Below are 205,210 nucleotides of genomic sequence, written 5' to 3'. Positions count from 1 at the left end.
AGGGTGAATGTTTCGGCGTCTTTATGGCCGGACCATTGATTGAGAAAAATACAGGCGTTATTTGATACATTATTTTCTACAATTTCGCGGACCAAAGTTCTCATTTTCGACTTGTCTAATTTTCCGGACTTGGATGCAACCGAATAAATATTTCTTGGTTTAACCATCTTTGGCCATACTTGCGGACCAAAGCTTCCCCTCGGTTCTTTTAAGCATAAAAATAAAGGAGAAGCCAATTTTCCAGTCATGGAAAGCATGGGCGCTATTGTATAACTATGCGTTGTAGCATTTTTGCTCTCGGTTATAACTTCGGTGGTTTTTTCTCCTGTATGCGAAAGGGTTCGAGCTGTGTGGATTTCATAGGTAATACCACCTTCATCGATGTTATGTATGTTCTCCGGCAAATAATGAGGTAGCACTTCGTCAGCAACTGTGTCAAATAGCTTGTTAACTTCTTCTTCTAGGCTAGCCGAATTGGTAAACACTTTTTTTGTTATGTAACGAGTTATTCTTCTTGATGAAATTCTATTCGATTTTTTTAATCTCGTCACCCATGATTGGGAGGCTCTAAATGTGTTCAATCCGACCTCTTTGGCCTTCTGTATTCCCCACATACGAAAGTGACGGTCGTGGACAGCAATGCCTCTGTGTCTGGCATCATGGAATTGTTCGACAACGTAGTTCTCAATCGTCTCAAATTTTTCTCGGGCAGTGCCAATCTTTTTATAGTAATCTTCAAATCTTTTTATATAATTGTCGTATTTAATTCCGTACCGAGTTTGCAGAGTTTTGAACTTGGGGTAGTTTCCGTGTTTTGCTTTGTAGTCCTCTCGATAATCAAGCACTCTTTTTATAAATTGATAGGTGTATTTTGTTCGGGTTCCTTTTGGTGACTTTGGAGATTTTCTTTGATTTTTACTAGTACCACTATCCGTCGCTTCGTCACTGACCCAAAGAGGATCTGGCTCATAAGTAGTCGATAGGTTATGTTCGTCGCTGTCATCATAATCCAAAGTAAATAGCTCATCGATGTCGACATTTTCATCCTCAGCATTTATAATTATGCTGTGTAATCGTCTGGCCAGCCGAGTTTCTTGTAATGACAAAGGCGATGACGCACCTTCTTCTGGATCATGTGTATACAGTTTTTTCACGTGTGCGAGGACCTTTAATATGTCCATTTTCTATCGATTTTCAAGTTGGTGGCGGATAATCAAATGAGGATTTTCAAACATATATTTTTTCTAAAATCAGGTACCTAATGAGAAATTGCATAGTAATCTTCAAAATATTATTAGGCCTATGCTATGCATCCGCCACTATTTCAATGTAAGTATGTACCTAGTGGGAGAAGATGAGAGGGGAGGGGTGAAGCTAGTACCTACCGCAACCAATTTTTAAAATTATTGAGCTTTACGAGCTCAACAATAAATTTAAAAACTAATATATATTTTAGCTGGGTATTTCGAAATATTTTCAACTGTAGCCCCTTCAGTTTTAGAGTTAGGCAAAACGTGTACATGATATTTTTTGATCGTCTTGGTGTCCTCTATCCAAGTCACTAATCAGTTTTTAAAAAATTTGAAATTTAAAAAATTGAGAAATTTCAAATTTCCAACTTTGGCAACCCTGTATTTCCGAAACAGGGCCCGTTTCAGAAAAAGTGAATATACCGTGTAGGTAGTCCCTTCATATGCTATACGTAGGCAACCGCTCGATCATATCGGCAACCAACAGTTCTGACCATTCCCTAGTTAGTTCCGAAATAATGCGTCCCCAAGAACACCTCTAAAAATATTTCACAAAGTAAAAAACATATTATCGGCAATGTAATGAAAAAATTTCACAGAAACTTGCCAGTTGAAAGGTGCAGCCTAATTATTGACAAATACCTACTAGTACATGCAATCAGCGCTGGAGTGGGCTAATAAACAGCTGAGAAATCGAAGGGTCTCATATTAGGCAGGGTCTCATAATAGGGCAGGTTACCTTAGTAGGAAAATTTGTGTCGTGTGTAGGTGCGTAGGTACATAGGTTAATTAGTCGCGAAATAATAAAAGAAGAAGTAACAACTGTCCTCCTCAAGAGTATTATTAGAATCGAACATACTGTCATAATATTTTCAGATGCATCGTTGTAATCTTTGTCGAATTAATTAATTATTCAAGCGATCCTTATTAAATGGAATAGTCACAATTAGCTGCAAGTTATGCCACATGAATCTTGAATATGAATACCGGATTCAGCATTTTAAAGAGTTCCGTGGATTAAGTGGTCTCTCCATATATGATAAGTACACCCTCTATTCTTGAATTCGATTAGTTGACTTTCATGGCTAAATTTCACATTGAAATTAACTTTTTATATTTAGAAGTCTCCTACAATAAATTACTTTACAAATCTCATTATTGATTTCTAATTATAATTTAAGATTTCTTATGTTAAGTTGCCTTTATGCATTTTTTTTTATTTTAAAATAAATCTAAGTTTTTATTGTCTGGAGCTCATGCTCTCATTATTTCATTCTAAAATCTCTTCTCTCATCTACCCTTCCCTTTGTACAGTCTGATCTTTCTTGAGCACTTGCCTTCCAGAATTTAGCCTAAATAGAAAGAATTTATCCAGTCTTTGCTCTTTGAATATTTTTCTACTAGAATCATAGAATCGAATTGAAGAAAAATAATTAAATGTTATACGTCTTGCTGGCATGTGGCTGTTAAAAAGACTGTGAGGGAGTAAGTAATGTTTTTTTTTGGGTATTTTTTGGATTTATACAGGGGTCGGCATAAGTTAGTATTCCAATTTGCACAAACGAAAATTTTTTTCAAATAAAAATGAATTTTTTTTCTGTAGTGACATAGCAGGGAATGAAACTATTATTAGCAAAATGTTGGTGGGACTTCCACGAACACAATGCACTACATACAAGACCTTCCATCTACTCATTACACACAACAGGGTGTTGAAAAGAACGCATCAGTTTTTGAATATGAATACTAACTTATGCCGACCACTGTATAAGGGTGTGATATTATTAAAATTCTTGATAATATTACATCATTATTCATTATATATGTATTATCATGGTTTGCAGTCCAGATTATACAAGCTTGTAATTGTGTTACATAAAAATCCTATCAACTGGCAATTGCATTAAAAAATTTCTGTTTGATTTTTCAATAACTGATACAAGAATTTAGTACTTCCTTGGAAATAACCACTGGCCACAAGAAGCTTTGAATCTTCTTTCCAGGAAACGTGAGAGTTCAATTACAGGAATTTAGTACTTCCTTGGAAATAACCACTGGCTACAAGAAGCTTTGGATCTTCTTTCCAAGAAACGTGAGAGTTTAATTAAATTCTGGTTTTTTGTGATTCTTCTTTTTTAACAAATTTTTGTTGACAATTCTGGCTTTTTGTAATTTTTTTCTATTTTTTTCATTTTTGATGAATAAGTATATGTTTTTTAAAATAAGTATTTATGTAGATATAAAAAATTGTTTCAGAAAAGACACTGAGAATTGATGTTAAGAAGGATACTGGAACAATTCAAATTACAAGTGCTAAAGCCATACATGGGAAGAAAACTTTTTACTAGCCGAAGTATAAGGCATGAGTACTGCACTCAAGTATTTCACAGACAAACCTATAAAAAATGCAGCAAAACAACAGGTCTTAGATCTACCCAACATAAAAGGAGATGGAAAAATATGAGTATGTTGTATATGTGAGGATGCAAGCCAACATTGGGAACCTTAAGACTTTTGAAATACCAAAGTTACCCATGCAATGTTAGTTTGCTTCCACAGCATTGATATAGTAGCCATCTAACCAATGACACACTTACTTTTCTACCTTTCGTTGATTCAATTGACATACCTAGACCTACAGTCTTTACTCTTTAGTCTACATTCATTTTGTACATATCTTACACATATTGTCTGTCTTGCACATTTTTCATTGTTTTATTCTGAAAATTTTAATTATCCAAGCCATTTTTTTATCATGTTGACATTTTTGTCTCACTAACCAACAACATGAATTAACACCCACAATAATCAATATATTATTTTTTTTAGAAAACGTTACATACAGAAGACAGAGGGTAATACCACTCATTATGTGAAGAATCACAGAGATTTTCCCAGAGTCCAGCTAAAAGTTGTTGGATTCTTTGACTCTTGAGTCACCATTTTTTCAAAAAATACTTTTAAAATAATGAAAATTGGGCGATTTATTTTGCAAGACTTCACCTCAAATGAAATATGTTAAGGATTTTTCAATATCAATGGCAGAAATTAGTAGATATTTCGTTTCTACAAAAAGTTTTTATAAGAACCAGCAAGTAAATGCATTCATAAGTACTTAAGAAGTCTTACATTTTGGTAACATCCTCTTTTTACTTTTTATTCATATTTATGTTGTTACTAAACAAACTTTGTTTTAATTTGTAATTTTTGTTTACAAAAATATCTCTTCATTTTAATTCAACTTATATTTGTTACAACTTACAAGACTTCAGTTATGGTAGAACTTTCTTACTTAAAACACATCCAAGTGCCAAAAAAACCCAACTTGGATGGGTTACTAGGAGAAAATTAATGCTCCTCTTTGTAAATTGTTTTTTATTTGTTTGCATTAAAGTTCACCAGAAAGACACTTTGAAATAGCAGAATTTAAAACATCAATGTGGTATTTTGGAAGATATCAGGTGATGTTCATCAACAGTAAATGTGGTGTAATTGAAACAAAGTTGGCATAATTCTTCAAGTAATAGTAACACACTCAGTGAGGATTTATTTAAAAGGTAAGGAATTATAACGTTATTATTCATCAAATTATCAGGAAAAGATCTCTATGTCTTATACACCAGCGATATATGTGACCGTTCGCGATAAAACCGACCATCCGTCGCAAAAAATCAAAAATGTTTTTTCGCCTATTTTGGGCCTTAAATGGTTTAGGGAACGAAAATTCGCATTTTGCGACAGATGATCGGTTTTAACTGCGGACGGTCACATATGTAGCAGTTCAAGGCTTTACATCTTCTTTCAAGCAAATGTGAGAGTTTAATTTCTATTTTCATGATTATTTTTCATTCTTTGTTAGCCCATTTTTCATTCTCTGATGATTCGTCTGTCATTTCATTATCAACTCATCATGTAACCTAATTCCTAACTGATTTTTCATTCTTTCATACCCTCTCAATACACAACAATATTTACCCATGAATTCAAAACTTCAAATCTCTTAGAAAAGGAACAGAACAAAACAATACTATCAAATTTCATTTCATTTTATTTGTTGCACTTACAACATTTTGTCACTTTGTGTTACTTTATTTGATTTTTTAGATGTAAAGTCAATTGCTCCTGCTCATGCATTCTTAGCAGATCATCTTGGGATTGATGTAGTTGCCCTAGAAAGAGAATTTTGCCATATTCAGGTTTTCATGAAAGATTGTCATACATCTCTGTAGTATCCAACAAGATTTGAAAAAAATAGCTAGCATCTAAGATGGCAATGGAGATTTGAAATAAATTTCCAAAAGTCTTGAAAATAGGTCCAGCTTAGACACTGTACCTGGGGGAAGACAACGAACTAGCAGCCATATTGGCTAAATTATGTGTGTCATGCCAATTTATCCCGCTGGGTGCTTTTGGCTGCGCTGGTGTCGAATTCTTGAATGAAGTACCATGCGAAATACAGCGCGCGCAGCGCAGCCAAGAGCATCCAAGAAATAAAATTATCACTACCATCCCTCTTCCCCGTTGCTTGCAAACTGACGTATAGCGCAGCCAAAAGCACCCAGCGGGAGAAATTGGCATGACACAAGATTTTACTACCGTCCCTTTTCCCTGTTGCCTGCAGTTTGGTGTCTTACCCGGAGGGCACAGGTACAGTGTCTATAGTCCAGCTGGTGCTTATTTATCCTCACTCTTCAGCAGGGTGTGAAAGAATGTTTAGCTTTCAGATTCATACTAAAACTCTGGGGTGTATTCAGCAACTTTTTTTGTTTCTTTTTTAAGATCATTCAGCAAAACTGAGCGACTTCAAAAAAAAAAAAACAGTCGTGGAGAAATCATTTGTAAATTATTCATTTTCAGGCTACTTTCAATATGTTCAATTTTTTTTTGTGTCATGTGTGTAGGTATAATAATATACAACCCCCTCATCATTTTCATCAGATTTTGAATTTGATCAATTTTTTCAATGTTTCCTATCTTGAGAATTTTTCTTCAAAACAGATAAAACAAAGCTGAAATAAACATCTCCTTAAGAATATAAGATTTTGCAACACCAAAAATTAATGAGTGCTACCACTACACTTTGTGCACTCATCACTTCACGAAAAATGAAATTGAAGATATTTCAAAAACATACTTAATCGAATATAATGGTAGGTAGTGTGAACAATTGAGAACAAGATTGAAAGTTTTAGTGAAACCATATCGTCGTCTTAATACGCAAAGTGGCCAACTCCATTTTTGTAAATTGTTCAGGAAATGTGAAAAACAGCGTTATCAACTATTGATGGGTGTTACATAGCTAAGGTTATTTATTAAAGTAAAAAAAAAATTGTGCAGAAAAAATTTTACACTTGACATATTTTAAGCCACTTTGAGTGGAGTTAGATATTTTTCCCAACTTCAAACGCGGATACTATACCAATGAATTCACCTGATATAATTTTCAATGTTGGAAGTTATTTACGAAGTGTTCACCTTTCAGATGGTGTTTATAAATCATTTTCATGTAACGTAAAAATGAAAAGAGTTTCGCATAGCTAAATACATAGTGCGTTATCCTTTGGCAGAGTTAGATAATTTTCCTGGCTTCAACCACAAATAATAGACGAATGGACCTGCACAAGTGTGTTTTTAAGATTTCAAGTTATGAATTAAGTGAAGAAAAATCAGATGATGCTCTGAACTCATTTTGGTCAAAACTTGGAATTAGCCACTTTGCGTATTAAGACGACAATATCCAGATTATTTTTTGAAAAAAATTACAAGGAAAACTTGAAAATCAGAAAGCATTAAGGTTGGATTGACAGGCTATGACAGAAATAGAGAAAATATTGAGTATATACCTACCATGGGAGAAAGTCATTCTGCAAAACCCAACCCAGCAGGGAAAATTTAATTGTAAGTACTTAGGACCATTCAAAAGTGGTTAAAAAATCAGTGATTTGAATTATTTGGTGGAATTCTCAATGAGAGGAATTTTGAAAGAAGAAACCAATTGTATTGTGATTTAAATTAATTGCAATGTCTTATGAGTATCACCAATATCCCTATAGACCATAAGTACACATATCATTATAAATGCACAGCATTAGTCAAAATGAAAGTATAGTTGTACTATTTACTTGACAGTACAATATTGTAAAAAAAAATTGTAAGAAAATATTTTGAGTTTTCATGTTGTTCATTTTACTCGCAGCCTTTTCTTTGGCATAGTACATGTATAATGCATATTAAATATCAGATTTATTTGAGTGAAAACAATTTCTAACATGTAGTTATTGTTTACAGGCCTACCTGACTGACAGAAGAAAGTCTAGGACCCCAACAAATAGTAAGATTCACAAACATTAAAAATGTTATAATTAAACTTTAATATTTAATTAATGCCTATTTTGCATGTAGGTAAGTATTAAAAATTTCAATAATTCTACTTCTGTTTGATTTGAAAAATAAAAAATCAGATTATGGACCATCATCATTTTATTCATATTAAGTAAGTAATATTTTTTTTTCTTTCAATTTTAGATTATTTTAAAGGTTGGTGAATAGGAACCACCAAAGCCAATGGTGAGATTGGAAAATGACATATGTATTATAAAATTCATGATAAAATTTTATATTGAAAATTATTTTATGCTCTTAATTTTATGAACATTAAATTTTTTCCAATTTTAGATAGTGACATACCCTGACAGTAAATCAATAGAATCAAAAGCTTGTCAACAATATGAATCTCTTTTCACTAGTGGATTTTAAATCTGCCAAAATCCACATACTCGAAAATCTTGAAAATCTGACAAAATCCTGGTAAAAAAAAACAAATCTAATAAGGTATGTAAAGTACTTTATTGTGGACATTTTAAAGGCCAAACAATTTCTTTTCTTTTTGTTTATCATATGTTTTGGTGCCATAAGTAAGTATAAGTGTTGAAGAAGGCTGTTTTTTTTTCATTAGCAATTTTTTTTAATGTTCCTTTCACGTCATTAAATTTGAAAATAAATCAGAATTTGATGTTGTTGTTTTATTTGCAGGTACCTATTGATCGTGATAATTGAAAAAAAAAGAATTGGAATGGTTTTATTTTTATTTGCAGAATTGATCAACGAATCAAAAAAAAAAAAATGAAAAATTAAAGTTTTATACTTTTTTACATAACTTTGAACATTTTTTTCGCCATTAAAATTGAAAATAATTATAAATCAGAATTTCATGTTGCTGTTTTGATTTGCAATTGCAGGTATTGATCGTGAAAATTGAAAAAAAAAACTAAATAAATTTGGAATGGTTTTCTCTTTATTTGTAGAATTGATTGATCATCAAAATGAAAAAAATCCAAGTTTTGTTTCTTAAAAAATTTTAATGTTTATTTCGTCAGCATTAAATTTGAAAAACATTGGACTTCACCTCATTTGCCAGTATTATCAAGTGTACTTATGTAATGTTTTGCGTGTTTATTAGTAGAATAGAAACGAATACAATTAGTCAATTATACTAATGTAAAAACTTGAAAAACCAAATACAAGTATGGAAAAACTGAAAACCAAAAACCAAAAACCAAAAAACCAATTATCAAAAGGTAAAAACTGAACTGAAACCAAAAACCAAAAATCAATTTTCAATCAGTTTCAACCCCTGAAAAAACGTAGAACAGTTGTACACAAAATTTCAAAGTGCTTTTTTTACAGCAAAGTAAAATCAATTTTACTTTGCCATAGCTTCTTACGATTCCGTAAAAAAAAGCACTTTGAAAAACTAACTACAAAATTATTTCCAACGTTATGAAGAGGCAAAAACTAAATTACAGAATATGTTGGAAAGTGCGACATATGTGAGTGCACTGCTACATAAACGGCAACTGGCAACCAGCAACTAGAAACTTCGCGACACTGGAATGAAAATGATAAGAAGTTGCTGGGTTATTGGCTGGAATTGGCAACCAAATCAAAATTTTTTGATCGCCGAAACCTTGTTCAAGTTATTAAAAGTGTGCTTCTTAGAATGGGACATTTTTGAGAAAGTAAAAGCTGTAGTAAAGTAACCGATAGCGCTCCGAACACGAAGACCGCAATTGCTTTATTGCCTGACTGAATCAAACACAAGGCTAACAAACTCTCATTAGCTAAGCGATTGGCTAGCTAAAAAATAGTGGAAAAAGCGTTGGCTATCGGCAGAAAGCTAACGGCTAACGGCTAGCTAACCATCCCTGCTCGCAACCGACAGGGAATTAAACACCTGAGAAAGTAAAAACAGTGAGACACCGCAGACCGATGTTCCACTTTGAAGTTCGAAGGTTCCACTTTGTCTAACATACATCTCAAGAGAACGACACATAAAGATGGTTAAAATAATGGTAAGTCATAACATTTGTCTAATTTTTTGCATTGTACCTGCCCTGTAGGCCGTAAGTGTACCATAACTGACGTGATTTTAGCTGATGGAATCTGAAATAGTATATTTATGTAGAAATCTGGTATACTTGATTTCATTAGGTATAAACAAACTTTACGATACACAAATCATTCTTTTGTTTCAAGAAATTGGAAAATTAATTGGCTAATAATAGGCTTTCTCTGAATAAAATGATCATGTTTGGTATTTAATTTGTCAACTGGAAACAACCAACAATATTTTTGTTTCCTGAGGCAAAAATCAACTTTTTGTTTATGGATCCAAATCTGTCAAAGAACGAAAAATTTGATTGGCTAATGCTTTGTTTGTACCTAATGAAATTGAGTATACTCGATTTCTGCATGCAAAATGAACGCACCCCTGGAATTCTTTACCTATAGTCTTGTGCGAAATGAATCTCTAAAAGAAATACATGGTTACTAATTTGTTGTTACACAAAATTTCATGGTGGTATCTTCTGTTTCTTATCTATCGTGTCATAACTGCGGGATAAATCACTTTCCGACGTTTCTTATACTTAATTTGTTTCTTTCTAACGTTTCTTATAATTTGTTTCATTTCATAATTGTTTCTAAAATATCAAGTAGCAAAAGCGAAGAAGCGGTGCAATGTAAAATTCATAACTACTGAACATAATTTGTAGAGAGAGGTAGGTGGATTACAACTTTTTTCTTGAAGGGGGAGTCCTAATATAAGGAACATTTCTAGCCCTTGTACTAGTTGTACTCAAAAAAATAGTGGCCCTACTAACAAAATAGTGGCCCTACTTACAAAATGGCGGCCATTTTGGTTGCCCACTTGTCCGCACCTCTCTAACTCGAAACCTGAATTACGTCCATGAAAACCGAACTCGCGATTTAAACGAATTGAAAACGAAACTTACGATGAATGAAGATGTCTACAAGAATTTCCTGATTCTGTTGGACGAGCTCGACGAATTTACTGTAAGTGACCTCGAATCATATACTTATCGAAAAATTCGAAGAAGATTATATTTTAGTGAAATCTGCTCTTCAAAAACAAATTGATACTATTTAAAACTTAGAACGAATTTCTCGCCAAAACTCCGAATCTGCTTCCGGTTCTTCTTCTTCAAATAATAATAATAAAGCAACAATAAAAATTCCAAAGCTAGAATTAAAAAAAAGTACAACGGAAGTATCAAAGACTTCTCGAATTTTTGGTCAACTTTTAATCATGCTATCCATCAATCCGATCTCGAACCTGAACAAAAACTTACGTACCTGAAAAATCATCTAGTTGGTGATACAGAAAAATTACTTGATGGAATGCCAATCAAGGAGGAAAATTATGCAATTGTTTATAATCTTGTTGAGAAAAATTTCGGCGATAAAAATAAAAACATTCGATTACTTGATGATGAAATCAAAAAGGTTCAAAAATCTAATATGTGGACCCCAAATTTGCGAAAAACGTATGACGAAATCGAAGCAAAATTACGAGCTCTTGAAGGTTTCAATGAGCAAATAAACAACAATACCATTCTGTTCTCTGAAGTTTTTCAAAAATTTCCTTTCGATGCAATTACTCAACTTCATTTAGGCGAAGATTCATTATCCGAATTGAGAACTCAACTAGATAAATTCATTAAAAAGCGTGAAAAATTTAGTTACAATTATTCTAATCAATCTTTTCACGAAGTTAGAAAGAAAAATTTTTCGAAAAGTTCCGCCGAAGCTTTATTGTCGAATGAACAGTCGAAAAAATGCATATACTGCCAAGAAAATCGCTGGTCCGATCAATGCACAAATTATACCACGATTGCTGATAGAAAAGAAAAAATCAAAGGTAACTGTTTTATTTGTTTTAAATCCAATCATTCTGCTAAGCAGTGTGAAAGTTCGAAAATCTGCGTGTACCTACTGTAAAAAAAAGAGCAAACATCATCGTTCGTTGTGCCCTGAAAAGTTCAAACCTGGTTCCACAAAAAAAGAAACTAAAACTGACGAATCCGCTTCAACAACTACGAACGCCACTCTTCTATCCGAATGTGAAGATGGAGCTCTTTTAGTCACGTCGGTAAATTTTGGTCCAGTAATTAGTTACTACAATTATTTTAGATACTGGTAGTAAACGAACTTACATTACTAACAATTTAGCTTCGAAAATGCGATGTAAAATTTTGGGCCATGAAGTTTTACAGATATCCACATTCGGAAATGATTGTTCATCTGTTAGATCTAAAATGGTTGAATTGGATATTCCTGTGCAAAATGGATTGAAAATAAAAATCACAGCAAATACAGTACCGAAAATCGCAGGTCGGATCAGTTCTCCAAGAGCCAATCAAAACGAAATCGTGTCTCAGAAATATGAAAATTTGGAGCTTGAAATTTTGATCGGTAATGAATTTAGTTTTGATTTTCTTACAATGAAGCAAAAAGTAAGATGATTTTTCATTTTTAAAAATTTAAAAATATTAAAAATTAATATTTAATTTATTCCTATAGTTATAATTTTATAAATTGATTTTTTTTTCAATTTCAGATTATTTAAGGAACTACCAAAGCCAATGGTGAGATTGGAAAATGATATACTTATTACATATAAAATTTGCAAAGATGAAATTTTGTATTAAAAATTATTTTATGCTTTTAATTTTATGTTACATTGTATGTACATATATCAATTTTTTTTTCAATTTTAGATAGTGACATACCTACTTTGACAGTAAATCATTAGAATCAGAAGCTTGTCAACAATATGAATCTCTTTTCAATGCAACCTTGAAAGAAATCGCGGGACTTGACCAACTAAGTATACATACAAGAAAAAAATTAACAAGAGATGAAAACAAAAAAGTCTAAATTACATATTCAAGTATCGCTAAAGGAGTACGTAATGTTTTTTTTTGTTTTTTTTTTTCAATTTATATACAGGTGTGATAGGCCTATTATTAAAATTCTTGATAATATTACATTATATCATCATGGTTTGCAGTTCAGATCACAAGCTTGTAATTGTGCTGCATCAAAATACTAGATATCAACTGACAGTTCAAAAAATTGTGTTTAATCCTCCCAAAGGGCCTAGGGCGCGACTTAATCTCATCACAAGCATTGTCTGATTGGTGGATTTGAATTTTGCAGTTTTTCAATGGTTATCACTTATCACTGTAGTTGATTTTCATATTTGTGAATTTTGATCATAGATTTTTACAGATTTTCATTACTTTAGTTTCATAACTATAAATTATTGAGTAAAGTAGTAGGAGTATTTCAATTTAAAATGCAGCTTAAGCAATTGATTTACACTGGCTCCATGAATTTTTATATTTCATTCAGTTTATTGTGAATCAGTAGTCAGTACACCATAGCAATGTTTTTAACAGCAATGATCACCATTGGACATTTGTTGTTATTTTTTGGCATAAATGTCGCCGGAAAGCTTGTCACCAGCTTTAAATGTCACTGTACTTTAAATTAAAAACATCATAATTAGCAAAGGCACATTTGTCTGTGATACAAAAAATAACATGACGACCATGACACTGCAAAAATTAATCATGGAAATGTTGGTGAATATTTTTGTCAATATTTCAAGGACTGAAAAAAGGAAACATTTATTTTCCAACTATGGAGTTTTATTTGAAGGAAAATCCGAATCAAGTTTCCAATTAAGTAGCATATGCAACAAGAATCCAGTATTACCTGTTGGGTGGTGTTTGCAGAGTTCTTGTATTGCAAGTTGAGCTCAATTTGCAGAAGAGACAACAATGAAGAGGAGAACATTGACAGAGAAGGAGTACAAAATATTCATTCCTTGTACTAATTTGAGTATTTAAGTAAAATAATACCTCAAACTGGATGTTGAATCTTTAATTGAGGAGTAAATATTAAAAAGAGCCTGAGAATTTTTATATGTTTACTGACTTTGTTTTGATTATTGCTTGTTGAAAATCTTGAATTCCCAGTTTTAGCCCATTAGCTATGATTTGAAGTCCATGTATAATTGTACATTATACTATACATATATCAATGTCTGATGTTTTGAATTTCTGCTTCTGGTTAGGAAACCACAGACTAGCAAATGAACCTCTCCATTTCAGACTTTGCACTTGCAGTCATATCCCAACTCAACACATACATGGACAAATCATTGATAATAAAGACAATCCTTGAACGGAAGTCATTTCCAGTGATTTGGGAAGAGCTCGATTTTAAGCATGCGTAAGTATTTTTTAAGGTAAGGAATTATAATGTTATTATTCATCAAATTGCCACGAAAGATTTCTACATTTTACACACCAGCGATCCTTCACGAACCTACAGTAGTTCAAAGCTACAGATCTTCTTTCTCAAAAACTTGAGAGTTTAAATTATAATTTCTATTTTTTTTAAATTTTTTTTCATTTTTCATTCTTTGTTTACCTATTATTCATTCTCTGATGATTCGTTTATTATTTCATAATCAGCTTATAATGTAACCTAATTCCCAACTGATTTTTCATATCACTCAACAATGTTTAGTGTTTACCCATCAATTCAAAACTTCAAATCTCTTAAAAAAGGAAAAGAAGAAAACCATTTCATTTCATTTGTTAAACAGTTAATATTTTGTTACTTTGTGTTACTTTATTCAATTTTTTAGATGTAGAGTCAATTGCTATTGCTCATGCATTCTTAGCAGATCATATTGGAATTGATTGTAGTTTGACAGTGTTTGTGGTCCGCTGTGTAAGTAGATATGTTTCTGGTGTTCCTGTGTCGCCATGCTCTACTGGCTATATTCAGAAAGTGGGGTTCCTCCTCTATACACTATCACATAAATAGAGAAAATATTGAGTATACTGTGGAAAAAAGTCCATCTGCAAAAGCCAACCCAGCAGGGAAAATACAATAATAACTACTTAGGACCTTTTAGAATTGTTTCAAAAACGCATATTTTGTATGTATTCCGATCCTATAATTCTTTTTCAAAAATATGGATGACACAAGAAGTAAAAATATTGTTTTGAAGAATCAGAAGCTGGCGCCTCGAGTGATTTGTTTCATTTAAAAAATAATATTTCACCGCAACATTTTTTTTTCAATACTAAATTTTGATTTTTTTTTGTTGAAAATACCATGGTTCATTTTCTCATAGCATTCACTCTATCTCCTCTAGGTCTCCCAAAGATACCAGCTGATGTACGTTATGATCGCTTAAATCATTGGCCTCAATTTGGGTCAAATAAAAAAGACTGTAAACATGACGAGTGCCCATCGAAAAGTAGCCTACATCTAGAACGGAAGGTGTCGTTATTACCGATTTTTGTAAAAATATAATCTGAAAAATCCTATATATTCATTTCTGTACTGCATAACCGGTCCATTTGGGCCGCGCCCTTTCTGAGGCCCCAAAAGGCCTAGGTAGGAATTTTTCAATTATTTTCCCCGTCATTAGCACCTCAAAATCTATCAAATACATATATATATTTTTTTTTTCATCAAAAACAAAAAATCCCCGCGTCATAGGGTTAAAAGACTCGAGGTCTCCAAATAGGTCGAGAATAAGCTACAACTCTATTCTTAGCAGTCTAAATTAATTTCCAATGGTAATGTAGAAATTTTAAAAAGATAAAAAGAGACTCTGCAAAAACCCGATGCAGTTATCTCCAAAATTCTGCATACGACAAGATGTTCCCAATCTCTGAACGTGTCTCTCATACTCTACACTTTTTTCAATAAAACACTGCAAAAACTACATACTTACCTCCATCACATAGTGCGACTCTCTTTTTTTCCTTTACTTGCTAAAATTCTGCGATATGGCAGAAAAATTCACTCTACCACTCCTGTGCATAATTTATCTATCCAAACACATTCTTATAATATATCTATCCAATATCTTCGGTATCACAAATATTACGATAAAATGAACTAAAAATTATAATCAAATAACTGCTCATTAAACTACCTGCTTGAAAATCTGTTTAACTGCAAGTAAGGTATTATTCTTGATTTATTTTGATCGATTGAATTAGAGCTAAATTCACCCAGAATGAAACGCTGTAGTACCGTCGAAAATGCAACTGCTCAAAATCGTGTCAACATTCGTAGTTAAGTACTAGTAGTTCAAGTTATGGCGAAGTGAAACCGAATCTGTAATCAAAGAACATGAAAAAAAATTAACCAAGTTTTTCAACTCAATTTGATACTGAAAAAATTCAATTTTTTCATTTTTAATCAGTAACAGGGGTGCCCAAAAGTCAGTTTACGTCATCAACAGTCACATATGTATAATTCAAGAACTAGATCTGATAGGAAATTTCATCCTCTACAATCTTCTTCCTTGTCATTTTCCTCTAGGATGCACCGTTCGCCGGGAAAACTAACTTTTATGTCAAAAAACGTGAATTTAAAAAAAAAAAAATGAAAACAATTGGGAAAAAAATTTAAAATTATTTCAGCGGTTAATTTCAGCTATTTTTAACATGATTCCCATAATTTGATGAAATGAAGAGTGATATTCCAAAACTCGCTTTGTCCATTTTTATCAAAGTTGGGTTTCAAAAATTTGTTTTACAAAAACGCCAGACCCTGGGGGGGGAGGGGGGTGCTCTCAAAATCAAATTAGGTAAAAATGAAAAAAAAAATCGAGTGATATGTCAAAGTGTAGGATTTTTGGGCCGAGAAACACGAATCTGAGATCCTTTTTTCCCTCAGACCCCTCGGGGGCCATTGAGGAGGAGCTACCAAAATCAAATTTTATAAAAATTAAAAAAATTCGAGTGATATGTTAAAATATAGGTTTTTTGGGTTGAGGAGCACGAATCTGAGGTACTTTTTTTCCTCAGTACTCTTGAGGGCCCTTGGGGAGGTGCTACTGAAATCAAATTTTGTAAAAATGAAAAAAAAATCGAGTGATATGTCAAAATGTAGGTTTTTTGGGTCGAGAAACACGAATCTGAGGTCCTTTTTTCCCTCAGACCCCTCGGGGGCCATTGAGGAGGAGCTACCAAAATCAAATTTTATAAAAATTAAAAAAATTCGAGTGATATGTCGAAATATAGGTTTTTTGGGTTGAGGAGCACGAATCTGAGGTACTTTTTTTCAGGCTTGTTAACCGAAAAAAAAATTTCCGGTTAAGGTTACGGTTAAAAATTAAACAAGAAATTCAAAATTTCGGTTAAAGGTTACGGTTAAGGTTATTCATTTTTTAAAGTTACGGTTAAGGTTCAGGTTACGGTTATTGATGAACATTTTTTTCGGTTAATGGTTAAGGTTAAGGTTACAGTTCTTGGTGGTAATTTTTCCAGTTGAGCTTAAAATTTCGGTTAATGGTTAAAATTACAGTTGAAAATTTGAAAATTTCCAAAAATTCTTTCGGCGCGGAGATTGAAATTTTGAAGCTTAAAAAATTGGAAAACTGGAAATATTTTTAATCTTTTGATCATTTTTTTGATTAAAATTTCAAATCACATTGAAAAAAAACTCAGATAAAAAGAAATGAATTTTAAAATTTTGTAACCGGTTTTTTTCTAAACATTTTTTGGTTAAGGTTATGGTTACGGTTTATTTTGATCTCAGAAAACGGTTACGGTTACGGTTATGGTTAGTGATATTTCGAAAAAAAAAGGTTTTTTGGTTACGGTTAATTTTTTTTCGGTTAATTTACCGGTTAATTTGCGGTTACGGTTAATGGTTAGAAACCGGTTAACAAGCCTGCTTTTTTTCCTCAGTACTCTTGAGAGCCCTTGGGAAGGTGCTACTGAAATCAAATTTTGTAAAAATGAAAAAAAAATCGAGTGATACGTCAAAATGTAGGTTTTTTTGGTTCGAGAAACACGAATCTGAGGTCCTTTTTTCCCTCAGACCCCTCGGGGGCCATTGAAGAGGTGCTATCAAAATAAAATTTTGTAAAAATGGCAAAAAAATCGAGTGATATGTCAAAATGTAGGTTTTTTGGGTCGAGAAACACGAATCTGAGGTCCTTTTTCCCCTCAAACCCCTTGGGGAGGTGCTACCAAAATCAAATTTTGTGAAAATAAAAAAAAATCGAGTGATACGTCAAAATGTAGATTTTTTGGTTCGAGAAACACGAATATTAAGTCATTTTTTCACTCAGCCTCTATGGTGCTACAGAAATAAAATTTTGAAAAAAACACAAAAATTCGGGTATTGTATCAAAATCTAGGTTTTTTAGGTTGGGGGGTTTTATTTGTCAGTTTTTCAATCATTCGACCCGGTATCGTCGGTTATTTTACATCATATAACTAGAAAAATCGCGCCTATAGTCCCAAAGTAACTAACCACACTCAAATTCTACACAATTAAACACACATTTTCACGCAATCGTGGTTTTGTAGCGAGCTGAATAAAAGAATTTATGCCTTATTCACTTACAATTACTTCGCGTTAATTTACTTAAAATGTAGTCTCGTTTGAGACGAGATATCTCAAGAATGGTAGCACCTCCTTGATGGCCCCCGAGGGGTATGAGAGAAAAAAGGACCTCAGATTCGTGTTTCTCGACCCAAAAAACCTACATTTTGACATATCACTCGATTTTTTTTTTCATTTTTACAAAATTTGATTTTGGCAGCACCTCCTTCTCCCCTCTAGGGTCTGGCGTTTTTGTAAAAAAAAATGTTGACGTGTTTTTTTTTGAAAAGATTATTTAGATTTCATCAAATTATGCGAATCATGTTGAAAATAGCTAAAATTAACTGCTAAAATAATTTTTCATTTTTTTCATTTTTTTTTTTTTTTTTTTGTTTTTAAATTCACGTTTTTTGATATAAAAGTTGATTTTTCCCGGCGAACGGTGCATCCTAGAGAAAAATGACCGGGAAGAAAATTGTACAAGATAAAATTTCCTATCAGATTAATGCCATTGGTTTTTCTTTAGGAGGCTTAGTTCTTGAATTATATGTGATTTTTGATGGTGTAAACTGACTTTTGGGCACCCCTGGATATCAACCAAACGTTGATGTAATTTCGTAGAAGTTTGACAACAAGTTTAGAATTGAAAGCATCACGTTAAAAAATACGTACTTTTTACAATAGAATTGAAAAATATCGATCGAGATTTTCTTCCTGTCATTTCGACGGTATGAAGATATTTTTCTCTTCTAGAGAGTCGCGACTCCACAACGTGAGATAAACAATTCCATTCCGTCAACTTTAGTACATTACTTCCACCAAAAGCTTACTGAGAAGCTCGCACTCAACGAACGTACATGGTGCCACCATTTTGGAGGTATGTAAAGCATATCACCTACAGAAACATAAACACATTCGAAAATATTAAATTATAATTTTTTTTCTCAATTTACTCGAAGGAAAAACAAGTTACCTGGTTCTAAAACACATTGCATCAATTGAACATCTTTAAATTTGGGAAACTGATCGAAGTCCGGATGCTCAGGATCAACCTGAGACGTATTGAACAATAAAGCATCTTCGTAAGGATAAATATCATCGTTGTATTTCGGATCCGCCAGTAGAATAGCTTTAGATCCGACGATCTGCGTTAGTAGATTATGTTTGGGATCGTAATGCATCGGTGAAACCGTATGAGCGGGACCAAACCAAGCATTTACATCGACACCGTCGCTGCTTTTTTCGTAAGTGTCGGATAAACAGCAGTACTCCGGTTCGCGAATATCATCGAGTAATTCTACGATCTATTTCAAGAAGTTCGAAAACAATAACGAAATATAAATCAGACATGTTATACAGAGTGGCCCAAAAGTCAGTATCCCGATTTTCACGTTTTAGTTTTTCTTTAAAAAATCAAAAACTAAGCATCCTAGAAAAAAACTACCGACATCATGTCGATTCAAAATTTAATTCTCTACAACTTTGTTATCATGAAATTTTTTTTGGACGCTTCCTTTCGCCTCCAGATCGATTTTTGTGACGTGATGATTTTCATGAAAAAATTTTCAAAAGTTCATTTCTAAGAGTTTTAGTTTTTCTTCAAAAACTCAAAAACTAAGCATCCTAGAAAAAAACTAACGACATTACGTCGATTGGAAATTTTATTCTCTACAACTTTGCTTTCGTGAAATTTTTTTTGGACGCTTCCTTTCGCCTCCAGATCAACTTTTATGAAGCTCAGTTGGCAAATTTTTCGAAAATTTTAGTTTTTTGTAAAAAAATCAAAAACTAAGCATCCTAGAAAAAAACTAACGACATTATGTCGATTGGAAATTTTATTCTCTACAATTTTCCTCGACGTAATTTTTTCTAGGATGCTTAGTTTTTGATTTTTTTTACAAAAAACTAAAATTTTTGAAAAATTTGCAGGCTAAGTTTCATTAAAATTGATCTGGAGATGAAAAGAAGCATCCTACGAAAAAATTATGTCGAGGAAAATTGTAGAGAATAAAATTTCCAATCGACGTAATGTCGTTAGTTTTTTTCTAGGATGCTTAGTTTTTGATTTTTTTACAAAAAACTAAAATTTTCGAAAAATTTGCCAACTGAGCTTCATAAAAGTTGATCTGGAGGCGAAAGGAAGCGTCCAAAAAAAATTTCACGAAAGCAAAGTTGTAGAGAATAAAATTTCCAATCGACATAATGTCGTTAGTTTTTTTCTAGGATGCTTAGTTTTTGAGTTTTTGAAGAAAAACTAAAACTCTTAGAAATGAACTTTTGAAAATTTTTTCATGAAAATCATCACGTCACAAAAATCGATCTGGAGGCGAAAGGAAGCGTCCAAAAAAAATTTCATGATAACAAAGTTGTAGAGAATTAAATTTTGAATCGACATGATGTCGGTAGTTTTTTTCTAGGATGCTTAGTTTTTGATTTTTTAAAGAAAAACTAAAACGTGAAAACCGGGATACTGACTTTTGGGCCACTCTGTAGAGTAACGTTTCTTATACATTTAAAAAAAAAAAAAAAACAAATACTCAATAAAACGTACTTGATTGAAGAGCTGATGTTGAGCAATATATCCGACTGGGGTATTATTTTTGAGCATGTATGTTTCGATGAACGAACGTACGGTCATCAGCTTTTGAGACCATTCGGAAGAAGTGTAGCTGCTACCGATTTCAACTGGTACAGTTCTGGGTCCGATTTTTTCGAGAATATACTTCACATTAGACCATTTCTGTAACGCTGGCCAATGTTCTATACAACCTGAAATAATAAACATAAACTGATAAAAATAATCGGAATTCGGAACCGCCATGGTTTTTTCTTATCTTAACCACTTCTCCAATCCCTTTTTTATACGCCATCTTTACAAAATGAATTTGAAAAATTAGATTATATTGTTTGATGTTTACCTTTCAATTTAACTGGTTTACGAGGATTGAAATAGTTTTTAGAAAACGACTCTATCGAAGGACAAACAACGACCGGAATTGCTTCGCCTCTTAGTTCAACTTCGGTATTATCTGCTTTCGGAAACGAGTTCGTTTCCGGACAGTCTTGATAATCTGAAACTACACAAAACGTTAGTCGTTAGTTACCTCGAATTGATATTTCATCTTAAATAAACCCAATAGATGAACTTAAACTTAGTGTACCCGAATGAATCAATCGACATAATTCATTAGCCACGTGAGATAATTCTTTACGCATCGAACTACCCATCAATAGACCCATATCGGTGGCTTTGATAGCATCGGTCAGAATGCTCGAAATTTTCGAGGAATCGGATTGATCGTTAACTCTTCTTAGAATGATACCGGTCTGAAAATGAGAATTATATATATAAATCGTAGGTACATATATTGCGATCGTTTTCAGAGTATTTTCAATTACCTTTATGTAGGAGGCGAATGCATACAGGTGTCGGTGACTTTCGAAAACATCTTGCCATTTTCCGGTGTTCAGTTTCTCCCATAATCGATCAATTACACTATCGATTAACGTGAACCACTTGTCGTTGTATCTGTACACATAGATCAAAAATTTTCAAGTCAAGTGAAACTTACTCGATGTAATGCTCGACTTATGTCAGGCATTCTAAAATTATGACGCGAAATGTAATGTACTTTCATAATACTTAAAGCTAATATTACCTCGAATCTTCGGTAAGAGATTGAACACATAGCGAAATAACGCGGATTATGTCTTTTTCACTGTTACCGGTGCCTTCTGGGAGTTGTATCTGACTCGTTGAAGACTTTATTTCTTCTAGAAGACGATTCACGTTTGCTTCCATCTTGAAATGACATCACATCTTATTTCAATTTCACTAACAACACGTGTGTGCCCTTCCGGTGTCCTTCTTTAATTCTATTTCTAATTTCTATCTATGCGGTACGAGTCGACAGCGATAGCGGCGAATAATATGCAACAATCAACAATATGCAATATGAATATGCATCGACAAACAACATATGTTCATCATCTGTTTCGAATGCGCATGCGCACCGTCCATGAATTCTTCAAAATCAAAAACACATAAGTAGATGCAAAAACATGAAACAGTACAGGGGTGCCCAAAAGTCAGTTTACTTACCCCATCAAAAGTCACATGAATAATTCAAGAACTGAGCCTCCTAAAGAGAAACTAATGGCATTGATCTGATAGGAAATTTTATCCTCTACAATTTTCTTCATTGTCATTTTTCTCCATAGGATGCACCGTTCGCCGGGAAAATCAACTTTTATGTCAAAAAACGTGAATTAAAAAAAAAAATGAAAAAAATGTAAAATTAATTCAGCAGTTAATTTCAGCTATTTTTAACATGATTCCCATAATGTGATGAAATATAAATGATCTTTTCGAAAAAAAAACACGTCAAATTTTTTTTTTACAAAAACGCCAGATCCTTTTGGAGGAGGGTGCTACCAAAATCAAATTTTGTAAAATAAAAAAAAAATCGAGTGATATGTCAAAATGTAGGTTTTTTGGGTCGAGAAACACGAATCTGAGGTCCTTTTCCCCTCCGACCACTCAGGGGCCATTGAGGAGGTGCTACCAAAACCAAATTTTGTAAAAGTGAAAAAAAATCGAGTGTAAGTATGTTAAAATATAGGTTTTTCGGGTCGAGAAACACGAATTTGGCACCGTTGGCTGGAAAAATCAACTTTTGTGTCAAAAAACGTGAATTAAAAAAAAAATGAAAAAAATTAGAGAAAAGAAAAAAATTTAAAATTAATTCGGCAGTTAATTTCAGCTATTTTTAACATGATTTTCATAATGTAATGAAATATAAATGATCTTTTCAAAAAAAAACATGTCAAAAATTTTTTTTTACAAAAACGCCGTACCCTTGGAGGGAGGGAGGGAGGGAGGGAGGGTGCTACCAAAATCAAATTTTGTAAAAATCTAAAAAAAATCGAGTGATATGTCAAAATAGAGGTTTTTTTGGGTCGCAAAATAGAGGTTTTTTTGGGTCGAGAAACACGAATTTGAGGTACTTTTTTTCCTCAGTACTCTTGAGGGCCCTTGGGGAGGTGCTACCGAAATCAAATTCTGTGAAAATGAAACAAAATCGAGTGATATGTCAAAATGTATGATTTTTGGTTTGAGAAACACGAATTTGAAGTCCTTTTTTCACTCAGCCTCTATGGGGAGATGCTACTGAAAAAAATTTTGAAAAAATGACAAAAATTCGAGTAGTGTAGTTAAAATGTAGTCCCATTTGAGACGAGATATCTCAAGAATAGTAGCACCTCCCCTACGGCCCCACAGCAGAGCTCGGGCGACTCTTTGAAGAGTCCGCGACTCTAAAGTGCGACTCTTTAAATGAAGGAGTCTGAGAGGAGTCTGACTCTTTTAGCTGCGACTCTTTTCGCGACATCGCGACTCTTGCGACTCTTTTTGTGGTTCGATAAATCTGTTTAGTTTTAAATCTGTAACATTCCCATAGTGCTAGAGTGACTTTTTCGTTTTTTGGTGAATTTTCAAATATCAAATTTTGACCAAAGTGTGGGAAAAATCAAAATGTTGCCAAATTAACCTAGAAAGCTGAAATTTGGGATATACCTTATTTTTGAACTGCCAAATCGATTGAAAACTGTTTCAAACCGTTTTGAGCAGTTCTGAAGCCTCCAGCAGATTTTTAAAACTCGAAATTTCCACAAAATTTCATCAAATAGAGTTGGAAAACCGAAATTCACTCTTAATTCTCTACGAAGTCGACTGCAGGCGAATTTGAAGTCGATTTGGAGTCACCAGCCGTCCAGCAATTTTTTGAAAATTACTGGAGCCTTCAGTAGATTTTTGAAACTTGAAATTTCCTCAAAATTTTATCAAATTGCGAGATGGAAAGCTAAAATTAACTCTGTACTTCAATTTTAACACCCTCTGAAGACGATTTCCGCTGTGTTCAAGTCATTTTGGAGCCTGCAGCGACTTTTTGAAAATTACTGGAGCCTCCACTAGATTTTTGAAACTTGAAATTTTCATAACATTTTATCAAATGGGGTCAGCAAGCTGAAATTTACTCTGCAAACTAATTTCAATACAATATGAAGTCGACTACACTGTGATTTCTAGTGGTTTTGAAGCTTCCAGCTACTTCTTGGAAATTTCAATTTTCCTAAAAACGCCATGAAATCTTTCCAAAAGTCACTGGAGGCTCCAGAATGATTTGAACCCACCCAAAGTCGTCTTCAGAGGGTGTTAAAATTGGAGTGCGGAGTTAATTTTACCTTTCCATCTCCATTTGATGAAATTTTTCAAGTTTCAAAAATCTACTGGAGGCTCCAGTAGGTATTCTTCAAAAAATCGCTGGAGACTCCAAAACAAAACGACATTAAATTTACCTGCAGTCGACTTCTTGGAGACTTGAAATTAGTTTGCAGAATGAATTTCGGCTTTCCAGCTCCATTTCATGAAATTTTGTGGAAATTTCGACTTTTAAAAATCTGCTGGAGGCTCCAGAACTGCTCAAAACGGTTTGAAACAGTTTTCAATCGATTTGGCAGGTCGAAAATGGGGTATTTCTCAAATTTCAGCTTTTTAGGTTAATTTGATAAAATTTTGATTTTTTCCCCTCATTTTTGGCCTGAATGTGATTTTTAAAAATTCACCAAAAATCGAAAAACGCACTTTAGCACTTGAAATTTTGACAGGTGATGAATTTTTGCCTGATATTTCGATCTACCTCTGTACGGTTTGAAATTTTTTTACAAGTTCTATGTTGGAACGCAAAATCTGCGATTTCGGCTGACCTGTCAATCAAAATGGCCGCCATTTTGTTGGTAGGGCCACTTTATATTTTAGAGGAAAAGGGCTACAAATGATCCTTACCTTAGGACTCCCGCTCTAAGAAAAACGTTGTCCCGGACGATTGGCAGGGGGTGCAATTTTGATCCTTATGCGCCCCCCCCCCGACTAAAATCTCACACTGTTTTTACGCATAAGTACCACATTATATCGCAGTAATCATTTTTGTGATTATTTTGGGAGTCGCAAGAGTCGCAGGGCGCGACTCTTCAAAAAAAAGAGTCAAGACTCCTCGAAATTGCGACTGCTTATTATTAAAGAGTTTAAAAAAATGAGTCTGACTCCCCACGACTCTTCCACGCGACTCCAAGTCGCCCCAGCTCTGCCCCCGAGGGGTCTGAGGGAAAAGAGGACCTCAGATCACTCGGTTTTTTTTCCTTTTTTACAACATTTGATTTTGGTAGCCCCTCTCCAAGGGGTTTGAGGGAAAAAAGGACCTCACATTCGTGTTTCTCGACCAAAAAAACCTACATTTTGACGTATCACTCGATTTTTTTTCCATTTTTACAAAATTTGATTTTGGTAGCACCCCTCCCAAGGTATGGGGTTTTTGTAAAAAAAAATTTTGACTTTTTTTTTTGAAAAGATTAGTTATATTTCATCACATTATGGGAATCATGTTAAAAATAGCTGAAATTAACTGCTGAATTAATTTTAAATTTTTTCCCCGAATTTTTTTCATTTACGTTTTTTGACATAAAAGTTGATTTTCTCGGCGAACGGTGCATCCTAGAGAAAAATGACAGTGAAGAAAATTGTAGAGGATAAAATTTCCTATCAGATCAATGTCATTAGTTTTTCTTTAGGAGGCTTCGTTCTTGAATTATATGTGACTTTTGATGGCGTAAGTAAACTGACTTTTGGGCACACCAGTACAATCCAAAACGTAGAATCGAAACGAATGAATGCAAAACTATAAAAAAAGAACCGTTCCAAAAACACCCATTGACAACAACAAATTCAGAGTTCGTTCTTGACTTGTAATTAAAACAGATAAAAAATGTGCCTGCGTAATTTACTCATAATTCACATCTGCGGTCCGGTAATTTTTTAATCACCGAAAACGTTGGATATGTAAGCCACACTCAGTGAAACAGACTTCACTCAGGCAGTGTCCTCCATGCGTTTTTGTTCAAATTCTTCATTGAAGGAATTGAACTCGGAATTTCTCTTATCACACGAATAGGTACTTTCAACCTCATCTAGATAAATCTTCTTCCAACGCAATTTCACCCAATTATAATGGACAATCAGCAACTCTACTCAATTCACTTAAATCACATAATAGCCGATTCCTTTCAGAATGGTATCATCATTCATAGTGACCCAAAATAACACGATCTCCACACCAAAACAAAAAACATCACAAGATTACGTTGTGTTTGAAAATAATTATTATACGCAACATTTTTCAAAATTACATACGTAAAAAGATACAATACTCGCAAATACATTTTCTACGAAAACCATCATGATTGAGAAAGTAATATTATAATATAAATAAACAACATAACCAAAAATTCAAGTAACCAGACTTTGCTTACTAAATTAATCCGTGTGTATCGAAAATGCGTATCAAAACATCGACCGCGAAACGATCGCCACAACAACTGTTTCCATTCATTAAAAAAAAAAAACGATTGTTGTATAATATAGGTATTCAAACTAGTAAAAAAATAAAACAGGGAAAAAAACGGAAACAGCAGCTCTAGACACAATTAAAAAACAGATTTGTGACGTGGTTGACGAAATAAAACAAGACGAAAAAAAAACAGTTTAAGACAGTAAAAGGTATATAGCAGCGAATAATATACTACTAGTTTAAAAAAAAAGTAATGCCGATTGTTTAAAATGAGAATGTTCCAGAAGCACTGTCTGGGGCAGTGAACATGAATTTATCGTCGCTGGTGGATTCTGGAACGACGGTACCGTCTTCTTTGCCCTGTAACATGGTAGAATTTGATTAGATTATGGAACGATCGAGTTCGATAAGTACATAGAAATACAATAATTTAAACGTACATCCGAAAAATAGCTTTCTACGATGTGGTAAGCTTTGTTATAAATTTGATCTTTAGGATGATTTTGTAATTCTTCTATTTTATCAAGACCGCCGCAATCTTCGATGGCTAAAGCTACATTATGATGTTCGCCTACTTTCTCGCTCAACTGAAACAAAACCAACGACTCGCATGTAGATTTTTATCCGACGAAATACGTCTAATTTTCAAAAATAATTTCATCAACTCACTTGCAGCATATTAAAAATACCATCCAATACTACACAAATGGTTTTCCAATCTCTACTATTTAAAACAGCGCAGAAGGGTGTAATAAGGCCTAAATTCAAGAAATTAAACAATTGATAAGCGGTGCATCCGCTGGTGAAATTAGCGACAGCCCAAGCGGCTTCTCTTTGAGATTTGAAGTCACCCTGAAACACGTTAAAAATGAAATCAGTGCTTTTTCAACACACTCGAGGGGTACGAATGAATCTAATACTACCTTTTCTAAAACTTGAATGATATCGGGTAATAAATTAGCGTCGATTACTGTCTGGATTTGAGAGGAAGTACCAGCGGTTATATTGGAAATAGCCCAAGCGGCTTCTTTAACCAGAGCTGGTCGCGTACTATGCAAGAGAACTTTTAATTGGGGCAAAGCGCTGGCTTGGATTACAGCGTCGGTTTGTTCGTCGTTTCCAGTCACTATGTTGCCTATTACTCGTAATGCCGGTGTTACAATCGTCGACGCTTGATGACCCAATAGTTCGACTAATTTTGGTACTATGTTTTGGTCTACAACCGCTTGGATTTTTTCATTGGTACCGTCGGTGAGATAAGAAAATGCCCAACACGCGTCAGCTGTAGGTAAATGAACAAAATCAAATAGTAAAAATAATCGAAATTTTCGAGACGATCGAGATCATAACGTGAGACTAACCCAATACGTCGTTATCGTTATAGTACAATAATCGACTAAGATACGGAATGCAGGGTCTGACGGCGGTGAAATCCGGAGGTGGTTTCTTATTACGGCATAAATTCGAAATGGTCCATACGATATTACGTAGATAAGATATCTGCAATGCGAAAAATCACTTTAGATAAACGAAACGAAAACATAAACATATCAGCAGATAAAACGTGGAACACTTACGGCACATAAAGGTTCCGGTTCTATGAGCCTTAATAAATATTTCATGACGCCTTGAGCCAATACCAAATCTCTAGCTTCGGGACCGTCACCGGCAATGTTACCTAAAGCCCAGACAGCTTGTTCGACGATGTGAGAAAACGGCGAGCTTAACAGTGTAGCGAATTTCGGAATAGCGCCAGCTTCTATTACGGTTTTAGTCTGTTCCGAGTTACCGGATGCGATATTAGTCAAAGCCCAAGCAGCTTCGAATTGAATATCGCCACTAGAATGAGATTAAGAGTTAGAATGAGAGACGTTGTAAGAGAACGAAGACTGTGAGAATACACTTACTCATCTTCGGATTGTATTTCCAATAGTTGTACTAATACGGGAACTAATCCTGCGTTAATCATTTTATCAATAGGTGGATTCTTTTCGCGACTCAGGATTTTACGAGCTGATCGCACAGCGTGAAGTAGTTTCAAACGATCGCCACTTTGAATGGCTGAAACAACGAATAAAATTATACAACAAACTCTCAACAAATTATACGACTGGGGAAAGAGAAAAAGACTATGATGTAACGTACCTTCGATGATATCTTGAGGACTGACCATTGTCGATGGAGATGCCTGTTCGCACGGAGATACCTCATCGTCGGAGAATAACTCTTCGGCAAAAATGTTACGTTTTTTTGAAAGCTGATCGTCTTTACGAGCTTTACGTAGTTCGATGCTCACCTCGTTACGTCTTCGTCGCATTTCCTAATAATGAAACATATCCGAATTTAAGAGCTGTTCGTTCGTAACGAAGAAGAAGATTTACGAGTATAACGTGCAGTGCAACTCACCTCGGGGCATCGCCCTTTGTTCTTGAAATGCATTCTTCGGCTTTCATCTAGATTAGCCATCTTTCAACGGTCATGCAAACGAAATATCCTATAAAACAGAACAAAATCGCATTACATTCGGGTTTCAATGACGTACACGGACATGCTCAACGGATTATCGATTCGAACTACCCAGCACATTGCGCAAGCGACCAACAACGAGAACCTTTCGTTATAATCGTAAACAACAGGAATCGAATACAATGTACTATTGACTGAAAATTTTCAACGAGAATTTACCAATTTTTAAGAAGTTCTTGAAACGAACGAAACATCACGAGTGTATTGCATTAGATCATTGTAAACAAACACATGATCACATTCGAGAACCACTGAGATTTTTCAATTGTGACTGAGGTTGATGTGTAAATACTTGTATTCTCAACAAGTCGAATATAATAGATTGAGACTTTATTGTCTCCTCAGAGACACCGAAACCTATTGAGATCTTACGAATTTTTGTATTTATGTAATTGAATTAATCACTAGTCAAGGTTTTCAACTTACTCGAATGAAAATTGAAGGTTGAGATTCTTCAACGACGATTACGTTTCGAGTAAAAATTCACCGGATTAAATTAAATCTCAAATCGCATTTTCGAACCACGAGAAACATTCGCAATACATTTCAAAATTGAAACGGTTCTTGAGGGAAAATCGCATCAGATAACAACGAACGAAAGAGAAAAGAAAATGTCTGAAGATGACCGCGAGAGGGGAAATCGGGAAAGAGGGGTTGTTGGTGAGATGCTAATTTGATTTTTTGTAGAGGTGTGAGGCTGAGGTGGACCATTTTGCGATTTTAATCTATTTTCATTTTGAATGGAAATTATCGCAATGTTACAGGTTGTTAGTCCGTGTTAATGATCTCGTACAATTTACGAGATATTTTTACTCTGGATAAACTTTTGGAACGGAATTTATTTACCGATTTCAAAATAGTTTGATCCACTTCATGAAATCATGTCCACAAAAATGTGCAAAATAACAGAACGAGAAATTCCACAGCGCCACCTACAAACATTTTTGAAAAATAATTTAAATAGGTAAAGTTGATAGGATCATTTTTTTCATTTTATTAATTTATTACAAGTTACAACATGGGGTTTTCTTTTACACTTTTACCTTTCTTTTTCCAATGATAATGAATCGAAAAATGATCATAATTTTATATGACTTCTCATTCGTCATTTTCAATATTCTAACGTCAATAAAACGTAACCAACACAATGTTTCTTGTTCCCAATTCGAAGAAAATGATTATGGAAAAAAAAAAAAGAAAATCCTCAACATCAGAAAATATTTACGTAAACATAAAAACGCCACATTTTACGTCGAGACGTACTCACATAATAATAAGCTAAATAATTATAAAAATCATAATAAGTACCAAAAAAAACATTCACATAGAGCACATAAAAGGACCGACTTTTCGTCTAAAATTCGAGTATCGAATCCAATTTGGAGTTGAATTAATCTCAACTTGAATGAGGGAACCACACTAAAATTTCAATCCTTTGAGGCATGCTACTCGTAAATAGACTATAGGGGAGAAAAGTTGAATACAAATTCCTCTTTTTTCAGCCAAACCCACCAGGAGGAACAAAAAATCGGTGAAATGAGGGTAGGAAAAAATGAGAAAATAAAAATTCAAAATAACATATATAAAAAATAAAAATAATAAATTGACAATATAGAGAAGTAGGCAAACAATCATCAAACTGGGGTATTTACCGTTTAAAAATGAACAAAATAAGCCTATTAACAAATTAAATAAAAAATTATATACATGTTTAAACATATAAAAATTATAATATTACTATATAGAAACGTTTTAGAGGATAAATTCGCCACTGAGACGGTTGGATTCGGTTATTTACAAAATATGTATTACGAACATGATGCGAATGCAGTTACATTCGCAGCGTTATGCAAATATTATTTCATACGTACTATAAGCAAATAATAAATCGAGAAACGAATTATGATAATGATATCTATACATCGTGATGTTCCACGCTCAGCAAATGACTCATAGAAAATAACACACCGATGACATCACTGATATCTACAACATAATCCAGACCATATCAAAAACGTAATTAAAATGAGGTTCAAAGTCGAATGATAGTTGATAATTCGATAAATAGCCAAATACACTACCTACGTACTTTAAACGCAAGAAGTAACAGCTTTTTTGACAGCATCCCTCGCGAATGGAACGTAAGATAAAGAGTACCACGTCAATGCCAAAAATTGTAATACAATGAAAATTAACGATAACGCAGCTTTCTTCAGCTAAAGAAAAGTAAACAAAAAAAATGCATTAGGAGGAATGTACAATAGATACGATAAGATACAACACAAAAAATAATATTTTGAGAAACGTACATAAAAACTAGAAAATAATGTCAATCCGAGCATAACGAAAACGAGAATAGTAGCGATAATTCTAGTCGAGGCGAACATTTTCTTCAATTGATTGAACGGTCCCATCAGGAAGCACGTACTAAAACGTACAAGAAACGGTGATAATTTCGTATTTACTAACATCATAATACAATGAACTTTAGATCAATTTACCTAGCTAAAGAGATGATATTTCCAATAGTGTAGAAGACAGCAAATTTCGGTATGTTATTGATAAACAACGCAAATGTGCCACAAAACGTGAAAACCATACCGAGAACGAAACATGCCGCAAATGCCTTCAGTCTTGTAGACCAGCTGAGAGTGACAGATGAATCCAAGTTCTAAATAGCAACAGAAATGATCTCAAGATGTACCATAAGTGTCAAAATTGTAAATCAAAACGTACAGATTATAATTCGTAAATTGAAGATTGTAAAACTTACATTAAAAATACCAGTCGAGCTATCTTCGTCGTAATTTTCATCTCCGCTCAAAGCTCTTCTCAATTTATCCATAGTGAAAACGTATACTCGATTGGAGACCAAAATGGGCTTCTGTTGGCCAATCTGGAAAACAACCACGAAGATTGAAACGATCTAAACGTCTCGATAATGAATTTATGGGTGATGAGAATTTACCACTGAAACTGACTTACCAATTTTCGAGGGACTTCTCGATGAAATTATTAAAACACTTCCTGAATTCCTCAGCAACAAGTTTACCAGTTGCTCTTTTTTGCTTATCAATACCAAATCACGCAAGGCGTATTAACGTTATTTTCATCGAGCGTGGGCAATTTTATTGCGCTGTAAACGGATCGATAACAGGTCAAAATGATTCTTTTCGAAAAATTCCAGTTCATTCGGTCTTGTGTATCAATTTTCCTTTCCCCTCCTGTCTATTGAACTTTGCCCATTTTTGGCATAATGCCGAATTGCAAAAATTTATGATGTTTTAGCAAATTTTTACAGATTGAAAATTGAGGTCAGAAATATGACTCGATAGTTTCTTTACGATGACAATACAACATTCCCTTAGGCGAATTTCATCAAAAAATTGCTTCAAAAGTAATCAAATGAAATGCCTTTGAATTTTAATACGAGTTTCAGATCTGAAAACTGAAAAGAATTTAAACTTCGAAGTTGGATATTAAAATTCATCCATAAATAACCAGAATAAAACAACGTCATCTTCGACTTCGAAACTATCAACGCATCATAATCGTAAATAATGATGCAATAAAACACTACTTTTTTCACACACTTAATAACATTGTAATGAGATTACGAATCATGAGTCAATGTCACAATCACGGCCATATAACTCGCCTTCATTCAAGTATGTAAACACCAAACAGCAGAAAATACACCGAAAAAAGTATAAATATAATTCCCTTAAGACATTACGAAGTTAACAGAGAACTTAAAATGAGCAAAATTACAAAGTTAAATTATTACAGCTAACTATACACACGAAAAAAATGAAAAATGATACTCTATTCGCGTTTTTTATCACCAGACGCCGAAACACTCTCTTGTAATTTCCTATGTTCGTCCAATAACCTATCGTATTCCTTCGTAACAGATTCAGCTTGACTTTTCAAAGCATCTCGATCTTGTTTATTCTTGTTATATTTCTCTTCGGCAGATTTAAGCGATTCTTTGAGTTCTTTGATCTGTTTTTCATACGCTTCGCTCGACAATCCATCGGTTTTTTCTTTAGTCAACATCGATCTAGCTGCAGCCGAAGCACTTTGAGCTTGTTTCAACGCAGCTTCACTTTGAGCGATTAGATTAGCTTGAGTGGTTAGTAAATGAAGTATGCGTCTGATGACTACGCTCAAAAACAAAGCAAACCCAGAAATATAGAAGTTACGTTGAGCTCTGAATAATCTCATGCTGGTTTGCATTTCCGTTTCTAAATGCGCGTGTCCGTGGTGTTCGCTGGCTTCGAGATTGGAGTATTTACGCATTTCACGAATAGCATCCAGTAGGAATAATACCAATATGACTAATATAAGATAGAAATACCATTGTGCTTGACTTCGAAGTGTTTTGACGAAACTTGAATTCAGAAGTCGATTCCATCGTTGAGGTGAAGCTACCGGAAGGACTAGAAGCAACGTGATGAATACTTCCAAATATAAAAATCCGGCTACCAATGTCCACTGTAGACTCATTTTGAACCAAGTACGAGAAAAAAAAACACGAATCCGGTGGAAAAATTTAGATCGAAGGGTTACTCAGATATCACATAACACGATTTAAAACGAATGAGATCTACTCGAAGTACACGTCTAGTACGGAGTTATATTTAAATATGATGAAATTAACGCCGAGAAATGATAATTATTTATACCAAAAGTAGTTTTCGAACAGAAAAAGAAGGCGATCAACGATAATAAAACACGTAATAAAATGAAATCAGATGGTAACCAAAACAAAATTCCATAGAGTTTATTCGTGGGGAGGTGCATTCGAACGTCAATTTTCGACACTATATTGATCATTTGTAGCGCTCATGTTTATGGTGAGGTAATGATTTCAAATTTTTTTTTTTTTTTTAAGGGGATATTCTCAATACATGGTAGTATATCGGTTTGCCTGCCAAACGTAAATATAATTATTCAGAGCCGCGGATGCACGGAATGGGCTCAAATTTGAAATATATGCTTTTCAAGACATTTCGAACAATCCTATGCATGCATTTGTCGATACGTTGAATAGTTTTCGAAAAAATACGGTTTAATGAAATTTGGGACTTTTTGGTGAAAAATCCAACATTTTTAAAACTGTATTTTTTCGAAAACTATTTAACGTATCGACAAACGCATGCATAGGATTGTTCAAAATGTCTTGAAAAATATATATTTCAAATTTGAGCCCATTCCGTTCATCCGCGGCTCTGAATAATTATATCAAAGTTTGTTCCATAAGACTAATGTAAAATAAGGCATTTTGGTTATGCAATGAGAAAATTTGGTGTATTGAGAATATCCCCTTAAATTAAAAAATAAAAATACGTTAGAACTTTGGAAGTTTGAACTTTGAAGATGCTCAAAAGAATGCGAACCGTTCATTTTCGTCAAAATAATGATTTTTCATTTTTTGAACCCATGATACCATTTTCTTGAACCATGAAAATCTGTCTTTTACAATAAGGTTTAAGTTTTACATCGCCAAAATTATGAATTAATGAAATGAGAAACAATCTTCGTGCTCATTAAAAAGGGTGATCAAAATTCAAAAAGTTCAAACCCCTCGAATTCATTTTATTACTAAATAAAAAGGGGCTCATATTAATATCGAAGTATTTTTAAAAAACTCAAAACTTTCAACAAATAAAATACTGAAAACAAAGTTTTTCAATTTCATATAGGTAACCCAAACCCATAAGGCCATAACATAAATATGAAAAGGAAAAATTTAGGTTAATTTTCTTAATGCTAAAATATTTTTCAATCAAATTTCGAAAAAAACAAAACGATCACTCGTAGTCCGGCATATGACAATAGGAGTAATTGCACCCCCCCCCCCCGCCGATCCTCCGGGACAACATTTTTCTTAAAGGGGACATCCTAAGGAACATTTTAATGCAAAGTTGCCAAAAAAAAAGTTGGCCTTACTTACAAAATGGCGGCCGTTTTGATTGACAGGTCAGCCGAAATTGCAGATTTTGCGTTATAACCATAACATAGGACTTACACAAACTTTTTCAAACTTTACAAAGGTAGATCGAAAGATCATGCAAAAATTTATCACCTGTCCAAATTTCAAGTGCTAAAGTGCGTTTTTCGATTTTTGGTGAATTTTTGAAAATCGAATTTAGGCCAAAAATGAGGGAAAAAATCAAAATTTTACCAAATTGACCAAGAAAGCTGAAATTTGGGATATACCCTATTTTCGACATGCCAAATCGATTGGAAACGGTTTCAACCCGTTTTGAGCAGTTCTGGAGCCTCCAGCAGATTTTTGAAACTCGAAATTCCCACAAAATTCCATCAACTTGGAGTTGTAAAGCTAAAATTCATTCAAAAAACTAATTTCAATACGCTACGAAGTACTGCAGGTGAATTTCAAGTCGTTTTGGAGGCTCAAGCGACTTTTTGAAAATTCCTGAAACCTCCATCACATTTTTGAATCTTTTAAATTTTCACAAAATTTCATCAAAAGGAGATGGAAAGCTGAAATTTACTCTACACTCCAATTTTAACACCCTCAGAAGACGACTTTAGGTGGGTTCAAGTCATTTTAGAGCCTCCAGCGATTTTTTTTGAAAATTACTGGAGCCTCTAGCAGATTTTTGGAACTTCAAATTTTCACAAAATTTCATCAAAATGGAGATGGAAAGCTGAAATTTACTCCACACTCCAATTTTAACACCCTCTGAAGACGACTTCAGGTGGGTTCAAGTCATTTTAGGGCCTCCAGCGACTTTTTTGAAAATTACTGGAGCCTCCAGTACATTTTTGAAACTTGAAATTTCCCAAACATTAATTTATTAAATGGAGTTGGCAAGCTGAAATTTACTTCGCAGACTACATGGTGGTTTCAAATGGTTTTGAAGCTTCCAGAAACTTTTAGGAAATTTCAATTTTCCAAAAAAACGTCATACAACCTTTCAAAAAGTTGCTGGAGGCTCCAAAAAGACTTGAAATTCACCAGCAGTCAACTTCGTAGCGTATTGAAATTAGTGTGCAGAACGAATTTCGACTCTCCATCTTGGTTTGATAACATTTTGGGGAAATTTCAAGTTTCAAAAATCTACTGGAGGCTCAAGTAATTTTCAAAAAAGTCGTTGAAGGCTCTAAAATGACTTGAAATCCACCAGAAGTCGTTTTCAGAGGGTGTTAAAATTGGAGTGTAGAGTAAATGTCAGCTTTCCATCTCCTTTTGATGAAATTTTGTGAAAATTTAAAGTTTCAAAAATCTGCTGGAGGTTTCAGGAATTTTCAAAAAGTCGCTGGAGGCTCCAAAACAACTTGAAATTCACCTGCAGTACTTCGTAGCGTATTGAAACTAGTTTTTTGAATGAATTTTAGCTTTACAACTCCAATTTGATGGAATTTTGTGGGAATTTCGAGTTTCAAAAATCTGCTGGAGGCTCCAGAACTGCTCAAAACGTGTTGAAACCGTTTCCAATCGATTTGGCATGTCGAAAATAGGGTATATCCCAAATTTCAGCTTTCTTGGTCAATTTGGTAAAATTTTGATTTTTTCCCTCATTTTTGGCCTAAATTCGATTTTCAAAAATTCACCAAAAATCGAAAAACGCACTTTAGCACTTGAAATTTGGACAGGTGATAAAATTTTGCATGATCTTTCGATCTACCTTTGTAAAGTTTGAAAAAGTTTGTGCAAGTCCTATGTTAAAACGCAAAATCTGCGATTTCGGCTGACCTGTCAATCAAAATGGCCGCCATTTTGTAAGTAAGGCCAACTTTTTTTTTGGCAACTTTGCATTAAAATGTTCCTTAGGATGTCCCCTTTAAGAAAAATGTTGTCCCGGAGGATCGGCGGGGGGGGGGGGGGTGCAATTACTCCTATTGTCATAAATGCCGGACTATCGTATTTAAAGTAACTCACCTCAATATTCACGTACCTTTCGCCAATAACTATCAAAATCAATCACCAATTCACCATAAATCATAAGAATCTTCATAATTCTGCTGTTACAAAATATTAGTATAGGTACGTAAAATAAATAATGAATTGAATAAAACTGCTTATCATTATCAGTAAAAAAAGTTGCAGATTCCTTCGAATGAGCAATATATCATCGGATACTATTGTTCGTTTTTCAATTCATTTTAGTTATACTATGCGACTCAAATTGAGATTGAGATCAACAAATTATAAATAATTAATGAATGAATGAATGAATGAACGAATGAATGAATGAATGAACGAATAAATAAATGAATGAATCAATGAATGAATCAATGAATCAATGAATCAATCAATGAAACAATCAACGATCAACGTATAGATACATACAGTTACCTATCGCTACATTAAAATATCTAGTAAAAAGAATTGGAGATGATGTTTCGTCTTTACAATAGCTTAAGGATTCATAGTTGAACATTAAAATACAAATATGTACTACCCATGAAGTTTTAAATGAGTATTCACGATGAATTAAGTTAGGTACTAGTTTAGTTTGAATTAAAATCGTCAATACGTGAGTAGATCTTGTTGAAAGATCTTTCGGTTTTATACCTAAATCTAGTTTCAATTGAAAACATACTGAGAAGTACTTTCTCTCGATCTAATCTAACATATAGGTACCTAAGTATGTAGTATTGAAATAGAAAATAGAACCTGATTGTCATCGATGCATTCTAAATAGGTACCTACGTTGAAGAAACAGTCTTAATGAACAAACATTTAAAACATTAGAATTAGAAACTTTAGGTTAGGCAATAGACATTCATATTTCTTATTGTGCGTGGGTGTTTTTTTTTCTTTTTGCAAACAAAATATGAGTAAATATTAAGACTTACATGTTTAATACGTTGATATTAAAGTATTAAACATGTAAATTAGAATAAAATAACGTTAAAATGGAGGTATAAGATTTTCAAAAGTGAAATTGCTTCATACATGTCACAATTGCATAATTATTTTGATAATATCCAAGTTGATATGCCTATATAGCAAAATTTACGAACGAGAAACTCATTAAAAGGGTAAAATAACGAAATAAAATTAATTGTAAGTAATATCTATCACAACTCGTAGACAAATATAAATAAATATAAATAATAGATACTGAAACAGTAGAAGACACTCAGACAATCAGGTTAAAATTCGAATTTTGAATTTGTAACATCATTTATGGATAATTTTGTTTAATTAATTCGTGTTTTCAGTTTCAAAATAATGCTTAACTCAAAGTCAAGTGCGGTAATATTATAGCAAGTCAAATCAAAAGGTTCTTAGAATAAATAATGAATTATCTGCTTGTTGGAAAATTCTTCGAGAAATAAATACTTAAACGTTTGAAAATTCGAACCTAACAAAAATTTAGTTGTAGAAGGTGACATCAAGATAAGACGTTCTTTCGACAACGTTATTGTTTCCCGAACTACAGAAGAAACTTTTGAGACTTTTCCTTACCTTTTAGCTTACTAAAGTACAACTTAGTACTTACAAATAATAAACTGAGCAAAATCTTAGAGTTAAATGGAATGAAAAACAATATGCAATTAAATATTCTTAAAATACCGAATACATTTACGTTTACCATCGAGGTAGAAAATTTCAATTTTCAGTTTTCACGTCTGGCTGCCCAAAACGAACATAACCAACCGGTTACAGTTTGACAAAATCAGAAACCAAAATAAGAATAAAACCCGAAATCAATATTGCTTTCAACCCAAAACTGGAACCGAAACCAATTCAATTCATTTCGGTTTACGGTTTTTGGGAAAAGTGATGAAAATGTAAACGTGTTGAAACAATTCTAAGTCACTAAAAATCACAAAAAATTACGAAATTTCCAAGAAATAGTCCAAAATGAGTGTTAGAATCTTGTTAAAAAATATGTTCAGAAAAAGCATCAAAATCACTAAAAAATTTCATCTTACTTTTCATCGAATCCGAAACCGAAGAAAATAAACAAGGTTTCGACACGAACGTCTTCTCGAAATCAAACACCTAACGTACGTAATTACGAAACTCTACAGTCTAAAATGTATTTTCAAAATAAAAATACACGCTTACACGATATTACAAAATGAAAGGGGAAGGAAAAAATACAACCAACAAGAAAAATGATTAAAAATTAAACAATACGGCGATATAATTAGAAAAAAATTTAACAAAATATAAATGGGGATACGATACCTACACTACGAATGCGTAACACGACTGAAAGAAACCCTCTCAAAATAATGCGACCTGTATTTAGGCGTGAAACAATTACAAAAAAATTCTATTTTCAAAAAAAGGGATGAGCTAGCTATATAAGGTAGCTACGATGATCTAAAAATTCAATAAAAACTTGGCTATCACAAAAAAAAATCCCATCTAAAAAGCGTTTCCGACGGACGTTTCACTCAGACAACACTTTGTCCTTATCACAACACCAAAATCAGTCTGGATTTTGGACGAATTTATAACCGCAGCTTTATATCTTTTAAAAAACATGATTACGCAAATGAACACCTCCCTATACTTACGTAAAAGACTAGAACTAACGACGTATCAAGCTGAGTATTTTCGTGGGCTGTTTTTTTTTTAATTATCATAATTACGTATAAAATATTATAAGCTTTTGTCGAATTGTATCCGCAAGCTCTCGCAATTTACCGTCGAACGAAACATATTTTATCGTAACTCGTTCCATAATAAGCTCGGCTATAGGGCTAAAAAAATACTTGTAGTAAATTCCTCCGTCAGTGATTTAAAAAAAATAATAAACTTTCAACAGGTGAGATTCTACAGGCGCTTAAACTTAGGGGTAATTCTTATATAAAATACCATTCTATTCAAAAGACTTAGCTTATAAAAATCACTATTAATTAACCACGATTTGCGATCAGATCGCTCTGATCGTTGACTAGAAAATGATAAACGAAGTTCGCCTTCTTCCTGTCGATTTGCTGTTGATTGATTTTAGATTTAGCCATGTTCTGCGAACGATTCTTCGTTTGTGGCATGTCTCTGATGAATATGCTTCCGAAAAGCGTAGCTGTGGAGGAATAAAGAAGTTGTTTAATTGATTTGTCGAGTTTATACAGTCCAAATGGAGAAAAATACTGTAGAAATCAAATTTTGTTGACTTTCTTGCGGCTCAAATTTTTTTTGGAATTTTAGAAAAGGTGTCGTGTGATTTATTACAATTTGTTAAAATTTCGCGAGAAATTCAAAAATTTCAACGAAAATGTATATTGAGCGTTTTTGAAGAATTTTGAACCCCAAAATTGGATCACGATTTTTGATATTTTCGAAAAAAGAGTAATTCGACTTATCAAAATGAACTAAAATTTCAGAAGAAAATCAAAAACTTCTATCGACGTTTTTTTGAGCACTATTAAAGAATTTTGAGGTCAGAATGAGATCATAATTTTTGGAGTTTTCGAAAAAGTGTAATGTGTCGCGAGAGATCCAAAAATATCAACAAAATGTATATTGAGCGTTTATGAAGAATATTGAACCCCAAAATTGGATCATGATTTTGGATGTCTTCGGAAAAAGAGTAATTCGACTAATCAAAATGAACTAAAATTTCAGAAAAAAATCAAAAACTTCTATCAACGTTTTTTTGAGCAGTTTTGAAGAATTTGGAGTTACCGAAAAAATGTCATGTAACCTATCAAAATGTGTTAAAATTTCGCGAGAAATCCAAAAATATCAACTAAAATGTATTTTGAGCATTTTTGAGAAATTTTTAACGCTAAAATCGGGCAATGATTTTCTGGTTGTTAGAAAATGTGTCACATGACCTGTCAAAACGGATTAAAATTTTGCAAGGAATTTAAAATATTATTTCGACAAAAAAGTCAGTTTTTTCATTTTTAAAGTATTTTGAGCCGAAAATTTGGTCATGAAACTTCTGAAGAAAGTCTCATGATTCATCAAAATGGGCTACAATTTTGGCAAAAAATCAATTTTGAGGCCCAAAGTCTCAAATTCTATTTAACTGTTCAAAAATTATTGTCGTCGAATTATTTCAATCTTCACAACATTTTAACCCACTTCAATCGGTCACATGACTCGTTTTCAAAAATTAAGACCCGTTTTCGGGGGTTAAAATTATTTAAAAGTCCTCAAAAAATATTTTCGTGAAATTTTTTGAATCTCTCGCGAAATTTCAAAGCATATTGATAGGCTGCACGACAATTTTTCAAAAAATCCAGAAAGTCATGACCTCATGACTCGGTTTTGGGGTTCAAAATTCTTCAAAAACGATTGAAATACATTTTTGTCGAAATATTTGAATTTTTCACGAAATGTCATCACATTTTGATAGGTTACATGACATTTTTTCGAAAACCCTAAAAATCATGGTCTCTATTTTGACCTCAAAATTCTTTGAAACTACTCAAAAAAACATTGATAGAAGTTTTCGATTTTCTTCCGAAGTTTCAATTCATTTTGACAGGTCGAATCACTCATTAATTCAAAAATATCAAAAACCATGACCCAATTTTATTAGCGTTCAAAATTCTTCAAAAATGCTCAAAATACATTTTTGTCGAAATTTTTGGATTTCTCGCAAAATTTCAATACGTTTTGATAGGTTACATGCCACATTTTAAAAAATCCTGAAAATCAAGTTTCCGTGTTTGAGGCTCAAAATCTTCAAAAATGCTCAAAATGTTTTCGTCGAAATTTTTGGATTTCTTGCAAAATTTCAACACATTTTGATAGGTTACATGCCACATTTTCAAAAATTCAGAAAATCATGTATCGTTTCTGGGGCCCAAAATCTTCAAAAATGCTCAATATACGTTTTAGTCCCGTGTCTGGGGCTCAAAAATCTTCAAAAATACTCAAAATACGTTTTAGTGTGAATTTTTGAATTTCTCGCGAAATTTCAACACATTTTGACAGGTCACATGATACTTTTTCAAAAATCCTGAAAATCAAGTTTCCATGTTTGAGGCTCAAAATCTTCAAAAATGCTCAAAATGTTTTCGTCGAAATTTTTGGATTTCTTGCAAAATTTCAACACATTTTGATAGGTTACATGCCACATTTTCAAAAATTCAGAAAATCATGTACCGTTTCTGGGGCCCAAAATCTTCAAAAATGCTCAATATACGTTTTAGTCCCGTTTCTGGGGCTCAAAAATACTCAAAATACGTTTTAGTGTAAATTTTTGAATTTCTCGCGAAATTTCAACTCATTTTGACAGGTCACATGATACTCTTTCAAAAATCCTGAAAATCAAGTTCCCGTGTCTCGAGCTCAAAATCTTCAAAAATGCTCAAAATATGTTTCTGTTGAAATTTTTGAATTTCTCGCGAAATTTCAACACATTTTGATAGGTTACATGCCACATTTTCAAAAATCCTGAAAATCATGCCTCGTTTCTGGGGCTCACAAATCTTCAAAAATACTCAAAATACGTTTTAGTGTAAATTTTCGAATTTCTCGCGAAATTTTAACACATTTTGACAGGTCACATGATACTTTTTCAAAAATCCTAAAAATCATGCCCTGTTTTTGGGGATAAAAAATCTTCAAAAATACTCAAAATACGTTTCTGTTGAAATTTTTGTTTTGATAGGTTACATGCCACATTTTAAAAAATCCTGAAAATCGTGCCTTGTTTCTGGGGCCACAAATCTTCAAAAATACTCAAAATACGTTTTCTTCGACATTTTTCAATTTCTCGCGAAATTTTATTTTAATACAATTCGACAGGTCACAGGACACATTTTCAAAAATTCAGAAAATCATGTACCATTTCTGGGGCCCAAAATCTTTAAAAATGCTCAATATACGTTTTGGTCCAGTTTCTGGTGCTCAAAAATCTTCAAAAATACTCAAAATACGTTTTAGTGTGAATTTTTGAATTTCTCGCGAAATTTCAACACATTTTGACAGGTCACATGATACTTTTTCAAAAATCCTGAAAATCAAGTTCCCGTGTTTCGGGCTCAAAATACGTTTCTGTCGAAATTTTTGGATTTCTTGCGAAATTCCAACACATTTTGATAGGTTACATCATGCCACACTTTCAAAAATCCTGAAAATCATGCCCCGTTTCTGGGGCTCAAAAACCTTCAAAAATGCTCAAAATACGTTTTCGTCGACATTTTTCAATTTCTCGCGAAATTTTATTTTAATACAATTTGACAGGTCACAGGACACATTTTCAAAAATTCAGAAAATCATGTACCATTTCTGAGGCCCAAAATCTTCAAAAATGCTCAATATACGTTTTGGTCCCGTTTCTGGTGCTCAAAAATCTTCAAAAATACTCAAAATACGTTTTAGTGTACATTTTTGAATTTCTTGCGAAATTTCAACACATTTTGACAGGTCACATGATACTTTTTCAAAAATCCTGAAAATCAAGTTCCCGTGTTTCGGGCTCAAAATCTTCAAAAATGCTCAAAATACGTTTCTGTCGAAATTTTTGGATTTCTTGCGAAATTCCAACACATTTTGATAGGTTACATCATGCCACACTTTCAAAAATCCTGAAAATCATGCCCCGTTTCTGGGGCTCAAAAACCTTCCAAAATGCTCAAAATACGTTTTAGTCGAAATTTTTGAATTTCTTGCAAAATTTCAACATAATTTGATAGGTCGCATGAAACTTTTCCGAAAATCCAAAAGATCACAATTAGTTTTTGGGGCTCAAAAATCTTCAAAAATACTCAAAATACATTTTCTTTAAAATTTTTAAATTTCTCGCAAAATTTTAACACATTTTGATAGGTCACATGACATTTTTCCAAAAATACCAAAAATCACGGTTAGTTTTTGGGGCTCAAAATTCTTCAAAAATGCTCAAAATACATTTTCTTCTGGATTTTTAAATTTTTTGTAAAATTTCAATTTCATTTGATAGGTCACATGACACTTTTCCGAAAATACCAAAAATCACGGTCAGTTTTTGGCGCTCAAAATCCTTCAAAAATGTTCAAAATGCATTTTCTTTGGAAGTTTTGAATTTTTCGTAAAATTTTAGCTTCAATTCATAGGGTGTATGACACTTTTTCGAAAATCTCAAAAATCACAACCAGTTTTTGGGGCTCAAAAATCTTCAAAAATACTCAAAATACACTTCTTTCGAAATTTTTGAATTCATGGCAAAATTTTAACTCACTGTGATAGGTTGCATTAGTTTTTTCAAAAATCCGAAAAACCACTCCCCAATTTTTGGCTCAAAATTGCTCAAAATCGTTCAAAAAGCCAACTGAATGTTCCGGGCAGTAAAAAAATTCAGCCAACTTGACACTTTTTGCGCTTTAGACCGACCGAGGACTACAGTATTTAATTACCTATTGTTTTCGCGTCCAAATTATTATCAGCACAATGCGACAGTAATTCTTGCAGGAAGGCGCATAAGTACAGGAATACGGTTCGATTGAGTATCGGTAAACTCATGATTATCTACGTAACGTGAAAAATACAATCAATTTTTATCATACTCTACACATTTACACATTTTTACACAATTTAATCGATCTTCGTACCTGTTTACATTGAATATAACTCGTCGACGCGTTCAAAGCATCCACATGCATACTATACGGAACAATAGGCTCCGGTGTCGAATCCAATATCAATAATAAAGCTTCGGCTACCGAATGAACGCTGCCAGCTATTTAAAAGTCATGGAAATCTATAAAATTCGTCTCTATCTACTACTTAATTATTATATCCTACCAGGCAACCAGTCTATAATATGTAAAAATATCTCGCAATGGCCAAAGTACAAACAACCGAGCAAATCACTCGTCCGTACCGATACCGAAGACATCTAGATGACGAAAAACCTCCCGAACCCGAATACACCATACCCACCGATGATGCCCACACCCTACACCTTCAAGACACCACCTTCGTTCAACCAGCAGACCCTAAACTGCGTTTAGAAAACATTAAGCAATGGATCAATCAAACGAAACCGATCAAAGAACCATTCGAACACCGATCCAATCTTTCCACTTGGACAGATTCCGATCACGACGATGACCGTCTGAGTGATTTCACAGCATTCACCGTCAGCGACGACACCCAAGAGCAATGGGATAAACGCCAATTCGATCGTTTGTACGGTGCAATCGTTCGTAAATTCGAACTCGCCGACGATATCGATAAAGTCGAATGTCGTAAAATACACGAAAAAGTTAAACGTTACAAGAAAGCTTTTCTCAAAGGTTTCTTCGAAGCACGTATTCGACGAGTCGAGAGCAATAAATGGCTCTACGATAAATTACACGTTAACGCCGAATCGATCAAAGAGAAGTATCGTCGACTTATGTACACTTCGGATCCAATCTACACCGCAGCAGCTTCTGCCGATCATCCAGATCCCAACCAACATCAACTCGTCGAATCTCCTCTTCAAGATCCAGCTCAGCAAGAAAAACCCTGCCAAGATAAAGACTTAAACGACGCAGGTACCGAACGTGACGACGATTTAGACTCCGTTTACAGCTTTGTCCCGGAACGTGACAATGTTCTATTGCAAGATACCAACGCACCTCCTCATATACGAGGCTACGGTAAAGATAAACATAGAAAATACGACGATAAAATAAAAATGCTCAATCTAGACTCTTGGATGCCTCCCGATATTCAAGAATGGCTCAACGAAAAACAAGCCACTCAACAACAAGAAGACGAAGAAGCTGCTAAACCGGATGCGAACGAGAAATACAAGAATATATACGCCGAGAACATGCCAGGTGCGCCGAAACCCCAGAGGAAAATAATCGAAGACTGGAAATACGAACAGATAACCGGTGTCTCCGAACTGCCGGCTTGGCTCGGTCCAAAACACCTCGACTCGAAACCCGAACTCGATCTGGAGAATTTTCGTAAACCCGACGAACTAGAAGGAGACGATGAAGTTGACTCGATCGATGCGGTACGAAAAGTAGACCAACCTGATAAAAATAATCAAGAAGAAGAAGATGATAAAAAATCGCAAGTTTCCAAGGCAGAAAGCGAGCTAAATGCGCAGCAGAGGTTACTCCGTCAACTGATCCAGTCGCAGAGTAAAGATTATTACAAGTTGTGGTACAATACGCACGATACGTTCAATACGACTCCATTTTTGGAAGCGAGATTACAGAGGCTGGTACGAGAAGTGTTGAATAAAAGGGAATGGTCTTTGTACTGTTCCTATTTGAAGAAAAAACACGACGAAGAGGAGAGTAAGAAGAATACGGTCAAGTAGGGGCTTGATTTTTTGTTACGTTTTTGTTGTTAAATTGAGACATTTTTTACGTTAGAGTATTTTTAAAAATAATGAATCGTTGACTGTTTGTTTTTTATGCCATTACGAACGAAATTTTTACACTTGATTGAGAGATCCGAGTATTTGGCCACAATAAACATTATTCAAAGGATACGTAAATGTTCTGGAACTCCGGTATCGAGCCAATCTCTGATTAATAACAACTCGGAATGGAGTCCAGGCTGCTCAAACAAGTGCTGCTGCTTCATAGCGTTTCTGTACAAGTGATCGACCAGAAACCAGATCTCTTTAGGAACTTGATAGGGATCTTCCGGATCAGCGTCTAGTTTTTTCTCCTGAAAATGAGAAAAAATTGAAATATTAAGTCGAAATTGCCAAATCGTAATTTTTTAGGACTCAAAGTACTTCATAAAAAATTAAATCAAACATGAAGCTGTGTGCTCTGATTGGAGACCACTCAAAAAAATCCGTTTTGGGACTCCAAATAGTCCATTTCCTTCAATTTTTCGAATTTTTGATATTTATAAATTTTTTTGCAGAACTTTTTGGCATTGAATTGAAAGTGGTTTGTGTTGGAATGACCTTGAGCCGAAATTCGCAAATGTCAAACTTTTGGAAAGGGGATAAAAAGCAACGAAAAAAAAGCAAAAAATTCAAACCAAAAACTAATCGATAGGAAATCGAAAATTGTGCAAAATATCTAAAAATCAGCTTTCTAGAATAATTTCAAACGGGAAAAATGAGATTTTTACAATTTTTTGACCTTGAAAAATTTTTTGTCACGCCCCTCGACCCTACAAATTGACCTAGAAGGATCAGATGGAATGACCTAGAAGTACCTCCTCAACAGATTCAAAATCAAAGACTCAAACTCGACTTTTTTCCAAAAAAAATTGACACGAGTAGCTAAAAAAAAAAACTCGAAATTCAAAAAAGTAACAAAAAAATGACCAAACTTGAGCAATGAGCAAAACACGTTAATACAGAAAAAAACGATCAAAAAAACAAGTTTTAGAATTCGAAAATTTGGACTATTTTGCAACTTTTTGGCAAAAAAAAGTTCAACTCTGCCCATTTTAGGCATCAAAATGAAAATTTTTGCAATTCCTGATGAGGAAAAAAAACGAAACTTGGACGCAATTTTACAAAAAAGATGAGCTTTTTGAAAATTTTTGGCAAAAAGCAAAACTTTAGGACAATTTTTCAAAAAAGTGAAATTTTTGGTAATTTTTTGCAAAAAAAAAAACAATAATTTTTAGCCATTTTGCTGAAACGCAAAATTTTTTTGACAGTTTTTGAAAATTCGAGAATTTTTGCAAAAATAAGACTGACAAATTTTTAGCACAATTTTTGAAAATATGTGAGACTTTTTGGAATTTTTTGAAAAAAAAAACTATTTTTAGCCATTTTGCCAAAACGCTAACATTTTTTTGTCAGTTTTTGAAAATTTCAGAATTTTTGCAAAAATAAGACATTGACAAATTTTTAGCACAATTTTTGAAAAAATGTAAGACTTTTTGTATTTTTTTTTTTTGCAAAAAAAAACGACGATTTTCAACAATTTCCTTAAAAGCGAAAATTCTTGACACAGAAGCAAGATTTTGTCAATTTTGGGAAATCAGAGGACTTTTGTATTGACCAAAACAATTTCTGGCAAAAAAAAACGAGACTTATACAAATAATTTTTGAGAGAAAAAAATGAAAATTTCTAGGAATTTCGCTAAAAACCAGGAATTTACATATTTCAAAAAAAAAGAACACCAAATTTTTGGGAATTATTGACAAACAAATTACACTTCGTTATTTTTTTTTTCAAAATATAATTCTTTTTCAATTCTAATCGTCATGTAAAAAATTTTTTATAAATTTACAAAAACAAAAAAAGAAACTTAGACGTAATTTTACCAAAAGAAAGAGCCTTTTGAAAATTTCTGGCAAAGAGCAAAACTTTGGGACAATTTTTCTTATAAAAGTGAGAGTTTTTGACATTTTTTGCAAAAAAAACAATTTTTAGCCATTTTGCTAAAATGCAAACATTTTTTGTCAGTTTTCGAAAATTTGAAAATTTTTGCAAAAATAGGTCAGTTTTTGAAAATTTAAGAATTTTTGCAAAAATAAGACTTTGACAAATTTTTAGCACAATTTTTGGAAAAATGTGAGACTTTTTGTAATTTTTTGCAAAAAAAAACGACAATTTTTAGCAATTTTACTAACAAGCGAGAATTTTTGACAAAGAAGCAAAAATAAGACTGACAAATTTTTAGCACAATTTTTGGAAAAATGTGAGACTTTTTGTAATTTTTTGCAAAAAAAACGACAATTTTTAGCAATTTTGCTAACAAGCGAGAATTTTTGACAAAGAAGCAAGATTCTGTCAATTTCAGCAAAAAGGAGGATTTTTTTGGGAACAAAAATCTTTAGCAATTTTGTTAAAAACCACAAATTTATTTCAAAAAGCAAACATTTGACAATTTTTAAAAAAAACAGCAAATTTTTGAGAATTATTTTATTGGCAAGCAAATTATACTTCTTCGTTATTTTTCTTTTCGAAAAATAGTTATGATTTTTTAATCGTCAGGTAAAAAAATACTTTTCAAAATTTAAAAAAAAAACAAAAAACGAAACTTTTGACGCAGTTTTACCAAAAGAAAAGGATTTTTGAAAATTTTTGGCAAAAAGCAAAACTTTTGGACAATTTTTCATAAAAATGAGATTTTTTGAAATTTTTTGCAAATAAAAACAATTTTTAGCCATTTTGCTAAAATGCAAACATTTTTTGTCAGTTTTCGAAAATTTGAAAATTTTTGCAAAAATAGGACTTTTTACCAATGTTTAGCACAATTTTTGAAAAAAAGTGAGACTTGTAATTTTTTGCATCAAAAACAATTTCCAACTATTTTATTAAAAAGCGATAATTTTTGACAAAGAAGCAAGATTTTGTCAATTTTAGCCAAAAAGAGGACTTTTGGCCTTTGGGGAATTATTGGCCAAAAATCGATAGGTACTTTTTGACAATTTCTGGCAAAAAAACGAGACTATGGATAATTTTTGGGAAAAAATTAAAATCTTTAGCAATTTTCCTATAAACTAAGAATTTATTTCAAAAGTCAAAAATTTGACAATTTTTTAAAAAAACAGCAATTTTTGGGAATTATTGGTAAAAAAAATTATATTTCGTATCAAGTATTTTTTTTTTTTAATGTAATTTTTTGAAAATCTTAATCGTTATTTAGGTAAAAAAATACTATTAAAATTTGTTTTCGCAATTTCAGATAAAAAAGTGAGATTTTTTAATCGCAAAAAAACTAGAATTTTTGGTAATGTTTGACAAAATGAAGCAAAACCTTGAACAAAAATTTTTAACAATTTTGTCAAAAAGAAAAAATTTTTGTAGATTTTTGAAAAAAACGAGAATTTTTGACTATTTTTGGCAAACAGCAGGAGAGCAGGACTGACAATTTCAACAAAAAAACAGAACTTTTTTACCTATTGACAATTAGTGGCAAGAAAGTGACACTTTCTTGCAATATTTTTCGAAAAAGCGAAACTTTTTTTTACAATTATTCGACTTAAAAAAGAGGAAATTTCGGCATTTTAAAAAATGTTTTTAGACGATTTTTGACATTTTAAGAAAGAGGAGATCTTAATGTACATCGTAATCAAAACAAAAGACTTTTCTGGCAATGAACTCCTATAATTAAATTTCTCTTGACTTTTTTACGCCCATAAAAATTATTTCCTCTAGCGAAATCACTCATAAACATACCAAACGTATCAGTTCTTCCCTGGTTAAATCCCGAATGGGTACTCTGAGGCGAGAAAGTGTATCTAACGACATTCCAAAACAACTATATACGTAAGTACCTAAAACAGAAAATAATCAACGCTATTAAAATTTAAAACTACTCCGAATCTAAAAAAAAAAAAATATTAAAATCATCGTTCAACGAATCAACTTTACCAGTAACCGTGATGAAAATATCTTTGCCACCTTCCAAATGCAGAACCAATATATCGTATAATTTATCTTTACTGGAATTCAACTCGTAAGCCGAACGTTTATCGACGTAAACTTCCAATTTCACATCATTTTTTTCTCCTGTAAATACTTTTTATTTTAGTAACAATAGATTTGTAAACGACAAACGACGTAAATTAATGCCGAATGACGTCATACCAGGCATAATGAATCCTGTGTATGGTTCAATGTGTAACCAATCTTTACAATACGAAGAATCGTCTAGTTTTTTGATGAATTCGAATTGTACAGGGACCTTGAAAATTGTAGTTCATGGTTAGAATATTACCAAGTTTTAGGAAATGGTAACAACGTTGAAATAGATATTTTTCCTATACCTGTCCGGTATTGGCGATGATAAGATCTTTGCTTTGAGATTCCAGGAAATATATATTATCGAAAATAATTTCAGTCGTATCGACCATTACTTGAGGTAGAAATTCGTTCTCCAGTTTGTCTAATTTTTTCATCACCTCTTCGTGTATTTTTCTGTATTTAGTGACGTCGATGACCCGAATCTAGAACAAGTCGATGAAATATTACGTCGCTATATAATTCGGTGTGCAAATAAGGTAAACGTGATAACATATTTTAATAGTACGCACATCTGCGTCAAATAAGGCGCTGACAGGTTTATGATCACTGGTTTTCAACGACGGATGGCTGCGATACGCAGTTTGACGTATTTTGTCACCTTTCCATAAAATTCGATCGCACCAAGCAGGAGCTCTGTTTTTTTCGCTGTAACATTATCACGGTATTAAAAAAAAATTACGAATATTACGATACCGAAATGTATCGTAATTTACCTGGAATCCCAGTCGTCAGATCCGGTGTCGTATTTATACGTAGGTCGGAAGTTGATTTTACCCTCGAGGTATTTTTCAAATACACGACCTTTGCGGTGATTCTGCCTGAGTTGGTCGTAAACTAGTATCGAGTCGTAGTCGTTTTTTTCAATAAGATTTTTCACCGTGAGCACGTCCATTTCAGTGATTCGGTAATTCAGATCACCAAACCAGTAGATTTGACTGTGAAAAAAAATACTATACAATGAAGAGCAAATTTCAAACGTTGAGAGAAGTAAATTAGTAAAATGATGATGGCGTACTCGTGGTCTTTGATTGTCTTAGGTGGAAGAAACTTTGGGAATGAAATTTTCGAACAGATGTCTCGGTAATCTTGATTTCGTCGCTCGAATTCTTCGACGTGAGCTGCCAAATGAGCGTTTACGAAACAAATGGACGTATTGTGGATATCTAATCGGACAGCTACACCTCCTTTGTTGCCCTGGATTTGTATTTCACCAGTTAAACATCGATAATAAAGAGTTTATTAAAAATTTAACGAGATATAGGTACCAATTTTCCCATAATTCCGGTGCCAACGGTATCGGTAGCTACTTCTCTGACGTAAGCTACGTGTTGCTCTTTTACAAATACTATCAACATGATACCAACTAGTCGAACTAGAGCTATTTTATGGTATTTATCTTTCGGATGAAGATTCACATATACAGCCGATCTATTGAAAAAAAATTAAATATTACACCGATTAAAAAGTGTTTTGAAAAACGAGCTAAAATTAAACTCATACTCACAGCCATTCTTCCTCTCTGGGAGAATCATTAAAAAGGAACGCTTCTTTACTTAAATCTAACTCTTGAAAGCCAATAGCATATATATCCGGAGGCTCCGGATCAATACTCAGCCAATCACTCAAATGTCTATTCGAATTCTGACCATTCACGTTCCACGTTCCGACAAAAATTCTGAATATTTTTCAAATTAGTGATCCCGTAAACAAACCGATTAAGGTAACAGTGCCATAATTACTTGATAGTCTGCGTGTACGTATAATCGTTCTCTTTAAGAACCATTTGAAAGCGGACAGCACTTTCTCGTCGAGCTAGAGGAGTCGTTCCACGAGCTATCGAGTCTCTAGGTACAAATAAATCTGCTCCGACCTGAGCACAGTAAAAAAAATTGTAATCGCACTTTTCACCGGGCGGGGCGATTTACATTCTACGAATTTATTTTTAATACCGGATTCTCTTCGATTAAACCGTTCATATCATGATTAGATAGTATATTTTCGGAATCCAGACAATTTCTCGCATCTGACATGTATTTACGCATCCAATGAAAGCTCAAGTCTTCAGATGACGCACCTGAACGAGATAAATCATCGAGTCACAAATAAATTCATCGTTAAAATTACACGTACGTACAATTCGCAGAATAAATTTACTTTCAGCGATACGATGCAACTCCGAAATGAAATGTTTGGTTTTATCACCGGACATCATCTCAAACAGCAGTTTATTCTTTCGGGACGTCACCGTCATCGATATATCAACACAATTTTCCTCGATATCTGAAATAGGATGCGGCTTATCAAACAACAGTGCTAATTATATCATAGAAATTTTATTACACCGACCTCCAGCGATTTTGAACTCGGTATCGACAGGAAAAGCGTAATCGATGATTACTTCTGAAATAAAATTCCCCTGCCGGATGACGTTGAATACGAAAAACCCATAACTCGTACAATACTCCACTACAGCCAATATTCTGGAAGTTTTAACCCATCCTTCGATAAGCACAGCATCGTATACCTGATATCGTACAAGTTAAGGAAATACCAGCGAAATTAAGCTACTTTGATTCAAAATATTGTGATACGAAAAAGGATACGGCAAATACACTTTCTCCATTGGTGAATTTAGCTTGCACCTTGGCCAAAGCATCTGAACAATCCATACCTGACAAACTCTGTAGAATTTTATTCTGTAACATAATAAACGACTCCATAACAATATGTACATATAACCGTAGTTTACCGAACAACGCTGACAATTGTTTGACAAAAAACAGACATACCTTGAAATTCATAAAAATCATTCAAAGCACGAATTCCGTACCGATGCTCATTTGCATAATGAATTTTGCATTTTCGTCGCGCTTTCGTGATGCTCAACACAGACACATGGTAAATTGATCTGCCAATTCGGATTGATGCTGATTACACGCCAGAATTAGTACGTGTAGCGATACGTAATTTTTAATTCTGAAAAATACAAAATAATCTACTATCAGTTCTTTGATAACGAAAATAAATACAATTTCGTAAAGGTAAATGAAACGAAAGCTATACTCGAACAAGAAGACAGGTTTAAAGTACCAAAGCGTACATTTTTCCGCGTCAGTTTACATCGTCAACTGTTGAAAACATTCCATGTAGTGTGCACTGTGCACGCTGTTATGTAACTAGCTAATTAATGAATTAAATTTCAGGTACGGAATTTAATTAAATCAGAAGGGTGGACGGGGAATTTCGCAGTTTACAAAGTACCGAAGGACAAAGAAGAAACCACCGTTCAGTTTTTTTACGTCATGAAGAGTAAAATTGAAATTGGGGGTTTCAACGTTAAACACACAACATACAAAAGAAAAAAATTGATGATTAATTAATTAAATTAATTAAAATTAATTTCATATCAAAGGATTTTTCTTTTTTCTTCAAAAAAGCAAAATTTTTTTTGAAAAGTTATCGATAATCGAAAGTGTTTTCGATTCGATTTGTTTTGATCGAAAACGACAACGATGATTGGTTGAATAATACGGAAATCGGCCAATCACAGAAGAACAGCAACTTTTTCTTCAAATTTCTTTTTTTTCAATTTATTGCAATTATTTTGCTTTTTGAAAGCTCAATAATCATAAAAAATGATGAAAATAAGAATATTAAATCTTTCTACGTTTAAAAAAATCTCCATTAACGAAGCAAAAGCGCCATAAACTTTTCAATTTTGAGTGTTTGTCGCTTGGAACCGGAAAAAACACCAAAATTCTGGATGCTGATTGGTTGGAAATTATTGCAAAAAAATTGTCAAACAACCAATCGCAAACGAGCTTTCAATGTGTTGTTCCATTATCTTTTGCATATCAATTATCAATTTGTCGTTCTTGGGTTGTAACATTTGAGGTGAAGTTTTGCTAATTAATCGCCCAATTTTCAGTATTTTAAAACTATTTATTCGAAAAAATGGCGAGTCAGAGTCAAGGAATCCAACAACTCTTAGCCGCTGAGAAGCGAGCTGCAGAAAAGGTGGCCGATGCGAAAAACAGTAAGTTGAAGAACTAGGCGTGTCCTGATATTTTATTAATATTTGTCCAATATTCCAACTGTATTCGCTTTGAATTCACTCGAATCTCGATCTTTCTGCCCTCAATATGTACATTTCAATTTACTTATCCGTAGTAAATATCGTTTTCATGGTGTATTTCATTCGTTGTATTTCTCTTATCACAGGAAAAATCCGAAGATTGAAGCAGGCAAAGAAAGAAGCTGACGACGAAATCGAAAAATACAGGCAGGAGAGAGAGCGTCAGTTTAAAGAATTCGAAGCCAAAGTAAGTGTCCAGTTGAAGTGTTTTCTTACAACTTCGATTCTCCTCGAAAACACTGCCTTAATCTTTACTTGGAATTCTGTCTTTAGCATATGGGCTCTAGAGAAGATGTAGCTTCCAGAATAGAAGCTGATACGAAAGCGAAAATCGATGAAATGACTCGTCAAGTTAGCGCCAACAAAGAGCACGTAAGAATGATTTGGTTTTTGATGACATTGAAACTAGACCATTTTTCTATCGCGTTGATTTGTGTTACAGGTCATCACCAAGATTTTGGAATTGGTTTACGATATCAAACCAGAACTTCATAAAAATTTCAAAGCTATTGTATAAATTAATCTAAATTTATTGTAGAGTATCATAGCAACTGTATAAAAATATTGATCGAATAATTGTTGAATTTTGAAGTTAACCTTAAACCCTGAAAAGAGGTATTTCAAATTGTTGCTGTACATTCCATGTGTATATCACAGAAGTCATTTTAAATATATTGTATCACAAGTGCATTTTAATTATCATTTTGCGTTTTATTAGCAATACGAATTTTGAATTCATTACCATGTTTTAAAGCAACGTGTAAAAAAGTATTTATTTTTAAATAAAATTGGTTTTATGTTACATCGATATCTGTAGTCAACTTTTTTCTAGAGGTGATTTCAATTATTTTAGTCAAATTTTTGACAATCAAAGGCTCTTAGTTTGTTTTCAATCGTGTTTGGTCGTCCTTGAAAGCTCGTGTCTTAGCTTTCACTTTCAGCTCAGATCATTGAGTCATGATACATAGCAGCAAATCATGATTGATTCAAAATGATATTCTTACTAGTCACTATAAAACGCTATCTGGTTGAAAAAACAATTTTTTAAATTTATAAACTTCGACTTCAAAGTTATTTCGAAGCTATTCTAGAAGAAGATCCACGAAAAGTCAAAACGAAGCTAGTATAGCTATAGATGTACCATTTGAATGGTACAAAAACTAATGGAAAGTTTACCTAGGATAACTCCCTATAAGTATTTTAATTCAGGTTCAGACGATTGAAATGAAGTAATGTTCGTTGGAGACTATTGAAATTAGGCCTTACTGTACCCTTGACTAGTTCTATGAAGAAGCTACCGAAGCACTGGATAAAAGTGGAGCCAAACGAGCTCACGTATTGAGATAGTAGAGGTACGAATTACATTTCAATTCATTATTTTCGTTCTGCACGAGTTCTCTTTTGATTACTCAAGTTCTATAATCCATATTTTATCAAGCGCTGTTATTTATTTACAGAGTAAAGTAGATCCGCTGATGTTAGCTTTCAGCCTGACAATTTTCGGTTCAAGTAACGAAAATGGAATTTTGAAAAATGAAGAATAACTCAAAACGAAAATACTATACAATAATTTTTTAAAGCAACGTGTAAAAAAATTTATTCTCAAATAAAACGGTTTCAAGTTACATCGATATCCCTAGCCAAGTGTTTACAATTTTAATCCTTGATGATTCAAATTATTATAGGCGATTGTTTTCTCTAATCGTTTCTGTTCGTCTTTGAAAGCTTGAGTATTGGCTTTTCTTTCCATTCGTCGTATCTGTAAACACGAGACACGAAAGTGAGCATAAAAACAAAATGAAGTAGAGCATAATTTCAAACAGATTCTTCGGTACCTTTCTGTATTCCTTCAGTTCTTGTTTTCGTTTCTTTTTCTCCTCCAAAGATTCATTTTTATCCCTGATCGATAACATAGATAAAGTAGATAATACGGAACTAGGACCTTTCGACACCGTCGAATCATCGAGCTGAGCTAACGCTTTTTTGGTAAGTTTGCCTGTTTCCATAGGTATTCCAGTTTTATTATTGACACGGATCTTGTTACTCTACGAATAACGATAAGTTACAATTTTGTTCTTCGGAATATTACGTGGAGTTTGAAAAAAAAAACACACGAACCGGTTCTTCTTTTATGAGCTTGGGATGATTATAAATATTCGAATACGTGGACAGAATTGATTCGCAATCCCATTTCTCTTTTTCTTTTATCTCGTGCAAGTATCCTTGATCTGGGTTTTCTTCTTCGTCGGAGTCCATTATGTATTGGTGAACATCGTCAGTGGTTAGTTTCTCCTACGAAAATATAACAGGAATATTAAACACGAAATATCAAAGTAATCTACAGCAAATGGAGGGATAACCTACTTTTTTTCTTTCTTTTTCGAATTCATTAGCTGCCATTTGGAATAGATGAGAATTCATGTCTAATTCTCCTTCGATATCGTCGCAGTCTAAAGCACCTATTTCCATATCATCGTAGCCAGCGTACATCTGAAATATAGACGAGCAGTTGAATGAATTTTCAGAACTTCAAATATATATTAGGATATAAGGATAACTTTGAATCAAACTAACCTGTTCGAAAGTTTCATCGAGCAAAGTTAGGTTACTATTTCGAGATATTACTGAACTAGTCATCGAATATTCGGTAAATCTTGATTTCGTCGATTTAGCATCTTCGTTTAAACTTGCGAAATCATCGTATTGCTCATCTGAGTAGTTTGAATCATCGTCGTCGTATTCGAATTCGGATCCTTCTTCGTACTCGTCTCCAGATTGTGGCTCTGATCTATTAAATATTTTACATGAAATCAGTTTAGCAACATGAAATGGAGACTAAGTCGTTGAATATCACGTATACCTACCCGGATCCTGGTTGATTCGCTAACTCTATAAAATTATCTTCGAGTTCATTCTCCGGATCGGAGTAATTGAAATCTTCATCCATAGCTGCAACTATATCAGGATCCAAATCCAACCTCAGTCCTAGAAATCAATTCGGAAATTAGAATTTGTTCGGTAAATTTCGAACACCAGATTACGTTTTAGAATAGGTAAGTACCTGACTGAGGAGCAGCTTTATTCAAAAGACCAACTTCTTCTTCGACTTCACTAGCGAATACAGACGATGGTAAATTGAGTTTTTGCTTCTCATTCTACGAATTTAATTCGAATTTTATTTCAATTAGGAATAATTTTCATCTGAGAAGAATCGAAGACTTACTTTAGATGTACTGGGAGCTTGAACCCATTCCACTTGAGCTTTATTTGAATCTCGCATATGTTGCAAGTAATCGTAATCGTCGTCGAAATATATTCCATATTTGTGTTCTTCTTCAATATCTTTGTTCTACAAGGAATATCGATGATTATAAAATGTTAAAGTAACGAATGTGATTATTCCAATTCACTTACTATTTTACTGGAAGGCGCAGCTGCGACTAAGACGTGTTGCGGAGCATTCTCATCAACAACTAAGGGATCGTGCTGACTACGATGTACCAAGTGAAATGTAACCGCTTTCTTTTTATCGATGAATTTCTTCTTTTTTGGCTGAAAAAATTGAATCATAACAAAGTAAAGATTCGGCTACGAGAACACTATTTACAGGTTACAGAACAACGAATAACTTACCATTTTGAAGTAAAGGGAACGAATACGAACAACTGAAGATTACGACGAAGTGAAAATCTATCTTCAACTTCGAAAATGATGAATAAAAGTTTTCAAAACACGAAGCTTTTTCTCCACGTGAGAAAAATTTTGAGAAAAGAACCTGAAAAGTTGATAAGAAACACCCCAACAACTAACGAAGTCAAGCATCTAGCATGATTTAATTTCAAGTACGAAGTTATCACTGTAGGAGCGCTAGTTACCAACACCTTTTCTCGCTTCTGATTGGCTCTTCTCATTTCCACACTCGTTTTTCATTGGACAGATTCTGAATTCGTCTCTTTTTTCATCTCCCTCCCCTCTGGAAAATTTCCATCTACTCAATCCGGTGAATTTATTGATAACAGAGCGCGGCTTTTCAGTATTTTTCGTGCCAATTTTATGAAAATTTTATGATTTATGATGCCGTTAAATTGCGATACCATGAGTTGTACTTCTAGAACGATTAATACGTAAGCTGTGTAACCGTCGTATTACTCGATCAATCCCGGCGATCTTATGGATCGCGGTAATATTGTGGAATATGTTCGTAATTTGAATAACAGTCGTCAAAACTTCCCCGATTTTCAAGATGCACATTCGTCTCTGAACATATTAATCGATAAACTCAGTTTCGAAAAGAACGCCGATAAAATAGGTAAATTCTTAAGTACTCTTTCCAATCGATGAATCGAATCTTAAGAAATGCATGTACAGATTCACCCATCTAATGTATTTAATTTTGTCCTGTGTTTTCAGCCTACTCAGTCGACGTTGTGTTACATGAAAACGACGGAATTTGGACCTTTTTAAAGGAGATAAAGGGTCATAAACCGCCTAAAGTGTTTCTAGAGAATATTTACTCGTTTCTCGAATTATTATGTCAACAGAAAAAACGCCTGTCTGAATCTCAAACCAACTTACTCTTCGTAAGTAGAAGTAAACTCCACCAAGCTCACCTGTTTCTCGTTTTAGTTATGAATTATGAAAAATGCTTACGAATCACTCGATTGTTTCAGAATTACTGCAAAGATATCATACAATCGAAGACTTTACTACCGGAAATCAAAGATTTAGGCTACAAGTTATTCTACCTCGTTATCGATTATGGTAGCTTTCAATTTTTCGTTCAAAAAAGCGGAGATTTACAGCATTGCGTTCATCATCTGTACTTCAATTTGGATAAAAGCAAATCTACCGGTATGGTTCCCCTCCTAACTGCCCATCGATTCGATTGTATTGCCTAATATATACCCATTCGATGATTTTCCTTCTAGAAAAACGACAAATTTACGAGTTGATTGGAAACGTCGCCGAAAACCATCCGGATGTTTTTATCAGAGATCAGAATTTCATCGTCAAAGTCTTCCGGCAAATTTCTACCGAACTTCCGAAAATCTTGAAGGTATTTGTGACGTTGAAACACGTGTCGCGATCGTTTATTAATGGGATAAGTTTCAGAAACAAGATGGCAGCGGAATAAGCGAAGTCGAAGGAATGATTAAATGTGTCGATGGGTTGCTCCGACACTTGGCTGATTGCGCTGAACAATTCATCGATACGTTGTACGAGTGTTTTAAAAACGTCACTGAACGTAATTCCACTAAACACGTCGCTCTACGAGGTACATACTCGTACATCTGGTGTGAATTTTACGATTTTTCAACGATTCTGGAATTAATTTCGGGTTATTTTTCTCGCAGCTGTTATTCAAATTATCGAGAAGTACTTCGACGTGTTTGCTGAGCTGATCAAGAAAGATTATATATTTTGGTATCGTTTATTGGATAAAACGCTGGTTTATCAGAATAAAGAGGATTCGTTAGCTGCTAAAAAAGCTCTGCACGAGTTTTACCCCCATATTGCTAAATTATTAGTGGAAAAGTCTGATACGAATAAGACTTTATTAAAGGTGATTACTCGAATTTTGTTCCGAATGTTTTGAAACTATTCATTGGGTGATTTACTCTTTTTTTTCTCTTTTTAGTTTTTCTTAACCGCATTACGAGACGATATTTTAATCGAAGTAAAACACAAAACAGAAGTAGCTTTGAAAAACTTCATTTATTTCGCCGACGCTTGTAAAATCCAAGAAGAAACAGGCCTACTCAACGAAATATTCACAATAACGATGTCACTATTGGATAAATATTGTTTGAGGTGAGTTGAAAATGAAATCATCGCGTCACGAGTCATCTTATTCCTCATTTTTATTCTTCGCAGCTTCAACGAATTGGACTCCGATTCGATATTCAACTTATCTAATATATTGCATTCAACTTCACGTTTCCTGAGACACTTGAGTGGCGAAAAATGCAACGAAGAGTACTTCCAAATATTAGCCAACGCTTCCGTACTGAGTATATCAGCTTATGCTAAAGCGCCTGAAAAAATGAAGTTCCTGATTTTACAACCGTTGCTGGAAACGATCATCAATGTCGCCAATCTCAACGAATTGTTTCTCGATTCGTTTCTAGAGAGTATTAGTAAGTATACGATTCCTTTCGAATGAAATATTCTCATTCGAGATGCTGATTTTGTTGTTTTATTTCAGTTTATCCAGGAATCGTCATGAGTTGTTCGTCGGTAACCGAAGGTAACATAGATTGCTTGAAACAGGCTTGCGACGGTGACAATGAGTTCTCTTGCGATGATCTGTTGACGTTTAGAGATTATTTACCTATTTGGAAAACACTGCTGGGCAATCTTCAGAGTCGTAAGATGCACCTTCAGCATTTAAATAATGAAATATTTATTCGATTTCTTGTTCCAATGGTAGTATCTTTTTTAACAGACAAAGATCGCCAATTAATTCACAACATTAATTTAGAAGGCAAAATTTGCGATAAAATTATCAACTGCGTGTTGAGAATCATCGAAAAATTAGATATTTCCATGAAAGAAACCGACGAGTTCGATAACCAGGTGCTTATATCGATTTTAATGAAATTATACGACTATTTCCACGTTTATATAATTTTTTCACGCGTTTGTTTCAGGAAATTGAATGCTTAAATCTCCTCGAATACGATACCGTTCCATCGAACGTAGCAGATTTTAATATATTCATCAATTTAGTCGAATTATTTTTCGAGCTATTCGATAAATGGAACAACTGCGAGCAAAAGTTCCACAAATGGATTCCAATTCTGATCCCTAAGTTAATGGAGCTCGCCACTTATAACGATGTTAAATTTGGATTTTACCAAATGTTAGCCGTTGTTTTTAAATACATCGAAGGAGATGTCAGTATAAAGTTCTTGAATCTGCGCTTTGATTTTTTTGCCTCGTCTTGGGATTAGATTTATCGAATATTTTTCAACATTTTGCAGAATGATTTCGATAAAAATGAAGTAAAATTGTTCATTTTGGAAGAACTGAGCCATTTGAGTGAAAGACCGAAAACAGATTCTAGAGCTTGTCTACGAATGGTGATGTCTTTACCGGTGAATGTTGTAGAAGAAGTTCTAGCCGATGTTGTGCCTGCTTTACAGGTATAAAGAACTCTTTACGTTGCTCAAAACACTCCTAAGTTGATCTACGTTCAATTACTATACCATTATTTTCACAGCTTGCTTTCGAAAGAGGCTCCGAAGACTTATCTCTAGCCACAGAAGCATTATCGTGTCTGGAGAGTTGGTATTTGAAGGTTGAAAAGGATCGATTCAGGCCTATTTTATACGAAGTGATACCTTATTTGAAACCTTTCATTCAGAGCAAACGTGAGTATTTTCAAAGCATTTGAATGGTTGCGAATTCCGGGATCCTTACTCGTGTAAAGCTTCGTTTTATTGCAGGATTCGCCGGAGAGACTATTTCGATGACGAAACACGAAAAAACCTTGATGAAAAAAGCTTACACGAAGATCGGTTCGAAATCCAATCGTAAATATCGAACGGCGTATCTGCAATCGGAGGAATCAGAGTTGGATAAATTGCAGAAAAAATTAATTAAATTTTTGGGCAAGATTGATACAGATTTATGGATTCCTGTATTTACCGCTGATTCGTACGTCGATCGAGAAGCAGCTGATTTATTACTCTTTACGTTGCATTTTCAGGATATGAGAGTTGATTTAGTCTTAGGTTAGCGAATCGTTTTCCTAGCTGTGTTTCCGAAAAGGTTGCATGTATGCCATGTAATTTCAAAATTTATGTTTACGTTTCAGATAAATTTTTACCTCGACTTATCGACCTGGCTTGTAACTCGAGCGATTTCAATACTCGTCGCGATGCTTGCGAAGCGTTTCATTCGTACGTTATCGTGTTCCTGGGAGAGAACAGAGATTCTCATTTTGAACGAGAGTATCCTCAATACGTGTCTAGTCTTTTTAAGAAAATTATAAAAGCTGTGTTCAGATTAAGCACCGATGAAAATACAACGATACAGCAGATTTTCGTACCTTTGGCTCAGCAAATCACTCATTACTACAGCAGACGTCAGAATGAGAAAATTATTGCGAACGCATTTTTAGAAATTTTATTCGTGAGTGTATTATTTATAAATTTTTCGGTCTTGTATCCATTTTCTGATTATCGATGAATTTTCAGGAATCTGTTACGTCCAAAAATGACGGCACGTATCGTAAATTCATCGCTGGATTATTCAAGGAATTCGTATCGTGGTCTTTGAAGCCGGGTCATGACGGCGAAGACAACATTAAAACGATTGTCGAACACATCTGTCTGTTTTGTTTGCAACCTTGCTCTTATAAGAAGCTCGGTGAGTTACGATTTTCCAATTTAGGTTCGTCGAAGTGTTAAAATTGTGTAAATTTGTAATTATGTCTCGAACAGGAGCTGCAATAACGTTCAATTACATTTCCGGTGAACTTAGCCGGAACGATAAGTTGCAAAATTTGTTCTGGATCGAATTATTTCTGTATTTTATTCGAAATTTATCCACGAGTTCGTCGAAAGATTGCAACATTACCGAAGTTCAATCTGCCATTGATAAATTAGGCGAAACTATTCGAAGAAATTTCCACGAATTTAATAGAGTAAGTTTTAAATATCGATTGAAAATATGGAATTCGTTTGCGGAATCTTGAGTAGATACTAATGAAATTAATTATTTTTTTACTCAGGAGAGCAAATTGGCCCTGGCAAATAGAAGAATACCGAAATGGTTCGACGGAGAAACGTTATTCGACGTACAAATGTGGATATTCGAACAATGCTACTCTTCGAACGAATTATGCCGAAAAAAATGCATGCAAATTTTATCCAAATTACTCGACGGTAAAGATGGAAGTAAGTAATTAAATCCTCAATACCTTAGGATACCTAAAACTTTGAAGAAAAATAATAATCCAATTTTCTTTCATTTTCATCATCTCAGGACCCGAATTAGAAAGATTCATCGCCGTTCGAGCTCTGAGTAAATTCAAAAACCACGCCGATAATTTACCCAATCTCAACGACCCTGCTATGAAACCCGAATCTGTTGTCGATAGCGTTATTTCGTGGCTTTCTATCCTATCAGCGAACCTCGACTGTTTTTTGTGGATCATCGATACTAAACCTGCCCTGGTTTGGATGTTCGAGCACCAAGATTATAAGTGAGAAACACTGTTGTTAATTTTATATGCCACGAGTGATGATTTCTTATTTGAATAATACCTACAATATTCGTTTTGTTACAGATTACGAGTTTCGGTCGAGTCGTTTCTAGGGTTCATGGTTGATAAAGATTTGAAAACCTATACTGCGGATAAATTCCCATTAACGTCCGGACAAAAAAAACAATTCGATGTGTTGAAAGAAGAAATAATTTATATGGTTTTGAAGGTGGCCTCTTTTTCGGAACAACTGTCTCATAGTTTTTTCGGCGAAGAGAAGATGTTCATGAGAAATTTCCAGTCTACTTTTATCAAGTGGGTTGAATATTTTATTGGTTTATTTTTTTGTCCCTTTGACGGAAAAAATGCGGTTATTGATCTCTCAAACTCGAGGTTTTTGAACGAATTTAGCACAAAAATGGTTAAGCAGGCGTCATTGAGCCAGGGATCCAAAAAAATTCACTTTCGTAGCTTAAAGAAGTTCGTTCCATACCCAATGAAATGAAATTCGTGAAGAAGTGGTCGCACAATTTCAAAAGTGACCTTGCAACTTATTAAAATTGGTTCAAATTTTACGAGAAATCCAAATTTTTCGACAATAATGTTTTTTGAGCATTTTTGAAGAATTTTGAGCCCTAAATGTGGTCATGATTTTTGGGATTTTAAAGAGTGTCATGCGACCTATCAAAATCTGTTAAAATTTTTCGAGAAATTCAAATATTTGGAGGAATTTTTTTTTTGAATATTGTTGAAGAATTTTAAGCTCAGAATTAGGTTATGATTTTTGGAATTTTTGTAAAAAAGTGTCATGCGACGAATCAAAATGAGTTAAAATTTCTCAAAAAATACAAATATTTCGACTAGAATAATTTTTGAATATTTTTGAAGAATTTTGAGCTCATAATTTGGTTATGATTTTTGGAAGTTTTGTAAAAGGTGTCATGTGACCAATCAAAATGGGTTAAAATTTCTCAAGAAATTCAAATATTTGGACGAATTTTATTTTGAATATTTTTGAAGAATTTTAAGCTCAGAATTAGGTTATGATTTTCGGAATTTTTTGTAAAAAGTGTCATGTGACCAATCAAAATGGGTTAAAATTTCTCGAGAAATTCAAATATTTGGATGAATTTTTTTTTGAATATTTTTGAAGAATTTTAAGCTCAGAATTAGGTTATGATTTTCGGAATTTTTTGTAAAAAGTGTCATGTGACCAATCAAAATGGGTTAAAATTTCTCGAGAAATTCAAATATTTCAATGAATTTTTTTTTGAATATTTTTGAAGAATTTTAAGCTCAGAATTGGGATATGATTTTCGGAATTTTTGTAAAAAGTGTCATGTGACGAATCAAAATGAGTTGAAATTTCTCAAAAAAATTGAAATATTTCGACGAAAATATTTTTTGAATATTTTTGAAGAATTTTGAGCTCATAATTGGCTGATGATTTTTGGAAGTTTCGTAAAAGGTGTCATGCGACCAATCAAAATAGATTAAAATTTCGCGATAAATTCCATTTTTTTCAACGAAAATGTTTTTTGAGCATTTTTGAAAAATTTTGAGCGCGAGATTGGATCATGATTTTTTGAATTTTTAAAATCAGTGTCATGTAATCAATCTAATTAGGTTAAGATTTTGCAAAAAATTCAAATGTTTCAACGAAAATGTTTTTTAAGCATTTTTGAAAAATTTTAAGCCTCAAATTGCGTAAAATTTTGCGATAAATTCAGTTACATATTTTGACGATTTTTTTTTTTAGCATTTTTGAACAATTTTGAAGTCAGAACAGGGTTGTGGTTTTCGGAATTTTTGAAATCTGTGTCATCCAATCAATCTAATTGGGTCAAGATTTTGCAAAAAATTTTTTTTGAGGAGTTTTGAAAAATTTTAAGCCTTAAATCGCGTAAAATTTTGCAATAAATTCAGGTACATAATTATTTTGACGATTTTTTTTTGTTTTTTCAGCATTTTTGAACAATATTGAGGTCAGAACTGGGTCGTGATTTTCGAAATTTTTGAAAAAGGTGCCATGCGACCAATCATAATAGATTAAAATCTAGGTAGATGTTCGAAAATGTTCATCAAAAATTTTTTTCGAGTTATTTTGAGCAGAAAACTGGATTATTATTTCTGAAATTTTCGAAAAAAATGTCATGCAATGTATCAAAAAAACATTAAAATGTCGGCAAAAAAATCAAAAATTTCTTTCTACATTTTTTTGAGCATTTTTAAAAAATTTTGAGCCTAAAATTGGGTTTTTATTTTCTGGATTTTGAAAAAGTTTTATACATTTTATCAAAATGGATTGAAATTTTGACATGAAATCAAAAAAATTTGTATCAAAACATCTTTTGGGCACTTTCGAAGAATTATAAGCTCAAATTTTGGTCACGATTCTCTGAAATAATTTTTTTATCAATTTTTAATAATTTTGCAAAGTACTTTGAATAATTAATTCAGTCTTCGATTGTTTCTAAAAATTAAGCAAATTTAATGCTGAAATTTTTCTAAAATATTCCAAAAAAAAATCGTGTGGAAATTTTTGATTTTCTGCCAATATTTTAACTCGTTTTGATCTGTCGTATGAACATTTTTTTCTAAAAATCCAGAAAATCATGACTCAATTTTGAGTTCAGAATTCTTCAAAATTGCTCAAAATACATTTTCTTGGAAATTTTTGAATTTATCGCGAAATTTTGACATATTGACACTTTTTCAAAACCTCAAGAAATTAAGACTCAATTTTTGGGTTAAAAATTCTCCAAAAATGCTCAGAAAACAGTTTCGTTGTAATATTTTAATTTTTCGCGAAATTTTAACACACTTTAATTGGTCACATGACACTTTTTCAAAAATCCCATTCATCATGATCCGAATTCGGGGCCCAAAATTCTTCTAAAATAACCAAACATTTTTGTCGAATTATTTGGATTTTTTACTAAATATATTAACCAATTTTGACTGGTCTCCAGGGAACCTTTTCCTAAAATAATGACGAAATTTTCGGCTAAAAATTCTTTTAAAATCCTCAAAACTCTTTTTTGTCGACATATTCGAATTTCTCGTGAAATTTTAACCCATTTTGATGGGTCACAAGGTCACCTTTTGAATAATTCTACTAGAGTTCATTTTAGGCTCAACCCCCCCCCCCCTCATTTAAACGACTGTGAGAATCTAATCGTAAGTAATTTTAACCTCTTTCAACTTCCAGATGTCTATTCGAGCCGCATGTAATTCTACCTCACAAACAATCCAAATCAAACTTATCCTCGATGCTGGAAAAAACGCTGGAAAACTTGAAAAATCACGACACGATGAACAACGTCTTGATGGATATTTACCACAACGAATACTGGAAAACGTTTTCCGATATCTTAGACGATCCAAAACGTGCTCGAACCGAGCACAGATCCAATCCACAAGTGCTATTCGTGCTTCGTAATTGCGACATCATATGGCCCACGTCCGAGGTAAGTTTATCATCGAGCTAACGGCTCAATCGAACTACATAATTTCGAACGATTTACCTAAATCGCTCCGTTTCCAGATGACCGATTTGGAACGAACTATTCGAAAAATATTCTACTATATTCGACACGAGAACACGAAGAAAGCCATCGTTCCCGATATCACAATCGTCTCGTATTTCGAGGATTACCTTCTGTTCGCGTTAAAAGCTCGATACGACAGTGAATTCCATAAAGTAGCCGATTACGTATTTTGCTCCGAAGAATTAGATTCGGTCTCGGGCAATACCAAGTTCTCTCACGGGTTACATTTCTTCAACGTTTTCCGGTCGCCGATTTTGGAGTACTTGATCGGTCATCACGAAGAATTCATCGCCAAATGCGTCTTTTACTCGAACCTGGACACGATGAAAATGCTCCTAGCGTATTTACAATTCGCCTCTGTTAAGAAAAAGAAAGATTGTTCGATGTAAGTAACCTACTCGAGTATAAATACTTCAAACGCGAGTCTTTTTATAACCCTAGATCGACGTGAATTTCTTATTTCAGTATCCTAGAACATTGGATCGCTTTGAAAAACGCCGAAAGTAGTTCGAAAATCGACTTATCCGATTTATTAAAGGTACTAGAATTCAGTATTCGCGAAATGGACATGAATAAAGTCGAAAATCTATCTCACGTTTACGATTGGCTGCTCGATTACCTGAGATCGTCCGATACGAAGGTGGAAATTATACACCAGATACTCGATTTATTACCAGCTTTTATGGGGTTCGAGTTCTGCTCGAAATTTGATACGAAATTGAAGTAAGTTTAGTCTCGTTAGAATTAAACCAAGTATTAATTTTGCTAAAATGTAAACGATTGATTTTAGAGAGGTTATGCGAGATTTACGAAGGCTACAAATCGACTCGAAAATCAAAGCTGAAGGATTAGTGGTGTATAACAAGATGCTAAACGGTGTATCGAGAACGGGAAACAGGATTTTATTCGAAACAGTTATTCAAATTGCTATAGATAAAGAAGGATCTTTCCAGGATAATATTTCTAATGCTATGGAAACGCTCATGAAAAAGTTAGCGATGCTTTTATTCGTTTAAAAGTAAATTTCAACAGAGATTTTTCGCCCCGAATATTTTATTGTTTTTTCCTTCCAGTTCACCTGCCCACGAGTTGTTGAAATTACTCGATATACCTTGGGATATGTTCAAGAACGTGACCAACGAAGTGAAATTGAGAATCGGTTCGATGGAATTATTCCTAATACCAATGGTACTTTTGTTGAAAGAACACGACAACGAAGAAGAAGAATTCTACGCGGATAAAATGAAATTCATTTGCAAAGATTTACAATTAAAAATCGACAACGGAAATAAAGTAAGTTATCTGTGTAATATTTCCTCCAGTTAATTGAAAAATAAACTAATCGTGGATTTTTTCACAGCTAACTGAAAACCTTGTATCGTTAATCGGCGCAGTTATCATGTTGGAAACGTATTATAAAGTGATGGCAAATCCAGACAGTTCTCGTATCAAAGCAATCGTGTTCACTGAAGATGAAAAAGGATCGTTGAATTCAAAATTTGCTAAGATGTAAGACAAGGTCAAAATGCACTATTTAGCTCTAAACGTAAATTTATATGTCTGGTATTTTACAGAGTTTTACCTATTTTGAGGAACGATAAAATTCCTATTCGTGATGATAACGAAGATCTCGTGTTCAAGCTCAGATCACACGCTCTGAACGCTTTCATCGCTGTGATGCAGACAGCCATTGCGGATTACCCAACTGCACAGAAATGGGGCAAGATTATTTTTGAAAATAAAATGGTCTGGTCTAACGTGATCAAACTCGAACCACCCATTAAGCTGACTATGACTCTCGAACAGGTACAAAAATACCCATGAAAAGTACCTACCTATTTATTTATTTTCGAAGCTTATTCCATACAATTTGAACCAAAAATTAGTTTCATTCAATTTTTTTTTGTTTTTGAAAAAGTCAAATAACCGCTACAATTTTCGTTGCAATTCTTGAAGACATGAAGAGGGAAGGGGGGCCTGGTAACCCAAAATTTTCATGCATTGGTGATATTTTTTGGAAAATTGGTAAACTTTGACAAATCTTATTTCGGGATTGATTAAATTTTGAGCAAATCTGATTGCTCAGCTTTGAAGGGAACAGATTGAAGATTTAAATTCAATACGTACTCAGAATAAGAAAAGTCAAAGTTGAACCCTATTTGGGAAGTCTCAACTTTCAAGATTTCAAAAGTTGAAAGGTATCATTCAAAAATTTGAAAAAAGTCACTATTTGGACAATTTTTCATCTTTTTTTTTCAAAAAAAACAATTTTCAAAATGGAATCTCAACAGCCCTAATGGTAGAAGGACTCACAATTTTGATCAAAATTTAAAAAAAAATTAAAAATGAAGTGACATATCGATTGTTACTTATTCGAAGGTGCTGAGTTCAAATATTTGATTATTTTTTCGATCCAACCCCTCTGAACCATCCTTCCCCCATCATTCACCTTAACATAGTCTAAATTTCAATCAAAAAAAATTATAAATGACTTGAGGCACATATATTATCTTTTCTTTAAAAAAGTAATTTTAAAAATGTAATCTCAACACCCCTAATGGTACAAGAGACCCTTATTTTGATCAAAATTTAAAAAAAAATTCAAAGTGATGTGACATATCGATTGTTACTAATTCGAAGGTGCTGAGTTCAAATATTTGATTGTTTTTTCGATCCAACCCCTCAAACCCCCCTTCCCTACCATTCACTTAAACATAGTCGAAATTTCAACAAAAAAAAAAAAAAAAATGAAGATCAAAAATGACTTGAGGCACATATATTATCTTTTTTTTTTTCAAAAAACCAATTTTTAAAAATGGAATCTCAACACCCCTAATTGTACAAGAGACCCAAAATTTTGATCAAAATTTAAAAAAAAATTCAAAGTGATGTGACATACCTATCGATTGTTACTAATTCGAAGGTGCTGAGTTCAAATATTTGATTATTTTTTCGATCCAATCCCTTTGAAACCCCCCCTTCCCCCACCACTCACCTGAACGTAGTCAAAATTTCAACCAAAAAAAAAAAAATCAAAATGACTTGAGGCAGATCTACATTACTTTAGAAAAGCACTATTTAATAGTCTCAACTGTCCCCTCTCCCCCGAATGAGGACTAACTGGACGTGCTGAATAATTTGTTGACCATTTTCTAAATTTTTTAATTTTTTTTTTTTTCGAAAAATAGGCTATCTGAAGGAATTCTGGGGCAAAAATAATTTTTTTTAAAAATACCAACGTTATTTATTTCTTTTTTTATTTGTTCCAACTGAAATTGTGGAGGGGGCGAGGGAGATTTTTTCTCGAAAACAGAGGAGGGAGGATTATTTAGAAGAGTTTTGATCAGAAATAGAAAATTTTGAATGAAATTTTACGGGCTAAAGTTCTTTCTCTTTTTTCCAAATTTGGTAAAATTACTTCAAAAAAAAATCAAAAATTTTTATTGTCAAATTCTCGTTTTTTACTAAAAATTTCAAAAACGTCTCGTCTGTTGTCAAATTTGCCAAAAAAATCTCGTTCAATGTCAAAAATTCATAAAAATTGTCGTTTTTTTTTTTTTTTGAAAAATAAATCCAAAATTTTCACTTTTTTCCAAAAACTGCCTAAAATCTCATTTTTTTTGTAAAAAAAATTGTAAACATCAAGTCTTGACTTTTCGACAAAAATTTCAAATGTTGGTAATCGCCAAAAAGTCCTGTTTTTTGCCAAAAGTTGAAAGAATTCTCGCCCAATATTTCTACCAGAATTTCTAAAAAGCCCTGCCTTTTGCTGAAATTATCATAGACTCGCTTTCAGCCAAAAATAGCAAAAGGTATCGCCATATTGGTCAAAAGTGCCATGAGTTACGTTTTTCCTGCTAAAAACTTGCTTAAATTGTTGCTTTTTTTTAGAAAGTTCGGAAAAGTTTGCCCTTCTTTTCCAAAAATGTTGAAAAATTTCGATTTTTGACCAAAACGATGTGAAATAATCTCACTGTTTTGACATTAATTTTGAAAAGTCTTGTTTTTTGCTAAAATTACCGAAGTTTTGATCGAATTTCATTATCAAATTTTTATTAAAATGTTTTGTTTCGAAATTTTTTTTTCACATGAAATTCAATTAAAAAGTTGTTTTTTTAGTGATTTTTTTTCTGCATAAAAATATTTTGCTCGATCAAGTTTTGTAATTTTTTCGAATTTTTTTATTAAAAAAATTGAGTACGAGTTCTGTCAACATTATTTAGAGGGAGTTTGTTGAAATTTCCCAAGTTTTGATCAAATTTCATTATCAGATTTTTATTTGAATGTTTTGTTTTGTATTTTTTTTTGCATGAAATTCAATTGAAAAGGTTTTTTTTTTTGTGATTTTTTTCGCATGAAAATATGTTGCTTGATCACGTTTTGTGATTTTTTAAACTCCTTTTCAACCTTTTTTTCTAAAAAATTGAGTATGAGCCCCGCCAACATTACTTGAAGGGGGTTGGAGAAGTTTTTTTTTTTTAAAAAATAGGGTTATTTGGTATAATTTGGAAAATTTCTCTATCGATTTTTATTTATTACTTTGGTTTTTTCCTTTTCTTGGGGGCTTCAGATTAGGGGGACAATGTGGCTTGAATAACCGAGGGCAGTTTTCGGTGTAATTTTTTTTTCTGTTGAAGATTTCTGACGCGAAAATGAAGATTTTTTTTGGATGAATTGGATTTATTCTATTTTTCTATTTTTTTAAACCAGAATATAAAAATGGAGAATCATTTTCCAACTCAAGATAACAATATCCGAAGGTGGGAGATGAAAAATTCCAATCTTGCAAAATAAGATAGGATAGTCCTTCAAAGCAATGTACTTAAAGTTCACATTGAAAAAAAAAATCAAAAATTTAAAAAATTTTATAGAAATTGTTTTTAAAATTTTTTTGATTTTCAAAAATTTGTCAAAAATCCAAAAATGAACTTGAGCTTTTAACATTTTGGTTACGAAGGATTTAAGAAATAATTTTCCGATCTATGTACCTATCTTGGTTTCGTTCCAATCAAAGGATGTCAGTTTTAAAAAATTTATTTGTTGAAACTTTTCTGATTTTGATTATTAATTTTGTATCTTCAATGTTTTCTATAAAAAGTATGCTGGTTATTTAAATATACTAAATCATCGATAGGAATTTTTTTAAAAATCGAAACGAATGCGAAGAACCTGATTTCATATTTTTTGGTTCAATTTGATACGAAATGAGCCAGCTTTAAATCTTCGTACGACGTGATTTGAATTTTACAGATTCGTTCCCGTCGAAAAGAAGTGATCCGAAGACGTAGAGAAATCAAAGATTCCAATCAACTGTCTTCTATTGCTACTCAATACGCTACTCTCAGTTCCTTGGCGCCGGAAGTTTCGAAATACGATGCTAATCACTTCACCATACGATCTAGTCAATCTCAAGTTCTCGTTGATGTAAGTTTTCAAAATTACGTCGAGATTTTCGAAAAAATTTCCTATATTTTTATTTTTAAATTACTACTCGTATTTTAATAGGATATCGAATTGTATAACGAAGAACGAGAAATCGACGTGCTGAATAATCACGTCAGCATGAACGCCCTCTGCAATTTTGTCAGGTTTTTAGAAGAAAAAGAGTTCTTGATCGAAGATAAAAGCGAAGTAAGCGAATCAGTATCCAAAGTCCAAACCCAAAGCATCGTAATCATGTTCAATTATCTACTTGCATTTGCGAATTTTTCAGGAAAACCCAAAGTTACCGGATTGGATGTGTAAATTACTCGACGCTTTGAAATGGTTCGTTAATCGTCCGAAGAAATTCAACGAAGCAGCCGATCACCTCGCCTATCAAAACTGCGTGTATTTCGTTCTAAAATTCATCACTAATTGCGAAACTGCATTCAGACCTTTCGCCAAGTTTTGGTTTTCCACTCTGATGGAATGTTTATATAAACTAAATCAAATGAATTACGTGATCACCGATGTCGTAAGTGATCTTTACCTTCGCCATTTTACCGGAATTGGAATTGGAAATCGAACCCGGGTTTTAATCGAGAATTAATTTTTTTTCAGGTGTTGATGCTGCTTCAGTGGCGTGATCGAGTCGTACCCGAGGATCGAAATTCGGCTACTAGATTGTTCGAAATGTTCACATCGAAAATAACCGAACATCAGAGCTCGTCTAGGAATTATTTACTCGAGATGATGAAGTAATTAATTGTTTTGGCGCCAAAAAATTAATTACTCGTATTACGAAGTTTACATGTATATTTTTAATTTAGAGCCATGATCCAAGTTTGGAATACCAATTTCGATATTCCTTTCGATAAAATCGATTCGCTGATCCGGTCTAAGGATAAAGATACGTGTACGGTTGGTCTGAACATAGCCGAATATTTTCTCCAGTGTCATAAATTTCCATTCAATGAAAATAACAGAGAAATGTAAGAACACCGGTGGAAGTTTTCTGTGAATTTTTTCATATCTGATTTTAAAATTTCTCTTTTTTGGACGATTTCAGAATATTGAGTATTTTTGTTGAAAAACTAACCGATCAGAAACTTCGATGGCATAATAAACAAGTAGCGACGATTTTAGGACTAGTTTTGAGGTAATTGCTTCGTCTCTATCTGTGCATCTTCGTCTACGAACGTTTAAATTCACGATGATTTTGCAGAACTGCTGGTAAAAATGGTAACGGAACGTTAGATAATTATTACGAGAAGCTCAAGTCGACTGTGGTTACTCGTTTGAAGATTTTGAATAATTCAGCAGTGAAAACAGTGGATAGTTTTTGTCTGATGGAGCATCTCATCGTTCATTATCCTCCCATGTTGGAAGAGTGAGCTATTCATCGAATTTTTTACGGTTTTATCACTAATTTTATGGAATCGAATCCTAACTGAAATCACTTTACGATTTTACAGCTTCAGTTACCACTTCCTGCAAAGATTCAACAATCTTCAAGGCAGTTATAAAAGAAATTGCTTGAAAGTATTGACCAATAATGTGAAACACGTGCCAGACGACGCTTTCAGTAATTTATTCAGTTGCGATTTCGAATCAGCGTTAAAAACAAAGTACGTATCGATTTATTTGCTTCTGAAAATCGAATCGAAACCTAATCCGAATCGATTCATTTCCACAGCGATCAAGATTTATCGGTGCAAGCTCTAATGCTGATCAAATCATTCCTAAACGAAGACCGTATACGAGTCAGGATCGAAGACTTGGCCAAAATCATCGACGATTTACGTCGATTATCTACTCACGAAACATCCGAATGTAGAAAATCTTCGTACGATGTAGCTAGCTGTATATTTGATAAGTATAGGTAATCTCGGAATATTCCTATATAACCGGTAACGAAGAAATTCCACTGATAGAGAATCGGTTTCAGGAACGACGAATCCGATGAAAAAGCTAAAGAACTCGTGTACATTTGTAAAGATATCCTGTTAACCGGACTTCTAGATACCGATGCCGAACTTCAGAACGAAATATACAAGTAAATAGACCTCTTGAAGATGAATTTCCGGCACGAAATTGGCAAATTCATCGTTCATTATGTTTATAGATCTTGGGAACGAAGATCGAATCTGGAAAATTCCGTCTCCGATCGATTTTTAAACATTATCAAAACAATGTATCATCCTCAACACGAAGCTCACTTCGTATCCTACGCTGTAGATTTCCTGCTAGAAGCCTGCGCCTCGACAGAAGACTATAATTCGGAGCTCTTCCCACATTCTCTTCTACCTTGCGACTTTATTGTAAGTTTATCGATACCTGAATGTAAATTGAGCTCTGGATGACTCAGCGTTTTGATCTTTTGCAGCCATATCAGATCATTTCGATTTCTTCGAGGAGTAAAAGACTATCTACGCTTACTCCCTGTTTTCGTAATTCGGTTCAGCATCAATTGGCCAGTCTAGGAGTGAGCCAGAGAAGCATCGGATCGTTAACATTACAGATTAATCGAACCCCCGGATCGTCTGGGTCTACGATTAATCTTTCGAATGCCTCTTCGGTTGCTAAATCAGTCCGAATGTATTCGCCGGGAAGTCATCATCCGTTGAAATATATTTCTCCTGTGACGACGACGAGCTCTCAGGCTCCTTCAGAATCGAGTACATTTATATGCATAATTTTTTATCATTATTCTGATTTATTTTTTTTTCTTAAATGGGAATTTTTTCTGCAGAACCTTTCTGATTCATTTTTGTTCTAAAATGATCGTGTTTTTTTTCTGCAGAACCTTTCGATAGTGTTGGAAGAGCTCTGGACAGGCTGAAGAAAAGAATTATCAAGGATTCGCGAGAAGCTTCTTCTCACTACGCTATCCGAAATTCTAAACTTAACGAAGAAACGTGTCAAATGTTGGCCAACCAGGCGGACAAGCGAGACAGAAAGATAGACTTGAAGCGTCAATACAGAAGAGGAGATTTCCCCGATATTCAAATCAAACGTTCCGATTTAATTAAGCCACTACAGGCTTTGGCAAAGGTACCTTAAAAGTCTACTTGCACGGTTTAGTTATTGAAATTCGAAATTAATCACGTTGATTGTATTACAGAGAGATCCGATTATCGCGAAATTACTCTTCGGTAATATTTTCCTAAACATGGTGAATAAAATGAAAGAAAAGCAAACCTACTTGGACGATATCAACGAAGCTTTCAACGCGATTTTACTCAGTACCGAGCAATTCGGAAGTATATGCTTGGAAACGATATTCGAAATCGCCTACTCGTTGCCTGCTCTTTTAAAATTGGAAATCAGATCTGTTGTCATTGGTAAGTAAAAGAAAATGGATCATTTTTTATCACGAAAATGCGAATATTTTAACTGACGGAATTTTTTTTTGTGTAACAGCCTCGAATATGAATAACTTACTCTCGTTGAGAGCTCTTTTGCTGGAGAACTCTTTGATTTATGGAGAAACCAACGATTGTGGCCCTAGTGCACCTAAAAGAGCCAGAATTGAAAATTCACCAGAAAATGACTCGCTTTGGATACATTTAGCCGAGTATATAATTTGTTTTATTTTTTTCTTACTTAGTTCTTTTTTTATGAATATGAAATTGGCATAAAATATGTGTTGTAATTTTTCCAGAGTGTACAAGTCATTAGACAGAAATGACGTCGTGAACGGAATTTTCAAAGAGAAGATTCAAAATAGCTATTGCGAACTGTTGAAAAGAGGACTAGAATTTGAGACCGTAGGCGATTGGGAACGTGCTTACAAAATGTACGGAGATGAGATCGATCAGCTGAGTCAGATGAATTACGTGTCTCAAGATCAAAGATTCATTCTCGACGCTTATTATAAAGTTAGTCGAATTTTTATAGCCTTAGAGGCTTAGATCAATCTTGGATTTTTTATTTTTATACCGGAGTGTTTTGTTTTGGTTCCAGAGCGCTGCTTATTTGTCGAAATGGGACGAAATGAGGGAGAAAATCGAGAATAAATTTTCAACCGTGGAGAATATTCTTCAAGATAATTGGTAATTGAGTATTGATCAACGTATGCCAAATTTTCACCCGTTTTTCTCACTTTGCGACCTCCAGTTATTTGGAAAATGTTGTAAAAATCAATGTTTTCGAAGAAAAAAAGATGTTTTTAACACTATTTCGAGTCCAAGAACGGATCATTTTGGTGAAAATCCAACTCCCAGAATGAATTCGTCGTGATGGAAACTCCCACACCCGCCCCCTTGTCCAAAATTTCGATTCGGATTTTGTAAATCACGAAAAAGTGATAATATTTCGGTAAAATTGACCAAAATTTAGCGAAAAATTGCATCGAATCTCGTTGAAATTTTTTCAATCCCCTCCCCTCCCCTCCCTCCTTCAAAAAAATATTAAAATGTCATAAAGTGATGAAATTATTGTAATTTTGGGCAAGCTTTTAAAAAAGTGATGAAAGCATGTAAAATTGTATAAAAACACAAAAAAAAATATTAAATTACATAACGAAATATTTTTAAAGAACATTGAGAAAATTTTTCAATTATTTCTACTATTTTTTGTTCAACATTTTTATATTATTATATTTTATTACTTTTCAATAGTTTTTAGATGTTTTTAACGTGTTTTTGAAAGCATTTTAACAATTTTTACGAATTTTTTGAAAATTTCGCTGAAATTTCAGTATTGTTTGTCAATTTTCTAGTCACTTATTAACTTTTTTTCGTTTGTTTTTCAATATTAACGCTTTTTTCTGTATTTTTTTTGATAAATTTCGTTGATATTTGACCACTTTTTGCTAATTTTTAATAATTTTAACACTTTTAACGTTTTTTACATCATTTTAACACATTTTCAGAATTTTTTTTTGGAATTTCATCTCTTTTTGTAAATTTTTAGCGCTTTTGATGTTGTTTTGCAGTTTTTTTTTTTTTCATTACTTCAACATAAGTTCAACATTTTATCATGCATTTTTAACCCATTTCTTGAAATTTCCTCATTTTTTGCTAATTTTCAATTACTATCCAATTTTTGTCAAATTTTGCTAAAATTTTGTAATTTTTGACGAATTTTTAATAATTTTGATTTTTTTTGAGTATTTTTACTTGACTTTTGTAAGACAATTTCAGCTCTTTTTCTAGATGTTTCGTTGCTTTTTCACTGTTTTTTTTTTCTTGTAATGCTTGGTGTTTTTAATTGTTTTTACTACTTTTGGACATTTTTTGCAAATTATGCAAAAATTTCATCATTTAACCATGTTTTTAACATTTTTTTTCTCTTTTTTTACAGATTTAGCCAAAGTTTCATTGTATATTTTAATACGTTTTTAACAATTTTTCTTACATTTTCTGGAAAATTTCTTCAAAGTTTTATATTTTTAACACGTTTTTAATATTTTTTTTTTGTGCATTGCGACTTTTTGTAAATTTTTTAGCAATTTTAAAATGCTGTTTTGACTGCTTTTGAATCATTTTAACACTTTTTTTCAAAGTAATTTTTCATCGATTTTTGACAAATTTCGCTGATACTTATTTCATTACTTTTTGTTTATTTTCTGCGATATAAAATTTTTTTTGACCGTTTTCAGAACTTTTTTGAATGTTTTAAATTCTTTGTAACACGATTTCAACACTTTTTCATGCATTTTTGACATATTTTGTTGAATTTTCATTACTTCGATCTCATTTTAACACTTTTTAAATAACTTTTACATGATTTTAATTTTTTTTTTACAGTTTTTCGTCATATTTTGAGGTATTTTGTTAAATTTTACCAATTTTTATCAATTTTAATGTTTTTTTTAGTACCAATTTTAAATCACGTCAACACATTTTAACTACTACCTATTTTTGGATTTTTGAACATTTTTGCTGAAATTTTGTAATTTTTTTTGTCAATGTTTGATGATTTTAATGTTTTTTTTTTTTTTTTTTTGGAGTATTTTTACTTTACTTACTTTTACATAATTTCAACATTTTGCTCACATTTTGTTGATTTTTTAATTTTTTTTTCGTGGTTTTTTTGTTTGTTAATTTTTGATATTTTGAATGTGTTGGTTGGTTTTCTCCTACATTTTAAACATTTTTTCGTGCATTTTCTGGCCAATTTCTCAAAAATTTTATCAGTTCGCAATTTTATATAAATTATCTTTTTTTGTGTTTTTTTTTTTTTTTTTTTTTAACAAATTTTGCTGATATGTCTTAGTTTCTTTTGATAATTTTGCAGTGAATTTAACGCTTTTTCTGAGAATTTTGAAAGTACAAAATTTTGGGAACAATTTTTTCTCCCTAATTTTGAGTTATAAAATGAGCGATTTCGACACCGGAGATGAATTTGCCATGTCGAGCCACCTCCTGTGGCCAAAATTTCGACTCCGTTCGCGACCAAAAGTTCATTTCTAAAAAAAAATTACACCAATTGCCCATAAAATGGTAGAATATCATTGAAAACACTTTTCAACAGAATAATTCAAAGTATTTTTTTTTTTTTGGTATTTTACAGGCACAAAGAATGTACATTACCTTGGTATTTCCTCTCGCAAACATACGAAGCGGTCAAACACCCTTGTTTTAACGAGGAAAACACCGAAGAAAACTTCCAACAGAGATTCCGAAACGAAGTATTAGAAATGGAGAAAAATAACGATCAATTGTTTTTGGTAAATATTCATTTTTCTCATCTCTTCTTCTTGTATGTATTGAAAATTCAGCTTACTCACGTTTCTCGATTATTATGCAGGATCTTCTCGCCGAACCCTCTTCAATGTTATTATTCATCTACGGAGATCAAAGTAAAGCTCATAATCTAGTCAAACGGTCGTTGGAGTTAATCTTGAAGGAATTCAATTTCAGCGATTCTTCCTTGCAAACGTTTTTAAAGCTTCAAACGTTATCGGAAATCGATGCAAGTTGAAAATTATTGCTCGTTTGGGGAACCATTCGAGAAGTTTGCCTGAGATTTCAGCATGAATGAGATTTTTGGAAAGGGCATGATTTGAAACCCTCATAATAAAAATTTCAGGTCGTTGAATATTGATTTTTCAAATTTTGGCGGATTTTTGAAAATCAAAAATCGTAATTTTTTTGAAATTTACGTTTTTTTAAAACTTAAATGCACAGTAATTTTTTTAGTAAAAATTATGAAAATTATTCATTAAGGTAATATGGGGCTCCCCGAACTGAAACCCACTATTTTGAGCCATTCTGGAGCCTCCAGCACGATTTGAATTCTTCCAGAAGACGTGGAAAACTTTTTGAGCTGGTTTCAGATCAAAAATACACCAGAATTAATTTTTTTAAAATTCAAATCAATTTTCCTGTCCTCTGGAGAAAGTAACAAAAATCTGAAAAATCTCGCTGGAGGCTCCATAATGCATGGAAATGATGAAATTTAGTTCGAATGAGCCCTAATTTTCGTCATTTTTACTCTAAAAATGCAATTTGTACATTTTTTTGAAAAATCGAAATTTTTACTTGAAAAATTAATTTAGGCAGCTAAAATTTTGAATTTTTGAGGTTTCAGATCATTTTCTTTCAAAAAACTCATCGTTATTCGAATCAGATGTAGATACTTCGAGTGATTCATCCCTTTTGAGAAAATAATTCGTTGTAAAATTGAAATTGAAGTATTATTACTGATTTATTTTTATAGATCTTGCTCTCGGTTTTCAACGACGATCAATATAAAACTTCGAGCAATGTGGCAGAAATTTTAGGCATGTGGCAGCGTTGCGAACCAAACAAGGATCATTCTACGTGGTGGGATCGACGTCTAGTATACCGGTGAGCTGAATTTAAAACATTGAATGAAAAATTATTCCACGAGATTGATTTTTTTCGTTTATTTTTCAGACATCGTTTCGCCGAAAAATACGCTAAAGCTTTGGAAAACACGATGGACGAGTCCGGATTCGATTTATGCAAATCACTGAGTGATTATCAGTTCTATTCCAAGTTGCAGTTCTGCGAAAAAGCTCTCAATCAGCAGAATTATAATTTAGCTTGTCAGTATACAGCTGATATCGAAGATGGAACGGTACTAAACCTAATTTTCGACCCCCCCCCTCCCTCAAAAAAGAGTCATTTTATTAAAAATTTCATTTGTTTTAGGAAAACGATATCTCGGACGAGAATAAATTCATGCGTTCGCTCAATCTATGCAGAATGTATACTTTTAGAGCTGATAAGAAGAATTCCACGAATCAGATTCAAAATGCTGTCTTGGAAATGAAGAAAAGTGAGCATAAAAGCGAATAAAAATCCATGAAAAATACGAACCAATTCTAAAACAATTTCTATTCGTGTTTTAGTTTACGAAATTGGCGCCAAATGCGAATTCAAGACATCGATGGCGGTCTCGAATCTTCTGAATGTAATAAAGAGGAAATTAAACGTCTGGCCGAACGATTTTATCACCTCTTTGGTCGATGATTTCCCCGAAAGGTAAATTATTCTAACCCTGAGGTAAATTTAAACTGAGATAAAATCAACGTGAATTTTTTTCATGGTCTAGTTTCGACGAACGAATCTCCCTGCCGGATAAAATCAATCAACTGATCGCGGAAAATTACGATACTGCTTGCGAAACAGCGAAAAGAAAAGGATTCTCGGATGTACAAATTTCTTCGGCGTATTTAGCTCTGGCTAAACACTGCAGAGAGGTTTCAAATGGCGAGTGAATTGATTTTAAAATGTTTGAGTTTAGTTCTTAGTGTTGTAAAATAATTGTATGATTTTTTTCTGTTCAGAAACGAACACTGAGAATCTAACGCTCGATTTGCAAATCGCCAAATCCATATTGAACGCGATGAAATACAATTCCAAAGAATCTTACTTACTGTTTCCGATGCTACTGGACTTACGCAGTGTAGCGGATGATCAATTTATAGATTTCTTTATAAACGAAGTACGTGAGAAGGTTTTTTTTTTCGAAATGAGAAATTCTAAAATGAGAATTTAATCGATGGATTTTTTTTCATTACGATGTTTCAGTGTAAAAAAGTAGAAGAATGGAAATTTTTATCGTGGATTAATCAACTTCTGGCGTATATTTATCACAATAGAGCTCCCATGATCGGTGATCTGGTCGTTAGAATGGCGCAGAAATACCCTAAAGCGTTCCATTTTCCGTTCCTGTTGAGTAAAAATGTATCGGAAACGAACGGCGACGTTTTTGTGGAAAATATTGTTCGAAAGTACGTAATGATTTATTCAGAATTCGAAATTCGTGAAAGGAAAATAAATGTGGATGTAAAATTTTCTAGAATCGAAGCAGCGTTACAGCCCTTGGACGAAATCGAAGAATTAATAAAAGCTCTATCTTTCGTCTGGCTGGCTGAGAAAAAATGGGATCTTTATAGACATAGATTGGAAAAATCGTTAGAGAAAGACGACCCTGATACGATTTATGAAAACTTTACCCAAGTTCAGAAAGAAATACGAACTTACGGTGGTACTTTCTGGCCATACATTGATTTCCAATCAGGTTAGTCATTCTTGGTTTTATTTTTTTTTTGCCTTTGAGATGAATAATTATTAATTTTTTATCGCAGTTGGCGACCGGTTGAGATCGGGTCAGCGTGAAGATGAAATTTACATCAAGGAGAAGCTGAAGAAATACATGAGCGATATCGAATATAAAACTAAATACGATAAATCTCCTACGTTGAGTTGCTATAGTAGAGTTTTACTAGATTTTATCAATACGAGAAACGCCACTATTGAAATACCCGGACAATACGATGGGTTCTCGCTGCCTCGAGTCGAACGTCACGTGAAAATATTCGGATTCCAGTCTAAAGTGAGTATCGCTGAAGTTGAACGAAAATGAAAGCAAGATAACGAATTTTCACTCTGAGGATTTTTCAGGTTACCAAAATGGATTCTTTACAATCGCCTATGAAAATCACTGTGCTCGGAGACGATGCCAAAGAGTACTCGTATTTGGTCAAAATGAACGAAGATGTTAGACAAGATCAACGTATACAGCAGCTTTTCCATATTGTTAATCAATCTCTCACGTCCAAGTTCCATTTATACTCTAAGCATTTGATTTTAAATACCTTCGGTGTAAGTTGAGTGGTGTACTTTGAAGTGAAGATGTGTGAGATTTTGCGGAGATAAATTGTGATTTTTTTTTCTTTTAGGTTTATCCGTTGAGATGTGATTTAGGATTAATCGAATGGGTCGAGGATTCGATTCCTTTGAAAGGATTTCCTAATATTGGTCTGAAGAAGGAACAGAAAACTAAGTAAGTGACCAAAGCACGAAACAATTTTAGTGTTATTTTATCTATTTTTTTTTTTTTTTTTTTGCAGGAACGAAGCATATTGGCACGATATACGAAAGGAATACGACAGAATGATCGTTAGTAAAAATATTGCTAGCAGTGGAAGCGATTACGAACCTTTTAACGTAGCTGTCAGAAACTACGTCTCTGACGAGAAGAAAAAAAGATCTATGATCAGCGAGTATCAAAATGCAGTTCAAAAAATACCAGAAGATATTTACAAGTACCTAAAATTTCATCCTATTTTTATAGTCAACTGTCCAATTGGCGAAAAGTTTGAGATTTTTGTAAAAGTATCATAAAATACAGCAAAGTGGGTTGAAACTTCGCGAAAAATTCAAATATTTCGACAAAAATATTTTTTTTTTGCATTTTTTAAAATTATCAAGTCCAAAATTGGTTTATGATTTTTAGAATTTCTAAGAGAGGTGTCATGCGACGTATCAAAATAGGTTAAAATTAAAGCGAAAAATGAAAAATTTCCATCAAAATTTTTTCTATTGTCAGTTGAAAAATTTTGGCTTCAAAATTGGGACATTCTTTTCAGTGTTTTCGAAAAAGATGTCATGCAATCAATCAAAATAGGTCAAAATTTTAACAAAAATTCAAAAATTTCCATCGAAACTTTTTTGAGCATTTTTAAAGAATTTTGAGCCCAAAAAAGGTCACGATTTTTGGAATTTTTGATAATGGTGTCATTCGACCCATCAAAATGGGTTAAAATTTCGACAAAAAATCAAATGTTTCGACGAAAGAGGGGGTTTTGAGCATTTTTCAATAACTTTCAGCTCAAAAGTAGGTCACAATTTTGGAATTTTTGAAAATGCTGTCGTGTGTAATTTATCAAAATAAGTAGTGTAAAACTTTGGCTGGAAATCGAAAATTTCTATCAGAACATTTTTCGTACACTTTTGAGGAATCTCGGCTCCAAAATTGGGACGTTTTGACGAGAAATCGAACAATTCTATTGAAACGTGAGGATTTTATGTAAAGTATTTTAAACAACTCGATTTTTGAGATTTTCGAAAAAGTCTCATACGATCGATCAAGTTAGAGTGAAATATCGCTAGAAAATCAAAAAAGTTGATCGAAATTTATTTTAAATTTCTACTGAAAATAAAAAAATTTTCTACCAGTACTTTTTTGATCACTTTCGAAGAATTTCGAGCCTAAAATTGACCAAAAATCGAATCAATTTTCCGAAAAGTTTTTTTTTGTATTGAAAAAAGTGTTTTGTAATGAACCGATCAAGATGGGTTAAAGTTTTGCTAGAAAAATAAAAGTCCTCATAAATACTTCTTTTTGAGCATTTTGAGTTCAGAATTTACCAAAAAATTGAATCAATTTTCTTGGAGGGTTTGAAAATAATGTCTCATGTGATCCATTAAAAATGATTAAAATTTTGATAGAAAACCAAAAATTTGTTTTCAAAATATTTTTGAATACTTTTCCAGGAATTTTGAGTCTGAAATTGAGACATTATCTCATCCAAAGAGACTGAAATTTCGGCAGAATACCAAAAGAATGTATCAACATTTTCTTGACCACTTTAAACAATTTTGAGCGTCTTGGTTTTTGGAATTTTTGAAAAAAAAAAATACAACTGACCGATCAAAAATATGAAAAAGAATCAAAATATTTTTTGAGCATTTTTGAAGGATCTTGAGCCCAAAAGAGGGCATTGACTTTGGAATTTTTGAAAATATTCTCATTCGATCCATAAAAACGCATTGAAATTTTGACAGAACATCAAAAGTTTTCATTTGTACTTTTTTTGAGTTCTTTTGAAAAATTTCGAGTCCAAAACTGACCAAAAATTGGGTTAATTTTTTAGAAGATTTAAAAACTATGTCAGTAATTTATCGAAATGAGTTAAAATTTTAGCAGAAAACCGAAAAAAAAATTAGAATTTTATTGAACATTTCTGAGGAATTTTGAGCACGTAAAATCAAAATTAGAGCTCAAAACAAGGAATTGATGATTTTTGGAATTTTTAAGAATGCTGATATTCGATCAAAATAAGTTGAATTTATCTGGACTTTTTCAAAGCACTTTTGTAAAATTTCAAGTCCAAAACTGATCGAAAATTTCGTCAGTTTTCTGGTAAGTTTTGAAAAATTAGCTGAAATCGATCAAAAACACTCAAAAAACAGATTGATTGGAATTTTTGATTTTGTGTCTGAATTTTTGCTCATTTCAACGGATCGAGTGACAACTTTTTCAAAAATTTCGAAACCCATCACTCAATTTCATGATTTAAAATTTTTCGAAAATGCTCAAAAAGCAATTTCTTCGAAATACTTGAATTTCTCACAAAATTTTGAAACGTGACGCAAATTTGAGCTTGAAAATTTTCAAAAATGCTCAAAAAACACTTTCGTTGAAATATTTTAATTTTTCGATTAATTTTATCGCACATCTTTTTAAAATTCCAAAATGCTCAAAAAACATTTTCGTTGAAATATTTGATTATTTTGCAGAACTTTAATCAATTTTGGTTAACTTTATTACACTTTTTTTGAAAATTCCAAAGATCATAATCCAATTTTGTGCTCAAAAATTTTCAAAAATGCTCAAAAAACATTTTTGTTGAAATATTTGAATATTTTGCAGAATCTTAATCAATTCTGATTAGTTTTATTACACTTTTTTTGAAAATTCCAAAAATCATAATCCAATTTTGTGCTCAAAAATTTTCAAAAATGCTCAAAAAACATTTTTGTTGAAATATTTGAATATTTTGCAGAATTTTAATCAATTCTGATTAGTTTTATTACACTTTTTTCGAAAATTCCAAAAATCATAATTCATAGGTAATTTAATTTCGGGCTCAAAATTTTTCAAAAATGCTCAAAAAACATTTTCGTTAAAGTATTTCAATTTTGATTAATTTTATTACACTTTTTTTCAAGATTCCAAAAATCATAATCCAATTTTGTGCTCAAAAATTTTCAAAAATGCTCAAAAAACATTTTTGTTGAAATATTTGAATATTTTGCAGAATTTTAATCAATTCTGATTAGTTTTATTACACTTTTTTCGAAAATTCCAAAAATCATAATTCATAGGCAATTTAATTTCGGGCTCAAAATTTTTCAAAAATGCTCAAAAAACATTTTCGTTAAAGTATTTCAATTTTGATTAATTATATTACACTTTTTTTCAAGATTCCAAAAATCATCAAGCAGTCCGGTCGGACTGCCCCGCCAAGCAAGAAAAAAAAACGAACACAAAAAAAAACCAAAAACGATAATACCAAACGCGATGACAGTCCGGCCACTTACTGCTTACATTCCCTGAACAACTAAGCGTATTTTCGATGATGAATTTCTCGCGAATAAAAAAACGCACGAATCTGATTTTTTGATATGTTGTTGACATCAACGAGAGCTTTAATTTGGTATACTTACAAACTTTCTACGGTAAAAAATGATGTAGATTGAAATACCCAAAGTTAGCATTTTGGGGTAATTTTTGAAATCACTAATCTTCGTGTCAAGAGAAAACTACTGAACCAATTCAAGTCAAATTTCGTACACTGGTGTAAATTAATGAGTTATTTCTAGATACAACGTCAGTTTTGAAAAAAAATTATTTTTGACCTCCTTTTTCTTAATTTTAGAATTTCTTTCCCCCCTAAAACACCCCCAAAATGAAAATTTTTCGCGGTACCGTAGAAAAGGGTCATCTACATTATATTCGCCATCACTGTGCAAAATTTCAAGCAAATCGGTTCATTTGGAAAGGCTGTAGCCTTGTCAACGGAAATTTAAGCATGAAATTTCGTGATGACTATTTCCATTTTTCATTCTAAACCACGCAAAAAATAAAAATTGTTTGCTGTACCATAAAAAAGGGTCATCTACATCATATTCACTATCAATGTGCAAAATCTCAAGCAAATCGGTTCATTAAGAGAGGCTGTAGCCTTGTCAACGGAAATTTCAGCATGAAAATTCATGAAAATTTCCGTTGACAAGGCTACAGCTCCTCCAATTGAACCGATTTGCTTGAAATTTTGCACAGTAGTATTAAATGTGATGCAGATGACCCTTTTTTATGGTACAGCAAACAATTTTTATTTTTAGGGTGATTGAGAGTGAAAAATGAAAATATTCATGAAATTTGATGCTTAAATTTCCGTTGACAAGGCTACAGCTTCTCCAAATGAACCGATTTGCTGGAAATTTTGCAAAATGATACCGAATATAATGTAGATGACCCTTTTCTACGGTAAAACGAGAAATTTTCATTTTTGGGGGGTTTTATGGGGGAAAGCAATTTTAAAATTGTGAAAAAGGGAGTCAAAAATGATTTTTTTAAATAACCAACGTTATATTTTGAAATAATACCCTAATTTAAATCAATGTACGAAATTTGACTCATATCGGTTCGGTAGTGTTCTTCTAGTGAGAAACTTTGTGATTTAATTAACAAAATATTCTAAAATTCTTGGAGTGTAGGTACCCGAATTCCCATTAATAATTTATGATAATGTACATTATTTAAAAAAAATAATTTATGATAATGTACATTATTTAAAAAAAAAAAAGTCGTGATATCAATCGAAAATACTTTTAAAAAGCAAAAATTCCGCCAACCAAAAAAAAAACTTACAAAAAAACAAAAAGAATTGTCAACAAAAATCTGATATTCTAAACTTCTTGGAGTACAATTTACAATATGTACACATTAAAAAAAAAAAAAAGTCGTGATATCCATCAAAAATACTTTTAAAAAGCAAAATTACCGCCAACCAAAAAAAAAAAAAAAAAAAAAAAACTTGCAAAAGGAATTGTCAACAAAAATTTGTTCATTAAGTAACTTTAATGAAAAAATTCATGATATCAAAACATCGCCAAGCAATTTTCATTCAGCAGTTTGTTGTGATCAGGAATTGATATGGAATTTCAAATTAATTTGGTACTTACTTACTGAAATAAAATATCCATAAGTTTGAGAACTGAATTGAAAAACCGGGCCAAGCGCCGGCGGAATTTATCGGTCCGGTTTTTCAATTCAGTTCTCAAACTTATGGATATTTTATTTCAGTAAGTAAGTACCAAATTAATTTGAAATTCCATATCAATTCCTGATCACAACAAACTGCTGAATGAAAATTGCTTGGCGATGTTTTGATATCATGAATTTTTTCATTAAAGTTACTTAATGAACAAATTTTTGTTGACAATTCCTTTTGCAAGTTTTTTTTTTTTTTTTTTTTTTTTTGGTTGGCGGTAATTTTGCTTTTTAAAAGTATTTTTGATGGATAATCTAATTTTGGGCTCAAAATTTTTTAAAAATGATCAAAAAACATTTTCGTTGAAATATTTTGATTTTTTTTGCAAAGCTTTCATCAATTTTGATTAATTTTATTACACTTTTTTCGAAATTCCAAAAATCATAATTCATAGGTAATTTAATTTGGGGCTCAAAATTTTCCTAAAATGCTTGAAAAATATTTTTGTAAATATATTTGAATTTTTTGCAAAATTTTAACCCATTTTGATTGATTTTATGACACTTTTTTTCGAAAATTCCAAAAATCATAATTCATAATCCAATTTTGGGCTCAACATTTTTCAGAAATGCTCAAAAAATATTTTCGTTGAAATATTTGAATTTTTTGCAGAATTTTAATCAACTTTGATTAATTTTATCACACTTTTTTCAGTTTTTTCGAAAATTCCAAAAATCATAATCCAATTTTGGGATTAAAATTTTTCAAAAAAAATTTTCTTTGAAATATTCGAATTTCTCGGGGAATTTTGCCTATTTTGATAAATTGCAGAGTCACTTTCGAATATGTAATTCTACAACAGCTCATTTTCATTCAAAATGGGAGGGGGGAGGGGACGACTGAATTTTTTGACCCTCGAGAATTTCAGTCAAATTCAATATCTTAAGCTTTTCTCGCCGACTGGATTGTACGTAGTAGATTGTTACTTCTTTAGAACAGTTTTCAATATCTTCGACGTAATATCGTATCTTTTTGCAGAAAAGCCTTAATGCTGCTCACCACAACTCCTCATCTATTCTGGCGTCTACGTAATCAGTTCATGGCCAATTACAGCGCAATGTGTATTGCCAGCTGGATCCTTGGAATCGGCGATAGGCACTTGGATAACATTTTAGTCTCTTTAAAGAGCGGAACTTGCATCGGTAAGGTCATATTATGTATAGAAATTCGATTACGAGTAGCTGAAATATGCCTTTATTGCGGCGAAGTATCTGGTAAAACTAAAAGCTTCGTAATTCAATTCTCAACGAATCGAATCAAAACATGCAGATATCGATTCTATACGTATGTAAATACGAGTCGTAGGTATTCGATTACCTAGTATTAAAAAGCCGAAATAATCGAATTTAATGGCAACTGAAAGCCTTCGAGCTTCGATGGGTTAGCTTCGTAAATTGATTTATTTCTTCGTTAAATTACGTATCGTCGTCGTATTAAAATATGTTACAAAATTGAGAATTTTTTTTCTATTTACAGGTATCGATTTTGGTCTCGCATTCGGTACCGGAACAGATGTTTTATCTATACCGGAATTAATACCTTTCCGTATGACACCTCATATTACATCGATCATGGCCCCATTTGATCTCACAGGTACTGAAAGTCCTTCTTACAGAATTCAAATGGCACCCAAATTATACCATAAATTTTCCTCAAAAATGTTCCAGGTTTGATTCGCGAAACGATGATCGAAGTTTTACAAACGTTACGAGAAAACGATTACGTCCTGTTGGCTACAATGCCTGTTTTCATCTTGGATCCTTCTATAGACTGGCGCAACGCAGCTCGAAAATTATTCCCAGATGCTGACAAACACAATAATCAAGGTTGTTGCAAAAACAATATATTCATCAATAATAAACATACTCGTAAACTTAACGTTCAATTATATCTTTTTTTACAGATGAATCGTATTTCGAAAACAAAATCAAAAACGTTAAATTGAAATTGGAAGGGTGTCACCCGTCGAAAGTTACTGTCAACGAGCTACGTGTGAATCAGCGTATCAAGAATTATTGTTCACAATATGAAGCATTAGTTACCGAGGCAACTGGTTTTGTAATCGGGTCTGATGAAAAGCTAACTACTGAAGAACAGGTGAGTGTTTACTTGTATATTTTTTTTAAGGTATCGAATTGGGAAACATTTCAAACGAATTGTACCTAATTTTATAGGTGGATCGTTTACTGAAAATTGCTACTCATCGAGGTGTTCTGGCGACGTCGTATTCCGGTCTGGAAACCTGGATTTAAGATAACCTATTTGTTTATTGTGATCTTTTTTATATATAGAATTTTTTGCTACTATTTTTTTATGTGATGTGAGTCATAAAATATATAATTTTTTATTTAATCGAAGTGGAGGAATTACGACGTTGCCATTTTTTAATTTTCTAATGCGATGTAGGTATAATATCTTTGGTATAGTTTGGTAAATATGGTAAAATCAGTCAACGAATAATAAATAATAACTTAAACAGAACAGAACAGGAAAAAAATAATGGAATAATACAAATAATAAGGTAATCGGAAACAAAACAGGGAATCAGAAGGCATCCTTAATATTCTGCAATTGATGTATCGCTACATCTACCGGTAAATTGAAATGGTAATGATGAAGACGTTCGAGACTTTTGAACGCATCTTCGAATCCGGTCTTCAAAGCGTAACTCCAAGGTTCGTAGTACATCTCGATTAAAGTACGAGATCGATAAATTAACTGTAACCAATTGACTAGCATTTTTGCATTGAGACCGGCACATACGAACGCCTTGAATTGCGAATTATAACTACGTTTGTATTGGGAATGCGTTGTGATAATGTTACCAATGGTAATTAGTAACTTTTGAGCGCAGGAGGTAGCGCAATGTGTACCGACATCTAAATTAAAGCTTTGAGAAAGTTTCAACGCTGGAGCCGAATTAAACTGGTCGCCATTTTTCATCTTATAATACTTGAGGATCAATTCCCAAGCGTGGGCGGTTTGACTACTTTGACTAGACGTATTGATATGAGGAACACAACCGATCATCAGTGTTAAACCGCTGCGAACACTTATACTCTTATTTTCAGTCATCAAACCGTGCTGGATTAGATTTTGTATCGCAGGTGCGAGCCTTTTACGAACGGTAGTCGCCAGTTTCTGGTTACAGATGTAGAACGAGCCACCTTCCGAATCGGACATGTAATCGCTATCGATCGGCATCTCCGGTTCTAGAGCTAATTCGATGACTTCGGATATTGCTAGTTCGAGTTGGGCTCTCGTATCGCCCCAATGATTGCATTTAATCTTCTTACGCAGCAAATCACGACGTAAGTTATCCTTCTCTTCTTTACAGTGCACGTTGACCATGTGCATTATCGAGGTGACTTTCTTGACTAAATTGGTGTTCTTGAAATCGCTCTTCAGCGACGAATGCTTCTCAGGGATCGGTTTATTATTTACTAATGTCGCTATGGTATTGTCTACAGGAGTGGTGACCGGTTTAGACTTGGATTTGACTTTCATCTGTTCTACGGAGCTTTGAAGTTCGGCGATTTGTTTATTCAGGTTTATAATAAGATGATCTTTGAATTGCTCCGAACGTTGCAGCGTGTCTGCGGTCATATGTTGTATTTCAGGTATCCCTTTGAACGTGAATTCTTCCAAGTCTTTTAATAAAGATTCCTTTTCTTCGGCAGGTGCTTCGATAACTTGACGTAATCTGAACTGAACATGGGCGAAATGCGTAGTAACCGCGTTCAAAGACTCGATCAGCTGTAACTCCTTGATACAAGGCATCTCCGGCGAGATCTTCGAGTCGCTGTCATCATCCGAATTGTAATCCGCATCGAATAATGGACTAGAGTTGGAATGTACGGAATCGTGAACTTGTTGCCGATCATTTTCGGCCGATAGTTCCATATGGATGCAAGGTGTTGTATGTATACGTAATTGACTAGGCAAATTTTTCACACTTACTTACACGTACGTAAGTCGCACGATACGATGTACCATTAGGAGCGGTTATGAGCTCATTTCAACCAGACTGCGGGTAACGTATCATTATCTCGGAATTAAATACGAGATGAATCATTACGAAATGATTATTTAAATCACTGATTTATTATTCGCGAATTATTTTTTTATCTAAAAAAAAAATAAAATCGTGATGTAAACATGTAGTCGACATCTACATAAGCAGCAACTAGCAACCAGCAACTGGCAACTTGGCAACCAAATCAAAAAATTTTGATTTGGTTGCTAGTTCCAGCCAATAACCGAGCAACTTCTTATCATTTTCGTTCCACTGACGCGAAACGAAGTTGCTAAGTTGCCGAGTTGCCGCTTATGTAGCAGTCCACTGATTGACGTAAATGGAATTTGCTACGTGGATCTGAAATGACTTTTGTAATAGGTGGGCAAATTCGTTCTTTTTTTAAATCGTTCAATTTTATTTGTGATCTACTTGTGGAAAGTGGAACTGAACGATTCGAATAATTTCGATTCTGAATCGTTCGTACGAGAGTTTTGTGAAAATAGCAACATTCTGCTGAGAACGTTGTCATTTTAAGAAAACGTCACGAAAACAAAAAATGGTGTTTCATTTTGAAATCATTTTTTTCGCCTTTTGCATCATTTTCGAAAGATAACGACGTAAATTTATTTCGAGTTGATTTATTATTAAACTATTTCTAATTAGTTTCACATTTTACAGAAGTCGCAGTCGAAGATTCACCGAATATCGTATCGCATACCTATTCAACTACTCATTCAACGTGTATTCGAAAACAACTGGAGAAACGAGCGGAGGAAAATTTCGAGGTATATTTTTACATTTTGAATTTAATTTTAAACTATTAAAAGGCCTTTTTAATTAGAAAACTGCATCTTCGCGTACACATTTAGCTAGATGATTCAAAACTGACGCTATATATAGCCCGGAGGAATTTTAATTATACGTTTTTATCGCTCACGATGAACGTACTTTCTATACCTATATGGGCAGTAACTTTTTCTCAGAACCGTCGTATTCGTCAGTAGTCAGTCATCACTCAGAATTTTGAAGTTCACCAAAAGACCAAAACCAGCGTATTTGCTGTATTCTGTATTCTGTATATTCTACATATTGGTAGTATATAGGCTATCTATTTAGGCATTCATTCGATATTTTCTCATCTCTCTCGACTCACTGACTACATATTACTGTAAACTTGTATACGAACTTTTTTTTCTCAACTATGTGCGTTTAAATAGTCAAATTGTTTTTACACGTGAGTTTTTTCGGAGATAATTTTTTTAGTAAATTTGTTGTTGATGTGTTTAGTGTTGCGAGTGTCAGTGGCTGTGATGTAAACGATTCCTTACACAGTGGAGTGTAATTTGAATTTTCAAGTTAATCAAGCATAGGAAAACGCCAACGCAAAATATCAAACGTACGTAAAATATGAAATTCGCGAGTTTTTTCGCATATCTAGGTGTAATTAAAAAGCTAGCGAAGATGGTGGTTTGCGTTACCAAAGGTTAATTCGCGCTTTATCAAGTACAACTGGTTGATGATGTTGAATCACCTAGTTGACTAAAAAAAAAAAAAAACTCGAACGAGAAAATGTCTCGATTACGATGTATATTTTTTTATTATTTGATAATAATATCTCTATATACGTGTTACAGATTGTGTTGATATATCCGTTCGCGATGGGAACGTGTGGTTGGTGCGAAATACCATTTTTTATGCAGAGAAAATGGTGTCTGGTGTAGATCGCATATCGTCGTGTCAATCGCAATGCGAATAATAATGCATTCGATGCAAAATGGTTGATACTGCCGTTAGTAGTAATCGATTCATAGTACAAGTATTCGTCGGAGCGTTATCACCTTGCTATGAAGCGTTATCCGTGGAGGCGAGTAAACAAACCACATCCGAGGAGATCATCTCCTGTATCATCGAACGATTAGGATTATCTGGACCTGGCGGGTACGAGTTAGCCGAAGTCGTCGGAGATGGAATGGGACGTGAATGTAAAGAACGTCGACTGGGGCCTCACGAGTCTCCGGTCGCTGTTATGTTACTATGGCCTCAGATCACTGATTCCCAACAAGAAGTTTATAGGTAAGATTATATGTTGAAATAATGTCCTTTCTGTGGCGAACTGATAAACAAGGTTCGACCCAAAAAAGCACGTTTGACTACCTTGAAGTTTGTTATATGTGATAATAGTGGACGTATAGTATTATCGATACGGGAAATGAATTAGATAAATAAAAAGTCCGATAAAAGGATTTTCTAATCTATATGTGCGATGTTTTCTTATTCGTTATATACCTGATGAATGATGATGCTTCAGGTTCTATTTGCGAGAAAAACTATCGGACAGTTTGTGGGCCGACGGATTCACGATGGATCCTCAACTGATCCGCGATTACTTCTATAGATTCCTGTACCAGCCTCAAGATCGCGAATACCCAGATCTTTGTCAACTGCCCGATCTCAACGAGCAAACGTTACTCGATAACCTGAGAGCTAGATTTAACGCCGGACATATTTATACCTACGTTGGATCGATATTGATCGCCGTTAATCCGTTCAAAGTACTTAATCTACCCTCACCTTTACTCTAACGTTCCTCCGCGCGGATTACGAGTATTTTCACCTATAATTATATTTTTGTTCCAGTTCCATCCGATTTATAACCCGAAATACGTGAAGTTATATCAAAATCGTCGCCTAGGACCGGAACTGCCGCCGCATATTTTCGCCATCGCAGATTCAGCGTACCACTGCATGCTTCGCGAACGTCGTAATCAATGTATCGTTATCAGCGGCGAAAGCGGATCTGGTAAAACCGAATCCACCAATTTCCTGCTGCATCATTTGACAGCGCTGAGTCAAAAAGGAAGCCACGGTAGCGGCGTCGAGCAAACCATCCTGAGCGCTGGCCCAGTTTTGGAGGTTTGTTTTGCTCACATATTGGCTGACAAAAAATATGATGTGAATTCATCCGCGATGCGATGCGATGTATAGTGACACGTCTCTTGTGGTGAGAATGATCGGGTGTATTTCTGGCAGCGCCATCGAACAGGTGTAATTTTTCACCGTTGTGCGAAGATAGTTGTTATGAGTACACGAAAGCGCGGGCGAAACGCCAAAATTTCGATATCAATTAGTTCAGATTATCTTGGAATTGAAAGGGCAGCAGGTCGTTGAGAGCGAAGAGAAATGCGCTATTAAAAAGTGTAAATAAACATTCGGCCGGACATTGTTTTCACCTATATTTTATTTTTATATCCGATTCGCGATTTTTATCGTTCTCGCGCTTCGTTAGGTGTGCGTTTTTCTTTCTTTCTTTCTTTTATTATCGAGAAATTGTTTTTCAATTCGACGACGACGACGACGTTGCTCGAAATGACGCCGCCGCGTGCCTTCGAGGCTATTTATATTTACCATTTTTCTTTTCTTTCTTTTCGCCACTTTTTTTTTTTTCGTGATATTTGTATTTATAGTTTTTAAATTTTCGGAAGATATTTTTGGTCCGATGAGTTTGGTATGCGTGAACGCTGAACGTGCATTAAACAAACGGTAGCGAGAGCGACGCGATATGCATTTTGTCGTCGAAGAATTTCACGCTACAGACTTATCTTCAAAGAATTTCTTTACCCAAGGTTCTTCACGCTTCGTCTAAGCTAAATTACCCGTTCACCGGCTAAAGTAAATTTTTCGTTCGACTTTAACGCAAATTTAATTTACCTAAATGATTTTTTTTACTTCTTTCGTACGCGCCATTAACCGATTAATTAGCGGTCGCAGCTCAGCTGGTTTGCAGAATCGAGGGAGCTGGGCGAAGTTACTTTGTACCGAGTCGTAGGAGGTATCGATGAAGTGATTTTGATTTCGTGGGATTATCGAGATAGTAGAATAGGTTAGAAGAAGGTGAAATTGGTGAAATTTTATGGTTGAAAAATTACTCCGGAGAACTTGATTGGACTGGTTGTTGACGAAATGTACTATTATCGAAGTCAAGGCGTGTCTGATTAAGATTAAGTTTTTGCTCGGAGGACACATTTCGAGCTTTTATTCTAATTTGTGGATTTAAATGAGCAGTTTTCGACTTGAAATTTTGTCAAGACTGATTTTCATTCGAGTAAAGTTACGAGTACTTTGAGCTTGCATTTTGGAAAATTTTCAGTATTGGTTATTTTATTTAGTTAATGTGACCTGTGATACGTTTTTGGTCTTGGACGATTCTTGCTAGGGCCATGCGGAGGAGTTCGGGGAGAGGGAAGGAGGTTACCTTCAATCGAATTGAAGAGATGAATTTGCAATTTTCAAATTTGGAATTCATACGTACTTTTTATTTTTATTCTGTATGTTTTTGTCTCATGTTCCTTCTCAAGGAATTCTTGGGGGGGTGCTGTCAAGAGCTCGCGATGAAATCCATTTAAATTGGTGAGAATCCCGCGCAGGTGTCGAATGTAATAAATTCATAATGCGAATCGCGAACGAATGATTATTTTGTGTGATTGCCAAGTTCCATTAGAAGCGAATGAGAGAAGAGAATTTCACCATTGTTTGAAAATGTACAATAATAACAATTTGATCGAACCAAATGTGGTCGTGTTCGGTATCAATTTAGGTCTATTTTTTACACAGTGTGCGAATATGAGTTTACATTGTTATTTTTGGAATGCGTATTCGAGTGGTTGGCTTTTTAAAACTCGATCTTTTGAGTGAAATGGTGAGGAATTTCGTGCTGGTGGAATGTGGTCGTGTTTGGTATCGATTTCGGATGATTTTTCGCGCTGATCACGAGTATGAGGTGGGTTTGCATGTTTGGAGCCTTTGGGCGGTTTTAGAGCGTGGCATTTGCTCAAAATTGAGCTTCAACTAGGAATTGTGAAATGTTGTCGTGTTTGGTGTCGATTTGGTGTAATTTTTCGCGCTGAGCACGAATATGGCATTATTTTGCCAGTTGAGAGTGCTCGAGCCGAATTAGGCACGGTATTGGCTCAGAATTGGGTTAAAATTGATCTTTGTTTATTAATAACGTGTTGGGTGTGGATTTAGATTGGTTTTTTGCGCTGATCATGAATCTGTCATCATTTTGCTTGTTTGAAGTGTCTAAGCCGTGTTAGAGCGTTGTATTTGCTTAAAACTGAGCCAAAATCGGTCTTTGTGAAATGTTGTCATGTTTGGTATCGATTTCGAATGATTTTTCGCGCTGATCACGAATATGCCATTATTTTTCCCTTTTGAAGCGTTTGAGTCGTGATAGAGTGTCATATTTGTTCAAAATTGAGCCAAAATCAGATTTAGTGAAATGTTGTTGTGTTTGGTGTCGATTTGGTATAATTTTTCGCACTGAGCACGAATATGGCATTATTTTGTCAGTTAATAGTGTTTGAGTCGAATTAGGCACGGTATTGGTTCAAAATTGAGCCAAAATCAGGTCTGGTGAAATGTTGCCGTGTTTGGTGTCGATTTCATACGATTTTTCGTGCTGATCATGAATATGCCATTGTTGTGCTCCTTTGGAGCCTTGGAGCCGTTTTGGAGCATGGTATTTGCTCAAAATTGAGCAAAAATCAGGTCTAGTAAAATATTGTCGTGTTTGGTGTCGATTACGTACAATTTTTCGTGCTGAGCACGAATATGGCATTATTTTGTCAGTTGAGAGTGTTTGAGTCGAATTAGGCACGGTATTGGTTCAAAATTGATCCAAAATCAGGTCTGGTGAAATGTTGCCGTGTTTGGTGTCGATTTCATACGATTTTTCGTGCTGATCACAAATATGCCATTGTTTTGCACCTTTGGAGCCTTGGAGCCGTTTTGGAGCATGATATTTGCTCGAAATTGAGCTAAAATCAGGTCTAGTAAAATATTGTCGTGTTTGGTGTCGATTTCGTACACTTTTTTGTGCTGAGCACGAATATGGCATTATTTTGTCAGTTGAGAGTGTTTGAGTCGAATTAGGCACGATATCGGTTCAAAATTGAGCCAAAATCAGGTCTGGTGAAATGTTGCCGTGTTTGGTGTCGATTTCATACGATTTTTCGTGCTGATCACAAATATGCCATTGTTTTGCACCTTTGGAGCCTTGGAGCCGTTTTGGAACATGATATTTGCTCGAAATTGAGCTAAAATCAGGTCTAGTAAAATATTGTCGTGTTTGGTGTCGATTTCGTACAATTTTTTGTGCTGAGCACGAATATGGCATTATTTTGTCAGTTGAGAGTGTTTGAGTCGAATTAGGCACGGTATTGGTTCAAAATTGAGCCAAAATCAGGTCTGGTGAAATGTTGCCGTGTTTGGTGTCGATTTCATACGATTTTTCGTGCTGATCACAAGTATGCCATTGTTTTGTACCTTTGGAGCCTTGGAGCCGTTTTGGAGCATGATATTTGCTCGAAATTGAGCCAAAATCAGGTTTAGTGAAATGTTGTCATGTTTGGTGTCGATTTCGTACAATTTCTCGTGCTGATCACGAATTTGCCATTGTTTTGCTCCTTTGAAGCCTTGGAGCTGTTTTGGAGCATGATATTTTGCTCAAAATTGAGCCAAAATTAGGTCTAGTGAAATGTTGTCGTGTTGGGTGTCGATTTCATACGAATTTTTGCGCTGATCACGAATATGTCATTATTTTTCTCATTTGGAGCGTTTGAGCCGTTTTAGAGTACGATATGTGCTCAAAATTGAGCCAAAATCAGGTCTAGTGAAATGTTGTCGTGTTTGATGTCGATTTCATACGAATTTTTGCGCTGATCACGAATATGTCATTATTTTTCTCATTTGGAGCGTTTGAGCCGTTTTAGAGTACGATATGTGCTCAAAATTGAGCCAAAATCAGGTCTAGTGAAATGTTGTCGTGTTTGGTGTCGATTTCGTACGATTTTTCGTGCTGATCACGAATATGCCATCATTTCACCCGTTTAGAGCATTTGTGTCATTTTTATAGCGTCGTATTCACTCAGAATTGAGCCAAAATCAGTTTTCATGTACTTTGACACTTTTTCGTTTCTTTTCCAGTTTTTTTTTCTCTTCAAAATTTGACATTTTTTGGTGATTTCGGAAAATTTCAGCTTTTTTTAGAGCATCAATGTTGTATGAAATTTAGCTAAAGCCGGTTTTTGCCCAACTTTATGTTCGCATGGTGTATGTAAATTTTGATCAATTTTTTGTGCTTGTCGAAATTCTACTTCCATCGAGTTTTTATCAAAAATGTTATCAGCGAAACCAAAAAAATGAGTCAATACACCGCCATTTTTCTACAACACCGTAACTGTGCAATATTCAAGTGAAATGATGACAAAATGCAATCATCGCTTGCATATCATCATTTATCTCATATTGGTCATTTCCTTTCCGAGGATAATTTTTTTCCCCCAATTCCGTTCAATTCCCAGTTTAATTTATTTGTCGTCATTATCGGCCGTCGAACTTGAACCAATTGTACAAAAAATTATTCCATTCTAGAGGTGACAACGTCGTCGTCCCGTACCAATTGAGGTATATTTTTAGCATAAAATTCGATTGTAATAACGTTTCAGTTTTTTTTTAATAGTCGAGATGATCGTTAATTTCGACTCGTTCCGTCGTCGTCGATTATTATTATTCCCTAAGCTGTACGTTATACACTCGACTCGAGGGCATATAGTGAGAGAGAGAGCGAGAGAGAGAAAATAATCATCTAAATTCGTAATGTCGTGTAAAAATATTTACGATTTCGAGTTCAAATTCCTATATACAGTCGAGAGTCAATATTGACGAATGAATCGTACTCGATAAAACGTTCGTTTAGAGTTATTATTTCCCTACTGGTTTATATATTGTAATAATTTTCACCTATGGTTTGGTTTTTTTTTTTCAACAGGCTTTTGGCAACGCGAAAACAGCTCATAATAATAATTCCAGCAGATTTGGTAAATTCATCCAAGTGAATTATAAAGAAAATGGAATGGTGCACGGGTACGTGGACGTGGACAGTTGTTCGAAGAATAAAAAGCGAGAAACGCCAACGAATACATAATCTAATATTTTTATTCGTTTTGTCGTGATTTTTTTTTTTTACAGAGCCGTCGTCCAGAAATATTTATTGGAAAAATCTCGTATTTGTTCGCAAGGCAATAACGAACGAAATTATCACGTATTTTACTACTTGCTGGCCGGCACTAATGAAACGGAAAGGGAATTACTGCATTTACAAAGCGTTGAAAAATACAATTACTTGAACAGGGTAATTCGATAATTATGTACTTTCGACGTTTAATTGTAACCAGCCACGAGACTCGAACTCGATTACGAACGCGTATTATGTATATTTTTCGAAAAGACGACGGGAAAAAAATTATCTACGCGAAGATAATTTTTTTGTAAAAAATGATTTTTCATTTTCGTTAAATATACGACGAAGACCTTGAAGAATACTCGTCTATCGGATGATGGGAATTCGCGACGTTTTTTCACCTTTCTTGTACGCTAATCGTGGGTATTGTTTTTACATTTCACAGACTGGATGTTACGTGTTGGATAATGTAGACGAGAAGTACGAATTTTCGAGGCTGAAACAATCCATGGAAATGGTGGGATTCACGCAAGAAAAACAACGCAGATTGTTCGCCGTGTTATCGGCTGTTTTATTGTTAGGTAAGGCGAACGAAAGGTCTCCCAAAATGAGTCTTTTGATAGTGTATTTGATCTAATCCACGATCCTTTCGCAGGTAACGTGGAATTCCAACCTCGCAAATTAGCCTACCACCACGACGAAGCGGTCTCCGTTAAGAATCCCGAAGTGGTTCAGTTAATCTCCGAATTACTACGAGTGAAGCAAGAAACGCTGATGGCGGCGTTGACCGCGAAACGGGCCCGAGCCTCGGGCGAAACGCTCGTAATTAATTATAAATTTCCAGAGGTAACGAACGTCGAGGCAGAAATACGTTAATTTGATTATTAGCCGAGTCGCTTGACTGGAGATGATTTGTTTTATTCGCAGGCTATCGCGGCTCGTGATGCGATTGCAAAGTGTCTGTACGGTGCACTATTCGATTGGATCGTGTTGCAAGTGAACCACGCGTTGTTATCGAAGAAAGATACGTTCAAAGTGCATCAGGGTAATTCGATCGGTGTCTTGGATATATTCGGATTCGAAGATTTCGGTTTGAGTAATAGGTAAGGCTGCCAGTTGCCGGTCGATCGACGAATGGGAATTTTTACGTTTAATTTTGGCTTCTTTTTCGGTTCGCAGTTTCGAACAATTTTGTATCAATTACGCCAACGAACATTTGCAATATTATTTTAATCAACACGTGTTCAAATACGAACAAGAAGAGTATCGCAAAGAAGGTATCAGATGGAGCGATATCGAATTCTTAGATAATACCGGATGCTTACAACTCATCGAAGGTAAACCGAACGGATTACTTTGTGTATTGGATGATCATTGCAAGTAAGTAACCAATTATTGTACAACTGGAAAAATTGCATAATTTTTTAAAACCGTCTCTTAATCATCGATCGCTTTACACAGCTTCCCTGGAGCCACCAGCGAAACATTATTACAAAAGTTCAATTCGGTCCATAAAGAAAATCCATTCTACGAAATACCTCAAAAGAAAGAGAACGCTTTCATCGTCCGGCACTACGCCGGTAAAGTGAAATATCAAGTAAGTCGAGATGAAATTACAGTATATAGATCATCCGAACTTCTTCGAAGAAATGAACGATATCTTGTAATGGATTAATTTTCATCAGGTTGGCGAAATGCGCGAAAAGAATTTAGATCTGATGCGTCAAGATATCGTGAGCGTGTTGAAAAACAGCAGCATGGCTTTTGTACGCGAACTAGTCGGCGCTGATCCGGTTGCGGTGTTTAGGTGGGCTATTCTGAGAGCGTTTTTCCGAGCATATTTCGCATTCAACGAAGCTGGCATGAAACATCGACAATCCAGAGGTAGAGTAGAGTTTTCAACGTAAATGAACCCGAACTTTGACGGATTTTTGTTCATGATTTTTTTTCATTTTCGATAGATGGAAGTAAAGCGGGCACGATACAGAATCGTTATCGTAATCATAGTCCGAATGATAATTTGATCAAGTGAGTACCTTTCAAACGAAATTATTCGTTGATTCGGTTTACTATTATGTACCTTAGAGTTATCGTATTGAGATTTATATTACGAAATGAGAAGGGAGACGTATGTATTTTTTTCGAATCTACGATGATGATTTTTTTACGTCTCATTACCTATTTACCGGAAATCCACGATACTTTGTAGTACATATTTTTGACTCGATGATTAATCAATGACGCTAGGATAGGTGAAAAAGGGTGTTACTTCCGGTTTAATTATTGCCATATACGACAGATGCGTCTTGATGACCATATTAATCAGGTAGAAATACCATTTACGAGTTGAGAATGACATTTCACGAGTGTGGCGACGTGTTCGGTCGTTTGAAAATCATTTAGGAAAATTTTTCACGAACTTCGTGGTGGGCGGTGGGAGAATTTTTTTAGGTATACAGAAAGTAATTTTTAAAAAAAGACACAAAACGAGCATATTCAAAATTAAATCCAGTGACACTGGCACTTGAAAAAAAATTAATAAAAAATAAAAACAGCACAAAAAAAAAAGAAAAACAGCGGAATAAGTCGTTATCTCGAATTAGTTAATGAGTAATTCTGGCTTTTTTCATATTTCAATAAAAGACAAATTTTGACCCATCCTTTTCCTATTATTTCTTATTATTATTATTTTTTTTTAAATTTCAGGGCTACTCTCCAAGAGCAATAATTTTAATTCTTAATTAAAAACAAAAAAAATGCAAAAAAAACTTAATATTAACGTAGGTAGTAATTTTAATTAGTACTTTTTTTTCGTTTAAAAAATATTAATTTAATATTGCGAGAGTTACCTATTTGTATTTACAAATTAATTTCGACAAAACTTACGAGTAGATATCGCACCTCGGGAGTTATAAGGTCACATCTCAAAAAAGTGAAATTTTACAGGAGAGTGATTTTCTTTTTTTTTTAAACTTGATTCATTATTTTTATCAACTTATAATTAATTGTGAGGGATGACTAGCACCTCATTTTAAAGATCTGGTATCCTACCTTCATTTAGCATAAGAACACTTTGAAAAATAAAATCTTAAAGAGGAAATATTTCAATGCTTGGAAAACATTTTGAGTTATAACCTTTCATTAAAGTTGATGTGGAGGCGAAAGGAAGCGTCCAAAAAAAATTTCATGATAACGAAGTTGTAGAGAATTAAATTTCCAATCGACATAATGTCGTTAGTTTTTTTCTAGAGTGCTTAGTTTTTGAGTTTTTCTCAAAAAACTAAAATTTCATGATATGTGCAAATCATTTTTCTGAAAAGTGATCAATTAAAAAAAAAATTCCATTTGGTACAAACCAATAAAAAATGCACTCCTTGTGACTATTTCTAACTGACAAACATTCAAAACAATCAAAACTATTTGTTAAGACTTTGTATGTACGAAATTTGCTCAAAAAAGGTGGAGTTTTTTGAGATATACCCTTATAACTCCAAACAACTTGCAATGTTGTTGAGATTTTGAGTTAGGCCATTTGCGTTTTTTACAAGATCTAGATAATGTACTCAACTCAAAGTGTAATTTTTGGTTGAGGGGGGTCATACAAACCCCAAAAATGCAAAAACATCAAAATCAATTTTTTTTGAGATGTGACCTTATAACTCCCGAGGTGCGATATAAGAGTCAATATTAAACTCGAGAATTTCGTTTTCGAAAATTGCTAGACACCTCGGAGACGATGTCGTTGAATTTTTTTGTTTCTCTGATTGCTCAAAATCGTTCGGAAATACATCTCGTAAAAATTGAACGGAGTTCGTTTGAATAGAAATTGAATCAATTCGTTCAGTACCAAGTACATACATATTCTAAATGAATCGATATTTTTACCTGATTCGTGCTCGAGTGAATTGATTTTTAATTTGTTGTAGTTGTTCTTACATTGGAAATAATTCGTTCGTTCGCGAACGATTCTCGTTGCAATTGAATCGAATACTTAGTTCTCGAACGATTGATATGAAATGGGAGTTGAATATTTCAGTTATGAAGTCGTGTTAAAATTGAGTTGATTGTTTTGCTAGTGATTTGGAATTTGGATTGATCTAAATCATTCGTTCCTGAACGATTTACATACCTGAATATTGCGTTGATTCATTCATGAACGAATCTCTTAAAAACGTTCACCATTCATTCGAATCAATTCGTTCGTATCGTGAGCTATTCTCATAGCAGTGAATCTGATTCGTTCGCGAACGATTCGTGTCAGCCGTATTTGAATTTATTATAATCTTCTTTTTTTTGAGTAAAAAGAAAGTGTTGGAATAGAGTCGATTCGTTCGCGAACGATTTTCATGACAACTGAGTTGGATGTTCTCGAATGATTCACTTCAAATTGAAATTGAATATATTTTCATTAATCCGTGTCGAAATCTTGAAATCGAATCGATTCGTTCGCGAACGATTCACATCAACCATGTTTGATTTTGAATGTTGGATGTTTTCTCAAAATCAAAAAGTCACGTTGAAATCGAAATCATCCGTTCGCGAGTGATTTTCTCGAAAGTTGAAGTGACTCGTTCTTCGTTCTTGAACGATATTCATTCGCGAACGACTCTCAAATTGAATTGATTTGTTCGCGAATGATTCTGATAACAATGAAGTCGATTCGTTCGCGAACGATTCACACCATTTTACAATATTTAATTTATATTTAAATTGAGTCAATTCAATTCGTTCGTGAGCGATTTTCTCAAAAACTGAAATGAATCGTTCATGAACGATTCACATGAACACGAACGCAAGCGTTGGTTCAGTCGCTGAACGATTCGTAAGGATATTAATGCAGTCATTTACGAGTCGCGACCGATTCTAATTTCTAACGACGTTCAAGTCGATTCGTTCGCGAACGATTCGCATAAAATATGCATTTTCTGAATTTTGAATATTCTTCCGAAAATTTGTTTTGAAATTTTGGATTATTCGTTTGTGAGTGATTTTTTTTCTTTTTTTTCATGAAAATAAAGATTATTCATTCGCGAGCAATTCTCATGAATATCGAATTGATTCGTTCACAAATGATTCTCTGTAGAGCAGATTCGTTCGCGAACGATTTACATCAAAACGTTTTTAATATCCAATATCTTTTGCAAAAATTGAAAATTCATTGTGAAATTTTCAATATGTTCGCGAGTGATTTTCTCTAAAGATTGAAGTGATTCGTTCGCGAATGATTCTCTATTGAGCAGATTCGTTCGCGAACGATTCACATCAAACATTTTCGAATATCGAATAAATTTTCAATTTATGATTTATGCAGAAATTTTTAATAATTTGTTCGCGAGTGAGTTTTTCCACAATTGAACTGATTCGTTCGTGAACGATTCACTAAAAAACTGTGTCGATTCATTTGCGATTGTGAACATCTCACATGAAATTTGAATTTATTCATTTGCGAACGATTCTTACGAATTTCGAATTGATTTGTTCGCGAATGACTCTCTGTTGAGCAGATTCGTTCGCGAACGATTCGCATCAAATTTTTTTAAATATTGAATTTGAATATTTTTGCAAAAATTGGAAATATTTATGATGAAATTTTTATTAATTCGTTTGCGAATGATTTTCTCTAAAATTCAAGTGATTCGTTCTTCGTTCCTGAACGATTCACTGAAAAATGGTGTCGATTCATTTGCAATTATTGTAACATTTCACATGAAATTTGAAGTTTTCATTCGCGAACGATTCTTACGAATTTCGAATTGATTCGTTCGCGAATGATTCTCAATAGAGCCTATTCGTTCGCGAACGATTCACGTTTACATATCTTTTAAATATTGGATTTTTTTTGCCAAAATGGAAAATTCATGGTGAAATTTTCAATAATTTGTTCGCGAGTGATTTTTCTCAAGAATTTGAAGTGATTCGTTCTTCGTTTCTGAACGATTCACTGAAAAATAGTGTCGATTCATTTGTAATTGTGATTTTATTCATTCGCGAACGATTCTCACGAATATCGAACTGATTCGTTCACGAATGATTCTCTATAGAGCAGATTCGTTCGCGAACGATTCACATCAAACATTTTTGAATATCGGACACTTTTTGCAATAATTTAAAATTTATGAAGAAATTTTGAATAATTGATCGTTCGCGAGTGATTTTTTCAAGAATTGAAGTGATTCGTTCTTCGTTCCTGAATGATTCGTTGAAAAATTGTGTCGATTCTTTTCTGATTGTGAACGTTTCACATGAAATTTGAATTTTTTCATTCGCGAACGATTCTCATGAATATCAAATTGATTCGTTCGCGAATGATTCTCGTTTGGGCAGATTCGTTCGCGAACGATTCACATCAATCATTTTTAAATATTGAATATTTTTTGCAAAAATTGAAAATTCATGATGAAGTTTTGAATAATTTGTTCGCGAGTGATTTTCTCTAAAATTGAAGTGATTCGTTCTTCGTTCCTAAACGATTCACTGAAAAATTGTGTCGATTCAATCTCGAATGATTCTCTATGGTGAGAAAGAAATGATTTACTGATGAAATCAAATATGTTTTGGTGGGATTTTATGAGTTGTTTTTCATGTTGGAGTCCTGTTTTTCATCTACTGAAAGTATTTTTTCACTGTAGACACTTCGAAGAGTACTTATTCCAAAAATAAACATGCAAAAAATCACATTCTAGTAGCTTAACAAGTAGTTAACAAGTAAACGTATCGTGTCCTCGTACTTACGTAGGTATTTACTACATATTTAGTTACCCAGTTCACCTTTGAAAATGTACCTACAAAAAAGGATCACTAAAATAGTGATGCTCGTTTATACAGTTACACCAATTTTCATTCATTTGCATTTGAGCAATACAAATACATGAGACAAACAATGAATGAAAGAATATTAGCTTTGTTATTTTTTTTTTCCAATTCGTACGTAACACGAGTTTGTTTTTTTCTTTTCTTTTACCAATCTAGTCATTTGATTAAAATGTCGTCGTTGAATTTAACCGTTAACTGGATTGTGTAAGTTATTCGATCAATAATAATTCCGTTTGTATTTTGGAAATGTTTTACGTATTTTTTTTTTTTTATATACATAGAGCTTGAATATGAGTAAATGAATTGTGCATGTTCCTGTAGTAGTACGTACTCGTAGTTGATATTGTGATGATATCTTTTCGTTGAAAAATTCGTAGCCTGTCCAGTGTCCCTGTATCGATGGCTGATGAGCCTGAGATTAGATTTTTCCATTCATTTAGTTTTTTTTCCAATTTGTTTTGTTCGATTCATCTTCATCATAATAATTTTGTTGTTGATCATTTGAAAAGAATTGCCTGTTTTTTTTTTTTTGAATTGTGATACACATTCTTAATTATTTATTTTCTTCGTAGTTTTTTTTTTCTTCTGTTTTTATTCGCGGCGAAAATAGTCGAGTTATTTTAAATAGCGGAATTTTTCAACGTGTCGTATAATTTTGACGCGATGACTGGGTTGATGACAACGCAGCTTTGTATTCTTATGTCAAAACGTTACTTACGATGTTTGTTGTTGAGAAAAAAAAATGGTTCAGTGAGAAGTGTACACGATGTTTAAGAGAATGAATACAGTTTACATAAAATGTCTTCACAATGTGACTAGAAAGTCTCAACAGGTGTTTTTTCATATTATACAGGGTGTTCGGTTAACTACTGGTGCGAGGAATTCTTTGGGCAATACAGTAACCCAAACTGCACGAGTGGGGAATGGTTTGCTGATCTTGAGAAATGAAGGGACATTATTAAGGAATATGTGGTATGAATTTTTCAAAATTGTGTAAGTTTCTAGTGTTCAAAAAGTTACAGAAGTTTGAAAAAACAATCATAAGACCCCTTCACTCTGCCCCTTCCAGTTTCAGGGCTGGCAATTCAATCTATACTTGTGCAATTTGGATTGCTGTATCGGCCAGCGAGTGATTCGGCACCTGGAATAGGACACTCTGGTCATTCCATGTCAACTCAACCAAAAAAAGGCGATTTTGAAAGTCATATCTTTCGATTTCGCTCAAATTTTTTTTACAATATCTACCCACCCAGTAAGTAAGAAAGCCGCAATCGGTTTGGTCCTAGCCCCCTCAGGGGGTGGGTCGGGGACTTCCATTATTTTCACATTGTCTCGAGGTACTCAACTTCAGCAGCCCATTCCTCCAAAACTATAATACTTTGATCAAAACTGATTTCACAGTTCGAAAGGGCATTGAATTTCAAACTTTTTAAGTATTTTGAAATTTTCAAAAGTTGAAAGTTGAACTTTCAATTTGAAAGTTCAAATTTCAAAATGGCGCTGTAAGTGGGAGCTACCATTTAAAATTTTGAAAAAATTTCCATCGATGTACATTTTGATACTTTTTCGAAATATTCAGGTTTCGAGATGGCACTCGTTGACGGAGGGGGAGCACCCCCACCCCCAATTTTGAGTGAAACTTTCAAAAGAAAATCTGGGGCATGTAATATATCGAATTGTATGATTTCGGCGACGCCGAATACGAATATGACGTCAGATTTTTGATAGGACCCCATCCACGGCCCCCAACACCTCCTCAAAGGGGGTAAAAGTTCAAAAAAGCGTTTTGTTCGTGTGACACATGGAATAGTATGTTTTTGGTGACGCTGAACACGAATATGACGTCAGATTTTTGATTGGACCCCATCCACGTCCCCCAACAATTTTTTTGGACTTTTACCTGTTGGAGGAGGTTCTGGGGGCCATGGGTGAAGTTGATTGAAAAAGTGAAAAACTAAGGCAATATTCGTGTTCAGCGATATCGAAAACATACTATTGCATGTGTCACATGAATGTAACCATTTTTGGGGTGGGGGTTACCCCCTTTGGAGAGGTGATGGGGGCCGTGAACGGGTCCAATCACAAATCTGACGTCATATTCGTGTTCAGCGTCACCAAAAACATACTATTCCATGTGTCACACGAACAAAACGCTTTTTTGAACTTTTACCCCCTTTGAGGAGGTGCTGGGGGCCGTGGATTGGGTCCTATCAAAAATCTGACGTCATATTCGTGTTCAGCGTTGCCGAAAACATACAATTCGATATAGCACATGCCCCAGATTTTCTTTTGAAAGTTTCACCCAAAATTGGGGGTGGGGGTGCTCCCCCTCCGTCAACGAGTGCCATCTCGGAACCTGAATATTTCGAAAAAGTATCAAAATGTACATCGATGGAAATTTTTTCAAAATTTTAAATGGTAGCTCCCACTTACAGCGCCATTTTGAAATTTGAACTTCCAAATTGAAAGTTCAACTTTCAACTTTTGAAAATTTCAAAATACTTGAAAAGTTTGAAATTCAATGCCCTTTTGAACTGTGAAATCAGTTTTGATCAAAGTATTATAGTTTTGGAGGAATGGGCTGCTGAAGTTGAGTACCTCGAGACAATGTGAAAATAATGGAAGCCCCCCCACCCGCCCCCTGAGGGGGCTGGGACCAAACTGATTTCGGCTTTCTTACTTACTGGGTGGGTAGATATTGTAAAAAAAATTTGAGCAAAACGAAGGACATGGCCCAAAAACGTTGGTTGAGTTGACATGGAATGACCAGATATATCAGGCACCTGTCAGGATGAATTTCTCGTCACCCTGTATGCGCGAGGTGAACGATATAGTTGGCGTATCCATCACAGTCGTCGTAGTACGAATGAAATAGAGATGTGTGGGTTGTATATCAGCTCGCACACATGTCGTATTATTATTAGACCGTGTTTACGACGATTATGATGTGTGGTTGGGCTCGTGGAGAGTGACAAGAGGTATTATAATGTATACTTAGAAGAAGTGCGTGTGCGATGCATCTCTACTATGCTATGTAGTAGTAAATAGACAGAGAGAATAACCAGGCGGCGGCGCCTCGGCGTCCATTTCAGATTTAGTACGCAACGATACAGCGTAGGAGGAGGACTCGAGACATTGGCCAACGATCGATTACTCTGCCGTACCAGAAGCGATAACCAAAATCGCGATCGTGATCGTGATCGCATTCTCGCTACCAATACGACCATCACGACGCTGAATTGCGACACCGACGCCGTAGATGGGGTGGAAAAAGTCACCTCTAAACAAGGGTCTCGTAGTAGTGGAGGCAGCGCAGGTGCTGCGAAATTGAACAATACCAATAAACATACGGCTCTGCGTCGTACTTCTCATTGCGTCGAAGATGCAGCGTCCAAGACGAGCTCCTCGTCCGAGACGACAGTCAATCATCGTAGGAAACTGTACGTCGATGAAGCCGACGTCTTCAAGAGAGCTACTCAAATCGTCATGTAGGTTTTCATCGATGATTTAACTATATGATGGCATTATTGGGCATAATGGCAAAGGCATCGATTAATCTGAAAAAGCTGTGTATACACGTGTACCTATTATGGGCCGATGGGCAAATCTAACACATATGCAAGGTGATTGGGTTATCTGAACTGATTCGTTTCGTCGATCTATCTGTGGGCTACATGTTCTACTAACATGGTGTTCTTGTTAACACGTCTTGTAGGATGTAAATAACGTATTTTCTTTACTCGTTTTACCCTCGACCATCGTATAGTAATAGTACATACCTTGGTTGGTGATGTGTTAGGGAAATTTATGTCGTTATGTAAGAGCACTGGCTGGAATCTATATAGCACCGATTTTTTTCTCATCTTTTTTTTTCTTTTCTTTTCTATTTTTTTTTTCATTTATTATTTATTGTTTTTTTTTTTTTTCATCTTATAATATTCCCGTTGGTATATTTTTCGTAGTTGCACTATTTATTTATGTACCTACCTGTGTATTTTATGTATGTTTAATAGTTGCGTGGACTTCAATGTTTTTTTCATTATTTTTCTCCCTTTTTTTTTCTTCACGTTGCTAAGTAGCTTGTATCTATAGCTTTTATCTCTATGTATGTATACTTGGTGTTGGTATATTTGTATTTGATTTGGTGGCTAATGGAATGGGTAGGTGGTCCCACAGAAGTGTTGGTTGTGTGTGGAACGATTTGGTTAGATGCGGAATCACGTGTTGGATTGATGGATCGATGTTGAAAAAATGGTTTAAAATGTAGTATTGGCAACATCGCATTACATTTAAATATCGAAAAAAAATTCCCGGTTTTTTGCTCAAACATCTAAGAAGTATCGATTTTTTTCTCACCTGACTAAAAAGCTCTGTTTTTTGGCTACATTTTCAACAAAAAAAAAAAGGATCATGCTCAGCCAAAATAGTCAAATATTCTTGTTTTCACCAAAATTGCAGAAAAAGTCTTGGTTTTTTGTCGGAATGCCAAAAAATTCCCGTACTGTTTAAAATTGTAAAAAAAAGTTATAATTTTTGTCAAAATAGACGAAAATTCTGATTTTTGTCGAATAGACTGATTTTTCCGAAATTCCCCAATTAAAGTCCCGGTTTTTGCAAAAAAAAAAAAAATGTCGAAAAGTTTTCATTTTTGATGTCTAAAATTGCCAAGATTTAACTCCGGTTGATTTATTGTTCGAACATTAAAAAAGTAATAATTTTTGCTTTGATAGTTTCAAAAGTCCTGTTTTCTTTTTTCAAAATTGCGAAACACAAAATTCCTCTTCTTTCACAAAAATACAAAAAATATTTTCTTTTTCCGAAATTTGCTCAATTAAAGTCACATTTTCTGCCACAAAATATACGTACGTATTTTCTTCCAAAATTGTCACAAAATTTCCATTTTTTTTTTTTTGTCAGAATTGCATAAAAGTTTCATTTTTTGCCAAGTTGTCAAAAAGGTTTTTTTTTTGCCAAAATTGTCACGAAATTCCATTTTTTGTCAGAGTTGTCAAAAAGTGTGATCTTTTGCCGAAATCGTCAAAAAAATTCCATGTTTGTTAAAATTGCTCAAGTAAGTATTCCATTTTTGCCAAATTTTTTCAAAAAAAATCATCTTTAGCCAAAATTATTAGAAAAATTTCATTTCTGTCAGAATTGCACAAAAGTTTAATGTTTTGTTTGAATTGCATAAAAATTCTATTTTTGACCAAAGTTGTCAAAACGTTTTCATTTTTGCCAAAATTTTTTGCAAAACTTGTCAAGAAATTTCGTGTTTTGCCAAAATCGTCAGAAAATTCCAGTTTTTGGCATAAAAGTTCTATTTTTGGCCAAAGTTGTCAAAAAATTTTCATTTATGCCAAAATTGTAACAAAATTCCATTTTTTTTTTTGTCTAAATTGCATAAAAGTTCCATTTCTGGCCTCAGATGTCAAGAAGTTTTCATTTTTGCCAAAATTGTCGTAGAATTCCATTTTTTGTCAAAGTTGTCAAGAAGTTCATCTTTTCCTAAAATTATCAAAAAAGTTCTATTTTTGTCAACATTGCATACAAAATTTTGATTTTTTGCAAAATTTGTTGATAAATTTCATTTTTTGCCAAAATTGTCAGAAAATTCCTGTTTTTGGCATAAAAGTTCTGTTTTTGACCAAAGTTGTCAAAAAGTTTTCATTTTTGCCAAAATTCTGACAAAATTCCATTTTTTTTGTCAAAATTGCTAAGAAGTTCCATTTTTTGCCAAATTTGTCAAAAAATTTCTTGCCGAAATTATGTTGTCAAAAAGTTTTCATTTTTGCCAAAATTGTTATAGAATTCCGTTTTTTGTCAATGTTGTCAAAAAATCGTCTTTTCCTAAAATTGCCAAAAATATTCTATTTTTGTCAAAATTGCATAAAAATTTTCATTTTTTGCAAAACTGGTTGAGGAATTTTATTTTTTGGCAAAATGTCAAAAAATTCCACTTTTTGTGTAAATTGCAAGAAGTTCCATTTTTTGCAAAAGTTATCAAAAAGTTTTCATTTTTGCCAAAATTGCCACAGAATTCCATTTTTTATCAGAATTGCTTTAAAGTTTTATTTTTTTGGCAAACTTGACCAAAAATTCCATTTTTAGCCAAAATTGTCAGGAAATTACGTTTTTTGCCAAAGTTGTCAAAAAGTCTTCATTTCTGTGAAAATTGTAAAAAAATATAATTTGTATCAAAAAGTTTTGTATATTCAAGTTCTGGTTTTCGCCGAAAAAGGTCCCTTTCCTAGAAGGTGCTGATCTATTTTCCAAAATTTACAAAAAATACTATTTTCTACCTCATTTTCTATAAAAGGGACTATGTACTTACTCTTCGTTTTATTTTTAAGAAGTCATTTTGCCAAAACTTGTCAAGCCCCTTCTTTCTGTCAAAATTGTCAAGAAGTTTTTTACTTTTCTTGCTTAAACTGTCATAAAAAATCCTGTTTTATGTTCATGTGAAAAAACCTATTTTTTTTTATCGTACCTAGTTGTCCAATAAAGTTCCAATTCTTTTGGCAATATGGTCAAAAAGTCCTTTTTCCTGCCTCAAATGCCTTGAAAAGGAATATTCTCTGTTTTATGTGAAAAAAATAAGTTACTTCAGTCAATATTGTCAAAAAGTTTCATTTTTTGCCAAAATTGTAAAAAAAAAGCATTTTTGTTCAAATTGTCAAATTTCTTCTTTTTATCAAAATTGTCAAATAATCCACGTTTGTGTGTAAAAAAGTTCCCTACTGAGTTTCTTTTTTTTCAAAATTGGAATTTTTTTTCAGTCAAAACTAAAAAAAAAGCTGTTTTTTGACCAAGTTGCCTAAAACTTTTTTCCAGAATTTTCAATTCGTCCTAATGTTTTGTCATACTCGTAATTGCCTGAAGTCATCGTTTTTGTATAAAAAGTGCTGTTATTTCGAATTTGGGGGGGGGGGGGCTAATAGAAATATAATCTCGTTGAAAGTCCAGCAAAAGTTCTATAGTTATTTTTTAATTTTATTGATCAGGATCATTTTTGTTTTGTGAGTGAAGCAATTTCTGATGTAAAATGTACTATTGGCAACTTCGCTTTCGATAAAATAACAGCTCTGTGACTAGTCAAAGAGAGGAATTTTGCAGAATGTTTCGAATTTAGTCCAAAATATGATGTGTTCATTTCCATTATTTTGGACTATCTGTCTTGAATTCCAAATTTTCAAAAATAAAATGTATAGGTATTATTGGCAACGTCACATTTCAAAAATTTTATAATTTGGTGATGGTTTTCGAATTCTGCGTGTATAAAGTAGCCAACTAAGTATTTCTTCGATGTAAATTATTCTGCGATTATGATACCAACCAATTATCAACATAACACACGCTTCTTGGGACACCTTGTATAATTTTCTTCCAATACTTTGGGATTTTTTTCACTGTCATGTATTTTAATGGAAATTTTTCTGCTGTGCGTTTACAGGAAAAACAAATCATTCCGACCTCGAGATAAAGGTAAAAAAGGCTTGAAAAATTTGCAAAGCGTTAAAACTCTGGCCGGTCGTACGCAAAGCTACAGCAATACTTTGAGTGGTAAAGCTCGCAAACAACCTTTGACTGTTTCGGCGCAGTTCCAGTTATCGTTACATAGCCTGATGGAAACCCTTAATCAGGCTAATCCGTTTTTCATCAGATGTATCAAAAGTAACGGAGAAAAGGTAAAGAGAATCGAAGCTTTATCGGGTATTTTGTGATAATTAGTGATTCTATAATGACTACATATAATGAGGATTGTTTTACAGATACCAAATCTCTTTGATGAAGATACTGTCCAAAGACAGCTCCGGTATACCGGAATGTTGGAAACTGTTCGTATTAGACAAGCTGGATACAACGTTCGGTTATCGTATGAAGAATTTATCCATCTCTATAGGATATTGCTGCCTAAAGGATTATTGAGGTGAGCCAATCATTCAATTCCCTAGTGGACGAATTGTCCCTAACAAAGGTTCTTTCAGTACTGTAGTGCTTTTTGAGTCACATTATGCTTTCGTGATATTTATCGCGTTGTGCTTTGGAACTTTCAGAATAGCATAGTAAATTCGGAATCAAGTAGTGCTTTTTTTTTTGAAATCATGTGCCTTTTTTCGATGTTGTACTTCTTTTTCAAAATTGGGTTGTGTGTGCTTTTTTGAAAAATTGTGTTGTGCTTTTTTTTCAAAATTTTGTTGTCCTTTTTTTTCGAAATCACATTGTGCATTTTTTTTTCGAAATCGCGTTGTGTTTTTTTTTAAAATCATGAGCTTTTTTTCAATGTTGTGCTTTTTTTTCAAAATCGCATTATACTTCTTTTTCAAAATTGTGTTGTGTGTGCTAATTTTTAAAATTGCATTGTGCTTTTTTTTAAAAATCGCATTGTGCTTTTTATTTAAAATCGCATTGTGCTTTTTATTTAAAATCGCGTTGTGCTTTTTTTTTCAAAATCAAGTTGTGTTTTTTTTTGAAATCTTGTTGTGGTTTTTTTTTCAAAATCGTGTCATGCTGTTTCTTTGAAATCACCGTGTGCTTTTTGTTTCAAAATCGTGTCATGCTCTTTCTTTAAAAGCATGTGCTTTTTTTCGATATTGTGCTTTTTTTTCAAAATTGCATTGTGCTTTTTTTCATTTTCAAAATCAAAATAGCGTTCTGCTTTTAAAATCCAAATCACGTCCTTTTTAAATTCACTTTGTGCTACTTTTTCAAAATTGTGTTGTGCCATTTGTTCAAAATCGCGTTGTGCCGTTTTTTTCAGAATCCCACTGTGCTTTTTTTTAAAAAATCAAGTTGTGCTTTTTTCGAAATCACATTGTGTTTTTTTTTTCAAAATCTTGTTGTTTTATTTTCGAAATTGCGTTGTGAGTTTTTTTGTGCTTTTTTCGAAATCACATTGTGTTTTTTTTTTCGAAATTTTGTTTTATTTTCGAAATTGCGTTGTGAGTTTTTTTAAAAATCTCATTGTGCTTTTTTTAAAAATCTCATTGTGCTTTTTTTCGAAATCATGTTGTGCTTATTTTTTCAAAATTGTGTTGTGCTTATTTTTTTTCAAAATTGTGTTGTGCTTATTTTTTCACAATCCAGTTTTGCTTTTTTTTTGAAGTTGTGCTTTTAAAATCAAAATCGTGTTCTGCTTTTGAATTCCAGATCACGTTTTTTCAAAATTGCGTTGTGCTTTTTTTTGAAACCGCGTTGTGCTTCTTTTGAAAAAAATCGCGTTGTTTTATTTTCGAAATTGCGTTTTGCTTCTTTTTCAAAATTGTGTGTGCTTTTTTTTTAAAAAATTGTTGTGCTTATTTTTTCAGAATCTCGTGTTTTTACCGACTTTGTTTTTCCAATGTTGTGTTTTTTTTGAATTTTTGTTGTGCTTTCAAAATTGGAAATCACGTTTTGCTTTTGAAATCCAAATTGCATTTTTTTCAAAATCGTGTTGTGCTTTTTATTTTCAAAATCGCGTTGTTTTTTTCGAACCCGCGTTATGCTTCTTTTTCAAAATCGTGTTGTGCTTTTGTTACAAAATAGGCTACGTACACTGGTCTGGATTCATAAATTTGGATATTCTGTTACAGTTCTCAAAGCGACGTTAGAGATTTCTTGTTGACGTTGAACCTGAATCGTGATAATTACCAATTAGGAAGTACCAAGATCTTTATGAGAGAATGTGAGAAACTCAAGCTCGATTATCGTCTCCATCAACAAATTATGGCTAGCATCGTCGTACTCCAGAGATGGTTTAGGGTGCTAATCGAAAGAAGACGGTTTTTAAGACTCAGAGATGCTGTTACCACGTTACAGGTTTGCATAATGATGCAGAAATTACGATGTTTTTTTTTTCGTTGAATTGCGTTATTATTGATTTGGTTTGGTTTATCGCAGTCTTGGTGGAGAATGGTCAGTGCACAGAAACTCGCTAACAAAATGAGAAATTGTAACGCCGCAGCCGCTTGTATACAGTCGATGTGGAGGACTCATAAGACTTCTACGTGGTATAGGAAACTTCGAACTGGCGTTGTTAATTTCCAAGCTCATGCTAGAGGATATTTGACCAGACGTAAGATTAGAGAGCAACAAGAACAAATGGTTAGTTTCGTTGAAGCGTTTTTCTTAGCTAATCTGTAACTTTTAGCCATTTTTTTACGTTTTTATTTTGTTTTTTTTTTCACGCAGGGTAAAGTAGCTAAAAGTAAAGGTAGTATTACGGCGAAGGATTCAGTATTATCGAAAGAATCCAGTCAGGAAGATTTTGAATTACCTACCGAGTATGTATTTAGCTTTTTTGTGGAAGGAGGTAAAATGTTTTTGGAGAGAGATTTTTCATGGTTTTTTTTTTCATTCGTTGCAGTACCGAATCTCCGCCGGAAAGCGAATCCGGATCTTTCGAACGTGATTTCGCTGAAGAAATGGCATTACTGCAGTAAGTTTTGTAAAGATTTCTGAATTTGTATTCTGCATAAATCCTCGAAAAATGCGATTGTGCCGAAGTTAGCAATCTAAAATTTTAAATAAATCCGAAGTTTCCTATTTAAAAAAGAAAAAAAAATTCAAACTGAAGGCTCTAGCAAAAGTTGACTTTGAGTTCTGAAAAAATTTCAAAATCACACTTTTTTCACAAAAAATTAGTCAAAATTTCCTGTACCTACCTATTGCAAAAAAATACTCCTCTTCCCCTCCAAAATCGACTGAATCCACTTTCAAATCCATCTGAGTCCCCAGCATGCAAATTTGAAAAAAAAATAAGAAAATTTTATTTATTTCGTGTTTTTTTCTGGTATTGAAAATCGTAGTAGTTGAAATTTTTCACGATTTAATCGATTTTCAAAAAATGTGGGGGCATACGGAGGTGTTAGAAGCCGAATCTGGAAAACAACTTAATAATATTCGTATTCAGCTCTCACTTTTTTTAAAAATCGCCCAAAAGTTGACAAAATGTGTTCTTTTTTTTCCTATAACTTGATAAAAAAAAAGTCCAGCTGTTTTTGCTAAAATTATCAGTCTTGCTTTTTGTCAAAATTTTAAAAGAAATTCTCGCTTTTTCAAAAATTGACATTCGACGTTTTTTTGCAAAAGAATTCCAAAAAGTCCAATTTTAAAAAAAAGTTACCCGAAGCTTTTTTGTAGGAAAAGTGAAAGGTTTTTTGGTGGGGGGAGGGGGGTTGGAATTTCACAAAAAAAAAGCTTTTAATAAGCAGTTTTGGAGAAAACAGGACTTTTGTGTAGAAAGTTTGAGAAAAGAGGACTTTTTAGGCAGTAAAAGCAAAAATTAATGCTTTTTGAACTTTATGGCAAAAAAAGCACCAATTTTTCAGAAATTTTGACAAAAATTACGAACATTTGAATATTTTATCAATGAACTACTACCTGAGAACTTTGACGAAAAAACATTACAATTTTCCGCAAACTTGCCATAAATTGATATCCGACAACTGTTGCAAAAATAGGAATTTTTTGACAATTTTGGCAAAAAAAAAATTTTTGACAATTTTGGTAATAAAAAATTTTTTTTGAGCAATCTTGGTGAGAACAGGACTATTTGACAATTTTGGCCAAAAATGACCCTTTTTTTGGCAATTTTACCAAAAAAAAGACACTTTTTGACAATTGTGCCAAAAATGTACACTTCTCGACTATTTTTCCAAAAATTGACGCTTTTTGACATCCCCCCCCCCAATTGACACTTTTCCACTTGGGGAAATTTCACAAAAAAAAAAAAATCAGAACCTTGTAAAAAAAAAGTTTTGCAAAAACAGGACTTTTATTTGGCAATTCTGAAAAAAAAGGAGAACTTTTTAAACAGATGAAGCAAAAATCAATTCTGTTTTGATGTTTGAGGTGGGAAGATGGTACAAAAAATTATGGACTTACATCTTTCAAGAATTGGCGTGCCCTACCCCCCCCCACCACCCACCCCCCATTAAAATGACAAAACAGACCTACCTTAACTTTATGGTTTTTTAATTGAAAAAAAATCTCGCTCTTTCGACAACTGTTGCGAAAAATTTTTATTTTTTGGCCTTTAATTGCTAAAAATCCAGCTTCCAACTAAACTGCCAGTGTTAATTTTTTCCAAAAAATTGACAAAAATCCTCGTTTTTTGGCAAAATTGCGAAGTGATACTTTTATAGCAGAAGTTTCCAAAAATTACCTGAAATTCTTGTTTTTATACTGTAAACTTGCTAGAAAATCTCGATTTTGACATAAATTGCAAAAAAATACATTTTTTGACCATAATTCTCAAAAATTGCTGCTTTTTGCTTAAATTGGCAAATAAAAATTTTCACCTTTTTTCCAAAAGTTCCCTAAATGTCTATTTTTTCTAGGAATTGCAAAGGAGCCTTTCTTTTTATTAAAATTGTCATAGTCTCGCTTTTTCCAAAAAATAGGCTTCCCCCCCCCCACCCAAAAGAAATGATTCAAATTCTCGCTTATTTGACAAAAATTGCAAAATAGTTGCAAAATAATTCAAATTTCTGCTTCAATTTGTTATTTTCTGTTTTAAAATTTTTTTTTTTCTACTTTTTCAAACTTTTTTGCTCAACAAAGGTACTTTTTTTGGAAAAAATTTAGAACGAACCCTGAATAAGCTGATATTTTTCTTCAGCGTTTCCAAAAACGTATTAAACCATGCCACTAGATTTTTTCAATTTTCATAAATTTTGGAAAGCTTAGAGAAAAGGGGGCTTCAGAGGAATTGAATAAAAAAAAATTGATTTTCGTATTAGCGCTCTCGAAAGCTTATGAAACGATATGTCACACGATATTTTACATTTTGACCAAAATTTATGGCTCCGTGCACCCCCCCTCCCAACACGAATTATTTTGCGAATCCCATCGCAAAAATTCCAGTGTTTTTTTTATTATAAAAGAATGTCGCTTCCTGTTTTTTTTCAAATTTTCAAATTATCGCTTCAGAATTTGACAAGGTTTTAAAAATTGAGCTCAATTTTGAACTTTTGAAATTTTTGATAAATATTTTTGAAACTACTTTCAATTACTCTTTAAACGCTGTAAACAGATTTTCTCAAAGTTGCAGTAATCTCGCTAAAGCACTTTAAAATAGGATTGAAATTAAAAAGACCTCCTGATATTTTTTTTTTCGAGTTCTACTTAGTGGCACATTCGTAATTACAAAGAAACATCAAATATTCGCATAGAAATGGGGGGGTTCCTTGACTTGAAAATTTTTTGAATTGTGTGAAATATTTTTCCAACAGTTTCAATTTCAGTTTCTGAAAACAATGTTTTAATTATATTTTCAGTATCGGTGATCCCAATAAAACGATACTGAATCGCGAACTAAAGAAGAAATTGTCATACACGTGTATGAAAAATAAGACTGAAAAATACTACTGCGAAGAATTCTCCGTTGGTGAGTTTATTAGTTTGCTCAGCTAATTAATTAATTTTTGTATTTTTTTTTTCTGAATAATATGTTTTAAAATTTTTTCATTTTTTCCCCCAAATAGATAAATACGACCGTAAAGGTAGCAGTGATTCATTATCGTCGCAGAAGAATGGCGATTCTCATTCCGTAGTTCCTGTTAAAGAAACTCTTCATAAAGCTAAGAAACACCTTCAATCGATTATGGGTAAAATAAAAACCTTTATCCATCATTAACCTTAGTGTTGAGCTCATATGAAGTTACTAATTCGGTACCATTTTCTTTTGCAGGCGTTTCGAAAAAATCTGAAACCACATCGAACGCTCACAGCGATAGCGAAGTAGACGATTTCAGCATAACAGCGTGGAACAAGCAGAGCGAATTCCCAGGTCCTCGTAAACCTCTACCGGCCAGATCCGCTCATCTGTCCAGCGAACCGACCGCTCCGGCTAGATACGCTAGACGGCGCGACCTGCATAGCAAAAGCGTTACCGACGATACCAAAAAGAACGAGAATAACGAAAGATTCTCGCAAGCTAATTCCTATAATTCCATTATCGACGCTTCGGCCGCGTCGTCTAGAAATAATAACACTCATAGGTGAGCGTATACATAATTTAGATTCGTGGTTATTTTATTATTATGTTTTGGTTACTATAATTTTACGAATTCGATGTATCGCAGTAAACAAATGGTCGACTTGAAAAGACGAAACAGCGATCCGGCTACACAAGTCGGAGACGTCCGAGAAGATCTCAGATCACGTACCGAAACCGTACCAGTCACTCAGCGCAAATCACCGGTCACTCATTCGCCATCCTTCGAGCTACTCACCTGGAAAGGCACGACTATGTTTACCATCGCCGGACACAGATTCCGTAAAATTAGCCGATTCTCGAAGGAAGATCGATGCATGTATTGTTCCAAACCGATGGATGCGTTTGTAACCCAAGGACATAAATGCTCCGGTAATTATTACATATTCGAATTTAGTTTTCGAACCGTCTTCTCCCAAATAATGTAGAATATACCTTTAATGATCTCGTTTTGTATTGCTGTAGATTGTAAACGATTGTTTCACACTAAATGCATCCAAAATGGCGGCGTACTCCAGCTACCATGTATTCAGCAACACGTCTCGGGTGATGGGAGCGGGCGTCGTAAACGTCGAAAACACAACAGAACCTCGTACGATAAATCTCAAGTACCCAGTACCTCATCTGCGGCTGCGCCTGTCACCAGTGGAGTGCCGATTACTTCACGAGATCATCATAGTAAATTCAGTTTAACTGGTACTTCGGAGTTCACCGACAGCACCGATAAAATCATCTCGGACGCTAAAGAACTACAACTTATGCAGGATTTCATTAATAAAAAGGTGAGCTAGAGCATCGTGCTCGAGTTGGATATTTATTGATTAATAATACGAGTAATTTACAAAAAAAATAATACCACTATACGAATTATCAAGTATAATACTTAGAGATTAATGAAACGATACTACGTAACATGATTAAAATCCGAGATCGATAACCGAATCGATTCAAAGCGCAAGAAAAAAATCAACACATAGAAAAAGAAAAGCTTTCGAGATGTTTACTGCAAAAATTGAGAATTTTTTTTTTTAATAATATGTATACAAACAACAACCAAATGAACCATCCAACAAATTGAATTCTCCTGGAGCCATTTTCACGTCTTGAATTTACTCGTAGACTTTCATCGCGATCATTACGCCCATCGTTATGTTGACCAATAACCCTCCGAAGAACATGAGTGTTCGAGCTGGCTGTCTGATGACGATCACTACGTAAACGATGGTGTGCAAGTACCGGCACAACGTGTAAAGACGAAACAGCTGTAGAGCCAACGTTTCATTTGGATTTATCAACACGAAAATCAAACCGGTGATGAGAAAGGCTGGGATGTTCTCCAAGTCGTTGAGATGAGCTCTGAAAAATACCCAGGGGTTGTTTTTTTTTTAGAGAGAAAGGTTCGTGGTGAGAGAGTTTCCTCGCTGTATTTAGAAATGTGTGAGTGTGTTTTATCTACCTTCGAACTCGTTCTACGTCTGCGTCGTCGTATTTCAGGATACCTCCCATGAAACTGGTGTCTTCCGGGCTCACAAAAACCTATTGGAAAATTGATATTTTAAGATGATAATTTAACGTAGGTTTAAATTGGGTTTAACTTTTCAAAGTTTTTCAGGTTGCTCAATTTCAAAATCTTTCCAGTTGCTTAAGAGACCCTGAAGGGTCAAATAAAAAAAAATGAATGGATATTTTAAACTCGACGATATTGAATTAGTGAGGATCAACGTGTCACATAATATTTTCATGATTTTTCAATTTTTTCGAATGGAGGGGGGGGGCTAGAGGGGCACTGAGGAGTTGTATTTGGAAAAAGAATAGAATATTTGGATTTAATGGCTTCGAAAATCTTGCAATCAACATGTCACGTGTCATTTTCAATTTCTTAATTTTTAATGGTATGGTTGGGGAGACGATAAGGGGTTCAGCTCGAATAACTAAACCCTGGACCAATATTCGAACTCAAAATCTTCGAAGTAGTCATTTTATAAAAATATTTTCATCAAATTTGGAGCTCTTGTGCTACAAGAAATGTGCTCTCATATTGAAAATCATTTTGTTGAAAAAAATAATTTCATTTTAAATTGAGATTTTGACTTGTGAGTTTTGTTTTAAACTTTTAAAAATTTCACGAGCTGATTTTCAGATTCAAAAAAAAAAAATTGGAAATGAATTTAATAAGTTTTGGTATCACGATTCGTTTCCTAGAACTCAATTTGAAGGTGCCACCTGCAGAGGGTGTTCCAAATGAGGAGCTGAGAATCAAAACTCACATTTGCCACCATAAACGATTTTGAGAAAAACGCGAAAAACTGAGTTAGTAGTGTTGCCAGTTGAAAAAACTTATAATACCAAAATGGATCATTAGATAGCGCTACTAGAACACGATTCCCTGTGTTGACTGATTTTCACCTAGCTCCCTTCTGCTTTAATATCCAGACAAAGAATGGCAAATGTGAGTTTTGACTCCAAGATTTGCAATCAAATTTTTTTTCACTGTTTTAATTACGACGATAGGGAAAAGTTTGATAACAAGCTGAATTTTGGTACACGGGGGTTTTTTGATACGCTGAACACGAATTTGGGGTGTACAGGTGAATCCGGTGTACGCTTCCCCCTTTTTTGTGGACCTTAAGCCCCCAAATTTGTTTTTTTGCGTTCAAGTCCGAAAATATGCAATTTTATGCAAGATTTATGTTTTTTGGGTCGCAAAATACGAATTTGACAATATTTTTTTTGTAGGGGTGGGGGATGAGGGGGTTAGAGGGACGAGAAATTCAAAATTTGACTATAATGATGTGTGATATGTCGAAATGTATGTTTTTGAGGGTGTAGAACACGAATTTGACAATATTTTTTTCGTAGGGGTCAATGGTGGGGGCTGAGGGGTGAAAATGGTTAAAAATTCAAAATTTGACTATAATGATGTGTGACATGTCGAAATGTATGTTTTCGTGGTTGTAGATCACGAATTTGACAATATTTTTTTCGTAAGGGTTGATGGTGGAGGATGAAGGGGGTGAAAAATTCAAAATTTGACCATAATGATGTGTGATATGTCGAAATGTATGTTTTTGAGGGTGTAGATCACGAATTTGACAATATTTTTTTCGTAGGGGTGAATTGTGGGGGATGAAGGGGGTGAAAACGGTGAAAAATTCAAAATTTGACCATAATGATGTGTGATATGTCAAAATGTATGTTTTTGAAGGTGTAGAAAAGGTAAAGGGTGGGGGATGGAGAATTTTCTATTGGAGAGCCGTCAAAGTCCCTGGAAGAAAAAATTTGTAACATTTAAACAAAATTCACCATGATTTTTCACTAGGTATAATTGACTGTTGTCGTCGCCGGGGCATTCGGGGGCAAAAATGGCAAATGACATCTTGAAATACACTATCTTAAGTACTAGCCCCTGGGATTTCCCGTGCATCTACGTGCAAAAATTTGTTCTATTCCTATTTATGTAGCAGAATAGGCAAAACACGGAGTTTTAACGTAAATTAAACCTCTATAATGACTTTATAACAACTAAAATCGAGTAAATTGATGAAAATTACTCACTTTCAGTTGAATTATTCATACTTGGTACATTTCGACATATTACACATCATTACAGTCAAATTTTGAATTGTTCGCCGTTTTCACCCCCTTCATCCCCCACAATTCACCCCTACGAAAAAAATATTGTCAAATTCGTGATCTACACCCTCAAAAACATACATTTCGACATATCACACATCATTATGGTCAAACTTTGAATTTTTCACCCCCTTCATCCCCCACCATCAACCCTTACGAAAAAAATATTTTCAAATTCGTGATCTACAACCACGAAAACATACATTTCGACATGTCACACATCATTATAGTCAAATTTTGAATTTTTAACCATTTTCACCCCTCAGCCCCCACCATTGACCCCTACGAAAAAAATATTGTCAAATTCGTGATCTACACCCTCAAAAACATACATTTCGACATATCACACATCATTATAGTCAAATTTTGAATTTCTCGCCCCCCTAACCCCCTCATCCCCCACCCCTACAAAAAAAATATTGTCAAATTCGTATTCTGCGACCCAAATAACATAAATCTTGCATAAAATTGCATATTTTCGGACTTGAACGCAAAAAAACAAATTTGGGGGCTTATGGTCCACAAAAAAGGGGGAAGCGTACACCGGATTCACCTGTACACCCCAAATTCGTGTTCAGCGTATCAAAAAACCCCCGTGTACCAAAATTCAGCTTGTTATCAAACTTTTCCCTATGGAATTTTGCAAACAAAACTAAGTTTTCATCAAAACTCACATTTGCCAATGGCAAATGTATTGGCAAATGTGAGTTTTGATTCTAACCCTTGGTTTTGAAGGTGAATTTCACACCAAAATGACTTTGATCCAAAAAAACCGAATATATCACATTATAGAGTGTAAAACGGTATATCCAAATCTGCCATAAAACGGGTTTTTTTTTTTTTGGCAAATGTGAGTTTTGATTCTCAGCTCCTCAAATATACTGTAGAATAATTCCTTGTTTTGCTCACCATAAAAGTATCGCAAGTGGTTAGAAAATTTTTGAACCAGACCCAGCATTATCGAAAGCGCATGCAAAAATTCATCAGTCAGGCAAAATTTCACGTGCTGAAGTAAATTTTTCAAATTTTGTTGATTTTTGAAAATCTAAATTTTTGGATGAATTAAAGGGGAAAAAATTGAAATTTTACCAAATTCATCTAGAACACCAAAATTTGGCTTGCATTTTGTTTTCGACATTCCGAATTGATTGGAAATTGTCTTGAAATGTTTTGAGCAGTTCTAGAGCCTTCAGCGGATTTTTCAGAAATTTTCACAACATTTTACCAAAAATGAAGTTGAAAACCCAAAATTTTACTTCGTATCTCAATTTTAATATATGTAGTCGTGAGTTGATTGGAGGAGGTTTCAAGCCATTCTGGAGCCTCCAGCAATATTTTAGAAATTCCAGATTTTCACAAAAAGGCCTTAAAAATTTCTCTAAATTGTCTTTTGCTTTTCTAAACGCTGTTAACAATTGTTTTTTGACACGTCGAGTCAACTAAAAATAATTTTAGGTGATTTTGGATCCTCCAAATTCTTTTTTGAAAATTCCAGATACTCAAAAAATGTCATAAAATCTGTCAAAATGAACTTCAGCCTCTATACACGTGTTCGGTGCATGTTTTTGACCCACTAGTTTACCAAAATCGGTCCCTGCCGGTGCCGAATTATGTATTTTTCTAATTTTCAATCATTTTAAGCGATTTTTCTTTTGTTGGAAAACTAGAACTTTCCAAAAGTTACTGGAGGCTCCAGAATGGCTTGAAATAACCTTCAATTGACTCAGAATGTTGAATTTTGGGTGCCACATTAATTGCAGCTTTCCAACTTTATTGGGTAAAATTTGAAAATTTTGTGGAAATCTCAATTTTGAAAAATCTACTTACTGGTTCGAAAACAGGTTTGAAAACGTTCTAGATTCATTTGGTAAAATTTCGAGTTTTTTCAATTTTTAACCTTTTGATTTTCAAAAATTTACCAAAAATCGAGAAATGATGTTGAGAAAATGAAATTTTGGCTGGTGGTGCATTTTCGCATACTCTTTCGAATTTATTAATTATCCTCGACTCCGTTCAGTTTGAAAATTGGTCTACCGGTTGAGAAACCTCCACATGTTGGTCATTTGGGGGGGGGGGGGTGTTCTCAAAATCATGAAAAGTGACCTTCTTCCTCTTACACGATTTTTTTTGGGGGTGGGGGAATTAGTATCAAAAAAATTAGAATGGGATGACCTAGAAAGAATCTTATGGTTTTTACTCGTGAAAATTTTGACAATTTTGGCCCAAGTTTCTCTCTAAAAAAACGTATTGTTTGAGTTGAGCTCTTTCGAAAATATATCACGAGTTTTTCGAGTTTTTTGAAATTTTTTGTTGCCTCAGTGAACCTTTAAAATCAATGAGATGAAATTTTTCGTAGTTTTCTGTCCTCAAGGACGAGAATGGTGAGATATATAATTATAAATGATTTTTAGTTGTATTTTTACCAATTCTGAAAAACACTTCTCCAAGAAAGTGTCAAAAAAGGGGTGGGCTTTTCGGATCGGGATGAAGTCGTCAAAATCTGTTTTTATACGGCTGTTTCGAAAAGAATTATCGAAAAAATCGTAGGTTAAAAATCACTTGAGATACGTATTCATTGTGATTCAATAGACTTCAAGAAGGTTTCAGTCCGGAGAGGAAAACCCCTATTCCAAAAAATCGGGGCCATTTTGTGCGAAAAATCGAGTGACTGTATTTTTAAAAAAAATATTTTAAAAAATTCATCCCGGAGGAAAATTGAAGAAAAATTGAATTCTTTTGTGATGGTTTTTAATCATTGATCACTTGATAGATTAATCCATCGAGTTTCTGTTCATTCCTACCGAAAAAATTACGCTTGTTAACGAATCGGTGGTAGATGCTAAAAATTCGGTGGACACCTGCATGAAATTTGAATAGTTTCAAAAAAAAAAAATTAAGAAAAAAACGCATCAAATAATCAAGTTTTTAAGAAAAACAGACCAATAAGTTCGCAAAAATTTCAAAATAGATGATAATGATCGGGTTTGTCAAATTAAATAATAACACAAAAAAATCACCTTGTGCTAAATTTTAGAAACTCCCCCCTCCCTCCTCCCTCCCTCCCTCCCTCCAAAAAAAACTAAGAACAATTATTCTCTAAAATGCTTTGTTTCATTTCTCAAGTGATATTTTTAATTGGAAAGTCGTGGTTTACTAATTACTTCATTTTTCATTGGAAAGTCGTGGTTTACTAATACTTAATTTTTCATCAATTCTCAAATTAGTCGAAACATGCTATACAAAAATGTTCGAAAAAGTTAGTAGGAAAACTTAAAATTATTGCAATTATTCAGAATGCTCTGAAATGTAGCAATTTTTAACGAAATTAATACTAGTCAAAATGCTTAAAAATTACTGAAAATTGTTTGAAATGTGGCAAAATTCCTCAAAATTTTGTGCAAATTTTGGAAAATCACATGAAAATGTATAATTCAAACTGGCTGTGAATGAAAGGATAGGTTGGAGAAGAGGGGAGTTGGAGGATAAGGAAGTTTAGAAGTATTGAAAACCTTCATTTTTCGTCAATTTTTGCTTCTTAACCGAAGAACATTTCACCTGGATGAAAAAATGACCCCCAGAATCGTGATCAGCGCCATCGAAAACCATACAATCGATATACAACACGACTTTTCATCAAATTTTCAAATTTCATCCCTTAATTGCAAAAAACTACCCCTAAATGCCAAAAATTGTTGCAAACACCAATTTATGAGTTGAAAAATTTATTTTTGATAATTGGAACCAATTACACAAATTTCAGTGCAAATTGAAGTTTTTACATGATTTTGAGAATTTTAAAGGGGTGGAAATAAGGGATGAGGGGCTTAAGGGGTGGTTTTTGGGAAAAAATGACAAAAAACGTCATGTTTATCGATTGTTAGGTTTTCAAGGGTGCTGAATTCGAATTTGACCTCAGTTTTTCAAATTTCAACCCTTAACTGCGAAAACCCACCCCTAATTGTGAGAAAACGCTCAAAAAACAATTTGGGAGCGTGAAAATTGATTTTCTGTGATCTGAACAAATACCACAAATTAATTTAAAAATTGAAGTATTATATGCTTTTTATGTCAACTTTCAGCTATTAGGGGTAGTTTTTCACTGATAAGGGTTGAAATTGTAATAATTTTCATTTTCATTTGTGTTTTTTGTTTCTATCATCAAAAATTAATTTCCTGACTCATGAGTTGTTTTTAACCCAAATTCAACAGTTAGGGGTGGGTTTTCACCCTTAGGGATTGAAATTTGCAAAATTGATGAAATATCGTGTGATATATCGATTGTATGGTTTTCGATGGTGCTGATCACGATTCTAAGGTTATTTCTTCATTTAAAGGTGTTGTTATCTGATTACGAGGCAAACACGTCCGAATACAGCAAGTTTTGAGCTTTTATCACTCCATTAAAGTAACAAATTTTTACATTTGAAATAATTTTTGGGTTAATTGAATACTGGAAAGCAAATTATGTTTTTGAAAAAAATAAAAAACATGAAAAAAATTTAGTAGGTATAAATTGACTTTGATTTCCTAAGTCCGATTTTTCAGCCAAAAATAATGAAGAGAGAACCCAAAAAATGAATAAAACTTTCGAATAAAAAAACTCGAAAAATTAAAAATGTAAAAATATCGAAAAAAAATGTCAATTACTTTTTTCTTCATCCTCTGAAAAGCAGTCATCAGCGACATCAGGAGCATTTTGAAAACCAATAAAACCACGTGAAACGCATAGGTTCTAAAAACTTCGTTATTAAACACCAATAAATCTTTCATAATTGCCTACGCGAATAAAAAACAAACAAACCAAAAAAAAATCACCGAAAATTCGAAAACCCAACGACCAAAAGTCGTATAGAAAGTACAAACGTGAAAAAAAAAGACCAACTTCACCAAAACGAAAACACGCCGTTTGTGCAAAGGATAAACTCCATAAATGGTTTGCTTCGACTAATAGCTCGTGCTTCGATACCTGTTAGCATGTTTAAAAGATACAAGACTACAAAATGAAGAAAAAAAAAGCTAGCATAAAGAAACACCTAGCGTGTGGCTTTTGAAGCATTTGTATAGTCATTAAATTTTATAAATAGAAGGTGAACGAAGATGGAAGAAGACGGGGGCTGGAATCGTATTCGTGGTACCCAAACATACCACGAAACGTTTAATTTTTCCCTTTTCCTGTTCGTTGGTACTATTTTTCCTTGTCGCTGGTATCATTTTCTCTATACCTTTACGATTCCGATTAATAAGTGAAACTCTTGAGAAAAATTCCTATAAACGACAATGATTCGTTAGCGTGACCGGATCTAATCATTTTCACGCTGATGTTTTTCGTTAAATGACGTCATTTAACCAAATAATATACCTTTGGGATTTTTAAACGTACTATAGGTATAGAGGTAAGCATCGTTTGAAATAGCCAAAGAAAACCTATAAACTGAAACTAAGCGGTTTTATTTTTTTTTTACGATATTTATAACTAAACGTCGTGAAAAACAACGCGGGTTCATGATTAAAAGGTAGTTAGTGAAAAATTCATAAATGAACCCACGTTTGAATTCTTTATGGGCGGAAAAGCTCGCTCATTTGGGCAAAAGTGTTCAATGGTATAGTGGAAGGTTCAGTTAAGAATAGTACGAGGGAATAGTTTGAAATTTTATGAAACCTTTCCCAAATTTTGAAAAAAAGTTAGTGATTTGTGTGGAAAGAAAGGAGAGAAAGATGGAATTTTCTTGACTCGAGCCTTCATTTTCGAATTGGCCGATGAATGAATTTATTGTAGAGCAATTTCATCGATATTGATCGTGAAAATGTGGATTGATTATGAACACAGGTGAAGCTCGTAGAAGTGAGCAGATTCACGTATCAAGGGTGTGTGGTTATTTTTTTTTATTGTCCAACTGTTATACGTGGTCAGACCTAAATATAAACCTATTATTACTCGAATATATTATTTTTTATCGACGTCAATATCGTGACATTTAAACTATAAACGACGACCTACTTAGTACCTACGTCGAGGGTTAATTTTCATTCGAGCTGTTCTTCCAGAAAAAATACAAGGGTTTATCGTCATCGCTTGCATATTGCATTCGGAAAATCCATTTTGGAATCTATTAAACAGTGGTTTACTTTTGAAAAACTCAATTTAAATTGACGTAATTTAGAAAATAATGCACCGAATAGTGGAAAGGTTAAATAAACACAATTATAAGTCGATATAAGATGGTCAATTATTCACATAATCGAGTATAGGGGAGCTCGTTACCTTGATATTACATATTTATTCGAAATGAGGTCGGAATTTTTACACAGCATAAAAAGAAGAGAAAAAGGTTTCAAGGGCGACGTCAGCGGTAAACCGACGCAACCTTTTATTATTCGTCGTCATAAATAGTGAATTCAGAGCATTATGTGACGCTGAAAGTTTTAAATTTTGTGTAATTTTTGGCTTAATTGGTGGGATATTGTGAGATTAGATCGATTTTAGCTCCTTACAATGAGAATAAATGGTATTTACTTAGGTTTGGGGGAAATTACCGGTAATTACCGAAGTTAAAATTTACGAAATTTTTATGAAATTGGGTATAAAGGGGTTAAAATTGAGATTTATTGATTGTAGTGGAGAAAATTTCATTGTAATTACCGAGAATAAATGAGAATTTACCGGTATTACCGTTTGATCGGGTAATTACCGCGGTAATTACTGACAGAATGGTTGTGGAGAAATTCGGAGTGCGGTAAATTTCGGATATTATTATTGTGAGTTGCTCGTGAGTATATTAAAAGTTTGATTGATGATTACTTCCTTGAAATTCCAATTATTGAATGGTAATTTCTTCAGTTAATGAGAAATTACTGGTAATTACCGTGATCAAAACTGGCAATATTTTATGAAACTTTTTATAAGAGAATTTAGAATGATGATATTGTTGATGAGGAACAAAATTTTGCTGCATTACCGAGAAATGATATTAATTTACCGGTATTACCATCAGATTAGGTAATTACCGTGGTAATTACTGCGAGAGTGATCATGAAAAAATTTGGGTGGAGATGAATTCTAGAGGATATGATGAGTCAATCATAACGATATCAAAAGTTTTGACTGATATTTTCACCTTGAAGTTTCAATGAAGGGTATTCACCTCGGTTATGGGGAAATTACCGGTAATTACCGGGATGTAAATTGAAAATATTTTCATGAAACTTGTTATAAGAGAATTGTTGATGAGACATGAGGATGAGGAACAAAATGTCGTTCTAATTACCTAGGAACAATATTAATTTACCGGTATTACCGTCAGATTAGGTAATTACCTACTGCCAGAGTTATCATGAAATAATTTGAGTTGCGATGATTTTAGGGAATATAAGTCAATTGTTAGTATGCATATCAAAAACTTTGATCCATATTTCCCTTCTGAAGTGTCAAAGAACGGTATATACCTCGGTTATACAGAAATTACCGGTAATTACCGAGATGAAAATTGAGAATATTTTCATGGAACTTATTGTTAAAGAATTGAAAGACATTTATATCCTTTCTATATAATGAGGAGAAGAAAGTCGGATTAGGTAATTACCTTGGTAATTACTGCGAGAGTGATCATGAAAAAATTTGGGTGGAGATGAATTCTAGGGGATATGATGAGTCAATCATAAGGATATCTAAAGTTTTGACTGATATTTTCACCTTGAAGTTTCAATGAAGGGTATTCACCTCGGTTATGGGGAAATTACCGGTAATTACCGGGATGTAAATTGAAAATATTTTCATGAAACTTGTTATAAGAGAATTTTTGATGAGGCATGAGGATGAGGAACAAAATGTCGTTGCAATTACCGTGGAACAATATTAATTTACCGGTATTACCGTCAGATTAGGTAATTACCGTGGTAATTACTGCCAGAGTTATCATGAAAAAATTTGAGTTGAGAAGATGATTTTAGGGAATATGAGTCAATTGTTAGTACATATTATATCAAAAACTTTGATCCATATTTCCCTTCTAAAGTGTCAAAGAACAGTGTATACCTCGGTTATACGGAAATTACCGGTAATTACCGAGATGAAAATTGAGAATATTTTTATGGAACTTATTGTTGAAGAATTAAAAGACATTTATATCCTTTCTATATGTATAATTAAGAGAAAAAAGTCGGATTAGTAAAATTAGGTTCTTTTTGAACAAAATTGTATCAAGAATGAAGTTGAGATGTTATTGTGTGGTTGAAAAAATATTAATCGGTAATTAAAAATTAAAATGCAAACAAAATGTTAAATTTACCGCAAATCGTGATATTTCAAAAATTGTTGTAATTACTGTGGTAATTACGGTAATTTACCGTAAATTTGGTGAAATTACAGTGCATTTTTAGTAATTAATAGTAATTTTTGCATGGGCACCATAAAATGAAAACATCTTTATTCTTCATATTTCAATCTGAATTCTGGTAACTTATTTGGAAATTACGGTAAATACGGTAAATTGTTGGTAATTATGACATTTTTACTGCAATTTGGGGTAATTTGGGAATTTGATCTCCAGATTGATTATTCATGTCTTCCCCCCTACATTTTTCTTTGTAAATTTGAATAGTTTCTTTCGGTTATTACCGTAAATATGGTAAATCCTCCGTAATTACGATACTTTGAAGGTGACTGACGATAATTTTAAGGCTTAGCATCCCTGAAACATTGCTGTACAGGTATTTTAATTAATATCTTTATATTTCCACGTAAATTTCAGTGTGAAATTCGGTAATTACCGTAAATGTGAATAGATTATCGGTAATTACGATAATTTTGTTGATAGTAATGAATGTCGATTTCTGGATTTAAATTGCAGAATGACTCTCATTCATTCAAACCGACGTTGTTCCCTACTTTTTTTTCGAAAATTACAAGAAGTATCAACTATCAAGTTTGGTAATTACCGTAAATGTGGTAAAATTTCAAAACTACCGTAATCACAATTTTTGTCGTGATGTTAATTAGTCGAATTTTGCCATTGAAATCACAAAAACAAACATATAGCGTACCTACCTATTTACGCGCTCGTTAACTACCGTAATGATCGGTAAATGTTTGGTAATTACGGTAATTTGATGGTAATCGATGGTAATTTCTGGATTCAAATTTTGGAGTAACCCTCGTCTATCTGCACCCACTTTTATTTTTCTACATGACGGTAAATTTGTTCGGTAATTACCGTAAATATGGTAAATATTCGGTAATTACGTTACGTTGATGGTAATATTGGTAATTGATGATAATTTGACATTGAAAATCACAAAATCTCGAGTTATTTACCTACAAATAGCTATATATTTCCGCGTAAATTCTAGTTTACCATTTGGTAATTACCGTAAAAATGGTAAATATTCGGTAATTACGATACATTGATGGTAATTAACGGTAATTCGTGTTTCAAATCCGTAAAATAATAATTACGCGTCTATTTCTGCGTGTTTCTGCGTAAATGAGTGCTAACGCGGATGTTTATTTTCTGTTTACAGATTTATAAAATGGAAAGCGAAGAAGGTACGAAGCCTTCGCAAGTCGATCGTATATTTAAACAAGCTCTTCGAGAGTTCAAAGATAATCTAGTCGCTACCTATAGTGTTGTTAATAAACAAGGCGTCGAAGTCTTGAATATAAAATATAAAGATTTAATAGCTAATTTCCTACACGTGAGTATCCCTTTCGTACGTATTTATTAATTTGCACGCAGATGATTTCGTTCGTCTCGATCGAGTATTTAATTATTATTGTCTCGTTTTTTTTTGCGATTCGAAGGTCATCGAAACGGTTTGTCTGCACGAAGAAACATGCAAAGATTTTCCGGTAACGTTGTGCGTGAACGCTTTTCGCGGCTTTATGAACGAATTCATGACGATGACGCGTCTAGAAGCGGAGAAACCTAGTAAAGCTAAACGTAAAAAGAAGAAAAAGCATAAAGGAGACGAGTACTTGTCGCACGTCGGTCATCTGTTCCAGCTTAATATTATAAATATACCGACCGCTTGCGAAGTTTGCTCGTCTTTCTTCTTATGGCCCATCGAAAAGGGTTTAGTGTGTAGAAGTGAGTTTTTTTTTGATCGACCTACTACAAAGTATTATGTAATTTTTACTCGTGTGTCTGTGACGATTCGTTGTTGCCATCGTCATCGATGTCTACACCGTTTGTAGTACGTACTCGAATTTTGCGAGGTAAATGTCCGAAGACGACGATACGAGTTTATGACGGAATTGCGGAACAAACGAATAAAAGTATTGTAGGCATCGATTACCGATACTTATATTTTTTCCCCATTCATCGTCGTCTCGAAGATTCGCCTTTAGATTTGTTGAAATTGAGTATAGTCTACTACACAATACGCGTAAGAAATATCGATCGAAGATATTGTAAACAGAGCTGACGAAGGCAACAGCTAGCTGTCAATACTGACGTAATAACGTAGCCCGTAGGTATACGTAATAACGGGTATTTGAAAACAGCGATTAATTTTTCATAATTGACTACCTATTTCAGATTGCAAATTAACGTGTCATAAAAAATGTTACCCCAAAGTTACCGTAGAATGTGGTAAAGAGGTTTCCACCACCGATGGCTCTTCGAACGCACTAACGTCGGCTACAGGCGCAGCCAGCAATAATGTATTCGGAGTACCTTTGCATTTACTGGCCACCAGTAACGGTAAAGTGCCCTTGGTAGTCGAAAGACTCATTACCACCATAGAAATGTACGGATTGTACACCGAAGGAATTTATCGCAAGTCGGGAGTAAGTACTGATTGTGCATTATGTATCGGGTGGATTCGTCGTTGATTTGATGGAGTCTGAGGTCGAGGTGGGGATTATTGGAGATAATCTTCAGTTCACTACCTACTTAGGCAAAACGTGTTGAGATTGGCTGGGATTTTTGCTACTACGAGTAAAAAAAAAAATCAGTTGGCTTTTTAAACGTAGATATTGGTCTAAAATGCCAAAAAAGACGTATGTACGAGTATTTTAGGAGCTTGAAAGTTCTCAATTTTCAAAATGGTTGTCGAAACTATTTTTGAGCCTTTTTGAAAAATTTTGAGTTCAAACTTGGGCAATAAGTTTGTTTTTTATGAATTAAATGCTGCAATTTTTCAAAACGATCAAAAAAAGTTCGAATGGAATCCACCTTTTTTGAAAATCCTTGAAAATCGTGATCAAACTTTTGGCCAAAAATTCTGCAAATCCCCCAAAAAAAGTTTTCAAGAAATTGTAGCTTTTCTGCCGAAATTTAAATTCATTTTGATGATTATTTGCAAGACATGTTTTTCAAAAACCTCGAAAATCATGATCCAATTTTGAGATCAAAATTTTTCATAAATGTTAAAAAAAATTGATTGTAAGAATTTTTGATTTTTTTGCGAAAATTCCAACTCATTATGATAGTTTGCATAATACCATTTTTGACCTCCCCCCTCCCTCCCTCCCATGACACAATTTTGAGCTCAAACATTTACAAAAATGCCAAAAAAAGTTCATACCTTATTTTTGTTTTTTTTTTTTACGAAATTTCAACTCATTTTGACAATTAGCATGACGTCTTTTTCAAAAACCACATAAAGTCGTGCCCGAATTTCAAGCTCAAGATTCTCCTCAAGTGCTCAAACAAAGAGCTCTGGCTTTCTATTAAAATTCTAACTCATTTTGATCGTTTTCAAGACCTTTTTCCCCAAAAATTATGATAATTGTAACTCAGTTTTGAGGTTAAGATTCTTCAAAAACGCTTAAAAATATTTCTCGAAATGTTTTTCTTTCTGTCGAAATTTTGATTTATTTTGGTGAGTTGCGTGATTTATGATTTTCAAAAACTTCGAAAATCATGATTCGATGAAGCTCAAAACTTTTTAGAAATGTCGAAAACAAGTTAGTAAGTTCAGAACCTTTTTTGAAAAGCTCTGAAAATAGTGACCCAGTTTTGGGCTCAAACTTTTTCCAAAGTGCACAAAAAAATAGAAATTTTTGTGTTTTTTTTGCCGAAGTCTTGCTCCAGCTTGATAAGTCACAGGACACGTTTTTCAAAAACCTCAAAAATCGTGATCCAATTTTGAGTTCAACATTTTTTTTAAAACTTGGAAAAGGGTAATTGTAGGAATTCTAGATTTTCTTAGGAAATTTCAACTCATTTTGAAAGCTCCCATGGCCTTTTTTTTGGAACTCCCTGCAAATAGTGACTCAATTTCGAGCTCAAACTTATTCAAAAGTGCTCAAAAAAAGTATCTATGGAAATTTTTGTTTTCCTGGTGAAATTTAAAACCAATTTTATGATTCGTGTGACACCTTTTTCAAAAATCACAAAACGTCATGCCCCAATTTTAAGCTCAAAATTTTCCTCTAGTGCTCAAAAAAGGTTTGATTTTCTGTCAAAATTGTTAAACTCATTTTGATAGTTTACCAGGCACCTTGTTCAAAAACTCGAAAAATCGTGACTCAATTTCTGACTCAAAATTCTTTTATCGAAATATTTAATTTTTCTGTCGAAATTGATACGTTTTTCAAAAACCTCAAAAATCATGCCCTAATTTTGAGATCAAACTTCTTGAAGGGTGCTCAAAATTTTTTTTGGAATTTTTAAAATCATGACTCAATTTTGAGTTGAAAATTTTATCAAAAGTGTTAAAAAAAAGTTATCGAAGAAATTTTTGATTTTCTGCCAAAATTCCAACCTATTTTGATAGTTTGCTTGACACTTTTTTTTAAAACTCCTGAAAATTGTGACTCGATTTTTGGCTCAAAATTCTTTAAAGGTTTTCAAAAAAAAGTTATTATAGAAATTTTTATTTTTTTGACAAAATTTCGACCTCTTTTTATGAGTCACGTGACCTATTTTTTCAAAAACTGCACAAATCATTACCTGATTTTGGTCTTGAATTTGTTTAAAAGTGATTAAAAATTGATTTATTTCTGCAAAATTTTTTCAAGTGAGTTTCATTGATCTGTGATCAATAAAATGACCAGGTTTGTCATAATAATGAAGTATTTTCCTTCTTCGTCTGGTCTTCATGACTTCATAATTTCATCTAATCGAATCCATCTCGACTCTGGAACGACGTTTCAACAAACTTCATTCTTATAAAAATACTTGCTTTATTTTCACAGTTGACATCCAAAGTACGTGAATTGAAAAATTTAATAGAACAAAGTAACATCGATAATGTCAGATTCGAAGAATATCAGGTACGTACAAAATCAGATGAGACGTGAATTCCCAGCAGTCTCGAGAACATGAAAAAAAAAACATCGTAATCTGACGTCAAATTATCTTTTTTACAGGTTCACGTATTATCCAGTGTTCTAAAAACGTTCCTAAGAGAGATGCCGGAACCTTTGTTGACGTTCGAGTGCTACGACGATTTCATCAGAGCTGCTTCTCTGACCGAAGATCGCGTCTCAACCCTATTCACGATACTAAAGAAATTACCAAAACCCAATTATGATCTCATGGAAAGACTTATATTTCATTTAGCTAGGTAATGCATCCGGGATTACTCTCTGTAGATTTTCGATTTCAATTAGATACCTTTAGATTGACAATATTTGTGTATCTCGTGTTCGCAGAGTCGCAGTACACGAAGACGTCAATCGTATGAACGCCGCCTCGTTAGCCATCATATTCGCGCCTTGTATATTAAAAACGAATAAAATAGTACCAGCTCAGAATTCGTTGAACGATATCGAACATCAGACGTTATGCATTAAATTAATCATTAACGAACAAGTGGATAAATTGAAGGCTACGTTGGCCGACATCGACACGTTAGATAACGCCTGTCATACGGCCACCGATCGACTTTCGTCTATACGCACGTCTAAGGTAAACGGAATTCTTCATTTTTTAGGGGGAAAAAATCACTACTGTTTGAAAAAAAAAAAAAATGAGAAATGTAACCTTCACTTTATCCCTTACTCAAGCAGGTATATAGTCCTACCGAAGATCCACCCGAGAAGATTTACGAAGAGGAGCAACGATTGGTCGGACAAATACAAGAGATCAAAAAAGAAAAAGAAATTTTAACAACGAATTTACCCAGCTTGAGACGTACCAATTCGGATGACGATTTGCTATCGACCGATGACGGAAGCCTTGATGATATGGATACGAATTGTAAGCACCTAGTTTGATAATAATTTCAACCAGAAATGAAAAATTTATCGATTGCGAGTTGGTTTAGAAAAAATTGTTGGATTTTAAGACGTTGGAGGAAGGAGAAAGACGCGGAGGGCTGTGTCATTTATTTTTCAGAATCCGAAGGAAAGAAAATTTTCCACCCAACGAGTGTATCGGTTGCAATAAAAAATTCATAAAAATTTAGATCGAATTGAGGGTGGAAGAAAGTGTGACGAAAAATGGGGTCAAGGCCAATTTTCTTGACAAAAAAATTGAATATTTTAGAAAATGGTTTACAATGTACAATTTTTTATTCTATTCTGAAAATTGATAGATATTGAGGGGGGAAACTTCAATCTAATGTCTTAAATGAAGGAATGGAGGGGGAGGGGGGGACATTTCAAGCTATTTTTTTTTAATATTTCGTTTTTCAAAAATATAAAAATTGAAAATTTCGAAAAATTGTCCAAGTAATAAAATGCTGTGCTTATTTTGATTTTTGTTTTTTGTTTGTAGCTCAACCAAGTTCAAATGTCGGAATGATAGTACCGCATAAAAGAAAACATCAAAGTAGCTCGAGTTGTAAAAGGGTCGCAAATGTGAATTTACCGGATAGCGACGAAGACCCTATCATGGTGTAATTGTTCCTTTCGTTGAATTCCATATTTTTGTTTTTTTGTTTTTACTAAGGTAAGTCGAGTTTTCTAATTTAAGTATAATATATTTTATATCGTTAGAAAATTATGAAATTTAGAAGTGAATTCAGTGCAGACTGCAGAGACATGGCTAATACGTAGTCTTCCATCGTAGGAGGGGAAGGAGGTACTAGATCAAAAAAGTATGTAAAAATACCCCAACAGCCGAAATGTCAGTTTGCTTAAGTTCATTTTTTGGGCTTTGGAGAATTTTTGAAAAACAAGATGTCAAAGGCAAAAATGATCAATATTTTACTCAATTGAGCTGGAAATTTGAAATTTGGTTGGTTTCCTATTTTTATTCCTCCCTTCCCCCTTCCCCCACTCTCCCCCAACCATTAAAAGTGGTTTTGAGGATTTTTGTAGCCTGTGACAAAATTTAGAAATTAAATATTATCAAACTCATAGATCGATTGGAAACAGTGTTTCAAGTCATTCCGCAGTAGACTTTTCGATCGATCGATCACTCCTCATGATCGAAATTGGAAATCGAAAATCGATCGATTGAAAATACCTACCTATCAATTTTTAAGAAAATAAAATGACGTGAAATCGACTTGTGGTAAATATTTCTTGAGTAACGAAGACGAATTAAACAATTTCGATCCTTTATGAATCGATTTTCAGCGTCAAATCAATAAATTTTTGATCACTCCTCAATTCCTCATGATCGAAATTGAAAATAGAACATCGGTCAATCAAACTTATCAATTTATTCTTTCCAAACAAAAACAAAACGATTTTTAAAAAAAAAGATTGATCTCTTCTAGTTGTTATGATCGAAGAATATAAAATTCGAAAGGAAAAAAAACGATTTTCAGAACACAGCTTTTTGAGATTAAAAACACGATTTTTGTCAATTTTTGATCGATGATCGATTTTCGATCTGAAAGTTGTCGAATGAGGCTTCATTGATTTTTCATTTCGAATAAACTTACTGAAATCGATTATCACCTCGATCACATGAAATTGATGATCACAAAAAAATCGATTATTGATTTATTACGACGAATTTCTGATCAGCAAGTTTATGAAATTAGTTTGCCGTTTCGAACATGTTCGATCGTCATTAAGATCGAAAATCGCAAAGAAGTCGATTTTTGATCAGGAAGTTTATGAGATTAATTTTTCATTTCAAACATGTTCGATCAAAATTCAGTAAATGTAAAGATCAAAAATCGCAAAAAATCGATTTTTGGAGTTCGATCTTCGATTAATCAATTTTTGATCAAAAAAATTTAATTTTGGAAGTTGAAATTAATTTTTCATTTCAACACGTTCGATCATAATTGAGATCAAAAATCAAAAATAAATCGATTTTTGGTGGTCGATTAATCGATTTTTGGTGTTCGATTAATCGATTTTTGATCGTTATGAATTTTCGATCGAAAAGTTTCATTTTGAAGTTGACATCATTTCTTCATTTCGATTTTCGAACATGCTTTATCGTTGTTGAGATCGAAAATCGCAAAAAATCGATTTTTGGAGTTCGATTAATCGATTTTTGATCAAAAAGTTTCATTTTTGAAGTTGAAATAAATTTTTCATTTCAACACGTTCCGATCATAATTGAGATCGAAAATCGAAAATAAATCGATTTTTTTGGAGTTTGATTAATCGATTTTTGATTTTGATCAAAAAGTTTCATTTTTGAAGTTGAAATTAATTTTTCATTTCAACATGTTTGACCATAATTGAGGTCGAAAATCGCAAATAAATCGATTTTTGGGATTCGATTAATCGACTTTCGATCTCTTTGTAGATTTTTAAGCAAGAAGTTCAATTTTTAAGTTGAAATTATTTTTTCATTTCGAACATGTTCGATGATTATTGAAATCAAAAATCGAAAATAAATCGATTTTTGGTGTTCGATTAATCGATTTTCGATCGTTTGAAATGGATTTCTGGTCAAAAAGCTTTTATATTTGATTTAGAACTAGTTCGATCTTAATTGAGATGAAAAATCGCAAATAAATCAGTTTTTAGGATTCGATTAGGCAATTTTTGATTTCGATGAATTTTTTATCAGAAAGTTTTATTAGTGAAGGTAAAATCAATTTATAATTTCTCGAAAACTTGGTCACTTGAGATCGCGATTTTTGATTCGGAAACGCTTTTTTGAGACTGAAATTTGTTTTTATTTTGATTTCAAACATGATTGATCATTTATCGAATGGGAAATAATTGTAAATAAATCGATTTTTGAGGGTTTGAGAGAAAGTGTACGTTTTATGTCAAAATTGAGCTTTTAACGTGATTTTAATTCAAGTGTGATGTAACTTCACTTTGACCAAAAAAATTTTTGAAGTATCATTCCATGATTTGACGTTTTGAATGAAACCAAACTAGATCAAAAAAACTTGTTTTAAAACCCTCAGATTCAAAATTACAGCTGTTCAAGTTCATTTTTGGAAATTTGACACAAATTTCAAATTCAAAAAAAACTGTTTTTTGAGATTTTTAAATTTATTATAATTTTTTTTTTTTTTTGATGCAAAATTAAACCAATGTGGATAATTGATTAGGTAGTTCATTTTAATCCTTCCCTCCTCCTGTCCCCTTTGAAGAGCACTAGCTTTGAAGCCATTCTGGAGCCTCCAGCGAATTTTCCAACTTCCTCCTGGAACTCAGACAATTTGTAAACTGCGAGTAAATTGAAATTTTGTTCGAGGCTGCAGATCGCATCTCGATGTCAAATGATTGAATTTGGCTTTGAATTTCGTTGCGAACCTAGTTTTTGAAAATATTGCAATATCCATTTTGAAAAATGGCAATTTTCATCGAAAAATAATATTTTGGCATATACTACAGAGAGTGAATTTCTTTACATATCAACTTTGTGTTTATAAATGTACCAAAAACACTCGATACACGTGTACGAGTTTTTTTTCCTGTATTTTTTCCTCGAATAAAAAAAAAAACGTTGTAGTTTTACGATATATTATGATTAATCGTATCGACCCGAATTTTTGGCATTAGCGAGGGTTATTATTAAAGTTTAATAAACCTTCAGTAGTTCTCTCTGTCTTTCTCTCGTACTCTTTCTACAAACCATCAATGAGAAGATTTTGCCGCGAACTATCCGTGTAATCTGCGCATGTTGTTGTTTACAGAAATGATTTACCGTGTACCTGTCAAAACACAATAATTCATCGTACTCGTCGTTATATTACTATAAATATATAATTTTTCTATTTTATTTTACGATTGTATGTACCTATATGTGTGTGTGTGTGTGTGTTTTCCTTTTTTTTTTTTTTGTAACGATTACGAACAGATACATACGTTGTAAGTGGAGATGGCGTCAAAAGACGCTAGCTTATTTGTGTACTTTCAATGGTAATTTTTTTTTGGCGTCAATGATTTTGTTGTTGTTGTTGTTGTTTTCCAAGTATCTATCCCTTGTTATTGTCGTCATCATTTATTTATTCTCCTTTTTTTTTTTTTTTATTATTATTATTTTACAAAGGTTTCCTCTCTTTTTTTCAATTTTTTTTTCTTCGGTAATTGTTTTATTTATTCATTTTTCATTTTATTTCGCGAACAAAGTAATTTATTTTATCTACTTAAGAGGGTTTTAAGCGAGATTGAATTCATGACTCGAGGTTAGGATAGCTGAAGCTGATGTTCTCCGTGCTGGAGTGAATTTTGGGTCAGATCGTATTACGTCGCTAAAATATGGAAAAAAAACTCTAAAAAGGCTGTGCTGTGAAACCGTTCGTCGTTGTTTGTTGATGTGTAATTTTGTTGACGTTTGAGGGGGGTAGGGGGTATGAATTTGTAAATACCGAGGTGGGTCTGTCGTTGAGGCTGTGTGAGTATACGTATACGTATAAAAATGCCACATATTAGTGTACCTATTTAATATACTATTATACCAAATAGAATAGAGAATTACCTACGTATAATAGCTAAAAATGGCCGAAAATTACGCATGATTTTTTTATGTAAGTATTCTAATTCGAAGAGTAATTTGGGCCCATCGTTTACTTCCATTTTCTTCGAACGAAAGACTGATTTATTATGTATTTGGGCGATTTACCGACGTAATGCGAAGACCAAAAGTTGACCTGGATGATGGCGAATATCACGTGGTTTTTTTTTCTGTTGACGTGTTCTGATCGTCGTCGTTGGTTTTGTAAAATTTTTAATGGCTTCCTATAAATTTTTAGGACGGATTGTCGGCTGGTTTGAGCCGGTTTTGTACCTAAGGGGAGAGCAGGCCTGGAATTGAAGAGATGAAAAATTATTCGTGATCATTTTCTGTCCCCCCTGCCTGTTTTTTCATCATCGAAAAATTCATTTCAAACTGAGATATTTCGATTAAAGTCCAAGGAGAGAAAAGTATGGGGAGGGGAGGGGGTGAAAAAGCCTTGGTTTTTCAGAATGAAATTTCTGAAAATTGATGCTATTTTGAAAAGGTTTTGATAGTTATTCAAAATTTTGAGATAATTGAATTATTGAATTGAGTTGTGAAGGGTAGGGAGTTCATGTTGAAGGTATCAAATTTGGGTACAGTGTAAATTATTTTTAAAATTCCAAAATTTTAGACAGTGGAACCAGTAGAGAGGGAGAGGGTGTCTCATGTAGCAAAAATCGGACCTACTTTCTCATATTTTTTTCTAAAATGCAGCCTTTATACTTACTTTATCAGTGACCACATCGCATTTTTCCTTCAAATGATATTTTTTGGGGTCCAACAGATGAAAAATTAGGTGTTTTTTTGTTGAAAAATTCACAGATTTTCAGAAGTTCATTTTTGAAGATGACTTGAATTTTTAAATTTTGATCGTTTGTCAGAATTTATGAAGAATTGAAGATTGAAGGTGAGATTGGAGGGATCTCATTTGAGAAGAAGTGGAAATTGAGACTTTTTTGAAATTTGCACCTCTTCCCCCCCCCATTCACACCTCTTTCCATGAACCTCTCAAATTTCTTCTTTAAAAATGAATTATGAGCGGTAGAAATTGTTTGTTGAAGATTGACTTGTTGAAGTTTCAAAATTTGAGCTTTCACCAAAATTTGTGTCTATTGATGGGAATAAAAAGAGATGTCACCTAAAAAGAATCCAAAATTTGGGCCGAGTACTTCAAAAAATTACGAATTAGGTGTCTTCGATATTTTTTCCAAATTTTCAGTTTTTTTTTACCAATTTTTCAAACTTTTCTTAAAATTGAATTTTTTGAGTTAAATGGGTCAAAACTAGAGAAAGGTGAGGGAGTGGCAAAAATCCACAGTCCTATAGTTTTTACAAATTTGTGGTTGAAGATTGACTTGAAGTTCCAAAATTTATGTCTTTTGATGGTAGGAGGAAGAGGTCTCAGCGAGAAAGAACCGAAAATTCGGGCTGACCACTTCTAAAAATTATAAATTGCATGTCTTCGATATTTTTTCCAAATTTTTAGCTTTTCTATCCACTTTATCAATTGACCTCTTCACATTTTCTTCTTGAAATTAGATGTTTTTGGATTCAATGTATCCAAAAATTGAGAAAGGTGAGCTGGGCTGGCAAAAATTCTACATTTTTCTGGAAGTTTATCATTTAAAAATTGACGTTAATATTCAAATTTTGAACTTGCACCAAAATTTCCGATGATTGAGGGGGAAGGGAAGGGGGGGTTTCATCTGAAAATATGCGGTAATTTGACTGGCTGCTTGCAAAATATCTTAAATTATGTCTTCCAGTATTTTTTTTTCAAATTTTCAGTTTTTTTACCCCCCCCCCCACCTCTTCCGACCACAAATTTCTCTTTTCAAACCAAGATTTTTTAGAGACTCGATGCATCAAAATCAAGAAAAACGAGGCGAAGTTTTCAGAAATTGTTTGCCAAAGATCGACTCGATTTTTCAAAATTTTAGCTTTAACCAGAATTTTTGATACTTGATGGAAGGGGGCATGGATCAGGAAATTTGGACTGACTTCAAAAAATTACAAATCTCGTACCTATTCCTTGATATATTTTTTTTTTCAAATTTTCAGTCGTTTCGCACATTTTATTCCTTACTGCTCAAATTTCTCGCTTGAAAGTCAATTTTTTGGGCTCAATGGCTCGAAAAAAGTGTACGAGGGGGGCGAAAAATCCAATTTTTTTTACATTTATTGTTACAAATTGATTTGAATTTTGAATTTTTGATGAAGTAAGGGGAAGGGGGAGGGCCTCATCTGAGTTTTTTTCAACCCTACTCAAATAATGTTACTCGGTATTTTTTCTATTTTTTAACCTTCTCACCTTCTTCCCTCGAATTTCTTACATTTCTCTTTTTAAATGAGAATTTTTTCAGTCTTGAAGGGTCAAAAATCAAGCAAATTGAGCTGTAAATGTCAAAAAATCCTCATGTTTTGAAATTTTATGGTCGAAGATTTACTCAAATTTTCCTAAGTTTGACTTTTACTAAGGATTTTTGTGTATTGAGGGAGGGGGAGAGAAGAGGTCTTAATAAATTAGAAAGAAGAGAAATGTACTTCATCATTTTAAAATTACAAGTTTTTCAATTATTTCATCAAATTTTCAGCCCTTTTACCCCGTTTATTCGTTAAAATCTTCGAATTTCTTTCAATAAATTGGAGGGGGGGGGGCTCAGTTGGTCAAAAATTGAAAAAAGTGAGGCTCAGGTGACAAAAATTCATATTTTTCGAGGATGTGTTGTTAAAAATTGACTTAAGCTCTGAAGTTTTGAACTTTCAGTGACCGAAAATCTTGACTGGAATATTTCAAAACATTGCAAAAAATTGATCACTGATCAAGTATTCCTTTTTCTCGAAGTTTCAACTCCTGCCCTCTCTTCCTCCTTCTCTCCTCCCCCTCTGAACTGTTTAAAATGTCGTCACCAATTTTGGGATTTCAAATCGCCCGGAATCGTATTCAATAATAACAATTTGGGTTTGTTTGAGCGAAAATTTCACCCAAATGTGGGTACCGAGTGAACCAAAATTCGAAAATTGAAAATTAGGAACACCTACCCCTCCCCCTCACCCCCATCAAAGTGTAAATTTCGAAATGGCTTGGCTGAGTCTGTGTGGTAATTTAAGAAAAAAAAAAATCAAGATCGTGTGATTGAAGTCGTGGGATGTTTTGAGACCTTTTTATCTCCAAATTTTGCCCATTTTTACTCTCAAAAAAATCGATTAAAAACGAAAATTGCAGAATTTTCTATGTTTAATGTCCTTTTACCGCCAAAGAGCGATGATGGTCAAATGTGAGTCTATTCTGGCCCATTCTTGTGTCAAGTGTAAGAGGAGGGACTTTTAATCAAAATTCTTTCAAGCTCTAAAGTTTGGTGGGAAAATATTCATCCAGAGAGTCGACGAGTAAAAACAAATTGGTCTATTTTGAAGCCCACTTTTATAGAACCTCATTTTATTTTTCGAATAAAATGACTTCGAAAGTATACTCGAGGGCTTAGAAATACTAATTTTGGCATCTAGCTCGATAATTTTGAAATTTTGGACCACTCCCCTCCACCCTCAGGATTCATTTTGAATTTCGAAACAGAATTGTTCTCAAAACTTGTTCTTTTTTTCATTTTTTAGAAACTGATTTGATCAAAGTATGTGTTTTTCAATTTGAATAAATAACTCAACTTTCGATTAATTATTTATGAAATTTTTGTCAAAAAAAATTAAAATTCTGCAGTTGTAGAAAAATTTTGAAAAAAAAAATTGAATACTTAGAATTTGTAATAAATAAATTTCTATTTTCTTCAATATCGATCATTTCATCTCATCAACCGATTCTCCAATCACTTTTCATCTTCCAGGCCCCCCTTCTTTTGTACTCACTGAGCCCAAAACCTCACAATCCGTACCTTTTATACTTCCTATACCTACCTATATTTTTTGTTTTTCGTTCGATTTTAACTGAAACTACCTATTATACTTGTATTATTTTGTACGATAACTTCTAAGTGTACCTATAGAATAATAATTTTATTTTAAAAATTTTCGATCGATGTACGGTTTTTATTTTCCTTTTTCATTTCCTTTCGTTTCATTTTGTTTTAATTTTCAACGAAAACAGTCAATTATCAAGTTTAAGTGATAAGTTTTGTATACAGTACCATTATTTTCGTTTTATTATTGTTTGTTTTTGTTTTTATATTTTTTTCCCTTGTGTGTGTTTGAAAAGAGAACTGAACGAATACTCGACAACGATCGCTATATAAGTACACTTGTTTTTTGACCACACTATTACCATATAACCATACCATACCATACACCGCAAAGAATCACATCGTGCATCGCAGACTTGTCAGTGAATAAAACTACTCGGTACAACGAAAATTACAACGATAGTACTACAGTATCTAACATATTCATTACCATATTATCATCTTGGCTATAGTATGTTGTGTAAAAATATTTATGTATGACGTATGTAAAGTACCTACATATGTAGTAATTCAAACGATGGAAAAGTTGTTGCCAAGGGGGCGGAGGCGCGTTCTTCGGTTTAAACCGCGAATGAAACTTGTCAATGAAATCTTGGTCCTGAAATTTTTTCCCCAGCTTTGTCATGAACGAACGATGATGACTAACAACGTCATGGCCAATGAAGCTTATTCCAGTTTACCAAGGTTGAGTAATCCACAGGTCGACAGACTCTCGTAACGTATACGTAATTCAGCAATGTGCTCGCACAGACTTGGAAATTATCAATCGAAATATGGACAGGAGGGGGGCCAGAGACTATCCCAAGTTTGACTATAACGGTGGCAGGATTGAGAAAAAAAATCTCGAACGTTACCTATATTATTTTTTTTTCTTTCGTTTTTCGTTGTAAAAAGTACATAATTATTATTTTTTCCTCGTTGATTAAAAATCCGAATTATCGAGTTAACCAGCTGATGTTGTTTTTTTTTCGCACAATTTTATTCGTTTAAAAATACGTAATTATTTATTTGAAAAAATTCAAAGTTTGGTGCGTACGAATTTTTCTTCCTTTTTTTGGGCGGGGGAGGGAGAGGGAGGGGGGTTTATTTTAATACTATACGTCGCTTGAACGTGTTTTTCTTCTTTTTTTTGTTTTCGTATTTGTTATATTTGTATCTATATGTTTATGGTAGGCTTATTATAATAAACGCGTTGTATGATAATAATTTTTTTATGTTTTTTTTTTTTCTATCGTTATATTTCAATTTACGCGACTGCTATCAAAGTTTATCCTCAGTTCGTTGACATATTGTACTATGTGTGTGTTTTTATCGTTATTACTATAATATACTATTTTACCAAGTTTCTATCGAATGCGATTTTTTTTTTCTTTTTTCTTTTAAGTATTAATAATTGTTTATTTTTTTTTTCGCCTGATGCCTGTTTGCGTGTGAAAATATTTTTTATCCTTGTTTTTGCGTTTAAAATGTGTGTCTTCCTGTAATCTGTTGTACCATTTTGCTGTCGTATTGGTATATTTTATTGAGTTTTATTGCAAAGTATTGTAAATATATATCAAATATTTGTATAACAATAAATTTTGTTATTAGAAATTCGTTTCGTGTGTTTTGAAGGGTGTTTGGATCGTGAGAAGGGATGTGAATACTCCTTTTCCTCCCTCCTCCCTTCTTACCTTGAAAAAAATTGGACTAGAATATACCTATGAGTAATTTGGAATAATAATCTCGTTGCAAATGATCCAAAGAAATGATCCATTTCAGGTTTATTTGATCAAGGTTTCGATGCCAGGGTATTTCAGTTTAGCTCGAATTCCAACTTTGGGAGCACTGAAAGATCTAGGAAGTGTGGGATGGGTCAGATCGAAAAAATAATGTCAAATTCGTGCTCAGTGCTTTCGAAAACATGACATTCGATAAGTCACACTATATAAGTTCACATTTTTCAAATTTTGACTTTCAGGGGAGGGGGTGCTGAGGTTGTAGAAGAGTGGATTTGAAAAAATGAGGTCAAATTTGTATTCAAAACCTTCAAAAATATATTATTCGACTCATTGCACAAGATTTGTCAACTTTTTTCAGATTTTGACGTTAAATGAAGGGGTACTGGATATTTTGAGTGGGGAAGGGGAGGAGTCGGATCGACGAAATAAAGTCAGATTCGTGCTCAGCACTTTCAAAAACATGTCATTCGATGTGTCACTCGAGATTTGTTCATATTTTTCATATTTTGGTCTTGGTGGTGGGAATAAGGGGCGCGGGGAAGGGGTGGAAAAAGTCGAATCGAAAAAATAAGGTCAGATTTGTACTCAGCACCTTCGAAAGCATGTCATTCGATGTGTCACACAAGATTTATCCAGATTTGGGTCTTAAGGGTGGGGGAGTAAGGGGTGCTGGGAAGGGGTGGGAAAAGTTGAATCGAAAAAATAATGTCACATTCATGCTCAGCACCTTTAAAAATACATACATATGTCATTCTATGTGTCACGCAAGATATTTTGTTCATTTTTTTGATTTTGGATTTGATGGGAGGGGTAAGGGGTGCTGGGAAGGGGTGGAAAAAGTCGAATCGAGAAAATAAGCTCAAATTCGTGCTCAGCACCTTCAAAAACATGTCATTTAAAGTATCACTCAGGATTTGTCCATATTTTTCAGATTTTGGTCTTGGTGGTAGGAATAAGGGGCGCGGGGAAGGGGTGGAAAAAGTCGAATCGAAAAAATAAGGTCAGATTCGTACTCAGCACCTTCGAAAATATGTCATTCGATGTGTCGCATTGTCGCACAAGATTTATTCAGATTTGAGTCTTAAGGGGGGATAAGGGGTGCTGGAAAGGGGTGGGAAAAGTCGAATCAAAAAAATAAGGCCAGATTCGTACTCATCATCTTCGAAAACATGTACTTCGATGTGTAACACAAGATTTATCCAGATTTGGGTCTTAATGGGGTGGGGGGTAAGGGGTGCTGAGAAAGGGTGGGAAAAGTCGAATCGAAAAAATAATGTCAGATTTATGCTCAGCTCCTTTAACAAGATGTCATTCGATGTGTCACACAAGATTTGTCCATTTTTTTTAGACTTTGGATTTGATTGGAGGGGTGTAAGGGGTGCTTGGAAGGGGTGGAAAAAGTCAAATCGAGAAAATAAGCTCAGATTCGTGCTCACCACCTCCAAAAACATGTCATTCGATATGTCACACAAGATATGTCCATATTTTTCAGATTTTGGTCTCGATGGGGGGGGGGGGTAATGGGTGCTAAGAAGGAGTAGAAAAAGTCAGATCGAAAAAATAATGTCAGATTCGTGCTCAGCACCTTCGAAAACATGTCATTCGATATGTCACACAAGATATGTCCATTTTTTCAGATTTTGGTAGAGGGGGGGGGGTTTGTAAGGGGTCTTGGAAAGGGGTGGAAAAAGTCGAATCGAAAAAATAAACTCATATTCGGGTTCAGCGCCTTCAAAAACATAGTATTTGATATGTCGCACAACGTGGACGATTTTTTTGAAATTTCCCCCCTTTTTTGAGAAAAATGGGGTAATTTTAATTTTAGTGGGGGCGTTACCCCACTTTCCCCTTATACATGGGCAAAATCTTGAAAAAAAATTTTTAGTCATGTGACATATCGAATTCTAGGTTTTTGAAGGTGCTGAATACGAATTTGACGTCATTTTTTCGATCCGACCCCCTCCACCCCTCGTACCCCTCCCATTTAGGTCAAAATCTGAAAAAAATATCGACGAATCTTACGTTGTACATCGAATGGCATGTTTTTGATGGTGCTGAACACGAATCTGACCTTATTTTTTGATTTTACCACTTCCTCAACTCCGAATGTCTCTTTCCAATGGGTCAGAACTTGCTCCCGTGTCCCATTGAAAGTGCTAACTGCTAATTTTAAAAAAATGATGCCAACTTTTTGATCAAAACCCAAAAACTAGTTGAGAGTGAAGTTTTTGATGACCCTGAATTCGAAAATTTGTGCATTTTTTCAATTCTACCCTCTTGAACTCCCCTCCACCCCTCACCGGTGCTTTGAACATGTTCCAAATGTTTAGAATAAAGAAGAAGATAATGTGTGACCCATCTTTTGTTCGATTTCCGATAGTATTGAATTGGAATGTGCACTAATTTTTTGGATTCAACCTCTCAAGTGCCACTTCACCCCACCCTCATGTCAAAAAATGAAAAAAGTTGGAAAAATGTAGGTATCTTAATCTACTTATTTTTTGGATTCGACTCCTCCTACTCAACCAGTGATCATTTTTTTGTAAATAAGATCTAAGGAGATACCGAGCAGTTCAAAATTATTTTTCGAAGGGTATGTAATTTTTAAAAAAATAATTCCAATTTACTTGAATTTTTTTCAAAAAATATTCTAAATGGAAATTTTGGCCGAATTGATAGCCACAGGTGTAAAATGGAAAAACGTCGATGTCATCATCGGAGTCTGAGATCACTGCTCAATTTGCTACGTTACTCTTAAGTCTTGACGTCATTCCACAATAGCACTACCTATAGAACTAAAAAATATCTATTAATTAATTTTTTATTTTCCTCTCTGTTTTCAATAAACTATTGGAACTGCCGAAGTTTTTCCCATTTCCTGTTTTTTTTTCTTTGGTGGATTTTAAAGACATTCGTGTGCAGTTATCGTCATACGGGGGATTATGCAACACCCTTCCCCCCTAACTCACCCTCGTAGATACAAGCTCGCCAATTATTCGCACTAGTTTGGCCGTGAATTATTTACCTTAAATGAGAGGTAATTACTCGTAGTAGGTACGCGCTGAGAAAAAAATTCCAAACTACAAATTATATGTATAGAGAGACGAAAGCTGTCGAGAAAAACCTGTATAATATAGTTACGCAGACGAAGATGATGGTCCAAATCCGAATGATAAATAATTCAGAGCACGAACATTGGGCGTAGCAAAAGACAAAAACCCAAAAGTAGCACTACGTGTTTTCCAAGATTTTTCCCAAAGTAATGCTTCGAAATTCCAACAGACTACGGAGACGTATTTTTTGGAATTTTCCTCTGCGATCTGCGAAGGAGACGTTGAAAAAAAAATTGAAAAAATATTTTACCAGTTATTCATCTTCTTGTGATTAAGCGCGGGGGACATTCGTCAAATCCTATAGTAGAAACACAGGAAGTTTGAAATGAGGTGGTTCGGCCCACCATTTTTCAATTTTTATTTAATTCAACTTCGCTGGAATTGAAAAATATCAATACTTTCAATAAAAATAGCTAAAAAAAAACAGTTTTTTAAAATCAAAATACCTACAAAAAAAAAGTTTTCGCCATAAGTACCCAGTGAATAATTCTACTTTTTATTGTAATAACAAACTGTAAAATAGACTTAGTATGTTTTGTCAAAATCGCCATAAAAGCCTGTTTCTTAATCGAAATTGAAAAAAGTATTGTTTTTTTTTACAACAAAGTCGAAATCTCCCTTTTTTGTTCAAAATTTCTTGTAATTTGTCGCAAAGAAATCTGGTTTTTTTTTGGTTAAAGCAGTAAAAAAAATCCATTTTTTTAATCAAGATTTTCAAAAAAAATAGATTTTAGCCAGGGTTGGCCGTAAACTAAATACTTTACATAGTTTACAGTAAAATGTAATGTAAAATTGTAAAGTAAAATATTTTTATTTTACTGTAAAGTAAACTAAAAAGTAAACTATGTAAATTTTCGTGTTTTTGGTCAGTTTTTGTACTGTTTTGACGTTTTGAGTTCCTAAAAACACATTTTGAATATCTCTGTGTTCATAATCAATGAAAAATGAAATGAATTTGCACAAAAGACGAAACAAAGGAAAATTTGGTAAAAAATAATGTAAACAAAGTACAAAACCCTAGGGTTTTGAATGCCAGATTTCGCTTTTGACCCACTGACACTCGATTTAGAGTTAAAATAACAATAATCACACAAAATAGGTAATCATGCCATCATTAGAACCGAAATAAAGCAAAGAAAAAAGCGGAGAACGCGAAAACGAAGAGAAATTGATCCAAATTTTGATTTTCCAATGAAAAAAAACAAAGAATAGTTTACTTTAATTTTACTCTACATATTCAATTTACATTACATTTTACTTTACGTGTAAAGTAAACTATGTAAAAAATAATACTTTACGGTAAAGGCACATCCCTGATTTTAGCCAAAACTGAAAAATTTTACTTGTTTTGTAAAAAATTAATAAAAAAAACTCATCATTTCTGTCGAAATTGCCCAAAACACAAGATTTTGATTTAAAGTGGCCAAAAATTAATAGTTTGTTGCCAAAATTGTAGAAAATTAAACTTTTTTGTAAAAATATTGTCAAATCCATTCTTATGAGCTTTTTGTCAAATTTACTTCAAATCCTGTTATTGTGGCAAAAATACAATAAAAAATTCAACTTTTTTTCAAAAACAGTGAAACATTCCATTCTGCTTCTTTGTATGCTTCTTTGTATTGTAAAAAACACTCGTTTCCGTTTTTCAATCAATATTGCCGAAAAGTTTTTTCTGACAAAATTCCAGAAAAAACATTTTTTTTTGCTTTAAATTTGCAGAAAATTTTGCTTTTTTGTTGCAGAAAATTTTGCTTTTTTGTTGCAGAAAATCTGTGTTTTTTTGAATAAAAATTACTTACCTATTTGAAAAAATCTTATGTAAAAAATCGCCAGTCTTTTTTTTCGCAAAAAATCTGGGTTGTCGCATTGAATTGCCAAAAAAAATTACCTTTTGAAAAAATGACTCATTTTTGTCGAAATTTTTTAGAAACCTCAATTGCCAAAGTCTTTTTTATTGCCTGAATTACAGAAAAAAAACTTCATTTTGTGATTTAAAATTTCCAGAAAGTATTTCTTTTTTCTCAATTTTTTTTTTTTTTTTTTGATTGCAAAAGAACCAAAAGAACCAGTTTTTTAAGTAAGTAAGAAGTAAGTATATCAAAATTATTTTAAAAATCTCACTATTTCACCTGTTGAAAAAACCTGTAAGGTAGACTCATTTTTGTCAAAATTGCCATAAATGCAAGTTTTCTAATTAAAATTGCAAAAAAAAACTTGTTTTTTACCTAAATTGTGGAAAAAACTTCTTGTTTTGTAAAGATTTCTAGGATTGCTCATTTGTCAACTGCGAAAAATGCTACTATTTTGTAAACGTTTTTTAAAAGATCCATCTTCTGTCAAAATTGTCGTAAAAACCTGTTTTTTTCAAAAACATTTCCAAGAACTAAGTCTTATTTTTTGTCAAAATTGCCGAAATCTCCTTTTTTTTTTTTTGGAAAAACTTCCAAAAAGTTTTGCTTATCGCATTTTTTTTTGTAAAAATTGCAAAAAACAATTTTTTCACTCTGAATTATGTACATACCAAAAAAAACTTATTTTTTTGAACTATAATAATTGTAAATAATCTTACTTTTTCTGGTAAAAAAATACACATTTTTGTTAAAAAAATTCTCAAAAATTCTGTTTTTAATCTAAATGTGAAAAGTCTGGTTTTTGTCAGTAGAAAATCCTTTTTTTTTTTTTAATTCTAAAATTCCAGAATGTGTTGCTGTTTTTTTTGCCAAACAATCTGTTTTTGTTTGGATGATTAAAGTTTTTTTTTTTTTAAATAAAAAATGCAAAATCAGTTTTACTTTTTGTAAATCAAAAACGCCAAAAAAATCTTTTTTTTTGTTTTTTTTTAAAATAAAAATTCTTTGAAAATCTATTTTTTTTTACCATTTTTTTGTTATACACGTAATTAGCCAAAAAGTCTTGCTTCCAGTGATTGAAATTGAAATGAGTAAAACTAAAACTGAAAAAAAAAAACAAAACTGAAACTAAAAAGCTGAACACTGAAACCGACAAAAAGCAAAACTGAACTTTTAATTGGTCACACTAGATTAACTCCTAATTATATTTTGAAAAAAATTAATCCCCCTTTATGCTGTAATTGTGACGTAATTTTTGATAGATAACTACTTGATTGATTGCCCCTTTTTAAACATTCAAAATTTAAAAGATGATTTTAAACAAAATTTATTGATACTTAATAAATTAAATTTTAATAATATTATTAAATTAATCAATATTTCAATAATGATAAATTACTCCATCTAGTTTAATTTTTCAAAAAATAGTACTAGTGCTTTTAAAACCAATGTAACTTCGTAAAAGTTTGCCATCAATGCTCAGTGCTTTTTGTTTGCTAAAATTGCGAAAAAATCTAATTCTTCGGGGGAGAAGAATGGTCAATGGTGATTAATATTCATGAATCATTATGATTATTGATTATACAGTTCTGTTTTAAATTCAAAGAATTGTGCCAGTGGCCAGAGAAGAATCCCTTGTTCATCTTACCAAATTTGGTGCTTTTTCTTTCATCACTTGCCAATTTCAATTGCCATAGGCCACAGCACTAAGAAAATTATTCAAATTATCCTCATTCCTCAACCTCAAGGCTCAAAGGGTCATAAAATTGGCCTATTCAAAATTTCAATTAATAAAATTATCTGATTATCTTATTTTGGGAACCACTGCTGCGTTTGTTTACGTTTAGGAACCAGTTGTCAATTTTACCAGATCCGCCATTTTGATTTTCTAATTTTCTATTTTTACGAAAGTGAATTTGAAATTGATGGATTCTTTTCACTTTTTGTCAACTTTTTTCCATCATTTCGTGTCAATTAACTGATTACTTCTTCCAAAGGTAAGTTTTCCTTTCTAATTGAAGATATGCAATAGTATTAACGTCTGATTATTTCACTCAAGTACTACCTATAGGTTCTTGGTCTAGGGGTTGGATCGTCTATCTTGTTTATCTCACTCCAAGTTGAATTGATGTAATGTAAATACGAAGAAGTGATTGAATCAAGTGCTATATTGTGTTAAAATTATCATTGTGATTTAAATTCATACTTATTCATCAATTAACATGTTTACAAAACTGGTCAGCAACCAGCCCAGAAAGATTATGAACTCTGAAACCGGCGCATTTCTCTGCGATAATTACCAAATATATCTACATCAGCGTTGACGGAAATGGACTTCAAGTATCTAAATATCATAATTCGTAATTTGGATCTCAGATCATCAACGAGTAAGTATTGATCATCAACATAAGATGAAGGTAAGTCGAAGCATAATGAAGTTAATATTGAAATTAGTGAAATTATCTATACTACAGTACTGCACATCTTGAGCTTCTATATCTCTATCCCACTCGACAGTTGACAAATATAATACAGGATACATGATTTATGAAAGCGACGACCGACTCCGCCTAAACAGTAACCACCTTGGAATATCAATTATCACATCTATGTTGGAAGATTTATCGTCTGTTGTCAAACCATCACAATGGTGTATTATTTTTCGGTGATATACTTATACTTATCTGCATAGAAGCAAAAAAAAAAAAATGGTAACTTGAAATTATCAAATTAATTAACCATTTAGAAAGTAAATCTTGTATTACTCTTCTATACGTTCATTTTCAGAATTTCAAGTTGTGATTTTTTTCTGCAAGTTACTATGATCGGTTCATCTTCGTCGGTTCACTCATCGTACAAGCTGTACCTACAACAATAAACAATATGGTTTCAATTTCGCACCAGCAACGTTTATTAGCCTTATCAAGGGTAAGTACTCGCTGTAGATATCTATAGTAATGAATTAATAATTAAACACTGGACAAAGTATACGGTAATTTAAATACAAGAGCAATATACCGTACGAGTAATTAGGCTAATCGTATAACGATGTCTTATTCTTATCGATGAAAGAAAATGATTTATCACGCTATTTTATTCGCAGCGATGTCTTAATTACTGGCTTCTGTGTAGCTATAAACTTTATCCATATATTATTCTACGTTTATATTTTTCGCAGATGTTGATTTTATTTCAATTCTACGTCGCTTTGGGATTGAAACCGAATCTGTTTACCGAATCTCAATTACAATATACCCCAAGGTATTGTAAGTATAGATATATCTGTCGATATGTAATAACCTAGACCTAGGTATATCTCTAGACTACTATATAGGTACCTCGAAGGTATCGCAACCGATTGAATATTTCACCAAAGGCGAAGAGAATCCAACGTGATGGTGATCATTGCATTTCTATAATTAGGCAATCGGCCAAAAATAATAAAACAACGATGCTACCATGTCTAAAAATAGATACGAAATTTATTTTAAAAAATCATCACTCTATGGACTATAAATGCAGGTTCAGGCTTTTAATATATTCGTGACGTAGGTTAATTTCTATAAATGTGATGAAAATTTTTATTTAAAGAAATTATAACAGCGGGTAGCTTTATTGTGACGTCGTATTATAGGCATAATATTGTGTACACAAGGTAGAAGCCAGAAGGTAATCCATCGATATATGGTCGTTAATATCTCATATGCAAGATGTATACCTAAACCTAATACTTATGACGCAAACGTATCATTATTTAATACCCCCAAGGCATAAGTATATTATTTATTGCTAATTTTTTTTCTCCTCCTTGTGATGTTATACAGAACTGATCGAAACTTAGCTATCACGTTTTTAACACCAGCAACACCTTTACATACAGGTACTAATTGATTTTTGACGCCTGATAAAGAGCTAAGCTAATGAAGAAATATATTCTATGATGCTGATTTATCTACTTATGTGTGAACGTTTGTTTAATAGTTTCAACGAGAATAAATTCGAAACGTTTGATACCTCAAGATATCGATATCAGTAAATGTCTGATGAAAAGGAACTCGCTGCTGTGTAATGAAGCTAGTAATTATCCGTGGTAATTAATTCGTATTATCGTATAAATAAATATTGATTATGATGAGTTTAAACATCGATTATATATATATTATTTATAACGCAGGAGAGAAGTACAGAAAATCTTATCGTTGAAAATATTATCGTTGGAGTATTTCGGAAATGATTCGGTACGTGTGTAATACCTACTTACCTATTCAGATTCAGACCGGTAAAGACCATTTTACAATTTATTATGACTAATTGGTATCAAAAAGGAAAATGACCGAATGGTATTGTTGCCTACCTACGAACAATTGGTTGATATGATTCAAGAGGAAATGAGACGTAGGTAGTGTTAGTGCTCGAAGGATTGGGAAAAATACACGATGCTTTTTCTTTCATATTTCCTTCATGGAATTACCTATTGATGCTTCAGTCATAAAGATTTAACAGGCAGAGATGAAATATTGAATCAACGGTGCTTCGTTTAGATGTCATGTGGATGTGTATCTGATTGGAAGTTTGCCCAGTGGTTTTATTTATTAGGTATTAAGTTATCAGAAGTCGTTGCAATGTAACGAGTGTCTTATAATTCGACTTTTGATCGGGTTTAAAATTATCTTCGTTGTTATGTTGGTTTAATTTTGCACGCATTCTTTCATTATGGTTTATTTTTCTCACGATGATGATGAACAATGATGCAAGAATAACCAAATCTAAAGAATCTGAAAAAAAAAAATTGTAAGAATAATAATTATGAAGATCTAATCGAACCGAATTTTCATCGAACCGAATTTTCAGCAGCTGAAGTTGATTTTTCGAATTTATGATAATGGCGGAAATAACCTCTATGGGTACCTACCTTAATTTTCTACCAAAAAAAAAAAAAAAGTAGGTAAGTACCTAAATGTAGAGATAAAAAACTGAAATTCGGTTTATTTACTAAAATCGACATACCGAATCGATTAGCATAATTTTTCAACCGATCTGGAGTCTCCGGCAAATGTTGGCTTTTCTCCAGCAATTTTCAATCAGAGGTGACGAGTTGAAAAAAGCATTTTTTTTACAATTTGAAAATCATTATTTTTGTGAAAAAAAAAACACTGAAAACTTCTGCTACCTCCCAAAGTCGACCTTCGAATCGATTAGCTCCATTTTCCAGCCGATCCGGAGTCTTCAGCAAAATTTGAATTTTCTCCAGCGATTTCAAATCGCTCCAGAAGGCGTTGTTGTGATCAACTTAAGTATTCGGCAGCTGAAAATTCGGTTCTGAAGTCTGGATGACATGCTCTTTCAATGATCTAAATTACAGCCCGATTGCGGAGTTGAAGAGATGTAATGGGTTCCTGGCAGAAGGGCCAATTTCAAAAATTCTGACTTGTACCCCCCCTCACCTCACCTTTTTCCGATTTCATATCAAAAATTGGAATTTTTCGATTGATTAGGAAACTGTTCCGAACTCTGTTGAATTGATTTTTCTATTATTAAAACTTTTTTTACTCGAATTACAGTCCTCATTCCGGTAATTTAAATATTCTAAGGGGGTAAGTGGGCTTCAGCAAAATAAGGGCAAAAACTTTCAAAAATTTATAGATTTTTGGAATAAGAAGTTTTATTTTTCTAATCATGGCTCAAATTTGAAAACTTTGAACAGTAATTTTCAAAAAATTTCAATTTTAGAAATTGAAACAAAGGAGCTGGAGCGAATTGCAAAATGAAGGCAAAAGCTTTGGAAAATTTATGATTCACGAAATTGACTTCTCATTTTTGATGGATACGAGAAAAGTTCAATTTTCGAACGTTCGTATTAACAAAAAATGGTAAAAATTCGGACTTCGGTAAAATTTGCCAACATTGGATCACAATTGCGTAATTTTTCTCGTGTGTTTTTTTTTTTTTGAAAAATACTGAAATTTTGTTTTGCAGTGGTGAGGTCTAATAGTTTTAATGTTCTTTTTCACGTCATTTTTAAGCGTTTTTAGCACTTCATGTTGCATTTTTGGGAATTTCATGTTTTTCTTTTTCAAGCAGGCAATTTTTAACGATCTTAATAGGTAATTTTTTTGAGTGGTTTTAACTTTATTCTTACTCGTTTTAAAAACTTTTTTTTTGCACTTTTTGCAACTTTCATTAAAATTTCAACACTTATTGGTCATTTTCAGTGATTTTGTTTTTTTTTGTCGTTTTTTATCTGTGTGTTTTACTTACATCGTTTTTATACTTATTTGTGTATTTTTAGCAAATTTTACCGGAATTTCATCACCTTTTTTAAGAATTTTAAGAGATTTTATTGCTTTTTTTTTTTTTTTTTTTGAAAATTGTTTCATCATTTTAACTTTGTTTTGAAACTTTTTCATGCGTTGGGGCAACTCTCGTCGAAATTTTAGTGGGTAGTTTTTGGTGCATTTCAATGATTTGATGCTCCTTTGGACTTCGAGTATTTTTTACAGCATTTCAATACGTTTTCAACTCTTTTTGGGCACTTTTGGCAAATTCTATTGATAATTGGCCTCCTTTTCATGTCATTCTCAGCGGATTTGATTTTTTTTTTGAGTGTCTTCAGTGTGTTTTCAGCATTTTTTCACGTATTTTTGCCAAAATTCTCTAAAGTTTGAATATTTTTAGGGAATTTTAGAGATTCTAATGCATGTTTGACAACTTTAAACTCTGATTTTTGGATGCTCCTTTGGACTTTGAGTATTTTTTACATCATTTCAATACGTTTTCAACTCTTTTTGGGCACTTTTGGCAAATTCTATTGACATTTGACCTCCTTTTCATGTCATTCTCAGCGGATTTGATTTTTTTTTTTTTGAGTGTCTTCATTATTTTAGTGTGTTTTCAGCATTTTTTCATGTATTTTTACCAAAATTCTCTGAAGTTTGAATATTTTTTGGGAATTTTAATGATTTTCTCTGATTTGTAGAAAATTTTGATGAATTTTCATCTTTTTTGGTAATTTTAGGTGGTTTTCCTTCATTTTAAACAAGTTTTTGACACTTTTTCACTCTTTTTGGCTAATGTTAGCAACTTTTTAAGCATTTTTTTGATAGTTTTCAGTGATTTTAATGCTTTTTTTTTGGAGTCGTTACTTCATTTTAACGTATTTTCAAAACTTTTTCATGCGGTTTTAGCTACTTTTGTTAAAATTTCAGCAGTTTTTGGACATTTTTACTCACTTATTATTTATTTTGATAGTTTTTTTTTAAAATCATTTTTACACGTTTTAAACAGTTTTTCATGAATTTTTGGCAACTTTTTCTATTTGTATACTTACTTTTTGGGTATTTTTGAAAATAATTTCATTGCTTTGTTATGCGTTTTTCTATCCGTTCGTGTATAATTCACCAAAAATTAATCGAATAATTCGATTCGTTCGCGAATGATTTATTAACAATTGATTAATTTGTTCGTCGATTCGTTCGCGAATGATTCGCGAAAAATTAATACAACGAATGATTCATTGACAATTGATTAATAGGTTCGTCAATTCACTCGTGAACAATTCACCAAAAATAAATTGAATAAATCGAGTCGTTCGCGAATGATTCACGAAAAATAATTCAATGAATCGAGTCATTCGCGAATAATTCATCAACAATATTCGTTCGCGAATGATTTACTAACAATTGATAAATTCGTTCGTGAATGATTTCGATTTACCCGAAAATTAATTATATGAATCGATTCGTTTGCCAATGATTCATTATTTATGAATCAATTCGTTCGCGAATAATTCACAAAAAATAATTCAATTCGTTAGTTAAGTGATTCACCAAAAATTGAGTGAATGAATCGATTCGTTCGCGAACGAGTCACTTATACGAATCTATTCGTTTGCGAATGATTCATCAAAAATGGAGTGGATGAATCGATTCGTTCGCGAACGAGTCACTCATACGAATCAATTCGTTCGCGAATGATTCATCAAAAATTGAGTAAATGAATCAATTCGTTCACGAACTACGGAACGAGTCACTTATACGAATCGATTCGTTCGCGAATGATTCATCAAAATTTGAGTTAATGAATCGATTCGTTTTCGAATAAGTCACTTATACGAATCAATTCGTTCGCGAATGATTCCTCAAAAATTGAGTAAATGAATCAATTCGTTCAGGAACGACGGAATGAGTCACTAATACGAATCGATTCGTTCGCGAACGAGTCACTTATACGAATCAATTCGTTCGCGAATGATTCATCAAAATTTGAGTTAGTGAATCGATTCGTTTTCGAACGAGTCACTTGTACGAATCATTTCGTTCGCGAATGATTCATCAAAAATTGAGTAAATGAATCGATTCGTTCGCGAACGAGTCACTTATACGAATCAATTCGTTCGCGAATGATTCAGTAACTATTGATCATCTGAAAAGTCGGTCTTCTCACGCTAAATGGGTGAGTGTTTTTTTATTAATTTGGAGTGATTTTAATGGTTTCTTATTTACCTTTTTTTGAATATTGTGATGGCCAATGGGCTTCAAACACTTTTTTATGCATTTTGCCTTTGGGTAAAATTTTAGTCAAATTTTCTAGGTTTTGGCTCCCTCAATTTTTTGTACCAAGATTGGCGCTCGCTTTCAATAGCTTTTCCGTCAAGACAAATGTACATACGCGTATCATAAGATCGAATTTTCAAATTGATTTTTGAAAAAAAAACAACCAAAAAAAAACAAAGATATTGCAGCCTTCTTAAACACGATTTAATTCGATCGTTTTTAGTGATCTGCTTCAACGTTAGGTGCCTATTAATTAGGTAATGAAAAAATCAAATATACCTAATCATTAAAAGAGGCCCATTTTTCATGGGGACCCAAATCCACCCAGCTACTGCCCTTTTGCCTGTTTGTTGAATCTGCCTCTTCGAATTAGGTAGTAGGCACATGAATGCATCTCGAAAGAATAAAAATTTCTGTTCTGTTATCAATATAATTAATTTTCTTTGAAATTATCTTTTAGTTTTTATTGTAGTGGTTTTTCGAAATTGATATTGTGGTATTATATCCAGATCTACACAGAGTAGGTACGCATTATTATGTTCTGTTTGTCTTCAAAATGAAACAATCGTATCAATTTCGTAGTGATGAGTTCGATTACTCGTAATTAACTCATCAGACTATAGGTTACTAGGCCTAGGTTTGATTTAAATATGAGTTGAAAAAAAAAACGAATAACCGACCGATTTATAAGACGATTGTTTCCGACAGCAATTAAGTACCTACCTATATAGAAGATTGATAATTAATAATATTTCCGAAACAATAACTTTGTTTTATCGCATTATTATTGATAATTAATTCGGTAAATCTAGCGTGATAAACTTCCAAAATGATTGAAAATCAAAACCACAACGTGTAAAAGTTATAATTGACAGTGTTGTTACAGTACAATTCATTTACTTAGCTTAGCCTGTGTTTTGCTCGCATTGCGAAAAAAAAAAACTTGAAAGTTCAGCGTTTTTTTTTCTGATTACTGAAAATTAGTACAAGGATGGCTGACGACAATATATTTTGTTATTTTAATTTAAATTATTAATTAACAATTTAATTCGATGAATGAAAATACATTATTCCCAGAGTTAATATCGCATAATTTTTTTTTTCAGCTATCCTCATCAGATCTGAAGACAAACATCAAGTCGAACGAAATCAACGAACATCAATTCTGCAAATTTGTGGTAAGTACAAGTACAGTCCTACGCGCTTTTGGTGACGGAAATGGAAAACCGCATCGTAAAACACTACTAGTAAATGGCTAACAAGTAACATTAAAATTTCCATCGATAATGCTTATGGTACTTATCGCAGGAGACTATACAAGTTCCAAAAATAGCTCGCAATAAAGATTTAGATTTACGTTACATCATTCAAGGAGATACACCCGATACACAACGTGGGATACGTACAGAAGCCTGTTTGTATGCGAATCTCCTACCTACGATAATAATTTTAAAATACGATAATTAATTATTTTACAGCGTTATTATCTAAATAAATTTATCGATTATTGTTATAGGCCTAAGCCCAATGACGAGTGTGCGTTCGCATCGTATCTGCCACCTTCGGTAACGGTGCGTTGTGTGCAGAAGTTCATGATGAAGAGACTGGTAGCATTGGAGCCATTAACCGGTGACGCGTATTTCGACGACTTCCTAATACCTTCTTGTTGCGTTTGCATGTACCAGAGTAAAGATGAAGGAGATTACGAAGATTGAACGATGAGATTTCTGGATCACGTTTTCTTCGCGCGATTTTTATTGACGTAGATGTGTATTCATTTAAATTACCTAAACGATCGAATAAGTAACTCACGGTTAAATATATCTTCATTTTACGACGATCCCTTACGTCAAAAATTGCATTAGGTTTATTTTTGGACTTTGGCAGGTATACATAGATAGATAGTGATACCCGCATGCAGAAATTTACGCTGGTTTAGTTTCTTCTTCGCTATAGTCGTGATTCATTTGTGCAGATAAGATTGTAGTACGAATATGATTTATGACGTATTGAGAACGTGGGTAGGTATACATAGTATGTGCTTAGGTTGTTATTATAGTATAATGTAGTAGGTACTGGTGAATTGAACTTTCATGGTGGGAAATCTCTCGTTTGTACGGGTTTGCCTGGCATGACGTAATGGTAAAGGACCAACGACTAGTTTTGTCATTTGATTTCTTCGCCATCTCTGTTATATACTTGATTGGCAGAATCACCTACGAGAAAGTAGACCGAAAAAATTCCATCTTCGGAATACCTGAGACCAAGACCTACCTACTCGTAAGTGATCAACATTATTCAACAACGTTACGCCAGTCTTGGAAAAGACCAATGTGCAGTGTAGGTTCGTTTTATAACTATAATCTATATAATTTGACCAAATACCCAGGTCATGTCTGAAAGCTCGCCACGTTGCGGTTGGATTGCCGAAAAATACCAAGATGCGTATAAAGTTCAACCTATAGTGGTGTGTGCAGTGATCTTATGCGTTCGAATATTTGTATCTGCCTATGTAATTAGAATTACCTATCTTGTGTTTTTTTATCGTGTGCAGGTGATGATGAAGTCGTTGAGATGTATCTACAAGATGAATTGAGACTTTGAATGGCGACGATTGAACTGAAGTCGAAAATATTGATCTGCCTACTTGGTGAGCGTCGTTTGAACCGAAATTTACCCAGTGGTGAGAATTTTCTCACAAAGATCATCGTGAATAAGGTGTAGTCGAGTTCTGAGCAAATGATAAGGTAAATTTGATGCAGAAATATGATAGTCTGAGTAGAACTTAATAGGATTGGGCAACAGCGTTGGAGAATTCAAGACGTAGTTTTGCCTAGTTGACATTTTTTGATCGATATTTGAGAATTTTCGTTCAATTCCAATTCAGTATGAAATCCATCAGCGAGGTAAGAAAAAAAGGAGTTGGAAATTTGAAAATGATATCAAATTTTGAGAATAAAAACAATAAACGTGCTCCTGTAAAATTGAAGAACTCGAACCAAAATAGGTTAGAACCATCTCACTGAGGTCCAATACTTATCGAGTTGTTTTTTTTTTAATCCCATTTTTTTGAATTTTCCTCCCTCCTCCCTCCTCGCTTCTTGTACTATCATCCTTGAACTTGGTCTTTCAAAGTTCCAAATAATCACATCTGTTCCTTGGTAGGTTCTCAAGGATGCTGAATTCGAATAGATACTCTCAATACCCCTCCACATCTCGCCCTCTCCCTAAATTTTGAGAAAAAGTTTGAAAAATTATGAAAATATGGTGTGGCTTATGTCAATTTACATTTAATTGAAGGTGCTTACTTTGTTTGAATAACTAATTATTTTTTGGATTTGTGTCCTCGATGTTCCCCTCCCTCCCCCCTTCAGCCCTCACATTCTAAAAATTGGGATACATTACACATTTTTTGTTATTTCATTTTCCCTCTTTCTTTCTTTTTTTTGAGGGGCAAGGCTCGTACTCGATTACTAGTTATTGAAATTTTACAAATTTTCAAAAATTGTATTTTTTTACATTCTTACCTATAATTTTCAAAAGTGTACATTTGCTACACTTTATGGTTAAAAAATCCTGCATTTCGCTAAAATTGCCTTGCAAAAAATTGTCGCTTTTTAGAAAAAAATTTCAAAAAAAGATGTTTTTTCTTTCAAAAATTGCCCAAAAAGCTTCGCTTTTTAGCAGAAAAATTATGATAAAGTTTCCCATATTCAACAATAATGAGGAAACATACCAATCGTTTTTTGCCAATAATTGATAAAAAGTTATGCTTTTTTCCAAAATTGTCAAAAGTTGTCGCTTTTTCGAAAATAAGTAAAAATTATCGTTCTTCTGGAAGAAATTCCGAAAAATAGTCTTACTTTTTTCCAAAAAATTGTCCAAAAGTTTAGTTTTTTTGCCAAAAATTTCCAAAAATTACCAAGAAGTGTCATTTTTTCCCTAAAAAATGTAAAAGCCTCAATGGTTGCCAAAAATTTTTAAAAATTTTGCTTTTTGCAAACATTTAAAAATTTGTTTCTAGAAAAATTTGTTGTTTTTGGCAAAATTGGTAAAATAAGTCATTTTTTTGCCAATAATTGCCATAAAATTCTGTTTTTATAGCTAAAACGACCCAGTCTTGCTGTTTGCCAAAAATTGTCAAGAATTCTCGCGTTTTCAAAAATTAGTAAAAATTCTCGTTTTTTTGCAAAAATTCCAAAAAGGCTCGAGTATTTTTTTTTCCAGAAAATGTCCAAAAGTATGTTTGCTTTTTGCCAAAAATTGCCAAAAATTGCCAAGAATTACCACAAAGTGATGATTTTTCATCTAAAAAATGTAAAAAGGTCTAATTTTTCAAAAAAATTTCTTTACTTAGGTAATAATTTCTAAAATTTCTACTTTTGCTAAAATTTTTGAATTTTGCCCTTTAAAAAAATGTTTGATTTTTAGAAGAATTGCTAAAGATTCTGGTTCATTTTTTCTTTTAGAAATTATATAATTCAAAACCCTTCCTTTTTTGCCCCAGAAATTGCCAATAAAATCTTGGCTTTTTCAGTTTGTCAAAGTCTTGCTTTTTTCAAAAATTTCAAAAATCTCGCTTTGATAAAATTGCTAAAAATTGTCGTTTTTTTTTAAACAAAAAAATCTATAAAATCGTTCTTTTTCTCAAAAGTCCTGCTTTTTTAGTTTCTTTTTTTCAAAATTATCAAAGTCATGCTTTTTGCCAAAATTTGCCAAGAATTACCCAAAAGTGATGGTTTTTTATCTAAAAAATGTAAAAGGTCTTACTTTTCGAAAAAATTTCTTTGCCAATAATTTCCAAAAATTTCTGCTTTTTGCTAAAATCGTTAAATTTTTGCTTTTTAGAGAAATTGTTAAAGATTTTAGTTTACTTTTTCTTTCAGGTATCCCTTTTTTTTGCCAGAAATTGTCGAAAAATCTTGCTTTTTCAGTTTTTGCAAAATTGTCAAAGTCTTGCTTTTTGTGAAAAGTTGTAAAAAATTCTCGTTTATTGCTAAAAATTGTCGTTTTTTTCACAAAAAACCAAGATCTAAAAAAAACTCTTTTTCAAAAACTTTTCCTCTTGTTAAAATTGTCAAAGCCTCTCTGTATTTTGCTAATACAAAATTCTCATTTTGTAACCAAAAATTGTCCAGTAGTCTCACTTTTTTCTCAGAAAATCAACTTTTTATAAAATAAAAAAAAATTACTAGAGCATTCTGTCTTTTCTTGTGATTTTTTTCTACATTAAAATGTTTTGCTTGCGTTTGCAAATCACTTTTTCGATTACTATTTTTTTTTGGAAAAAAATTTAGTACGAGCCTTATGGTTTCAATTTAGGATTTTAAAAATAAACCTCTATTCTCTCAGAGTCAAAATAGGTCTGAAATTATTAGAATATAATTATAAAATTTTCAGAGTTGAGGCTTGACATGTTTTTTTTTTTCAATAAGACCAAAAGAAATATTAAAACTTTCAGAAAAATGTTTGAAGCGAGCCCAGCTAGATTTGGAAAAGCACGCAATAAAATATCTCCAGCTTTCAAATTTCAGATGCTTAAATGCAATTTTTCGATTTTTGTCGAATTTTTGAAAATCAAATTTCTGCCAAAAAAAATGATGAAAACATCATAATTTCGTTAAATTTACCCAGAATGAACCCCCCTTCCCCCTTCAATCGTCTTAATACGGTTTCGAACGGTTTGAAAAGTTATGGAGTCTCCAGCACACTTTTCAAAGTTGAAATCTTCACGAAATTTTTTCAAATCAAGTTGGAAAAGCTAAAAGTCACTCTGTACCTCTGTGAAGTCGACTGCAGTTGGAATCCAATCATTCTGGAGCCTCCAGCAAAATTTTGGAAATTCCAGTTTTCAAAAAAAAAAAAAAAAAATCTGTTTGAATCAACTTTAGCAGATATGCTTGCGCGATTGGCACTTTTTAGTGACCCACAGGACCCACTTGACCTATTACACGTAATTTTTCCAACATTTTTGGCTGCGTGTTCGAAATCGTATTTTTCTCCAGCATTTCCGTTCTTTGAAAATTTGTAAAATTAACTTTCCTCTTACGGTTTAACAAAAAAAAAAAATCTGAAATTCAGTTTACACCCCCTATTTTCAACATTCCGAGTCAAGTGCAGGATGATTTTAAGCTGTTCAGAAGCTTCCAGCAATTTTTTTTGGAAATTTCAGCTTTTCAGAAACGCCATGGAATTTGTTGTCCACCGATTCCGTAGCTAAAAATTTAGCATCAATCGCGAGCATATGCTTAAAGTTGATTTTTACAATTATTTTATGTACGTTTTTTTTTTTTTGGAAAACTTGAATTTCTGGAACGTGGCTGGAGGCTCCAGAGCGACTTGAAACCAGTTCCAGTCGACTCAGCATGTTGAAACTAAGATATGGTGTGGCTTTTAGCTTTCCATTTTTAGTTGGTAAAATTCAGTGGAAATTTCAATTTTCGAAAATCTGCTGGAAGCTACAGAACTTCTGAAAGTGGTTCGAAAACGTTTTCAATCAAATTTTTTTTGAAGAGGGGGGCTTGAAAGCAAAAAAATATTCCAAATTTGAGCTTTCCAAGTCAATTTGATGGCATTTTGATTTTTTCACATTTTTGACCCAAATTTGATTTTCTAAAATTCACCAAAAATTAAAAATTGCACGTCAGCACTTTAAATTTTGTGAGTATTGTGAGAGTTTATACCTAAATTTGTGAAGTGTTTTTTTGAAACAAATTAAAGTAATACTTGAGATGAAAAAAAAAATGAAATTAAAAGATGAAAAATACGAGTAATACGTACATAAAACAATAATTCTCACGCCATTATTGATCGTCTTTTTTCAATTAAAAAAAAATTCAATCCACTTGTTTATTTTTAAATTTAAACTTTGAAAAAAAAAATCAGCACAGGTATTTTTACCTTACAATTATTATATTTTTTTCACAATTTTACGTTTCATAAAAATGCATTAAAAACGTGTATTTTTCCAATTTTTGCCCACCTGCAGCTTCACGAATACCGAATCCACCATCTGTGAAAATTTTTCGTAATCCATTCGAGAGAAAAATCCTTTCCATAATCACCGATCAGTCCTTTGAAGAATTTTTCTCGACTGCAGTAAATCGCCCTTGAGCAATCGTCTCATCATCATCCCCACGCTCCAACGATCCAAGTCATCAAGTCCAGCCTCCTGCTATGGAGATGGCATTTTTCCGACGTTCTCGTCTATAGTACACGCTAATAGTATGATCTCGCGCTCGCGAACAAGACACCAGATAACGATAAGACCGGCGCTAGACTAGTGGTCAGGGTCAGTATGAAAGTTCAGCGTTGTTTACAGTACGATTTTGCAGAGGTGGGGATTTTTTCTGGTTTGAATTACGATAGTTTGGTTTATCGACATGAACCAAAGCCAGAGGGGCAACTTGTTATAAAGTTGCGTACTCGTACTAATTATCATTTCAGTAATGAAGTTCCGTTCTTTCGAGACGGATACGCGTTACGTATTTTAACGTTAATATTACTTATCGTCGCGTTGTTTTTTAAAAAAAAGTGTTAAATAGTGTTTGTTGTTTTTTGTGCATTTTTTTCAACTGTGTAAGATTTGATTTGAATTTTTTTTTTCATTTTGTCCAGTGTTATATCGCGATTAAATAAAAACTTGAAGATATACTCGACGTGCATCGAAGTGGCTGCTGGTGTGTTTTTTTTGCATCGAGATACCCGTTTACCTATACGTACTTACCTATCTTGAGTGTCATAATGAAGAACCATACTGGGAAACGCAGATTTACAATTAAACTATTAAGTTTAATGTTTTTAATGGTAAGTAATGGTGATAAAAATTGATAAATATGTACTTAATGGTCTTTAAAACTATATAGGTAGTGGAATTGCAATGTAAAAAGAGTGTATATCGTAACAACCGGTTTTTTCGCCTAACACGATGTTCACCGCTATCTGTAGGTAGGCCTACCATAACATCGGCGACAGTTTCGTTCAACCGGAAATTTCCATTTTTGAAACGACCTTCAGAAGAATTCATCTCACACATCTGAGAAAATTCATTACCTACACTAGCTACAGATGTAGTATGTGTGTGTCTATCTATGTGTTGAATTCATTGTAGATTTTCTCACTGCTTCTCTCGTACGGTGTAAATACTGGAAAAACCTGTACAGAAGGTTCTGAATGCCGGAGGCCGCGGCCGATACCGGAAATTATGCGGAAATTTCACCGAGATAGTTTGGAAAATGATGCCGAAGCGGACGAGTCGGCTTACGAAACGATCGCGAGCGATGAGTACGATAAAATGCAGAAAGAGATGAGGCAGGTTCGTTTCAGATGAATGATCCTATGTAAGGATAAGGCATGAATGCATGATTTATGTAGAGTTACGTATTTACTCGTAATATGGATATGGATACCAAAGACGAATCGATTAATTGGTTGAGGTGTTCGGGTCATTGATCGAATGAATGATTGAGAGTGGTGAATTCATTTTGGATCAGCAGAAATAATACATAATGCATGAGTCGTTGTGAGAATAGTCATTTTTGGACTTCGGTAGACTGGAATTAATGGCAATGGAAAAAATTGCAACCCCCGCCCCCCTCCTCTTCACCGATCCTGTAAGACAATTTTTTTTTAAACGAGACATCTTAAGGAACATTTTAAAGCAAACATGACAAAAAAAAATGTTGGCCTTAATAATAAAATGGAGGCCATTTTGATCCACAGGTGAGCTGAAATCGCAAATTTTACTTTCCAACATTGGACTTACACAAAATTTTTTGAACTGGACAAAGCTATAGAACGAAAAAACATGCAAAAATTCATCACCAGTCAAAATTTCAAGTGACGAGTGCATTTTTTGATTTTTGGTGAATTTTTGAAAATCGACTTTAGGTCAAAAATCGGTAAAAAAAATCAAAATTTTACCAAAATGACATAGAAAGCTGAAATTTGGGATATACCCTATTTTTGACCTGTCAAATTGATTGAAAACAGTTTTGAGCAGTTCTGGAGCCTCCAGCAGATTTTTGAAATTTGAAATTTCCATAAAATTGCATCAAAAATGTAGTTGAAAATCCAAAATTCACGCTGCACTTTCAACCTTAAGCACGTGATTAAAATTTTTAAAAATCGAATTTACTTAGACCAAAAAATCAGCAAAAAAATCAAAATTTTACCAAATTGACCTAGAAAGCTGAAATTTGGGATAAACCCTATCTTCGACCTGCTAAGACGATTGAAAACGGTTTCGAACAGTTCTGAGCAATTCTGGAGCCTCCAGCAGATTTTTGAAATTTGGAATTTCCACAAAATTTCATCAAATGAAGTTGGAAAGACGAAATTTAGTCTGGGTCTGGACTCAAATTTTAAACACGCGTGAAGTCGATTTCAGGTGGATTTCGAGTTGTTTTGGAGCCTTCAGAAACTTTTTGAAAATTTCTGGAGTTTCCAGCGGATTTTTGAGAATTGAAATTTCCACAAAATTTCATCAAATGGAGTTGAAAGGCCGAAATGCACGACAGGTGGTTTCGAGTCGTATTTTGAATCTTCTAGTCTAGCTACTTTTTGGATCTTCGTGGCCGATAAGGTACCCGTTATTTTTTTCAAAATCGGTGTATTCCAGCCTGGAACGTATTTTTGTCCATCGATTTCATATACTTTGAAAATTTTCAAAATTACCCTTCCGCCTTCGTTCGAAGTAAAAAGATGAAATTCAGTTTACATTGTATATTTTTGACATTATTCTGAGAAGAATTGCAGGCAGTTTCAATCCGTTTGGAGCCTCCAGCGACTTTTTAGAAATTTCTGTTTCTCTTAAGAATGGCACAAAATATGTGTGTCCGAACTTTCGACTTTTCAACTTCATTTTGTGGAAATTTCAAGTTTTAAATACGTTCTGGAGGCTCCAGTAATTTTCAAAAAGTCGCCGGAGGCTCCAAAACGACTTGAAATCGTCCTGCAGTCGACTTCACAGCGTATTGAAATTAGTTTACAGAATGAATTTTGGCTTTCCAACTGCAGTTGATAAAATTTTGTGGAAATTTCAAGTTTCAAAAATCTGCTGGAGGCTCCAGAACCGCTCAAAACTGTTTGAAACCGTTCTCAATCGATTTGGCAGGTCGAAAATAGGATTTATCCCAAATTTCAGCAGTCTAGGTCAATTTGGTGAAATTTTGATTTTTTCCCCTCATTTGTGGCCTAAATTTTCATCTGTCAATCAAAATGGCCGCCATTTTTTTTTAGTATGGTCAACTTTTTTTTGGCAAGTTTGCTTTAAAATGTTTCTTAGGATGTCCCATTTAAGAAAAAGGGAGGGGGTGAAATTATTCCTATTGTTATATGCCGGACTAAGGGACTCAAAGGAGCTGTAGGTATGTAATGTACCTATGTACATATGTATTTCTGAATGGAAAATTTCTAATTATTTATCAAAGCCGGTACCGCGTTTATCTACATCAACATAGACTGATATTTTCATTGATGGTTGAATCACCGTCATAAATAATTTGGTCGTAAAATTCTCAATTCCAGTTTCTCAGGTTCAAAATAATGATCGAAACAAGATTTAAAACTGTCACCCTGACACTTGCTATTTCTAGCTGATTAAAATTTGCTCAGATGGTGTAATCGAATAATTTTATACGGAAAAATAGAATAGAATAGAATATATTTCTCAGATCTTGTTACATTTACATATAATTAGAAGGCAATAGCCCCTCGATGTACCAAAAGGTGTCTTGGGGTACTCTTTCAATGACCTTAAGCACGTTTACCAAAAATTTTTGATTTTCAAATAAATCAGTTTTTTGTTATTCCTGAAAAGTGCGAAAATGGACTTAGCCCCTTTCTGTTCCCACCGATTCAAATATGGCCAAAATGAAAGATTTTCTGCAATTTGCTGCTAATCTGTCCAATTTCATTATGTATTTGAAAAATTTAAGCTTTCAAAAACACCTATAGGTACTATTTTCCTCGTTGGTTTAAAAATTGAGCCACGTTTTTTTGAATAATACTGTAATTAATAATTTTTTCCTCCAATTTTCAAGATTTTTCGAAGTATTCAAACTGTATAGGACCCTCAAAATTGTTATCAAGCTGGTGAAATTTTCAAGTGAGCTTTCATAGGACGCGGTTCTCATTCTGAAGCTTCGTATTCGTATTCTTATGCTCTTGCCACCTAAAGTTATTGGATTTTATGGAAATATTCTTTACTTAATCCCTATTTTTTTAATTTTTCCATCAGTCCAAAAAAAGTGATACCAAAAGCCCACCAAAGTTTGAAATTCAGAAGTATAAAAATCTGACAGAAAATTCTGTGATTGGAAATTCTCAATTTTTGGACCAAAATTCTTTTTAAATAACATCCTTTTCAAAGAAAAACTTCTCCAGGTGTCCCAATAAATGTTGGTGTCTCTGTAAAAGCCTCTCCTCCAAAAGTAACTTAAGTATAATCAAACTAGAGTTTTTATTTATTTTTTTTAAATTTTGCGATATTATTCGATTACTAACCACCTTTTTGGAAAAGTGTCCCTCAGCCCTCAAAGCCAAGTTACTCCCTCTGTAGAGAAGCCTCACAATAAAGTTGTAATAAAAATCAAAAAAAAAAAAAAAGAATAAAAAAATTTCCGGTCTGTTTCAAAATTATTTCATCTTTTATTAATTTTTACCTTGTGAAGTCCTTTATAAGTAAGTTACCAACATAATTTTGGGAGAATTATTTCTTGAAAAAGAGCTCGTTTGGAAGCAAATTGTTAGACAAAATATTGAATTATTAGTCATTTTTTCCATTTCTTACCATTTTTAAAAAATTTTGTAGGCTTCCAGCACTATTTTATTTTCAGTTGAGCCTTCGCAAAAAGTTCAAATTTTCTGTTTTTTTTTTCAATGAAAATTGACACTATTGTGGAGTAAGAGCACTAAAATGAAATTTTTGGTAATTTTCGACGTTTTTGTTGGCTAATCTTCAAAAATGACTTTCGTTTTTAAAAAAACTGAAAAAAAAACATTGGTTTGCTGGATGAGTTCATTTTATCGAGTTTTTTTCTCTATAATTCTGTTTTTATTAAAATTGATGAATTTTTTCTCTTAGAAATTAATAATACCTACCTATTTCTGTGGGAATGTTCAAAAATTGCATTAAATTTTGCCCTTTTTTCAACTTTTCTCTTCTCTTACCAAGAACTTGAATGAAGAAAAAAAACGATGGAAAAATTTATTTGCACAAAATAGCCTCATTTTGAGAACTCTTTAACTTGACGAAAATGGGCATTAAGATCAGCTGGGGCCGGAGCGTGCCTTGGAAATGTTACCCTCGGCTAGAGAAATTCGTGTTGTTGTCTCCATCCAGCCCTTCTTTTCCAAAAAATTGCAAAATTCAGCCTTTTTTTGGTGTAGTTTAATCCTACTTTGAAAACATTTTCGGAATTTTGATTCTAAAATACATTTTTTTAGACAGCAGCACATGCTATAAAAAAATTTCATTGAATCAAGTATTAGAAACTGGCTATGATTTTTCTCTAAAATCAGAGGGAGAACTAAAGTGTAAAAATTCATCTAAACCGAAAAAAATTTAAAAATTTGTGCGAGGAAGGAGGGGGACCAATCTTTTTTTGGCCTTACCTCTTTTTATCTCTTCTAAGACAATTGACGTGCAACACTTTCAAAATTTTTATGACTTGATTTTTTTTATTGTCATTTCTATCGTAACTCTTTCGGAATTTTGGGACTAAAAAGGATTTTTTCATATCGAACATCTGCCCCCACCAAAATATGAGATCGAAAATCGCCAATAATTATTCGATTCTTGAGGTTTGATTTATCGATTTTTGATTCAAAACTTTGTTTTTGAGTCTGAAATTAGTTCCTTAATTTCGAACGTATTCGATCGTATGAGATCGAAAATCGCCAATTAATTGATTTGCGGAGTTCGATCTATCGATTTTCGATCATAATCGATTTTTGGTTCAAAACTTTGTTTTTGTGCATAAAATTGGTTTCTTCATTTCGAACGTATTCGATCATACAAGATCGAAAATCGCAAATTAATCGATTTGTAGAGTTCGATTTATCGATTTGCGATCATAATCGATTTTTGATCCAAAACTTTGTTTTTGAGTGTAAAATTGGTTTCTTAATTTTAATTTCGAACGTGTTCGATCATACGAGATCGAAAATCGCAAAATAATCGATTTGTAGAGTTCGATTTATCGATTTTCGATCATGATCGATTTTTGATCCAAAACTTCGTTTTTGAGTCTGAAATTAGTTTCTTAATTTTGAACGTATTCTCGAAAATCGCAAATTAATCGATTTGTAGAGTTCGATTTATCGATTTTCGATCATAATCGATTTTTGATCCAAAACTTTGTGTTTGAGTCTAAAATTGGTTTCTTGATTTCGAAAGTGTTCGATCATACGAGATCAAAAATCGCAAATTAATCGATTTTTGAGGTTCGATTTATCGATTTTCGATTATAATTGATTTTTGATCCAAAATTTTGTTTTTGAGTCTAAAATTGGTTTCTTAATTTCGAATGTGTTCGATCATATGAGATCGAAAATCGCCAATTAATCGATTCTTGAGGTTCTATTTATCGATTTTCGTTCATCATCGAATTTTTGATCTAAAGTTTTATTTTTGACGCCAAAATCAATTCTTCGATTTCTGCCTGTTTTGAATTCGCCGAATTAAATATATTTTCATACTCTCGTGAGAACATCGCAGATTCCTTCGTTCAGTTTCAAGAATCGTTTATTAAAACGAATTTACATACAAAGTTGAGCCAAAAGTGAAGCCAGACTACTATACGGCCGGCGGCGTCGTCGACGACGAAAGGAGAAAGGTCACCATAATCAAGCATCGCAATCGCATCTTCGTACAGTCGTACACATACTCGTATCTCGGTTTATTTTTAAATCGATCGAAAGTAGAATTTTATTTTTTCTTCGCCCAGTTCACAAATTTTTTGGCATCGAGCCCACGTGAAAATGGAATATGGATCGAATACCGGTAGGTAGGTACAAGCGTGATTGGCGACACGTGCTTTGGCTCTTGCATGGCCATACGCCTTAGGCCCAGGAAACCCAACCTGGAAAGGATGCCGCATGATTTACATTGTCACAATCTATGTACATTACCTATATGGATGGATTTTCCAGCAAAGGAACAATACACCTGTTGATTTTCAAATCTCAGCGTTACGAAATTTTCTTCCATGTTCGAATATTATGTACTATACATAAAATTTCATTATAAAATGCAAATTATTCGACAACCCGGGTGTCGATGTCGGGCGCGACGCTCGACGGGTATTTCCCCTACGCGGAACAGGTAATTTCCATTTCCGTCTGCCATACGATGGGGTTTCCTTCATCGACAGGCAGGCTTTGGCGGACACTCGGACTGACAGCTCTAATCCGTATAGGAAAAATCCTGTTCACTGTGATCTGAGATCTCGTGCTGTGCGCTTTCTTCTCTATCAGCAAACACGTTAAATGGCGAATAATTCCTTAAACAATTAACGGCTGGGGAAGTGAGGGCTGACCAATGTTTACATAATATGTACATAAATAAAATAACGTGTTGATCGCGTATGTACTTACGAGTATATACGATGCCAAGATCGCCGAAACCGGTTATTTAATCGTTCTCGTATGTATATAGATATACCTTCTGTGGGATTGAAATTGAATAGAAAAAAAATTGCAGCAGCGAAGCGTGAATTGAATGGCGCAGGGCTCTCGACGACGACGTTGGTTTATTTATGTATTTTGTAGGTAGGTACGAGCTGAAAATACTGTTAGGAAATTGATAGACAAATTGGTCGACGATGAATCGAACACACAGGCAGGGGAGAGATCGTCTCGAATTTAATATTAGGAAAACCTTGGCTAGTTATATCCGAATATCGATTGGAATAGAGAAGAATTTTTCACTATTGGCGACATAAGTATAAGATTTTTCGTAGGTACAAGTTTATATTTGTACAACAAAATTATCCAACACCTAAATCTCGTAGGTACATACGAAGGTAGAGAGGTAGACATAGACAGAGACACACATATGACTACGTAGTACTCATAATATGTATGTACCACCTTGTGGAAAGGAAACTCGTTCACCTTATAAATTATAACGTTCATCAGTGCATGCGTTCATTATACGTAGGTATACGTATACATACGACGATTGTTGAAATTCTCAGAATTTCCAACGTCGAAATACACAGTATACTTACCCAGCTATATGAGCTATGGGTGCTAATTTAGGTAGCTTTAAGAGTAATTTGTACCTATTTTTTTTTTTTTTATTAGTATTTATTTTTATTTTTTTATTTTTGTTCCTAGGTGCAAGAAATTTCGATATTACAAGCTTTACCTCAACGAGGGACCTCGAACGAACCTCCCACCTCGGCTGGTAATATGGCCAGAGAAGCTTCGGATGACGCGAAGTACGTTTTCAATGGTTTATACAAGTCGAATTCGATATTCTCAATGACCTTTCCGTCTCTGTTGATGAGACCTGAGTTAGTCGCGTCCTATGCAGAAGTGTGAGTAATTTTTCCATCGTCGTCTCGTCGCATAGAGATGGTGACGGTAGTCATTGTGATTTATAGGTTAAGGTATACTATAAAGGTGTAGACATTTGTTGAGGTACTCCGTACTCACGTGGTCATAATTTTGGGTTTTGGAAAACATCGGGTGAGGATTTTTTTTGGCAGTGAAATACGTCGAGGATTAGGGGTCTGAGGAGGAGCGAGAGTGAGAAATTGATCGAGGTCGTTGGTAAGTGTGATCAGAGACGTGATGAAGTGATGTGTCAGGGAGTGGGGGGGCGATGAGACTGACATTTTCACTACTTTTCACCCGAGACACATCCCCCTGCCCTTCAGGATTTTTTCAGATAATTATCCAGATTTGGTTGGAAAAAATACTTGAAGGAGGAGTTGCAAAGATGTTGAATGATTTAAAATTTTCAAAAAAAGTAAGGTTTAAAAAAATAATTAAATTGTTCTACATATTGCAAGGTTAATTGGTATTGAAATCCAAAATCCAAAATTCGCACCTTTTTTCGTGTTATTTTTGAACTTCTGATCTTTGAAAATAATATTTTAAAAGAGGACTGAAAAAATTTCTTTGCCCGAGCGAAACGACGAGGACAAAAACTTTAGAATATTTACAATTAATGAGGTACAAAAAAATAATTTTCAATATTAGAAGTTTTAACGTCAAAATTTTGTGTTTTTCTTTTTTTTTTGAGGGGGGGGGGAGGCAGTGGCGTAGCCAGGATTTTCTCAAGGAGGGGGCAAAACCAGATTTTTAGGCATGAAAAATCGAAATGAGGGGTAATTTTCTGGAAATCTATGGTAATGTGTGGTGATTTTATGATAATGAAGGCAAAATTACTGCTCGAGCGAAGCGAGAGCGAAAATTTTTGGAAAAAATGAGTCCAAACAACGAAAAGACGTCCATTTTTGCATGTTTTCTTTCAAATTTTCGCTCTCAAGGGGGGGGGGCATGGCCCCCTTCGCCCCCCCCTTGGCTACGCCACTGGGGGGAGGTGATAAAATACGATGCACACTTCGAAATAAAACGATGTATTTAAACATACATATTCACATGATACAAAATATGTACAGAAAAATAAACAGTAGAAAATCGCCATAATACAAGATCAGGACATTAGCTTGAATATTCGAAAATCGGAATCGCGAGTATAAAAAATGTTACAAAGTCATCTTTGATGTTTGTTGACTTGACCAGTACAATGTATCTCAATAGTTCGAAGAATTACCCGTATTTACAACAAAATGAATAAATAAGGGTAAGGAGCCCCAAAACCAACCACTTTTAGTAAAACCGCCACAGATCGAAGACTATTTCACTTCAAAACATGGAAAATGGCTTAAAAGATAGGTTGAACCTTCCCCTAACTCATATCAAAATTTTGGCATAAACGAATAATTCTTAATATTTTTTTTGAATTTTTTCCCGCAACATCTCAAAAATTATTTTTCAAATTTTGGTACCCTAATCCTGACCACCTCCAAAAAGTTGGGTATCCTAACCTAATTCCAACCACATTTGAAAGTGCAGCAACCAATAAAATACTATTTCACATGAAAATACAGTAAATGGCTTAAAAGATAGATTGAACCTTCACCCAACTCATAATAAAATTTTGGGGCTATAGAATAATTTTTTATGGCTTTTTAGAATTTTCTTCCGAGGCACCTCTAAAATGACTGTTTGAACAATGAATTTGGTACCCTAATCCTGACCACCCTGAATTTATATGATCTTATGGGTAGTTGGGATTAGGAGACCAATATTGTTTTACACTTTTGTAAAAACTTTCTATACATACCTGAGATTGATTACAAAAAAGGCAATACTTACCATAAAAATCTCACTTAAATCACGATCACAAATCATATTTAACACCACAAAATTAGTTATAACAAGTTGAAAATTTTTGGTGATAAAAAATGGTGAAAAACAATTTTTTGATCATGGAATTTCTTAAAATTCAATTTATTTTGCGAGTTTTGGCTTAACAGTTGTTGGGTTGGTCTTAAATTAATTGTCTGTGATAGAGGAACGCCTTTATATCATTTTTCAAGAGGTAGCGCTGATAACAGACGAGATATAAAGGGTGGTTGGGATTAGGCACTGGTCAGTTTTGGGTGTCCTTACCCTATAGACAGTGTAGAGGAAGACGAAAATCTAGCACTTTCAGAAACGTCAGTAACGACGTCGCCGCCTTATAGAGAGCGCTCGCGGCGAAATGCGCGTTACTCTCTCGCAACATTATAGGGAGTTTTATATGAAACACACATTGTACACGATCAATTTTTTCATTTTTTTATGCTAAAAAATTTTTTAGGACAATTTTTTTTTGAAATAAATGATTTTTAATGTTTTTTAAATTCCTTTTACATAAATATGAGCCATGAAATCGGAAAATTGAAACATCAGAGGTAATTATTTTTACAATATAGTAATATAGAAATTATGCTCGTAAGAATAAATAATAATAAGTGTAAAATGATCGATCAAATTATTATTTTATATTTTTTTGATTTTTTTCATCGTAATAGAGAAATAAATAAATTCAGTTTCTCATTTCTTACCTTTTTTTCCTAGTGATATTTCAGTACATGATTAAATATGTACCTACCTATACCTAATACTTGAAATAAAAATAACAATTTCTCATAGTTTTTGCATTTTTTATTTTCATTTAAATTTTTAATTCATTTACTTTACAACAGAAATGAAAATTTGAAAAATAATAATTTGATCAAACAAATTACCTATATTTTTATTTTATTTATTGTTATATTTCTATAATATTGTAAAAAAAACATCGGAGCTAGCATTCGGACGTAAGTTTTTTTACATGTATAATGAAAATACTTACCTCCGAATGCTAGCTCCGATGTTTCAATTTCCCGATTTCAATTTCATCATTCATGGCATCATAGCTCATAATATTTATGTAAAATAAATAAAATTTCAAGAAAAAATTCTCCTAAAAAACTTTTAAAATAAAAAAATTAAAAAGTTCATCAACTCAATAAAAAAATGTTGAAAAAAAAATCTCGAATTGAAATTGTCCTAGAATCATCAATCATTTTTTCCAACGGAAAAAATTACAATTCGATAGTAAATGACAAGATGTAAATTTTTTTGGAGCTTTGCTGACTTTTCTTTTTTTTTTTGAGTAAAAAAAAATTTTCAAGTTCCAAATCCAAGAGGGTAGGTATGAATATGAAATATGAATATTGAATACAGCCATTGGGAACGGGCACCTTAATACGGTGGGTTATTCATTTTTGAACGAAAGTATTATTTACATTTTTTTCACTGTTGTTTTTGGCCAAAATACAATTTACGGGTAATTACCGGGCGATTTAAGGTGAAGTGAGCAAACTAACCAAATATTGTCGACTGATTTGTTGAGCAAACAAACCAAAAATACTTGGTTAGTTTGGTCAATTTGCCTTAAATCGCCCGGTAATTACCCGTAAATTGTAATTTGGCCAAAAACAACAATGAAAAAAATGTAAATAATACTTTCGTTCAAAAATGAATAACTCACCGTATTAAGGTGCCCGTTCCCAATAGAATTGTATGATAAATTTCGTATAATTTGTTCATAAAAAATAATATAATGTTAAAATTAAAAATCACAATTTTTGTACAAAATTGACTATTGAGAAAAAATATGTATGTCAATAATCAATATTACCAATCAGGCAATCAACAGGAAATTTAATTTTCTTTAGTTCATGTCCAAACAAATGAGGGAAAAATGGGAAAGTGCATTAATATACAATAATTGTCAACTCTGAATTAGAATTAGAATTACCTTACCTATGCGAAATTTTCACTTTAATTTTCATTTTTCAGAAAACACATAGGTATTTTAATAAGCCAAACTCAAAACGTGCAGAATTTTATCCTCTTCAAAATTTGTTTATTATCCAAAGCGCTATAAAAAAATAGCAGTTTAATTGAAGTTGAATTTTTACCGCGCGCAACAATTTTTTACGACTTTGAGCTTCAATAAGTTTCGAACTGTTAGTGCTAGCGTTTTGAATGAAAACTCATTTTGAAGAGGATAAAATTCTGCAAATTTTGGTTTATTAAAATACGATGTAGTTGATGAAAATTTCGCGTAATTTTAATTCAAAATTGACATGCATAAAAATTTGTCCATAAAAATGAATATTAAAAATCACCATTTTCGTGTGAAATTGAAAAAAATTTATACCAATCGATAGGAAATTTCATCTTCTTTAGTTCAAGTCCAAAAAAAATTTTTCCAAACCACTTCATTTTCATGAAAAATGGGAGAAAACGCATTTATCCTATGCGTCTACGGCTGTTTTGCTCGCATGTTTACGTTTTCTTAGCACGCATTTCGATCTGACGCGCTCTGTCGGATTAGTTCAAGCAAGCTACACATTGGAGGACGGTATTTGAATTTTCTCCCGTTGAAGATTTTCGTCTTCCTCTACACTGTCTATACCTTACCCTTACAGATAATGACACAATTTTACATTATTTTTAACACTTTCCCTAATTTAAAAATTATCAAGCAATAAGTAAATTGACAGCAAAACTGCGCCGTATAGACATGAAGTACGTCGATCATGTTTCCTCAAATTTGATAGCGGCAATCAGCTCTGATAAGCAACTTGATCACGTACCTGGATCCACAATATCTCCGGGTCAACATTTTAGATGGGTATGCCAGTTGTCTAGTGAAATGTACTCAGACATTCGGTGAAATCAGCATAGCTGGAACATTTGAGCTGTCTTCGATTTGAGTTTTAGACAGCTGATGTCTTCTGTAGTTCTGTAGTAAAACTTCCATCAGAGATCTCAATAACGTGCTAGCTACGTTGATGCGTGTGTCTCTGGCAATGTAAAGCAGCTCACTTGCTACTGATCAACAATCGATAGGAAACATCAGATGCAACAATGTCTGATCGCTTTCCCCGAGGTCTGAAACCTAGATTCGGTGAGTTGTTAGCGACTATGGATTTCTTCTGAGTATCCATAGTATCTTTCGATTTGAAACAGTCTTGGCTTCAAACAGCTTCCGCATACGACTTTGGTGAAACTTTAAATTCAGCCAAGTAAATCTCGATCTCAACGTAATTAGTGAGATCGTTGACGTCTTGAGATTTTGAACAATTTTGGCCGCGTAATAATCGCCATTTTGTTAAGTCTGTAGTGCGCACAGAATCGTCTTGACAATCGTCGTTGGAATTATCATTAGCATAGCATCATTGAACTTGTCATTCCCAAACAAGGAACTATTCAATGATTTGCATGAACTTTTCGGAGTTGATTTGGTCAAAGATTTCGGTGTAACAGGCGATGACTTCGATGTAGAAGTGCACTTTTCTGGGGGGGGGGGGGGGGGGGTATTTTTGACTGAAACTTCACACTTTTTTTCGCTATTTCATACCAGGGTCATCGAGAGCCAATGAGGGCCTGATGCAAATACAATTTGTCTCCATTTCTTGGGACAAAACTACAAAGAGGTTTTTTGAGAGGGGGAGGAGGAGGAGGGGATTCGACTGAAAATTTGTCGATTGATATAGGGGTAAAAATACCAATTTTGTTGATTGATCCTATTCATATGGGACGTATAAAAATTTTCATTTTCTGTTTTGTCTTTGTGAGGGGGGGGGGCAAATGCGAATTTTCTTATTTGAAAACAAGAAACAAACCAAGGGTGAAAGTTTTTGAAAATTTGAGTTCAAGAGGCTTAAAAACGATATTTTTTTTAGAAATCGATTTCGAAAAATTAAGAGAAGTGACCCGAGTGAAGCGAGGACAAAAACGTTTGAAAATTTGCATCTTGAGAGATCTAAAAACGATGTTTGTTTATACGAGAAATTAATTTTTTGGCTTTTAAAATTTTTAGAATTTGAAAGGTTTGTTTTAGGATTTCAATTTTGAAAAATAAAAAAAGAGAACAGGCCCAAGTAAGGAAGAATCGCTTTTGAGAGGCATAAAAACGATACTTTTGTACGAGTTCATTTTTTCATTTTAAAAGTTGATTGATATATTTTTTAGATGTTTCAATTTGAAAAAGAAAAAAAAACAAGCTCGAATGAAACGAGGGCAAAAGCTTTCGAAAATTCACAATTCTTCATTTTTTTCGGGACATAATTTTTATATTTTCAAAAACAACCAATTTTGACAAAAAGTAGAAATTATTTTTTCCGAATTTTCGTTGAAATTTTTTTTTTTTGGAAAAATTCAAGTAAAGCAACTGCAACATTAAGTACTTTTGATGTGAGAAGTGAATTTTTCTACTCCCTTTTACTCGGGCGAATATTTTTTAAAAAATTTATCATTCAAGAAGTGAAAATCTATGGTATTTGGCAAGTCTTTGATTTTCCCAGCTTACATAACTTTTCAACGTTTCCCAAATTTACCAAATTTTCCATCTCCCCCACTTTTTTGCCAACATTTTACTGTTAGAAGGGGGGAGGGGTGAGAATGCAGAATCCAGTCCTCTACGTATAATTTTTTTAATAACATTTTCGATTGGTTTAGAGACGAAGTTATCATTGAGTAACGATCTGATGAAAACTCATCGAAAGAGGTCTTCTACAACGATTCAATGAGAATAAAATTATGTAGAAATCTTACCTATTACGTGTGATGTAACATTCCATCTCTTTCATTGAATAGAAAAAAAGTTGTTTAAAAACATCAGTTCTAACTTCTAACGTTGTCGATCGTGGCTAGACAAAATTGCGATAATTACTGATTTTGGCGAAAAACAAGAAAATTGAAAAATTCAGGCGGTGGAGAGGGAGAGGAGGTGTTTCCATTCTTCAGAATGACGTCACTCTAACCGTACATGTAAGAAAACACGTGACGAAATTCAATTTCGGAATTTTCATATAATATTAGGTATACAAGAGTTCGATTCTTGCATTGTAAGATATTTTTCATAATAAATGCAATGAAACAAACCGATTTACGTAAATAATTAACAAAATACTTGTTCTAGCGTTTCTCAACATTTATCGAGTGTGTTATACCGACGTTTCATTGCATGTACCTATTATGAAAAATATTTTTCTTCATCGATCGATCATTTTTTCAATTGTTCATTTATATGAAAAAATATTCCCTCCTCTCCCTCTCCTCTTCCCTTCCCTTCTAAAAAATTCAAGGAATTGCGTCTTTGTTCTCTAGTGCTGGGTTCTCAATTATTAACCAATAACCACGTTAGAATTATATTTCTTAATGTGCTTGATTTCGCAACAAAAAAAAAATTGCAAATTGGACCAAATTTCACTTCGGGGCAAAAGTTATTAAATCACAAATACGTAAGGTATGTTTTTGGATTCTATTCGGTTGAGAAAAAAAATTGACTTGAAAAACATCATCGGCGAATCATGCGAATACTTCTTTGAAAATTAGGGCTTATGGAAAGGAGTAGAGAGGAAGGGGGTTTGGTGGATGAGTGGCTCTTATTGAATTTTTGTTGCGATTTTTTATACGTCCCCCACCCCCTTCAATGTTGTTGGTTTTTATGGGAAAAAATCGCTGAAAATTTTGTACTCTCCAAATTTAAGAAATCGAATAAGTAATTGAATAAAAATAAATTACCCAAAAATTTGCCAAAAAACTTGACTTGAAAAACAACAGTCAATCATATTTGGGAAATTTTTTCTTAAAAATTGGTGATGGAAGTGGAGGGAAAAGAGGAGAAACAATAGGGTGATTCTTATTTATATTATTGTGAAACATTTTTTTGGTGATTTTTTTGCATCCTCGATTCTCGCATGAAATTGAGTCGTCTTGAAAGCCCCCCTCCCCTAATATAAAAAACAAAGAAGTTGGAAAAAATGATTTTATCCGAGAATTTTACAATTTTACGTCAATGTTTTTGTAAATTAACGCCTTTTTTTATGAAAAAAACTCCCCTTTGTCTCCGAAATTTTTTTGGTCCCCAAAGCTATTTTTTGGTTCCTTTGTGTGAGCTTACAAAGTTGGAAAAAATGAAAAAAAAAATCAAAGCTGGAAAATTTTTGTTGGAAATTTTTTTTTATGAGTTAGAATTCTTCCAAGTTCCTGGTTCCTTTTTCAGAAAAAAAAAATCCTCAGTGCCTCAAAACTGTAAACAAAAATCAATAATAACAAAAATAAAAAATTGAAGTCTGAAAATTTTTTAAAAACATTTTTCATTTTGTTCAGAATCTCATAGACATGGTGCTTTTTTCCTATTTTAAAGGCTCTAGATCAAAGGAGATTTTTCCTTGAAGAGAGGATTATATTGTAGAAGAATTCTGGTACTTACAGAAATTGGAAATAATTAGATAACATTTTTACCAATTTTGAATTAATTTCATCAGTTTTATTTCTTGCAACTTGAAGAATGAAGATGCTCCTTTGACCATGGCGTACTCGTGGCAAAATTTTTAACATAAGGTCAAAGATTATTTTTTTAAAATTTTATTACTCGAAGTTCTTGGAAAGTTTTGCGGATTGGAAAATGAGGTGTGGAGATATTGATTTCATTGTGAAGGTCCTTGGATCCATCAAAAGACATGTCTTAAAATCCCAGCAACCCAAATTTTCAAGGGTCAACTAGCAAAGTTCATTTTTGGATTTCTGCTGAATTTTTGAAAATTGAAAAAAATATAATTTTTTATTACATTTTTTAACCTTTTGAATCTATAATAAGTACATAATGATAAACTATTATAAATGATTATTTCACATCCCCCACCCCCTCACTCTTCAAAAACTACCACTTTTAGGTCATTCTGGAGTCTTCAGCGAATTTTCAATTTCCTGCAGAAATTTCAAATTGATCTGGAATAACCAAAAAAAAAAAATGAATTTAAGCACTCACATATAATTTTGGTTGACATCTAAATTGCACCCTTTCTCAGGCGGTCATTGCAAAATTTCACAAGGGTCAGTTCAAAAATAATTTTTGACCAATTCTTCAATATTCCAGAAAAAAGAAGAAATTTCCAAATCCGCTTAGGGGCTCCAGAACGGTTCGAAAGCATCACCAATCGACTCAGGGAGGTCGAAAATAGGGTGTAAGCTAAATTTGAGCACTTACCCTTATTTTGATGAAATTTCGATTTTTTTCATGGGAAATAAACAAAACGTAAATTTTTAATAATAAGTAGGTAATTATATTTTATTTATCAAAATTTGAGAAATGAAATCAGCAGCTGAAATTTGGGCTGGTGGTGTATTTTTTGGGATCCTCTTTCGATTTACTTGTCTTGTTCAAAAATTATTGCGTCCCTTGGGTTATTCTGCAGCACTATAAGCCTCCTCCCCCTCCAAGGAGTGTCACAACAGAGGTACAGAAATGTTCAATATTCCACAGATTTAGTTTTTGAGACTTATCTTCCTCTTTATGGTACCGTAGATTTCAGTTCATGAAAGAAAAAAAAAAGAAAATAATTTATTTTGATTTTGGACCCCCTCTCTCCCAAATTTGTACTTCATAAAATACAAATTGACTATTTTTGGGATGGGGGAGGAGGAAGGAGGACTCGTTGAGAAGTTTTGATTTTAAAAAAATAAGATAAGAAGAAAAAAAAACTCTCAGCTAATACCTAGAGAGAGCGAAATGAAAACTGCAGGAATTTTTCTTGTTTTCGCCTTCAAATATTTGATAGTACTTACCTATAAGTGGGTACATTTTAAGATCATGTGCCAAATTTTAGAGTTCTCTGAATTCATTTTTCTAGTTTCTACCTCGTACGAGCATTTCGTAGTAAAAAAATAGAATTTTCTCTGAATTTCCTCGGCCATCTCGTTCAGTAAAATGAGAGAGAAGATTCCCAGAAATCGAAGTTGGCAAATAAAGATGCAAATTACGTACTTACAGGTGCCCCTTGATACGAGTATGAGTAATGAAATGATAAATAATTATTTTAATTTGATGACCCTGTTAACTGTAAGGAAAGTTTCATTGTAAGAAATTAACCCAGATTATTATTGCTGGAGGAGAGTGATAAAACAAAAAGTTGTCAATTATATACCTGCAAAAAGAACTATTATTTTTTAATTTTTTCAGTAGGTTTGCCTATTTTTACGACATGTTTGGGAGGAAAATATCACCTCCGTATCCTCTCGCAACCTCACCACCTGACTTCGGTGTGAATAAACCTTTCAGATTGGATTCAATTACCGGATTGTGCTACTACAAGTACGATGATGTTGATAGTACATAGATGTTTCAGTTTGTGGTTGCTGCGGTGATAGAATGTCTGCCTAAAGAGTTGTCGTGAAGGTGTTATGCACATTGCTATGATTACGCGCACCGCACATTCTTCTTTTTCTTTCCATTTTTTTTTCTTTCTTTATACATACATACATTACATACATTAATGAAGGTGTCTTTATTCGCAACGCATTCGACATTTTGCAAGGTTAAAGTTGAACACGAACTGAATTATGCTTGACATTGCACCAAATGTACTACGATAAATTGCATGGTTCTTTATTATTGTATGTTGTTATGTATACTTTTTTTGTGGGTGGAATTTGGTCACATTTTAGTCGACTTATTCGATCAATGGACTGACTGATGATTTGATATTTTTATACCTTCAAATTTTAGAGAACGAATAATATTAAATCGATTCAGGGGGTCCCAAAGTTGTGCATACATATGAAGCACCTTCGCTGTCGCATGTTTTGGTCTATGGAGGTGGGGGAGGGGGTTTGTTTCTCGAATAACTCATACTGGATCATTCTTAGAATACCTACCCGCAGCTAAAGCGATTTTCAAAATTCCAGTGGTTCTCAAAGTTGAATTTTTCGATTTCAATTTTTTTTCAAGTCTCTCATTTAAACGAATATTGTGACTGAAGTACATAATTATTCCAAAATTGGAAAATAATTCAAATGATACAGATTCAGAATTTCATGAAGATTTCAGAGATCCATTAGGTTTTGTCCTAACGTTGATACCAGCTCCAAGAAAAGGGGAGGAACTTGGGGAAAAACAATTTTGAGAGAGACAGGTCTCCTTCAAAATATATTTCTAGAATTTTTCTCCTAAAATTAGGCAGATAATTGCGAAAAAATGGTGATAAACGAAATCCCAATATCCTTATTAGGTACTCTGCGGATAATTTTTCCAGGATTTTCGTACTCCCAATTGCTAAATCCATCGATTTTGGTTAAAAATTTAGATTTTTTACACTAAAATTTGATAATTCGTATGAGGTGAACATGGAAAAATAATTTTTGTTTTCGTATGAACCAATTTTAAACTTTGACAACGAGGTCATGTGCCTCAAAAATTTAGGAAACATGAAAAATTCTTATGATTCGGGAATTTTTATAATTTTTTGGCTTAAAAATAAGTACCTAAAGTAAATACCATGTTTGGGATATGAGGGTCATGGAACAGGCTGGGAGCTAGGAAAGGGCAGTTGATTGACCTAAAAGTTTCCATTTTTGAACATTTTCAGCTTTGAAACTGAATGAGAGCGTCTTAAAATTTTTGAAAGCCACAAAAATTCTCTTATGTAATTTAACAATGTTTGATTTACGAACACGAAAATGAACATTCTGATTTTGATGCATGAAAAACTAGAATAAATGGGCTGTGGAAGGAGGATTCAATTTTCCCATTTCGATTTTTTTTGACTTGTATCATTTTTTTCAGCTGAGTAAAAAGGTCAAAATGGCGATAAAATGTTTTCAAATGAATAAAGCACTGTATTTCAAATTTTAGGACGCTACTAACCCCTCCTCTCTCCCCTCTCTCACCCTCATTGTGGATTTCAAATATCCTTACAGGCTTCAGATTATTCATTGCAATTTTTTTCAGTCAAAAAGATTTTCAAATTTTTAGAAATTTCTTATTCGCGTGAATCTTCTGAAATCTACTCCAAGAGGTCTGGTTTGGTTTTTGAGTATTTTTCAGTTCTGTGGTGAGAAAAGTCAAAGAGTGTCAAACCAAAATGTTCAAAAATTATTGACATAAGTACTAATTTTCAAAATTTTCAGATATTTTATCTCTCTCCCCCCCCCACTTCCCGTTTGTCACAAGATTCCAATACCCAGAATACCTAGACGAGTAATATTAAGGTATTTTTCCTCCAATTTTTTGATCCAATTTTTTTTTTTGAAAATTGAAAAAAATTGATCTGAAAAAGAGGGGAAAAATTAGAGAAATTCATTTTTCTGTGAGACTGGAAACCCTGTGATGCAGAATTTTTGAAAATTTGAATTTGTTGTTGATTGGTGAAGTGGATGTGAAAATTGAGTTTAAATATTCAACGAATTAAAAATTCAAAATGTGTGAAAAATTTCAAATTTTTTTCCAAAAAATTTTTTTAAATTTTTTTTTTCAGAAAATTTTGTCAAATTTTTTTTTCAGAAAATTTTGTCAATTTTTTTTCCAGAAAATTTTGTCAAATTTTTTAAAATTTGTGTCCCTTTCCAAGTTCAGTTTCAATATTAAAGACCACTGCCCTGCCACCTGCCAAACTTTTGAAGGTTTATATCTCAAGACTGATTAAACTTCGAAGTACCTACATTTTTTTGGCGTGTTTTCAATCAAGATCAAGATCAAAAGAATCGAGAAGTGGTTAAAAATTGGTAATTGAAATTTTGAAAACCTCAAAACTGATCTTTCGATGTGAAAGCTCAACTTTTAATGACATATGCTGAAGTTGAAATCTACAATTTAAAAATGCAAAAAAAATAGTCTACTGCGAAAACCTTTTTTTAGCATTTTATTTAACGAGTTCATTTTCAAAATAGTATCTCAACATCCTAGTGGGGATTGGAGAATTGGGGGGGGGGGGTTATTGGGTCCCTAATTTTGATCGAAATAGCGAAAAAATGGCTCAAGTCGAGTGGCATAAATGGATTTTTACTGATTCTGTTTCTCCCAGATTGAATATCGACTCATGTTTTCCATCTGACCCCCCCCCCTCCATTCTGTTTTCACAAGTTTTAGTCAAATATGCCCAAAAACTTCTTAAGACTTTTTCACCCCCCCTCCCCTCCATTCTGTTCTCACAAGTTTTAGTCAAATAGGCCCAAAAACTTCTTAAGACTTTTTCAACCCTCCCCTCTCCATTCTGTTCTCACAAGCTTTAGTCAAATAGGCCCAAAAACTTCTTAAGACTTTTTCAACTCTTCCCCCTCCATTCTGTTCTCACAAGTTTTAGTCAAATAGGCTCAAAAACGTCTCAAGACTTTTTCAACCCCCCCTCCCCCTCCCTATGAGTGTGTGACGTGTTGATTTCTACTTATTTTTCAGATTCTTTCCCTCCCTTTTTTTTTCATAATTGGAAGGGGGATTGTAAAGACTCTGAGGGGGCCGACGAACGCAAAAAATAACAAATTATTTGAGCTTATAAAGACTTCGAATCAGTATCAATTGACATGTAACGCCCTTTTTTTTAATTTTTCAATTTTTTTTCAAAATTGGGCCATTGAAGGGGGCATTTGAAAGATCCTATCAACAAAAAATTAATGGATTGAAAGTTAGAAAAGTAGGATTGAACAAATGAGTCAATGTGAAGTTCATTCGTTGAATTGTTCGTCAAAGTCGAAGGTAATTTTCTAAACTTACAAATTATAAATCCAATCGATTTTCCTGTTAACGTTTCGTTGGCTGTTATTCGATCTGATGTGCATCGTGAGTTGCATATTTATTTCTTTGAAGGGATCATACTTATGGTTTGTTTAGAAAACCAATATTTTCACTCAATTTTATCTCTGATGGCAAAAAAAAACTGGAAAAAAAGTGTACCTAAATTATGTGGAAAAATAACTTGAACGAGAGGAAAGAACTTGGGGGGGGGGTATCGAGGAAAATTATCTTTGTTTTAGTCATACCCACAACTTTTGAGCATTTCAATTCGGGGAAAAAAAATTGGCGAAAGGAATCAAAAATTTCATCTATCGATATGGATCATCGTAAATTACCGTATTTCTTGGTAATTTATCGGTAAATATGGTAATTCGGCGGTAATCGGCGGTTAATTAGGTAATTTCGTGGAAAAATTGATTATTTTCTGGCTAAAAATGTCTGTACATTGGTGTTCTAGATTCATTCCGACTCTCACGTGATATTTCCACGATTTCTGTAACATTTGATGCAAAATTGACCACTCATACGTCATATTTCGAATTCATTCTTTGATGGGATGTGAAAATTATTAAAATCATACTCTACGAGTAGTCATGGAATTTTACCCAAGCATCGTGGTAATTAATTAAAAAAGTAGATAAATTCCAGCCTACGTTGTTTTAGATTCATACCATTTTACTCTACGTCGCTTGCTTATGAATCATTGAAAATTGTAGGTACCTACATGAATCAGGCTTTTTCCTACATTAATCATTCCCATCCCATTGACTCGATGAATGGAAAACAAAGTGGTCAAGGTCGATTTTCATTCTTATATATCTATGTAGCTGGAACCTATCATTTTCACACGATTAATAATTAGCATGTTCCTGAAATTAATTCGTCTTTATCGTTATTTTCCACAGAGCTGCCAAAACACTTCCTCGAAGGGTTGATGATACTGGTACTCGCAATGGACCTCAAAAAACCAACCTTAGTACTTCAATTCGTACCACAACAAGTAAGCAGAATAAATTCTTGAGAAGTTTCTACCTACTTAGGTGATTTGCAGAAAAAAAATTCCACGGTGAACATTTTTTTTTTTTAATTTGTTGCAGAGGAGGAAATAAAAGACGACAGCGTCAAGTTTCCCACAAATCGTCCTTCGAACGGTGGAAATGCGAATCAACCAGTCTCGCCAGTCTCGCCAGTCTCGGTGACTCGTAATAAAATCGTCGACGAGATCGCTCTTGATCCGAGGGATATGAAAAAATGCCAACAGAATTTTCGCGATTGTGAAAAATTAAATTATTATCCTACGTAAGTTGGATTTCGTTGAAATGGCATTGTTGTTGTTGTTTTTATTATATGCTTACTTATGGTTTTTTTTCTTCAATTGCAGCAACGTCGTGGAAAAACTTCTCTCAGAGGGGAAAATTAATAAAAATTTACTCTTTAACGAGGTAGGTACCTAGCGAGTGTTTGCAAATTTACAATAATTGTGTGCATTTTCTCGAGAATTGATTGATTTTTATTTTATGATATTTTACGTATTATTATAGAATATAAAATTTGAAATAAATACCAGACTCGAAGGCAGCGGAGATGACGGTTCGGGTAAAAAGCAATTTTGCAGTTACAAAGTAAATACGAGTATTTCAAAAATTTACCCAATTTGCGCCTGCTCGATGGTTTATTTATATGTATTTTGATCGTTCTTTTTGTTCATTGTTTTACAGGAGGATATAATGTACCCTGATGCGGGTAAAAATAAAGATGGAGAATATCGTTTCATCGTTCAATTACCTAAATATAATATCACTCAAGGTATTCGTACCGAAACATGCGTCTCGTAAGTTTTATTCTCTGAATACTCTTGTTTTTTTCTAATATGCACCTAGTCCTAGGGACAAATTGCGATTTTTGGTGAATTTAATTTCTCGATGGAAGCATAAGACTTATTATGATGCGCAAGGATCCCCAAAAGAGGGTTTTAAGCCCAGAAGGCGTTCGCGAATCCCATAGGAGGGGCATGGATTGGCTTGAAGGAGGGCTTAGCTCCCTGTTTTTCAAAATTAGGTCATCTGGTGATATTCTTGGGGCTATTTTCAAGTAATTCAACTTCGTTGAGTTCGAAAATATTGTTAATTTCAAGATTTGAAGGGGAGGAGTACCTCAAATTTGAGATTTTCCAACTGAGAATTTTGTATATTTTTTGCTCTCAAGAATATCTCAAGAAGTCAAGAATGTAGTTTTTTGAATATAAATAATGTTATGACACAAAAGTAGTGCTCGGTGGCTTTTATTTCCAAGTGGAAAGAGCTATAGAGATGAATGAAGCGGCGTTAAGTAGAGAAAAATAAGGGTTTCCAAAACTAACCTCGAAAATTGCAGGCCCTTGGACAGGGTGTCCACAAATTGAAAAACCAGTTCGGTTAAAAAATTCAAACTGGTTTTTATTGGCGCGATGTATTCTACACATTAAGGAGACAAAAACGTGATATGAATTTTTTGAAACCGGTTCTAAAATTCGCAGCCAGTTATCGAAAATTATCCAAAAATTGTAGGTACAGAAAAAAGCTTGAAACAAAAGTTGTAGAGAGTGAAAAATTACACAATTCTGTCTAATGACATTTTGAAACCGGTTCATTGGTTCGCATTTAGCAACCAGTTTTTGACAATCACCTAAAAATTGGAAATAGAGAAAAAAACTTGAAACCAAAGTTGTAGACCGTGAAAAATTGAACCATTTTCGCTGATTGGACTCTGAAACCGGTTCATTATTTTGCAACCAGTTATCAAGAATTGCATAAAAATTGGAGATTGAGAAAAAAGCTTGGAACAAATGTTGTAGAGCGTGAAAAATTGCACAATTCTGTCTAATGACATTGTGAAACCGGTTCATTGGTTCGCATTTAGCAACCAGTTTTTGACAATCACCTAAAACTTGGAGATAGAGAAAAAAGTTTGAAACAGTTGTAGAGTGTGAAAAATTGAACCATTTTTGCTGATCGGATTCTGAAACCGGTTCATTAAATAGCAGCAAGCCATCAAAAGTTACCTGGTTGCAAGTAAGTTAGCCATTTTGAAAATCCGATCAGCAAAAATGGTTAAATTTTTCACGCTCTACAACTTTTGTTTCAAGCTTGTCAAAAACTGGTTGCTAAATGTGAACCAATGAACCAGTTTCAAAAAATGTGATTAGACAGAATTGTGTAATTTTTCAAGCTCTACAACTTTTGTTTCAAGCTTTTTTCTCGATCTACAATTTTTGGGTATTTTTTATCAACTGGTTGCAACTTAATGAACCAGTTTCAAAATCTGATCAACGAAAATGGTTCAATTTTTCACGCCCTACAAATTTTGTTTCAAGCTTTCTTCTGTATATTCAATTTTTAGGTAATTTTCATCAACTGGTTGCAAATTAATGAACCGGTTTCAAAATCTGATCAGCGAAAATGGTTCAATTTTTCACGCCCTACAAATTTTGTTTCAAGCTTTCTTCTGTATATTCAATTTTTAGGTAATTTTTATCAACTGGTTGAAAATTAATGAACCGGTTTCAAAATCTGATCAACGAAAATGGTTCAATTTTTCACGCTCTACAACTTTTTTTGCAAGCTTTTTTCTCTATCTCCAACTTTTTGGCGATTGTCAAAAACTGGTTGCTAAATACGGACCAATGAACCGGTTTCAAAATGTCATTAGACAGAATTGTGTAATTTATCACGCTCTACAACTTTAGTTTTAAGCTTTTTTTCTTTATCTACTTACAATTTTTGGGTATTTTTTGTCAACTGGTTGCAAATCAATGAACCGGTTTTAAAAAATTCATATCACGTTTCTATCTCCTTAGTGTGTAGAATACATTGCGCCCATAAAAACCAGTTTGAATTTTTCGACCGAACCGGTTTTTCAATTTGTGGACACCCTGTGCAAGGGCCTACAATTTTCAAGGTCAGTTTTGGAAACCCTTATTTTTCTCTACTCAACGCCGCTTCATTCATCTCTCTAGCTCTTTACATTTTGAAATAAAAGCCACTGGGCACTACTTTTGTGTCACACTGTACAATATATTTGAATGACTCTTCTGCAGATGGAAATTTATGAAGATTTTCAACTCTGCAGGTCAAATTTGATACAGACTTATTGCAGCCTCCCATCGTTACCCTGGAAGTTCAGTTAGGGAGGTGGGGGGGGGTTATCAAAAATTGGCATATTTTCAACATTTTTGTACGAATTTCATGGTTTTTCAAGAATTAATGGTCTAAAAATTTACCAATGTTGAAAAATCAAGTTTTGCTGGAGGCCAAAATAACATATTCTAATCGAAGTTGGTGGTGAAAATTTGATTTTGGGAGTACAGGTTGTTCAGTAAATTTTGACAACATTTTGAAATTGCAAAAAAATGTATTTTTTTGAAAAAATTTTTCCCTTTAAAAACGTTGACTTTGACGGTTTTTTAAACAAATTCAGCCAAAATGCGAATTTTTAAGATTCGATAAAATCAATGAAGACAAAATTTTTTTGAAAACAAGGTTTCGTGATCATTTTTCTCGTTATAAATTCTCTTTCGAGAACATTAATAAATTTTTTTTGTGAATTTGGACAGTGATTTTTTTTGAACTAGCCCCTCATTTGAATCTATGATCAATTTTTTTTTGTCAAAATTCAAGGTGGTGTAGCTGTGGAGGGAAGGGGGACGATTAAATGTTGACGAAAAATTGATGTCGATGTCGAATTCATGATTTTTGAGAACTTCAGTTTTGAATGTTGTCGATTTGACGATTGGAGAGAACAGGATTGGACCAGCTGCGGGGGAGGGGTTGAGGAGGGGTGAAATTTTGATGAAAAATTTATATTTATAGAGATTAAGGTAGGATCGTGAAAAAAATGTAGGAAAATTTTCATCAAATTCAACGAAGACCTTCATTTTGAGTTGAAAGTCACTTGGAAATGATTTTGGCTCTGGAGGTGATCCTTGAGTGGAGATATAAGTGCTCAGCTGCTCACTGCTCAAAGAGGGGACATCCTAAAAAATAAAATCGTGGTTTTTTCGTTCTATAGCCCCCTTCTAACCTGTTTTGGGAAAATGGCCCAGTTCCAAAAAATGGTATTTGAAATTCTGCTTCGACTCAGGACATTGCCATGAAAATCCAAGACCACTTTCAGGGCTTTTCTGGAGTCTGGACGGTTGAACTTGAAAGTTTAAAAATTGCCTATTTTTGGGTAAATTAAGTACTGCTTTGAAAATTTTTTATTCTCAAATATTTCGCATTAATTAAGCTAAAATATCGAAAGATTTCATTATCGAAACTGGGGAAATATTTTGGAATACATAAATAATGGTGCCAATTGATATCCAAAAACTTATCAAATTTTTTCGATTTTTTAAAATTGGCAACAATGGCCAAAATTGAGGACCGATATATCCCTTCCAGAGGCTCCTCCGGAATTAAAAATTTTTTGAGTGACTTTCAACTCAAAATAAAGGTTTTCATTGAATATTGATTTTTCAATTTTTTGTCTAAATGTCACCCCCCCCCCGCTCCACAACCATCACCCTGAAATGGCATTGCAAGCTGCATGGATCCTAAAATATCACATAAGTCAGAAAAACTGGTTTTTTGGAGTATTTTTGAGAAAAAAATCAGAATTTTCAGTTGGAAAATCTCAAATTTGAGGAACTTCTCACACTCAGATCTTGAAGGTAAAAATATTTCGTTGGTGGCGAGTTCAATACCTCGTGTGTGACATTTTCTTTCAATTTTTTTTTGCATCATTGGATTTGTTTTAAAAATTTTATTTTTGAAAAAAAAAGTCACATACGAGGAAGATTTTTGAATTCAAAGAGGGTTGAATGATATAAAAATGGTCCCAAGAGTGGCCAGATAACCAAATTTTGATTAATAGGGAGCCAAATCCTCTCCCTTTAACCCTCTGTGTCCCTCCTATTGATGGAGTTTAGCGACTTTGTACTGTGCTTAAAAAATGTTTTCAGAGGTCCTTGTTTATCAAAATTTCATGCTTTCATCTTGAAATTCATTTCACTTGCATTTTGCTACTGGATTATAAGTGATAAAGATGAAAAGGGAGATAAGCTGAGAGGGAGATTTTGAATTGGTTACATAAATTCTTGTTTTAAGGATTTTTTTTTCAATTTTTAAAAATTTTTTTCTAGCTAATTTTTCATATTAATATTTTTTTAAACCTTTTTTCAATTATAATTTTTAGGATTTTAAAACTTTTTTCCCCTTAAGTGTAAAAAATAGTTTTTTTTTTTTTTTCCAAGTAAACTCTTAACACAATATTTAATGCACATTTTTGAATTTTTTTTCCAAAATCAAGTTTTCAAATTTTGGCTCTCACACTTCCAGCAAAATTTGACCACCTTCGAAAAACATTCTCTCTCTTTCTCCCTTTCTCCCCTTCTCCCCTTTCTCACTTATCAATGCAGTAAAAAAAAACAAAAAAAAGACAACCAATTTAACTAGTCTAATTACAGCAGAGGAGATAACAGCTGCGGAGGATTGAAAACACATCTACCATCGTATTACCAGCTCGAATGTGTTCAGAAATACGCCTACAAGCAACTGGTCACATTTTCATCAACCGGATCAGTTCAAGAGCCGATTGAAATTCCGAGCTGTTGCGTTTGCATGTACAGCGATAAGAAGTAAATCCTTGAACCAGTTTCGACGGTTGCGGCTTATCGAAGTTGGAATTTTTTTTTCTTTGAAAGGATGTAAATTTTTAGATGCAGTTCGAATTTTGAACGATGTGATAAATATACGATTTTGATACACGAATCAGTTACGTATTTATTTTAAAGACGAATTCAAATTTTACCTCACACAATCGATGGTAAATGCGGTTGACGTTGAGTAACTCGATTTGGTATTTTAATTATATTTTTCTTTTTCTCCTCTGTTTTTGCAATCTCTCTTTTCATTTTTGCATGGTATTTTTAAGCGTTTTATTTTATAGTAAATTATATCGTGTTGTTTTTTTTTTTTTTACCGATCTCTGTAATTATTTACGGTGTTTATATTGTTCCATGTCGGCTTATCAATGATTAGAGTTATGCTGTGATTTTTATTTTGTAATTTTTTTTCCTTTTGTTATCTTTTTAATATTTTTACGGCGATTTTTTTTTTTCTTTCTTAGATTAAAGTTTTCTACGATGCTCGTCGGTTTTGTTTTATTTGTTGGATATTTTTTTTGGAGGGGGAGGGCAGGGCCAGGGAAGAGAGTTTGGTTCGATATGATTCCAGTGTCAAATGCATAAATGTACATATGAAGGAGGGGAAGGGGGAATGCCATCATGAATCAACTTTCTCTCGTCATCTTATCCATAAAAATTTGATTTTTTACACGAGATGAGTAAATTAGAATCCCAATGAATCAAAATTGTTGTGGTAGGTTTTCCTGTTTTTGAGCTTTAAAGGACTGTTGCTAACTATTGTAACCAAAAATGGAAAATATTCATCAGCGATCTTGTGATTTTGGTCTCGTAGTTGGTGATTTGTTACATATTTTGCATCTTCCTCAGTATTTTCCCATGATGCTCAGCGTATCATTAATCACTCTGCATAAATGAAAAATGACCAAATATGTAGATGCACAATGTACCTGTTGGATACACTTGCATCATATTTATGTAGGTACTAGGTACTTCCTTTTACGTACATCATTTCAGCTGATGTGATAAAGTAGAGTAGGTACCTAAACACTTTTCGGAATTCATGTGACGCAGATATGTAATTTAATGATTTGAATTCGACCAACGTCGCGTGTACTTTTTTCAAGAATTTCATAATAATCAACCTGATATTTGGTCAGTTTTGAAATTATCAATTTTTTTTTTTACCACGAAGCACATAGGTACCTACGATCTACCTACATGAGCAGAGTTGGCACTTCCTGATATGTCATACACGTACAGGATCTAGATTCGATTCAAATTACAAGTGATAAGGATTTTTTTAGAGTATAAATTGATAGCGCAGTTTCACGGATGTCAGTAGTGATTCAAAGCTTGAAACGAGTGAAAATTACAAAGTTGAAATAAATCTCGAATCGGGTGTCGAGTTTCCTGTGGTTTATCTGTAACATATCGTAAATAGCGGAATCAGAATACAAGAACTACCTACTTAAACATGATGGAAACATATCGTTTGATTGCTGTGAAATTTGTTTTGCCGTTGTTGATGGTAAGTGGTTTTTATTTGCCTATTTTCTATTTTGGAAATGCTGGGTGTTTGATTCTGAGGAGCAACCATAAGTCTTTCTGTTTCCTCATCATGGTTTCATCATTAATTCTATAGTTAGGTACCTAGTCATTTGAAGTATGTTCTGTTAAGATGTTATGACTACCAGGCAATTATGTCTCTTCGCACCTCTGTTTCCTGTTTCTATGCAGTCTCAGATGCAGTGTATTCTTTTTATTGACCATCTTCCTTTGCCTTTTTTACTTTGGACATTTATGAGCATGATGATCATGATGTTTCACTGAGTTGGTCACTGTATTTTCTTGCTATGTCTGAAACAGTTTATTTTCCTGTTGTCACCCAGAGCATGTGGCTCATTCATACAGTCCTGTCAATGAAATCTTTACCTATGCACCCAATTGGAACAATTTTGGTAAAATATGATCATCATTTATTTATGAAGTTGGAAATTGCTGTTCAGTCATATTTCCAATAATCAACCAAACATTAACAAGTATTTTATGATATTTCAAGAAAGTTGTAAATGCTGTCAGTGGTCAGATCAGAAATGCAGTTCCCTAGTTGTATATTGATGTTTTGGCAGTCAGAGGACTAATCTGACTAGGGTAGGCTTGTCAGACTGAACTGAAAAATCCAACTGATGACTGCACTGGTCCCAAAAATTCTTGAAAAGACTGCGTGGACTGGACCAAACCAGACCAGACCTAACCTGACACCTCTAAAACAAATTTACATCAATATTAATTGAACAGATGACCCTCATCCAAAAAATACCAAGAACAGACCTAGACTGAAGACCTTTCCAAGAAATCGGACCAATGACCGCAATTTGGACCCCAGTTACATCCAATCTTTCACATTTTAAATGCCAGTTTAGATGCTTATTTCGATAAAATTTCCATTGTGATTCAATTTCTTTCGAAGTTTTGATATTCTTTTTCTTCTCCTTCTTCTCGTGTCCGAGACATTTGGATTTCCTCATATTCTTCCCTTCCATCCCTGTGCCAGGTCTTTGGTGCAGTTGTTCATTTCTCCCCACAGCTCCTCTCTAGTGTATGTAGTGCTAGTGTCACAGGGATGTCCCATAAGGTAAGGTACACATTTTTTTTCAATGGGAAGGGTTATACATAGGAACCTGATTTTTGGATATGTTTTAGAGGGATGGTTTTGGAAGCATTTGCCGCAAACCGCGTTTAGATTCATGCAGTAGTATGGTTTTACAGCCTTTTTGAATATGACTGCCTCTGTCTATGTGTACACACCTTTTTCACTCAAAACAGAAGACACCTTTGGAGATTAATCACAAGATTAGATGGGTGTATGGTTCAAGTGTGGTTTCTAGAAGACAAAGGTTGGTTTAGAGCCCAAAATTTGATATTTGTAAGATGTGCGCGGGTGCGGGTGATAACTGATAAGCCACAAGGTGGATGGCCAGAGTGTTTTGAGTTTTCATTTGAGACATTCAAAGAGTCATTTTGGATAAATTTTTCCCATGTGCATCATTGACTTTTTAGGTATGGACTGCTAGCGGCCCATAAGCTTAACATACAGCTATTGTCTTGAACATAGTAAGTCGAGGGTTGCGATCTGCGCATGCGCCAGCTCTGTTGTGGCTTTATACCACCAGGTATTGTTACACGGAGGTGTGGGAGGTATAACATCGTCACCTGGTAGGCTGGTACAACGTCATTTTTCAGATTCCAGCATGCGCAAAAGCCAAACCTTGACTAACTGATGAACTATGTTCCAAGACCATTGGCTTATGTACCGCTAGCAGTCCATATCTAAAAAGTCAATGATGTGCGTGGAGAAACAATAATGTTTTTTAGACATGGAAGAAGCTGAGGAACAATATTTGGTTTGGTAAAAATTGTTGTGGATGCCTCTAAGCTTGATCAATTTGTCTTTTTCTTGATAACCCGACTTTTCACATGGTGAGAAACCAGAGGTTTGATTAGACAAATTGAAATGGATAGTTATGGACCCCTCCTCATCTAGCTGGGACGTGGAAACCTTTGATTTTCACCTCCTCTGACTTCTAAAACAACATTTTGGTGGTGAAAAGTCCAATGACCACAAACATTTTTAAGCTTGAGTCAAAAATTTCTTCAAGATGGAGGTTGTATAGGTTTTTTGAAGAGATCATTTTCAAGCTAAAAGAACAATGGGAAATATGCATTGAAAATGAAGGAGATTTATGTGGAAAAGTGGTGTATTTGAGTCTAGTAAATTACTCGATTTTACAGATTTTTTTGTAGCTTACTTATGGAACATCCCTTGTACAAGAAAGTTGTTGTCATTCTATGTTTGCCCGCAGTTTAGACACTTCACATCATCCTGTATGCCCCAATCTGGTAAGATTTACTGCCATCTTGGCACATCCATCTTTGGTCTGGAAAGTGCAGCCACTCTTCATATGACAGTTTTAGCCCATTTGCCAAGTTCTGGCTACATGTGGTCTCCTCCAGAACCAGAACTGACCACTCCCCTCCCCTCCACCAGATGTACATCCATTATGTGTATCTCCCTCATAAAACTCCTCCTAGACTTCAGTCTTGGGTCACCTCTTTTTGGTTGAGCATGATTTGACAGGGTTATCCCAGGAAGTGAGAAGCCACATATTCTGGGTAGTTGTTTTAACAATTGTTGGTCGGAGGCAGCCACACACAATTCTCATGGTGGTGTTGAGAACGATGTCAATCTTCTTGACATGTGTGGATCAGCCCCAAGCAGCACATCCATGCTTCCATGCTCCACTGTAGAGTAGCACAGTGCCATGGCTGTAGTTCACAGCATCTTTGGTTTTGCTCCCCATCTAGTTGATATAAGTTTTTGCAGTAAGTTGTTTCAAGCTTCCACCTTTATTTTTGTGTTCTCAGAATGCCTCTTATATGAGAGGGTTTGGTCAAGCGTGGATACCCAGGTACTTGGGATTTTCACAGTTCTCCAGCTGCACTCCTCCCTATACCAGCTTCAATGTGCACTTTGCCTTCCCATTCTTCAGGTGGAATGCAACACTATGCTGTGAGTACATGCATTCATGTCAAGTCGGGCTTGGCAATGTCATTGCCCGAGAATCTTGGGTTGGGTTGGGTAAGCCCAGTCTGGCCCATGCAGACCACTTACTGTGCAATGGTGTTGTTAGTAGCAGTACCAACAAACTTCCACCTTCTGCCTGGAGGCAAGACACCGCTGGTCAGTAGCCACCAAGTGGGGCCTCTGCTCCTGACCATCTCTGCTGTGATCCTGAACAGGATTTATGCAGGCTCCTTTCCATCGTAGTTTTAGAGTATATGTTTTTTATATTTAGAAAAAAAAAAGTGGAAATCTGGAAATGTATTAATCTGTCAGGGACCTTTGAAGTGGGGTTTGTAGCGATGGTGTGAATGGCTTTTTTCAGAGAGGTGTGTGTGGGGGTGGGCAGTGCAAAGTTTGTGTGAGAGATCTTAGTAGGTATCTTATGTTCACTGGGGTCACTTGCTTGAAGCTTGCTTCAACTACACCCCTTCCACAAAAAAAATCTACATAGGAGTGCTTCATTTTGTTTTGGCTACCTATGTCTCCCTCTCCTTTTTTGTGATTGGTACTTAGTTCATTTGTGCACTTCCAAAGTTAGGTAGGTTCTTCTAGTAGTAGGTACATGGTACACACAATCAATAGAGAAGGAAGTATCAAGAAAAAGTCTCTCTAATTTAATTCATTGTACATTTTCAGATCACATGTTTAGTTCAAGCTTCTCCCTGGAAATCTGCCAACTCTACTGAAGTATCACTTGATGATATGAATATTTCATGGCCAAGTGAAAACGAAATTGAAGCTTGTGAGAAGGATGTTCGGAAATGTGCAGAATTCCCTCAGTATCCAAGGTTTTTAATATTCATTATTAATTATTATCAATCAACTCTACCAAGTACATAGAAACTCTTTGCTTTAATGTATGTTTTTTTGCTTCTACAGGATATATATTGAAGAGTTGATAAGAAATGGCACCATCTTACCACAATGGTTTAACGGGATTGAATATAATGTATGCATCTATCAACTTTTATTACCCATTCATTATAGCTAGTTGAAAATCAACATTATCATTTTCTAATGAATGATGATGATAATGAATTGATGATGATTAATAATCCATATTATTTTCATACTTACTATAGGAAGGAATTGGAAACGCCTCCACAAATGACGATAGTTTTTATTATCAGCCTTTATGCGGGTCTGGCGTAAGTATAAATGGAGAGCTATCAAAGCCATGAAGTAATTATTCGATCCTAATTTAAATTCGCTGTTATTTTTTGAATAGAGTGAGACGTTGTATCCAAAAGGAGGAAAAACTAGCAAAGGAGAGTTTGCTTATATAATTCAAATGCCAGATAATGGTAATTACTCGCATTATCGTCAAGGAGTTGAAGACGCAAATTGCGAGTGAGTTTTTATTGTTTTTTCACAATGACACCTTCCTGCAAATTTTTTTTGGATGTGATCAGATCTGAATATTTTCGGAATCCCAGGTAAACGATCAGATCGGGTCAAAACAAAGTTTTGACTAGATTAGATCTGTTTCACTCTGATTACCTCCATTTGGGGAGACTTGATTGTATATAGGTACCTATATAAACAGATCTGATCAGATCCAGATATTCTCTGATCCAATATAGGTACTTAGATAATTTTCACAGCCGTTATAAGTATGTAGTACTTATCGTTACACATTTTTTCTAGAAATGAATCAAACTGCACCACAAAGGATAACGAGAAACTTACAGATGTAGCTACAGGCGCTTCTAAAGATTATGAATATAAATGTATAAAAGTAATCTGTGCATCGTCGAAGTTTCGTGGCATTGATAGGAATAAGAATATAGTTGAAGACGTAAGAGTTAATATATCGTGTTGTTGTATGTGTGAATACAGAAAACCAAAATACTCATTAGTATCTATAGGTAATTAGATACCTACTGTACATACAAGGTGCCCAGAAATATCGAGTACCCCTAAGAAAGTTTTTCATTAAAAATATAGGTTGGCAACGTGAAATAGATGCATATGATTGGTGGAATATTATCTCTCCAGTCCAACAACCAATCATGTGCTATCATTATTATCATTCACTGTGACCAACCGAAGTATTTTAGTAGAAAACTTTTTTAGGGGTACTCGATATTTCTGGGCACCCTGTAATATGTACCTACACTGTTGTAATATGTGGGTAGGTAGTTAGCAGTAAGTAAACAAGCACAATATGTGTAGGTATTTGAAGTTTGATTGTAAATTGTAGTTCATTTAGAATAAAATAAACGTATCTACAAGCACATCTAGTATTCTTTACAAAAAAACACAATAGATTGTAATACTTACTTAAATATTTTAGGCTAACCTACTTTCTCATCGAAATTCTCAAAAAAAAAAAACTTCAGTACATTTTTCTGACAAAAAGAGAACTGACTTATATTCAGAATTGGGAAAATTGAACACAGGTGATTCTGAATTGCGCGATTCATTGTCGCTGTGAAGAAGATGTACTTCTTTCTGAAGAATC

At 33.5% G+C, this 205,210-nt stretch overlaps 14 protein-coding genes and 1 long non-coding RNA gene across 32 annotated transcripts; 6 read left to right on the top strand and 9 right to left on the bottom strand.

Annotated features, from left to right (window-relative positions):
• Positions 1-15,637: 15,637 nt before the first annotated feature.
• On the bottom strand, positions 15,638-22,025 carry JMJD5 (Jumonji domain containing 5). The gene is made up of 8 exons (XM_065366644.1): positions 21,647-22,025; positions 21,387-21,516; positions 21,149-21,314; positions 20,906-21,064; positions 20,539-20,756; positions 18,961-19,291; positions 18,660-18,882; positions 15,638-15,764 (listed from the first exon to the last, which is right to left on the bottom strand). Exons 1-7 carry the CDS (start codon positions 21,787-21,789, stop codon positions 18,797-18,799), a joined length of 1,233 nt encoding a protein of 410 aa, XP_065222716.1. The 5' UTR covers positions 21,790-22,025; the 3' UTR covers positions 15,638-15,764; positions 18,660-18,796.
• Positions 22,026-26,178: 4,153 nt separating this feature from the next.
• Positions 26,179-29,551, bottom strand: Pen (Pendulin). Of its 2 annotated transcripts, none has more exons than XM_065369969.1 (10): positions 29,342-29,551; positions 28,796-28,883; positions 28,535-28,709; positions 28,297-28,450; positions 27,967-28,228; positions 27,751-27,889; positions 27,313-27,671; positions 27,059-27,241; positions 26,830-26,976; positions 26,179-26,749 (listed from the first exon to the last, which is right to left on the bottom strand). In XM_065369969.1, the coding sequence occupies exons 2-10, from the start codon at positions 28,853-28,855 to the stop codon at positions 26,654-26,656; spliced, it is 1,575 nt and encodes a 524-aa protein (XP_065226041.1). In that variant the 5' UTR covers positions 28,856-28,883; positions 29,342-29,551; the 3' UTR covers positions 26,179-26,653. The 2 variants fall into 2 exon arrangements, with proteins under 2 accessions (XP_065226041.1, XP_065226042.1); XM_065369970.1 differs by lacking the exon at positions 29,342-29,551 and adding an exon at positions 28,967-28,985.
• Positions 29,552-30,116: 565 nt separating this feature from the next.
• LOC135849501 (vesicle transport protein SFT2B) lies at positions 30,117-32,179 on the bottom strand. Of its 2 annotated transcripts, none has more exons than XM_065369973.1 (6): positions 31,901-32,179; positions 31,689-31,811; positions 31,417-31,586; positions 31,225-31,342; positions 30,997-31,131; positions 30,117-30,901 (listed from the first exon to the last, which is right to left on the bottom strand). In XM_065369973.1, exons 2-5 carry the CDS (start codon positions 31,758-31,760, stop codon positions 31,006-31,008), a joined length of 486 nt encoding a protein of 161 aa, XP_065226045.1. In that variant the 5' UTR covers positions 31,761-31,811; positions 31,901-32,179; the 3' UTR covers positions 30,117-30,901; positions 30,997-31,005. The 2 variants fall into 2 exon arrangements, with proteins under 2 accessions (XP_065226045.1, XP_065226044.1); XM_065369972.1 differs by having other exon boundaries at positions 31,005-31,131; positions 31,901-32,159.
• Positions 32,180-32,609: 430 nt separating this feature from the next.
• LOC135849500 (B-cell receptor-associated protein 31) lies at positions 32,610-33,681 on the bottom strand. The gene has a single exon (XM_065369971.1). The coding sequence runs from the start codon at positions 33,422-33,424 to the stop codon at positions 32,741-32,743; it is 684 nt and encodes a 227-aa protein (XP_065226043.1). The 5' UTR covers positions 33,425-33,681; the 3' UTR covers positions 32,610-32,740.
• A 5,249-nt stretch (positions 33,682-38,930) lies between these two features.
• Ocrl (Oculocerebrorenal syndrome of Lowe) lies at positions 38,931-53,679 on the bottom strand. Of its 2 annotated transcripts, none has more exons than XM_065367526.1 (20): positions 53,318-53,679; positions 53,044-53,230; positions 52,858-52,950; positions 52,601-52,778; positions 52,409-52,534; positions 52,204-52,328; positions 51,994-52,124; positions 51,759-51,929; positions 51,520-51,682; positions 51,270-51,448; positions 50,968-51,189; positions 50,764-50,899; positions 50,497-50,676; positions 50,318-50,414; positions 50,102-50,239; positions 49,907-50,004; positions 46,295-46,475; positions 44,408-44,535; positions 44,213-44,324; positions 38,931-39,942 (listed from the first exon to the last, which is right to left on the bottom strand). In XM_065367526.1, exons 2-20 carry the CDS (start codon positions 53,062-53,064, stop codon positions 39,773-39,775), a joined length of 2,649 nt encoding a protein of 882 aa, XP_065223598.1. In that variant the 5' UTR covers positions 53,065-53,230; positions 53,318-53,679; the 3' UTR covers positions 38,931-39,772. The 2 variants fall into 2 exon arrangements, with proteins under 2 accessions (XP_065223598.1, XP_065223599.1); XM_065367527.1 differs by having other exon boundaries at positions 53,355-53,679.
• Positions 53,680-54,093: 414 nt separating this feature from the next.
• Vha13 (V-type proton ATPase subunit Vha13) lies at positions 54,094-55,197 on the top strand. The gene is made up of 4 exons (XM_065367530.1): positions 54,094-54,290; positions 54,476-54,576; positions 54,663-54,761; positions 54,832-55,197. Exons 1-4 carry the CDS (start codon positions 54,209-54,211, stop codon positions 54,904-54,906), a joined length of 357 nt encoding a protein of 118 aa, XP_065223602.1. The 5' UTR covers positions 54,094-54,208; the 3' UTR covers positions 54,907-55,197.
• Positions 55,198-55,959: 762 nt separating this feature from the next.
• Positions 55,960-58,180, bottom strand: LTV1 (LTV1 ribosome biogenesis factor). Its single transcript, XM_065367529.1, has 10 exons — positions 58,023-58,180; positions 57,804-57,941; positions 57,613-57,738; positions 57,451-57,544; positions 57,254-57,374; positions 56,964-57,177; positions 56,754-56,879; positions 56,508-56,681; positions 56,225-56,434; positions 55,960-56,148 (listed from the first exon to the last, which is right to left on the bottom strand). Exons 1-10 carry the CDS (start codon positions 58,023-58,025, stop codon positions 56,038-56,040), a joined length of 1,317 nt encoding a protein of 438 aa, XP_065223601.1. The 5' UTR covers positions 58,026-58,180; the 3' UTR covers positions 55,960-56,037.
• Positions 58,181-58,371: 191 nt separating this feature from the next.
• LOC135847807 (DNA-dependent protein kinase catalytic subunit-like) lies at positions 58,372-90,254 on the top strand. Its single transcript, XM_065367525.1, has 63 exons — positions 58,372-58,698; positions 58,800-58,969; positions 59,060-59,240; positions 59,318-59,445; positions 59,502-59,664; positions 59,744-59,952; positions 60,028-60,200; positions 60,264-60,526; positions 60,595-60,756; positions 60,835-60,965; positions 61,040-61,285; positions 61,373-61,534; positions 61,612-61,762; positions 61,838-62,125; positions 62,209-62,525; positions 62,591-62,762; positions 62,837-63,039; positions 63,127-63,292; positions 63,381-63,600; positions 63,685-63,915; positions 66,812-67,070; positions 67,148-67,536; positions 67,617-67,874; positions 67,942-68,142; positions 68,225-68,444; positions 68,512-68,660; positions 68,726-68,957; positions 72,402-72,575; positions 72,657-72,782; positions 72,865-73,107; positions 73,194-73,330; positions 73,403-73,564; positions 73,642-73,731; positions 73,798-73,962; positions 74,048-74,200; positions 74,269-74,454; positions 74,521-74,628; positions 74,698-74,893; positions 74,959-75,250; positions 75,376-75,626; positions 75,697-75,916; positions 75,996-76,149; positions 76,237-76,453; positions 76,539-76,627; positions 79,092-79,248; positions 79,329-79,493; positions 80,241-80,371; positions 80,441-80,624; positions 80,699-80,825; positions 80,899-81,031; positions 81,102-81,259; positions 81,337-81,494; positions 81,581-81,783; positions 81,853-82,073; positions 82,141-82,388; positions 82,457-82,657; positions 82,735-82,838; positions 82,906-83,100; positions 88,876-89,039; positions 89,374-89,490; positions 89,565-89,723; positions 89,801-89,994; positions 90,072-90,254. The coding sequence occupies exons 1-63, from the start codon at positions 58,560-58,562 to the stop codon at positions 90,147-90,149; spliced, it is 11,643 nt and encodes a 3,880-aa protein (XP_065223597.1). The 5' UTR covers positions 58,372-58,559; the 3' UTR covers positions 90,150-90,254.
• On the bottom strand, positions 89,724-92,243 carry LOC135847810 (RUN domain-containing protein 1). Its single transcript, XM_065367528.1, has one exon. It carries the CDS (start codon positions 91,798-91,800, stop codon positions 90,442-90,444), a length of 1,359 nt encoding a protein of 452 aa, XP_065223600.1. The 5' UTR covers positions 91,801-92,243; the 3' UTR covers positions 89,724-90,441.
• A 242-nt stretch (positions 92,244-92,485) lies between these two features.
• Positions 92,486-148,685, top strand: LOC135848728 (unconventional myosin-IXAa-like). Of its 6 annotated transcripts, none has more exons than XM_065368696.1 (35): positions 92,486-92,700; positions 93,203-93,311; positions 93,550-93,988; positions 94,224-94,467; positions 94,553-94,828; positions 99,744-99,838; positions 99,944-100,106; positions 100,381-100,516; positions 100,591-100,781; positions 100,863-101,038; positions 101,115-101,315; positions 101,397-101,532; positions 101,621-101,819; positions 101,897-101,963; positions 109,841-110,236; positions 114,199-114,433; positions 114,518-114,675; positions 116,318-116,543; positions 116,625-116,828; positions 116,916-117,007; positions 117,091-117,162; positions 120,005-120,114; positions 120,212-120,334; positions 120,418-120,727; positions 120,812-121,095; positions 121,189-121,505; positions 133,873-134,046; positions 134,153-134,438; positions 134,889-135,139; positions 137,495-137,572; positions 137,669-137,865; positions 137,954-138,209; positions 138,311-138,500; positions 139,020-139,193; positions 142,312-148,685. In XM_065368696.1, the coding sequence occupies exons 3-34, from the start codon at positions 93,690-93,692 to the stop codon at positions 139,142-139,144; spliced, it is 6,267 nt and encodes a 2,088-aa protein (XP_065224768.1). In that variant the 5' UTR covers positions 92,486-92,700; positions 93,203-93,311; positions 93,550-93,689; the 3' UTR covers positions 139,145-139,193; positions 142,312-148,685. The 6 variants fall into 6 exon arrangements, with proteins under 6 accessions (XP_065224768.1, XP_065224765.1, XP_065224769.1 ...); XM_065368693.1 differs by having other exon boundaries at positions 138,308-138,500; XM_065368697.1 differs by lacking the exon at positions 109,841-110,236 and adding an exon at positions 106,905-106,952 and having other exon boundaries at positions 138,308-138,500.
• Positions 121,519-129,394, bottom strand: LOC135848729 (microsomal glutathione S-transferase 1-like). The gene is made up of 3 exons (XM_065368699.1): positions 129,004-129,394; positions 122,180-122,259; positions 121,519-122,079 (listed from the first exon to the last, which is right to left on the bottom strand). The coding sequence occupies exons 1-3, from the start codon at positions 129,124-129,126 to the stop codon at positions 121,833-121,835; spliced, it is 450 nt and encodes a 149-aa protein (XP_065224771.1). The 5' UTR covers positions 129,127-129,394; the 3' UTR covers positions 121,519-121,832.
• Positions 148,686-155,647: 6,962 nt separating the features above from the next.
• On the top strand, positions 155,648-164,180 carry LOC135849027 (protein spaetzle 5-like). Of its 3 annotated transcripts, none has more exons than XM_065369163.1 (11): positions 155,651-155,769; positions 155,857-156,159; positions 156,247-156,483; positions 156,560-156,700; positions 156,951-157,033; positions 157,597-157,652; positions 157,754-157,862; positions 157,947-158,010; positions 163,431-163,502; positions 163,633-163,742; positions 163,841-164,180. In XM_065369163.1, exons 4-11 carry the CDS (start codon positions 156,656-156,658, stop codon positions 164,037-164,039), a joined length of 738 nt encoding a protein of 245 aa, XP_065225235.1. In that variant the 5' UTR covers positions 155,651-155,769; positions 155,857-156,159; positions 156,247-156,483; positions 156,560-156,655; the 3' UTR covers positions 164,040-164,180. The 3 variants fall into 3 exon arrangements, with proteins under 3 accessions (XP_065225237.1, XP_065225235.1, XP_065225236.1); XM_065369164.1 differs by having other exon boundaries at positions 155,857-156,189; positions 156,290-156,483; XM_065369165.1 differs by having other exon boundaries at positions 155,648-155,769; positions 155,857-156,483; positions 163,633-163,738; positions 163,841-163,981.
• On the bottom strand, positions 163,172-169,436 carry LOC135849028 (uncharacterized). The gene is made up of 2 exons (XR_010559480.1): positions 169,307-169,436; positions 163,172-164,111 (listed from the first exon to the last, which is right to left on the bottom strand). It is a non-coding gene; the product is annotated as an uncharacterized LOC135849028 (long non-coding RNA).
• A 263-nt stretch (positions 169,437-169,699) lies between these two features.
• LOC135849025 (uncharacterized) lies at positions 169,700-198,626 on the top strand. Of its 8 annotated transcripts, none has more exons than XM_065369160.1 (9): positions 169,700-170,130; positions 177,667-177,770; positions 187,913-188,044; positions 192,364-192,458; positions 192,556-192,757; positions 192,840-192,900; positions 193,000-193,080; positions 193,177-193,289; positions 197,943-198,626. In XM_065369160.1, the coding sequence occupies exons 1-9, from the start codon at positions 170,068-170,070 to the stop codon at positions 198,115-198,117; spliced, it is 1,026 nt and encodes a 341-aa protein (XP_065225232.1). In that variant the 5' UTR covers positions 169,700-170,067; the 3' UTR covers positions 198,118-198,626. The 8 variants fall into 8 exon arrangements, with proteins under 8 accessions (XP_065225232.1, XP_065225229.1, XP_065225234.1 ...); XM_065369157.1 differs by having other exon boundaries at positions 177,667-177,869; XM_065369156.1 differs by lacking the exon at positions 169,700-170,130 and adding an exon at positions 170,464-170,638 and having other exon boundaries at positions 177,667-177,869; positions 197,946-198,626.
• A 573-nt stretch (positions 198,627-199,199) lies between these two features.
• Positions 199,200-204,985, top strand: LOC135847961 (uncharacterized). The gene is made up of 6 exons (XM_065367708.1): positions 199,200-199,650; positions 203,383-203,534; positions 203,626-203,695; positions 203,829-203,894; positions 203,975-204,096; positions 204,394-204,985. The coding sequence occupies exons 1-6, from the start codon at positions 199,597-199,599 to the stop codon at positions 204,620-204,622; spliced, it is 693 nt and encodes a 230-aa protein (XP_065223780.1). The 5' UTR covers positions 199,200-199,596; the 3' UTR covers positions 204,623-204,985.
• The last annotated feature ends 225 nt before the right edge of the window (positions 204,986-205,210 follow it).

The sequence above is a fragment of the Planococcus citri genome, chromosome 5 (genome assembly GCF_950023065.1).
Source record: "Planococcus citri chromosome 5, ihPlaCitr1.1, whole genome shotgun sequence".
NCBI classification, from domain to species: domain Eukaryota; kingdom Metazoa; phylum Arthropoda; class Insecta; order Hemiptera; family Pseudococcidae; genus Planococcus; species Planococcus citri.
This window is presented reverse-complemented; position numbering and strand designations above follow the sequence as displayed.

What these genes read in the sequence shown, in the direction of transcription:
- JMJD5 (XM_065366644.1), bottom strand. Translation starts at nt 21,789, where the DNA reads ATGGAAGCAAACGTGAATCGTCTTCTAGAAGAAATAAAGTCTTCAACG. An exon ending in ATGTCGATTGATTCATTCGG is followed by an intron (nt 21,065 to 21,148) that starts GTACACTAAGTT and finishes CGTTTTGTGTAG; the next exon opens with TTTCAGATTATCAAGACTGT. An exon ending in AACATCAGCTCTTCAATCAA is followed by an intron (nt 19,292 to 20,538) that starts GTACGTTTTATT and finishes TTCTTGAAATAG; the next exon opens with ATCGTAGAATTACTCGATGA.
- Pen (XM_065369969.1), bottom strand. Translation starts at nt 28,855, where the DNA reads ATGGCTAATCTAGATGAAAGCCGAAGAATGCATTTCAAGAACAAAGGG. An exon ending in GTATTTTTAATATGCTGCAA is followed by an intron (nt 26,977 to 27,058) that starts GTGAGTTGATGA and finishes GTTTTGTTTCAG; the next exon opens with TTGAGCGAGAAAGTAGGCGA. An exon ending in TAGAAAGCTATTTTTCGGAT is followed by an intron (nt 26,750 to 26,829) that starts GTACGTTTAAAT and finishes ACCATGTTACAG; the next exon opens with GGCAAAGAAGACGGTACCGT.
- LOC135849501 (XM_065369973.1), bottom strand. Translation starts at nt 31,760, where the DNA reads ATGGATAAATTGAGAAGAGCTTTGAGCGGAGATGAAAATTACGACGAA. An exon ending in GCTCGACTGGTATTTTTAAT is followed by an intron (nt 31,587 to 31,688) that starts GTAAGTTTTACA and finishes GTTGCTATTTAG; the next exon opens with AACTTGGATTCATCTGTCAC. An exon ending in AATATCATCTCTTTAGCTAG is followed by an intron (nt 31,343 to 31,416) that starts GTAAATTGATCT and finishes TGTACGTTTTAG; the next exon opens with TACGTGCTTCCTGATGGGAC.
- LOC135849500 (XM_065369971.1), bottom strand. Translation starts at nt 33,424, where the DNA reads ATGAGTCTACAGTGGACATTGGTAGCCGGATTTTTATATTTGGAAGTA.
- Ocrl (XM_065367526.1), bottom strand. Translation starts at nt 53,064, where the DNA reads ATGATTTTTATGAATTTCAAG. An exon ending in CCCAGAGAGGAAGAATGGCT is followed by an intron (nt 51,683 to 51,758) that starts GTGAGTATGAGT and finishes TTTTTTCAATAG; the next exon opens with ATCGGCTGTATATGTGAATC. An exon ending in GTTATATTCAATGTAAACAG is followed by an intron (nt 44,325 to 44,407) that starts GTACGAAGATCG and finishes CACGTTACGTAG; the next exon opens with ATAATCATGAGTTTACCGAT.
- Vha13 (XM_065367530.1), top strand. Translation starts at nt 54,209, where the DNA reads ATGGCGAGTCAGAGTCAAGGAATCCAACAACTCTTAGCCGCTGAGAAG. An exon ending in GGTGGCCGATGCGAAAAACA is followed by an intron (nt 54,291 to 54,475) that starts GTAAGTTGAAGA and finishes CTCTTATCACAG; the next exon opens with GAAAAATCCGAAGATTGAAG. An exon ending in TTAAAGAATTCGAAGCCAAA is followed by an intron (nt 54,577 to 54,662) that starts GTAAGTGTCCAG and finishes TTCTGTCTTTAG; the next exon opens with CATATGGGCTCTAGAGAAGA.
- LTV1 (XM_065367529.1), bottom strand. An exon ending in CTGCGCCTTCCAGTAAAATA is followed by an intron (nt 57,739 to 57,803) that starts GTAAGTGAATTG and finishes TATTCCTTGTAG; the next exon opens with AACAAAGATATTGAAGAAGA. An exon ending in TCGAAAAAGAAAGAAAAAAA is followed by an intron (nt 56,682 to 56,753) that starts GTAGGTTATCCC and finishes ATATTTTCGTAG; the next exon opens with GAGAAACTAACCACTGACGA.
- LOC135847807 (XM_065367525.1), top strand. Translation starts at nt 58,560, where the DNA reads ATGGATCGCGGTAATATTGTGGAATATGTTCGTAATTTGAATAACAGT. An exon ending in AAATTTGATACGAAATTGAA is followed by an intron (nt 67,875 to 67,941) that starts GTAAGTTTAGTC and finishes GATTGATTTTAG; the next exon opens with AGAGGTTATGCGAGATTTAC. An exon ending in AATATTCTTCAAGATAATTG is followed by an intron (nt 76,628 to 79,091) that starts GTAATTGAGTAT and finishes GGTATTTTACAG; the next exon opens with GCACAAAGAATGTACATTAC.
- LOC135847810 (XM_065367528.1), bottom strand. Translation starts at nt 91,800, where the DNA reads ATGGAACTATCGGCCGAAAATGATCGGCAACAAGTTCACGATTCCGTA.
- LOC135848728 (XM_065368693.1), top strand. Translation starts at nt 93,690, where the DNA reads ATGGTTGATACTGCCGTTAGTAGTAATCGATTCATAGTACAAGTATTC. An exon ending in AATACAATTACTTGAACAGG is followed by an intron (nt 100,107 to 100,380) that starts GTAATTCGATAA and finishes TACATTTCACAG; the next exon opens with ACTGGATGTTACGTGTTGGA. An exon ending in TCAAAAGTAACGGAGAAAAG is followed by an intron (nt 114,434 to 114,517) that starts GTAAAGAGAATC and finishes ATTGTTTTACAG; the next exon opens with ATACCAAATCTCTTTGATGA.
- LOC135848729 (XM_065368699.1), bottom strand. Translation starts at nt 129,126, where the DNA reads ATGAAAGATTTATTGGTGTTTAATAACGAAGTTTTTAGAACCTATGCG. An exon ending in TTCAGAGGATGAAGAAAAAA is followed by an intron (nt 122,260 to 129,003) that starts GTAATTGACATT and finishes ATTTTCCAATAG; the next exon opens with GTTTTTGTGAGCCCGGAAGA. An exon ending in GACGTAGAACGAGTTCGAAG is followed by an intron (nt 122,080 to 122,179) that starts GTAGATAAAACA and finishes GGTATTTTTCAG; the next exon opens with AGCTCATCTCAACGACTTGG.
- LOC135849027 (XM_065369163.1), top strand. Translation starts at nt 156,656, where the DNA reads ATGGTTTCAATTTCGCACCAGCAACGTTTATTAGCCTTATCAAGG. An exon ending in CAATTACAATATACCCCAAG is followed by an intron (nt 157,034 to 157,596) that starts GTATTGTAAGTA and finishes GATGTTATACAG; the next exon opens with AACTGATCGAAACTTAGCTA. An exon ending in ATACGTACAGAAGCCTGTTT is followed by an intron (nt 163,743 to 163,840) that starts GTATGCGAATCT and finishes TTATTGTTATAG; the next exon opens with GCCTAAGCCCAATGACGAGT.
- LOC135849025 (XM_065369155.1), top strand. Translation starts at nt 170,528, where the DNA reads ATGCGGAAATTTCACCGAGATAGTTTGGAAAATGATGCCGAAGCGGAC. An exon ending in AAAATTTACTCTTTAACGAG is followed by an intron (nt 192,901 to 192,999) that starts GTAGGTACCTAG and finishes GTATTATTATAG; the next exon opens with AATATAAAATTTGAAATAAA. An exon ending in CGTACCGAAACATGCGTCTC is followed by an intron (nt 193,290 to 197,942) that starts GTAAGTTTTATT and finishes GTCTAATTACAG; the next exon opens with CAGAGGAGATAACAGCTGCG.
- LOC135847961 (XM_065367708.1), top strand. Translation starts at nt 199,597, where the DNA reads ATGATGGAAACATATCGTTTGATTGCTGTGAAATTTGTTTTGCCGTTG. An exon ending in TTGTTTTGCCGTTGTTGATG is followed by an intron (nt 199,651 to 203,382) that starts GTAAGTGGTTTT and finishes GTACATTTTCAG; the next exon opens with ATCACATGTTTAGTTCAAGC. An exon ending in AGCCTTTATGCGGGTCTGGC is followed by an intron (nt 203,895 to 203,974) that starts GTAAGTATAAAT and finishes TTTTTTGAATAG; the next exon opens with AGTGAGACGTTGTATCCAAA.